General features: G+C 37.9%; 7 protein-coding genes and 2 pseudogenes across 11 annotated transcripts; 4 read left to right on the top strand and 5 right to left on the bottom strand.

The window, feature by feature from the left end:
* Nucleotides 1-5,679: 5,679 nt before the first annotated feature.
* Nucleotides 5,680-21,235, bottom strand: TRIM69 (tripartite motif containing 69). Its single transcript, XM_088797185.1, is given in 7 exon segments — nucleotides 5,680-6,276; nucleotides 15,882-16,006; nucleotides 16,089-16,111; nucleotides 16,868-17,101; nucleotides 19,717-19,812; nucleotides 20,625-21,149; nucleotides 21,152-21,235. Coding segments are annotated over 7 exon segments (1,614 nt in total). The 5' UTR covers nucleotides 21,221-21,235; the 3' UTR covers nucleotides 5,680-5,734.
* A 12,556-nt stretch (nucleotides 21,236-33,791) lies between these two features.
* LOC109444149 (E3 ubiquitin-protein ligase RNF4 pseudogene) lies at nucleotides 33,792-37,153 on the bottom strand (annotated as a pseudogene). Its single transcript, XR_016020853.1, has 2 exons — nucleotides 37,000-37,153; nucleotides 33,792-35,068 (listed from the first exon to the last, which is right to left on the bottom strand). The product of XR_016020853.1 is annotated as an E3 ubiquitin-protein ligase RNF4 pseudogene (transcript).
* Nucleotides 37,154-47,448: 10,295 nt separating this feature from the next.
* Nucleotides 47,449-52,951, bottom strand: B2M (beta-2-microglobulin). Its single transcript, XM_019725311.3, has 4 exons — nucleotides 52,797-52,951; nucleotides 49,597-49,872; nucleotides 48,965-48,994; nucleotides 47,449-47,936 (listed from the first exon to the last, which is right to left on the bottom strand). The coding sequence occupies exons 1-3, from the start codon at nucleotides 52,861-52,863 to the stop codon at nucleotides 48,981-48,983; spliced, it is 357 nt and encodes a 118-aa protein (XP_019580870.1). The 5' UTR covers nucleotides 52,864-52,951; the 3' UTR covers nucleotides 47,449-47,936; nucleotides 48,965-48,980.
* Nucleotides 52,952-63,473: 10,522 nt separating this feature from the next.
* Nucleotides 63,474-77,247, top strand: PATL2 (PAT1 homolog 2). Its single transcript, XM_074327824.2, has 17 exons — nucleotides 63,474-63,838; nucleotides 67,611-67,777; nucleotides 68,536-68,626; nucleotides 69,244-69,458; nucleotides 70,067-70,147; nucleotides 70,898-71,040; nucleotides 71,548-71,625; nucleotides 71,837-71,978; nucleotides 73,180-73,300; nucleotides 73,400-73,497; nucleotides 73,712-73,765; nucleotides 73,865-73,998; nucleotides 74,139-74,298; nucleotides 74,774-74,914; nucleotides 75,784-75,881; nucleotides 76,431-76,580; nucleotides 77,092-77,247. The coding sequence occupies exons 2-17, from the start codon at nucleotides 67,670-67,672 to the stop codon at nucleotides 77,108-77,110; spliced, it is 1,833 nt and encodes a 610-aa protein (XP_074183925.2). The 5' UTR covers nucleotides 63,474-63,838; nucleotides 67,611-67,669; the 3' UTR covers nucleotides 77,111-77,247.
* A 2,418-nt stretch (nucleotides 77,248-79,665) lies between these two features.
* On the top strand, nucleotides 79,666-156,418 carry SPG11 (SPG11 vesicle trafficking associated, spatacsin). 2 transcript variants are annotated; one of them, XM_019725312.3, is made up of 40 exons: nucleotides 79,667-79,954; nucleotides 83,106-83,290; nucleotides 84,596-84,820; nucleotides 86,225-86,426; nucleotides 90,632-90,769; nucleotides 90,958-91,406; nucleotides 92,459-92,604; nucleotides 101,418-101,550; nucleotides 104,192-104,347; nucleotides 104,739-104,914; nucleotides 106,753-106,929; nucleotides 107,725-107,796; nucleotides 108,089-108,216; nucleotides 108,538-108,713; nucleotides 109,420-109,633; nucleotides 112,761-112,964; nucleotides 114,289-114,395; nucleotides 116,160-116,305; nucleotides 117,907-118,068; nucleotides 120,303-120,369; nucleotides 123,024-123,189; nucleotides 124,200-124,405; nucleotides 124,672-124,780; nucleotides 125,937-126,096; nucleotides 127,037-127,309; nucleotides 128,158-128,358; nucleotides 129,112-129,219; nucleotides 139,120-139,282; nucleotides 141,050-141,264; nucleotides 141,707-142,457; nucleotides 147,579-147,718; nucleotides 148,603-148,801; nucleotides 149,197-149,334; nucleotides 151,113-151,246; nucleotides 151,944-152,051; nucleotides 153,492-153,660; nucleotides 154,065-154,153; nucleotides 154,356-154,511; nucleotides 155,183-155,334; nucleotides 155,797-156,418. In XM_019725312.3, exons 1-40 carry the CDS (start codon nucleotides 79,701-79,703, stop codon nucleotides 155,975-155,977), a joined length of 7,335 nt encoding a protein of 2,444 aa, XP_019580871.3. In that variant the 5' UTR covers nucleotides 79,667-79,700; the 3' UTR covers nucleotides 155,978-156,418. The 2 variants fall into 2 exon arrangements, 1 of the variants encoding a protein (XP_019580871.3); XR_012494767.2 differs by lacking the exons at nucleotides 153,492-153,660; nucleotides 154,065-154,153; nucleotides 154,356-154,511; nucleotides 155,183-155,334; nucleotides 155,797-156,418 and having other exon boundaries at nucleotides 79,666-79,954; nucleotides 149,197-149,276.
* A 592-nt stretch (nucleotides 156,419-157,010) lies between these two features.
* On the bottom strand, nucleotides 157,011-174,414 carry EIF3J (eukaryotic translation initiation factor 3 subunit J). The gene is made up of 8 exons (XM_019725318.3): nucleotides 174,249-174,414; nucleotides 174,056-174,162; nucleotides 166,004-166,058; nucleotides 165,415-165,506; nucleotides 161,761-161,875; nucleotides 159,717-159,878; nucleotides 158,434-158,507; nucleotides 157,011-158,089 (listed from the first exon to the last, which is right to left on the bottom strand). The coding sequence occupies exons 1-8, from the start codon at nucleotides 174,295-174,297 to the stop codon at nucleotides 157,958-157,960; spliced, it is 786 nt and encodes a 261-aa protein (XP_019580877.1). The 5' UTR covers nucleotides 174,298-174,414; the 3' UTR covers nucleotides 157,011-157,957.
* Nucleotides 174,415-183,284: 8,870 nt separating this feature from the next.
* CTDSPL2 (CTD small phosphatase like 2) lies at nucleotides 183,285-271,450 on the bottom strand. Of its 3 annotated transcripts, none has more exons than XM_019725319.3 (13): nucleotides 271,284-271,450; nucleotides 236,974-237,183; nucleotides 214,949-215,087; nucleotides 212,455-212,604; nucleotides 209,795-210,010; nucleotides 205,907-205,985; nucleotides 205,499-205,610; nucleotides 203,324-203,410; nucleotides 193,425-193,487; nucleotides 193,241-193,320; nucleotides 190,114-190,240; nucleotides 188,804-188,899; nucleotides 183,285-188,131 (listed from the first exon to the last, which is right to left on the bottom strand). In XM_019725319.3, the coding sequence occupies exons 2-13, from the start codon at nucleotides 237,157-237,159 to the stop codon at nucleotides 188,066-188,068; spliced, it is 1,401 nt and encodes a 466-aa protein (XP_019580878.1). In that variant the 5' UTR covers nucleotides 237,160-237,183; nucleotides 271,284-271,450; the 3' UTR covers nucleotides 183,285-188,065. The 3 variants fall into 3 exon arrangements, with proteins under 3 accessions (XP_019580878.1, XP_019580879.1, XP_074183926.1); XM_019725320.3 differs by having other exon boundaries at nucleotides 186,228-188,131; nucleotides 212,455-212,601; XM_074327825.2 differs by lacking the exon at nucleotides 271,284-271,450 and adding an exon at nucleotides 271,163-271,278 and having other exon boundaries at nucleotides 186,228-188,131.
* LOC109444259 (heterogeneous nuclear ribonucleoprotein A1 pseudogene) lies at nucleotides 221,363-224,761 on the top strand (annotated as a pseudogene).
* On the top strand, nucleotides 242,002-242,344 carry LOC148758660 (thymosin beta-4, Y-chromosomal-like). The gene has a single exon (XM_088797184.1). It carries the CDS (start codon nucleotides 242,061-242,063, stop codon nucleotides 242,247-242,249), a length of 189 nt encoding a protein of 62 aa, XP_088653310.1. The 5' UTR covers nucleotides 242,002-242,060; the 3' UTR covers nucleotides 242,250-242,344.
* Nucleotides 271,451-277,400: the final 5,950 nt, after the last annotated feature.

The following is a 277,400-nucleotide window of genomic DNA, read 5'->3' as shown; positions in this document are numbered from 1 at the left end:
CATGGGTGCAGGTTCTGTAGCGTCAAGTGTGTTTTTTTTAATTGAAGCATAATTGACTTACGATATATTAGTTTCAGGTGTACCATATAGTGATTGGACACTTATGTACATTACCGTGTTATTACCCCATAAGTTGATTTACTTTCTGTCACCATATGAAGTTATTACAGTACTATTGACTATTCTCTGTACTGTTCGTTTTATCCCTGTGACTTATTTTATAACTGGAGGTTTGTACCCCTTAATCCCCTTCACCTATTTTGCCTACCCACTCTCTCCCTCTGGCAACCACCATTTTCTTTTCTGTATCTATGTCTGTTTCTGTTTTGTTTTACTCATTTGTTTTGTTGTTTAGATTCCACATATAAGTGAAATCATACATTATTTGTTTTTCTGTTTCATTTATTTCACTTAGCATAATGTCCTCCAGGACCATGCATGTTGTTGCAAATGGCAAAATTTCATTCTTTTTTTATGGCTAAGTAGTAAAATTCCATTGTATATATACCCCACATCTTCTTTATCCATTCATGAATCAACTGGACAGACACTTAGGTTGCTTCCATATTTTGGATATTGTAAGGAATGCTGCACTGCATATAGGAATGCATATTTCTTTTTAAGCTGATTTTCATTTTCCTTGGATAAATACCCAGAGGCAGAATTGTAGCATTAAGTATTATTTTGAAGCAAAACTCATTTTATCATGTCATCTATAAATGTTTTAATTGGAATTTCTAAAAGATGAGGACTTTTTTAAAAAACATAACCACAATACAATTATCACACTTAAAAATAATAATTATTTAGTACAGTCAAATATCACCAGTGTTCAAATTTCCAGTTTTCTCAAAATTGTTTTTCTTTTACAGTATCTACTCCCCCTCCTTACATCAGTTTTGATAAACTATATTTTTCTGGTCTTGGATCCGTTTAATTTAAAATTCCAAAAATATTGGTATAAAGTTGTTCATAAAAACTTTAATTATATTTTTAAAAGTCTGAAGGCTCTTCAGCAATGCTTCCTTTTTCATTTCTATTAATTATGCCTTTTTATTTCTTAGTCTCACTAGAGGTTTGTCAATTTTATTAACCTTTTCAAAGAACAAACTTATGGCTTCATAGATACTCTCTTGTATTCTTTTCTGTTTTATTAATTTCTGCTCTCATATTATTCTTGGTTTTAAATTGCTGTTCTTTTTCTAATTTATTGAAAGAGATGACTGATTTTCATCCTTTGTTTTTCTAATATGTGCATATAAGTCTATGCATTTTCTTTAAACTGTGTGCCACGGTTTTTGATATGTCATTTTTTAATTCAATTTAAAATATTTCCAGATTTCCAATATGTTATTTGATCCATGGGTGTTTAAAATATTTTAAAATTTCCAAATACATGGGATTATTTCATTATCTTGTTGCTATTGCTTCCTGTTTTTTAAAGTGCATTAAGGTAAAAAAATGTGGCCTGTGTGATTATATCCTTTAAAATTGGCTGAAATTTTCCTTGTGACTGAAGTATATGACCAGTGTTCTGTGTTTGTTTACAAAGAATGTTCTGAAGCTGTTGGATGTTCTGAGGTGTTGGGTGCAGTGTTCTACATATGTTCATTTGGTTAAGTTTGTTAATTATATTGTCTGATTCTTCTATCAATTACTGAAAGAGGCATGCCAAAATCTACTTTGTTTGTGGATTTATTAATTTCTTCTTGTTAATTTTTGCTTTATATATATTGAAATTATGTAATTAGGTGCATGCATAAGCATACTTGTTACTTTCTAGTTGATTGAACTAATAAGCACTTATATATGAAAGGTAAAACTTTAATACATATAAATAAAACACAGGAGAGTATGTCTCTGGCCTCTGAGTAGAGAAGGATTCCTTAAACAGGACACAAGTATTAACCAGTAGGAGAAGATATTTGCAATGCAAATAACCAACAAAGGATTGTTACCCAGAACATATAAATAATCCTATGCATCAATACAAGACAAACAACCCAATAAAAAAATGGGCCAACACCCGAATAGGCATTTCATAGAGGAGGACACTTAAATGGCCAATAAACTTATGAAAAGATGCTCAACCACAGTGGTAATTAGGGAAATGCATACCAAAACTGCAATGAGTTATCATTATGTACCCACCTTACTGGTAAAAATTGAATTGGCAGAGATGTAGATTAAAAGGAACTCCCACTGCTTGTGAAAATGTAAATGGGCGCAATTGCTTTGACCAACAATTCAGCATTCCTTACCTGCAGATATGCATATCCTATGTCCCAGCATTTATTAGATATATACGTAGAGCAAGTCTTGCTCCTGTTTACTGGTACACATATACAACAATGTTTATGGCAACATTGTTGTTAAAGCAATAGCAACAACCAAAAAACAAAAACAAAAAACTAGAAACCATCACTCATGTGTTTGATAAACAATCATTTATCAACAATAGTTTGGATATTTAAATTGTTTTATTTTCATAGTCGGAACACAACATAATTTTGAATTTTGAAAAAGCGGGGAAGACATACAACATAATTCCATTCATTTAAAGTTCAAAAAGCAGGCACAGTAAAATTATACTTACATATGTGGTACAGAAAAAACAAAACAGTACACTTGTTGGAAAAACAGGCATATGAATTATTTTCAAAAAGGAAAAGGCCAGATACAAAATTTCGAATAGTGACTCCCTCAGGGCTGAGAGAGGTGAACAGCATCTTCAAAGGTTTTGATGCTGTTTCATTTCCAAAACTAGGTGGTTAATTAATGAATGCTTGTTTTTTTTGTATTATTCTCTAAATTGTACATATATATTCCATACACTCTTCTGTATATTTCTTAAATTTAATTTTTTAAAATAAGCAAGAAAGTATGTCAATTTAGGAGAGTTTTATCTAAAGTAGCTAACCAAATATTCGGCCTTGAATAAACACCATCTTTACTCATCTGAAAAATGAATTTATCCACAACATCTCTTTCCTTGGAAATACTTGGTAATCCAGTTTTATTATTTTTTCCCTCTTGTATCTCAGCTGTGTTATGCAACTGAGCAATGATATTACCACTATTATTCTAAAAGTCCAGTTAGTCAAAGAAAAGTGCAAGGCATTCTCCTTTTAGAGTCTCACCTCAGTGAATCCCAACACACTGATGGGGCCCTCTTTACCTTCTACTTCATACAAGGATATTTTTGTTACTGTCAGCCTCATCTCCTGTAGCCTGAGATAAAACAATGTATAAAATAGCCCCAGTCACGCTTCTTAGTGAATACCATTCAGGGTCTATTTCTAGCAGGGAAGCCCCATATTGGTGTTTTATAATTCATACTCATTAGAAGGATTCCTGCTTATAATTATAATCTAAGTTCTAAGTAGAGGGATTCTTCAAATTATTCAGCATGGACTAACCGGTTATCTGGGGAAAGTGTGGGGGAAAAAATTTGTGTCATCTAATGTTAAGGTAAATGCTGAAGAGCTGAGGTAGTATGTCAGAAAAGTATTAAAGTGGATCCCTTCAGATAGTGGAAAATATGTGTACATCTGTGGTCTGTCCTTGGTCTCCTGGTGATCTGAATAATTCATTTTTTCTTTTCTTTTTTTTTAAAAACAGCTTTACTAGGGTATAATTTACATCCTGAAAATCTGCCTATATAACTGTACAGTTCACTAATTTCTAGCATAATTATTCATATATAACTATGCAACCATCACCACAAAACATTGATTTTTAAGAAGTATATTAGTTCCTACTTATTTTTCATTATCCAATTTAATCACAACTTTTCCTTATAATTTTCTCTTCCTATTCTGGTGAATATTGACACCCCCCCCCCTTTCTCTGTAATACTTGTCTGTCTCCAAGGACAGACTTTAGATATCAATTATCTAGAACTATACATGTGATTTAAGAGGTAGCAGCTAAGCCCTCTTCTATCCCCCAAACACTTTGTCATACTACTTTGTCTTTACAACAGTGCCTAAACCCCCACCATTAGAAATATTTACTTATTGAATATGGAGTGTATATTAGCCAGTAAGTAGTATCGTGTCGGTGTTAAATTTTCTGAATTTGATAATTTAGACCTGTGATTATGTAAGAGAATATCTTGGTTCTTAGGAGATACTTGCTAAAGTATTTAGGGATAAGAATTATAATGCTTGTGACTTAATCTAAGGTGGTTCAGCAAAATAACATTAATAATAATTACATACACATAAAACCACATGGGGTGGATGTGGGGGAGACTAAGAAAATGTGGGAAAATGTTAATAATCGGTGAATCTAGGTGAAGAGCACATGGGAGTTTATCATACAAATGTGCAATGTTTCTGTAAATTTGAATTTTAAAAACAATTTTTGAAGAAAACATGTTCCTTTAGTTCAATGATTCTCTGCCTTAACAGCACATTAGAATCACCTGAGAATTTTTAGAAACTACAAATACTTGGTCCTATCTGCCAGAGATTTTGCTTTAATTGGTCTTGCATGAGGTCCAAGCATCGGAATTTCGTTTAAATCTTTTTAAGTGAAACTTTTTTCTTTTTATGTTTCTTTTATATCCTTCAAAACATCTAGCAAGGTTCCAGGCATAAAACAAGTCCTCATGATATTCTGATTGAAGTGAATTCATAAAAAAAAAAAAAAAAAGATAATTTCTTAAATGTAGCCATAATCATATCATGGCTGTTTACCCAAATCAGCAGCTATAAACGTATAAATATTATATGTGCCAATGATACGTGACTTTTACCTATAATACTCGTATGTGTGTATCCTTCCCGTTATGACAGAGGGGGCTTTCACCCTGCCTAAGAGCTGCACTAATTGTAGTTTAAGAGGGCCAGTGCTGCAAGTTCTAAATACCTATTCCCCTCCCCTCCAAAAAACCTGTCAGATATAGAGATTGAAGCCCATTTAGATGGGACTATTTTTAGGTATGGTTCATCAAGAATACTGTTGAAATCAATGATGCTAAGTACTTTAGACTTAGAAGGAACAAGCTGGAATATGAGTATATTGGAGAGGACAAAATGAAAAATACTGATATTTAAATTATATGCAGGAATGATGAAAAGGACATAGCAGACGGAAATACATGTATTTGAATACAGAAAAACAAGTGCCTTCATAGATCAATAAAGCAAGAAAAAGGGACTGAGAAAGAGTCAGAGATCCACTGGACTAAAAAATATCTTGAGAGAATTCAAGACAAAATTATAAACTGGCCCAGACCATTTTCTGGTTTTTTTTCTTTAAATCTCTGGAGCAGTTTTTTTTTTTTTTTAATTACAGTAACAAATTCTAGAAAAGAGATGTGTTGCAAATTTTATATTAAAAAGAAAATTAAATAGGAAGAAGAGCATACTTCTGAAAATTCATCTATTGAGTCATGCTGGAGAATAATGACAGCATAATAGAATTTCTGGGCATATTGGAAAAAAGTTCCTAAGCGTCACAAATTCAAGTTGCTCCGTTAACAGTATCACAATGATCACTCTCATGAAAGAGGCTCCCGCATCATAGAAGACCCCAGCAAATTAGAATGACATCTTGAAAGGCTCCAGTGAAATCCACTTAGGACACCGAGAATGGAGTTCAATTTGTGAATCCTCTTTTCATTATTCCAGACTTCCCGATAATTGAGAAGAGAAACGAGTGAGGCTGGTAAACTATTTCAATATCTCTTTAATAATGCTCTGAACTTACACAAGAGTATGGCTAGTTACTGTGGATGTAAGATGTGCAATGGTTCTTTATTCTCTCCACCGTCATTAAGGCAAGGGCAGAAGTAGGGATAAAGTTTCTCCATGAAAGTGCTATTGAAGGTATAAATGTGGGTCATAGCTTTAGCATTGTAGAAGGACACCTGCCCTCCTTCATAATCCAGGTATATGCCCACCTTATTGAGGTTGCTAGTCAGTTTCAGACTGCAAGAAGGCAAATCCAGAGCTTTTAGGTCATCCTTGTCCCTTAGTCTTAAAAGCCAAAACCCTTGCTCAGGAGTTAGAGGACAGCTGCCTTTCCGAATGATAGACTCTTTGACCACTCCAACTGTCCATTTCGTCTTCTTTGCTACTTCTACTTCCCAGTACCACTTTCCAGAGGTGAAGCCTTTTGAGCCCAGCACAGCCACGCTTGAGTCAAACCTCTCTGGATCATCCGGCATTACCTGCTTAATGTCACCATGCCACACACTGGTTCGGTTTTTGGAGAGCACCAAATTTGGGTGAGCTGTTTTAGGGTCCAAAGTCAATGGAGATAGGCCTAGTAAGAAAATAAGAGAAAGCAGGGCATGGGAGAAAAGGGGTGAATGCAAATTCCCATAGAAAAATGCAGTTACATAGACTTTATCTCCCCATGTGCATATACTCTTAGAACAGGCAGGTAATTACTTATATACTTTTTATTGTTTTGGTACCCATGTGGCTATATTCTAGGCATTTTTGTATTTGTGGTAAAAATCAGACTTTACTTTGAAGCCATTTATGCTCTAATGAAGAAAATAATGCAAATAATATATAAATCTGTGCTAGTAAATATAAGAAAATACAAATGCTGAAGATATAACAATTAGGTAAGTTTGTCCTAGGAAAGCTTTCTAAGGAAAGTAAGTATTTCAGTTGTGATATAACTGAGATGTATTCAGGATTCAGAGGCAAGAAAGTAGTGGGTTAAAAACAGTAGCTTATGTGGGATAGACCATAAAAATCTTGCCTGTTAGAGGCAGGTAGGATGGAGCTAACTGGTACAGTGTTTAGAGGATAATGGTGAGAAGTTTATATTTGGTTTAATAAATAATGGGACTTGTGAGATCTGGGACGTTTTATGCCACTGCTAATCAGAATGTGTTCTACAAACTGTACGGTTACCAGTCTGGGATAAGATAGTAGAGAAATTAAGAATAAACTTTAAGAAACTTTTGGAGCAATCTGACAGGTTAATTTTATGTCAGTTGAATCTAATAATTAAAAAACTGGACTTGCACTTTGTAATTTATTTTTTTAGTTCCATTTTTTCAAGTAATTAGTTTGTATTGTATTCTACAAACATATCAGTCCATGACAGGTTGAGATTTTAAAAACTGGTCCTTCATCACAGGTAATTTGGCAAGCATTGATTTAGACAAATCAAGGGGCAGCAGTATAAAAAAGAATTTCTAAGTAAAGAGAGGTTGGAAGCATAACCAGCAAAAAGATGATACAAACTCTAGGTGTGAGATAATTGAAACTTGGCACAAAATTTGATAAAGGAATCATAATAGCTATGTATGTTTACATCACAGATACAGATACACATATGCATACATTTGTTGTTAATGGATTTAAATATACTTGGAAGAGACAGCAGTTCAACCCAACTCTCTCTTTCCAGAAAAGCCTATGTTTTCTATCATCCCAAGGATTTCTCTCCAACAAGAGACTTTGAAGAATCCTGAAATTTTTCCAGACAGGCTGAATCTTCTCTCCTTCACATATCCCCCATCCATGTTGGGTTGTTACTCTTTCCAATGTGATGACTAGGATATCTTTGGAGGTATCACAAAGGCTTCTTACCAACCTTTTTAGAACCCTAGTCTGATTTCATCACCAAGCTTCTGATACCTCCAGCTGTTTTGTTCCCTCTTCAAAATTTGGAACTGTTCCTAGGTGTTCAAGTAACTATTTGTTAAATAAATAAATGAACTTCAATCAAAGTTCTGTTTGAAATCTTGACACCATCTAATTCCACCATGCCTCATATCCCCGTTATCCTTGGCCAACATTCAGAATGTAGACCCCTCCAGTGCTTTATCCTATAACATGCTCTATCCCCATTACCTGTCCTTTGCTTTCTCTATCTTCACCCGTCCTCCCACAGCTCCCACCCAACCTTTTCACTCTGCCCTTTGGAACTCCCTTTCTAATTGACTCTCCTGCATCTTTAGTTTACAGAATTCGCTCATCACTTCCTTGGTCTAACAGAAACCTGGCTGTTTCTTCCTCCAAAAACACAGCTTCCAAACGTTCACAAGACTATTTATTTTCTAAATTCAGATGCCAGAGATCCAGTAGCCACCACTGCTATGTCTAGACCCCTACTCTTCTCCTCATCCTTATGTAAAAATCACTTTTCATTTGAAGTTCTTGCCATTCCATTTCATATGACACTCTATCTCTATTTGATGCTATAATATACAAACTTCCTGTCACACTCCCTGCACTTTAGGTTGACTTTGCTTTGCTACCCCAACTCCAGCCCATCATCCCAAGTGACTTCACTATCTTTTGGATATAGCCACTCTCCCACTCTTACAGGTCCTTGACTTTACTGTTGGTGACTGTTGACTCCATTACATTTCAGCTGTCTATATCAATGATCATATTCTGGATCTCATAGTTACTGGGAAATATTCATTCTCTAAAATCTTAAACTCAGATATCCCATTCTCTTATTTTTTTGAGCTTTCTCACTCTCATCTCCCCCTACAACCATTGCTTGACTTCATTAATCTAGTCCCTGATTTATCCTTATTTTCCTAAGTTATCTGCTTCCTGGCTTAAAATCCTTCCCTAAACAACTTGTCATTAGCCGCTTTCTTTCCAGTAACCTCCACACTTTTATTCTCTTATCTGCAGCACCTGCCATGCAACTCTCCAACCCTGAATCTATCCAGCTATTCAAATTCACATCCCAATTCCTGACCCACTGAAGGAGAAAAATCATAAAATTTTACATATAGATAACACAACAGATCATTATTTCCACTTTATGCTTGACCATCAGCGCTGCTCAGAACTCCTTTATTTCCCAAATCAAATCATCTCCAGTTTCTCACAACAGTAATTTCAAACTCTCAATTCCCTTCACCCCGCCCCCAACTTCTATTCCACCACTTCCCCTCCTCAGCCCCAGGCAGAAGACTTTTCCCCCTGCTTCACAGAGAAACTACAGTACATCTTATAGGAATCCCTCAATTCTTCAACTCAACTCATACTGTAAGCTCCACCTAATAAAATTGTTTGCCTCTACTATCTTTATCTCATCTGCAGAGGAAACTGAAAAGTCAGTACCTTGCTCTCTCTTTAGATCTCATTCACTCTTCCCTACTTCCACTAATTATTCCCTTTCTGTGTGTGTGTGTGTGTGCGCGCGCGCGCGCGCACACGCGCACGTGTGGTGTGGTGTGGTGTGTGTTTTGACAATATAAATTTATTATCTTACAGTTCTGGATGTCGGAAGTCAGACATGGATCTCACTAGGGTAAAATCAAAGTGTCAGCAGGGCTTCATTCCTTTCTAGAGGCTCTAGGGTAATTATCCCCTTTCTTATACCATTGATTTTTGCCTTTCTACAGGCTGCTTCCCTTCCGTATGTTTTTAAAAGTCCTCCTTTGATGCTGTTCCCACACTCACAGCTTCCCTTTTAGTGAAACTTCTCCAGTTAGTGACCTATTCATTCCACTGCTGCCTCATTCCAAATTACTCCTGAACCTTTCACAATATAACTTCTCCCATTCCACTCTTGAAATTGCCCTTACCAAAGTCACCAATGGTTGTTAAAGAACAAAAACATCTCTTTTCCAATCGTTTTCTAAATTGACCTTCACATTTGGCATCAATGACCACTACCTTCTCCTTGACAGTCTCTTGCCTTACATTCTGTGTCAACTTCGTTTTCTGTTGTTTTTTCTTATTTCTCTTGCCAGACAGAATTCCTCAATCTCTTTGGGGGCCTTCATTGCCTTTTATTTGTTGGTATTCTCTATAAGGTGCTCCTTCTTTGACTGTATATTCTCATTTTCCTTAGGAAATCTCATTTACATCAATTCCTTCAGCTATATTCTATACTGATTATTTCAGCCCTGCCAGCTCTCTTCAGGTCCAGTTGAAATAGTACCTATTTGAATATATTCACTTAGTTGTTCTGTAGGTCCTTCAACACAACATGGTCACAATTGAACTCATCAATTCCCTCCAACATCTGCATCTCCTATATTTCCATCCTTAATGTTACCTTTCTCTGTCCCTTGCCAGCAGTTACTGTCTGGTACATTTCAGCTCCTGGAATTCTGTCTCTGGAATCTATTCTTTATTTTCCGTTCCCATTCCCATGCCTTTGGCTTAGATCTTAATAATTTTTCGCCTAGATGGTTAATACACATGCTAAGTTGGTCTTCTATAGTCTCTCCTTCTTGGGATCAGAAACTGTATCTCTTATTTCTATGTGTTTGGAGCCCAACTTAATGCTTAGCATGTAGCAGGTCCTCTATCAGAGTGTGTTGAATAAATGAGTACATTTGGTGATATTTTACTGATACACATAAAAATAAAGGAAATACGTTAAAATATTTTAAATTGGAATTGATAGAACTACAACCAGCAAGCCAAATCTGGCCTGCCAATTGTTTTATAGATAAAGTTTTATTGGAACACATCAATGACCATTCATTTACATATTGTCCATGCCTGCTTTTTCACTGTAATGGCAGAGTTAAATAGTTTTGACAAAGACCATACAGTCCACATGCCTAAAATATTTATTATCTGACCATTTATACAAAAAATACCAGCCCCTTTCCTAAAGCAACAGCCTCTAGGCAAAAAAGGACAAAATATGAACATGCAGAATCAGCAAAGAACCAGAAATAAGAAGTATGAAGTATACTTTACCAAGGTTTGACCACAGTTACATTATTAGTAAAATAGCCATATATTAAATAAATCCCATTTGTTTTTCTTAGATGTAAAAATGTACCAAAAATAAAGAAAAATCAATTTATGCTTTAAATGATTGCTAGAAATAAAGTTTGATTTTGCAGGGCAAAGAGTACAGGAAGAAAAACACACTGTTATCCCAAGACAGCTAGAATTTGCAGAGTAGAGTAACACAGAGGAGGGAGCTTTGCAGAGACTTTCGAACATCTACAAAGGGATTCCCTCAAGGATGTGGCTGAGTACTGATCTTCAGTGAAACTCATTAGGGCCAGCAAAAGAATCTCCAGAAAGTAGCAGGCTGAAAAATTTCTAGAGTTCACACAAGACTGGGAATAGTTTGCAAACCTGCCAGCCAGAATGGAAAAATGTCATAATTTGTGGAACATTAGGCAGGGTACTCAAAGGGCATCACCTTAGAAAATGGGCTAAATTAGCCCTCATTTAAAGGCTGCTGTTGAACTATTTTAACAAAGCTTAAAAGCCTCAGCAACGGTTAAAGACAGTGTCAAAAGGAACAAAGTTATTTCAAATAACTACATGGCAAAGTTAAATCCAATAGAGCTTAAAGGATTACAACAAAATCCAGCAAACAGCAATGTAAAATTAATCATGTTTGACATCCAATAAAAAATTACCAGCCAGAAGAGAAATCTGTCATGCAGAAGAATTCCAAATAACTTATATAGTCCACCTTCAAGGAGGAGGAGCATAACTCCCCGCTCCTTCACTGTGGGCTGCTTATAGTGACTTCTTTCCAAAGTACACAGATAAAAAAGGGAAGGAAAGAGTAACACTACACTGGAGAAACCTGACACATACTACTTCAGCTACTACAACATCAGTGGTCATAGACCGTATTGACAGTGTGTATGCTTGATATGATGTGATGAAAATGGCACTTTATCTGGTTTCCCTCTTACTAACTTATAACCCTGGTCTTATGAGAAAAACATTAGACAAATTGCAATAATGTGGCATTCTACAAAATACATGGCCAGTACTCCTTAAAAATGTCAAAGTCATCAAAAACAAGGAAAGTAAGTCACAACCAAGAAGAGCTTAAAGAAACATGACAACTAAATGTGATGTGGCATCTTAGATGGAATCCTGGAACAGATAAATGACATTAGGTAAAAACTAAGGAAATCTACCAAAAGTATGGACTTTAGTTAGTAATAATGTATTAATATTGGTTCATTAATTGTAAAAAACATATATCATACTAAATGTAAAATGACATATTAATAATAGGAGAAACTGGGGATGAGGTATATAAGAACTTTATGTATTGTCTTCTCATTTTTTCTATAAATCTAAAAGTGTTCTAAAATATAAAGTCTGTTAAAAAGAAAATAAATTACTAACCATGCAAAGCAGCAGGAAAATAAGACCCACAGTCAGGAAAAAAAATCAAGCAATAAAAGCATGTCCAGAAATCACAACAGTGATGGAATTAGCAAAGACACTAAAACAGCTATCATAAATATCTTACATTTGCTTTAGGATGTAAAGGAAAACATGAACATGGTGAGGAGGGAAATGGAAGATATATAAAGACTCAAATGAAATGTATCTGAAATGAAAAACATCTTGAACAAGATTAACAGAAGATTAAACACTGCAAAAGAAAAGGTGAAAGAACTTGAGTAGCAATAGGAACTATTCTAAATGAAGCACAGAGAAAAAAAGCTAAAAATACTGAGCACCAGTGATAAGTCAGCCAATATCAGGTGGTCTAATATGTAAAATCAGAGTCCCAGAAAGAAGAAAAAAGGGGGGTAGGTGAAAAATTATTGAAAAAATAATAATAGACATTGTTTCAAATGTGATGACAATGATAAACCCATAGATTCAAGAAACTCAATGAACCACAAGCAGAATGAATATGAAGAAAATGATGCCAAGACCCAGCATAATCAAACTGATGGAAACAAGTGACAAAAATTAAATATCCTAAAAGTAGCCTAAGAAAAAAGAAATAGTACACACGGAGAAATACAGATAAAAATGATAATAGACATCTCATCAGAAACTATGCAAGTCAGAAAACAATGTAGTGTGATATCTTTAAAGTACTAAAAAAGAAATCCATCAACCCAAAATTCTATATCAGAGAAAACATCTTTCAAAAAAAATGTAGTAAAATAAACACTTTTTTCAGAAAACAGTAGCTGAGATAATTCCTCACCAGCATACTTGAACCATAAAAAATGTTAAAGGAAACTCTTCAGGCAGAAGGAATAATGATATCAGATGGAAAATTGTATCTACATAAAAAAATAAAGAGTGCCAGAAATTGTAAAAATGTGAATGTAACAGATATGTCTTCATTTTAAAAATCTCTTTAAAAGGTAATTGTTTAAATAAAGAAAAATAATATATCTGGAATTTAGAGTGTAGAAATAAAATGTATGACAACAATAGCATAAAGGATGAGGAATGTAAGTTTTTTACCCTATATGTAAAGGGCTGTTATTTGAAGATCGTATGGGATAAGTTAAAGATGCATATTGTAAAATCCTAAAGCAACCAAAAAATGTAGAAAAAAATGAAATAAAATAAGTATACATAATAAAGCAATAGTGAAGATGAAAGGAAAACTAAAAGGCACTCAATCCAAAAGAAGATAGATATAGAGAAAAAAAAGAACAAAGAACAGATGGTGTGAATAAAAACAAATATCAAGATACTAGATTTAAATCCAGTCATATTGATTATTATTAATGTCACTGGTCAAAACACCTCAATTAAAAGACAGAGATTGTCAGATTGGATTTAAAAAGCAAGGTGTAACTGCATATTAGCTACATTAAACACTTAAAATATAATATAAAAACACAAATGAGTTAAAAATAAGATGATGGAAAAAGATACACATATTAGATAAAATAGAATTCAGAAAAAGGAATATTATTAGCGGGGATACAGAGGAACATTTTATAATTATAATTAGACTGATTCATCAAGAGGTCATAACAATTCTAAATGTGTATTCACCTAATAACAGAGCTTCAAAATACGTGAAGCAAAACTAATGAACTGAAGGGAGGAATCACACTACCTACTTTTGAGATTTATTATAAAGCTAAAATAATAAAAACTTGTGTTGTTGGTATAAGAATAGACACTACAGGTTGATTGACAGAACTGAGAGATGATAGTAGACTTACAGTTGATTTTTGACAAAGGTGCCAAAGTATGTCAGTAGTGAAAAAGAGTAATCTTTTAAACAAATGATGTGGGAACAATTGGACATTCGTGTGGAAAGAAATAACCTTGAATCTTACCTTACGCTATATATAAGAATTAACTGTAAATGGATAATAGACTGAAACATAAGAGCTGAAATAATAAAGCTTCTGGAAGAAAGTATAAGAAAAAATATCTGTGGCCTTGGGTTAGGGAAGGATTTCTTAGGATACACAGAATAAAAACATTTTTTAAAAATTGGTAAGTTGGATTTCATCAAAATTAAAAAACTTTTTTTCTTTCACGAACCCTGTTTAAAAAAAATGAAAAGGCAAGCCACAAACTGAGGGAAAATATTTGAAAACGTATGTCTGATAAAGAATTTGGGTCCTTTAAAACTCAACATTTGAAAAAAAATCCAATAAAAATAATGAGCAAAAGATTGAACACACTTAACCAAAAAGATGTATGGATGGCAAAAAAGCAAATAAAAAGATGCTCAGGATTAGTCATTAGGGAAATGTCGATTAAAACCACAGTGAGATACTACTATACATCTAATAAATGATTAAGATTTCAAAGATTGACACTATCAAGTTCTGGCAAGGATGTGGAGAAAGTGTGGAAATCTCATCCATTGCAGGTGGGAATGTAAAATGGTACCGCCACTTAAAAAAAAAAAAAAAATATATATATATATATATATAGTAGTTTGTCACAAAGTTCAGCATACACTTAACACAGCCCAGCAATCCCACCACCAGGTATTTGCCCCAAAGAAATTAAAACACAAAATCTGTAAATGAATGTTTAGGCAAGTTTACTCATAATAGCCTTATGAGTAACTAGAAACTACCCAAATGTCTACCAATTGGTGAATCAATAGCAGATTGTTATGTATGCATAGAACATGATTATTGATAAATACAACAAACAGGTGAATCTCAAAAAGCATTATGCTAAGTGAAAAAAAAAACAGCCAGACCAAAAGACTACATAATTTATGATTATATGACACTTTAGAAAAGACACAACTAAAGTGGAATAAAGCAGTTTAGCGAGTGTCAGGGGCTGGGGATAGAAGGAAGAGACTGACAGCAAAGTGACATGCAGGAACTTTTTGGGATGATAGAAGTTTTCTACATCTTGATTTTGGAAATATTTACATAAGTATACACATTTATCAAAACTCATCAAATTGTACACTTTAAAATGGTGAGTTTTATTCTATGATAATTGTACCTCAGTAAAGCTGATCTTTTTTCAATGTCAATTACCTGGGGAAATTGTTAACAAGGGTAGATTTGTGATGCTCATTAAGTCAGTAACTACTACTAATAATAAGTCTATATGAATTTTATTTAAAAAACTTTATTTAGAACTTTATTTCTATAAAGATTTGTATTTAGAACTTTATTTTATGTTCTTGAAATGCCATCTGTGTTCTTTTGTCCTGCTCAGTCCTTTGGTATCTGCAGGATGACAAAAACTTAGTGCTCTAGGCACACCTATGGAACTTACTGGTTTTCTTTTGAAACACTTAGGATCTCTAAACAATTTCCTAAGATATTATTCTCTATATTATGAACATCAAACACAAGAGGATTTGTAAAAACCCTATTACATTCAAAGAGTACGTACAGTAACCTCCTCCTCCAGGGCAGAGAAGCTCCAGGGATTTATATAAGTGATTTAGCAAAACAAGATAAAATATTGGTTGTCACTTATGATACAACAATCAAACAAAATCATAGGCTGAGAAGTAATTCTGACATCAGACTCAGTTTACCAGTAAAAAGCCATGAATTCTTAGGCCATGTTACCAAAAGAAATTCAGTCACACCAACTAGCCTTCTTTTGGCTAAACTCTACCCTTACCCCCATCCTAGACTCTATCTAAAGTACTAATTAGGGCCACAGAAGAGGTCCCACAGATGGAACATAGATTAGGATAGCCAAGAACCCATCGTCACTACCCACTGATACCTGGAGAGAGAGTGGACTGCATTTCCCTCCACATGATGTACTGGATGGGACCTTTGTACAGTCCCGGATTCAGCTTCCTGGAGATAAATTCTCTGGGTGTCAGCACCCTCATTCCTTGCTTCAAGCTGCAGGGAACGTAAATCATTTATTCTTGGACATCCTCCAGGGACTGAACGTAGGGTATTAATACCATATGGAAACACTTACCTGTCCAAGAGAGGTGTAATATCCTAGAAGAGGAAAGGGGAAGAAGAAAAGTTAGATTCCTGTTCATCAACTCCAGAAATGTCTTTGGTGACACTGGCCACCACCAGAATTTGATTGTCAATACTGAGAGCCAGTGCAGATGGTCCCCATTCCGTCGCCACCTCTCACCTTCCATATGCATTTTCTAATCTGCATCCTTCATCTAACCCAATATAAGGGGGCCTTGTCTTGCTCTGATATTCTAGAGCTCCATTTTACATGGAACAAGAAAGTGAAGGTTAAGCTATTTTTATGTGTACTGCCACATAGTCTCAGGAAAAACACACAGTGCGTATTCCAGCCTCAAGGCTACTTTTCCTTAATCTGGATAATTAAGCTTCTGAGGGCTGTGGTGGTAACCGATGCCACTTTAGAGGTGAAGCTTCAGGTAGCAAAGACTGGCAAACAACTTCTCAAACAGGTAAATTTATCATGGCTGAGAGCCAAAGCTACAACATAAGTTGCATTATTTTTGAGAAATAAAGCTTCAAATTTCTTTATGGAGAAATACTAAAATATTAACACACACTGTTATTAATGGCATTTTGTTCTTTTCTAGGAGGATGAAAGTAAAGGTTTCTATTGAACATAAGGCAAAAGTAGCCTCTGGCTTTTCTCCCAGAGAATCTGTGCTATCACAGTATTTTCCCCTTGTGGGGAAAAGCTGCTTCTACATCTTTTCTGCTTCCCCCCCCCCCCCCCCCAGTAGTGCACCCATTCATGTTGACAGGGAGTCTTACTTTGAGAAACTCGAAGGAGTCCTGCTGTCCCATCCGTGCCTGGATGCTCACCAACATCTCCTTGGCTAGGAGACACTGTTGCTGAAGCTGGTTCAGGCTCAGCTCCATCTCCTCATTCAAGGCTTTCCCCTCTTCCCGGAGCTCATTTAAAATGTCCTTTTCTTTGCTGTGCAGGAACTGATGCAGCTTTAGAAACTCCAAGGAGATGTGTTGCTGCAGATGTCGCTTGTTTTCCTGGAAACGTCCGTGATCATCACCTTGGTAATTACTGAGACTAGCACTTGGGGGGTGGGGGCCCACACCACCAGGACTCACACAACTTGGAAATACCGTAACAGGAAAATGCATAAACATGGCTGCTGAGTGTCAACGTTCAACCATACTAAAAGGAGCCCCCCTTTGTATTGGCGGGGGGGTACTTACTCCATCTTTCTCAGCTACTTTAATAGCAGAGGATGAAAATAATCAAAAGTGGTCTGTAGGTTCCTAATGCAGTACTGAGGTGGTAACCAATACCACAATAAATTAGACTTGGGGTTAACCAAACATTCTAGAAGGAATGACAACACCCTCCTGCCCAGGAGTGCAAACCAATATCTACTAAGTGGTGCTAGACGGGCCATAAGGAGGCTGAAAGAACTGCCCGAATCAAGAATTTGGAAATGGGGAGATGCCACTCCTGCTGCCAGGGAATGTAAACGAAGCAGGAGATGGGAAATGTTTGAAGCACTGAAATTGACAGCTGCTACACTTGCAGCTCTTTTCTTAGGTGACCTCAACATCCTCACAGGTGAGCCACCTGATATCCTGGCTTCTTGGTTCCGTATCCACCTCATTTCTAGTGATTTCCACCTTTATTACTCATCCTCTTGGTTACAATGAGGATTTTATCATACCCAGCAATTGCACCATCTCCAAAAATAACTTTTTATACTCACTCAGACACCCCTGGTGCAACAATTTTGGGGTCTCATTGAAACCTCCTGTATATTGACTCCTCCATTTCTGTTCCTTCAACTTCTTCTGTCTCCATGTCCCCTCTTACCCAGCTTGGATTCTATAGTCCATCATTATAATTGCGCTCATCAAATAGTCTTTAACTCTCTCTTTTCTCTAGCTCACACGTTTCCCGTTTTCCTTCTACCTATTTCACCACTAGTTCTCAGTCTTATTTGTTGGTTCTGACTCCCCTAACCAAGCTCTAAATATTAGAGTTAGTTGATATTCTCTGTCCTGGGCTCTCTTCCCTTCTCATTCTGCACTCTTTCAAGGTGGTATCCTTTTACCACAACTTTACGTACCATCTAGATGCTGATGTCCTCTTTCCAGCCTACATCAACTTCTAAGTTCCAGATTCCTATATCCAACTGTCTGTGTGGCATCTCCATTCGCCCCCACATCCAATGAATCACCACAGCTAGGTTATTTTTTATCTCCAAAGCATATGCTGACGCCGTTCATTTCTCTTCCCCCCCGCCCACTGCCTCTCCATCATTCTCTGGGATCACTGCCGTAGCCTTCTACCCATTATCCTTGTCCTCGTCTCGCTCAATTCATCCTCTGCAGAGCCACCAGACTGATATTTTCCAAATAAGATGAAGCCATGTCATGTTTAAACCTCTTAATGGTTTCTAATTATTTACAGGGTGAAGTTCAACATTTCTAACATTATCTACAAGAGCCTACATGTTTGGGCCCATATGTGCCTCTGCCATCTCATCTTGGCTACCTGGATCCAGTTTTATTGGCTTTCTCTCTGTTTAACATAGCAGCTAACTTCCTTTCTCAGGACTTTTCCATATGCTCTTTACTCTTCATCGAACATTCTTCTTCAGAACCCGTCCTTCATAGTCCCCTCACCCAGGTCACTTAGCTAAGTTACCTATCCTTCAATTCTCAATTATTAATAGGTGACTTCTTCAGAGAATTCCCCCAGTCTAGGTTAGGATCCCCGTTTATATGCTCTCATAGCACCTTGTATTTTCATTTATAGTAATTATCACAGTTGTTATTTTATTGTTATTGCTGGGGTTATTTATTTAATATCTGCCTCCCAACCTAGTGGAATATAGTATCTAGGGTAATGCTTGACCCACTCAGTAAATATTTTTGAATGAATGAATGTTAACTTTAATAGCTGAACTAGGAACCCTTAAAACAGGAACAAGGTTCTTTGGAGACATCATTATTTCCCTCTATCCTTCTTCTTCCTCTCACTGTATACATTTCTTCTTCCAGATGCCAAATGCCAGAGAATACTCCCCTCCATAGAATAATTAACGAAGCAATAAAACTCCCCCCACCCTAGGGACTGATTTGCCAAGTCTCTAACCATTAATGTTGTCCTAGAGTTCCTGTGAAGTTGCAAGTATAGGCAGTAGTGTTATTACATTTGGAGGAAGCTAGGAAAGATCAAATCTGATGGGAAACATCAGCAATCTGAGAGACCTTGGTTCAGAGGTAGCCTGGTTGTAAACCCAAAGAAAAGAAGGTATTTCTTTGGACAGAGCTATCTTTAGTGGATTTGCCATAGATAAATTCCTTATTTTGCCATAGATTAAAGGACAGACCAGACAGATCACAACCCCAATACAATGACCTAGTGACTGAACCATCAAAAAGATCAGCATATTAGGGGAAAGGCCAGTCTGCTCACTCTGTAGATCAACTATTGGAAACTGACTCCACTGCTACATTCCTTTCTACCCTCCTGTGCCTGTTTTTTAATTCTATCACCCAGTTATCATTTAGTGTATTGATAATATAGTATAGGTACCCTTCGACCCAAATAGCTAGTTACAAGGCAATATTCTAGTTCAATATCATAACCCCTCTGCCCTGCACCTCACCTTGTAAGCAGCAATAGCATCTTTCTGCATGTTCCTCAGGGCCTGAAGTTCCTTCAGGGTTGCCTCCAGTTGACCCTGGTAGATGGTAAGCTCCTCCTGGGAATACCACGTGGAATTAACCCACACTGACTTGGGAGAAGGGCCATAAGAGATATCTCCCCCAAAGCCCCAGTGTCAGAAAAAAAGCCAACTCTTGCTACAAAAGTCTTTCCTTTCCCCTGTATCACAGTTCCTGTCTCTTTTAAGAATTGTGAAGAAAATTACAAGCAGCAGAAACATTTAGTTTGTTTTACCTTCTTAGTTAACTACAGGGGTTTGAGAAAGGCAAGAGAACTCTATGTATTTTCTACCCTAGTTAGACTGTTCTTGCTATACCTTCACTTACATTGTTTTCACTTAGAGCACTTATTTCTTCCTTCTGCCCATCCAAATCCAAATTATTTCCCAGTTCAAACTTTTTCACCATATATCCCCTGACTATGTCAGTTTTCTCTAATCTTTTCTGAAATTCTAAACTTTTATGAATTACTAATGTGACAAAATTATGCTCTCAATCATAGACTATCTTGTATTACTTCCATTGTTTTATTCATTTTGACTAAATCTCAAGACTTTTAGAACCAGAACAATATCTTATATGTCCATATTCTACACAGTGTCTAGCAGAGTGCTGTCACGGCAAGGTTTAAGTAAATATTTGATTGCTTGAAGGAGTAGGCCACAGGTCCTCCACTGCTCCTCTCCTATAATCAGCAATTCTAGAGAAAGAACATTGCAAGATACGTTGTATTTTCTGAGCACTCTGAGCTTTCTAATAATCATCTGAATAAAGGGGTGGGATTGGAAGAAAGAATATTCCCCTCCCCCAGCTTTCCTACGGGATTGTTCAAAGCCCAGGGCTCACTCACCATGAAGAAACAAACAGCATCAGAGATCTGCAGGAACTCTTTAGACTGCCCCACAGACAACTTAACATCTTTGCATTGGAAGCAGATCAGTTTCCCGTCTGGCTTACTGAACAGTTTCAGGTTCTCTCCATGCTCTGGGCACAGTGGATGGCCCTTGAGTAGGGGTAGCTTCTTCATCTTCTCTGCCAGCTTCTCCAGTGCAAGGTTGAATGTACAGTTGCTATATTGACATATCATCTTACACTCAGGACAGAATGTTTCCTTTGCTTGCTGCTTCCAAAAGTTTTGAATGCAGGCCTGGCAGAAGTTGTGGCCACAGGTTAGCATCAGTGGATCCTGGAACCAGTCATTACACAGAGGACAGTGTAGCTCCGTAGTAATATCTTGTATCTGCACTTTAGAGGGTGTCTGGGTGATCAAATCATTCACTTCAATGTGGTTGCCTGGGTCAGTGTTTGCGGAGGGTTTGGGAGATACCTTTGGAAAACAACAGCTAAAATAAGTTCTCTTTCTAGCTGTCCATTTCAGTACTTCAGGATAGTGGGCTCCATTCCTAAAGGAGCTGAGACTTGGTGCAGCCAAAGTAAAAGCACCATAATCTCTTCTTCGAAATTGATCCAATAAATTCAGTGCTTTCTAACATCATCGTTTCTTATTACTCCCAACACTATTTAAACTTTAACAGAGTACTCAACCAAAGAAATGTATTTTATTGTACATCCATCCCTCCACCCCTTTCCCCATGTATCAGTTGAAAGTTTTGCTTTCAATTTCTGTTCTCCTAGTTACTACCTTTGTGTTTGACTTTATTTTCTGGAAGTCATGTACAAAGAATTGGAAGATCAGTCAGATTCCTCAGTCAATGGCACAATATCCCCAACTATAAAATCATCCAGGTCCTCCCCCCTCCTTTGTAAAAAACACATTACACAAATAACATATATACAGAAAAATGTAGAATCTTAATTATACAACTCAATGATTTCCAACACTATACATTAATTTTGCCTGTTTTTGAATTTTATATAAATGCAACCATGCAATATGTACTCTTTTGTTGCTGGCTTCTTTTGTCAACATAACATTTGTGAGATTTTTCCGTATTGTTCTATGTAGTTGCAGTCCATTCATCCTTATTGCTGTATAGTATAAATGTGTAAATATGCCATCATTTATTTTTCCATTCTACTGTTGATATACTTTTGGGTAGTTATTAGTTTGGGACTTACAAATAGTGTTGCTAGGAACATTCCTGTTTATATTCTTTGGTGAATACACACACACACCCACACACTTCTCTTGGGTGTATAACTAGGAGTGGGTCATAGGATTGGCATATATTCAGTTTAGTAGATATTGCCAAACTTTTTCTAAGTGGTTATATCAATTTACAATGCCATCAGTGTTGTCCCATATGTTTGTCAACACTTAGTATAAGTATATTCATTTAGCCATTCTGGTGGGTATGCAGTAGTATTGCATTGTGGCTTTAATCTGCATTTGCTGGATGACTATGGATATTGGGACCATTTTCATATATTAATTGTCCATTTGCATTTCCCCTCTTGTGAAGTGCCCATACAAGGCGTATATTTTATTGTTGAGTTGTCTTTATTCACAGGAGTTCTTCACATATTCTAGATATGAGTTCTTTATCAGGTACACATATTGCAAATATCTATTTCCACTCTGTGGATTGCCTTTTCACTTACTTAGTGATATCTTTTAGTGAACATAAGTTTTTTAAATTATTATTTGAACTTTTTTATTTTTAAGCATAATGCAAATACAGAAAGCAGCATGAAAAAAGTGTATAGACTATTGAATTATTAATGATGAACAACCATGAAAGGAGATAGAACCTTGCCAGCTACCCCGTGAGTCTTCCATGTACTCCGTACCACCTAACTGCTCCTGCCCCTACTCCTGAGACAATCACTATCCTGGATTCTGTTAATCATTTCTTTTTCCGCCTTTGTTTTGATGTTTATGTAAAGAAAAATCATATTTTATGTATTTGTGCCTTGCTTTCTTTGCTCAACATGAGTTTTAAGATTCATCTATATTGATGAACATAGCTGAAGTTCATCCATTTTCACTGCTAAATAACATTTTCCTGATGAAAATGTATTTATCCATTTTACTGTTGATAACCAATTAGATTGTTTTAGTGTTTTGCCATACAACCAATGCTACTATGAACATTCTTCCACGTGTTTCCTGGTATACGTGCAAGAGTTTTTCTAGGTTATTTAATGTTAAGCCATCCTTTCTTTCCTGGAATTATTCCATCTTGATCATGATATATTATCTTATTCATATATTGCTGGATTTGGTTTGGTAATATTTTATTTAGGATTCAACCTTTATGTTCATAAAAGATACATACAAGAATGTTTTTTATTTTATATACATGCAAGATAGCTTTTTATTTTATTTTCTTAAACTATCTTTGTGTTTTTTTAAAATCTGTTATACTAGTTATATAAAAATAATGGGAGGAAGGTGCCTTCTTTTTCTCCTCTCTAAATTTGTGTAAAAAATAGAATTATCTTTTCCTTAAGTATCACCAGCAAAACTTCTGGGATAAATGTTTTGTTTTTAAATCTTGTTTTATTTGGAAGTACTGATTTACTCCTTGAATAGTTATAAGTTTATTTAGATATTCTATATTTTCCTGAGACAGTTATGGTCATTTATGTTTTTCTAGGAATATATTTTGCCTAAGTTTGTGAATCTGTTGGTGTAAAGCTATATTCTCTTATTGACTTTTTATTATGAGATATATTATTCATACTCATGTATAATAAAAGTGTACAAAACATTTGTATACATTTTAAGTAATGATAACAAAGCAACACTTTGTAATTACCACCCAGGTTAAGAAATAAAACACTAACTACCAATACCTTAGATGACCCTTGTGTGTTCTTCCCAATTGCATGTGTCTCACTTCTCATAGAGAGCAAATGTCCTGCCTTTTGAGTTAAACATTCCTACACTTTTCTTTATTATTTAACCATCTGTGATTGTATCCCTAAACAATATAGTATTTTGGTTTTTTTTCTGTTTTGAACTGTATGTATGTGGAATCATACTGTATGTATTTTCCTGTGATTTGTTTCTTTCTCTTAACATTATGTTTGTAAAATTAATCCATGGAGAACCCATGTGGCTGTTCCTTTCCAATTATATATGGTATTTCATTGTTTGATATGCTACAATGTATATATCCAGTCTACTGTTCGTGGATATTTGTTTCAATTTTTCTGACCATTACATACAATGCTTTTCCTTTTAAATTCAAGTTTATTGGGTGACAATGGTTAGCAAAGTTACATAGATTTAAGCTGTACAATTCTGTAATACATCATCTATATGTCACACTGTGTGTTCACCACCCAGAGTCAGTTCTCTTTCCTTCACCATATATTTGATCCCCTTTACCCTCATCTGCCACCCCCCGCTCCTCTTACCCTCTGGTAACCACTAAACTATTGTTTGTGTCTATGAGTTTTGTTTCTTCATTTGTTTTTCTTGTTCTTTTGTTGTTTTCAGTTGTATATACCACATGTCAGTGAAATCTTATTGTTCTCTACTTTTTCTGTCTGATTTATTTCACTTAGCATTATAATCTCAAGATCCATCCATGTCACACAATGTTTTTAATAACATTCTTTTATGTATCTCTTTGTGAATGTGTGTAAGAGTTTCTCTAGGGTCTCTACCTAGAAGGAAGGAAGGAAGGGAGGGAGGGAGGGAGGGAGGGAGGGAGGGAGGGAGGGAGGGAGGGAGGGAAAAGAGAGAGAGAGAAGAAAGAAAAAGAAAGGAAGGAAGAAAGGAAGGAAGAAAGAAAAAGAGGAAAAGAGGAGAAGAAGACAGAAGGGTAGAAAAGATTATTTTCCAATAGGCTAATTAGGACACATCCTGAGTGATTTCCATAATCCAATCTTTTTACTATCAAGCTGATCTCTAGAGCCAGCAAATGTGCTCCCATTTCCTCTAGCTAGACTTGGGTAGGTGTCTAAGTCCAAACTCAGTGAATCAAGCAGGTGCTGTAATCACCTAGCATTTCCCACCCCTTATTTTGAGAATAGAATACAGAAGAAAAATACTTTCTTTCTCTGTAGTTCTGAACACTTTTGGGACTTCAATTTGGGGAGCCAGCAGAGGCTTCATAAGCACTTTAAGAATATCAGTCGATGAAACAGGAATGGCTTTGATAGGTCAGGCAAAGGATTAAACTGAAAGAGGAGCCAGCCCTTCCTGTTGATTGAAATGGTAACTATTGCACACTTTTCTACAGAGGAACATTGAACTGGGTTTTTAGAAGCTGCCTGATTCATTTTATTTACTCACCTGAACTAAATATGCTTAAACCTTAAATATTAATTTTAAGTACTAAATACAGTAGATTAAAATTTTGAATTCAGGACTGATATCACTAAAAATGGCAGAGTAGGGAATGCCAGGGAGAACTTCACAAAAAAAACTAAAATACTCACAAAAACTGTCAGAATCAACTTTTGCAGAACTGTGGAATCTAGTCAAAAACTTAAAATATCCAGAAGAAAACTTAAGGAAAAAGAAACTGCCGAACACTCATTTAATGACTTACTGTCAGTCTTCATCCTCTTTGACTTACTGAGTCTGTCCTTGGGCTCTTGTGATGCAATGCTGTCCTAGTTCTCCTGCCTCTGACCACTTCTCTGCCTTGGCTGGTTTCTCTTCCTAGTCTCACTTTCTTAAGTATAAACAGTCACTGTGGTCTGTCTTCAGCTCTCTTCTAGCTCTGTTCTTATTACCAAGTGAACCATTCAATCCTATTTCGTTATGTACAACCTCTGTAGAGGTGACTCCCAAATCTGTATCTCTGAGCCCACATCTCTGAGCCCACAACTGGGTCCCTGAAACTGAACAAGACTGAAATAGAACACATCTTCCTCCCTTAGTCATTTTCTTCTCGTGACTTCCCTATTTCTATTTATTACATCACCAATATCCCAGTTTTGAAATCTGAGTTATCTTTGGCTGTTTTCTTTTCTTCTTCCTTCCCCAGCATTTAATCAGTTGTAAAGTCTAGTTAATAATACAAATAATAATTGCTAACGCACGTCTGCCTCCAAAATCTGTTGCTTTCCATAGCCTACCAAAACTTTTGTGTGTGTTTTTTTAAAGTACCCCAAAATTCAGAATTCTCTACAACATGTTACAAACTCATTTCTAGTCTTATTTCCCACGGTACTATTATTGTACAGTGGAACATTTTAATTTACCATCCCATTACATATTAACAATTCATTTAAATTCCATAAATCAAAAGATAACAAAATATTTTTTAAATGATTATTCCATTTTTGTACTAGGCTGAGTGGGCAATTTTGTGGAAGCAAAGAGAGCAAAATCTGTTTATTCTCTACCCTCTCAATATGTGCTTAGAAGATCAAACTTAGAAAAATATGTCCATCCGGGAATATCCAAGCACAAAATATATTGCATTTTAAGACAATCATGCTGTCTTGAAAACTTTAAAATTAGATACATTCTGTATAAGATAAAATTTGTGGGAGAACCTAGCCAATGGAGGGTGATTTAAGAGAAGTATTGCCTAGCTGAACCGGTTTTTAATCATAGTGAATGCAGGATCTTTTGGAAATGGATGCCATTTAGAAACTTAATTCAATGTGTTTTTTAAATATATATAAAGTAGATCAGTGATTGCCAGCTCGGGCCAGGGGGAAATGAGGTGAAATAGTGATTACTAATGGGTGGTGACAAAATGCTCTAGAAGTAGATGGTGGTGATGGTGTACAACTTTGTGACTAAGCTAAAAGTCACTGAATTGTATACTTTAGAAGGATGAATTTTATGATATAAAAATATGTATTTAATGTTACTGATTATTGATATTATGTGATTATTTTTTATTTGATTGTTAATTCATCTTGCTGATTGCAGTTTTGCCAGTTCCCCTGACTTTCAAGAACATAGCCTCTGCTATAAAATAAGGGATTATTTTAATTATAATAGCTCAGATTTACTGAGCATTCACTGTACAAAATGCTTTATGTACTTGATTTTTCATTTAATCCTTATAATGATCTTATAACATTGGTATTATTGTGTCATTTTTAAGGAAATTGAAGCTTAGAGAAGTTAAATAACTTGCCAGGGCCACTCAATAATTAAGTGGAGGAGCCTGAATTTGAACAATTTATCTGACCCTAAAGCCCAATATCCTAATCATTGAGTCAGCAGAGAACCAGTCAATGTTTTGTGCAACTGAATTTATTAAACAGATCATATTTGTGAGGCAAAATAGCTGGGACAATTTCCCACTGCTCTAGAGGAAGGAATAGAATTGGAAACCAAAGGAAATTCTGAAATTACCTAGAAGTCTTAGGAAATCACACCCACTGCCAGCCCCTTAGGGAAAGTCTAACCTTAAGACACAGGGATAGAAATTCAAGTCAGGGACTGATACTCATCCTTACAAAGCCCCTGGCTGGCAGGAATCACTTTCTTCCACTAACCTCGTACATTTTCACAGAGCAAAGAAAAGGCAAGGGGTAGGGCAATGAGTCCTTGGAAACTTGCAAAAGAAATAATTTTTCCAAGAGTTTTGCGAATTTTTCTGAGAAGGTTTTGATCATGAACTTTTGAAATCATGGATACTAAAATATTTAAGGGGAATTGTTGCCTTTTAAGGGCATTTGTTGCATATTTAAGGGCATTTGTTGCTTTTCAGCTTTTATTCCTTCAAAGTAATTTTTTGAAAATGTGATGGACAGATTTTCTGAAGAATTAACCTTAAGAGCAGAGAAATACAATTCACTTATAGAAGACAAACCATAGGGCACAGCCAACTCAAATACAAGAGCAGCATATAGCCATGCTCCACACCCCTGACATTTTCACATAAGAAGGAAAGATTATGGACTTGTTGACTATGGGAGCTTCTCAGAGTTGGTTGGGTTTTCCACACTATGCCGAGAAAACCCGCTGAGTTAGAAAACAGTAACTCACCTCCATTAAGCTCTATCATCGGGCCACCAGGGGGCAGAGGCAAGCACTTGGACCAGAGCTCAACACTGCCAGGATGGCTGCAGACTAGGAGTCCAGGACCCAGCAGTTTCGCTAAGAATGGGTTCAGAACATGACTGAAGGAGGAAAAGTTCAGGAGCTGAGAAGGGGAAAGGCCAGAGTGAGGTCTGGGAGATTCCGTGACAGTTTGTCAGTTGCTTTGATCATCATTAGCTTAAGATAAAGAGAAGCCCTGATTGGAATGGCCTACCTACCCACCCTTTTTTGTGAGGGATAGGGAAAGCAACTCATCTAGAATTGAAGTGGCAGCCTAATCTTAAGGTTCACATATTCCCATATATGGACTAGGGTGCTCTACGAAAGAGGAAATAAATCTCATCATTGTCCTACAAGCCTAATGCATGAGCGATAACCACCTCATGCCTCATGATCCCACCTGAGCATTGAGACACCGGCTAAGTGCCTTTAATAGAGCTATTCCACCTCTCAGAGCTCACATTCCATTGAAACAGCCCCAACTCTTATGTCTGAGAAAGTAACAAATGCGTGGAAAACCCAGGCCCTAAGGAAGCAAGATGAGAAAGCCTCATTTTGAATAGCTTTCTTCAGCAGTTTTAGCTCACAGATACATAGCTGGACTGTGCTCCTAAGTAAAGAGCCATCATGGAACGAAACAGCTTTTCCTACAATAATTCCTCTAACTCAGTATATTTTCTTGAATGTCTAGCTCCTAACTAGATGTCCAGCCTTATGCCCACAACTCTTCCCCCAGTGTTTGGGATTACCCAAATATGCAATGCTTCTGTGGCTTTGCACATGTTGTCCCTTCTGCTAGGGAGCCTCCCTTCCCTACCCAAACCATGATCCCTTCATTAAACTCTTCTGTAACCAGCCCCCCAAGCTTTACCCACCCCTATCCCTTGTAGATATTTTGCTGACTCTATATCAGAGTTTCTCAACTTCAGACCTATTGACATTTTGGGCTGGCTAAGTGCTTGCTGTGGGGTCTGTCTTGTGATTTTTAGGATGTTTAGCAACATCTCTGACCTCTACCCACTAGGTGCCAGTAGCAACCCCCTATTTGTGACAATCAATAACGTCTCCAGACATTGCCAAATATCTGCTGAGGGTATAGGCGTGGGACCTACCCCCAGTTGAGAATCACCACTTTACACATTTCTATAGCACCCTAGGTCTTTGTACATGCCTGTACTTGATTTTTTAATTGTTTGACTGCATGTCTGCCCTTGACTAAATCATGAACTGCCGGGTAATGCTGTGTCTTGCTCATCTTCACAGTACGTGGCATTCATTGCATCAAATTCTATGAAATACTGATGATCACTTAGAAACTATGTCCCTAAGTCAAAAAATTAATTCGGTTTCACCTTGAACATTTTTGTTGTTGGCTAAAATGTTTAATAATGTCTAGTAAAGATGATTGTACTAAATCCTAGAGTCTGCACATTCTTGAGCTTTTAGCCCAAGGGCGAGAATACTGGCCTAGAAGATAGAAGCCTTGTCTCCCCCTCTTACCCTCACCCCCAGAGCACTGAGTAACCTTTGCTAAGATGTTTAACTACTCTGGGTATTATTTCCTCCATCCATAAAATATGAATTCTTAAGACTCCCCTTCCATCTCTAAAGTTAGTGATTCTAAAACCTCTATAACAAGTGATCCCAAATGTCACAAGGGAACATTTCCAATTTTTATTTCACTATTTAAAAAAAGTTGGGGAGAGGCAGTGGACAGTGATGTCTAAGAAACTACACATACCAGGTTTTACCATATAATCAGTAGGGGGAAAGAGACAAAGTCATAAATCAAAGTTGCTTTTCTTTTCCAAGTCTCTATAACAGATTACAATACCTACCTCATAGGATCATTGTAAGAATTAAATGGGATTCTATGTGTGAAGAAGTTAACAGTACCTGGCACATACTGAAAACCCAACAAATGGTAATAGCTATTATTGCACTAACATTCGTATAGCAAACTTCAACTCATTCAAATTAACTTTGTCTTTGAATATAAATTCAAAGTTCAATTTTCCATCTTCTAGATTCCAAGGAAGTTACTGGGAAGTCAGAGTTATTTTCTTTGAGGCTTCTTTTATGCAGCACCTAGCAGATATTTCCAGCATAGCTTTTATTACACTGAATTACTTTTTTTATTGTTTTAACTATTTGTTTTCACATCTCTTCCCCACTAGCTGGGAGCTTCTTAGTGGAAAAGACTGCTTTATTCATCTTTCTAACTATACAGGCCTACCACACTATCAAAATTGAACAAATACCAGGTAATTGAGTAGATGAGTAAGTGAACTAATGAATGGCCCATGCCCAGCAATGCACTGCACCTTCTTTCTTCTGGGTGGAGAATAGAGAAGCTGCCATTTCTGTGGCTTGGGCTTGTTCAGAAAAAAGGAAGAGAGAAATTGGTTCTCTAAAGGCTTCCTTCTCAGGAGAGAAGCCATGTGGTGTGGTAACTGACTGCCTCTATCCTGTCACATGACATCAGCAGCCCCTCTGCCCTCCCTTTAGAGGATCAGTAATGCTGGCAGAGCCACAACTGGGGCCACATGCCTTCTTCATGCCACTCTGCAGGAGTCGGGAATATGCCCTATGGGATCTTTCTGCCTGCTGAAAACTGAGGGGATAGAAAAGGGCCCATATCAAATGCTGCCCTGGTTAATGTCCCCCATACAGTGAGTTATCATATTAGTACTGTCTGTAAATAGTCCCCAGGACAGTGAAGCCAAAAAGATTTTCTCAAAGACAGAAACCCACCTGCATAATATCATAAAACTGAACTATGAAATTGGAGATGGAAGAAGAAAACTACATGTTTTACTTTCAAAATGCTATGTATTAATGAATGTCGAAAACTGTCATAAACAAGGCTGGCAGAATAGCCTGCCGTCCCCAACCACAAATACCTTGTTTAGAACTACCCAGTAGGACCCAACCCTGCCTACTAGCCTCAGATCCCAACCCCGCCAGAGAGTGCTGGAGGAGTCCAGGATTGTAGGGCGCTAGGATAGCAGGACTTACAAAGGCCTGTGCCTCCCTGAGACTCTGTCCTTGGTCCTAGAATCCGTGAGGCTGTCAGGAAAGCCCAAGGAAGCCAGTAGGTAAGAAACGCTGGGAGTGCGTGATTTGCGCAAGTCCTGTTGCTGCTTCTTCCTGCTCTGACTGCAAGGAAACTACTGTTTGAGAGATCAGACACTGAGCTAATGATGTCATTGAAACCTAATTTACTTTATTAACACTCCCCGGGATAGCCATCCCAGTATGCAGATTTTAATATCAAATCCGTGGAACCTCATTGATGTAGCTAAGAAAAAGACCTAAAAGTTTATCCCTCGTGATAATTTTATGTTCTTGTAGAGTAACTCATTTCTCCTGGCAGGCGTACTTAACATGTGCAGTTGGGTGACTTCAGTGTAGACAGACAATAGAAACACCAGTCCTTGCTGAAAGGGGGGTCTGACTCCTCTACTCTCTCTCTTACCTCCTTTCCTTTTCTTTTTTTATTTTTAAGGAGGGCACAGCTCACCGTGGCCCATGCGGGGATCGAATGGGCAACCTTGGTGTTATCAGCACCACGCTCTAACCAACTGAGCTAACAAGCCACCCCTCTTACCTCCTTTCTTGAACAGCTCAATTTCAATCTGTGCTTGATGAAATCCACACATATTATAGTTTAAGAAATTTGGCTTTCATTTTCTGCTGTAATCTCTCAGTGAACATCTGGAAATGACAATTGAAAATTGCCAGTTAATCTCACTGTGGGGCTATCTTGGTGTAAAGCTAGATCAGGCATCAGTGGAGAAATCTGATTGCCCACCTCTCCTAATCCCATTTCTATTCTGGCCAAGGAGTTTCCACTTTTCCAAAAAGGTACCTGCAAGCTAAATCCAAACTGCCACAACCGCCCCTCTGGACTCCAACTACTGTCACCTCAGACCAAAACCATCTCCAAAGAGCTACCACAGTTCAAAGGCTTGTATAACTCTGCTGGCTGCGCTAAAATGAAACTGTGACATCCAAGGGCAGGAAAGTGCCAGTGCAGTGCCAAATTCCTTAGACCAAGTTTACTTCATCCTTTTTCTTACACACTGCATAAAATTCACGTTTATTTTTACAGGAAAATCAAAACCAGGATCTTTTTCCCTAATTCCACCTCCATATTTTCCTGCCAACTTTCAAAGAGTCTCTTCAGCCTTCATTGAGAGCATGCGGAATGAATCCTTATGAATCTTTCTCTGGAAGTTCTCCTCCCAGGCCTTTAGTGGCTCCTTAGCACCTGTAGAATAAAATCTAAACTCCGTAACACAGCACACAATGCTCTACACGTGATGTGATCTTAATCTTCTTGTCTAGTTTTAGTTCTCGCTTCTTCCCACAGCCATGTACAGTAGTCAGCCAAATTAATCACATTAATGTGCCCTGTGGCAGCTCCCCTCGGTCTCTGCTCTTACATTTTGTTGGGTTCCTGCTCCTACCTAGGTGTATACCTTGACTGTCTGTGATGTGTGAAGTACCTAGTACTGTGCTTGGGACATAGCTATTGCTTAAAAAAATAGCAGTTGTCTTTATTAATACCTTCTTGCTTGAATTCTTAAGAGACAGAATGTAAGTCATGCTCCCACTAAAACAAACACTTGATCCTTGCCTAGATCTTATACTCCAAATCCCTATCAAATTTTCCTCCCTGATGAGCTAGGCTAAATACTAAAGTAATAAAAATCAGTGTCCCCAAACATATCTATGGTGATAGTAATCAGAACAGTGGTTATCTGTGGGCGATGGGAAGGGGGCATAAGGAAACTTCTGGAATGATGGAATTGTTCTATTTTGATTGGGGTATTGGTCATATGCATGTATATATTTGCTCAAACTCATCTAATTATACACTTAAGATTAATGCATTTTTCTGTCTATGAAATGTATCTTAGTTTTGAAAAAAAAGAGTACTCTCTATTTTTCCCCCCTAAAATGTCTATGTGAGCAAGGTAAATATGTAGTGGGCTGTGTAGAATACAATAAGAAGGGTCGAGGGCTGCTGGCAAACTGGAGAGTATGCTCTTTGTCCTGATCACATGGACAATACATATAAAAGCAGAATCTGTGTTTAGCAGGCACCTCAGGTGTTTCGATTATTAGCCACATTTATGATACACTGTGTTATGTCACAGAGCAATTAATAGTCTCCAAAGTGGGATGCACACAATAAATCTTTTGAAATGTAAGAAAATAATACTTAGAAATTCTGTTTTTTCATTTTCATATTCTCTTCCTTCTTTCATTTTAGCACATACAAAAGAACCCACAGAGAGGAGTAGGCCATATTTACCTTGCATATCCTGCCAAGTCAAGCAACTCACGTCTGTTGTCTAGGACTTCCAGAGAATGCAGTGAGTAGACAGACATGATGCAGGGATGGGCACTGCTCCACTGGCAAGACTGAGCCTCCACGAAAGAAAGCAACTGCTACAACCACTGTAAGTAAGAACAAACTTTACTGCACATTTTGTTCTGAAGGAAAAGGAGAGAGCACCTTAGAAATCATTCCTTCTCCAATTCTAAAGTACAGGCTGAATTTTGAGTACTAAGTGATTCTCTCTGAAAAAGAAGAAAGAGCTAGTGGGTGGGTGTGCTTGGGGTGAGGGAGGGGAGGAGGTCTTCCCAAGGTCTTCCCAGCCAGGCTGCTGGAGCAGCTGCGACGGTGATGCAGTGATGTGTTTGTTCAAAGAAAAGCATGCCAACTTGTTGATCAGCTGACCAGTGTGGTAGAAGGCAGGGATACCTGTAAAACTAGGATGAAGGCAGCCCTTCTCTGGCTTGGCAGATCAGAGAGCACAGAACCACAGCTCTAGCTTCCTGTGCGCCTAGGCAACTCCCCAGGCTGGCCTCGAAAGCCATGAGGAGTCCCAGTAGGACATGGTGCCTACCCATTGTAATACTCGGCTTCACGCTGCTGTTGGACAGGAGGTGAGAAAGGACTGACTTCCTACCACTCTGATGGAATCAGGAAATCCAGACAAACCCAAGGACAATACTCTGGCCCACTAATGAAAATAAAGTCTCCATTGCTATAAACAAGACCCGGTATAATAGTTGCTTAAACAAGAATGAAGTTTATTATCTCTCAAGTAAAAGTCCAAACTCATATTGTGGCTCTGGTTTGCAGAGTTGTCAATCTCCCAGCTTGCTTCTGTCTACTTGCTCCACTGTCTCTAAGATGATGCCCTTATTTACATGATCCAAAATGCCCACATGTGGCTAATTAAAAGTCGATTCCTATAAGAAAGAGAAAATTGCTTTGAGGACAACCATCAGTCTCTGACTCACTGTAACAACAAAAGTTCCGCCCTGCATCATGAAACCAAAGGAATCAAAAAGCAGTCTTATAGTTTGTGAGAAATAAAAGAGTTTTTTATATAGTCCAAAGAGCAATTTTTGAAATCTGGCTTTTTGAGTTTGGAACATTGGATGCCAACAACCCTGTGTTTTCTGCGCAAGGATATGGAAAAATCCAGCCAAGGGGTTTGTTTGTCCTGAGCAACACAGCGCACATCATATGTAAATGCGGTGGTACTTGTAGCTGCCAAGTGTTTTCAAACAAACTGGGCAACTTTTACTATATTTAAGGGAAGTGAAGAGGCACCAAGTGCAGAAGATGTGTCCACATTCTGTAGAGTAGATGTGTCGTCTACTCGATTCAATCTCCGAGTACCCATCCATACAAATTCGGCACTGGATATACCCAGGTAGGGTGCAACTTAAAGTCACTTTTTCTAGGGCATTATGGTGGGCACTGTTGGTCACATATACATCTCTGTCCCTCATCAACCTCTTCTTATCACTGCTCACCACCCAGCTACCAGTTTGGCCTTGGCGTGACCTTGCATTTCTCCTTGGCCTCCTCCTTTCTTCAGTAATCACAACAGAGTCGTGGTGAGTTAGGTCAATCACTGCGGGTTCTAGAGGTTCAGAGGTGAGGTCAACTACTTCATCACTTTCTCCAAGTTCTATAAGTTCTGATTCCAAGACCATCGCCGGAGTTGGGCTTCCTTCCCCAGCTGTACCAACTTCTTGGGTTTGTCTGGAATTCACCACGTTACCATCACAAATACTTGTGGTCATTGTGCTTTTGGGATCCAGTCTTCAGAGAAGTAAGTGATCTGTGCCAAAGTTTACAGTGAATGTTAGAGTCCTCAGTTTCTCACAGATGTTGGTCAGTCACTCTCTGACTTAAATAAGAATGTAAAGCCCAGATTTTCTGGTATGTTTGAACTCTGATTCCGGTTCTAGTCTTGTCTGTGTTCTCATGGGGGAGAGGGCTGTGAATCTTCTGTGATCCACTCATAAGGCAGCTCAATCTGAATTTTTAACTGAAAATAAAATGAGAGAAAAATTAAGCTTTAGTAATACTTAAAATTGATAGTAGTATAAAATGTATAAATATATACCAAAAAAATGCATAATTCAAAAATGTTTGAGTTATGCACGTAAACAAAGTTTAAGCTTTGTGTCCCTCCTCATTCCATGTCCTGATGGTAGGCAGGAGAAGGAGAGTCCAAGGGGCACTTACATGAAGAGAAGCACACAATCATAAACACCAAGAAAGGGTCGTAACTTCCTTCAAGATCCATTATGAGGATTTCAAGGAAACACTTATTTTTTACAAAATAAAAATGGAGAGACCAATAAGCTCTTTGCACATTTGAGTTTCTAATAGCAAATAAGAAGTGAATCATTTAGTTCATGCAGAGGTTCATGTTATCCAGGATTCCCTTTCTAACAGAGGCAGCAAGAGGGGTTTTGAAGAGTTTTATCCCAAATTCTGTTCTAGGAAAGAGGAGATGGAGTTGAGGCATTCATCACAGAGGGAGTTGGTTTGAGTCTAGGCTCTCTTACTTTTAGGTATGTGACCTACGCGGTCAAAGTTCTCAAAATCTCAGAATGTAACTCCTTTTAAAAACTTATTTTGTGATTTAAAAATCATGTTTCATTCATCATTAAGGAAATGCAAATCAAAGCCATAAGAGAACCATTTTACACCTACTAGGATGGCTATAATAAAAAAGATAGATTAACTGTTGGAGAGGAGGTAGAAAAATTGGTGCCCATACACTGCTGGTGGGAACGTAGACTGGTGTGGAAGCTTTGGGAACTAGTGTGGCAGTTCCTCAAAAGGTTGAACGTTCAGTTACCATATGACCCAGCAATTCCATCCCTAGGCTTATACCCAAGAGAATTGAAAATGTATGTCCAGACAGAAAACTTGTACATGAATGTTGATAATAGCATTATTCATAATAATGAAAAGTGGAAACAACCCACCCAAATGCCCATTAACTGATGAATGGATAAACAAAACGTGGTATATCCATACAATGGAGAATTATTTGGCAATAAAATGCAGATACTTGCTATTAATATGGATGGCCTTTGAAAACCTCATATTAAGTGACAAGCCAATCACAAAAGACCACATACTGTATGATTCCATTTATATGAAATGTCAATACTAGGCAAATCCATTGGGAGAAATGGGAGTGACTGCTAATGAGTAGAGGGTTTCTTTAGGGGGTGATGTAACTGTTCTGAAATTGAGATGACGGTTACACAACACTGAATATACGAAAACTCACTGAATTGTACCCTTTACATAGGTGTATTGTATGATTTGTAAATTATATCTCAATAAGGCTTTTGCCAAAACAAACACATAATTAGCTGCCACAGAAATGTCACACAAAACAGTGTGACACGATCTGGATTTATACACACACCCTAGAATATGGACGAGGAAGTGCGCAGCGTGAGAGGAAAACGGGGTCAGTATAGAAGAGGGCGCAGTGCTCAGCGCGCCACCAGATACGCTGACCTCACCCATCGGACTCCACAGAAACCCGCCTTTCATGGGATCACTGCCCTCAACTACTCTGTATTTGCCTTTTGTGTCCCGCCTGCCAATCCTTTGCGCTGTGCCCAGGAAAAGGGAACCCCTCAAAACGAGGTTTGGCAGCCCGCCAAGCAGTGTCCACTGCCCCCAACCCCACCAACGCACCCAGCATCCATCAACAACCTAGATATTTTGTCCTGTCCCGCCCTCCCCTGCCCGGGTAGCTATCCAGCCAGAATACAGCAGGAAGCGTGCACTCAAGCGGCAAGCCACTTTCTGGCCTCTCCGCGGCTTCCCAGTCCTGTCTGGACGGAGCCTGAGCGAACTGAACTTGGGCGGGGAAGGAGGACCGAGGGAGAGCTAGTGGACAGAGAAAGAAGCAGAGGGAGAGGCGGCGGGGAAGGAGGTACATGCCTTGAACGCGCCCAGGCTGGCCAGGGGACTCCTGCGAAGAACAGAGCGAAGGTCGCGAAGCGAAGAGATGCTTACATATTTCCCACCCACCCAGTAGCGGAAGGCACTAGGGTTTTGCCTCCTTTTAACCCGCTGTTTTAGTTTCTCAACTGCCCAATCAAACCCTGAGCCCAGAGTGGTTCGTCACCGGTCTCTGGGCAAAAAGTGCTGTTCCAGGCTAGAAAAGGGGACTTTCCCGTCCTTAGTTTGCTTTTCTCCCAAGTCTCATGCTTTCCGAGAAAGGGAAGGGCTTGGCTGTTGTGTGTGTGGTTTCTTTTTCTCTTTTCCCCTAGTCATTAGACTCTCTAGAAAAGTGGTTCTTAGTAAAGGCACTATGCCTCTGAAAGAGACTTTTTGTAAATTAATTGGGCTATTTTCTAATATGGGGTTACTACAGGTATTTAGGGGCTGAGAGCCAGGGGTTCCAGTCTACACACACACACACACACACACACACACACACACACACACAACGTATGAAAAACCTGCTCATAATCTGGGCTTTACAATCACATGAAAAAATGTGTTTTATTTTTCAATTATTTTAATTGTATTCCTTGAATATTTATTGACAATGCCAGGCCCATACACACTGAATTTTCCAGGAATTCAACTACCAGGCAATTCAAGGGAAGATGTATTTTTAATTTTTTGTTTGCTTTTGGAATTTTACCTAAAGAGTTTCACCATTTCAGATAATCACACCACAGACAGCAAATATGGTATCTGAACCTGAGTCACCAATATAGTGCAACTCTCATCAGTTCAATGTCATGGTTCTGTTAACCAAAGAAGAGGTTTAAGCTGTAATAAAGAACAAAAAAAGCATTTATTTGAACAACAAGTTTGCAGTCTGAGAGATGTACATTTGTGTAGAAACTCAAACTGCACTGTGGAGAGAACAAATAAACACAAAAACCACAAAATGTAACTCTTTCATGCATGTGAAGGATTGCTGGGTGGGTTAACAAGGATTGGTTAGTTCCAGTATGCAAACTAGAGAGGTGGAAAGTGCAAGGAAGGAAGTAAAGTGCCTATGGGGGCGGGGGTGCCAAAAAATGTATACACATGACTTGTATTCATCTTTCGTTATCGTTATATATTGAGTAGTACAATTTTAATACAGTTTTTTCCTTTCTTAAAATGTGTATACATTTTTTTGGTACCCTCTGGATGTCCATGTAGCATCTTGTTCCAAGATGCTTCTGGCTTGCAAACCTAAAAATAAAAGACCTTTCCAAGTGAGAGGCAACAAGCATTTGAGATTAAAAAAAAAAAAAGTAGCATTCTGGATGCACTGATTCAGAGAGAAGCCCAAATAGTTTTCCAATTAGTAGACAAAAGGCAATGGCTGTATGTGAGAAAGGGAAAGGGAACAATTATGTCAACAGAAGGAATGCATTTCTATTGGTGCAGATAACAGTGATGCTAATTCTAAACAATGATTCTCATTTTCAGTCTCATAGTCATCAGTCCTGTTAGTCATAATATCTACTTTTCTTCTTATCCTTGTAAAGTTCTTTGAAACACAATGTTGCTTTAGGCCCAGTCCAAAGGTTATTTTGCCCTGTTTTAACATGACAAAGGTTTGAGGCATAAAATGTGCAAGGCAGTTCCTCTGTCATAACAGCTCCCACTCCATTTTAAAGTGACTCCATTTATTATTTTTTGACAGGCTTCAGGATGTTTTGAGCTGAGTTTAGCAACTTAGTAGCAGTTCTGAGAACTGATGCATAAGATGTGCAAGGCCCCACTTCCTTAATAGCCTCCTAACTCTTATTTTAAGTGATGCTCTTAGCAATATTTATTCCATTGTATTTTCTTCACTATCAGTTTACAGAGATCCTGAGCCAGTTGCAAGCATCTGGCACTTTTTTACACCAGCCAGTGCAGCCAGGCTAAAGCATTCACATGCTAAATTGCTTGGCTTTCATAATCAAATTAGTAAAAGGAGCAGCCGTGAAATAGGAGGTGTTGGGGAAAAAAGCCGGGGGTGGGTGTTGGATCTCATTGGAGTGGAAACCTCTAATCTACACTGGAGTTCTGGGGATTTTGCACATCTCAGTCTACCAAGCCTGACCTTGAGTACTGACTCTCTATCCTAGACATCTAGCAGGCAAGGCTCTAATACAGAAGTGACTTAGTTACTGTGCCATCACAAGTTAATGGATGAGAATCCTTCATTTTATAGATAAGGAAACTGAGATCAGGAAAGGTTAAAAGATTTGATAGAAGATGAACTGTGACAGAGGTAAGACTACAAGCTCCTGAAAATGCAATTAAACTTTGTGAATTCTTTAAGCAAAACCATTCCCAGAAATGCTGAGACTACCAGAAGAGAGCTCTGCCTAAAGATTACCTTTGGAGGAACTGTCCAGAGTAGGGCTTCTGGGAGGGAATTCCTTCCCGCCCGTTCTCGGGAATTTTTTTCACTTTCCGGTTCCCGAATCCAGAGAAAAGTTGGTCAGGAAATCGGGAAAATCGGCTCCTTGAACCCAGTAATACCCACAATGGGAAATAAACGTACTACTCACAATGTATCTCTTAGACATTTACGATGTATCTCTTAGACATTTTTCCTATTTATCACTGTCTGAAGTTACATTGTGTTACAATGTTACCTGCCATCAGACGCACACAGGACAACAGAATCAGATATCACATGACCAGCTAATTTTAGCTCTTGTAAATCGAGCATATTTGATCATGAAGAACAGAAAACAGTTTGTATTTACACAGAGAAATATTTATTTTCACAACCCAAGATTTGACTACAAAGTCATCTTCAGGTGAACTAAGGAAATGTAAGGTAGTTTACCTTAATATGACATTGTAGTCAAATCCTGGGTTCTGAAAATAAAGATCTCTCTGTGTAAATACAAACTGTTTTCTATTCTTCATGATGAATCGTTTCCACAAAGTGACGGCCGATACTACCAACCACATTCGATCAGTTTGTTTGCGGCTGTAATTGTGATGTATGTGAGTGTTCTTGGCTCTCAGCTGCTATGGATAAGTCAGTCTATTTAAAAACAACTTGCACTGCTAATATTTTATTCCAATATTACAGTAATTTCCGATCTGATATCATAATGTTTTGTGACACTTTTTAGCTATAAATATTCGCTGCACAATATAGGTCTTTCTTAATTTTTTCTTAATCCTTTTAAAGGAAATAAAATTTGAATTGGTTAAACATACAAATAAGAGATCTTGTGTTTCTCACAAAGTACTTGAGCAACATTAGTTGTCTATGTGAGATGGAAGAGGATGACTTTTTTGCCTTGTCAAATAAGAATGAAATTGCATGATTGGCAAAGTCATTAATGGAAAGACTTTTTAAAGGAACATTTACAGCAGAAGAAGTTCCAAGAGAAGAAATAAAGGATGTCCTTACAGAGAGTTCTGAATCTGATCTGAAGTGTGAATTGACTAAAGTAATATCAATTTTGACCTCAAAGATCAGCCCTATGCATGCAGACAAAATATTTGCTTCGCTAAGGAAGGATGAGCTTACATGAAGCAACGCATTCTCTCACTCCCAACTTGAAGATGCTTTTAGATGCACTCATAACAATTCGACCAATGTCTACAGAAAATTAAAGAAACTTTTCCACATCAAGTATATTTCTTACAAAGCAAAGATCACGATTGTCTGGGCAATTAATGATCTATGTTTCTTAAAGTTTCATTTTAAAAATGACAAATAAAAACTATGTGATGTATTTTTTTAAATTTTCAAACAAATAATATTTGCTTTTGTTTTCTATTAATGTTTAATTTAATAAAATATTTAAATGAGATTGGGAATGTTAATACATTGTGTGATATATGTAAAAACTCACTGCACACTATTAAGATGTGGTTAAAGTTTGTATTAATTACATTGTTTATATTTTGAGAAAACTTGAAATATAACAGAAACCTAGCCAAAATGATACCGTAGTGATCCCTGTTTAGCGCTCAGGGCAAGAGATGCACTAGTCATGAAATTCTGGTCAACCTCCATTTAGGAAATTTTATTTACTCAAGTTTTGCATCGACCTTTTACACATAGGAGTGTCTCGAACCCTCTGAAAGGCTATGCCCAGGGCCACAAACCCCGGTTGCCCCACCTTCTCTACAGCTTTTCTGTTTATTAACATTTATTGTTACAGCCATTATTACAGATTATCAATGAAAATTAAACTAAAAAGATTATTTTGGAAATTCTCGGGAAATACGATTTCCCGTTCTCAATTCCCGAAGGTTCCAAAATGTCGGGAATTTGGAAACCCTGGTCCAGAGTGAGGGCCATCTTTTACTTAAAGCCCTTTAGGGAAAGGAATTCCATCACTGTCATTTTTTGTTTGTTTGTTTGTTTTCCACCAGCTTGATAGGTTGGCTGGTAAAGGAATGCACATGATCAGGCAAATTAAAGTTTTTATTGTAAGAGACAAAAGTCTCTCAGGCTGAGCAAAGATGGCTACAGCCCAAGCTGCATGTCTAAAGGATACTTGCAGCCCTGAGGCAGGGCTGAGGAGGGTTTTATAGGGGCGGAACTGACAGGATGGCTGACTGCCTGTAAGCGAGTGGCTGTTTTGTGGCATTTTCTGTTATCACAAGTTTGGCTCTGTCTGCAGGTGCAAGCCAACAGACATTTTGTTGTTTTCTTGCAGACATGGCTCGTCTGTAAGTCAAGGTCTCTGAGACCTAACATTCAAAGACCTAACATTAAGTCAAGGTCTCTAACATTCAGAGACCTAACAGCTCAGTGCCAAGAAGTTTCCCCTTGTATCTCCTTGCTGCGATATTAGATAATTTTATGTTCTAGTGAGCTGTGAAAATGAAGAACCACCAAAAGTAAAAGCAGTTACCTGGAGCTTTACATTTTACAATGCTCTTATCATCTTACCCTTGTCGGAACAACCCTGGAACAGTGCCTGGCACAGAATAGATATTCCATATGTGTTGAGTCAATAATTAAGCAAATAAACGAATAACCTTTATGATGTAGGAATAATTATCCCATTTTATGGATATGGTGATGAAGAGTCAAGTCAGAAATATGACTTTTCCAATTTCTTTTTTGTGGAGTTAGGATTCGAACTCAGGTCTGAGTTCAGTGGCATTCACACTTTAATGCTAGCCCCTTAGAATGTTTTTAATGGAAGTTTGGGATGGCATGTGTTATGGGCCCAGCAGAGGATGTTAACAGGAAACTCACAGTAAGCAGACTGATGCCCCACCCCAACTCTATGAGCCCATCCCCAGCTTTGCCATATTTTGCTGCTAACAAGTGGCACTAGCACGTTACCCCTGGAACTGCAGATTACTCTCAGGCACTGGAGCAAGCTGGAAGTACCTGCACGTTTTATGTTTCACCCCGCTTCACACTGCTGGGCAGCCTATCGCCAAAACAGGATGACGTGGAGTACTAAAACTCAGCTCCTTTGTTTCGAGGCAAGACAAACTGATGTGTATTGTTTGTTCTAGAGCTCCCTGTGAGAACAGGCTGAGTGTGGAACTTCTGAAATCTACCCTCACTGGGCTTCTTCCCATTCTCTACCTTTCATCTGCACTCCCTTTTTGGCTTCTCATGGAAGCCCTTTCTCAAGAAATCATTTGCATCCAAATCCTTGGGTCAGGGCCTGCTTCTTCAAGATCTCGATCTGTGACACTCACTGACTCTTCAGGTGATGAAAATGGCATACACACTTGCAGGCAGCTATGGATACCTAGAAAACCACTTCAAATACCACCGTGACATTGTGTGTCAACAAGAATCATTTGATCTTTGTTAAAACAAAGTGAAACCAGTAAAAAAGAGGAAGTGGCCCATGGGGGAAGGGAAGCCTTCAGTTGGGCCTGTGTGCAGCAAAGATAAATAATCTCCTCAATTTCCTAGTTATTTACATCATCGGTGTTGTGGAGGACGAAAGAAGACAAATAACTGTGCATCCAACTAATGAGAGAAGATGTACAGAATTTAGTACATAGTGCTTGATATGTGTTTAAACTGTTATTTTTAATTCTATTTACTAAATGTTTTTTTCCTATTGCTCTCCAAAGTGTCAGACCAGTTTTTAATGCATAAAGCTTCCAGTCAAGGTACTCACAGATGCTTTGTTTATTTCAAGGTATCTAGGACCCAAATGTTAGTCAATTTTTTTTCTTTCTAAAAACCTAAAGTCCAAGGAGAGATAAAGTAAATTTTTGCTCCTAAAACTTTAATGGCTACATCACAGACAAAATATTTATTTTATTAAAGGAAGACCTTGAGTTTTACCTCAAGAGTTTACAATATAAGAAAGACGAGTAAAAAACAACAAAAGATATTGGGAGAGTGGTTGTTGACAAAAACTAGAAAAGACCAAATTTGCCAGTTCTCTGTATTATTTCCATTTATGCCATGTTTTGATTAGGGATGGTGAAAAAAATGAGAAAAATTATTTAAAAGGATTTTTAAATAAACAAAATAATAACACTAACCATTTTTAAAAACAGAATAAAAAACAAAAATCTGCTGAGAAACTAAACACACGAAAATGAACACTGATAAGTGGTCATCTCTGCGTGGTGGGATTATAAATTTTCTTTTCCTTTCTGCCTGTATACACTTCCTAAAACATAGTGAACATGTATTCAAATAATGAAAGTTGTAACACTTCAAAGCATATAGAAGTATGAAGAACAATATTTTTTAAAGTCTGCTTTCATCTTTCTCCTGCTATCTCAGTCCCTGTTCCTAAGTAAACATTGTTGTGTATATTTCTGGACCCTTTCCTGTTGATTTATCTGCTAAGAGAGGGTGAGGGGAAAGAAGTAAAAATGTTAATATAGTTTGTTTAAAAATAGGTAAAAATGGGATCAGAAGTAGCACCTCAGCTGTGGAGTGCCAGAGATAGGAAAATGCTGAGACTCTGAAAGAGGGGATGAGCAGGATGAGTGCCCCAGCTGCCAAGATCCGGGATCCATTCTTGAGGAATATTACATATAAACCACTATGTTACAGTCACAGTCTCATCTCTTGACGTTTTCCTTGTAGGTCTTTGGGTCAACCGAGCAGTTCCCAGTTAAAACTACTGAGTTCTAACACACATTTCTGTATTTCTTTGGACTCTCTTCCAGATGCATTCTCTTCTCCTTTACCTTGGTGAATTGCTGTAAGCCAAGGTTCCCACCTGACAGCTTTTTCTCACTATCCCTTGCTTTGATCATTTAAGGTAGGGGTCCTTTCAGGCCATCCCCTACAGGTCTAGAACCTGCATCAAATCATACGCTGTCCTTCTCTGGTGTCTTGGACCTTTCTAAATTCTCCTAAGAGGGGAATTATAAGGAAATACAAGGAGAACTACTTTATAAAGACTAAATTTTTAAAAATAGCCATAACATAAAATGGAGAGTGATGGGTACACATTGAAAAAAATTCAGTGGGGTTCAAAATGTGGTAATCTCTGTCCTAGGAGTTTGCAGAGGTTTATATTTTTCTTTATTTTCATTATTTGATGATGAGGACAATTTAAAAACAATTCTACAATCAATTTTCTAAAAGAAGTTCTATGTATTGATTAGCCAAATAATCCTCTAAGTGATTTATTTGCCTCAAGCTGAGAAATAGCTTCCTTCAGCCTTTTCACCAATAGAGTCTGGGGGTGTGTCATGCAGGGGACCCGGCTCACTGCGCCATTTGTCGCGCAGGGCGACCTGCGGGGTCTCTGCTCCCGCTCCCTACATAAGTACACAGGACGTGGTGAGGCCAAAAAGGAACACCCATGGAGCCATAGGTAGGGGAGTCATATCACTATATTCTCACTGGCGGCTGGGTTGGAGAAACAGGAAACAGGAGCCACACAATTTTCAACCCTCACTGCACCGCTTGCAGGCTCAGCCATCATCTTCTGGCTAGCCCCCCATTTTTTCTGCTAGCGTAGCCACGGCAGTTATATTAGTGGCCAATGGCTCACTGGTTACAGCCGACGGCCAACTAGCCACGGCTGATGGCCATCCAGTCATAGTTGATGGCCATTTACTACCTGAGCCAGCACCTTTCTATGTGAGGCCGAGAGCCTGGAAACTGCTTTCTGGGGCTCCATCCCCACAGGGTGAGACTAGTCCTGTGCCTGGGACAGTGTGGGTTCTGGCCTCCTTCCATTTGGCCAGGTGAGTTGGCTCATTCCCCAGTGTTTAGAAGGGCATAACATGGTGAACAGCTTGAGGAAACACCTCTTCTTAGGGTCTGAGCCTGTCCTGTTTCACCATCTACACCTCCACTCCCATCCCACCTCCAAATCCTTCCCCGCCACACACTTACATGGAGTTTCAGGAAAACGCCAACTGATACTCAGCAAAATGGCTTTTAGCAAATTAATTTTCCAGTAGACTAGTCGGTTTCCTCTTCTTTATTTACTCTAGTTGTGAGTAACCACTAACAACAATTTAGGGCATGACTTTCCAGACCTGCTTTTGTGAGTGATACAAATATATAATGCGTGTGCTTTATTTGGTTTGGGCTTTTTAATGACTTACAATATATATTTTCTAGAAATTACTTTTTGTTTCAGCAATTTAGCATGGATATTCTTCTATGTCAGTATGTAATATCTAATTCTTTATTACTGACATGGAGAGTTTTGTTTAATTTCCATTGCACAATTACATTTAATAAGCATAATTAAGCTCCAGTGTTGCTCATCTTTGATCGATCCCTTCTTCTGAAATGGAGAACTAAGGCATGCTCTAATTGGACCATCAGCTAGCAAAACAAACTTTTCACAAAATAGTTCTGTTGAATGACATGGAACAGAAAGTTCTTTATGATTTAACTCCATGGATTTCAACTGTGGGTACACACTGGATCTAGAAATTTTTTAAAACACTGTGAAAACTTATGTCCATGCAAAAACCTGCATATGATATTTGTATCAGCTTTTTTCATAACTGCCCAAATTTGGAACTAAGCATTATGTCCTTCAGTAGGTGAATGGATAAACAGACTGTAGTACACCCAGACAATGGGATATTTACTATTCAACGCTAAAAAGAAATGTGTTATGAAATCATGAAAAGACATGGAGGAACCATAAATGCATACTAAGTGAAAAGGCCAATCTGAAAAAGCTACATACTGTATGAGTCCAATTATATAACATTCTGGAGAAGGCAAAACTATGTAGACAGTACAAAGATCAGAGGTTGTCAGGGGTTGGGGGCAGGGAGGTTTAGGGCAGTGAAATACTCTATGTGACACCGTAATAATGGATACATGTCATGATACATTTGTCCAAACCCATAGAACACGCAACACACCAAGAGTGAACCGCAGTATGAACTCTGGACTTTGGTGACGTCAATGTAGGTTCATCAGTTGTAACAACTTTACCACTCTGGTAGGGGATGTTGATAATGGGGGAGGCTATGGTTAATGGGGGTAGGGAATACATGGGAAATCTCTGTACCTTCCTCAATTTTGCTGTGAACCTAAAACTGCTCTAAAAACATAAGGTCTTAATTTTAAAAAATAATAATACTGATGCCTGGGCTCTGTATTTAGAGACCATGATTTAGTTTATCGGGATTGGAGCATTGAAAGCTGTTCTGTTTTTAATAGACTTTATTTTTCAGAGCTGGTATTTTTAAGTTCCACAGGTGATTCTAACGTGCATCCAGGGTGGATAGTCACTCATCTAAGTACCCCTTTATCTTCTCAGCTAAGTTCCTACAAATCTTCCCCCAGGTACCCTTGCTCTGCTGTTTGGAATTACCCACACCTGTTGTATCTCTATACTTCTCAAATTTTGCCCCCCTACCTGAAAACCCCAGACCCCACTTACCAGTCAGAACCACTACCCACCAAGTCTCAGCTCCAGCAAATGGCCTCCTAACACCTATCTAAATTTTTTGTTCTTGTTCCCTGAACACATTTTCCTGTCACCTAGTTCTTTGGGCAAACCTACGCTACTTTTATCAGGCTACATTTTAATTGTTCACATGCATGGCTGCCCCTCCACTAACAGCAATTTGAGAGCAGTGTTGTTTTATTCACCTTGTCAGTACCTAGCACTAGCTAACTCAAAGGTAGTCAAATAAATGCACAAAGCTAGTCATCATGTCTAAACGATGTCTTGAAATTTAAAAATCTAGCATTTTTCATTCAAAGTATATATACTGCTTGCTAAAATATGAACTCCTCTATATGATGGAAGCCTGGACTTCCAGGAGACAGCCGTGTGTCGCCCTGACTAAGTCATTTAACTTCTCTGTGATCCAGTCCCTCATCTATAAAATGCAGATCACTGAGGCCCCTTCCACCGTGAGGCAAACCCTGTATACCAGGGGTTTATACTCTTTTTCAAGTGACACTTGAAGATGGTTTCCCTGTTTGAAAACAAAGAGGTAAGAGACGGAGAGACATATAAGAAACTGAACACATTGATGTTTCCCATCATTTTAATTAGTAAAGCAAAAAATACCAAAATTCATGCAAAAGATGTAAGAGATAAGTATGAATTTATCTTTTCTTTCATCCACAACAAATTTCCAGAGTGCTGACAATATTTTTTCAAAAAATGTCCCTAAATTTCTAAGCAAAGCATGAAAACTGAAGGTTAACTCTCAACATGCATACCTATCTTATTACCCATTTTTGTGCACAAAAGATGGAAGAGTTCAGATTTGACTAAGATGTTGAATGTGAGAATTCTCTCCCCCCGCAAACTTCCAGCAACCTCCCACAGCTACCTGCCCAGATTGGGATCTACCTTGATGCAGACCCCAAAGTAGAATTATAAAGAAGATATCTGTGTTAACATCAATATAACTTATCAATTTGAATGCATAAAGCATAACAGTATGTAAGTATTAAGATGAAGGAAAACACAATTAGGAATCACTTCTCTCCTGATGAAATGTCTTCAAATCTGTAAAGAAAGATAAAAAGTCCTGTTAGCAAATATACTTATTTTATTTGAATTACAGATCACACCACCCAACTTGTATAACTTCTGCCATGTACATCACCATTTATAAAAGAAGTAGCTGCAGACAATTCCCCAGACCTGTTACCGAGAGCACATCCCATTAGTGTATCCCATTGATTCTCCCACAACCTTAGAGGAAAGAATGCTGGTATTAGAGTTTAGATCCTGGCTCTACCATTTAGTAACTGTATGACTCTGAACAGGTCACCCAACTTCTCTGATGTTCCCTCAAATTACTCTCCCTGTCCTAGAATATAACAGGAGATTTGAATAGGTTTTCAGTACAAAGGTACCTTATGGAGTACAATTTCATTGAAGAGCTAGATTTTCTACTCTGGACTCCATTCAAAGACACAGAGAAGTTCAATTCCTCCCTATTTCATGCTTCCAGAACTCCTTGTAGATATATCTATCACAGTATCTTTACATCGCTTAATAACAATCTGTTTCTATTTCTCTCCTGTATTGGACTGGGAGCCTCTAGAAGGCAAACATGGTGCCCACACATGAAGGCTCAAGAAGAGATTGAAGGAATGGGACATCTGCAGAACCCTGTCACGCCTCTCTTCTGACTGAATAATAAAGCAACTGCTAAGCAAAAGAAGAGAACGGTTCATTTTTGAAGGCCCAGAGATACCCAATGTAGAAATGGCAGAAGAAAGATCAAACCCGTGCAGGTGTTGTGGGTAACCAGCTGCCTCTATCCTGTCACACCACACTGGCAGCTCCTCTGACTTCATTTAGCGGGCCAGAGATGCTGGCAGAGCCACAACTGGCCCACACTCATTCCTCATGCCACTCCACAGGAGACGGGAGTGTGTGACCTCATAGAAGTCTTCTCTGCCTGCTGAAATGCTACCCTGATTAATGTCCTCCAGATACTGAGGGTTATCATACTATCAGAGCTGTCTGGAAATAGTCCCCTGGATAACGAAGCAAAAAGCATTTTCTTAAAGTTAGAAACTCACCTCAGTGATAACTGGTTTAGTTGTATTGATCTATGAAAAAGAATATGGGGAAAGAAAAAGAAAAACAGTAAGTTTTATTTTTTAAATACTATGTATTAACAAATGTCTAAAACTATCATAAACAAGGCTGGCAGAATAGCCTGCCGTCCCCAACCACAAATACCTTGTTTAGAACTACCCAGTAGGACCCAACCCTGCCTACTAGCCTCAGATCCCAACACCGCCAGAGAGTGCTGGAGGAGTCCAGGATTGTAGGGCGCTAGGATAGCAGGACTTACAAAGGCCAGGGAGGCACACTCCCTGAGACTCTGTCCTTGGTCCTAGAATCCGTGAGGCTGTCAGGAAAGCCCAAGGAAGCCAGTAGGTAAGAAACGCTGGGAGTGCGTGATTTGCGCTGGGAGTGCAAGGTTTGCGCAAGGCTTATTGCTTGCTCCTTGCTCTTGCCACAGGAAAATTACCATTTCCAGGACCATGCTATGTGGAAGTCTCTCACAAGGTGCCACTAATCAGAGCTTTAACAACATTCTCCGACTATGCCTATATGTGTATTTTCTTTTTAAATATCAAAGCAGTTGTATGCTGTGGTTACACTCAGATACTGTCAGCAGCTAAGGAGGAACTTGAAAACTTACCCCACTTAACTTTCTTGGGCTGAGAGAGAGTACTGTGCTTCACAAGGCAGGTGTACTCATCTTCAGCACTAGGAGTGAAATTTGCATGCACCAGAAGATAGAAAGACCAGTCCTTGCTGAAAGACAGGTCTGACTGCTCCACTTTCATCTTCTCCCCATTCTTCAGCAAATCAATTTCAATCTGGGGTGGATGGAACCCAGACACATAGCAATTCAGGTAATTTGGCTTTCCATTCTCTGCTGGATGCCGTGAGTAAACCTGAACCTTTGGAGAACCTGAGGAACATTAGGGAAAGACAAAAAAAAAAATAAAAAAAAATTAAGGAATATTTCAGTTGGGGCAACCTTGGTCTAAAGCTATCAGGCACCAAGTGTTTAAATTTGATCACCCATTTCTTCCAATTCTATTTCCACTCTGGCCAAATGAACTTACACTTTTCCAAAAGGCTACATCCATTTTGAAGGATAAACCATGACTTAGTATCTTTCCCACATTAATTCCCCTACACATGCCTTTTTGGCTTTTTCTAGCAGGTTTCTAGTAGTATCTTCTGTTATTGGAGATTGTGCCGAATGTTTAAGAATCTTTCTGTGGAGGCTCTCAGGAACCTTTGATCGCTTCTCAGCACCCATAAAATTCCTTAACATTTCACTCAAAAGTCTACATGATTTGGCCCCAACCTTTCAAACGTCATTTTTCACTTCACACCGCCTCCATAGCAGCCACATCAAAAAATGCATGTTACTGTACTCTGTTTGAACCCTGTCAATTTGTTTTTTCTTAGGACTACTCCTTTCCTTTTTGGTTCCTGCTCCTGCCTGGATCGACACCCATCTGACTTCTCTATATTTAGTATCTAGTACAGTGCCTGGCACCCAGCAATTGTTCTGTAAGTGACAGATATTATTACCGCCTTGCTCAGATTCCTAAGAGTTAAGGGTAAGGACTCTGGCAAATGGGAGAGAACATACTTGCCATTATGACTAAGTAGAGCAATGCATGAAAATGGAATTTGTATTTTTAAATGGCTACCCTCAAATGATTCCTATAACCAGGCAGGTTGGGAATACACTGCATAATGCTACAGAACAGTGGTTTCCAAAATGGGATGCATGGATAGACCATTCCTGGGGATGTAGAAAAAATATATTAACTCTGTATTTTTCATCCCAGATGAAGTGTTACTCCTACTAAATATACTAATACATGTGTATAGGTCACTTTAAAATACATACACATTCAGGGTACATGATTACTACACGGCAGCTGCTCCTCCATGTCCAGGAAGAGGTAGGAAGGAGGAGTACCAGGCCACTCTGACCAGATGTATCTGTCTAAAACATCCTATCATCAAAGGAAAAGTCATCAGGAAATATAGAAAGTCCACAAGAGCTGGACTGGGGATCCCAGTAAAGCCCTGATTTTTTTTCATCAAGTTAAAAGTGAAACTAAATGAGAAAGCTCTTTGCATTTGAGCTTCTAATTATTAGAACATAATAAATGCCACAAGAGTCAGAGCAAAGTTCATCCAACCTGTAATTCTCTCTCTGAGGGAACCAGGTAGGATTTTGCAAAAACATCATGAAAATCTCTACTCAGAAGAAGACCAGCATCAGACAGGCCTGGATTTGCATCTGGACTCAGCCACTTATTTGCTCTGTGACTTTGGGAGAGTTATTTAAGCTTCCAAACTTACCTGAAAAATCAATGTATGCCTACAGTGAAACAAACAAAACCTACATATGAGATAGAGCAGAAAATAGACCCCCAGAGGCAATCACCAGTACCCATTTCTTTTGTGTCTTCCAGAAATGGTCTGTGCAGAGCCTGTACTACTTTGGAAAATTTCAGATTCAGTTTTTTGTTTTAAAATGTTACCTTGTTATTTTTCAGAAGGCTTCTAACAGCAGCAAATATGAATAGTAATGACAGACACTATGCTTTATTTTGTAAATCAAATACCTTTTTTTCATCATTAAAAAAACACGCTTCATAGAGGCTTTTAAGAGGGGACATATGAGAGGGTCCAGTATATTGCGGGGTATTTGGAACGAGCTCAATATCCATGGTGTCCCCCAGTCTGGGTAACCACGTTGATTACCCTTATCACTGGTTTTACAACTTCTCTGACTGAGGAACCTTGGCTTTTTCAAAACTGAAAGTAGAGGCTTAGTTCATCTTGGAAAGAACCAGGCAAGGAGCCAAAGAGGCTTGAAGCCCTCTGCAAAGAAAAGCCAACCTGGGCCCACGGCTAGCCAGCTAGTTCCAATCCCACACCTGAAGGTGGCAGTTCTGCAAAACGCTCGGATTACAGCCCAACGGCGCACACCCCCGCATAACGCTTTGGTCAGGAGCTATTGTCTGCCATTTATTCCCCGTGTGATTAAGTTACTTAAACTCTTGGTGACTCAGTTTCCTCATCTGAGATGCTGATATCCATCATATTTACATCGTAGTAGCATTTAAGAATTAAATGACATAAAGCACATAAGAGTCCAAGGCACGCTGAGTATTCAAAAACAGGTAGGTCTTCCGATTATTAAAAGCGACGTGTAATGGAAACAAGTGAGTTAATGAGGTGAACGCGGTCTTTAGCGCCTCAAAACATTCCACAAACGTCGCGAGCTGATCTCGCTCAATGGTTTGATCCCACATTTATGGGGAAGTGCCGAGTGGGAAGAGAACTTGGCAGGCGCCAGGAGGAAGCCCGAAGCCCTCGGCTTCCGAGCCCAGCAGAGTTGCCGTAGACTGATTTACCACGGCGGTGCCTCCGCCAAATGCCAAACTTCTGTCTCCACCCGTTCACAACCCCCCAACTCCGCGCCTTTGGGACCCGACTCTCCGCCTTCCCCTCCAGCTGAGCGGGGGCGAGAGGTCCCGCGGAAGAGCAGAAGAGAAATCCTCCCTAGCCCGGGTCGCTCTAAAGCTTATCAACACTGGGAAACTTTGCCCCGACCCATCCGGCCCAGGCGTGCCAGAGGTCTCCCCAACCCCTCGATCCCGGAGAAGGAAGAACACAAGCTTGAGTCCTGCGCTTGTACTCACACCGCTTCACTGTCTTGAGACCGAACCCGGGGCTAGTCCCCGGCCAGGAAAGAGCACTTGGGGACCCGGAGTGTTACAGAGTTAGAGTGTCAAAGAGGGCTTGGGGCCGGGAGAAGGGCGAGCGGAAGAGAGAAGGGGAGAAAGACACACTCACGAGACACGGCGTCCAGGCCAGACAGACAGAGCAGTCCGAGAAGGACCAAGTTCACCGGGACAGACATCGCGACTACAGCCCAGCAGCGACGGAGGAAACTGCGCTCCGCGCCGGGTGCCTCGGCTTATATACCCACTCAAGCACCGCCAATCAGAGGTCTGCGTGAGGAAAGCCGTCACCCGTCTCCTAGCGGGCGATGCTGAACCAGGTTAGAAACGGGACTTTCCATTTTCAGTTTCATTTTCCTATAAAGTCTCGTGATGCTTAAGACGGCATGGATTAGACCGGGTGGGTTCACTATCTGCAATTCGGCGCCCTCCGACCTGGGGTGCGCCCCGAGTTTGAACTGCCGGCCTAGAACTTCAGTCTGGACTCACCTTGGTCCAGCAACCTGGCTGTTCGAACCAGCCCTAGAGATGCTAAGTCTCTTTCTTACCCCGCCTCAGCCAGTTAGGAGCCTGGAACGTGTGATTTTCATTTGAAAAAAACTGAGGCCCAGAATGACTAAGTTCGTGGACAGCGGATGAGCGGTGCTGGGCAGAACAAAAACTACTGTTAATAATTACAACCCGGAATACGCTGTAGGTTCTGGATTTGCGGGGCAAGAAAAATAGTCCAGGAACCTCGAGGACTTCCGCGGATTGCTCAGAGAAACGGCCGGGGTGCACGAGGACATTCTTGCTTCCTGAATTCTTTCAAGGAAAACTTTCTTTTTGTAAAGCTCTGTGCCAAGAAATTCTTCTCTGTATCATCCTGCTGTTGTTTAGGTGATTTTTCTTTGTTTTGTTGATTTGTGGGGGGAAACGACCACTGATAGTAAAAGCCAGTAACTGCTTTGAGCTTTAGAGTTTACAGACTCCGTTAGCTGCGTCATTCCCTGTGAGTTAGCACATTACAGTGGCGCTTGGTGCGTAGTAGGTATTTGGTAAACTGAATGAATGAACGAGCAAACAAACGAGGGAGCAAATACGTGAATAAAGTCTAGGAGTTAGGAATTGCCTCATTAATTTTTATGAATAGGGAAAACAGGCTGAGACTAGGATTCAAACTCGGGCCTAATTCATACTTCCCAACACTTGTAAGATAAAGGGTGTGGCAATTTTAGTGAGAATTTAAATTGCATCTGCCCTGGGCCCAGCCAAAGAAGTTAAACTTATTGATTTTAAGAGTGTGACAATATTAGATTCATTAAGAAAACGTACACTCTGGAGATACCTTAGAAAAGAAACTGCAATCACATGGCGGCTGAGTCCATCAGTCTTTTCTGAGTGCAACAGTGAGAAGAGGAAGTGAATCACAGGAGAAGAGAGGGGCAGAGATCCTGGAAATCACCGTGGGTTTTTCAGCTGAAGGGAGTTGGCTTGTGCTTCCCTCAAGGAGCACAACAGATATCTTCTGGGTTTCTTTCATCTGTTGATAATCCCTATTGTGGAGGCCATGGCTAAACTAGAAAAAGTAGAATATTCTCTACGGATCTAATGAAATGAGATAATGCACAGAGAGAGCCTCACACAGTTCCTAGCACCTAGCGAGTGTCTATAATATTTAACAAGTGTACTGTAATTACTGTTATTTACCTAGCTTTTTTTACCAGTTTTATAACTCTCCTGAAATATAGGAATAATTTTTATGCATGAAGTTATGAGTAGAGATATTCCTGCCCCTCCCATTTGTTTGTATGTTTGTTTTATAACTCATTTAAGGCTCTTAAGGGCTGAAATGTTACTGTTAACTAGGCTATCTTTCACCTCTAAACTCCTGTTTACTACATCACAGAGAAATACTATAGAATTTATTAAAGATAGAGTCTGACCTATTCACTTAGAAAACCAGTTTAAAAGCAATAAAACAACACAGTGAAGACAGAAAAGTATATTTCTCAATTTTTTGTGTTTAGGAAATTCCTGTATCTTTCTTGGATTTCTATTATAACATGTTTTGAATAGCGAGGGTGAAAATGAGATATAAAACTATTCTTTTAAATCCAAGAGCACACTGTTTGCCTAGTAGGTCAGTCGTTTGGAAACCTACAAACACAGCACTTTAATAGTGTTATCTCCCAGTAGTGGAATTAATAGACGGATATTTTTTTCCCAACTCTCCTAAAACCTTTTTACAGTGAATAGTTATTCAAAATAATAAATACTTTCAAGAATGAGGAAGAACTGGAATGGTCATATTCTCTGGGTGGGAACTGTGAACCTCAAGAAGGAATGTATCTGCCAAAAAGGACTCTTCATGGTTAACTCGGCCCAAATTCCTAACCAGAGTCTAGAAGCCCAGTTGCTGACAGAGGCCTCTCATGCACACTACATTTCAGGGAAAAGCCACAGACTGAGCTGCAAAGCTTCCTGTACTGTGTTCCTGCTGGGCTACACCTACCCTTATAAAGGAGTTCCTGGAATCATCTTTCTACCAATGGGCTACACCTGCCCCATCTAATTGGAACAGCGCAGCTATATCCTTATTTGCATATTTACTGACCAAGCAGAGCAACTCCATAACGACCAATCAGATTGTGCAGATTTTGATTCTTCATTTGCATAGAAATGGACATATCAGGGATGGGGTGGGATCTTTCTCTTTAAAAGCTAGCCTGTCTTTTGTCTCAGTGGAGAGCAGTTTTGGTTTCCTTGGGATGCTGCAAAGTTTGAAAACTTTTTACCTGAATGAAGTTTCTCCTTTTACTGTACCCCAGATTAGGGACCCCTGTTGGCATTAGATTGGTAGCAGAATGTAAGTGGTACAACTATTTTGGAAAATAGTTTGACAGTTTTTTTAAAAAGTTAAACATACACTGGCCATATGATCCAGTCACTCCACTTTAGGTACTTACCCAAGAGAAAATGAAAGCATGTGTCTATAAAAGACTTGTACACAATTGTTCATAGCAGCTTTACTTGTAATGGTTAAAATCTGGAAATAATCTAAACATCCATCAATAGGTTAGTAGATGAACAAATTGTGGTATTTATCCATATAATGGAATACTATCAGCCATTAGCAATGAATGAACTATTAATATACATAACAATATGGATGAAATAATTATGCTGAATGAAAAAGAATATATACTTTTTATATAAAATATGAACTCTTTATATAAAACTAGAAAAGGCAAACTATGTAACAGAAAGCAAATGAGTCGTTTTCAGGAGGCGTGGGGGAGCACCAGGAGCATTAAGAAACATGGAGGGTGATGAATATGTTCATTATCTTGAGTTTGAAGATGATTTCATGGGTGTATGTGTATATTAGAAGTTATTAAGTTGTACACTTTAAGTGTTATTCATTGTATGTCAATTGTACGTCAATAAAGCTGTTAAAAAAAAAACCCTATAAGCACAGATACCAGTATTGTTGTTAGGCAAAAGAAGAATGAAGTAGAGGCAACCCCCGTATAACACAGCGCTTCTATAACACGGTTTCTCTCTAACACGGTACAGGAATTGGGGAAAACCCTCGTACAACACGGCATCCTAGAACACGGTTTCACTCTAATATGGTTTGAAAATTAGAGAAATTTCTGAACAACATGGAACGTAATAAAAGCTTAGTAGTGATGACGAAGAAAACAGTTATTTAATACATATTAATATGTTATACTTTTGGTGAAAATTGCTTTAATAAAGATAGTTCTCTTAATTATAAAAATGCAATAGTATGTTTTTTTTAATTTTTGGAACCTAACCCCCTTTTTGGTACTAGTTCTTTGTTTCGTATAACATGGATTCACATAATGCGGCATTTTTTTGGAAACTAACAACCATGTTATACGGGGTTACCTGTACTTGAACAGAAAGAAAAGAAGGCTAGTGAAGTGGGGAGAAAATAGGAATAGGTTAAAGCTCACATGAGTTGGGTTGTACCTGAGTGAGTTTATGTTGAGTGGGTCTCAGCAGCTCTCTCAGGTGGACTCGTCCAAACCGCCAGAAAGGCAGGCCCACTTGAGAGGAGAACAAACATAGGTAGGACATTTGTGACAGGGCTTCTTCAAATGTTATGTCATTAATTCCTTGCAATTCAAAATGTGATCCATGCATCACTAGCGTCAGCACCACCTAGGAGCTCTTAGAAATGCAGACTCATGGGCGCACCTCAGACCTACTAAACCAGAGTCTGCATTTTAACAACATCCCCGGCGATTCATACACACATTAAATTAGTGGAGCTGCTGACCCAAGCTATACAACAGTATAGAAGATAGGTATTACTTTTATTTGCAGATAAGGAGACAGAGAAATAAGATACTTAACCATTTTTGCACTGAGCTGAGGTTCAAACACTGGTCCATCTGATTCCAAAGGCCTCATAATTTCTGTTAGAAAATCAGTTTCTGAGAAGAGGTTCATGGGAAAGGGTTCATTGGGTGGTTTGAAGATCAGGCAAGAATTAAAAACATGAGAAGATGAGGGGAAGTAGATAAGCAGGAACCAGAACCACAATGTGTAGTAGTGTTTTTAATTGAAATATATATTTTTTTGCCCACAAAAGTAATACATGCACATGATAGTAAATGATAAGAATATTAAAACCACCAGTAATCCTACAATCCAGAGATAACCATTGTTAAATGGTTTAAGGAGTTTGAAGATTGTTGCCTGCTCCAAAGTGTAGCCTGGTTTGCTCTGTTTGGGGGCTGGAAATCCTCCGTCTTTTGTGTTAAATTCCATTAAATTCAGAAAATGTCAGTTGAATGCAGGCTTTGTGCCAAATGTAAGTACTGTAAGATAAAGGGGAAGAAGACACCAGACCCTGCCCACCAGGAGATTCCAATCTGGAGTTTAAAATCAGCCCAATAATTAATATATTAGCACCCAGCTAAAGTATTTATGTTGATTGATTTCTCAGATTTGAGAGCTATACATGATGGGCAAAGGCCCAAAGGAAATACACACAGAGTGGGCATTGGGATTTTTAAATTATTATTATTGATAGTTACTAAGTCAGACACCATACATAGGAGGAGGAAAAAACTCACAAGATCCATATAAGGTAAGTACTATTATCTCTATTTGAGAGCAAGTACATGGAAAGGCTAAAGTTGAGAGACTTGAAATAATCTGGTGGGTGGGGAATCGCTGCCTCAAAGCCTTGTGGGTAACCACTGAGATCTATCAAGTGCCAATTTGCTTTTATTGCTATAAAAAAACATCCAGCAATACAGGACTATAAAATCCTAATTTCCCTCAAACCCTCTTCCCAGTAGTAACCACAGCGTTTAAAGTACTTTTTATTTTTAATTACAAGCCCAATACATGATTGTATGCCCATTGTAAAAATGCCAACAATTAGAGGTCTACCGAATGAAAGTGAAAGTTCCCCTCATGTGTCTCCTCCCCTCAGAAACCATTGTTAAGGTTTGGTGCCTAGCTCTCTATGGATATATATTGTATATAGTTTGGAAGGTGAGGAATTTTAAAATTACAACTACCAAGACTGTTATCATGATTTGTTTAGATCACAGCACCCACTAAAAAACATAAAAGGAATTCAAGGTAGCATCAGTCATCAGTTTGGATAAAGAGAGGGGTTAGGTAAATGCTAAGCCAAAACCTCCTAAAAGTGTGGGGGCGGCAACAGGACAACCCCAGAAGCCAAAGATTGGGCACTGTCCCTGGGGAATACCACAGCCAGTGACTAAGTTACTGGTACAGTCTCCTTTTATAGGTATTTTCGAGTCATAGGTCCTGGGTCTGCATCTCAGTTCCTAGTTAAACTGCAGAATTTTAACTTGGATTTTTCTATCTTGCTTTGGATTCCATGCAGTACTATAAAAAAAAAAAAATCAAGACTCTCCTTCAAATGCCCTTTTTTTCCTTTTGGAAAATTCCTCTAAGCCCCAGCTTCCCACTTTCCAGCTTGCTTAGTTGATACTTGCCTCTGGCCAGTTAGTATTTGTGGTCCTTTCTGGCTGTCCCCTGCTATGTTGGACCTGCACCAACATATGGTCTCTCTACTCTCTGGTATCTGGGAACTTTCTAAACTCTTCTCTTAAAAGAGTACTGTGAGAAAACCAAGAAGAATTCTTTAGTAAAGAGTCAGAAATGGAAAACAAAATAAACAGCATAAAAATGTGATGCATATATATGCAAGAGCTGCCATCCACACGGTAAGAGCAGTCAAGATACAAAGGAAGTAGCCAGAAAGCAAAAGGTTGGCGATTTTGTGATCATTTTTATTTATTTCATTATTTATTATCATCGTTGTTACTATTGTTGTTTTAACTGTAGATCAACTTGCCACAATGAGTTTGCTGAAGGACAATTTATCATCTGTCAAGTTAGCCAAAAGTCTACTTATCTAATGACCAACGACAGCAACACCTGAGGTGGGTCTGCCCTCTGCCTGCAGGTTGCCTGAGGGTGTGATCTATCACCAGAAGCCAGGCCATGACAGGTGGGAGGTGGCTCAGTGAGCATGCACTTAGGGTTTAGTGAGGGGGAAAGGTAGTGCCACAAAATTGGGGTCATTCTATACATATTTACTGAACTTGCTTATTTTCATTTAATAAATATAGATATTTTCCACATCAGTATGTACAGAACTGGCTTCTTATTAACCATTTTAGATTTTTCTCCATATCATACATTGTGGTAGGCAGAATAATGTCCCTCCACCCAAAGATATTTATGTCCGAATCCCTGGAACCTGTGACTATATTAATATTACCTTACATGGCATGAGAGACTTTGTTGGTTAATTAGGGATTGAGGATTATTTGGGTAGGCCCAGTGTAATCACATGGGTTGGCCCAGTGTAATCATATGGGTCCTTAAAAGCAGAGAACTTTTCCTGACTATGGCCAGAGAGATGCAACATGCTGGCTTTGAAATGGAAGAAGGGGCCAGAGTTAAGGAATGTGGGTGAATTCCAGGAGCTGGAAAATGTAAAAACACAGATTCTGTCCTAGAGTCTTCAGAGAGGAAAGTAGCCTTAATTTTAACCCCATGAGACTTGTGTTGGACTTCTGAATTACAGAACTGTGGAATGATAAATTGTGCTGCTGGTAATTTGTTACAGCAGGAAGAAAAAACAAAACAAAACAGTTCGTCCCCCTTTTCCAGAATCATGTGGACTTGGGCATGGTTGTCAGGAGCCTAGTACTGTATAAATATTTGCCTTTGCCAAGCTGAGTTTACCTATTGGTTAAGCAGACTGGCCACACTTCTCACTTCTCCAGGAAATAAAACTTCAGCATTTTGAGTACACTCACGTTTAAGGGAAGGTTAGCATCATCTGAACAGCTTGAGGAGGTAGGAGTTTCCCTAAAGCCTGGACTGGTTAGGAGCGCCTTGGTCTTCCTCCTATTACTGCCCCCACTGAGGTGGGTCAGCCCCAGATGGCACTGCCATTACTGGACAATTTCACAATAACACATACCAAATGGATCAAACCATGTATGCTCCACCAGCTGTTGTCAGTGTTTACCAGGAAATGCAAATAACAAAAGAAGCCCACTGGTCCCCAGGACAAAGGCGCTCCAAAGCTTTGGCTTTTCAGCTTGGCCCTACCCTATCCATCAGGTCTCCGTGCTCACCACAATCTTCAGTCATTTAACAAACTTTTACTGAGCACCTTGCTATGTGCTGGTGACTGAGTTGATACTGGGGGAAATTCTTTCTTCAAGGAGCTCGTAGACTCTGGTTTATAGACCCATAAATCGAGGATGATACCAGGAAAGCAACAAACTCCACCTGGAGGAGATAAGAACCTACAGAGGACTTTGGTGTCAAAGAAAAGAATGTGGACCTTAACCTTTGGACCGTGATGCAGGCGCCAGTGGAGCTGAGTATTTTTCCTTATTATTTGTCTTTTGGGTATTGTTTTGATTGATATTTTAAAAAGCTTTTCCACACAGCTTTATTTTTTTCTAATTATAAAATTCATATTAATTATGAAAAGTTCAGACAATATAGGTAAGAATAGAGACAAAAATTTAAATCACCTGTTAACCTACCACCAAAGATAACCACTTCTAATGAGTTAATGTTTGTTTCCAGACTTTGTCTATTCATATATAGATATAAATCTGGATTATGTGTTTACAAAGATGAAATCATGCTGCATAGATTTCTTCGCAAACAGTTATTTTATTCAATGATTAATCATGGGCAATATATCTATTTCTATGATAATTGAGATCTCTGTAGTTGTTCATGCCTTCATAGTATTTCTTTATATGAATATACCATACTTTTTCACCCACTCCTGTATTGGGGACATTTCCAGTTTTTCCCTATTATTACTTTTCCTACACACTGTGAAACTGCCCTCCAGAGACTTTGTACCAAGTTATATTCCATCATAGAATATCTCCCAACAGCCTTCCTCAAACTGGTTATTACCATTGAAAAATTGTATCTCCTTGTTTTACTTTGTAATTTTAAAAGGCAGTTAGGCAGTTTTTCACTGTTTACTTGTTATTTGTGTTTCTTGTTCTGTGAATTTCCTATTTATGGTTCTGTGAGCCAAAGTCCCTAGTCACTAGAATAGATACTTCCTGATACAACAGAGAAGGAGTTTATCTAAAAAATATTTGTTAGGCAAAATGTTATTGACTGCTAGGTGAAGGACACACAGTGGTTAATGTTACCATTCTCTCAACTTTCTTGTGGGAGTGAAATTTTCAAAATGAAATGTTAGGAGGAAAAAGGTCCTGAAGGAGCAGAGGCCAAGAAGGGTTCAGAAAGTGACCGTGCTGCTGCCACCTGGAGATTCTCAGCCAACGTGGATGAGTCTACCTCTTCCAGCCGACAGGATGAGTGACATGAGTCAGCTGGCTCCTGGGCCATATCCTGCTGGCCTCGCTGGAGATCAACTATCAAGTTGTAGATGAACAAGAATAGCTTATTGATTTTCATCTCACTTCTCCAGGAAATGAAACATCAGCTTTTGATCAGAGAAAATGAGGGAAATTGGTGGAAATTGTAGTTGGTGACTGTATATTCAGCACTATGTCTGAAAGGTGTCTTTCTTTGAGTTACTCACGGATAATACGGAGAAATAGGAGCAAGGATAGGAGGGAATGTATTACGTCCACAGATGTGTTGGATATGAAACCAGAGACATCCTGGAACCATCATCAGCATCCAATCAGGGTTAAGCAAATGTAGTCATGTCCAAAATGCTTAGAACATTTGAAGCCATGATTGAAATATACCAGGAAGCAACTTCAAGCAAGTTGATTTCTGGTCCACAAACAATTTAGTGGTCATACTGGTGATGTCAGCCATTCAAGTTTTATGCTAAACTATCTATCTTAACATAAGTAGAAAAGTAGGACTTAAAACTCCAAATTATTTAACATTTAAAAAAAGAGGCCGGAAAAATGCAATAAACTGTCACAGTCAAGATCATTAATAGTTTCTTCCAGTTTGTTTTCAGGCAGTCTTACATGTGAAACAAATATAATTTAAATTTGAAAAGAAAACCTTTACTTTTATTTGTTTAGGTAATCTTATTTAGTCAATGGTACTTTTAAGTGTGCAAAAAATATTTTGCCGAGTTTAGGTATAATACAATGAAGCCCTATTAATAACTGCATTTTCTTAAGGTTGAAAAAAATTTACCAAATGTTATAGGATATTTAAATAAATGAGCCTAAATGCAACCAATCTGTTTTTAAAACAATCCGTTTTTAAAGGTTTCTCTTGAGGTTGGTGCACACATTCATGCTTTGGGAGGGTGGCACACCCCAGCTCCACAGGGACAGAAGTTCCTGCACTCAGGACCCTTCTGGACCTCACCCAATGTACCTCTTCATCTGGCTGTTCATTCACATTCTTTATAATAAACCGGTGATAGTAAGAAGGAAAGAAAAAGTTTCTCTTAACCAGGAGTTTCCTTATAAATGTGGCAATTACAGATTAAAGTTGAATTACCTGGTTATGGAGTGAATACAGATTTGGAAGACAGCCTCATTTTTTTCTCTCTATCGACATACCCACTTCTTCTATACTGTAAAGAGAAGCACAGTTTTGAGAAACAATAACATTTTTGAGACTTTTATAACTAACTATTATATTTCAATGTAAAATACCAGTAAAAAAAATTAGTAGTTTTATATACTTAGCCTATATTCCCCAAAGGTCACATCTATAGATATTTGTCTCCCCCCAAAATTCACATGTTGAAATCTTATCCCCCAAGGTGATGGTGAAACAGGAGGCCAACTTCCTGCTGTTGAGTTAGTCGCAAAGGTCAGCTGCTGGAGCCTGATAAATTTCACAGGAATATTATATTATCCATCAACAGTGTTATGTTAATTTTGACGTGGTTGCTGATTGGATAATATTGACTACCAGCAGTTGTGAAAGAAATATTACTAATGGCACCTGGGCTTACCGTAAACATCTTTTCTGAGCCCTCAAAATCTTCAGAAACAAAAAGAATCTTCAACTAAAACTTCTTTTAAATAAGTTTTAAAGGTAAATGTAAGCTTACTGGATCAAAATAAAGTTCTTTTGACTTTGCTTATGGTTTTATATATTTATTTATTTTTGCAATTCAGAAGCATTACATTTTTCTGTAGTAGGTAAATTCATCAGTCACCCTTCAGGGTTTATGGATTTGGGGTCATGGTTGGCAGGGCCTTCTCTACTTACGTACTTTGTTTGAGTATTTTTGAGGCTTAATTTTTTTGTTAATATTTAAAATTTGCGCCATCTGAATTTACTTGGCATAATATATATTCAGTATAGAAGTTTTACTTTTTTAGTCAAATCTATATGTCTTTTCTCATACGATTTCTGGCTTAGGTACCATGAGGTTTGTTTTCTTAGAATGACATTTCTTGAGGGCAATGTGGACAGTGGGCTGGAATAGGACACACCCAGGTGGCAGGCAAAAAACCCCATCTGGAGAAGTCTCTGAGGGGAAAAACCATTATTTTTCATTTCAGTTCAACTCAATATTTACTGAGAACCTACTTTGTTGCAGATACTGTGTTAAGTGCTGGAGGCACAAAGATGAAGAAGACACATCTCTGTTCTCTTCATTTGGGGGTGACAAATACAGAAATAGAATTACAACTCTGTGTGGTGAGTATACATGAGAAAAATGTGGAAAGGCCAATGAGTGGATATTAGAAGCACAGCTCCTCCAACCTGGAAGGGAGGCAGGTGTCTGAGAAGGCTTCCTGGAGAAGGTGAAGGCTGAGATGAGTTTTTCCCCCGCATTTGAATATTTAGAATATTAGAGTAAGGCAATTCAATAAAGCATCTGAAATCACCTTCCAATTAAAATAAATCTTGTTTGGCAAATTCACGTTGCTTGTATGGCACAATGACTAGCCTATTACCTGCTAAGATATGCATGTGTAATGTCATTGAAAAGAAAGAAGGAACTGGGACGAGAAGCCACTTTAATGAACAATTGAATAAAACTCCCAGACCAAGGGTGAGAGGGTTCAGGGCAGGGAGAGACAACCTAGTGCAGTGATTACAGGAGAGGGCTCCATCATATTTCTACTCTCCCCACACAGCTCAAAGCAGTTCACTATTTCTGAAACCCAAACTAGAAAGCATGGAACTTTAAGACAGGAGGCTGGAGAGGCAGTCAGGGTCAGATCTTAAAGAGCCTTATACCTTATGTAAAGGATAGGAGACGAAAACCACGCAGGTGCTTTCAGTTGGGAAGTGTCAGATCTTACTAAAGGACTTGGAAATTATCAGCCTGTAGGTGGTAGGGAAGCATGAGTAGATGAGATTGCCCAGGGATACGAGGTTGCAGAGGACTTAAGCTTTTGGGGGACTCTCGATCCCTTTGAGAAGGGATGAAAGTTCTGTTTCTCCAGGGAAATGTGCATGTTAAAAATCACACAAACATACACAATTTCAGGGGCCCCTCAGATTAAGAATATTTGATGTAGAGGGGAAAGAGAAGAGGCATGAGGACTAGGATATTTGATGGATGGCAAGAGGATGAGGAGAGCAGGACAGGGGCCAAAGAAAGATGACCGAAGAGGTACAAGAAGAAGTAGGAGAATGAACTGTCATGAAGCTGTGGGAGAATAGAGATGCACAGAGGACATGATCAACAGTGTCAAATGCTGTAGAGACTTCAACTAAGATAAGGACGGAGACATTCTTTTGCACTTACAGTTATGAAATCACTGGGAATTGAGAATAGTTTCTGAGGAATGATGGGTAATGGTAGTTTCAGATTATTATTTTTTTCATCCAAGAAGTGTTCAGTGCTGGCATCAGGATAGAAGTGAGAGTAGGGGATTTATCATGATGGGGTGTTTGCAGAGTACTGACATAAGGCTGAAAAAATATCAGTTGTCCATAGAAAGAGTTGAGGGGCTTGTGGGATGATTGATGTCAATCTGTCCCCTGGTGTCCCCATGATGATGGGGTCAAAAGCCAAAGAGCAACAGCTGTCGGGATGATGTGAGTTGAAGAAATGGAGAAGCTTGTTTGTCGGGTAGGAGAGAGACAAGGAGCAGTTAAAATGAGAAACAAAAACAAGAAAGGGATTTTGTTTCTATAAATGAACACATCCTGATATTTCTATGCTATGCTATAAGAAAAAGAAAGAAGGAAAAATAGAAAGGCTGAAGACACAGAGGAGAGAAGCATGACTTAAGGCATAGGAAGGCATAGGATCTAGGAAGAAAGGCATAGGATCTAGGAAGAAAGGTTGGACTTGAAGAGGAAGAGGGACACCCCACCTGGAAGAAGGAGGTGAGAAGCCCTGTGGCTGCATATAAATTTCTTCTGAGCATAAATTTAAGTAGATCAGCCCAAATGGCCTCTATTTCCTGAATACTCTAAGATGTGAGGTCGCTGCTGAGAATAAAGTTCTGGGAGTCATGTATAGAGACTTGAGAACAATGGTTATGTTTGAGAATCACTGATAATTGAGGGATAGAAGAGGAAGCTGAACGAGGACAAAGAAAAGAAGGGCTCAGTAGGCTAGTGATGGAGATGGTGTCAGTCAAGTTCCTGCCAGGAAACCAAATAGCACGTTTGAGTAGGGTAACCGAGGAGAGTTTTGTGGAGGGCATATTTACCAAGGTGTAAGCAGGGTTAAGAGAAATTCATAAAGGATATTGAAGCACCCTGGGGTTAGCAAGTGGGGGGAGTCTTTCCCACACTTAGAACTCAAGAGGCAAGAGGAGAGCAGTTATCAGATCTTAGAAAGAATGGATATAATTTAGGAGAGGGCTGCCACACTGGAGCCAATGTGACACAGATGTTGAAATTATCTACCTGCCTGCCAGGCAGCCTTCTCTGTCTCCAGGTTCTAGTAACCACCCTATCCACTGGCCCTTCTCCTAAAGAGGTAATAACCAACTATTACCAGTGCCAAGTTACTGTAATATTCCTTACGATTGCACTATATTCTTTCTACACCTTGATAAATATCCCTTTATTAAAATTCCTGACTTACGTATGGTTTTTCTTGAAAAGACTAATAAAATAGACAAACTGGAAAGAAAAGAAAAGGCAGATGAAACATAAATGTTAGGAATAAAAAGGGGGACAAAATACAGATATAGCATGGATTTAAAATATAGTCTTACACTATGAGTAACTTTATGTCAATAAATTTTAGTATATGTGCTGCCGAAGCGAGTCAATGTCAATAAATTTGAACTTATAGAAATGGGCACATTTCTAGAAGACTGTATAATTTAACGACACAACCTCAAAAAAGAAACTGAAAACTGCAACAGATCTACAGCCATTAAAGAAACTGAAACAATGGATTAATAAATCTCCCCATACAAGTGGGAAAGTCCTAGAAGTTTTATTCAGCAAAGGTAAACATTTCTAGTGGACTTTTTATCCAATCCAACAATCCTGTTTACCTGTCTGTACTTCTTATTTTTGGGGAAGCTGTAAGAGGCCCGGGGAGGCACCTGCCTTATTATTCACTGCTGTATTTACCCCAAGCCTAGCAGAGGCTTGGCTTAAATTTAGCACAGTTAAACTACAGCAGAAAGTTATAAAACCTTAGGGACCGATATATACAGAGGGTGCCAAAAAAATGTATACACATTTTAAGAAAGGAAAAAAGTGTATTAAAATTGTAATACTCAATATACACCAATAATAAAAGATGAATACAAGTCACGTGTACACATTTTTTTTTTTTTTTTGGCACCCCGGTACATATAAGACTTCAGGCAAAGGTAGGGGACTTTCACAGAAGCCACTAGGTCCAAAGTAAAACTCCAAACAGCCAGGTTGTGATCTTGAAGACTAAGCCCTATATCACCCTCTGTGGTACTAGTCCGGTACAGGAAGTCCCTTCACAATGAAAATCTGCATGCAGCTAGTGGCTCTCCCTAAGACTTGGTCTCTATAACAACCTAATCTGTCACCTAATAAATCACCTGGAATACTGAAATTCACCATTTGGCCCTTTTGTTAGTAATACCAAAGTGAATTATTAGGAACTTCTTAAGAGAAACAGCTGAATAACATTACAAAAAAAGGCCTGAACCCAATTCAGATATTTGAAGAGTTTTTCAGTAACTTTTAAGCTACTTAGAATTTCCCCTCACCTGTATAGTTCTGACCTACAGCAAAATTTTTGAGACAAGTATTTGGAAGCACCAAGAATCATCGTTCTATAACTGGGACGATAGGGCCCTAAATTGCCTTTTTGATGTAGAGAAATTAGCTGTGTTTTTATTTTAATTCACAAGTTCTACAGTCATGTGGGGTTCAGCTGAACACAGGGTGTGGGCAGAAAACCCAGGATCACTCTGGTGTTAGACGAGGCTCAGGTGGGTCTTAGGTCTTGCCTACAGCAGTACTGATATGCTTGTTTTTGTTTTGTTTTCTTTTTACTCCTGAGCTTCTGAACCAGTTTTCCGATAGAGCAGCTGAGAGGATACAAAATTGCCTGTGTACCTCATGCAAGAGTGTTTTTACCTTGAAGATCTGGCTTCTAAATTCACAGGGGTCCGTCCCTCATCAGTTGGAGCTGGGGAGCAGACTCAGGCTCACAGGAGGCAGCGAACGGTAAGCAGGTGGCGCCACAAGTGTGCTGCCCTGAAGTGCCGAGAACTTGGTTGTTAGGGAATCTCCCCAGGATCTGCCAATTTTCCTACCCAGTTTTGATGGAGCAAAACCTAGGGAAACAACTTCACAAAGTTCCTACGAAGGGTGTAGAAAACAGGGATCTTTTTAAAAAATATCTGCCCCCAAATAGCGATCCCAATAAACTGTACTCAAACCCTTAATGGTTAAAAGTGCAGTTTATTTCTCTTGACCTTTCAAGGGTTTTCTTTATCATAAGCTTGTGTTCTTATATTTCTACCAAGACCCCTAGGTTGGGGGATGCTGGCCCTTTAACGGAAGAGCAGGGGCGGGGCTGGGACTCTTAAAGCCAGGGGCAGCAAGCCAGCACTGGCGGGCTGCCATGGCTAAACTAAGCAGCAAGGACAACAGTCAAGTGGTGGGTGTCACCAGCAAGGCAGCTGTGAGGTCCCCTTGCTGTGCACAGATGGAGGCTGGTGGCGTGTGTGTGGGAGTGCTTCTCCTCCGACTCCTAGCCTTGGGCCTCACTTCTGTCTGTTTGAAGGACAGCTCCTTAGAGCTGGGACAGTGAGGTCAAAGGGTAGAGATTTAGGGCTGTCTGAGAGCCTAGGGTCCTACTCCTCGAGACCCTGGGCCAGTACTTCTCTGACAACCTTGCTGGGGGAAGACATGGCTGTTTTAGGGTGCCATGCCATCCTTACTGAGGAGCAGCGTGGCTGTGGGTCTCTTCCCTCTCCCAGGTTTATCTTCCAAAAGCTGCCAGTGATCTCTCACCAGAGGAAGCAGCCACAGAGGAAGTCTGCCAGCCTGCAAAGATGAAATATCTTGAAGGTATCACTAAGTGGGCCATGGTGTCTGGGTAAAAAGCCCAAGGATGCCAAGACTTGCTCTTCCGGTTCAGTGGATAGACATGGGGTTGGGTATCCAGCATCTCTGGGAGTGATTCCAAACCCTCCTACCTGATAGCTACACCATGCTGGGTGACTGAGATCACTTTTTTGGGCCCCATTTTCCTCGCCTTCATAGTGACACAATAAAAAACAAACTTGTATGATTGTTAGCGTTAAATGAACGTACACATGGAATGTATCTGGTGCACAGTAGGGTTATATTGCAGTGAGTCACAGCAGCTGGAACTTGGTTAATTAAAGAGGCACAGAAAGGGCTGTTAGGTGGAGGAGAGCCAGTGGAGAAGCCTCTGTTGGTACCGAATGAGGTGATTGAAGAGGGAATATAGCAAGTAAAGGTGTCTGGCACCTGCCATGTTCCTTTCTCTCTGGGAGGACAAGTCGGGGCCCGTGGGGTCAGGAGGCTGACTGGAACGCTTAGAACAGGATGCGCTATTTGAAGGTGGTGCTGGAGACGGCTCATGAGCACAAGCGCTTCTGAGAAGCAGCCTCTCTGGATAAGACTCCTCACACCTGAGCCCCCGTCTACTTCCTCCTCAGGCCCCCACTCAAGCCAAGGCCCAGAAAAGTCCTGTAGCCCCTTGGCTCCTGAGGAGGAGCTGGTGTCTACCTCCCAATTAGAGGAGGAGGGAGAAAATGAGGACGAGGAGGAGAATCTGGATCCTGATCTAGCTCTGGACGTGGAGGAGGAGGAGGAGGAGGAAGAAAACAGTCTTGGGGATCCAGCTGTCCTCACTGCCGTCCATAACACCCAGGTACCATGGCGGGCGGTTGTCCGGAACTGCCTCAGTTCATGAACTATTACTAAACACCCCTCTCCTCTCCTCCACCCTTTTCTAAGACAGGTTCTGGGTTAACACTTTCTATGTCAGGCTTGAACCCAAGCAGGGACTCTCTTCTTCCTTCCCTCTTTCCTCCTGTCTCCCACTTAGTTTCTGATGCTGTCTTCACCTTACAAACCAGGTCTAAGCAGGGCTGTATATCACCTATAGGAGCTGGCCCTGCTCCTAGTGCTGAAGGTCACCTTTGACCCTGGGCCCCTGGGTCTCAACAGTCCATTCCTGCTATTTATTCCCTTGGATTCCCACAGCTAGTGGAGAGAGATAAGGATTTCCATGTAGAGATGAAGTGACTCAGACCCTCCTTCAAACTACTCCTGAGATACTAGTTTTGCTTTTCCTGAGATACCGGGCTTGCTTCCCCTCCGAGCAGTTGACTTTAATTAGGAGGGAGGACCAGGCTGCCACTATCCTGTGTATTGGAAATAGTTGGCCTTGCTGCCCCCAGCCTCTATAAACACAGATGAATGTAGAAGACACCACAGGGGCCCATTCGAGTTGGATTTTCTTCCCTCCCATTCCAGAAAGGTCTTCTCAGCTCCCCTGGAATCAAGGCCCCTGCCGTGTTGGGGATGTCACCTACCTCCTTGTACTTTCTGTGCCAGGTGAGTTGCTCCAGTCCGATCGTGTGAGAAAGTGACTCAGTGCTGAGAAGGAGCATACCAAGTGTCCCTAAATTCATTATGTTCCGTCTGCTCTTGACCTTGCTCTGGGTAAGGTATGGGTATGGGAGACGAGAGATGCCCATCATGTGGAGAAGCTTGGTGAAGGACAAAGGTGGTACTGGGACAACTGACCATTCATATGAAGAAGGATAAACTAGATCCCTACTTCCACTTCTCTTCATTTCAGCAGATGAGCAGTGCTGAGCTTAGGGCTAGAAAGAGCACCTGCCCTTCAATTAACTGCATAATGAGAACATGGTCTGGGGTGGAGGAATTGCAAGAAATCCTGCAGGGAGAACAAGAAGGGAATCAGCTCTGAGGAGGGCTTCAGATGACCCAGAAAATAGACAGCTAAGCATTGTCCCAGTAGCCGAAGACCCAAGAGCCTGAGAGAAGCCTCACAGAGAGGATAGGGAGAGGTGCTGACTCACCAAATAGTAGAAAAAGCATATGCCCCCTCAATGCCAGGGACTGAAGAGCTGCTTCCCCAGGAGGTGACAAACCCTGTTGGAAACAAGGGCAGGATCCACAGTCTGGTGACTTCATATCCCCCAAGATGGCCAAATGTTTGGTGAGGTTCTTGAGGGAAAGGCAGCTGAGAATGTAGAGGCAGGAAAGGCACTTGTCAGCAAGAGCAGCATTCTGTTGGTGGGTATGCCCTTCTCCCAGATGTCTTAATTTCTCTCTTAGACGCTGGACTACTTGTCGCCCAGGCCTTTCCGGCCTACCCATGCCAGCACCAGCTCTCCAGCGCGGCACTTTGGCCCTCGACTGCTCTCACCAGACCCATCTCTCTTCTGCAGCTCACCGACCTCACAGTCCCCTAGGTTCAGGTACTGGTTCAGGGTGCCAGGTACCCCGGTGTCTGTGACCATCTGAGCTCTTCTTTGGAGGTCTTAGGAGGTAGTGACTGAGGAGGGCTGGGGACCACTCTACCAGCTGCCACAGGAAAATACTTACAGAAACGTATTAAGTGGGAAGTAGAGTCCAATGCCTTCTCCCTCACAGATGAGGAAATGGAGGCCCAGGGAGACTAAAAGAACTTACTTGAGGATTAGCTGGCATGGCAGAACTGAGATTAGTCAGAACTCCTGACTATCAGGCTAAATGGCTTTCTACTGTGTCAAGATTTCCTGCAGCCACGTTGTAGAAAAGTGTATCTTGGAGGGGAATGTGAGTCCTGTTGAGCTAGGGTTGTGATGTTTCATGTGGCTGTCTTTCGGGAGGCACATAAACAATAGGGTTCCCTTAGATGTCCATCTCAGGTTAGCAGAGGCTACATGAGTGGAGGGGCTAGGGAGCCAAGAGCTTCTTTCAGCCAGCCCAAGTTTCTTTCTTAGTGTTCCCAGTCATCTGACGCAGCTCCACCCTCAGCACCAACGGATGTTGCAGCTGCAGCAGCAGAGTCGAACACCAAGGTAAAACCTTGAGAGCAGGCTTGCGGGCAGCTCATTTGCATGCTGAGTATTTCCCCAAAGTCCCTGTACAATTTGGACTCTCGTAGTGCTGCCCACTTCTGTATGCTCTCCCATCCTTCCTAGATAGCTACACACCCTGCTCACCACACCTTGGGAAGTTCACTGTGGCAGGGGTGGGTAGGTCTAAAGGGATGTTCCTCCTGGCTTGAAGTCCCCCAGCCAAGAAGCCTTGGTCTCAGCAGCCAGACCCCTATGCTAACCTCATGACCCGAAAAGAGAAGGACTGGGTGATAAAAGTGCAGATGGTTCAGCTGCAGAGTGAGAACCCCAGCCTGGATGACTGTTACTACCAGGTGAGCCCCACATGCTCTTCCCATCCTCTGACCTTGGGGTCAAATGGGCCTGGTTTCCACAGATCCTCTCCATCTCATAGGGGCCATGTCCATTCAGCTGGGAAAGATAACTACTCTAGGCTAGGGGCCATATTTCTAAGTGACATCCCAACCTCATTCACCCCTCTATTCTACACTTCAACTGAATGGGGTTATTTACAATTCTCCTTGTCTCCATCCTTTGCCAAGAATTTTCCCTATTCAGCCCAGAAATATGGACTTTTCCACCTTTATATACTTTTGTGAGTCTTTAAAAACGTCTTATTATAACCATTTATTTACTTTTCCTTTTTTATATCTAAAACACGGGGGTCTTATAAATAGTGGATTTGATATGTTGAATTGAACAAATGCAGGTAGACATTTTGACGCTTCCTCCTGCTTCCTGTCTCCCTTTTATTTATGGGGCAAATATTTGTCTATGGGTTTTGGGGTTGTCTAAGTTGTGTTTCTCTTCCATGAGTCCCCTACCTTTATCTCCCTCCTATTTAGTTTCTTCCTTTTCACCCCACTTCAAAAACTCTCCTCTTCCTGTCAGGATCACTGAAAGTGAAGTAGTTTTATACTTGTGCCCTTTTGATACTTCTCCTAATTGAAGGAACTTTATTGAAATCCTTGTTTGGCTCACAGTCAATGGCTTTATTTTAGCTTGGGATTTTACAGATTTAAGAAAATATTAGAGCCGCTGAGCAAATCTTCAGAAGAGCAAATCCTAGAAGCCAGTTGACAAATAGTGCTATCTCTGTGCTTCAAGCTGCTGATGGTCTTCATGCCATCAGATAACTCCGATTTTGGAAAGGACAGGTAGAATCACCAAATTAAAATAGGGAGGGGGAGGATATGTGGTGTGCAGTGTGTAACTTGGGAACAAGGAATGCAGCAAGGTAGCAGGTGCTGGGACAGGTTTGCTTCCTGGCTCTCCACCTTTCCATCAGATCTGATAGTGGTACCTAGCCTTCAAGTCCTTAGTATAGGGATCCCAGGACAGGTGGCATGAGGCCCAGGGTACTTAAGGTTCTTTAGAATGATTGCCATCAGGGCCTAAGTTGCCAGGCTCATTTCTGGAATCGATGCTATATGGTGTGTTAAGAGGTTGCACTTGAGAACTTTAATTCTAAGTTCAGAAGATGAGTATACATTTTTCCATTCCACGGACTCGCAGAAATATTATCAGAAACTAGAGAAGAGGCAGGCAGATGAAGAGCTACTTGGGCAAAGGAGCAAGGTTGAGTCCCTCAAGCTGGTAACGCCTTACGTTCAGAAGGCAGAGGCTTACGAATCAGGTAGGACCTGGGCTGACCTGCTGGGTTGGGCCGGCCACCTGGGTGGACAGAGGATGGAAAGGGGAGGGAAATATGCCTGTCCTAACTCCTTTCATGCAGTGGTTCGAATTGAGGGTTCCCTGGGCCAGGTAGCTGTGTCGACGTGTTTTAGCCCTCGCCGAGCTATTGATGCTGTACCCCATGGAATTCAAGAGCCGGTAGGAGCAATATCTTCCCAGAACCTTTTTTCTCTCCCCTGTTTTGGAGAAAGGTCTGGAGCATTCTTGTGCTTCTGTTCAGATTGTGACCTAAGAGTGAGGAAGATCTGTGATCAGACTTTGTGTTAGCCTTTCCAGCTCAATTTCTAGCTCGCCCAAGGCCTGGGCTGCTACTGTGGAGGTGTGGCTGATGGCTGGGGATTCTTTCTCCTAGGAGATAGGAGCTGCAAGCAGTCAGAGGCTTCGGGTGTTGTACTGGATTGAGAAGGTGAGATCAGCTCCTTAGGGATGAGTTCCTAACTTACCCTTGAAAATGGGATATTGCTCAAATTGACCTTTTCTTCTTTTCTCACCCTCAAATTCCCAGATGTTCCTTCAGTTACTAGAGATAGAGGAGGGCCAGAAGGATGGGCCTTCACAGCCCTGCTACTCTGAGCAGCAGAGAAACCAGGTTGAGAAGCTCTTCCAGGCCTTAAACACCCCGGAGCAGAATCATCTGGAGTAAGCAGGGGAGGGTCACACCTCGGCCCGATAAGGGAAGGATCAGCAACGACATTGGCTTTGTGTCAGCCCCTCCTTTCTGGCACGTAGCCCTCTCCTCTATGCAGAGCCCTGAAAATGCTCTCCTGTCTCACTTGCAGTGAGGCAGCAGATGGCTTCCTGCAGGTGCTGTCCGTGAGGAAGGGGAAAGCCCTAGTGGCCCGGCTACTCCCCTTCCTGCCCCAGGATCAGGCTGTTAGCCTTCTTTTGGCTATCACCCACCATCTCCCCCTCCTGGTCAGGAGGGATGCAGCTGATCAGGTACTGTGGCATTACGTGGAGAAGAGGATGGTCTCATGGGTGGGTTAGGCATCTTCCTCCTCTTCCAGTCCCTACCCCCAACGATGCCAGAGAAGGTGTTGGGCAGTGAAGTTTATGCTGCCATCCTCAGGTGAAGGAGTGACAGAATAAACTACTATAGGAACAGCTGATCATCTTTGGGTGCAATGATCAAAAGAAAACACACCGGCCTTGGTTGTACAGGTGTGAGTGTGCTGTGGAGGGTGAGAAAATAAGGACTCCCTGATAAGTGTTGAGCTCCATATGTACTTTTCTAAGGGAAGGCACTTTAGAACAAGTAGGTATTGAGTAACCAATGTTAGGGATGGAGAGACATGAGTGGTGGTAGGTCTGGTAAATAACCAGGGAGGTGCCAAAAGCAGCTCGGCAAGAACAGGGATTGGAGGCAAGGTGGGAGGAGATGGAGTCAGAGAAGCATTCACTGACCTTCCTGCAGGCCCTACAGATGTTATTCCAACCTCTGAGCAAATATATCAGTCACTTGACCTTCCACGAACTCCTGCAAGGACTTCAGGGACTAATGCTGCTTCCACCTGGCTCCTCAGAGCGGCCAGTCACTGCGGTGCTTCAGAATCAGGTAACATCTCCGGGAAGTGTTTCTCTTTCCAGAGAAGGCCTCCAGGGGTAGCACTGGCAAGGAATAAATGAGGGAATGTCTTGATCTCTCTGCAATCTTCTCATGTCTCCAGTTTATCCTCTGCCGTGCTTCTCAACTGCTAGTGAGCATTAGGATAACCTGGAGAGCTTATTGAATACCAATTCCTTGGGTCCATCCCCAGAATTTCATTTAGTAGACCTGGGTGGGGCCCGCACACCTGCTTTCGAACAAGCTCCCTAATGATGGTGCTGGTGTGGACCTCTAGAGTAGAGGTTGCCAAACATTTTGATTTTCTTTTTTAAATCCCTTTTGGTAAAAAAAAAAAAAAAATTCTGAACCATATCACCCATATGTGTGTTTATAAGCCATATACATGTAACACTATACTAATATTAGATACATAACAAATATAAGATATAAAGTTTTGAAAGATGAGACTCTAGATGTGGAAGTTCTGATAACTTCTAATATGCCAGTGGATTGTCTTATGAACCCCTCTCCAAAGATCTTTGCCTAAAGCAGTGCTTCTTAAAGGGGGTGGAGGGTCCACAGACTACTTGTGTCAGATTCCTGGGTCCATTCCTGATCTACAGACTGACTCCTGGGGGCAGAACTCATGAGTTTGCATTTAATCATCTTCCCAGAAGAATCTTTTGGAAATTCAGAGCAGTGATTCCCTTGGAAAGGTCTGAAAGTTCTTTGGCCAGCCAATGTAAAACCTGACAATTTTATGGGTGTTGGACTCCATTTGCACATGTGAACTTGCCCTTTGAGTTGGGAAGACAGAGGCAGGGAAGTACTGAATGCCTAGGGTGAACTCATTTTACTGGACACTTGATTACTTGCAGTTTGGAATATCTTTGCTCTATGCCCTGCTGAGTCATGGGGAGAAGTTGGTATGCCTGGATTCTTCCCTAGAGGAATCCAACAGTGACCATACAGTTTGGTAAGATCGTAAAGACCTGTAAATATTATTTCAGTATCCCTGGGATGTGTAGGCTGAGCCAGATATTTCCTGAGTGGTGTATTCAAGCATTGGAGAGGAGTTGGGTCAAAGGGAAAACTAGCCGAGTTGTAGTTTTTCTGTTCTGCCTTTTTTTTCCTATAGTCCCCTAGAGAGTTCCTTTTCCATGGGACACAGTATAATATAGTAATTAAGGGGACAAGTTTTAGAGTCAGACAGATCTAGGTCTGAATTCTGCCTCTGTCACTTACTAGCACTGTAACTTTCAGGCATGTTACTTCTGTCAACTTGTTTCCTCATTTATAAATTAGGGACCTAGGGATGATGGTACTGACCACTTATAGAATTATTAAGATTAAATAAGAAATAAGATGTGTAAAGCACGAAGCATTGCCCTGGCATATGTCAAATGTACAAATGTTCTCTCTCAATTGCTACATGCAGAGGGTGATAGTGGTGGTAGAGGATAATAAGGATCTTGGCCTTAAATCTAAACACAAATACTCTGACTATTTCCTCTCTGCCCTCCAGGACAGACATAGTGATTCTAATTGCCTGGGAAATAGCTCAGATGCCTACAGCCTCTCTGGCAGAACCCCTTGCCTTCCCCAACAACCTTCTTCCCCTGTTCTGTCGCCATGTGGACAAACAGTTGGTACAGCAGCTGGAGGCTACAATGCAGTAAGTGATGGCAGAAATAAGGTCATGGCGCCTCCACTTGTTCAAGCCCAGTCTAGGTTCTGTCACTTCTCTACTTCTTTAAACCAAGAGAATGGAGGATAACTTGCTTTTAGAAGTAGCTCTAGACTTTTTGGCATTTACTGAGTAACCAGTCTGCTCCAACTTAGGGCCCTGTGCCTGTTTCTACAGCCAAACGTTTTAATCCCAGGTGCTTTGGTCCTTTATCATGCTAAGCTATTTGAGGGCAAATAATTAACACATTGCATGGATCACGAGAATCTTCATGAGGGATTTAAACCCCGCCGTAAGCAATGTGTTAATTTGAGAGACTGAAGTGTTCAATCATGAAATATTTGAGGGACAACTGTTCCAAAATATAAGCATGAAAAATATGCAGGTCACCTCTGTCCTCAGAATTTACCATCTGCTGGAAAGAGTCAGATATTAATCAAATCACACCAATACTTTAGAAAATGAGATTGTTTGTAGTTAACATCTGTTCTCTTTGTAGGCTTGCCTGGATCTACTGATCCTGTTGTTCTGGAATATATACATGTCGGAAAAGTTTAATCATCAGACACTAGCTGTGTGGGCAATGTCTATATGGATCCAAGAGTCTGAAGACATTTCTTATGCCTTGATATATTGGAGGACACTTCCCCAAACATTTTCTTGTGCTTCTTGAAGAACCTGAATAATATGCCTAAAAAAACATGGCATAGTAAAATATGATTAAAGAGATAAGACAATGATTGTTGAAACTTGTTTGTAAGTTAGGAGGTATAATGAAATCTATTTTCTTATGTGTGAATGCTCTAAGAATGTTCTTAAAATAAGGGACAGGACCTTGTTATGTCTAACAAAAATATGTTGGAAATTGGTTCAATGTTGCCATTTTAAAAAGTTTTTCTGACTATAAGAAGAATCAACTTGGAATTTTCTAAAAGGGAAGCAAAAACTTGACAGTAGGTAGTTGTTGACGTAGGTTAAGGGAAGTTACTTTTCTTAAGAATAACATGTTATAGCTTGTCTGCATGATAATGAAATGAGCTAAGAGGGTTGGCTATAAATATCTCTCATGGGATATGAAATGTTTGATTTAAATTGACAAGGTTATGCATTCATCAGCAAACACTGGAGTGCCTTTTACCAATTAGGCACCATTTTAGGTGGTATGGTAACAGTGGTGAGCAAGGAAAAGTCCCCCCTCTTCTGAAGCTTACATTCTGTTTTGACAGGGACTGACACAAAACACCAGGTAGTGAAAAAAACATGGTGAAAACAAAACTGGGTGATGCGTGACTGGAATGGAATGGTCCAGGAAGGCCTGTCAAGAGAGGTTACATTTAAGCTGAAATGAAAAGTATTTCATTTAGAGGCACTAGTGAGCACAAAGCCCCCAAAAGTGAGAATGAACTTTGTGTGTTTCAAGAAAAGAAAATGTGGCTGAAGTACACAAAGACAAGTGGGGAGGGTGATGAGGTTGGAGAGAGGTAGGAAAGGTATAGCTTTGTAAGCCATTATTTTTAAAAATCTGATGTGAGAATTTTAAACAGGAAAGTAATATGACATTTCATTTTTAGAAGATCACTCTGACTGCTGAATTGTTAGGGAAACGAGACGGCAGAGAAAAATGTTCAGAGATTTTTTTCTAACAGCTCAGGCAAGAATTGAAGAGTGGTGACAGAAAGTAGAGAAGAGATTTGGAATAAGTCTTGGAAATAAGAGTTGACAGACACTGTTGATGGGCTGGATAAGGGTGGTGGTTAAGAATCAAGGCTGACTCCCAGGTAGAGTTGAATGGTGGGCGTCCCAAACTGAAGCGGGAAGAATGAGAAAAATGGGTTTGTTGGGGGTTAAAAATCAAATTTAGACACTTTAAATTTGAGTCCTATTAGAAATCCAAGTAGACATATCAAGTAGGTAATTAAACAACAGTCTGGAGTTGAAGGAAATGGTCAGCGATAAAGACACAAAAGTGGAAGTTATAAGCATATATATAGATGATACTTAAAGGTAGGAGAGAGGGAGAGATTATGTAGGAAGAAAAGCAGACTGAGGAGTTATCAGTGAAATAGGTAGAAAACTAGGAAGTGGTGTTACCAAAATAGAAAGTTTGTTAAGAAAGGAGTGAGGAATGATAGAGGTGATGGCCGGTTGTGATAATATGGAGATCATCGACCATGAACAATTTTGGTGGAGAGGTCAGCCTGATTAGAGGGGTTGAGGTGAGGAAGGAGAGAGTTTGTCTGACAAGAAGAATCAACTTGGAATTTTCTAAAAGGGAAGCAGAAATTTGACAGTAGGTAGTTGTTGGCATAGGTTAAGGGAAGTTACTTTTCTTAAGAATGACATGTTATATATAGCTTGTCTGCCTGGTAACGAAAGTACCTCCAATAAAGGGGGAGAAAACAATGCAGGAGAAAAATAATTTTACAGACACAAAGCTCTAGAAGGAGAGGATGGGAGTCAAAGCACAAACAGAGGAGCTGACCTTTGGTAGCCTTGTGACCCTATCGGATTGCGGAAAATGTGTTAAGAAAGTTACTGACGCCTATTAGGGTTCTTTCCAAAATGCCTACTCCACACCTCTTCCTCTCTCTCCTAACGATCTCTGATCATACTTCCTGGAGAAAATAGTAATGAAAAGGAAATGCATCACTTTCACTCCTTATCCTGTTTCCTTGCCCATTACAATGGGTATTGTTTAACTTCAGCACTCAGGGCAACTCCCTCATGATGGATCGGCCCACACTACAGAGAATATTGCACCACCCCAGGGCCTGAAAACAAAAATAATAGCACACTAAGAGACAGGAACCGGGTTCCAATAGCTGGGTGGCAGCCACATTAAGGCGGCAAAGGGTAATGCCACAGAGTGAGCACACCTGCTACAGCCTGCGTTAGGCTGCTAAATTAGGCCCTCAACTATTTCAGAGTCAACAGTGGTCTTGAGGCAAAGACAGATGTGGCTTTGCTGTATTGGTTAGTTCCTACCGGCCTCTACAGGCAGGGGATGTACTCGCTGCGGGATCACGAGGCAGCGAGCGGGTTAGCTACACTGCGCATGCCCGGGACGCCGTTGGGCGCAGGTGACCGGAAGAAGGGTCCGGACCAAAGATGGCTGCGGTGAAGTCGTCCGGAAGTTCCACCGCGGGTGGTACCTGCATCCCTAAAGCCATGGAGCGGGTTCTACCTATGTTGTTGGTGCCGGTCCCCGCGGAGGCGACGGGGCGGATGGGATCCCGGGCGCAGATGCACAGAGAGCAAGAGGTTCTGGGGAGCCTGACAGCTGCAGGCAGCCTTCAAGTGCTTTCCTTGGCTCCCGGCGGCCGGGGCGGGGGTGGCTGCTGCCTCGATGGCCCCTTTCGGCAGTAAGTGCTGCAGGAGGGCTGGGCAGAGCTCTAGCTCGGCTGGCCCGGATGCCGCACTCCTGGCATGGAGGTGGCGGGAGAGGAATGACAGCCGCGGGAAACGCCCCAGAGGCGAGCCCGGTTCCCTCTCGGAACTTTTTCCTCCCTCTGGCGCATCCCTGTGCCCTCGCTTCCCGGTTTCGGGTGGGCGGAGACGATACCCCGCTTCTCTTCTAGCGCCAGCGAGCCTGGAATGGGCCCAGCTTAGGCGCTGATTGCTTTTATTCATTCAACACAGGTTGATTAACTGTCACTGTGCCGTGCACCTTGCCCAGCTGGTATCCACTAGATACCAGCTGGGGAATCATCTCTAATTGGAGTCATCCTGATAACCTTTTTCTTGCCCCCGAAACAAAGAAGGATTTCCTTCACGTATGGGCTTTCCCCCCTTCCTTCAAGGACAGAGCCTGAGTTAGTACACTCATTCTCTCAAATATTTATTATGCACTTACTGTTACCAAGGAGCAGTGCCTAAAAAGTTGAATAAGACAATTCTTATATGTGAGGCTTGCACGATTTGGGAATTAAGAAAAAAACATAATTACAATCATGTATTACTTTCCACTTCTGTAACTCTCGGTCCAGGACTTAAGTTAGATAGTGCCCTCTGAGTCTTTGGGCTCTTTTTATAACAAAATATTTTGGAAACGATCTCCTCTTAAAGACTTTGAGTAGCCAAGAGATGTCTTATCTTTGGAATCTTCAGGTCCTATAACTGCCTGACAGTAGAGATTCTGTTTGTTACATCAGTGAGTGCTTTAACCTGTTCTGTGTCTTCTTTATTCCCGATCTCTAGTTGCTAGGAAGGGGAATCTCTTCCTGAGGGGAAGAAAATTTATTCAACAGTGTTAAGTACCGTTGAACACAGCCTCATAAAGACAGGCATGAGGCAGAGAGAAAAGAAGAACTCTTGAGGTGTTTGAGAACTTAACAGAAAAGACATTCACGTGTGAATTAATGGGGGCATGCATAAGTTACTGCGTGAAATTCGAGGGGGGGCGTGGATCAAGAAGAGCTTTTTTATTTGAATTGCATTGAATTTTAATTCAATTAAAATAATTCAAGGGTAAAAATCAGGATGTTTATACTATTCAGGATTTACTTCCTACTTTTCTCAAAGTGTTCATAGTCCTTTTTATATTGTTGAAATCACTGTACGTCCTTTATTTTCATTGAAAATCTCCTGTCTTTCCACATGGAAATAATAGTCCATGTGCTAATGATGTTAATGGTGTCACAGTATTCTGCCTTTTAAATGTAGCTCAATTTGTTGAACATTTTCCATGTTCAACTCTTAGATTGTTTTCCAGATTTCAGTGTAAACAGTCAGGAATTGGGCGTTAATTAAAACTCAATCTAGATATAAGGATAGTGTGGGGACAGAGTCCCAGAGAGCAGTTTCCAGGCTCTCGGCCTCACGTGGAAAGGTGCTGGCTCGGGTAGTAGATGGCCATCATCTGTGACTAGTTAGCCATCAGCTGTTACCGGTTAGCCATTAGCCACTGATATAACTGCCTTGGCTAAGCTAGCAAGTGTGAATTGTGGGTTGCAGAGAGGCGGATTGCAGTTAGCAAGTGAGGTTGGTTGGCAGAGAGGCGGCGGGTGGGTTGCGGATCATGTGGCTCCTGCTTCCTGTGTCTCCAACCCAGCCACCAGCGAGACTATAGCGGTATGACTCCCCTCCCTATGGCTCCGTGGTTGTTCCTTTTTGGCCTCACCATGTCCTGCGGTCTTATGTGGGGAGTGGGACCAGGGACCCCGCATGACAGATAGAAATATAAAATGTGTTAATCTTTTTCTCTAATAAGGACATACAGCACCAATTCCAGTTATTGCTACTTCTGTAGAAAAAAGCTTTTTTAAAAAGATGAAACTTTATCAGCTTGGTAGCCTCATCTCATTCCATTGCATTGTTTTAAAAATTGGAGACCTTTTATTTTTAAAATGTAACAATATTATTATTTAAATGGAAGCTGTAGCGTCATTAGTATCTTTCCATCCTTGTTAGCCAGTGTTGCTATGACATTACACTGCTTTAAATAATCTGTAACTGTGCTGTCCAGCATAGTAACCATTTAGCCACATGTGACTTAAAATTCATTTCCTCAGTTGTGTTACTCATATTTCATGTGCTCAGTAGCCACATGTAGCAATTGGCTATTGTATTGGACAGTGCAGATATACAGAACACTTCCATCATCACAGAAAGCTTTCTTGGACAGCTATTCTATAATATACCATTCTGGAGTCTTCACTCTGTTAATGCACATAATCACTTTCTTTTTAAAAGTCATTGTGGGGACAGAGCCAGGAGTGCAGTTTCCAGGCTCTCTGCCTCATGTGGAAAGGTGCTGGCTTGGGTAGTAAATGGCCATCAGCTGTGATCAGATGGCCATCAGCTGTGGCTAGTTGGCCGTCAGCTGTAATCAGTGAGCTATTGACCACTAATATAACTGCCGTGACTGCGTTGGTTGGTTGGTTGGTTGGTTGGTTGACCGACCGGCAGAGAGAAGCGGATGGGAGATTACGGATCGTGTGGATCCTACTTCATGTGTCTTGCCCGGCTGACAGCGAGAATATAGTGGTATGAACCCCCTATCTATGGCTCCGTGGGTGTTGCTTTTTGGCCTCACCATGTCCTGCGTTCTTATGTGGGGAGCGGGACCAGAGATCCTGCATGACACCCTGCATGACAGTCATTGAAAGCATTTAAGTTAGCAAAACCTATTTTGGTAATTGTGAGCCCCACCTCATATAAATAATGTGCATATTTGTTTGTTGAAACTTATCCTTGATCATAACAGTTCCTTTAAACATACTGTCAGTCAGGATTTAGGATAAAGGAGTAAAAGCAGCCGTCATTTCTTGCTCCATGTCCCCTTTTCACCATCCACTTCTATATTCTTGTTTGGTCTGAAGGGGAAGAAGTAGGAAGTGAGAGAGGGCAGAAGTGGGAAGTCCTAGAGTAGTTTACACTCAAGTTGGATTTAAAATTAATGCTACCAGGTAAACTAAAGAACTGTTCTCTACTTATTCTGTCTTTCTACCCTCACCATTGTGGATAAGTATTGTGGATATAGAATATAATAAACAATCTAAACTTTTTCCTTAGCTTTGTGTGGGAGGATTCTCATAACAGAGGCACACCAACAGACAAGCCCAGACTGCTCACTCTTAGTGAAAATTATGAACTGCTCATCTATGAATTTGATTTGAAAGATGGAAGATGTGATGGAACCATTTTGTATAGCTATAGTGAGGAGACATTGCAAAAGCTCATTGAAGATCAGAATATCAGTAAGTATTTACAGGTGGTCTTTCAGCATGTTTAAATCTGTGACATTACTATGTAATTTTATATATTTTAGGAAAAATTCTTGTAGAGGTGAGCTCAGGTTGGGAGATCTGCCTTGTCCAATACTAGTGTGGGGACAGAGTCCCAGAGAGCAGTTTCCAGGCTCTCGGCCTCATGTGGAAAGGTGCTGGCTCGGGTAGTAGATGGCCCTCAGCTGTGACTAGTTAGCCATCAGCTGTAACCAGTTACCCATTAACCACTGATATAACTGCCGTGGCTGAGTTAGCAAGCGGATTGCAGTTAACAAGGGGTTGTTGGTTGGCAGAGAAGCGCGGATTGCGGCTAGCAAGTGGGGTTGGTTGTTTGGCAGAGAAGCGGATGGCAGGTTGCAGATCGTGTGGCACCTGCTTCCTGTGTCTCCAACCCAGCTGCCATTGAGACTGGAGTGGTATGACTCCCCTCTCTGTGGCTCCGTGGTTGTTCCTTTTTGGCCTCACCATGTCCTGCGGTCTTATGTGGGGAGTGGGACCAGAGACCCTGCATGACACTAGCCAGCAGCCACATGGGATTATTGAGCACTTGAAATGTGGTTAATATGAATTAAGATGTCCTGTAAGTGTTCAATACATACCCGATTTTGAAGACTTAGTATGACAAAAGTAAAACAGCTCATTAATAGGTTTTTGTATTAATTAAATGTTGAAATGATGTTTTGGATGTAAGGTAAATAATATGTATTAAAATTAGTTTCACCCATTTCTTTTTTTTAATGCAGCTACTACTCAAAAATTTAAAATTATATGTGTGGCTTGCATTTGTGGCTTACATTATGTTTCTATTGGATAGTGCTGCTCTAGACTGGTTACAGAGCTACGTATTTACTATGTCCCATCTTGAGGGCTGCAGGGAGCAGAAATCAAAGCACTCCAGCTTCTATTTCTAAGGCAGTAGCATACTTGCTGCCCTTGATTTTAAGGTTCCTTCTTTTTCAGGTTTTGAAATAGTCTGTGATTGTTCTTATGGGGTACCATGTGTAAGTAGGCTTTTTAAAATCATCTTCTGGTGTGCTATCACGTGGTCCATAAACAGAAGAAACAGAGACATTGTAGATTACCTTTTTTATCCCTTTAACCACCTTCCAATGACTATTTGCTTAGGTGGGTATGAATAATAACTACCTATAGTTGGACTGAACTAAGTGCTATTTCCTTTTTGTTTTACCTGTTTGTGTTATGTTTACAAAATCAAATTTACCCATTGTAAAATCTTGACCAATGAGTTGGAAATAATGTTCTTTTGTTTCATAGGTATTTCCTTATTATCTTTGCGAATCCTGTCATTTCATGATAACACATCATTATTGTTCATCAACAAATGTATCGTCCTACGCATTATATTTCCTGAAAGAGATGCTGAGATTAGAGTACTCAACTGTTTCACGTTACCCTTGCCTGCACAGGCAGTGGACAGGATTATTGACACGCAGCTCTGCAGAGGAATTCTTTTTGTTTTGAGCAGTTTAGGCTGGATCTGTATCCTTGCTGGTAAAGATGTTGATATACAGGGGAGGGGACTACCTAGAAAGATGAACGCTTTTAGGCTTTTAGTTTTATGGAACTGGGGTGTAGGAAAATGGTTAGTTTTTCAGTAAAACTTTTCAGGGAAAAAGATCTTCATGAACTTAAAATACTTAACTATATTACTTTATATTCCATTCAATTATTTTCCAGTGTATACATATGTTTTTTACTGGTCATAATTATCCAACTTAGTTGTGTTCTTTTTAAATTGTATATGCTTTGCATTACCCATTTATTCAGATATGCTTACTAAATATCTACTATGTGCTTATTCCAGGAAGGATTTAGATGACCGCTTATGATATGATACTTATATTTTCATGTATGAATATAATCCACCTCTTACTGCTAATGATTCAATCAAATTAGTGAATCATATGGTTTGCTTAACCACTTTTAATTTATTTTTGGAAAATATTCTGGGTTTTTCTGTCTGTAGCAGATCCATAGGTCACCAGCAAAATTATTTCAAAGGCTTGAAAAATGACCTGTTATGTTATTTTGCAGCTTTCATTTCTAAATTAAGGAACACTTTTCTATTTTAGATATATCAGCCTATGTTAAAACTTCTTTCGTAAAATGTTATAAATTATTGGATTAACTTCATTTTTGTTGCTGGGTTGTAGAACTGTGTTGTCCAACATAGCAGTAGGCATATGTAGCTTATGAACATTTGAAATTGGCTAGCATGACTGGGGAACTAAATTCTTAATTTTATTTAATTACTTCAGACTTAAAAGGTGATGCTTGATTCAGCTATTGGAGAACTTTTAAGTCTGTTTGGAACAACTTTGGTTGTTCCAAGTTCTCAATGTAAATTTTATGAAATCTAAATACAGATAATTTATTTTCAGTGAAAATTTAGTGTCCAAATTAAGGTGTGCTATAGGTGTAAAATACCAGATTTTGCACACTTTATGAAAAAAGATGGAAATTATCTCAATTTTTTTTATATTGATTACATATTGAGATGATATTTTGAATATATTAAGTAAAATATATTAAGATTAGGTTTACTGGTTTCTTTTTACTTTTTAAATAAGGCTACTAGAAAATTTATAATGACAAATGTGGCTCATGTTATATTTCTCTTAGACAGCACTGTTGTAGAACAGTAGTGGAGAATGTTACCAGTGTCTCAGGGACTAGCACAGAGCAGTATTCAGCAAGTTGAATGGACTCTATCAGATTGTTTATTGGGCCACCCCCTTCATAGTCATCTGGTTACTGTGATGAGGCAACCGCAGTGTCCTGTTACTATACCTACAAGGTAGAGCAATGAAGTCCCTAGCTATCCTGTGGTTTAAATGGTTAGGCATACTTAAAATTGGCATTTTCTTTAACTCTAACTCAAAGACATTTTTGACATTGTGGAGGGTACACAGGTAGCTCATGTGGATTTAGCACTTCACCAAGAAGATATGTGTAATGAGCAGCAACAAGAGCCAGCCAAGATGTCTTCCTTTACTTCACTGAAAGTGTCTCAAGACCTAGATGTTGTAGTGATTGTCAGCTCCTCCAACTCTGCAATTGCTCTTAACTTAAATCTCTATTTCAGGTATGTAGATTACTGCAGTCTCTACTTTGAGGTAAATAATTGGAGCCATAAGAGCATAAAAATGTACTTGTTAGGTTTCTTTTTACCCCCTTCTTCCGTCTCTCCTCCCACACTCCGGTTCAAGCCGTTGTTTCTCAGTCTTGTGTAGGACACAGCTCCCTGGCCCTGCTGGTATTATGAGCCTTGTGCTCCCCGCCACCCTGGCTGAGGCAGTCGGTCGCTAGAAGCAGGGTGCTCCAACCACCTGAGCCACCAGGCGGGCCCTAGATTTTCGTGTTTTTTAATACTAGTTTTCTTCCCCTATGCAGCTAGATCATGTTCTAGTTACTACATAGTGAGGTTGTTAATGTATAATGTATGCAAATGACCACCAGCTGCCTTTTTATTTCTGGATGTATATCAAAATTTTGATTTTGATATGTTATATATGGCTCATGTCATCATATAAGGAAAAATGTAATCAATCACAATTTTAAAAGCCCTTGGCTAGTATGCATTATCTATTCGCCTCTTGCCCCACATTAGAATAGAAGAGAATGGTGAACACACAATGGGATTTATAGATGATGTAATACAGAATTGTACACCTGAAATCTATGTAATTTTACTAACAATTGTCACCCCAATAAATTAAAAAAAAAAAAAAAGAGAGAATAGAAGAGAAATGGCATTTACCCTGTGTTAGAATTCTTATGTGGCTCAGGGTCCTGGCTTCCTTGGAGATTACTTATCTCTTAAAGGAGTTTGACAAGATATGCTAACTTTCTCCAGCTCAGGATTTCCCCAGGTGTTTCCCTTGGAGAGCCCACACTTTTGGCTATCTAAATATGTTAGTAAAAATTGAGTGCTTATTTGTGTTGCTTTTTGATTTAGATAGTATTCTAGTTGCTTCTGATTTTATAATGTTTGAGGAGTGTGTATGTGTTTATATGTGCCGCGCGCGCGCGCACACACACACACACATACACACACACACACACACACACACACACACACACACACTAGCCTATACATTGGAAGTTGCTTATTTAAAAGTAGGAAGTTGCTTATTTAAATGTGGACCAGCCTACTTTTCACTATGTAGGGACATTCAAAACCATTAGGATTTTTGGTCCTAACTTAATATGAATGAGATAAACAAATCTTTGTATTTGGAACGCGCTTTGGGTAATTGGAATGCACTTTGATGGGTTTTATTGCTTATTGTTTGGATCACAACAAAAGGATAAATTCATCTTCATGTACCTACCAGAACTTCTCACTACTATCATATTTTTTCATTTTTTCTTTTTTAAATGTTTGAGCAGGGATGATTAGCACATTCTCAGATTGTATGCTTATTTATCAGTAGGCCATTTTTACTGACTAAAACATAATGTTGTGTGTCTAATTACCTCCTAATCTTCAGTAAAAACAATTGGAAAACAATTTGCCAGGTCAGGAGGGAGGAAAGCCTACTCAGCCTCTCTGAGCCTTGAATGTAGGTTTTTAGTCCTTTGAATGTTTTGGCAACACTCCAAGAGAGCTCTGAAGAGGGCACCAGGCACATTCCTTTGAAAAATTTCATTGAACTCAGCTGCTATAACATCAGCCGAAGAAGAGCTACTGTTCTGTTCCCTGCAATAAATTTAGGGATCTGTCCTGTCCAGCTAAATGAGTGAGCTCTGTTTATTAATTATTTACATAAATGCTCTTTAATTAGTATAGTTTCTCTGGAGTTGACTGCATGTTTTATTTGATAAATGTGCTCTGCAATCTAAAAGTGTTTCTGTCTTTCCTGCCTTCTGGCTCTAGCGCTTCTTTCCCCTGATACAGAATGCCAGTGCTTTTCATTTTATCAAGTCCTGTTCATCCTTTGAGATCCACCTCTGTCATGAAGCCTTTCCTTACTAGAACCCCTTCTCTTGTAATTTTATATTCATTGTATAATTTTTCTCCTCTTTCAACTTCTGTAGCACTTCTGCTTTGAACTACCATTTAGCACTTACTTGTATAGTCTTGTATTATTTCCCTATTTTTTTTCATGTTTCACATAGAGCTTGTAAGCTCCTTGAAAACCCAAACCCGTGATTTATTCTCTCAGTTCACTGTCAGTGACTTTTTCTTCCAATTTACCTTAGCTGTCCATTCTCATAGTCATGCCTCGGGCTTTGTCATTATTTGAAACTGCTCCTCCCCCCAAATCACTATTCTACACATCTCACTCTCTGACTACAACTTCCCAAACTTTCCAGCTCACTTACTCAAGTACCCCCACTTCACCAGTCATTTGACCACATTGGAATTCCCAATCTTTTGACCTTTCACTCTTCAGGCCCTTCCTTTCTTTTACTTCCCTCCCTTTCCAGCATGGGTTCTGTGACGCATAATTTCAGTCACTTTCTTGTATGCTCCCTAAACTCTTGTTCCTGGTAACACTTGATCTGACAAAAATCTTTTTTTATTCTGCATTTTTACTGTCACTGCACCCAAGCAACTAAGCGCTTATGAGGAAACCACAAAGAAAAATTGATACCACTGTAAGTTCACATTCATGACGTTCAACTGGTCTCTCAATATTACTTGGAAATTTTACAATGATTTTTTTTTTCATGAGCCCATTCTTTAGAACACTGTTTTTAAGTGTCCATTTTCCTTAAACATCTATTCATCTCTTTACCCCCAACTTCTTGGATAACTTTCCTTCCTGCTTTATAAAGGAAGTAAAACCAATCTAATGGGAGCTCCTCTGGTTTCTCACATTAAATTACAAACCCACTTTCTTGTACCCATATTCTGCGTCTTCCCTCCTATTACATCAGCGGGATTCCCCTCCTCTGATGAAAGCCCCATCCGTCTGTATGCTCTGGATCCCATTTCTTCCCTCCTCAGGGACTGTTTTCCATTTCCTCTTTTTTTGATATTTCCAACCTCTAAAGTATTAGATCCGCATCCAGTTAATCACCACGTCCTAGCCGTTTTACCTTCTAAATGTTTCTTGAACCTGTTTGATGTTCTTAACTCCCGTCATCTTCTGATCCATGCCACTCTCACCACTTACCTGAACAAAAGTAACGTCTGTTCTTACCCCTTCACATTCGTCCTCTGTAGAGTAACCAGAGTGATGTTGTTAAAATCCATCTTATCAGACGTATAGCCAGGTATATCTGGGGACAGGGTATATACCTTCTCCATGTATCATCCTTTCTCATTGTCACAGGGCCTTCTTTAACTTCATCTCGACAAATCTGTTGAATCTACCTTCAAATTGTTGAAAAGGTTAATAGTTAATAATTTAACTAAGTGCTCCTAGGATTTAAATGCCTCCTTTTCTCCCCAGCTACTCTTCTGCATCTGATCATATTACTTTTCTGCTTAAACCCCTGTTTAGCTTCCTTCTCCCCCCAAGATAAAAACTAAAAATCTTTCAGAACAACCCATAAAGCCCTTCACCATCTGTCTCCTGCCAACCCCTCCAGCTTCATCTCATACCACCTTGCTTCTCATTCACTATGATTTAGCCACCCGAGCTTTCTTTGTGTTTCTGAAGTGTGACAGCCCTCTTTCTGCATATACTCCCCACCTCCACCCATGCTCATTTTGCCTTCCTAGTTTTTATGTATTTCCCTGTCTCAGCCTAAATCATCTTTGTGGTGGAGGTATAGTGAGTGCTTAAAAACCTTTATAGTCACATTGACCTGGTTCAAATCCAGCTCTGCTATTTCTCTGAGCTTTAGTTTCCATATCTATAAAATGGGGATATATTTACTTCATAGGGTTGTTGAAAGGCTTAAATAACATAATTTATATAAAGTTTTATCACAGCATCTGTAATATAGTAGACAAATGCTCATATTTTTATAAATCTCACTCTGCCCTTAAGGGTCAAATTCTTTTTTGTAATTGAGGTATAATTGACATGACATATTAGTTTCAGGTGTACAACATAATAATTCAATATATGTACATATTGTAAAATGATGACATAACTCTAACATCATCACTATACATAGTTACAAATGGGTTAAATCCTTAAGGTTGACTTTGTCATTCTGCTATAAGTAATGGAGACAAGAAGGAGTCCTATTCAGGATAACTTTTTGTCTATACTGTTCCTTCTCTGTGACACACCCCCTAACACGCTCTCAGTTTTTAACAGGAGCAGTAGTAACACAGATTTGGGTTTGATCATCATTTTTGACCATGGCTATTATTTTGAAATGTAGGCAACACCCAGGACACCTACTGTGTGAACGAAGTCGAGCAGACATTCCTGTTGAAGGCCCTGCGGGCATAGATGAAGACGATCCTGTTAATTCTGACTACAGCATGAAACTGACCAAGTTTTCCTTCCAAGTGGATAGGTACAGAAACCGTCTTTCTGCGTTTATTTTATCATTTCCCTTTTTGTCTTGCTTACTCCATACCTTTTCACTAAAAATCTTCACAGAGGTGGACACTTTTTTTTTTTTAAGTACAGCTTGTTCCTGGTTTAGTATTTTACTTAGTTCCTTTCACTTGTAACAGGTGTGAGCTCTACCCTGTCTTCCAGGTCTTGGAAAGCCCAGCTATCATCACTGAATAAAGCAATAAAGAGCTCCAAATGGGAGGTTTCCCGTTGTGCTCCATGGTTCCAGGATATTTTGCACTTGGAGTCCCTTGAATCCAATAACCACAGTACAAGTGTGCCAACCTGGGCCTTCACTCCACAGGACATAATGTGCAGTCAGTATAATTTGTCACAGAAGGATCATGCCAAGACCAGTGATCCAGGAAGAGCATGGAAAATAATGCACATCAGTGAACAGGAAGAACCCATTGAGCTTAGATGTGTGTCTGTGACAGGATTCACTGCACTGTTTACTGGGACAGTGGAAAGTATGGGCTGCACCATTGTCCTCTGGGATTTGGAAACCCAGGGCATACAGTGCTTTTCCCTTGGCCAAAAGTGTATTCCTGTAGACAATAGTGGAGACCAGCAACTGTGCCTTACTTTGACAGGTGAGAATATCTTGTATTGGGTTGAAGTCCATTGCTGGGAAGTGTGTATTTTACTTCTGCTGCCCTGGTTGTATTAGTGCCTATTCTGTCCTCTAAGTGATAATATTTCATAGATGACCTTTGGTGTTATTAGTGGTAATGTTTTCTCATATGATTTCTGCTCAGCTAAATGCTAAGATACTAAGTCAGAGAAAGTTTAGGAGTAATAAAGGTTGGTTTTAACCCAGGACATCTTTACTTTGGTCTGTACAAGCAAAGGTAGCAAGCTGGTTGCTTGTGGGCCACGTATGAACTGCACATTTATTTTGTTTGACTTGTACTATTTATGCTTTTAAATAAGATTTTATTTATTATAAACATAAAATTAGAGGATTTCACACAAAATCTGGATTTCCAGCTATTACTGAGAAATTATAAGATCTGGCAATACTGGACCTGCATTCCTGCAGAGTAATTTATGAGTTGGAGCTGAATTTCAGTTCTCTTAGGTGAGCCATTTTCTTTCTGGTTAGGTTTCTCTTGCACGTCTGTCACCACCTGCTTGGTCCCTGTAGGCATTTGGGTTTGACATTTTTAGATACACATTCATTCAGCATTTATGCCATAACCTCCTACAAAACTACTGAATGTTACAGAACCATGTGTATCTTCAGTACCCTAGTTTTGGTAATCATGTATTTCTGTGTGTCAGGAGCGTGCTGTTAATTGTTTTATTTTAATAAATCAGAAATGTGACATCTCTGTAAATAGTTAAAGTTTCCAGGTATTGATTGTGCAAGATAATACAAAGTAGAAAAGTGAAATTTAGTGCTACTTCATAGATCGCATTCTTAGGAGAATTTGCCTTAATGATCAATGTTTAAAATATAGAACTCTTCTTTAAAGACATTGAAAAATCATGATGAATTAAGGTCATAATAGTACCTGGTGTCCAATAAATATGTTTGTAATTATAGTGCTGAGGTATTGGGTAATTAGAAATTAATTCCTGCCATAATCCTGAAACCTTAGTCCTACTAATTTATTAAAGCTAACTTTTATTTTTCCTGTAGAAAATGGACTCTCTCTGATTTTGTTTGGTTTGACTCAAGAGGAGTTTTTAAATAGACTAATGATCCATGGAAGTGCCAGCACTGTGGACTTGCTTTGCCATCTCAATGGTTGGGGACGGTGCTCAATCCCCATACATGCACTAGAGGTAACAGAATTAAATGTCTGTAGAACGTTGCTTATTTTCTGTCATATACTCTTATTTGAAGTTTTGAGAGAAGTCATTTAAGCTAGCAGCAAAAAGAACCTTTACCCTTCCATTTGCTTAGTTCTGGGTATTTTATTACCTGAACTCTGCTTAGCAGTTTACCCTTTTTGGCTTTAAAAAAGATTGTGATATATACTATTTAAGGAAGAAAAAGTTATAAGAAATGAAGGCAACAATAAGCGGAAATAAAATAGGAGCGAGTTATGGAAAGCTTGAACAGGAGTGATGTTTTATTCCTACCTTATAGTCCCTACTCTTCTATAGAACAATCCAGCTGTAGCAGCATCAGCACCTGAATTTATATAGGATTTTCTAGTTCACAAACACTCCTTTATATGTATTACCTAATTTTGTCCTAAAATATGAGATGGTGTTGGGTGGTTTTCATTCATTTCATTTTACAGATGAGAAAACTTAGGCTCATTATGGTTGAGTGAGTGGCCCACAGCCATACTAAGAAGACTGGAGCTAAAATCAAAGTTAGGCATTTTCTGCTATATACACAGCCCCTGGAAGGTCAAGAACTGGAAGTTAATAATGTTATGTGCCAGTTTTTTTAATGACCGCTTTATTGAGATAAAATTCACCCATCTAGAGTGTACATTTCAGTAATTTTTAGTATATTCAGAGTTACACAACAATCACCACTGTCTAATTCCCGAACATTTTCATCACCCCGAGAAGAAACTGTGCCTATTAGCAGTCACTTCCTATTCCTTGCGGCCCCTAAGTGCCAAACACTAATCTACTTTCTGTGTCTGGATTTGCCTATTTGGGACATTACATATAAACGGAATTTTTAAATATGTGGTTTTTGTGACTGGATTCTTTCACTTAGCATGTTTTCAAGGTTCATGTTGTAGCACGTGTCAGTACTTCATTCCTTTTTTGTGGCTGAATAGTATTCTACTATATGAATATACCACATTTTGTTTTCCCATTTATCAGTTGATGGATATTTGGGTTATTTCCACTTTTTGCTGTTGTGAATAATCCTGCTGTGAACACTGTTGTACATGTTTTTGTGTCACCATACGTTTTCATTTCTCTTGGGTATCCAGCTAGCTGTAGGATTACTGAGTCATTTAACTTTTTGAAGAACCACCAGACTGTATTCCATGGTGGCTGTGCTATTTTCCATTCCCACCAGCAGTATATGAGGGTTCCAGCAGCTCCACATCCTCAACTCTTGCTTTTGTCCACCATTTTTGTTATAGCCGTTGTAGTGCTTGTGAAGTCAGAGTGAAGCAGTATCTTATTTCCTGATGGCTAATGATGTTGAACATGTTTTCATGTGCTTATTGGCCATTTGTATATTCTTCGAAATATGTCTGTTTAGATCATGTGTCCATTTTATTTATTTTTTTTTTATGTGTCCATTTTTTAATTGCTATTTGTCTTTATTGTTGAGTTCTAAGAGTTTTTTATATGTTCCAGATACTAGATCTTTATGAGCTATATGATTTGCAGATATTTTCTCCCGTTCTGTGGATTGTCTTTTCATCTTCTCAGTGGTGTTTGAAACAAAAAAGTTTTTAATTTTGATGAAGTCAATTCACTTTTTTTTTTTTTTTTTAAGTCATTTGTGCTTTTGGTGTCACGTCTAAGAAATCATGGCCTATTCTGAGGTCATGAAGTTTTACTCATAATAAGAGTTTTATAGTTTTAGCTCTTACATTTAGGTCTCTGATGCATTTCGATTAATTTTTGTATATGGAATGTAGAAGGGATCAAACTTCATTCTTTTGCATGTGGATATTCAGTTGTTCCAGCACCAAATGTTGAAAAACTTACTTTTATATACTACAACGTATCATTGTTGAAAATTTGAGTAATAGGGAAAAAAAGTAAACTTGTCACCTATAAATCTGTTATCCAGAAGTAATCATATTTACCATAGCAGGGTTATTTTCTTCTACTTGGTTTTTCCTAAATATTGATGTTAATAATCAGGTTTTATCTCATTAATCTTATGACCCTATAGGTAAATACAGTTATTATCCCCTTTTTATAGATGAGGGAACATAGAGGTTAGGAAATCTAATTCAGATATACATGGACAGTAAGGATAGCACCAGGCAGTGTGATTGCAGAGCCTCTGCCCTTACACAATGTGTGTGCATATGTGTGAGTTTAATTAGAATTGCCTGGTACGTACAGCATTGTTTCTGCCTTAGTCTCCCCCGCCCATACAAATGAGTGAATATGTATGATTTAAGTGATTAACAACAACCATAATAAAACAAATACTCCTTTTTTGTGTCTTATTCTTTTTTAATTTATATTTAATATTTTATATTAGTTTCAGGTGTACAGCATAGTGGTTAGACATTTATATAATTTATGAAGTCATCCCCCCAATTAATACCCACCTGGCACTATACATAGTTATAATATTATTGACTATATTCCCTATGCTGTACTTTACATCCCTGTGACTACTTTGTAACTACCAATCTGTACTACTTAATCCCTTCACTTCACCTTTTCCACGCAGCCGCCTAACCCCCCTCCCATCTGGTAAACATCAGTTCTCTGTATCTATGTCTGTTTCTATAAAACAAATATTCTTGTACCTACCATCCAGGCAAGAACAGATTATCAGCAATGTTTTTGAATGTGCACCCCTCACCATCCTATTCTCTTACCTTGCCCAGCCTCAGAGTTAACTGCCATTCTGAAAATTTTAATCATTCCCTTGCGTTTCTTTATCTTACTCCATGTAAATGGTTCCCCAAATAATGCTATTTAGTTTTAGCTATTGTTGACTTTTGTGTAAAATAGAATCACTGTATTGTTTTGGGACTTGCTTTTTTTTTCACTCAACATGATTTTTTTGGGATTCATCTACGTTCATTCAGTTTCACCCTTGTGTAGCATCTTATTATATGAATATGTCTTTATTTATCCAACATAAGCTTATTTCCAGTTGTTTGCTGTTATAAACAATGCTTCTATGAACAGTTTCTTACATATCTACTGTAGCACCTGTGCCAGAGTTTCTCTGTGGTAGTAGTGGTACTGGTGCAGGGGTCCTTGCCCCTCTCAGAAGAGAAATCAAGAGAGTGGGTGAAACAGTTTCGCATAGAGAAGGTTTATTAAAATGAAAGCTTGATGCACCAAGGGAACACACTGCGAAAGAGAATTGATGTGGCTCGCCAAGGCTTACAGGCACAGCGGTTTTATGGGCTCTTGGAGTTAGGGACCACCCCTTCCCCTTTCCCTCTGCAAAGTATGTTGAGGCAGCTGTACCTATATGCTCTTTCGTACATTGTGTGTCTCACTAGCATTTTAAATCTTCACCTAGGTGAGTGTTTTTTACAATGAGGAAAAGTTAACTCTAGGACAGCTTTTTTTTTTTTTTTAATTTATTGGGGTGACAATTGTTAGTAAATTTACATAGATTTCAGGTGTGCAATTCTGTATTACATCATCTATAAATCCCCTTGTGTGTTCACCACCCAGAGTCAGTTCTCCTTCCATCACCATATATTTGATCCCCCTTACCCTCATCTCCCACCCCCCACCCCTCACCCCCCTTACCCTCTGGTAACCACTAAACTATTATCTGTGTCTATGAGTTTCTGTTTCTCATTTGTTTGTCTTGTTCTTTTGTTGTTTTTGGTTTATATACCACATATCAGTGAAATCACATGGTTCTCTGCTTTTTCTGTCTGACTTATTTTGCTGAGCACTACACTCTCAAGATCCATCCATGTTGTCACAAATGTTCCTATATCATCTTTTCTTACTGCCGAATAGTATTCCATTGTGCAGCCGTTATGGAAGGCAGTGTGGAGGTTCCTCAAAAAATTACGAATAGAATTACCATATAACGCAGCAATCCCTCTCCTGGGTATCTACCCAAAAAAATCTGAGAACATTTATACATAAAGACACGTGTGCTCCAGTGTTCACTGCAGCTTTGTTTACGGTGGCCAAGACATGGAAACAACCAAAATGTCCTTCGATAGATGAATGGATAAAGAAGTTGTGGTATATATACACAATGGAATACTATTCGGCGGTAAGAGAAGATGATATAGGACAGCTCTTTTAACTAATGTGCATGCACAACTTTAGAAACTTTCCTTGGGCCCACTTGTCTCTTTTGTAATTATGGTTCTGTCTGCTCATTGTTTGTTGGCCCAGGGATGTGGCTCAAGATTGTTCTTCCCAGCTGCGGGTTCTAGTGACTACATGACCACCCTTTGTGACCACCAACTACAATAGTACAATTGCTGGGTCATAGGCCATGTGCATTTTTAACTTTACTAGATAATACTGTAGCTTTCCAAAGTTGTTTTGTCAGTATATGCTCTCACCAGCAGTGTATGTGAGTTCTCATTGTTGTATGTCTTTGCCAATGCTTGGCATATCCAGAATTTAAAAATTTTTGCCAATCTGATGGTATGATGGGCTTTAATTTGCGTTTCCCTGATTAAGGTTGAATATATATATATATATATATATATATATATATATATATATATTGTCCATATATATGATATTTAGATTTCTGTGGTAAAGTGATTGCTTAAGACTTTTGCCTGTTTTTCTCTTGGTGTGTTTGTCTTTTTCTTAGTGTTTTATAGGGTTTGATATATTCTAGATACTAATCCTTATAACAAAAGATTTTCTCACCTATAAATCTGTTTGTGGTGAATATATTCCAACCTGTGGCTTTTTATTTTCTTCATGGGACCTCTAATTTTAATATAGTTCTAAATTGTAATGTAGTTTCGTCTTTTCCTTTGTAGCTTGTGACTTCTATCCTGAAGTCATAAAGGTATTTTTATATTTTTTCCTAACTTTTAAAATTGACTTTCATGTTTAAATCCTTTCCCTTTGGAACTTATATTTATGCATAGTGTGAGGTAGGGACCTATACTCCCACCCCCATATTGATTACCATTTGTCTCAGCACCATTTCTTTTCAAAAGTCCTTTTACTACCGATCTGAAATGTCAAGTTTCCATATATGCATGAGTTTGTTTCTGGGCTCTGTTCTGTTCCATTGGTCTTTGTCTATCCCTGGGGCAATTCCATCCTGTCTTAATTATAAATCCTTCATTTTATTATTCTTCAGGATGTGTTTGTTATTCTCTCTCTCTCAACCCTCTTCCCTATTTTAGGATCAGCTTATCAAGTTACACGAAAAGTTGTTAGGATTTTTATTAGAATTTCATTAAATCTATATATAAAGTTGGAAAGAATTGACATCTTTAGGATATTTAATCATTCTATCCACAAATATAATTTTTCTCCCCATTTTTTTAGGTCTTTATTAATGTTGTTCAGTAACACATTACAATTTTTACATTAAGAGCTTGATACCTGTTAGCTTTATTTTTGGTGTGTGTATATTTATATTGAAATACTATGTATATTTAAATATATGCATATATATTTATATTTAAGTATTATATGTTAAAATAGCATATTTTATATGTTTAAATACTGTACATAGCTATTATAAATGGTATATTTTTAATTTACATTTTGTTAATATACAAAAATACAGTTAACTTTTATATATTGATTTTTGTATTTAGCAAATTTGTTAAATTCTCTTAATTATTCTAAAAACTTACCTGTTAGATTTAATTGAAGTTTTCTATATAGTTAACTACATTTAACATCAAAATAATATAATTTGCTTTCATCTCTTCAAATCCTTTTTACTTTTTTTCCTTGCCTCATTTTGCTGCTGGAATCCTTAGTATAATAGACCAAGAAGTTATAGTGGGTATCCTTATCTTACTCCTGATTTTAAAAAAGAGTACTTGTGATATCTCATTATTCAGTTGTGTGTGTGTATTAAGAAAATGTTTATAAGATTAAACTCCCTTTTTTCCCAGCTATGAGTTTTTATCCTGAATGGGTATTGAATTTTATTGACTGCTTGTTCAGACTCTATTGAGATAATTATATGAATCATCTCCTTTTGTCTATTACTGTAATAAACCACATTAATCAATTTTATTTTATGATGAAATATAACATTAAAAAGTATATTCAGAATATATGTACAATTTAACAAATAATTACAAAGTAAAAATTCTTGTAACCATCACCTAGGTCAAGAAATAAAACATTACTAGCACTCCAGAAGCTCCTAACCCTTTATTAGCTTGGATATTAAATACTCAGTTTATGTTCTTTTAGAGGATATCCTAGGACATATAATGTGCTTATTTAAATTATTAATTCCAAAGTTAACAACTTTACCCTTCTGGATACTAGAAAGCCATTAAATGCTTTAACTTTATGTACTCTTTCCCTATTTGTGTTATTGTGTCTTTTAAACCACGTTAAACATCATTATTATGTATTTAGGTTTCTTTCTTTTTACATAGACATTATATATTGTCTTTTCTCTTCATTTCTCCTCACATTTAGGCCTTCCCTCTGCCCGAAGTGTATCCTTTAAAATCTTCTTAGTGAGGAACTGAGTGCTGGTGAACATTCAGTCTTTACTTAATGATGTCTATTTTGCTGTCATTTTTGAAACATTTTTTATGAGTATGGAATTCTAGGTAGGCAGTTGTTTTCTTTCAGCACAGTCATGATCACTTTCTACTACCGTGTTTCCCTGAAAATGAGACCTAGCCAGACCATCAGCCCTAATGCGTCTTTCAGAGCAAAAATTAATATAAGACCTGGTCTTATAAAATTATATTAATTTTTGCTCCGAAAGACACATTAGGGCTGATGGTCTGGCTAGGTCTTGTTTGGGATAACACAGTCTTCTGGATTCCATTGTCATTGGGAAGTCAGCTGTTGTTCTTTTGAGGGTAGTCTTTTTTTTTTTTTTCCTCCCTTCAGGCTGCTTTTGTGAACTTTTTGTTCTTAGTGTTCCACAGTTTCACTGTGATTTTATGTCTCACTAATGAGTCATGGTCCTCAGTTGGGAATATATTGGTCTATATGATACTCTTTAAAATTTGTTGAGACTCAGTGTCTAGCCTAGTAAGTACTCAGTTTTCGTAAATATTCCATGTACTTGAAAATTAAATGTCTGCTTTCCAGTTGGTACTTCAATCAGAAGTAGACTTTCCATACTCTCCTTTATTTCTCTTAACCTCTATGAGTCTGTTACTTTGTGGATAATTTTTTCATTTCTTCCAGCTCACTAATTCTGTTTTCAGATGTGTCTAATCTATTAAATGCATCCATTGAGTGTATAATTTCAATTTTTATAATTTTTATTTTTAGAATTACTATTTGGTCATTGTTTTTAAATGTGGTATTTTGAAATTTTTCAAATTTACAGAAAAATTGCCAAAAAATAGTAAAGTGAACATCCATTTATCCTTCACGTACATTCACCAACTGTTAACGTTTTTGCTATTAGGTTGGTGCAAAAGTAATTGCGGCTTTTGCAATTATTTTTAATCATTGAAACCGCAATTACTTTTGCACCAACCTAATATATTTGTTTTAATTGTGTGTTTACTTAATTTTTGCCAAACCATTTGAAAGTTGCAAACTTTATAATTCTTCACTCCAAGTACTTTAGCATACTTGTGTATCTCCTAAGAACAAGAATAGTCTTTTGTTTAATCATATGTAATTCAGTTGTTCCTTCTACCACTCAGAGCAAAGACATAGTTTGTTGATGTTCTTCCTCTAGGGGCAGTGATTTTTCTACTTCAGCCTTTTTCAGAGAGTGTCACTTTTCATGGACCCTAGGTTTGTTCTCTCTCCTTCCTCCATACATAACTTCCCCCAGTACCTCTCACCTCAACCTACCTAGTCTGTTAACACCCAGAACTTTGGCCCATTGGTTCTCACAGTGTTGTCCCCAGAGCAGCAGCATCACCATCACCTGGGAATTTATTAGAAATGCAGATTATCAAGCCCCATGCCAGACCAACAGAATCAGAAACTCTGGGGCAGGGCTCAGTAATCCACATTTTAACAAACTCTTTAGGTGATTTTTACTCACAGTGCTTTAGACCAGTAGTAGCATACTTTTTCTATAAAGGCCAGATAATAAATATTTTAGGCTTTGCAGGCCATGTGGTTTCTGTTACAAATAATCAGTTGTGCTTTTGTAGCCACTGACAGTAATGAAGTGTATGGCTGTAGCTGTATTCCCTTAAAACTTCATTTACCAAAACAGGCAATGGCTGGATTTTATTGGTGGACTTTAGTTTTCCAACCCCTGCTTTAGTCGGTCAGAGATCTGCAGATGCCTTCAGGCAGCAGTTGGCTTTAGAGCTCACTTTTCTGGATTTGTCTCCTTGTTTTTAGTCCCCTGAGAATTTTTCTCTTTCCAGTTCAGCTGAGCATGCGCGCACACACAAACACACACTCACATACTCACATATTTTTTAAAATCGAGATCCCTGGTCAGAAATGGGAGTCTGTTTTTAGCCTGCTCTTGTTAATGCTATATCATACTGCTTTAACATTTTAATTCAAATAGGCTATAACTTACTTGTAAGGGTGATCCACAAGTACCTAGCTTTGAATGGTTTTGGAATTAACAGTAGAGCTGGAAGGGTTTTCTACTCTAAGTTCTTGGTTCTACTGAAGCAGAAACTGATGTTCGGAAAGGTTACAGAGACTTGCCCCAGATTACATAATTAGTCATTTTCAGAATCCTCACAAGAACCCAGGTTCTCCTGCAAGATAAACATAGCTTGTGTCTCCTCCAGTCTCAGGACATTAAGTTCTGAAGTTTTTAAAAACTGTATCCTGATTTTTTTCTATTGTAATTTTTTTCGGATTTTCTCTGATTTCAGGCCGGGATAGAAAATCGTCAGCTGGACACAGTAGATTTCTTTTTGAAGAGCAAGGAAAATCTTTTAAATCCATCCTCAAAATCTTGTGTACCTGATCAGTTTGATCACTTTCCATCCCATTTATATTTAAGATGTAAGTAGAATAAATATGTCTACATTTGTACTTATCATTTTATCTTGTTAATCATTCCAATTATTGTTGTGTTTTCCTATGACTTATTTACTTGCTAAAAACTCAGTCATGAGATTTTATATGCTTTGTGGAAACTTGAGAGAGTTGTGAGAATCTGTAAATGTTCTTATTCTAAGTGGGGTGTTTATTGTTCATATACTGCCTGTAATGTGCTTCACATTTTTAGTAAGGAAGAGATGATCTTTCAAATTCAAGAAATTTTTATTCAAAAGAGAATAAAATTCATTTGCAAAGTTGCCTACCCTTGCAACTGTCTGAGATATATAGTGACAGTGCAGCTGACTGAGTTATGGATTGGAATGTACAAGAATTTTCAGCCTGACTCTTCTGCTACACTGCCAACGCTTTTCAAGATTTTGGCTTTTTTTTTTTTTAACTTTTATCTATTTAAGTGTGTTTTTCCAGGACCCATCAGCTCCAAGTCAAGTAGTTGTTTCGATCTAGTTGTGGAAGGCGCAGCTCACAGTGACACATGTGGGGATCGAACCGGCAACCTTGTTGTTAAGAGCATTGTGCTCTAACCAACTGAGGTAACCAGCCGCCACCCCCAAGATTTTGGCTTTTTTAATAAACAGGAAAGCTAGCTTTTATTCTTGGGCCAGGTAGTCATACAGATCCTCTCCTCAGAAGCATAAGGTAATAAAATATATTTTTCCCTGTATATACAGGTTTATAATCTTACATATTTTTTATTTGATAATATAGATATACTAATAGTTAATAATAGATATACTTATTATTTATGGAATTACTAGACATTTGGTCCTGTCCAAAATGTTCACAGAGACATTTGGTCAATGCTAGACACTCCTCGAAATTTAGTCATGTCCAAAACATCCACTGAGACATTTGGTCCATGCCGAAAGGTCCTTGAAATTTGGTCCTGTCAGAAACCTCCGTGAGCGTATTTGGTCTATGCCAAATGGTGACACTTAGGAAACATCCCTGGGTTCAAACAGCCCATCACATTTATTTATACTTTTGGTTTACAGGATTAATACATAAAAAATCCTGTCATGTTCTGTTGGTCCAATAATTGTGTTGGGGCTGTATTGCTGATAATAACCTTTCTTGCCTTGGAAGCCTAGCTGGTCCTGGTCCATGAGGTAGATGAGTTGCCATGGACCAAATGTCTCCGTGGACATTTTGAACAGGACCAAATGTCCTACAAGGATTTATGGTGGCACAGAATTTCATTCTGTGGGCTGTACCATAATTTACCCAACTAAACTTCTTTTAGCCATTTAGATGGATTCCAATTTTCACTATTATTTGCAGTGTGCTATAAAGGCTGTATATGTATAATTTCACATACCATGTTTCCCCGAAAATAAGACCTAGCTGGACAATCAGCTCTAACACGTCTTTTGGAGCAAAAATTACTGTAAGACCCGGTCTTATTTTACTGTAATATAAGACTGGGTCTTATATAATATAATACCGGGTCTTGTATTATTTTTGCTCCAAAAGATGTGTTAGAGCTGATTGTCCAACTAGGTCTTATTTTCGGGGAAACACGGTATGTACAGTTACTTACTTGGGATAAATTTCTAGATGTGGAATTTCCAAGTCAAAGAGATACACAGTTTAAATTCTCAACACTTTGATAAATTGTCCTTCAGAACAGTTTTACCAATTTGTACTCTAGTTACATGAAGAAAATGACAACCTACCTTTTCCATTGATGTAGTAGTCTCACTGAGAATGTAGAGGAAACATTTTCTTTTTTAAAAACATTCTCTTTTGAGTGCAGAGTTTGGTTTCCTCCCTCTTGAATTGCTAATCCTTTTTATGCTCCAATTTTCTTTTTTAATCTGCTCAGATTTATAAAAAAAAAGGCCTAGTTTGTGGTGCTGAGTGGGGCTCCATCAGTGATTATATGGTCATTACTCCTCCTGTGGTCTGTGATTTCTAGTCACTTCATTCTCACCTGAAGGGCAGGGGGATGAGTCTGGAAATCAGAAATGTGGGAATAGCTTTACCTGCTCTCCCAGGGTAAAACCCACATTTCCCATCATCCTCACTCACATAGATACAGTTCTACAGCTTATGCTGAGATAAACAGGAATCACTTAATTAGGGCCTGCAGCTGGCAAGTAGAGGATTCAAGGGCCCACACCCCTTGCCTTCACCTGCACGTTTGCGAGAATGGTGTTGGAATCAGGCAGCCGTTTAAGTTCAAATTTTGACTCTGTCACTTACTTTCCAAATTAGGTTGGGCAAGTTATTTATCCTCTCTGAACCTGTTTCCTCATCTGTAGAAAGGGGGCTATATCACCTACCTTTCAGGTTGTTGAATAAATGAGATAGCATTTATAAAACACCAAATACAATACTTAAGATACAGTAGGTGGTCAGCAAAATGATAGTTAACTAGTAATACCAGTAAATAATGACTGGTGGTAAGTAGAATCACTAAAGTTTGTGGATAATAAGACTTCATAAAAATTGTGAGTTTTTTGAGAATAAGACATTGGTCCTTGTTTTATGTTTTAAAATATTGCAGCATGGTGTTTTTAGATATGTTCATTTTATTGGGAGTATCCTAGTGTTCATATTAATTTCCTTGGTTCTTTCTCAGATGTGGAAGAACTGACACCAGCATTGGATTTACTTTGCTCAGCAATTAGAGAAAGTGATTCTGAAACCCAAAGCAAAAACTTCTCAGAACAATTGCTTAGTCTTACACTGTCCTTCCTTAACAAACAAATAAAGGAGCTTTTTGTTCACAATGAAGGTAAGAAGAGCAGCAAAGAAGGGTGCAGTTGTCCTATTCATGTATCAGGTCAGAGATATTAGTGGTCCTATTTCATGACAGAGCATAAGCTGGTTGAAGTGCCATTTGCTAACGTTGGGTAAAATCAGTGTGTAATTATGTGAGTGAAATGGGTTCTAATTCTGGGAAAGTTGGCAAATAGGATGAATCATTATGAAAAAGGGGTGTATTAAATCCTAGAGCTACCTGTAAATAGGAAAAAGCTCAGATTTTTTTTGTCTGAAATTTTGAAAACACTGAGTTTGAATTTTGACATTTTTTTAGAATTCTTTATAACAGCTCATGGTGTATTCTCTTTCTACACACACATATTTATACATATATGAAATTGGTACATTGGTATTTTTCATAGAGCTAGATGGACATCTACAGAAAGGAGTGAGCATTTTGACCAGCTACATTAATGAACTTCGAACCTTCATGATAAAGTTTCCTTGGAAGCTAACAGATGCTGTAGATACATATGATGTAAATGAAAATGTCCCAAAGGTAAAGGACAGCACTATATGGGAGAAACTCAGCGTTGAGGTAAATATGAGTAATTATCCATTCTTTTATTTACCAGATTCAGAGAATCTGAGAAAACAATACAAGAAAAAGAATTTAGTCTCTGTATACCTGTGATTCAGAACCTTTGGCAAGGATTTTAGGTTTTATCGATTTGGGGATCTCTGGACATGACTTCAAATTTATGTCTACAAGCTTGTTTATTTAATTCAGAACACAGACAGGTTCATTTTAATGCCACATCTGCCCACTTGGATCTAGTGACAAACACTATCCCCAAACCTATGTGAAGTGTCATTCCCGTAGCAATCCTCCCTCAGTGGCGAGGGCCGGGCACTTAGGGCTTAGGCATTCTGTGTCATCTTTGAATAAATCAATTTGCTGCTGGTGATTTGATCTTAGGAAACTTTTATTGTATGACATTACTGCTTGGAAGAATACTCGATTTGAGTCCTATCTCAGGTTCTGGTTAAGACTTTGCCAGTTAATTTTTCTGTACTCATCTGCTTGCCTTTCTTTTTATAGCAGAAGTTAATTCAACCAAACTGTGCTAGATTAGGGATTGGAAGAATCTCTCCACACACATGGAGAGTTTTGGCATTGGAAAGACAAAGGCCAAAATAGCTTAGCCCAGGTGATCACAATCAATAGAGAGGGAAAGTGATACGGTTGAGAGGTTACCAGGTCCACAAGACTGCTGTTCTGGGGGTGGAGACACGGGGGGAAGTACCTGGTATGACTACATTTTCTGTATCTCTTATTCATTCTCTGGCCAAAAATTACTTGATTTTCCTTCTACCTTTTTTTGGTTTCTCTTTACAGTTTTCTTTGCAGGTTTCATCTCCTACTTTTCGCCTTTTAATGTCCTCCAAGGCTCCATCCATGGTCTTCTGCTCCTTTTACTCAAAATCACTGATTTTTAGTTTTGGGGGAGGTTACAGTCCACTTCGATGAAAGCTGTGGACTCTGTCTCCAAAAACTTGCATGTTAATGTGTGTGTATGTGTACACATTCGCACAATTTTGCCGTGGCTTAATGGGGTTTACAGACCTCTCTAAAGCCCCAGGTTAAGAATGCCTCCTTTCTGTTCTCTCTTGGGTTTAGGTCTTCAGTTTGTGCTTGATTTCTTCTTACTTGGATGATTGCAGTAACCTAATGCCTCACTATCTTGAGCTAGAATCCCTTTCAATCCATTCTCCACAATGCTGCCTGAATATTCTTCCTAAAATAGTTATGTCTGATTATATCACTTGCTTGCTTTTGAGATCCTTCAGTGGCTCCACGTAAGTTTCAGGATAAAATCTATCACACACAATGCCCTTCATGATGGAACCTCTGCTTTTCTTTCAAGTCTCATATGATACTCTGCCCAGCTTTTCCTTCAGTTATATTGACTAATTTGGAGTTCCCTGAAGACTTGATGCTGTTTCTTGCCTTTATGCCTCTGCAAATAATATTCCCTCTTTTTAGAACGCTTGTCCTCTTTTCTTAATATATGTATGTAACACTTCAAAACTTACCTCATTAGTCATCTCGACTAGAAAGCCTTTTCTTTTTTTGTCAGCCCTCTTATTTAGGTGCTCTTCTTCTCCACCCTCCTCTCTAGCACCCGGGGTACCTGTATCTTCTCCCTTATACAGGTCTATAATCGGCACTTTATTCGTGGGTCTTCCACTGGTCTAAAAGCTCCTGGAGAGCAGGGTCTGTGTTTCAGTCCACTTCATATCCCCTGTGCAAAGCCCCAAATCTAGTAGTAGATTTCCAGTAAAGGTCCTGTAGTAGGTGCTCAATAAATGTGTAAGTCACATATTGACAATCATAATAAGGAAATAAAAAGGAACTTTTTCCCCTTTTCCCAGGAAGTTATTGCCGATGCCATATTAAACAACAAAATACCAGAGGCGCAGACTTTCTTTAGGATTAATAGTCATTCTGCTCAAAGACTTGAGGAGTTGATTAGAATAGGCCTAGATTTGGTCTTTGACAATTTGAAAAAGAACAATGTAAAGGAAGCCTCTGAACTTTTAAAGAATATGGTGAGTAACATAATCTGTTTGTCTGATCTTAAAGTCCCCAAAGTAAGAGAAGATCTCTAGGTACTTAATACAATTTCTGATCGATATAAGAATTGATTTGTATTCATAGTTGTATCACAAACTAAGAAACCTGTGTAGCTTTTACTACGAAATAATGACAATAACACTAAGAAATGTTTTTTGGTGCTGAGAAAGTTCTTGAAGAGATTTTTGATTGGAGTTTCCATCAGGAGACAGTGTTTCTCATAGAAAGCTTCCCACATGAGCCAGCGTGCACAGGACCTTATTTTGTTGGAGGACATTCTGTATTGTTCACGTGACCCCTGATACCTCCATTTACCTTTGCTTCGTGCTCCATGGAGAAGGGGAAGTCCTAGAGGTAGGGCCCCTGCACTAAGTTAATCTCTGGCTCTAATCTTCATGGCTGAGGTCTTGCCCTTGATAACTTTCTGAAAGTGCAGAGTGAAACTATTTAAGTGTTGTTATTTGCATTGACTTTTGTTTTCAAATGAATCATCATAGCTGATACCTGTAGTATTGGTCAAATAGTAGCCTATGTTAAATTGTTCTATCTGCTGCCTTTGTTCTGGCAAAAAGCTTGAAGACTTTAGGGACAGGCAATAAATATGTATGATAAATGTAGAAAATTGAATATTCACAAGAGCAGGAAAGCTGTGGAAATCTATGCAAATCTATGCATGTCTGTAAAGAATACTTTAGTTTTTAGCATATATTTATATTCAAAATAGCTCCATTACAAAATGTAAGCTGTTTTCTTTTCTGTGTTTATTATAGGGCTTTAATGTAAAAGACCAGTTGCTCAAGATATGCTTTTATACAACTGATAAAAATATACGAGACTTTTTGGTAAGTAAAGGTGAAACTATGTGGTTTACATTTTCTAGTAAACCTTGGTGTGAATCTTCAAAATAAATTATTTTAACATTTTACTAATATCTAGTAAGTCAAATATGACAACTCCATTGTCTCTTTAAAGGATCATTTTGCTTTTGTGGTAAAGGAAAATTTGTGTGAATATATACATTACCTCAAAAATTCAAAATATTCTTAAATGGCATTTATTTTCATGACATTTGTTTTGCAAATGTGCTTGATTTTTGTGAGGTCACTGCTTTCATTTAATTACTTTTTATCCAAGGTTGAAATTTTAAAAGAAAAAAATTACTTTTCTGAAAAAGAGAAAAGAACTATAGACTTCGTGCATCAAGTTGAGAAGTTTTATTCAGAACAGTTGCAAGAAAATATGCAGATCCAGTCCTTTCCCAGGTAGTCTCATTAGCCCCCTTTTGATAATTTGGGAAGAATATTGTAGACAGTGTTTAGTTTATAATTTAATGAGCATGGATTTCTTCTGTGGAACTAAGCTTACATTCCCTATGAAGATAAAACTTGTGACATCCATAAGGGACTCAGGAATTTCCTGTTATTTCAATACGTGCATAATCAGATGTATATTTTTAAGACAATAAATGCAAAATAAGAGTATTGAAGTATGCGCTCCCCAAAAGGGTAGAAGTTTTTGGGCAGATAAAAAGGAATAATGCTTTCTCCTCCACAATTTAAAAAAATTTTATATCATTGTTTTAGGTATTGGATAAAGGAACACGATTATTTCAAGCATAAATCTGTTTTGGACTCATTCCTGAAATATGATCAAAAAGAAACATTTAACAAGCAGAACCATAGAATTGTGTTAAATTGGGCTCAGTGGTGGAAGCAACTAACCCAAGATTCCATCCTTCTCCCCAGGATAAATCCAGAAGGCAAGTGTGAGACAGCCTGAAATCTGAACATATTGAATGAGTATTAAATTAGGCATCGGTATGTTTTGGTGTCTCCATTTTAGAGTTCCTTTAGGGGGAAAAATAGTCAGTTGCTTTAAAATGCAAGTCATTAAGATCTCTTTCGTATCTCAAAGTTTACATGAGAGATTTATAAAGTGATAGTGAAAGAGAAAAGTCATATGATTCAGTGAATTGAGATGTCAGGGCTGAGTTCTCTTCCCTGCCTCAGAATGACATTCTTTATTTTTCCAAATAGTCTTTGAGCTTCTTCTTGTGTAAACTGAGGATCTGTATTATATTGGGGTACTGGGTAATAACTAACAGTGGTAAACATAAGTAATACATAGGATGTCAAATTCATGTTTAATATTATAGCCAAAATTTTTATGTATACTTAGAAAAAAAGGAAAAAGAGGGCTGAAAAGAAATGAAACATACAGCTAATTTCCAAGTTTCCTTTAACCACTGTAGTAAGAACAAGCAACATTTAGCTCTTCCTCCAGCTGAAGTATTATAAAATGAACAGCAACATAAAAGCGGGAGATTGTAAAAGAAGCAGAGGGCTGAATAATTCATGTTATATAAACATTTGTTTAGATCATCATATTTGCTCAGTTAGTGTTGAGTTTTGTGTCAATAATCATAATTCATTCCTATTCTAAAGTGTATTTTGTTCTTAATGTAGAATACAAATCGTGTTCTCCCAAAGCCCTCTGGAGATACCTCACAGCTCGCCATGATTGGTTAAACATTATCTCATGGATTGGAGAATTTCAGGCCCAGAATAGTTATGCTTCACTTCAGCAGAACAAATGGCCCCCTCTGACTGTTGATGTGATTGATCAGAATACTTGCTGCAATGACGACATGAGGAATAAAATTTTAGATGAGCTGGCCAGGTACTGTAACTGTGGGGAGGAACAATAAAAAATAATTTTGTAATGTTTCCTTTGAAATGTCATGAATCCAGTTGAATGTTGTTTCGTAGTATTTTAAAATTGAAAGGGCATTCTTGTATATTGAGATTTTAAAATTGCGTTCATTTAGCATCATGGGGTAGTGAATACCAGTAGGCTCTCAAATTCTAGATGAAGATTCTTCCCAAAACATTGTATGTGCTTTGGTGTGGAAATGGTAAGCTGTCAGTGGGGGTGACAAAGACCAAGTGGTGAGAACTTAGATGAGAATAGGTTAGTATCCTATAATGTTTCCCACTCTTCTTACTACACCTGTATGCTTGTATGGCCTTGAACTAAAGAGGACTGCTCACATAAGAAATTAGTAAAATAAGTAAAATAAGACCGGGTCTTATATTAATTTTTGCTCTAAAAGACGCGTTAGAATTGATGGTCCTGCTAGGTCTTGTTTTGGGGGAAATACGGTATGTGGGAGAAAAGTTAAATTGGACCCTCTGCCTTATATCATGCATAAAATCAATTCCAGGTAGATTTTAAAACCTAAATGTCAAATGTAAAACTATAAAGCTCTTAGAAAATATAGAAGATTATCTTCATGACCTCTCTAAAAGGCCTAAAGAGGCAAAGGAAGAAAACAGTGAGACCCAGAGAGCTGCCTGGCAGGAGCTGTGTCCCTTAGAGGAGAGTGTCAGCCAGCCTGCAGTCACTCAGCACAGACAGAGCCAAGCTATCCCCATCCTACCTTTTTTCTGACTCTTATCTCCTGGTAGGGGTCTCCCATAGGGCAAACCAAAACACTGGAGTCTTTTGGAGCAACTAATACAGGTGAGCTTCCAGGGACACAGAGCAGGAGATTCAAGCTTGGAGCTTGGATCTGAAAGGGAAGATACCATTGCAAGTAGGCATTTCACAAAGAGGAAACGCAAATGGCCAATAAGCATGAAAAGATGCTCTTCCTCACTTGTAGTCATGGAAATGTAAGTTTATTTTACCAAAAAATCTAGGAACAACTGCAATGACCATCAAAGGTAGAGTAAGTAAATAAAATGTATAATCATATAATGGAATGCTATATAACAACAACAACTAACAAGCTGTAGCCACAGATATCAAGATGGATAAATTGCACAGTGTTCTCAGCCCTAAAAAAGAATGAAATCTTACCGTTTGTGACAACATGGATGGACCCAGAGGGTATTATGCTAAATGAAATAAGTCACACTGAGAAAGACAAATACTATATGATCTCACTTATATGTGGAATCTAAAGAACAAAATAAACAAACAGAAACAGACTCATAGATACAAAGAGCAAACTGATGGTTGCCAGAGGGGAGGAACGTTGGGGAGCTGGGTGAAAAAGGTGAAGGGATTAAGAAATACAAATTGGAGTTACAAAATAGTTACAGGGATGTAAAGTACAGCGTAGAGAATATAGGCAATAATGTTGCAACAATTATGTATAGTGCCAGGTGGGTACTAGACTAATTGGGGGAATCACTGCATACATTATGTAAATATCTAAGCTCTACACTGTACACCTGAAACTAATATACAATACACATAATATTGAATGTCAACTGTTACTGAAAAAAATCTCACAATGTTTAGTAGAAGAATGTTTCAATTTATATATAAAGTTTAAAATAGGCAAAACCAAACCATATGTTATTTGGGGTTACATATAAGGGTGGTAAAACTATGAATAAAACTAAGGGAATGGTTATCACAAAAGTCAGGTTAGTGGTCACCTCTGGGGGCAACAAGAACATGCACTGGGGGAGCAATGCACCATGGGCTTCCAGGTATGATGTGCTGTAGGTTGAATGGTGGTTATGTGGTGTGTCTTTAAACTCTACATAATGTATCTCCTATACTCCTTTGTGTGGTATAGATGATGTAGTAAACAGTAAATTTATAAAAACGATATTTAAATGTAAATTTCTATTCATGTTTAGTAGTTGGTCTATTTAAATTATTCTGCTTTAGTTTAATGATTTTGTTTCAATATTTTGGTGAATTTCTCATTGCTTAAAGCATCTAGCTTCAAGAGCTAACCGCTGTTGCCGCACTGAATTGTACAGTTGCAGTCAAAAACAAAAAAATGGAGATAGCTTAGTTTAGATTTTTGAAATATTTTAGATAACTTGAGATTTTCATTACTACCTTTAAATACTATAGTGGTTCAGAAATTTTTATTTGGAAAGCATCAAAATATATGTCTCAGAATGTATTTATAGAGTAAGAATTGGTAGTCTTAATTTGTAAACACTTTTTTTTAAGTGCAGTAAGTCCTCACTTAATGTTGTTAGTGGGTTCTGGGACTTCAAGCAAAACGACATATAATTGATGCCGGCAGAGCGAATCCCCTAGAGTGAGGACTCAAGCTCTGTTGGCCTCACATAAGAAAGAATTCAAACATGAGCCAATACAGAGTTCAAAGTGAAAATAAGTTTATTTAGCAGAGAGTAAGTAGGAAAAGGCCACCCCACAGACAGAGTGGCGGTCGCTTATCACTAGTGGAAGAGAGACTCCCCCCCCCCATATCCGTTGGGCTAGGGTTTTTATGTGTTTTCTTCTATGGAAAATTTCTTGATGTGGAGAAAGGAGGAAAGAAGAACATGGTAAGTTTATGTTTAACTTCTGTAAAGTGCAAGAAGAATAGGGGCAGGCCTATCTTTTAACTTTTATAAGGTACAGCCTGTGGATTGTTTGTGGTTTAACTATGGGAATGGCCATAATGGAACCTCTTCAGTCAATAGGTTAGGATGGTTTGTTCTGTGTGATTAACGTTTGCCTGAGTTCTGTGTCTTGGACCAGGTAGGTAGCAGGCTTGGAACCCAATCTCCAAGTTTCTTCTTTTGTAAAAATAGTCCTCATGCCCTTCCCTATATTATAATGAAAACAATTTTACCATAGGCTAATAGATATAAACAAGAATTAATTTCCTATGGTATCTCATCAACGTTATAACAAAATGACATTGAACGAAAGGAAATGTCGTTTCTCAAGGACCTGCTGTAGTTGAGACTTAAACTCATGGAAGTTGTTTGGTGTGCTCTGAATCTAACACCTTTTTAACTTGCCATCTCTTAAAACTGCCTGATAGGAATGGGATTTTTCTTACATCCGAACTAGAAGACTTTGAACTCTTCCTCCTACGGCTGAACCGTATTGGCGGTGTGATGCAAGATACCCTCCCTGTTCAAAACTACAGGTCCAAAGAAGGTTGGGATTTCCATTCTCACTTCATTCTCTATTGTTTGGAACACAATCTGCAGTATCCTCTTTTTGTCTATCTCGACTGTTACAAGTGAGTACGGAGAATTGATTTGTCCTTGAGCAGATCTTCATGTTTCCTCTTTCAATACTACTTGAATATGACTTTTAGGAAAATATTAAGCATTCACATGAGGAATACTGATCTTTTTAAAGTAGTTCCTCTCACTGCAACCCTTGGTACATACAGCTTTTAGTTCAATGCTGCATTCAGCTGTGTGCTTATCATGTGCTTTTTGGTAATGTTAATTCTGTAACATCTCTGTTAACCTTTTAAATGACTAGAGATTAGACTAAAGTAAAAGTCTAAAAGAGGAAGATGCTAAAAGTTAACTTGGGGTTCTTTGATACTTTCATTACCCGGCAAATGCTAAATGTCTTTGAATTCATAGCCACTGCAGGTTATATAGGCTCTAAAACTTATATTTAGATAGATAGATAGATAGATAGATAGATAGATAGATAGATAGGCAGACAAGTAGACAGACATCAACATATACCTACCTAAGATCAACCTGCAGAATCATATCTGTGGCCAGTGTTAATTGCTATTGGGCCAGTAATAACAATAACAGTAGTAGTCTCTAATATATGTGTGCTTACCATATTCTTGACACTAGGCTAAGTGCCTTACATGCATTATCTCATTTAATCCTCACAAAAACCCTGTGAGGTGATTACTCCTATCTCCATTTCACAGATGAGGAAACTGAAGCTTCCAGAGAGACTACGTGCCTTACCTAGGGCACACAGCTAGTAAATGGCAGAGCCAGATTTAATTTTACTTATGTTTGATTGCAGAGCCCACTTTCAGTGTGCTAACGAGAATATTTTATTTTGTGTAGTAAAAATTCTGGTTCATATCATTGAGGCTCACTTAGACGCAGAAATGTTTTCCCCAGAGCTACTGGCAAGAGAAGATTTAAAAGCTGTATTTTCAAAGAACCTGTTCTGAGCCTTAACTCCTGGGTCCTAGCTTCTCTGTAGTTGTGTAAAGGTTTTTAAAAACTTCTTAAGTTTGAAAATGCTAAAGAGTTTTTGTTGTAAAAAACAATAAAATACAAAGTATCTTAAAGTAAAGGTATCTGTTAATCTTATACAGAGCTGGTAAAATTTCATCATGGTAGTAAACACATTTTAAATAGTATTATCTCTGTTTCTAAAATGTTCTCTATTTACAGATCATAATGAATACGTAAAACACAACTCCCACGAGAGTGGGAGATACTATGTTATAGTTACCTTTTAATTCCAATGATTTTTTTTTTTAATGCTAGTTATTACCTGAGCAAATATGGTTACAATTATTTGTCTTATCCTGTATGTTAATCAGAGTTTATTTTTTGTTTTACATACAGACTTAGTCCTACAAATTGTCCCTTTTTGGAAAAAAAAGAATTACATGAAGCTTACCCTTGGTTTGAATTTTTAGTTCAGTGTCGACAAGTTTCCAGTAATTTAACAGGTATGGATGCACTGTATTAAATACAAAAATTTCCCTGGATAAATAACTGGTTTGTCAGATGGCATTTAACTTGTGACCTCTTTTAAGTAAATCATTTGGCTCTGCACAAATATCTGACCATAATCTAGGCTCAAGCTTTGTTTAAGAAGCAGAGACCAAAAATGTTAGCCAAGAAAAGCCAGACAGAGCAGACAGTAAGGGTGTTATGTTCTCTTTCTCTGTCAGCCTCATGCTCTATTCTCTTTGTATATCTCTTATCTTACCAGTTTATCACAGACTGAATTCCTAATCTCTTGCAGATTAACACCCTTTCTCCATGAAGAAGTGGTCTGTCTTCTAGGTCTGTCTGCCCTGAAATCTTTTAGTGAGGAACTCCAAGTGGAGTGAAAAGAAATTCACATGTGTGGGATTGTTGTGTCTTCTGTACTAGAGCTGCTGACGGAGAGCCTTGCCCCAGTTATACTCAGATAGAAAAGCCCTGTGACCCCTGAGGGTTTAGCTGGTGGTATTTTGGAGATTCTGGAAAGGGACGGCCAAAAAATGTCACCAATGTTTCACTTTTATGTAGTGTCCAGTTTCTTTCCAAATGAAGAATTTTTTCATAATGTGTTTTTTTGCTTTGTTTTATTTGTTCTTTTGATGCTGATTCTAAAATATGTTCATTGTGGGAAAAAAAACACAAAAAACTTGGAAGCCATAGACAACTATCAAGAAGATAATATGTCTATGGTAGATAGCCTAGGAGAATCCATTGATAATTCTTGACATATTTTAATGTATTTTGTTCCAGTTATTTTCTCTGTACTTTTCTAAACCTAGTTTATATTGTATTTCATTCATCTAACAAATATTTATTGAGCTCCTACCTTGTGACAGTCTGTAGGTGCTAGGGATACAACTAGAAACATCTATTATTTGAATACTGCTTTTTTCATGTATAATAGTAATTATGATATAAGAATTTTCCTGTGTCCCTAGAGACAATGACCATTTTATGTCTACATAATATTTCGTTGTATGGATATACTTTTATTTACTATTCTCTCATTTTTTAAACATTGAGGCTGTTTTCAGGGTTTTTTCTCTTATAAAGAATACTCTTGAACATAAAATTTTTGTCCTTGTTTCAGATTATTTCTTTAGTACACAAATAGGATCCTGGATATAAAATTACTGGGTCAAAGGTTATACACATTTTGAAGGTTGTTGCGCTAAGGCAAGATTGCTTTCCAAGGGGTTTGTACCATTTTATCTGTAAGTCCCAGCTTCTACACACCCTGACCAGCTCTATGATTGAGGATGATTGTTTTTCAAAATCATTGCTGTTTTAATAGGTGATATATTATAGGCATATGATTATTTTAATCATATGTACTTCTTTATTGCTAGTGAATTATACACTTTTATGTGTCAGACATTTATATTTCTTCATTTATGAAATGGTTGTTTCTTTTATCCATTTATCTGTTCAAGTCAGTATTTTGGGCATTGATTTGTGTGAGCTCTTTATTGAAGACATTAATCCTTAGGTCGTCATTTGTTGTTCATTTCCCCCCCTAGTTTATTAGTAACTTTCAATTTTCTTAGAGTAGAAGTTTTTATTTTTATGTAGACAAATCTTTCATTTTTTATCTTTGTGATGTTTTCCTATTGCTTTTAAATTTATAAAGTTCTTACCATGGATAGAGTTAAAAATCAATTTTCTCAGAATTGTGTAATTCTTAATTTATATTAAAGAGAAAAACATACTCTTCTATTTTCCAGATCCTAAACTGATTTTCCAGGCTAGCCTTGCAAACGCTCAGATACTGATTCCCAGCAACCAGGCCAGTGTAAGCAGTATGCTGTTAGAGGGACATACCCTCCTGGCCCTTGCTACCACAATGTATGCTCCTGGGGGTGTCAGCCAGGTATGGATAGCACCTTTACCTGTTATGGCAAATAGCACTGATTTTTTTTTATTATTATTGGGGAAGGGGAACAGGACTTTACTGGGGAACAGTGTGTACTTCCAGGCCTTTTTTCCACGTCAAGTTGTTGTCCTTTCAATCTTAGTTGTGGAGGGCGCAGCTCAGCTCCAGGTCCAGTTGCCATTGCTAGTTGCAGGGGGTGCAGCCCACCATCCCTTGCGGGAGTCGAACCAGCAGCCTTGTGGTTGAGAGCCCGTGCTCCAACCAGCTGAGCCATCCAGGAGCTCAGTGGCAGCTCAGCTCAAGGTGCCATGTTCAATCTTTAGTTGCAGGGGGTGCAGCCCACCATCCCTTGTGGGACTCGAGGAATCGAACTGGCAACTTTGTGGTTGAGAGCCCGCACGCCAACCAACTGAGCCATCCAGGAGGTAGCTTAGCTAAAGGTGCCGTGTTCAATCTTAGTTGCAGGGGGCACTTCCCACCATCCCTTGTGGGACTTGAGGAGTTGAACTGGCAGCCTTGTGGTTGAGAGCCGACTGGCCCATGTGGGAATCATACCAGCAGCCTTCGGAGTTAGGAGCATGGAGCTCTAACCGCCTGAGTGACCGGGCCGGCCCAAATAGGACTGAATTTAAAGTTAGCAGAACTATCTATGGATTTTCTAGAAATCAGTTGATATTAAAATGTAAACACAAGCATTTCATTAGATTAAAGAGCATAAAAAATGGGTGAACTTTAAAATTTTATATCATCTTAAGTTGAAAAGGAATTAATATGTTGTATAGAGATTATTTTTTTCCTTTATTTGTTTTCTTATGCTCCAGGTTTATTTTTAGGATAGAATCCGGATCTGATTGTTCCTGGGACTAAGTATACTTTAGATCTATGGCTTGGGAATTACTCTACTTTTTGTCCTCTTAGCGAGGTAAAAAGGAAATTGTAACTATTATCTACCCATATGAACTCTTTTGAGGGACCCAGTGGAAATTTGCCCTTTTCTCCTTTTTGTGCCTGATTAGAAGAAATTAAGAATGCTTTTAAATATCTAATCTTCAAAAGTTTCTTATTGATGCTAGATTAATTTAATACTACCTCTTTTTAGATTATTGCAATATACCTTAATATGGTTATTTATTCTTCTGCTTTTGATCACCTGTCAGACATCAGTTATAGAATAACTTGAGAGCTGAAGGAGAGGGACTTAGGAGTCATCTAGCCTAGTAGTTATTTTTCTTTTAAAGTATTTACTAAATATTTAATTAAACATTTAATATTTAAATATTTTAAACATTGTAGTAGCAGCACCTTTTTCGAACAACTTTTCCACATACAGTTTGAAAACCACTGGTCCAGCTGAACTTCCTAATTTTGTAGATGAAACTGAGGCCTGATATTAAATATCTAGCCTGGGGTCACACAGGTAATTTATCCTAGAACCAGAACTAGAATTATTGCCTCCTGCCTCCATGTCCCATGCTGTTTTCATTACCATGTATTCTCTCAAGCTCATCTTGTTTCAAAAGTTTCTTGTGGAAAAATGACTTAAGTTTGGAGAAGAGGAAAACATTAGTCTGTACCATGTTATCTGTCTTTTTATTTAGGTTGTTCAGAATGAAGAAAATGAGAACTGTTTGAAGAAAGTAGATCCCCAGCTGCTGAAGATGGCATTAACTCCTTATCCCAAGCTTAAAACTGCTCTCTTTCCGCAGTACACTGCCCCTAGTGTCCTGCCTCCCGATATTACACTCTACCACCTTATTCAGGTACAGTATTTAGGTGGCTGGTATTTAGGGAAGTCAGTCAGTGTTCAGCCACAGAAGCAGAAACCACTCTGGGTTTTTCAAATGGAGAACATTTAACATAGGGAATTACTTGCGCAGAGTAATAGCAGAATGGAGAAACCAAATGTGTGATGGTGAACAACCCCAAAATTGACAAAGAACAAAACCATCAACACCTCTAAGGCTACACAAATAGTGCAAGAAAGTGGTGTTATTAGAACCCAGAAGTTGGAGCCATCTGTGGGAGCTAAACTCCCAACCAGGCTGCCTAACAGGAGCTAGGAACGTAGAGGGTGTGGCTGGAACCTTGGAGGTAATGCCCCAGAAAACACAGAAGGGGAAAAATATCTTGGTTTCTCTCCTTTTCCCACCTTTAATCTCCCATGTTGTCTCTCATAGTTAAACTAATATGCTAGCCAAAGGGCAAATGGGCTCGGGAAATGCAGTTCTCTGCAGGTACAGGGAGAGCAGGGAAATGGTGGAAATGGATCTGAGAGCAAATAGATAGTTGACCTTCACATTTGTCTGCTGCGTTCATCAAAAGTCACTCCATTCTTCCACTGATAACTCTGTCTCTTCTCAGTGAACAGGGCTGTTTGTTTACTTAAATCAGTGCTTCTTAACCTTTTTCAGGACGAAGACCTGAATGTGAAAGAGCTATGAGTCCTCTACACAGAAAAATTGCACAGATGCATATAATTTTGCTTATATTTCAAAGGAATTCACAGATTCCTTGAAACCTATTCAGTGTTCCTCAGTTAAAAACACCTTCTTTGGTTCATTTCTCATTTCTAAGGGGTTTTGCTTTTTTTTCTGGGTCTACATATTCCCATAGTGTCTTCAATTCAAAATAAGCTCTATAATTCTATAAAAGTTCAAAATCTCTTACTCTCATGTGAGGAATTCTTAGGGTATAGACTATTGCTGCTCAAAAATGTGGTCCCCAGGTGGGTACCAGTCCTTGAATTGCTTGTTGCTGAGATGAGATTAGATTCTTGCACCAGAATATAAATCTGTGTCACTACCGTGTTTCCCTGAAAATAAAAGCTAGCTGGGCAATCAGCTTTAATGCATTTTTTTGGAGCAAAAATTAATATAAGACCCAATATTATGTTTATTATATTATATTATATTATATTATATTATATTATATTATATTATATTATTACTCGGTTTTATATTATAGTAAAATAAGGATGGGTTTTATATTAATTTTTGCTCCAAAAAAATGCATTAGAACTGATTGTCCAGGTAGGTCTTGTTTTTGGAGAAACACGGTAAGTACACTGTTTAGTTTAGCAAGCTCTTTTTTTTTTTTTTAACCATAGCAGGAATTTCTTAAAGGAAGCAGGAAACTGGATTTATATTTATCACAAACATCTCATTGCAGACTAGCACTGTTATAAATTATATATAAGTGGATTATATAAAAACATAGTTTCACTACCTAAAGTGGATTTAATCAGCCTAAAACATAAGTGGTTCAGGTCCTTCTTTGTTCTGTTTTTCAGCTTGACTCATGCAGCTTTTTAGTCCTGTTATCTTAGGAAAAGTATTGCTTCCTTAATAGACCACAGATTCTCCCTTGATTTAAAATCAAAGCTGCTCCCTCCTTAGCCGTCCAAATCTTGACTTAATAGTTTTGTTTTCTTTCTCCTGTATTCCTCCCATTATCTGCTTATAGTCATTGCTAAACTTTTGGCCTAGAAAAATTTCAGTCACTGCTCCCTGCTCTCAAAACTTTTCTGATTGACTTAACCTTGAGACTGCTTTTTTCTTCGTTGTCAATAATATGCTCATCACATTTCTTTAACCTTTGATCTGATTGTCTTTCTCTTCCTTTCCTGACCTGCTTTAGCTCACCTCGTCAGGTTTACATGGTAACATTTTCTAGCCTCATAGTCTTCTTGTCTTTTGTTTCCAATAGCATTTCTGCTTCTACCAAAAGAGTGCACTTTGCAGACATAATTTGAAGTGAAAAGGCAGTCTTTAAAAGGAGCATAGCCAGTTCTATTTTTATTAAAATAGAAAAGTGTCTCATACATTCTTTTTTGTTTTTATAGCCTTGTTCAAAGAATTTATATCCAGAAAGATAAGGTTTTTAATTGCTTTGGAAAAAGGAAGCGGACCACCTGTTAATTCCTTTCATATAATTTTGTTTACTTATGTTAGAATCAATTAACTTTAATACTTATTTGACTTTTCCTCTTTTTCAGTCATTATTACCCTTTGATGCTAGCAGGTTGTTTGGCTGGCAGTCTGCCAACACACTAGCTATAGGAGGTAAGTCATTATCCGTATTTCTTGCCTTAAAAGCATTTCAGCAGTGTTGACCACAGGAGTTAATTTATGTAAAATCAATGCAGTTTTTTTTCCACTGCTTTCTATTTTAAAAATGAAGGCACATTCCAGTGGAAAACATTTTCTAGGAAACTGAATTGAAAACATATTGTGAGTTAAAAGTATTAGGTCACTAGTGTATACTTGCTGAGAAATGTAATGTGCTTAAATGTCTCCCTTTCCAAAAATCCTTTTGTTAGCAGTATCGTATTATAAAGGTTAAAAGCATAGATGTGGGCCTTAGACAAATGCTGGCTCTACCATGTATTAACTGTATGACCTTGGTTAAGTGATTTAACCGCTCTTCAATTGCCTATAAAATAAGTTTAATAACAGTGCTCACCTCTTATGTTATATTGAGAATGAAAGGAGACAAGACATTTAAAAAGCTCTCAGTTCCTGGCACATGGTCAGCACCAGATGCACAAACACTGCAGTCCTCTCTAGACCATAAGCATTTCTCTGATTTATATACCATTCTCTCTCTCTCTCTCTCTCTCTCTCTCTCTCTCTCTCTCTCTCTCTCTCTCTGTCTCTCTCTCTCTCTCTTTCTCCCCCCCCCTTTTTTTTAAAATTAGGTTGGTGCAAAAGTAATTACGGTTTAACAGGTTAAAAATAATTGCAAAAACCACAGTTACTTTTGCACCAACCTAATAGTATAGTTCACATACATATGTCATTCTTAAACTCTGCTTTTTCTTTTTTTTCTTTTGCATTTAGAATTAGCCTTTAATATCATGTTACCTGGGTGCCTCCACCTATGTATTACTCTAAAGTAGGCTTCAAATTAGTACTTTGCACATAATACACAACCTGTAAATATTTACTGATATAAATAAAAATGAATTTTCTAATGTGCTAGTTCTATAAGTTCAAATTTCAATATATTGAATTTACCTAGTGTCTGGAGCCCATGGCAGTGCCAAGCATATAATAGATGTTCAGTAAATATTTGTTGAGTGCTTAAAAAGTAGTGCTTATTGCATTTTCAAATGAAAATACATGTTCTAATCTCAGTTACTAGAGAGGAGACAGAATCCCTTTCCTGTTCTAGCACCTCCAACGTGAGGGTCTTGACCTCCCTCTTGGAGAGTGAGTACTCTGCTAGGTACACTAGGGAAACACAGGAAATTGAAGATATGTTCCCTGCCTGGTTTTTAGAAGTTTAAAACATATTTGAGCAAATAAAGCACAAAGTAAATGAAACAATTATGGAAACATACTACAGATGTATAAAATTGGAGAATTGTATTTAGTTAGAATGTTTACTAATTTTTTCATATGGTTTTACCACTGAAAGGGGATGTAAAGCAACTGCAAGGTGAATTTGTTTCTGCAGCAGGCCAGAGAAAATTTTCCCTTTGGGTAGAATTTTCTTTTACACACAATCTCCACACTAGCCCCCAACCACTAAAAAAATCAGGGTCTTATCTGAATAAAAAATTCAGGTTAAGTCACTTAGCACCTGGAAGTACCATATACTTTTCATGTACGCAGCAAATATTTAATGAATGAATGAATGGTTTTATATGGAATTATAAGTTACCAAAGTTACTCTGATCTCAAAGAACACAGATGAGGCATGTGACAATTTTTTAATCTCAAAGGGGGTGTGCTTTTAAGTAACAGCTTTGTAAGATGACAGACAACATTAAGGTCTTTGTCTTTTATTGTAGGGGCCAAGTCACAATATAAAGTCTTTGGAATTCCGTGGAAGGATAAAACTTTATTTCAGAAATAAGCTTTGAACTCTGAGAATAAGAACACATGCATTGTTTTCTAGAATTGGTTCCTTACCAGTTCAGAATGTTATTTTATCTCTTTTTTTAAAAATCAGTAGTAAGTGGTTAAGAGGCAATTAAATAGTAGGGCTTGACAGGAGTGGTTGTTTCATACTAACTTCTCACATCCAAATATCTTATGACTTTGAATTTCTCTAAGAAGAGAAAAAAAATTTTTTTTCTGCTGTTTTCATGGACACAGAGGAACTTGAAACTGAGCGACTCTGCTGGTCTTGGAAAGGTGATACCAACAAGGTGTTCTATGAATGCAGCATCAGAAAATACAGTTAGTAGTGATAACAAAAGGAGGGTATTAATATGGAGGAAAGGATGTTCTCAAAGTATATATTGGAGAAAGGCATATAGTGAGTTGGCGTTGGTGAATACAGGACTCATAAATATGTTAAGTAGGGATTTCATTGCATAATGGACTGGGTGAATGAATTAAAAAGCTCCTTTTGCTGATCATTGGCAGAGATTTGGTCGCTAAAGGGTTATTGTCATTGTGAAATTAAAGGATCATCAAATATAGAATTAAAGCATCTAAAATTACAAGTAAGTTCAATGAGGGAAAAGCATAACTTATAAGTTTTTATGCAGTTTCTCAGGTACACATTTTTGCATAAAATGAGGGCTACCTTTCCACATCAAAATAAAATTATTACATTTTGGTGCTTCAAAGTGATACACAGTGGTACAAAATGATTATAGCAACCAATTTTCTTTTACCATTACAGACTTAAGTTTTCCATGTACAAATTTGCAGTTAATCGTGGTGAGGTACAGAGGGTTAATATCGTTTCACTTCCCCTGCAGATGCATCGAGTCATCTCCCACATTTCTCTAGCCCTGACCTGGTTAATAAATATGCAATAGTAGAACGTCTGAATTTTGCTTATTATCTATATCATGGACGGCCATCGTTTGCATTTGGTACTTTTCTAGTCCAGGAATTAACCAAGAGCAAGACACCCAAGCAGCTGTGAGTATTTAAAACGTAATTTTTACTCTTAGTGAAAGGCATATCTGTATTTTACACATGCATTAAAAAAAAAGCCATACTGGAAACATGTATACAGAAATCACACTAATTATATTTGAATGGCGATTTTTTTCATTTGTGCTTTTCTGTGTATCCCAAGTTTTTGGCATTTAGCATGTGTTACTTTTGTTAATAGGAAAAAAGATTAAAATATATTTTAAAAGATAAACATATTTTAAAATCGTATTTTAATAAAATGATCCAGGAGCTTGCCAAATGTTAGCAGGTGCTCTAAAGGGAGAAGTCTATAATGAGATGTGAATTCTGTATTTAAAGTCTTTGTCTTTTATGATTCATTTTTATAAAAAAAGCACAGAATTGGGAGGAGTATTAGGTATAATCAGCAGTTAAACAGAGATTTACTTTACTGGTTTGTTTTATAAAATTAACAAAGTAATGTATTTTTATGGTAAAATATTCAGGTAGCTCAGAAGGATGAAAAATTAAAGATAAGAGTCCTTCAGTCTCTTATCCTCCTTCTGCATAATAAAAAAATGTGGTTAATATTTTGTGTGTCTTCCCTTGAAAAATTTCTGTGCATATAAAAGTACATATGAGTCCTTTATAAGGTATGTGCTTTATGATGTCAGACTTTAAGTGGCATTAATTTTTTTTGGTAGTTTGTGTACATACTCGTAATTGATAAGATCACAAGCTGGCAATCTTTTGGAAATTCTACTCCATGTTCCTGGATGAAGTTAGAAGCAAGAATAATTTGGACTATGAGTAGGTATTTTAGAAGAAGGTAAAATTTAAGGAAATGGGAGGGCTATGGAGCCAGAAGACAGCAAAAAAAGCTATGAAGAACCTAAACGGATGTGTGCAAGGGGCTCAAAAAGGGAAGGAAGAAGAAGCTATATACACCATGTATCACTGATGCAATTCCATCTGCTTTTCCTGGTGAGAAAGTTTTCATGTGCTGATGTGATTTTGATTCTTTCCTTTTTCAGGGTCCAGCAAGCAGGCAATGAAGCTTATGTCTTGGGCCTCTCCTCCTTCTACATACCTTCAATAGGAGCTGCCTGTGTTTGTTTCTTAGAATTGCTTGGCCTCGACAGCCTCAAACTCAGAGTTGATATGAAAGTGGCCAATATAATTCTGAGCTACAAGTGTAGAAATGAAGATGCTCAGTACAGCTTTATCAGAGAGTCTATAGGTACAGCACCTTTTCTTTCTGTGGCTTGGTTTATTTAGAGGACAAGGGATGAATAGGATTATGGCATTGAATTATGAGTGGTTGGGGGGGAAATAGTTATATTCCATTTTCATCCTTTTCCTGTAGTGTTTTGTTTTTTTTTTTAACTCACTTTATTGGGTCCTTTAGTTGTGTACTGAAATGATCCTGGGCCATACTCTTCAAACAGAAGTGCCCAGTTCCTGACTTCTTCTCTTGACCAAATTTGTTGCTTATATTTCTTATAGTTGAAAAACTGTCTAAACTGGCTGCAGGTGAAAAGGCAACCAAAGAAGAATTGCTTGTTCTTTTAGAAGAAGGTATATGGAACAGCATTCAGCAACAGGAAATACAGAGGTTTGTGAGTTGTAATCCTAATCTCTTTTCCAGCAAGCTTTTATTCCATGTGTGTTTGCCTAGTCTTTTCTTTTCTTTTTTTTTTTTTTTAATTTTATTAAATTTATTGGGGTGACAATTGTTAGTAAAATTATATAGATTTCAGGTGTACAATTCTGTATTACATCATCTATAAATCCCATTGTGTGTTCACCACCCAGAGTCAGTTCTCCTTCCATCACCATATATTCGATCCCCCTTACCCTCATCTCCCACCCTGCCTAGTCTTTTCTTCCAACACCTTAGATGTTTTCACCGGTCTCCGTAAACCTTATCTTTTTACTCATGCAACATATAGCAGAAACTCAGTAAATGGATAATGGGTTTTAATTGCATCTTACTATCAGTAAAAGGAGGGTAAAAATAATGATTTCCTCTTTAGAGATGGAGTTTCCAAGAGCTGGAGAGGAGCTTTGTGTCCTCCACTGCCCTACTGGTCTGGGAAATCTTTTAAGTGTTACATGTTGAAATCGTTTCAGAAGATGTGGGATGGATCTCAGAAAATTTGATTCTGATGTCCTTAATTTTTTCTTACTAATATGTCAGTTGATAATGGAAGTTGAGGTGACCATCTGTCCACAAGATCCCTCTCCTTATAAATTCATGCCATCTTTCCTCTGTGCTATCCCCCTGGGGCTAACCCAGCTACCTTAGACCTTGGGAACACACCATTCTTCTGTAACTCCTGTCACTGAGGCTGTTTTTAATAACTTCTCCTTTCCGCAGGAACAGGTACCCTCCCCTTACTGAGGAAACCCAGGCACCTGTCAGGACTCTGATTCTTTAAAGTGAATCATGAGAGATAATTAAGCACATAGGACATAGTCTTGAGTGACTGTTTTCTCAATTCTCCCAAAGATTGTACATAGCTAATTTAATAGATATGTGGTTGATAAAGGAATGAATTGTGCCAGCACGCTAATAAGACAGCTATTGTGCGTTATGGGTAAGAGTCCTTTTTTGTTTTTTTCAAAGCAGTTTAATAAATATTTGGTATTTGAAAGGGTTTTTAGAGACTATCCTGTAGTTTATTTAATTTTTACTAATTATTCAGTTTAAAACTAAAGCAATATTTTAACAAATTATTTTCCTCTGCCACTCACATCCCCGATCATAGGTTATCCACCGAATCTAGCAGCCAGTGGGCATTAGTGGTACAGTTCTGCGGGCTCCACAATATGAAACTGAGCACATCTTACCTTAAAGAATGTGCCAAAGCAAATGATTGGCTACAATTCATTATTCACAGCCAGCTCCATAATTACCACCCAGAGGAGGTAAGCCACTGATTGTTGCCAGTTATTCAAGAAGAGGGTATTGGAACACTTCTTAGAAGAAAAAGTATTCTTTCTGTTGTGACCACATAGACTTTTGTTTGATATGATACTATTATTTTCACTAAAATTTCAGTGGGTTGACTTCAGACAAAGGACGACTAGTCATTAGTACTAAAGAGATGAAGGAAGAGTTTTGTAACTCCAGATTGCATATGGAAATTCACTGAAAAGCAACAAACAATTTTGTAAAATTATACACGGTCAGACAATTAAGTTTGTGAACTCATCCTAGAAAAAGTGCTACATACCTCATTGCTGAATATCACGATAGTCACCTCTGAAGTACTCCCCTTGGGAAGCTATGCACTAATGCCAGCACTTAGTCCACCCTTCAAAGCAATTTTGGAATTATTTTTCTGGAATAGCCATCAGAGCTATCATCATATTACCCTTGATGTTCTGAATGTCATCAAAATGTCTTCCTTTCAATATTTCCTTTATCTTCAGGTAAAGAAAGAAGTCATTAGAGGCCAGATCAGCTGAGTAGGGAGGGTGTTCCAATACAGTTACTTGTTTACTGGCTAAAAACTCCCTCACAGACAGTGCCTTGTGAGCTGGTGCACTGTTGTGATGCAAGAGCCATGAATTGTTGGCAAAAAGTTCAGGTTGTCTAACTTTTTCACGCAGCCTTTTCAGCACTTCCAAATAGTAAACTTGGTTAAGTGTTTGTCCAGTTGGTACAAATTCATAATGAATAATCCTTTTGATATCAAAGAAAGGTTAGCAACATTGCTGCAACAGGTTCGTGTACTTAATTGTCGTGTGGTCACTTCTGACACAATTCAGGTTGAGAGAAAACAATTTTGCCTATTCCTTTCTCTATCATTTTCAGCTCCAGCTGAAATGGTTGTCTGTTTTAATCACCTAATTTGTTTTCTAGGTAAAATCTCTTCTCCAATATTTCAGCCCTGTCCTTCAAGACCACTTAAGTCTGGCTTTTGAGAACTTGCCCTCAGTGTCCAATTCCAGAATGGACAGTGATCAATTCTGCAACAGGTCCCTGCAGGAACTCCAGAGAAGCAAAGAAGAGATGACTGATTTGTTTGAAATTCTGCTCCAGTCCTCAGAGGAGCCAAACTCCTGGTGCTGGCTCCTGGCTGAAGCACTGAAACAACAGGCTCCTATTCTTAGTGTCCTGGCCTCATGTCTCCAGGTGAGGATCATGAGAAGCCTAAATTAAGGACCCTGAGACCAATAGAAAAAGTGGGAAGGGATGGGGAAGGCTGATAATCAGAGAGGACATGGGGGATGATGACAGTGAGGCTCTAGCATGTGTTTCCAAGGTCACTGAAACTTTTTATGCTTCTCCAGCTTAGGATTCAGGCCATCTAGTGCACTTCCTTTTACCATGACATTTAGTAACTTAATAGGTCAGAGCCTTGGTTGTTGGTTTCCAGTCATATAGAAGGATGCTTAGGTAAACTGCCCACCACTTCCTCTTGAGCAGGAAGAGGGATGCTCTAGACCAGGGCTGTCTAAACTGCGGTCCACGGGCCAACTGCGGCCCGCAATCCATTTTTTATTGGCCCGCAGCAAATTCCAAAAATATATTTAGTTTACTTAAATAAACCAGGTGAGGCAATACGTACGTCACCTCGAGTGAGGTGCCCGGCTGTTTCTGTATTTTACCACATATGGCCCTTGGTGAAAAACGTTGAAAAAAGTTTGGACATCCCTGCTGTAGACAGTACCTTGGCCAACAGTTCTGTGGAGGGCAGTCATGTTTTCGTATACTTACTGTTTCCCTGACTTCCACGTATATCCTCTTAGTCTCTTGGCCTTTTGACCTGCCACACTCTACAGGATGGTTTATAAATGCCCCTTGGTTCATTAGAGTTTGTTTCATGCTTGAAGGCTTTTCAAGCCATTTTAACCAATTTATTGAGGTGACTTGTTCCAAACAGGAACCATCCCTAGCTGTAGCACTACTGGAAGTTTTCTCTGTCAGGTAATGTAGGCCCGGTTGTTATGGCATTTTGAAAAGTTCTTATCCAATGGCAGGATGCCAGTGCTATTCCTTGTCTCTGTGTTTGGATCATCACTTCTGTGGAGGACAGTGTTGCAGCTGAAGCAATGGGACACATTCAGGGCTCAATGGAGAGCCACACCTGGGACCTTGAGGACCTCTCAGTCATTTGGAGAACATTATTAACACGGCAGAAGAGCAAAACTCTCATCAGAGGTTTCCAGCTTTTCTTTAAGGTAGCAATAATCACTTCATTTCTTTCCTGAGTTTAAAAGTGTTACTTCAGAATATCCCACAGTGACTTTTTCAATTATTCCTATTCCTGGATTTTTTATTTTTTTATTTTTTTAGCCAACAGCAAATAATGATAAGGAACTATCATTTATTTATTAGAGTACTTTCTATACATTATTTTAGTCAAGTCTCATAGTAATCCTATACTAAGCTAATGCAATATGAGGATAGTATGAAGTGGTCTTGTCCTCATTTTACAGAGGAATAAACCAAGGCTTACAAAACCTAAGTAACATGCCCACGGGCTCAAAGTACTTTAGTAAGTGGTGTGCTACAGTTCAGATCCATACTTCCTAATTCCCAAACTCCTGTCCTCTGACTGAAAAGCTCCCACTGAAGTGATGGAACTGTGTGGATTGAGGCCACAGACAGCAGTAAATGGGCAGGTCAGTGGAGTCCATTATCCAGGAGAGTGTGTAGCACCATCTTGTAGAACATCCCCTGTTCATGTGTAGTGGACCGAGTATAGAATAGACAGAAAATGACTGTTGAGTAGGTGTAACTTCCTTTCTTTTTTCTTTTTTTTAATTTTATTTTATTAATTCCTTTCTTTTTAACATACACAATTTAATTCTATGGAGCTGTCATTAATAGTATTTATTTTTTACTTTAACCTTCTCTTATATCAGCATTATTTATGAGAAAATAGTATTAAGTTCAGGATTTTGTAATTTCATTCAAATTCTTCTTCAAAGGATTCCCCATTACTATTGATGATGGAGATGTATGAACTGTGTATGTTCTTCAAGAATTATAAGGAAGCTGAAGGTAAACTACTGGAGTTCCAGAAGAGCCTCGAAACTGTAAGTTGGAATTATCATGCTTTCTCGCTGATCTGAAATTTGTTATAGTGGCCTGTTGTCTGCTAGTAGTCAGGATGTGGCAGCAGGTGAATAGCTGTTATGTGGCATAATTCAAACGAAATCATTAGTGGTGTCCCAGAGGCACGGCAGGAGTTGCAGTAGCCTTGCCTACAGCACCTTAGTTGCTAGGGATGACAGAGCGGTTTCATCTAAGGTGCTAACTCTGATCAGTATTTTGATGCTGCAGCCAAGCTCAGTGGGAAAGGGATGAATGCTATCTGCTCTGGATGCTAGAGCGGAGTGTGGTGGTACATCGGCCACATTCTGCCAATCCAAGATAGCTCCATCAGTGTTGAGTGTGAAGGGTGTCTAATACTACTTTATTCACGGTGACAGAAAATAATGGCTTTTTTCATCAACACTCCTCGTGGTCCCGTCCAAATGATGCTGAGCCTTGTGGTCAATTTCAGGCTGTACCTATCTATGCTTGGCTTGCTTTAGGCCTATTTATCATGTAAAACTAATTGATCCTATGGAAAAATAAGTTATGAGACAGGAAAAGAATTAGCCTTAGTCCTGCTTGGGGTTTTGGCACTAATGCCTTCTCTACCCCAAAAGAGCTCTATGATAAATGAGACAAAACTATACACTGATTCGTCTGACCACTACACTGTACACCTGAAACTCATGTAAAATAATATTGAATGTCAACTGTAACTGAAAAAAGAAACTAAAAAAAACAACTATATACTACCCAACAAGTATATCACAGTGGAACCTCAGTATAGGCTTTTGTTCTCAATCACATTGGTCTTAACTGTAGTGAAGATTTCAAAGCTGTGGTATTATTTGAAAATGCAGAATCAGATATTCCCAATGTTCCTACATAACAGAAGATAGGGACATTAATTTTCTTGGTCTATCACTGTCTATTACTGGGACCCTCATACCTAGCAGGTGTCTTCTTCTTCCTTTTTTTCCTTTTTGTGGTCAAATACACATAACATTTACCATCTTAGCCATTTTTAAGTGTATAGTTCAGTGGTATTAAAATACATTCACATTGTTGTACAGTCATCACCACCATCCATCTCCATAACTCTTTTCATCTTGTAAAACTGAAACTCTATAGCCACTAAACAATACTCCCTATTCTCCCCTACCCTTAGGCACCAGCCACCGGCAATTACCATTCTGCTTTCGGTGTTTGTGATTTTGACTACTCGAAGTACTCATATAAGTGGAATCATACAGGATTTGTCTTTATTTAGTATAATATCCTCAAAATTCATCCATGTTGTAGCAATATGCCAGGATTTTCTTCCTTTTTAATGCTAAATAATATTCCAGTGTGTGTGTGTACATATACACACACATACCACATTTTGTTAATCTATTCATTCATAGGTGGACATTTGGGTTGCTTCCACATTTTAGCTATTGTGAATAATGCTGCTATGAACATGGTATACAGATATCTTTCCAATGCTGCTATGAACATGGTATACAATTTTTTTGGGTATCTACTCAGGAGTGGAATTGCTGGATGATATGGTAATTATATTTTTAATATTTTGAGGTACTACCATACTGTTTTCCACAGTGACTGTACCATTTTACATTCCCGTCAGTAGTGCACAAGAGTTCTAATTTCTCCACATCCTCGCCAATACTTGTTTTCTGTGTGTGTTTTTTCACAGTAATCATACTAATGGGTATGAGGCGGTGTCTCATTGTAGTTTTGATATGCACGTCCCTAATGATTAATGATATTGAGCATATCTTCATGTGCTTATTGGCCACTTATAAATCTGCTTTGGAGAAATGTCTGTTCAAGTCCTTTGCCCATTTTTGAATCAAGTTATTTGGTTTTTAGTTTTTGAGTTTTAGAAATTCTCTATATATTCTGGATATTAATCCCGATTTGCAGTTATTTTCTCCCATTCTGTGAGTTGCCTTTTTAACCTGTTGATAATGTCTTTTTATGCACAAAATTTTAAAATTTTCATGAAGTCCAATTTGTATATTTTTTCATTATCTGTGCCTTTGGTGTCATATCCAAGAAATCGTTGCCAAATCCAGTGTTGTGAAGCTTTTGTCCTGTTTTTTCCTAGGAGTTTTATATATTATATTTAGGTCATTGGCCCTAAATTTGGCCCTATTTGGAGTTAATTTTTGTATATCTTGTTAGGTAAGGGTCCAACTTTATTCTTTTGCATGTACTTATCCAGTTTTGCCAGCGCCTTTTTTTTTTTTCTTTTTTTAAGGAAGGCACAGTTCACAGTGGCCCATGCGGGGATCAAACCGGCAAAGTTTGTGTTACCAACACCCGCCGCTTTAACCAGCTGAGCTAACCGGCCAACCCCGTGCCAGCACCTTTTGTTAATAAAACTTTCCTCATTGGACTTGGCACCCTTGTCAAAAAGTATTTAGCCACATACACAACGATTTATTTCTGGGCTTTCTGTTCTATCCATTGGTCTATATGTCTGTCTTTATCCTAATACCACATTATTTTGATTACTGTACCTTTGTGTAAGTTATAAAATGAGGAAAGAGTCCTCTAGTTTTGTTCTTTCTCAAGGTTGTTTGACTATTCAAGATACCTTGAGATTCCATATGATTTTAGGATGGGTTTTTCTATTTCTGTAAAAAAAAAAAAAAATCATTGGGATTTTAATAGGGATTTCATTGAATCTGTAGATCGCTTTGGATAATATTGACATGTAGACATTAAGATTTCCAGTCTATGAACATGGGTTGTGTTTCCGTTTATATCTTTTAATTTCTTTCAGCAGCACTTTTAGTTTTCATTGTATAAGTCTTTTACCTCCTTTGTTAATTCCTAAATACTTTTTTCTTTTTGATGTTGTTGGAAATGCAATTGTTTTTGTAATTTACTTTTTAGATTTTCATTGTTTTTATATAGAAATGAAACTGATTTTTGTGTGTTGACTTTGTGTCCTGCTACTTTGCTGAATTCATTAATTCTAAATGCTTTTGTGGAATCTTTAGGGTTTTCTACATATAAAATCGTATCTTCTGCAAACAGAGATAATTTTACTTTTTTCTTTCCAATTTGGATGCCTTTTATTTCTTTTTCTTGCCTAAAAGCTCTGGCTAGAACTTCCAGCACTAATAGAAGTGGTGAAAGTGGGCATCCTTGCCTTGTTCCTGATCTTAGAGAACTGCTTTCAGTCTTTCACCATTGAGTCGGCTGTTTACTGTGGATTTTTTTTTTTTTTTTTAATTTATTGGGGTGACAATTGTTAGTAAAATTACATAGATTTCAGGTGTACAATTCTGTATTACATCATCTATAAATGCCATTGTATGTTCACCACCCAGAGTCAGTTCTCCTTCCATCACCATATATTTGATATGGATTTTTCATATATAGATTTTATTTTATGGAGGTAGTTTCCTTCCATTCCTCATATATTGACTGTTTTTATCATGAAATGGTGTTGAATTTTGTCAGATACTTTTCTGCATTAATTGAGATGATCGTGTGGTTTTTTTTCTTTCATTCTGTTGATGTGATATATATTGATTTTTGTATGTTGAACTATCCTTGCATTCCAGGAATAAATCCCATTTGGTAAGAGTGTATAATCTTTTTAACATTCTTGAATTCAGTTTGCTAGTATTTTATTGAGGATTTTTGCGTCAATATTTATAAAGGACATTAGTATGTAGTTTTCTGGTAGAGTCTTTGTCTTTAGTGTCAACATTATGTTGGTTTCACAGAATGAGTTAGGCAGTGTTCTGTCCTCCATTTTTTGTTGAGGTTTGAGAAGGGTTGGTATTAATATTTTAAATGTTTGGTATAGAATTCTCCAGTGAAGCCATAAGGGCCAAGCTTTTCTTTGCTGGGAGATTTTTCACTGCTGATTCACTTTCCTTACTAGTTATAGGTCTCTTCAGATTGTCTGTTTCTTTGTAATTTAGTCTTGGTAGGTTTTGTGTTTCTAGGAATTTGTCGATTTCATCTAGGTTATCCAGTTTTTCAGCATACAGTTTTTCATAGTACTCTCTTATCCTTTTTATTTCTGTAGAATAGGTAGTAATGTCCCTACTTTTATTTATGATTTAAGTAATTTGAGTCTTCTCTCTTTTTAAAAATGTGTTGTTTAATTTTCACAGTTTTATGAGTTTTCTAGTTTCCTTTTGTTATTGACTTCTAACTTAATCCTGTTGTGGTCAGAGAAGATACTTTGTATGGTATCTTATCTTTTAAAATCTATTTAGACTTAATTTGTAGCCTAATATATAGTCTATTGTGGAAAATACTCCATGTGCACTTGAGAAGAATGTGTTTTTTATTGGTTCCTTCTGTCTGGTTATTCTGTCAATTATTGTGAGTGTGGTATAATAATAGTTGGAGACTATTATTATAAAACTGTCCATTTCTCCCTTCAGTTTCATCAGTTTTTGCTTCATATATTTTGATGGTGTGTCATTAGGTGTGTAAATGTTTATAATTGTTATATTTTCTTGTTGTATTGAATCTTCTATTACTATATAATGACTTTCTTTGCCTCTTGTAACTTATTTTGATTTAAAGTCTATTTTGTCTAATATTAGTATAACCACCTCTATTCTCTTTTGGTTACTATTTTCATGGAACACCTTTTCCCATCTTTTCACTTTGACCCTATGTCTTTGAATCTCAGTGAGTCTCTTGTAGATAGCATATAGTTGGATCATTTTATTCATGCTGCCAATCCTTGTCTTTTAATTGGAGCATTTAATTTATATTTAAAGTAATTACTGACAGGAGGGACTTTTTTCATTGTGCTATTTTCTATATGCCTTATAGCTTTTATGTCCTTAATTTCTTGCATTACTGTCTTCTTTTATGTTTAGTTGATTTTTTTGTAGTGAAATGTTTAAATTCCTTTCTCATTTCATTTTGTGTCTATTCTATAGCTATTTTCTTTGTGATTACCATGGCGAATTACACTTAACATCCAGAAGTTACACTGTAATTTTCATTTATACCAGCTTAACTTCAATAACATATAAAACTCCTTTGCAGCTCTATCCCCACCCCTTTTTGTTTTTGTCACAAAATTACGTATTTATACATTGTGTACCCCCAAACTTAAACTAACTCTTTTCAGTGCATTAGTCTCTTAAATTATGAAGAAAACAAAATTTGGTGTTATAAACCAAGTTGCAGTAATATTAGCTTTTATACTACTATTAGTTCTTTTTTCTTTAAATGTATTAGTCTCTTAAATCATATAAAAAACAAAACAAAAAACCATTGCTATAATAATACTAGCTTTAATAATTGCCCGTGTATTTACCTTCAAAGTACTATCTTGTGTCCTTACATTTTACTGTGCAGGACTCCATTGAGTATTTCTTAGGGTAGGTCTAGTGGTCAAGAACTCACTCAGCTTTTGTCTACATGGAAATGTCTTTTCTCCCTGAGTTTTCAAGGGTAATTTTGCCAGATATAGGGTTCTTGGTTGACAGTTTTTGTTTGTTTGTTTTGTTTTGTTAATTTGGCACTTTAAATATATTGTTGACCCATTGTCTCCAAAGTTCCTGGTGAGAAATCTGCCAATAATCTTATTGTGGATAACTTGTACGTGATTAGCCACTTCTCTCTCAATGCCTTTAAGATCCTCTCTTTGTATTTGAAAGTTTGATTATAATGTCTTAGCTTAGGTCTTTTTGAGTTCATCCTTAAAAAAAAAAAAGAACCCAAAACGTTAATAGCAGTTTTATTTGTAGTAGCCAGGGACTGGAACCACCCAGGTGTCCTTCAGCAGGTGAATGGTTAAGCAAACTGTGGTGCATACATACTATGCGACCCTGTTCAGCAATACAAGGGAATGAACTAGATATTTACAACATCCTGGATGAATCTCCAGGTAATCGTAGTAAGTGAAAAAAAAAGGATTCCATTTAAATAACATTCTTGAAATGACAGAATTTTAAAAATGGTGGTAAAAGTTGTGGTTGCCTTGGATTAGACTGAGGATGTGTGGTAGATAAGGTTATAAAAAGGCAACAGGAGGGATCCTTGTGGTGATGGAAAGTTCTGTATCTTGACTGTGGTGGTGGATACAGGAGCCTACACAGTGCTGACATTGAATACAACACACACACACACACACACACACACACACACACACACGCCAGGAGGACAAGTAAAACTGGGAAAATCTAAATAAGTTTGGTGAGTGTTATCAATGTAAATATCTTGGTTGTGAGGTTATACCATAGTGTTTGACAAAATGTTGTTATTGGGGGAAACTGGGTAAAATATACAGAGAATCTCTTTTGTGTAATTCTTGGAACTGCATGTAAAGACAAAGTGATCTTAATAAAATTTTCAGTTAAAAAAAGTTAATTTTCTTTTCATCACCTGACCATATAGAGCCGTTTTCTTGTTTGTTTTCCATCAAAACCTAAGCCTGTGGTACACAATATTAGCACTCACCATGGCAGTTGCTTGCCTTTGCTCCTTCTGAGTTCAGTGGGGCCTTGTCACTTCTTTGAGTTCATCTTAATTGGAGTTGAGCTTCTTGGATGTTTATATTCATATCTTTCATCAAATTCAGGTAGTTTTCAGCCATTGTTTCTTCAAATGTTTTCTCCATTCTCTCTTCTTCCAGGACTCCCATGATATGTAGTTGGTCCTCTTGCTGGTAACCCTCACATCCCTTAGGTTCAGTTTGCTTTTCCCCAATCTTTTTCTTCCTCAGACTTGATAATTTCCATTGTCCTATCTTCAAGTTTGCAGATTCTTTTTTTCTACCTGCTATAAGCTGCCTTTGAGTCCCTCTGGTGAATTTTTCATTTCAGTTATTGTACTTTTTCAGCTCCAGAATTTCTTTTTTGTTTCTTTTTAGGTTTTCTCTTTATAGTTTACATTTTGTTTACACATTGTTTTTCTGACATTCTTCACATCTTTTTTAGTTCTTTGAGCATCTTTAAAGTCTTTGTTTAGTGTATCTGTCATGAGGTCCTTTTCAGGGACAGTTTGTTGATTTTTTTTTTTTTTTCTTTGAAGGCGTCATACCTTCCTGTTTCTTTGCATGCCTTGAGATTTTCTGTTGAATGCTGGATATATGAATCTAATAATGTGCTTATTCTGGAAATCAGATTCTCCCCCTCTCCCAGGGTTTGCTATTTTTTTGTTACTATTTTTGTTTATTATTTTTTTAATGTCATAAGTTGTCTCTGTGCCGAGGATCAGCCTGAGTCTTTTCAGGCCTTTCCCTGGATATGTACAATCACTTTCTAATTTTCCTCGTATATGCAGCTGTTTTATGATGTCTTAATTTTTCATGTCTGACTCCTGAAAGAGGAAAAAGCAAAAAGTGAAGGGGGAAGAAAAAGGGTGCTGGTCCTTTAAGTCACCTGGAAGTCACTTAAACTGGAGGGATGGTGCTTGCAACAATGGGGGAGGTGGAACAACAGTGGCTGCACCTGTTTGGTTAAAAGCAGCAGTCAGATTAGAGCACAAATCTCTGAGATTTGGAAGACAGAGTCTTCTCCACCTCCTCTAATTCCTGTAAGCTGCGTGCAAGCTGCTTTAGGAACACCTGCATAGCTGCAGACAACATGGCTAGGGTTGAGGGATGGGTAGCTGCTACTGTGCACAGGACTGAAATTGACCAAAATTATAATAATTTACCTTCAAGTCTTACTCTGGAAATTGCAAACCTTCAATAGACTCCAGAGTTCCAAAATAGTTGCATTAGACAGTCTGCCAATGCAATAGTTATCTAGATGGGGAAACAGATTACTAATGCTTTCTACTCTGCCGTCTAACAGCCCCCATCCCCATTTTTAAGAAATTTTCTTTTTTAGAGCAGTTTTAGTTCACAACAAAACTGAGAAGCAAGTACATGGATTTCCCATCTACCCCCTACCCACACACATGCACATCCTTCCTCATTATCAGTATCACTCACCAGAATGGTGCATTTGTTACCAAATTAACTTACATCGACACATCATAGTCACCCAAAGTCCATAGTTTACTTTTGGACAAATGTATAATGATATATAGCCATCATTATAATATCATACAGAGAATTTTCACTGCCCTAAAAATTTTCAGTTCTGCCTACTCATTCCTCCCAACCCCAAACCTCTGGCAACCACTGATGTTTTTACTGTCTCCATAGTTTTGCCTTTTCCAGAATGTGGTATAATTGGAATCATATAGAATTTACTTTTCAGATTGGCTTCTTTCACTTAGTAATATGCATCTAAGTTTTCTTAACTGTCTTTCATGGGTTGATAGCTCATTTCTTTTTAATGCTGAATAATAATTACACTTTCTGCAGTCTATTTATCCATTCTCCTACTGAAGGACATCTTGGTTGCTTCCAGGTTTGGGCAATTATGAATAAAGCTGCTCTGAGCATCCCTGTGCAGGTTTTTGTGTGGACATGTTTTCAACTCCTGTAGGTAAATACCAAGGAGCATGGTTTCTGGATCACGTGGTTTAAGAGTAAGCTTTGTAAGAAACCACCAGCCTATCTTCCAAAGAGCCTGTACCATTTTGCATTCCCACCAGCAATGACTAAGAGTTCCTGTGGCTCCATATCCTTTCCAGACTTTGGTGTTGTCAGTATTCTAGAGTTTGGCGATTCTGATAGGTATGTTGTGATATGTCATTGTTGTCTTAACTTGCATTTCCCTGAGGAGTTATGATATTGAGCCCTTTTTCATATGCTCATTTGCCATCTGTATATCTTCTTTGGTGAGGAGTCTGTTATTGGCCTATTTTTTTTTTTAATACAGTTGTTTGTTTTCCTATTGTTTAAAGAGTTCTTTGTACATTTGGATAACAGTCCTTTATCAGATGTGTCTTTTTCAAATATTTTCTCCCAGTCTGTGGCTTGTCTTCTGATACACTTGACATTGTCTTTTGTAGAACAGAAGTTTTTAATTTTAATGAAGTCCTGCTTATCAATTATTTATTTCATGGATTGTGTCTTTGGTGTTGTATCTAAAAAGTCCAGACCATATCCAAGGTCATCTTAAGTTTTCTCCTATGTTATCTCCTAGGAGTTTTATAGTTTTGCGTTTTACACTTAGGTCCTGCCAGGTATCTTCTTATCCTTGCCCGACTGCCCCTGCTGCAGCCTGCTGCGGAGGGGCAGTGCAGCTGCTCTATCCCTGCCTCAGCCCTTTACTTCCATATATTTTTTCCTTTAATCAGTTCCATCATCTGCCTGCTGTAATCACTCTTCTTAGAGCAGCAGAGGTATGTAAACAGTAAAGACTAAGAAGTCATGTCTAATTCAAACTAATGAGGCCTGCTACTTGGGGTCATTTTCCTATCCATATTTTTAGCATTTGATTGAAATGACATAAATCCAGGCCTCTTTGACATCCTTCTCAAGTAATAGTCAAAACTACAAGCAAACTTGCAGAACCAGTTCAGCAATGTTAAGCAAGTCTTTCTAAGAAGTCTTTATATGGGAATTTCGAATCTTCTGGACTCAAGGGCAGGCTTAGAGCCTTTTTTGAGAAGTTCTTAAATGAAACCTGTCTGGTTAATTTCACAGCAACTGAGCAGGGCTATTAGTTTGGCTGTCAGTAACTGGGGGTATTTGCATCAGTTCACTCCGTAGTCTTTAGGTCTCTTTCCTATCTCTGACTTTCACACACAGTTCTCTACACCAGTACACCCCACAAAGAGATAAACTACACAGCTGCTGAGGAGGGCTGATTTTTGCCACTCTTCTAAGCCACACTACTGATTCCTGCCTTTTAGAAAGGACCTGCAGAAGCATCTCCCTTTGTGATAGGAGATAACTTTTGATGGTACCTTGGTTTTCTTAGATATTCCCACATTTGGAAGTTTTGATTTGCTGTTCCTGTGAAACCACTTTCCCTGACCCTCTGTTTTTTTCATAGCTTGAAACAGCAACCACAGGGGTCCACACTATCATCCCTGTCCCATGGCTGAAGGAGCAGGTGTGTTTTCTTTTGAGGCTTATGCTGCAGCAGTGTAGGACCCAGTATGAGCTGGGGAAGCTTTTACAGCTGTTTGTTGGAATAGAGCATCTCTTCTGTGATGGTAAGACAATCCTTACAATTAAGTTGCAGTTAAGAAGTTAGCTTTCTTAATCTTGAAAAATATTTAGAAGGACATTCAGGAAATTAAAATGCATATGATATATAACATTACATTTACAGTCTGTAATGGGGTTTGAAGAACTTACAAAACTTCAGTCATGCTTAAAGCGATCAAAACCTAGGACAACGGGATGTAACATAAATAATAGAACTATCTATTCATGCTAAGCAATTGTCAAATAGCCATATGTCCCCCCTGGCTAGCCTCTCCATTACCCTGTCACTGTCATTCTTTTCTCTGACAAGTAACCTTAACGTGTCTTCACTGCTCAGGGTCACAGACTTGTTTCAGAAATACCTAATTCATTTTGAAGTTTTCAGAGATAAACTGCACTTAATTTTTACAGGTGTCTCCAGACATCGGCAGTTTCTAAGCTTGTTGCTTATTGCAATCAATGTTGCCTTACCCTCTTTTCTACTTGTTTGATAACTTCAAGTTTTTAGTGAATGATGTTATTCTTTTACACTAGATTCAGACATTTTCACTCCTACAATTATTTTATCACATTTAAACTCCCAGATGTTCAACTGGAGAACGCAGATTTGCACAGAACACTGACAGAATGCTGCCTCAGTGCCAGTGCTGTAGGCTATGGAGCTGATGACTGGAAAAAGGGGGTATTTCCTAAATGTAGTGTATAGAAGTTCCTTTTAACATATACGCAGGTGTCTTCATTGATCTTTAGTAATCTTAATTTTTTTCAGAAATTAATTTCCTATTTTCCTTCCAGAGTTATTCTATCCTTAAAAAATTGCAAGGATTGTCTACATTGTTAACATTACTATAATGCTTTTATTCATATAACTAAGTTATTTCTATTTTTATAGAATATTTGTGTGTGTATATACCATGTATGTGCTTAGGGAAAAGAAATAGGTTTTTTTAAAAACCTGTGTTTTATCTGATGCCAGCAAAGAAACCCAGCATGCTTACACTGGTGCTTATTGGGCAGGATGTCTCACTGTCCCTGGAACTACCTAAATCAGATGACAGCTGCAGGTGACATCGGTAATAGGCTCCTACAGAATGTTTCCCCCCCTTTTATGGTAGGGTACATGTAGGCTCTGCACAGACTATTTGGGAGTGGCAGCAATCTCAGCCACATAAGTTGCTGGCAGAGAATTCCTAATGTTACTGATGATAAGAACTTCCCAGGGACGTCAGGAAGAGCTCAGCTGGGTCTCACTGGGCTAGTAGCTCGGTTTCTGGAGGAGCCAGTGATACGCCATTCTGAACACGATGGGCTGCATTACAGTTCTGGCTATTGGGCAGCTGCAGCGTCAACTGCCCTGCAAGTTCTGTGTCTTAATTCACATGGCGGCTGCATTGAATGAATGAGTGAACAATTATAACAACAGATTTGTTCAAGGTAGGATAGAAAATCCAGAAAGAGATGGGACTAACCTGAATGGCCAACTCTTCCCCAGGTTGACTGAGTTGCTACTACATAGTAGGCACCCAACCTCTGCTCTGTGTTTAAAGCCAGATGTCTAGATTGATCCATGGGCTAAGCTCTTACAGTTCTTACTACATAGGAGCTGCCTATGGCTTCCTCTGCTAGTCAACCAGAGTAGAAAAATAGATTTTTTTCCCCTTTAAACATAGTATTATGTTAAACATATTTCTCTGCTGATATTTCGTTACTCTTGAAATGCCATCGTGGCATTTTATTGATTAAATGTTTATATCCTCTTCTCTTTGGCACAGGTCCAGATGTAAAGAAGCTATGTGTCCTTAGCCAAATTTTGAAGGATACATCCATAGCCATTAATCATGTAATTATTACCAGCTATAGCCTTGAGAATTTTCAGCATGAATGTAGATCTATTTTGGAAAAACTGGAGACAAATGGACAGTTTGCTTTGGCCAGGAGGGTAGCAGAATTAGCTGAGTTACCTGTGGACAACTTGGTTATTGAAGAGGTAACATAAGTCTTTTAAGTTATTTTAAAAATCTTTGCTTTTTGAACCAGCATTAAACAAAGAATCAAATGAGATATGTAATTTATAGGAGATAAGGCTTTTATACTTTTGATACAATTAGTTTCATCCTGTTTCTACAGGATGAGCCCAGGAGGCCCATTATTGAAGAACATATGCTTTAAATGTAATGTTAGCTTACAGGATATACTGCAACTATTTTCCTTTGAATAGAATTAAATATAAGGTGGCTTCTCCTTGAACTCTATTCAATTGATAAATTTAGAATTGTTTTTCATACCTTAACTTTTCAGATAAACTACACAGGATCATCTGTAGCCAAGTCCCATGTTCTCTGACTTGATTTGGTGTTTTAAAGTATGGCAGCATTTATGATACTTCTTTATCTAGGAAAGACTAAGATTCACTTTGTTAAATTTCACAGATAACACAGGAAATGCAGACTTTAAAACACATTGACCAGTGGTCCCTGAAACAAGCAAGAATTGACTTCTGGAAAAAATGCCATGAGAATTTTAAGAAAAATTCCATTTCAAGCAAAGCAGCTACTTCCTTTTTCTCAGCCCAGGCCCTCGTGGCATGTGAGTACCCAACTGAGGCAGGACAGAGCAGCATTGAGGAGCGCCGTCTGCTGCTCACCCTGGCAGGGCACTGGCTTGCTCAGGAGGACCCGGTGCCTGTAGAGAAGCTGGAGGAGCTGGAGAAGCAGATCTGGCTCTGCCGTATCGTCCAGCACAGCCTCAGAGGAAACCAGGAGGAAACAGTGCCCAGGTTTTCTCAGCAGATCTCAACTAGTGGTGAACTTTCCTTTGATAGCTTAGCCAGTGAGTTTTCATTTTCCAAGTTGGCTGCTCTGAACACATCAAAATACTTAGAACTTAATGGCCTTCCATCCAAAGAGACTTGTAAGAACAGACTGGATTGGAAGGAGCAGGAGTCACTAAACTTTTTGATTGGGCGCCTATTGGATGATGGCTGTGTGCACGAAGCGAGTAGAGTATGCCGATATTTTCATTTCTACAACCAAGATGTTGCCTTGGTGTTGCACTGCAGAGCACTGGCTTCAGGGGAAGCTAGTGTGAATGACCTGCATCCAGAGATCCACGCTCTCCTACAAAGTGCTGAGCTGCTGGAGGAAGAAGAACCTCGCCTTCCTCTAAGGAAAGTCCCAAGCAGTAAGTAAAGGAGATCAAACTCCCTGAGTTTTGGCACTGTCTCCAGGAAGAAAAAGGTCCCTTTTGATATATTTATAGTTACACTAAGTTAAGAGGAACTCTTTTCCAGGCAATCCATAAACTAGGTAATTAACTAGTCAGTGAAGGAGAAACACCTATGTCTTTTAACTAGCAGTGTATCAAAATTAGAGGGAATCCTATCTGACTTATAATGAGTTCATTGAAATTTATTCTATACAAATAATCATGTTTCCAATTGTACATTAGTATATAGAAATATGGTTGATTTTTATGTTAACCTTGTATCCTGTGACCTTGCTAAACTCGATTATCTTAGGAGTTTACTTGTAGATTCCTTGGGATTTTCCACAGAGACAATCATGTATATAAGTAGAGAGTGCTATTTCCACCTTTCCAGTCTTTTGTTTGCCTTTTGTATGCCTTCTGTTCTTTTTCTTGCTTTATTGCACTGGCTAGGACTTCCAGTATGATGTTGGATATAAATGGTCAGAGTGGACATCCATACCTTGTTACTTATCTTAGGGAAAAAGCATTCAATCTTTTACCGTTAGGTATGATATTCATGTTTTGAAGATATGCTTTGTTATTTTGAGGGTATTTCCTTCTATTCATAGTTTGCTGAGAGTTTTTGTCATAAGTTATTGTTGAATTTTGTCATGTTTTTTCTGTATCCATTGATATGATCATGTGTTTTTTTTTCTTCTTTACACTGTTAATATGTTGGATTACACTAATTGCTTTTTTAATATTGATCCAGCTTTGTAGTCCCAGGATAAAGCCCACTTGGTCATGGTGTGTTATTCTGTATTGATATATTAACTGGAATCAATGAGAATTTTTTGCATTTATGTTCATGAGGAATATTAATCTGTATTGTTTTGTATTGTCTTTGTCTCATTTTTGTATCAGGATAATGCTGGTTTCATGAGTTGGAAAGTACTCCCTCCACTTCTGTTTTTCTGGAAAACATTATGTGGAATTGGTATTATTTCTTTAAATGTTTAGTAGAACTTACCAGCAAAACTATTTGAACCTGAAGATTTCTTTTTGGAATATTTTTAAATATGAATTTAATGTCCTTCATACTTGTATAACTCTTCAGGTTATCTTTTTCATCTTGCGTGAATTTTGGTAGTTTGTGGGTTTTGAGGAAACTTTTTTTCCTGCCTGTTAGGTTATTTGAACATTTTTTACTCTTCCATTTTAGTTTATTGTGACTTTGACAACATATCTTTGTATAGTTCTTTTCAGTTGTTTGCTTTAGGAATTATATTATACCTTATTAACTTTTCAGTCTAATCAAAGTCAATATTTTACCACCTCAACTGGAATGCAGAACCCTTACCATATAGAGATCACTTTACTTCTCTCCCTTTATATCCAAGTTGTTTTATTGCATTGTATCTACATACATTGGAAACCCCATCAAACAATGCTAATCTTTGCTTTCAACCAAAAAAAGAAATGTATTTTTTTCTTTTTCTTTATTAGTTTCAGGTGTATGTAAAACAATGTAATAGACATTTCACCTGTCACAAAGTGATAACCCCTTTCCCCCAATCTGCTGCCCCTCTGACATTGTATATATTACAATTCCATTGTCTCAATTCCCTATGTTGTACTCCATATCCTGTGACTATATATATATTAAATTATAGTTCACATACAATATTATTCAGCTTCAGTTTCAGGTGTACAGTGCAGTGGTCAAGCATCTACTCCATCATGAAGTGGTCTTTCTAATAAGATATGTGCCCGTCTGACACCCTATAAAATCTTTACAGCATTATTGATTAATTCCCCAAACTGTCTTTCATATCCCCGTGGCAATATTGTAGTTACCAATTTATGCTGTCTAATCCCTTCCCCTTCTCCCTCATCCCCTTTTAGCAACCATCAGTTTTTCCTTTATATCTCTGAGACTATTTCTATTTACTTTGCTCATTTATTCAGTTCTTTAGATTCCACAGATAAGTGAGATCATATGGTATTTGTCTTTCTCCAACTGACTTATTTCACTTAGCATAAGGTTCTCTAGGTCCATCCATATCGTTGCACAAAAAATATATTTTTAAAACTCAAGAGGAAAATAATTTATTATATTTACTCAGATAGTTACAACTTTTACTGCCCTTCCCTCATTCCTGACATTTCGAGTTTCCTTCTGGTTTCTTTTTCCTTCTGTCTGAAGGACTTTCCTTAGTAATTATTTTAGAGTTTTCTGCTACCAACAGATTCTCTTAGTTTTTCTTCATTAGTTTTTCTTCATCTAAGAATGTCTCTATTTCACTTTCATTTCTGAAGGATGATTTTTGGATATAGAAAATTCACTATTTTCTTTCAGCAGTTAAAAATATTGTTCCACTTCCTTTTGACCTCCATGGTAGCTGATGAATAATCTGCAGTAATTTGAATCATTTTACCCCCAGTAGATAATGCATTTTTCTCTGGTTGCTTCCAAGTATTTTTTCTGTCTTTAGTCTTCAGCAGTTAGCTTCCAATGTGATGAGGCATGTGTTTCCTGGGTTTATCCTATTTGGGGTTCAGTGAACTTCTTGAACAAGTAGGTTTGTGTGTTCCACCAAATTTAAGTTGTTTTCAGACATTATTTTTTTCAAATATTTTTTCAGCACCACTCTTACTCCTCTCCTTCTGGGACTCCAATAGCATGAATCGTAGAACTTTTGTTAGTGTCTCACAAGTCCCTGAGGCTTTGTTCAACTTTTTTTCCAATCTTTTTTTCTCTCTGTTGTTCATATTGGATAATTTCTGTTTGTTTATCTTCAGTTTCACTGATTCTTTTCTCTGGCATTTCCATTCTGTTGAGATTTTTCATTTCTGTGATTTTTAAATTTCAGTTATTTTTTAGTTCTAAAATTTCCATTTTATTCTTTATACCTTCCATTTCTTTGCTGAGACTTTTTTTGTTTCAAGAGCATTCATAATTGCTTATTGCTGTAAAGCGTTATCAGATAATTTCAACATTTGTGTCACTTTAGTGCTGAGTGTCATCTGTTGTCTTTTCTCATATGAGTTGAGATTTTCCTGTATTTTTGTATGCTGAGTAATTTTGCGTTGCGTCCTGGACAGTTTGAATAGTATGTTATGAAACTCTGGGTCTTATTTAAATCCTATGGAGAATGTTGATGCTTTTTTAGCAGGCAATTGACCTGGTAGGTTCCGGCTACAAGTTCTAACCTACTTTCTGTAGGCTGTGGGTCAGTTCAATTTTCAGATCCTTCCTGGTACTATTCAGATCCATCCCATGTATGTGCCATCCTGTGGTCAGTCTGTGACATGGATGGTGGTTTATTTGTTAATTTAGTTCTCAGAATCTTTGATATGCTGATGAGGAGCAGAGCTATACATGCAAAGCCCAGGAGCCCTAGCGTTTATAAACACCTTTGTATTGCTTTCCTGAATCTCTCTCCCAAGTACTTTTGGGTTCCCTGAAGCTTCCCTTTTCATTCCTCTGGCCCAAAGCTGGAGGTTTAGTTACCCCATGCTGTCATGCCCTTCCCTGCCTGCATCCAGGGCCAACTGACAGGAGGATAATGCAAAAAGGAAAGGGTTCACTCCACCCTCTTGGGACCAGAGCCCCTCTAATCTAAGAAAAACGTTCCTCTCTGAGTTTTGGCTCTTGCCAGCTGCTGCTGCGGCCTCTACCACCACAGCCAAGGGGTTGCTTAGGAGTTGACATGAGAGAGAATGAGCATTAGGCATTCCCTTTTCCACTCCTTGAGCCCACAGTAGAGGGCTTCTCATGGGGTGCGTGCTCTCTGCGAGCCTAAGTGCTCAGTTCTGGGTTTCAGGTGGTACTGCATTCAGGCTAAAGGTTACTAGAGGGGGAAAATGGTGGTTCTGGTCATCTTCCATCCACCTGCCACTGATTCCTTTTCAGAGTCCTCATACAGTGCTGCATGTACTGTGTCTGAGTTTTCTGTTGATTTCAGTGGGAGAGGCAGGTGGGGTGAGCTTACCCCACCTTATCTAGAGCTAGAATCCCCAGTGCAGGATTTTAAGCAGGAGAAGAACATGGGTTGAGTTGCTTTTTACTTTTGTTTTCTTTAAAGTGTATTTTTAATGCATAATATCTTAAATGCAAAAGTATTGCATGTTTAGTGTAACAAATAACACAATACAGAAGTGCATAAAGTAAAAAGTGAAGTCATTTACCCATTCAGCACCACCCCCACCAAATTCCCCAGAATACCATCTTTTACTCACTTGATATTTTCTACATGTGGGCTCCTGCATGTGTACACACACATTTATTTTTTACAAAAATGAAATCGTATTGTTCTACAACACTTTTTTTCTGTCTGTACACATAGAGACTGCATTATTTTTAATGGCCACACAATATTCTATATGTAGTATGATTTATTTACTAATGCGTTATTGATACACATTTAAATGTTTCAATTTTGTTTTTGCTATTAGAAAGTGTTGTGTAAATATTCTACTTTTTTTTTCCCTGATAGAAACCCTTTATCAATTAAAGTTTTCTTCTATTTCAGGTTAAGAGCTTTATATATACATACATATATATATATGTATATAGTCAGGAGTGGATTTTAATTTTATTATGCCTTTGAGGCATCTATCCAGATGACCCTTGGTTTTTGTGATTTGCATTTTAGAAAGATCCTGATGAGTATGGGGCGAGGGGCGGCTGGCAGCAGGAGACAGTAACAGCTTGTTAGATGCAGGCCGATGAAGGCTGGTACTGAGGCAGTGATTGGAGAGGTGTTTGGAGATACAGTCAGCCAGACCTGGCGACTTCTTTAATACCAGGGCGGGGTGTGTGGAGTAGAGTGTAGCGGTCAATTTTGGTGATGACCCCTAGTGTTCATTCAGTGGCTTTGAGTTTTTGTTGCCTTAAGAGGCCTTTGAAGTATTTCCACCTGTGATTTCCTGGAAGAAGGTGATGAGAGAAGTTTACGTGGGGTGTGGGCCATGTCAGAAGTGGTCCCAGACCCAGGGGGAGCCATGGGGGTGCAGTGCAGGAAGCTGTGGGCAGAGGTCGGGTCATAGCGGGTTGGGGAGAGGCCTTAACGTGCCAGTTTAAAGCCCCCTCAGACCTGTGTTTGCTTCTAGCTTCAAGTTTGGACAGTCAGTCATTTGTGATGCTGCCCCCTATTGATGAAGTGGTGAGCAATCTGGGAACTCTGACAAGCAGATGCCTCCATGGGAAGAACTACTGCCGGCAGGTCCTCTGTCTGTATGAACTTTCCAAGGTAGGTGCCAAAGGGTGGGGCTCCACGGGGAGCTTCCTCTGAGGAGGAGGAAAGTGGGGAGCTGGAGGTAAATTTTGGACCTTGCCAGGTCAGCCCGTTAGATGGTAACTATGGCCTGGGAGTGCAGCTCTTATCAGGATGTGGCCCGTCAGTCCGTCCCTGGGGAATAGTGGCGAGGACGCCAGGCCAGGTGCCAGGGTGCTTTGAGTCCTGGTAGCAGCTCAGCCAGACATTTCACTTCTCTGGGCTCTTGGTTCTTGATCTATAAATGATTTGACCACCAGGGTCCATTCTAGTTGTAATATCTTAGGTTTTGTTTCAGGTTTGTTTGGCGCTTTCCATATGGGAAAGAGCCCAAAATAAGTTTTAAAATAAAATAAAATGGAAAATGACCCTAAAGACAGGAGCCAGAGCAGCCAGGAATTGCTTGTGGCTTTGTGCTGATTGAAGGAGAACAGTAAACTCTAGGTGAAGTGCAAGAGCACAAGAGAATAAAGCCAATCACTAAAGCTCTTTGCCCTGGATAAGGCTCAGAGACTTCTTTGGAAATTGAGGGTTTTGCTGCTGCCATGGGAACAACAGGAAGGGGCTCTTCACTTCTACTCAACTTTCTCACGTTTCATAACATTTGCAAAGCTCAGGGTTCAACACGAGCTAAGTCTCCAGATGCTGTCTGTAGACAGCCTTCCTCTTGCTGGGATTTGGCTCACTGGCGAAGCAATAGGAAGGGCTAGAATACAGTGCTTGCTTCCTCGAAGGTTCCTGCCCGGGTGAGGGACCCTCAAGCTCAGAAACGGATGGAGTGTGTCCACGTCAGAATTCAGAAAGGCTGGCTTTTTCCTGGCTCCCAGCAATAGCTCTGACTGCCTTTGACTTCCTCTCAGGAGCTGGGCTGTTCCTACACACACGTCGCTGCCCAGGATGGTGAGGCTGTGCTCCGAGCAATCTTGACCTCTCAGCAGCCCGACAGATGTAAGCGAGCCCAAGCCTTCATCAGCACCCAGGGCCTTGACCCAGATACGGTGGCTGAGCTTGTGGCTGAAGAGGTGACCCGGGAGCTGCTGTCCCCATCAGAGGGAGCAGGTACCCTGCCCGCCAGGCTCCCCCAGCCTTTCAAACCACGGTCATAATTCCCACTGTTATGGCTTTGGATGATGTGCTCCTATGCATCCTGCATGCTGCCCTCAGGCTGCCAGGTTGCCCTTGTAAAAGGAGAACACATTGCATTTATTGTTTTTTGTTTTATGATTATGCTTAGAGTGGCTGTGCCTTTCTCTGAGCTCATGAACTCCTGTCCTGTATGAGGACCAGTAGGCCAAGGTATTTGGGCTCAACAGAGGCGAGCTGCATCGGGAACCCCTGCAGCACCATCTGGTGCCCAGGCCGAGGCAGACGGCGGCTCCTGGCACGGGGCTCTTCTCTTTCTCTTAGCTCGCTCAAGGTGAAATCAGTGCCTTTCTCCAAATCTTTCTCTACAGGACATAAGCAGATGTTCACCCCAGCAGAGGAAAGCCAGACATTTCTTCAGCTGACCACTTTGTGTCAAGACCGCACATTGGTAGGCATGAAGTTGTTGGATAAGATTTCCTCCGTTCCCCACGGGGAATTGTCTTGCAGTAAGTTCTTGGCCATTTTCTTACGTTTTGGGCCCAAGCTGGTTTTCCAGAAGTCTTCCAGACTTAGTCTTTCCAAAACTCAGCTCTGGTCCATGTTCCTGCTCTGGCTCCGTACCGCTCCAGCAGTTAGTAAATTCTTGGTACAAAGCCTTAAGTTCATTGATGAAAATTTAGAAAATGTATACGGAAAAGTAGCCCAAAATTTAAAATCACACGAAAAGGTAAACCTTTAACATTTGGCATATTTTTCTTATTTTACTCTTACATTACCCTGCAAAGTGGAATGTTATTTCCCCCATTTTAGAAGGAAACTGAAGCTTAGAGCAGTTAATTTATAGCTGTTATATAGCAAAGTTGGTATTTGAACCCACTCTGTGTGATTTAAAAGCCCGCTCGCTCCCTTTCCACAATGTCTAGTTCCCAGTGGGCCTTCAGTAGTATGTCCCGCTGATCCTTTTCTACGCAAATCTGTAGGTTTTCATTTTTCAAAAATGGCATTGTACTGTGCATATTGTTTATAATTACTTTATGAATATGCTGTCTTTAACATTTTTCCATGACATTGAATATTCTATGTCATTTTTAATGGTAACACATTATTTCTCTTATACATATTATAATTAAAAATTGTTCACCCTACTGTGAACAATTTTTAGATTGCTTTCAATTTTCTGCTGTTTTAAAACACTGTAACAAACATCCTTATAGGCAAATCTATGTGCACATCCATGATTATTTTCCTAAGATAAATTCCTGACTCAAAAGAGTATGCCCATTTTTAAAGCCAGAGAGAGAGAGAGGCATTTTACTCCAGAAAAAAAAAAATGCTCTTCTCATTTCCACGTAAGCAGTGTGAGTAATGTTTCCTGGAACCAATTTCACTTTGCAAATTTGATAGATCCAAGGAAGGCATTTTACTGATGTTTAGTGAACAAATAAAATAATAAAAGGATAAACAGTATTTTTAAAATAGCCTTCTGTATCTCTTCTCAGTCCAGTTCAACAATATAACATTTACTGAGTACCACCTGTATCCCAGGTACCCTAGTAAAAACCAGGGATATGGTGACCAAGTTAAGCAGTTCCTGGAACCCACAGACTAGGGTGTGATACACAGGAAGAGCCAGACTGACGGGGTCAGGAAGGTTCTTGGAGGAAGTGTCCAAACCAACGCCTGAAGGATTAGTTGAGGCTGCTCAGTAGTCGGTAGGTTTAAGGAGGGCTCTGCAGGCGCCAAGGCCCAGAGCACACAGCGTGTAGTAAGGCTGGGAATCCTTTTTCTGTCTTCAACATTGCAGATATTTTCCCCAGTTTGCCTTTTAATTGTGCTTACAGTGATTGTGTGTAATAGTTTTAAATTTGTATGTAGTCAAATCTTTATTAATCTAGAAAGCCATCAGAAAAGTAAAGGACACATGGCACTTGATTAGGCTCTTTGGAGTTGTGTTGGCAGGTGCTCCATCCGTTTGTCTGCAGTTTCTCCAGCTTTAGAAAGCAGGGGTTCCTTGTTTTCATTTGTAGGGTCTCAAAAGGTCACTCTCTGGTCACTCACTACAGGACTGTCTTTGAAAAGAGATTATGCTGTCACTGAGAGAAGAATTTAGGCAGTTAGGGAGCTGTCCCAGAGCTGGAGCTGGTGAGGTCAGGGGTCAGAGGACCGCTAAGAGGGCCTCTCCAGACAGGCCCATGTGTCCCAGGCCCCTTCACCCTCCTGCCAGGCTCAGACAGTGGGTGGTCAGGGGTCACAGTCCTGTCTCACCAGTGCCCCGCTTAACCAGCCACAGAGCTGCTGATCCTGGCCCATCACTGCTTCACTCTGACGTGCCACATGGAGGGCATCATACGAGTCCTGCAGGCCGCCCGGCTGCTCACAGACAACCACCTGGCCCCCAGTGAGGAATATGGGCTGGTGGTAAGTAACCCCCTCACCCCCACTTTCCATCCTGAGGAAACCTTTGAGAGCAGATAGGCGGGGGAGCAGTTCAGGGCTGATGTTGTTGTAGGCAGTTTGCCCATCTGGACACCACCACCTGCATGGTAGCTGGCTGGACAGCTCAACGCCGCCCAGGTTATGATTTCTGTCAGAATCAGGTTGCTCCAGAGAAGCCCAGAGGATCTCTGCCACGCTCAGGGCTGTCATACCCTATTGCCAGAACAGTTAGCTTTTCTAGAGGGCTAAGACAGCTGTATATCCCCCAACATAGGTTCAGACCTACCTCTTATCTCTGAATTGAGATGAGCTGACAAGTCAAGCCTTCTGTGCCTCCCCCAAATGCTCTGGGCTTGAGACTGAACTGACCGAAGTGGCTGAGCAAGCCCCTGGGCACTGCAGTAAGGAGTGGTGAGACGGCAAGCGTGCCTGCCCAGGAGGGTGGCACTTCAGCACTCAATAGTCAAGCTTGGAGACAAGAGGAGGGAGCAGCCCAAGGACTAGAATTTCTGAATCCCCAAGGTGTCCCCTTGTTGGGTACATGGGAGGGGGGGCTGAGCGTGGAAGCCCGGCCATCAGCCCTTCTCCCCGGAGCTTGGTATCTGAGAGCAGCCTTCAGGGGAGTGGTCTGGCTCACAGGATTCCAGGTGCTGACGCAGGCTGCACTCTGCCGTTCCAGGTGCGTCTCCTCACTGGCATTGGAAGGTATAATGAGATGACATACATATTTGATTTGCTGCATAAAAAGCACTACTTCGAAGTGCTGATGAGGAAGAAGTTGGACCCGGTAGGTGTACAGTATTTTGAGCTCTAAGATGACATGTATTGTTGATATTCAGGAGTCTCAGACTTTCTCAGGAATACTCCCAGTCAGGGGGGGCCTGGGATATGAGGGAGGGAATTAAGGACCTTTAACCAATAGCTGAAGGATCCAGTTCAGACCAAGTAGCGATTATGCTGACATATGCTAAATAGGGAAGAAAGTAAGTTCCTGTACCTCCACCCTCAACTGTTAGCCGCCTCCAGGCCTAATGCCTGCCCTGCCGGGTGCAAGGTCCTTTCCTTCCAGCCACGCGGACATGGGTTGGCCAGCTCAGAAGGCCGTGACTGAGAGCTATTAGAATGGACAATTTTCAGAGGACCATGAAAAAGTGTGTTGCTGAGAGCTATTAGGAAGTGAAAGCCAAGGCCTGGGCCTGGAAAGCTGTGGAGCTATTTATGACGACGAGCAGAAGGGAGACTTGGAAGCAAAAGCCTCATCTGCCAGATCACTGGGCTCTGAGCGCTTGTCTGTCAACATGTGGCACCAACACATCACTCACAAAGCCTGTTTCCAAGTCATTCATTTGGCTGATTCATTGCTTCAGCCCATTCACCTCTCAAGATTTAAAAACCATGGTACACTTTTGGCTTCTGGGAACTTGGGCCCAGCCAAGCAGGATTAAAAAAAAAGACAAAGCAGAAAAAACCCTTACTGCTGGGGCTCATTTCAGGCCTGGCCAGTGCAGTCGTCAGGAGAGGAGCAAGTCCTGGCCGCCTGCAGGTCCTCCAGAGGGTATTTAAATTGTTTCTGAGGCATTGTTTCTGTATTTAAATATTATTTTAATAACTTTTTTCCTGATTACAAAAGTAATGCATATTCAATGTTAAGACACTTGGGAAACAGAACAACACAGAAAGAGAAAACCCTCTGTGTGTATCTACCATCAGGAAACAGCCACTGCTAACAATTCGGTATATGCCTTTTCTTTGCACACATATCCACAAACGTTGTATGTGTGTGTGTGTATATACAGTTAATATTTTTAACCAAACTTATGCTGTCCAAATATAAACTTTTCTCACTTAATAAGCATGCCATGAATATTTCCCAAATCAACATCAGTTTTAATGGCTACACGGCATTTTCTTAGCCCTTAATCTTAGCACATTTCTTTGCTTATTTCTTTAGGGACAGATTTCTATTTCTTTAGGGATAGATTTCCTAGAAAGGGAATTGTTAGAATAACGCATGTGTGCATTTTTAAGGCAGGTTTTACCGTTCACACCAGCAGAGTATGTGCCTGTTCCCTTATACTCAGGATAGCAGAAACTTTTATATTCCTTTTTGCTTGTCTTTTCCTTTTTCTTAGGAGGTTTTAAGGAGCTTTCAGAACCAGGGACTCAGCCAGTCCTGCCTGCCTCGTAGTCCCTGGTTGAGACCTTGGTGTCCCTTTTTTCTGCGCAGAGTGGCACCTTGAAGACGGCCCTGCTTGACTACATCAAACGCTGCCGTCCCGGGGACAGTGAGAAGCACAACATGATCGCGCTGTGCTTCAGCATGTGCCGAGAGATTGGGGAGAACCATGAGGCCGCTGCCCGCATCCAGCTGAAGCTGATTGAGTCTCAGCCCTGGGGTGAGCAGGGCCCTGCTGCTGGCCAGGGAAGGGGTCTCCAGAGCCCATGCATGAGACTGACCCACCTCAGCTTCTAAGAGCCACTCAGTGGGGCCCTGGCTGGGCGGACAGAAGGAAGAGGACGTGGAAGACATTTCCCTCTTGTAGCCTGTGCACCTTCAGGAACCAATGAGTATATTGATACTAAGCCTGCCTTGTTTGAGAGAGAAATGAACTAGATGGAGCACTGAATACTATCCCAGTGTGTGCATTTCTGGCTTACTGCCCTTTACCTGAGTGGGACATATCTGCCTCCCTGTAAACAACAGCTGGGCTATCTAGTCCAGCCCAGGATCACACCGATTGGGGTGGAGAGGGACCAGCCTTGGGAGTCAGATCCCCCCGTTTCCTTTACTCCCCTGCAGAGGACAGCCTCAAGGACGGGCACCAACTGAAGCAGCTGCTGCTCAAGGCCCTGACTCTGATGCTGGACGCAGCAGAGAGCTATGCCAAGGTGACCACGGGGTCTTATTCCAGACTGGCTTTGGGGCTTAGTGTCTGCAGTAGGAATTATTTTGCCCCTGGGCTTTCCCAAGTGAATGGGGAGGAAGTAATGGACCAACTGGGGGCAGAAGGGGTGAAGTTCAATTGCTGGAGGGTTCACAGGGGAGATGATAGCAAGTCTACCTGTGCCTACCTCCATATCTGTCCCTCAGGACTCCTGCGTGCGACAGGCCCTGCACTGTCACCAGCTCACCAAGTTGCTAACACTGCAGATTCACTTTCTGAACACTGGCCAAAACACAATGCTCATCAACCTGAGCCGGCCCAGGCTGATGGACTGCATCACGGCCCTACCCCGCTTCTACCAGGTGAGCAGGGAAGAACAATCTAGCCCACATCGCCAGCATCCTCTCCTGCTCTTCCTCTCATGGGACCCTGAGCTTGAGAGGCTTGCCTGAGGTCTCAGGGCTAGTGACAGACCCAGGACAGTTCAGTTCTCCTTAGCTGTCTGACACACCCAATTACCTTTCTATGGTAGTATTTCTTACTAGTATGTTGTTTGGACAAAGGTTGGAGAATGGTGAGAGATACCGTTCAGCCAGCAGATACCTTTGCTCCTTCGACAGTTCAAGGTTCAGAGGAACATCTCTGCTATTGGTCCTGGGAGCATGTCAGCCCCAGCGCTTTACAGAATGGTGCACCTGGTTAGCATAGGGAAGCAGCGCTTCTGGGAGCCTGGTTCTGGCTCTTTAATGAGGGATGGTTATCAGGGAATCAGCCCTTTCACAGTTCCTTACACAGTTGAGTTAGTGGGAAAAATATTCTTTCTCAGTTTTATTAATCCATTGTGAGGACGATTAAAAACACTTAAAAGTGTTTAAGGGAAGGGAGGGTAATGTTCAACTAACATCAGTTCTGATACATGGAGCCTTTTAACATGAGTGGTAACGATCACATTCACTGAGTACACAGCACTGTCTTCTAGAACAACTTTACATCAGATAGGCTCTAATGGTGTCCTTCCCTCCATCCTTTTAAGGCTTCTATTGTGGCTGAGGCCTATGACTTTGTTCCTGATTGGGCCGAAGTTCTATACCAACAAGTGATTCTTAAAGGAGACTTCAATTACTTGGAAGAATTTAAGCAGCAAAGGTTATTAAGATCCAGTATATTTGAAGAGATTTCAAAAAAGTAAGTATTCAAATGCCTCTGCTTTAGATAAGGCATGATTAAAAATTTTATGGCTAAGTACAACATGCCTATAGCTACCCCTCTGCGTAAGATGCCAAGAATCCCCCCAGAAGGAAGAGGTCTTTGAACAAATTTATGCAAACAGATGACTGAGAAGAACAGTTTGCTTATGGTGCTCTGTACTTAAAATGGGAGGATAGCTACTCAGCTTGCCCGAGATGCCAAAAACTATAAACATCAGAGGTCCCCCTCTGGAGTACTGAACTTACTCTAATTAAGGTGAGCATTACGATCCTCATTTTTAATGATTAATTTCAGTGTTCATCAGGCACCCCCCTAGTGCTAGTCTTATAAGTCCCAGACTCTCTTCTATCTAGCACCTTCCTTGTAGGTAAGTCGTGTCAGAGCTGACAGCCCTCACTCAAGATAAGTTTCTTAACCTGTACGTTCTGGTTTGTCTAGATACAAACAACATCAGCCTACTGACACGGTTGTGAAAAACTTGAAGAAGTTACTCACGTATTGTGAAGATGTCTACTTGTATTACAAGCTGGCATACGAACACAAATTTTATGATGTTGTAAATGTGCTCCTGAAGGACCCTCAGACAGGCTGCTGTCTAAAGGACATGCTAGCAGGTTAGATGGGTACAGGTGACATGAGCATGGTTACTACCAAGATCTCCAAGTTGCCTGTTTTCTTGGACTGAAATGAGGTACTGACAGATGTTTGTGATCAGAGTAGAATAACGCACTGGCGATCTTTGTTGTCCAAGTTATAAAACCCCAGAACTGATCATACCAGCCCTTTGTGAACTATGGGTAAAGAATGAGTTTTCACAAGGAAATTCCTATTATGAAAGTGACTGTTCCTCTGTACCATTTTGTATAGACACTGGTATTAAGATCAAAAGTTCCATCTTCCTCAGCATGGCTTCTACTTTAGATGATACAATATTGATTAAAGAATATCTGTGCCTGCAGATTCCAGTTTCAAAGGAATTTAATATTTACAGTTAAGGAACAGATGATACATTTCCATTAGTTAGAAACTGATCTCTGTAATAAAATAGATTTTAAATTCAGTGCATGTCATTATTAACTGCTAAGGAAATCTTAGCCCTTGTCTGCCTTAAAACAATCTTTATTTGCTGTAATTATTGCTGTGTAATCACTGCTTTCTGTTAATTCCTCAAATGATTTGGATGGTCCTGTCTTCCCCTTAGTGGTCTACAGAGCTTTGATTGAGGCGCCTACTTCATTTTTGTTCTGTCCCTACTTTTAAGTCAGTGACAGTTTAAAAAAAAACACACAAATGATTCCAACCACAAATTTGGTTAAATTGCTTAAAATATATAATAAAAGATCACTTAATCTATGCTTACAGCCATAACCTGAGTTATAAGATCAATGACTCCCAATAAATAGTTTTTCTAGGTACTTAATTAGGCCTTAGTATCTAACACCAAATAATTTTCCCAAATAAATAAGAGGAAGGCAGCCCTATACCTTTGTTGCTTTAGAGTGACACCATTAACGGCCCAGCAAATCATTTTTGTTTTAAAGCTGTAACTATTTGTTAAGCATTTATTAAGCTCTGTAAATATATAGGGAACTCTAGTCCCAAGAGCTGTGTTCTGTACTCTCCAAAAATATCTCTTGGGAGGTAACACAAAATTTAAGTCCTCACAATAGTGATTTTATTAAATTAGTTGCTTTATAAAACATTGCAGATGTCATAATTGTTAACATAACAATTTACCAAACTGTAGTTAACTGGTGCAGCTTGCTGAGCATGTTTTATAAAGGAAAGGAAATGCCAAAACCCTGTTTAAAAGTTGTTCCATTGCAGCCTAGGAGAACAAAGGAGATTTGTTTCTCAGACACTTAAATCAGGCAAATAAAACAGGTAGAATTTCCCTCCCCCATTTGAAGCACTTCATCAGTAGAATAGTCTGATAAACTAGACAGTCTATGCATTTAAGAGATTCCACAGCTTGTAATGCAATAATGGAGAGTTTACCTTCTTCAGCTTCAAAGATGGAGGGTTTTGGTCATTTAATTTTTAAGTATCAAACTAGTGCTTTTCAGCCGCTGTATCTTCACTCTGAGATAAGCAGTCTTCTTCACAATGTATTTTTAATATCCTCACGCTCAATTTTAAGACAAAGCAATTTTAATACTAGGTGCACACCACTGCCCTCGTTGCAAACTGCTTTTCTTGACAAGTTATGAAGTAGTTCAAGGAGGTATGGTTAAGGCTGTATTACTCAATGGTGCTGGTAAATACTACACAATTTTTTGTCATGTTGCAACCTTTGTTTCCAATTTAGTGACTGCTGCTATAGAATCAGATAGCAACAATGACAACATTATTAGGTTTGTTTTTTTTAAAACTATGATTTAGTAGCAACTGAGTTTCCCAATTTTAACCCCTTGGCAGCAAGTTCCAAGTTCCCTCATTTGCACATTAGCACCTAAGTGTCAAGGGGTTATTTAAATAACCAGCACAAAAGATACTGCACTTCTGATTGTAGCATTTGGCAGAACTGAAAGGAAAGGAAGTTGTGCTACATGTTGAAGGGATTGTGGGCAACAGAAAGACACCAGGAGAAGATAAAATGTCACATGAAGTCTTCGAAGTCTTGTACATATCCTCCATCATAACCTCCATAATCTGCCAGATCGTCTTTCATCGTGGCTTTTAATCCCCCTCCAGGAACCACACCTTTCTTCTTCTTTTTGGCTTTGCTTTGCTAAAGATAAAGGAGAGTTAATTTATGACATTTATCTACCATGGGCATCTTACCTGGCATAGCAACCCTCACAGACACCTAAGCCTCTGGTCCCAGGAAAACTGTAGTTCTCTGAGGGAGACCCCAGACCTAACCCAGGGCAGCTTCTATTAATTCAGAAAAGACTGAACATGTCTGTAAACAAAAGGACAGCGATGGCATTCACACTCCGGTTCTATTCCAGTTTAAACAGTATTGGTGAACTGCTTGACTTTTAAGTTTCTTAGATTGGGCTCCTACTACACTTGAGATTATGTCTACAATGCCATCCAAATGTAACATTTCCCCACATAGCTTGTTCTTACCTTTTCTTGCTTCTGTTTTTCACTACAAAGCACAGTCAATGAATTGGTAATCTTTTTCAAGTCATCAATTTCCACTAAAAGAAAAAAGTATACCACTAATTTTTAAGCAAAATCTAATTAGTCCATCATTAACTTCAGTAATTTTGAAAAGGCCATGAATTTCTCCTGTTTGACATAATAATCATTCAGTCTATAGCCAAGCTGACAAATCAGAACTATTTAAAGTAAAATGGCAAACTCAGCAAGACACCATTGCTCAACCAAAGAGAAACTGCACGTGTCTTTATAGCTCAGTGTTCCCTACCATTCTTCCTTAACCACTCTAAACACACCGACGATAACCATGCCTTTCCATAACACATCCATTCTTAAACCTCCAGCTGACCACTCCCACCCCTTGGGGTCTCTATTTTCTAGCACAGGAACTAGAATGAAAATAGTAGGTATCTCAGAAATCTCAGTGTCCTACTAGAAGACAAGCCTGTATAGTGGGCAACATATCCTTTCATCTTTATAAAACCATAAAGCTGAAAACAGACACCAACCAGTTTTTAACTATTAAAAAAGTTTTCAATTTTGATTAGAGAGCACCTTCAAAAATAGGAAAAATAGTATATACAAAAAATATCAACTATGGGTATATTCCTGATCAAATTCAGAACCCCCAACTTAGTAATAATTTCTCAAAGAAAACTCAATTTAAAATCCATTATATAGAATTCCTTTTTCTCAGTCTTAAAAACAGTAAATACTAACAAAACGAATCTTTCCACATTGGTGCTGCATCACCCAGGTTGTCACTCCCACACACCCTGCCCCTGAAATGTGACTCCTCGCAGGCCATGGCACCACACCCATGGACCAGAGGACAGGTGCCAGCTCTGCTGAGCAACTTGCACCTGATCGGTCACAGGTTTCCTCATTTGTAAAATGAACAGACACTTGCTATGGTTTCAGCAATAAAATCTTGTATGCCCAGAGAACATTTCCCCAAAGACACTTCCTAGCCCCTTTGAAGATCTAATTAGATAAAATAAGCTAGTTTTTTATTAACTCCTGTGCCAAAAACCTCAGATGTCTCTTTGGAAAGCCACTGTAAAAACATTACGGAAAACCACTCAAACTCATTGTATATTTGCAGAACGTTTCCTCAGTAACTGCTAAAAAGCAAATCCTAAGTCTATTATAGCATCCGTCTCCCAAAAAGTTAACCTCCATCTTTCTGAGTATGATGTGCCCTTACTAAAATCCACCCACAGGGGACAGAGATTAGAATTACTTACATGAAATACACACGTCTCGAACTAAGGCTTCCAAAAAACTGGCATAATATAGTGACTTTTCATATTGTGTAATTTTATCTTTTAGTAACTTTCCAAACTCTGTGAAGTCATCTCTTGAAGATGGGTTCATAGCATCTATGCCATAAACTGTATTAGTAACACCTGTAAGAGAAAGGGAACACTGGAAATATCAGATTTTTAAAAGTTTATAAACCAATTAGCTATCTGAATAACCGTTATTTCATTCTAAAGCAGAGCTTCTTAACCTGGGCCCACTGGAGTCCTTAATAGAATTCAGGGGGGGGGTCTGTGAGTCTGGATGAGAAGATTACAGCTTTATTTTTACTAACCTCTAATTTAGTATTTCCTTCCATTTTGATAATAGGCAACAAATCACAATGGTACTAGCAAAACTGGACTGCTCCCAATAGCGATCCAATACTTTTGTATCACGTTACAGTTGTTTCAGATATCTTGAAACGTTTTTCAGTCATCATTACTTAGATCTTATTTAATGCATTAATAAAGAAGCACATTAATTACTATAGAACAAGTTATTTTAATATTTTGATACCTATTTCAATATAACAGGTTTCCTTTGTAAATAAAATCCAGTCTATTTTATTTTATGCATTTAAAAACATATTAAGAAGGACCCATAGGCTTCACGAGACTACCAAAGGAGTCCCTGGCACAAAATGATGCTCTTAACCGTTTGTCTGAAACAGCCCACAGTAAAATGGGGAGAGAAGGAAAACAGCAAAGAAAAGATGGTTCCTGTCAAAGTATCCAGCTAACTCCAGAAGCTAAGCAGGAGCATACCATGTATTAAATCCCAATAGAAAAATTAATCTGTCCTAAAAGGATTCTAGACTAAGAAACAGTATACTTCTGTATCCTCCTCAGTAGTCAAGTAAATTAGTTAACAATATCACTGATTCAGTATTTTAGTATGAAATACATATTGAAATTCTATTATCCAAATGATGACTGTATATTTTTGCCTTTTCATCTGTAATTGGTGTCCCATATTAGGATTTGTGGGTACCGCAATAACCCTTCTCTCAGTAAACACATGGGTGGCTTTTACCATCCTATGACGACACAAGCTGAGTGCCTTCCGTAATGAAACAAGTGCAGTTAAGACACTCCGAGCACACACCAGTGCTGAGGAGCACCCACAGCCACTCCTGACATTGCTAGTGACCCACTGAAAGATAAGGTCACACTTCCCGTGGAAAGGAGAGTGATCACTCCAGTCAGCCTGCTTGATCTGTTTTAGAGGAGGGTGTGTGTGTGTGTGGGGGGGACTAGATCTACTCTGCAAAGTACTCAATAGGGGATAGCAACAACGAATTTGGTTAAAATGAGAGGTTTTAATTTTCTCTGGCTCTGTTTCCTATTTTTATCTTCTGTGCCATGTAACTCGTCCCCTGGTACACTCTGAACTTACCCATTTACAGGATCCCGAACATGTCTTTATCTCATGCACTAACCACAGCTGCAGGTATGACACAGAGAAACGAAAGCCCCCTAAAGACAGGGCATGGTGAGGGCCAAGAAGGGCTGCAGAAAGACACTACCCTTAGCACAAGAAGGCACCGCCAAAGCTGAAAGCCGGCACGGGACTAACACGCTATTGCCTGAGTCTCATCCAGACCGAACACAACAGGACAGCCCTACAGGCAGTTCAGTATTGAAATTTCAAAGCCACAGGCCTCACATTTCAATGAAATTTCATCCAGCTGATGAATACATTTAAAGTAGCAGCATACTTTATTTGGGTCCAATGACTTTTTATCTTAATAATCTTTTATTTGATACTTGAAACATAATTATAAAAAAATCTGAACATGTATCTCACTCTACCTTAAGTAATGAAATCTCAAATATAGAGACTAAAAACTGCTTTCTGGTATCTAAATCAGCCAGTATCATGTTTCTTAAAAAAAGGGGTATTTCCTGAACTTTCCTAACTTGTAGTAAGACTTCACAGTATTCACCTGGAATCTCGATACTGCACTGCACACACGCCCCCACTTACCAAAAGTTTCTTTTGCTAATTCAAGGTCTGCTTCTTCCTGTAATTTCTTTAGCCGTAGTTTATCTGCTAATTGTTCTTCTGGTGTTAGCACTTTAGATTCTTCAGGTTCTTCTAACTAAAATGAGACAGAAATGAAGTTTTAAAAGGCCTGGGATTATGATGGGTAGGCTTAATATATCTGTATTGTATGAATTTTTTTTAAGCACATATAAATAGCAAACATTTAATATAAAAGTGTTTACATACTGTATTTCAGCTTTCTTCCAAACACTTTAGATAGTCTTATCCTAATACTACAGGTAAAAAACCTGAGGCACAGAGAGGTTAAGCAACCTGCCCGTGGTAACAGAAGGTTAACACAACTGGTTTGGGGACAGCTGAGATTCGAATCCAGGAAGACTGGGTTTATTTCTATAGCCTTTATTTAAAAAAAAAAAATAATAAGAAATTGAGATTGTAGACAAGGTGAAAATGACACTCTCACACTCACTGCTGCTAACACTATATATTGAAACAGTCTTAGGGAAACTTGGTAACATGTATTAAGTCTTAGAATATTTTCATATGCTTTAATCAAATAATTCCACTTCTCGGTATTTATCTTAAGAAACCAAAGATGCACACAAATTTTAACCACAAGGATGTCCAATAAAGGATTACTTATAATTTCAAATAAATTTAGAAAAAACCTAAATGTTCAACAGAACGATTACATAAAGTATGGCATGACAATGCTATGCAGACATAAAAACATATTTTTTTCCAAACAATCAGAAAAACATTTCCCCTTATTTATCTTTTTATATTACTTTGTACTATTTTTAAAAAGTAGTACATTATCATTCTAAAATTTAAAAACACACAATAGAAGTCACTTATATTCCAATCACACTCCTCTGAGAAGACAGTTAATAATTTACTATATATCATTTCTGTGTACTGTGACAGAATTTTCCACAACAAATATGTATTACTCTATGAGGAGAAATTGTCAATAATGTTTATCAGTGTGGAAAAAAGTGACGGGAATTAGTGCCATTCATGGTTATCCATACCTGTGCAGTTTAAAGATTTTGACACAGAAGTCAACTTCTGAAATAGGTCATTTTATTTGTAATGGAGAAGATGACGTGAGAAAGTTACTATGCCTAGTTAGGAAACCTCACAGTACTTTCTAGAAAGAAAAAGGGAAATATTTTGACTTAACTGTAATAGTAGACCTGGATGTCATTTCCTGCATTCAAAACGAAATATACGTGTATCTTAACTCAGTACTTGGCCTAAGATAAACTGAGTACACTCAAACTAAGGTTTATGTTAGGGACTAATATCAAGATACAAATAAATATAATTCTAACTTCAATGACCAAGAAATATCCAATCAACACAACTTTTGATTTCTGAACATATTTCATGTTTAAAAAATAAATTAAATGAAAACCTTAAAATTGCAAACTGAAACAAAAATGTACATCATCAACCTAGACATGACACACAGGAAAGATAATTCAAATGACTTTAGAATCCAGGATATAATTATACATCCTTAGTAGGATATATTCCAAGCCCAGTAAGAATTGCAAGGAAATCCTAAACTTCATTCAGTAGCTTACATTGTTAGCAATATTGGTATTGCAGAAAAACAATTATGTTAACATTAGAAACCAAGATTGTTAGAATAAAATATCAATATAAACCAACGATTACACACACACACACACACACACACACACACAATTTCCTAGCTTCATCTATGAAAAGGGGTCTAGATGGCAAGGCCACCCAAATAATACTGAGTACTACAAGTACCTAGAGTTGGCCTCTAAATATCATTTCCCACTAAAAGAAACCTCACAGAAGTTGATTCCAGGCTTAAGGAAGAGAGTTTACTAGGTGAGCCTGGCACTTCTTATTGTGCCAAGTAATAAGGAAGCTTTCAAAGACTATTAGAGTTCTGTCAGAAGGATAAAGATAGCAACTACTTAAAGGGACTTCCCTGGCCAAAGTTGGGGCAATCTGAGCATCAAAAAGAATAATCACCGTACCTTAGTAGAACACAATGAATTTATAAAAACCTGTAAGTCCATAAATTTACTCAAAACTTTTTAAAAACCCACAAAATCCCTCATTTTCCACCACTTGAAGTTACTACTCCCCCCTCCTTACTCTGAAAATTTATAATTAAAAAGAAGGAATTAAGCTTTTACTCTTCCTTTCTAGTACAAACCATATCCAAAGTAACCAAATAGTGAAAGAAGCCAGCCAATAAAAAAATGGAAGAAAAGTCACAGAATGAGAAAAATCACCATTCTGCAATACCTTGTGAAGTAAGTAGGGAATGATTATCAACGATACAAAACTACTGGGTGAGAAGTTAAGATGAAACTGGATTACCTCCAAGAAGAACTATGTAATTTTAGAAGGATCAGGCTGTCACCACCTTAACCCAGTGATCAATTTTAGCATCACTAAGAATAGGACAGACATTACATGGCTCTGATGTGATATGATGCAATATGAAGCACACAGCATTACCTCTAAAGTACTCCAACTTAAAGTGTTTAATCTGAATCCAATCAAACTTTCAGACTTAACTCCCAAGGTACAGGAACTTGTAACTACGAGGAAGCAATCAGACAAATCTAGAAGGTGGGATGTTCTACCTGAACTGGCCTGCTCTCTTCAGTAAGTCAATGTCATTTTAAAGAGAAAGACAGAGAAACGCTCAAGGAGATTTAGGATACATTAACAACCAAATGCAATGCAAGGTCCTTGTCTGAGCAAACCATATGTAAAACACATTTTGGGACAATTGTAAAATGCATAAAGTTTGTTATTTGATCATATTTTAGTGAAAAAGAATAGAAGCAAAAGTGGCAAAACATTAACTGTTAAATTTAGGTGATGTATATGATTATTCATTTTGAGACTTTTGCTCTTTTGTTTGAAATTTTTATTAATGAAAAGTATTAATAAAAAAGGAGGGGAAGTTCTCTATAACCTGATATGGAAAGATCGCCACAATATATTAAGTAAACTAAAGCAAGGTGAAAAACTATTTAAAAAGGGAAGGAATAAGAATATATAATTGTAGCCAAACACATAAAGACACCTTGTAGACATAAACCAACATTTACTTATGGGATAGAGGGAAACAGGATAAATGAGTGATAGAAGTGCTTTTTAATATTTTATTTTTGAATTACGTAAATGTGTTTTTTATCAGAAAACAAATTAATACAGTACTCTTGATCTTGCTCCAAATAATCAAGAACAAAAACACTTACACAGCACATGGCAGAGAAACAGATATTTTTTGTATTTCACTAAAGTACAATGCAAATAAAGACTAATCACAACTAGAAAGAACTGCAGGCACTGGCAAAAAAAAAAAAAATCACTGACGGTGGTCACTACATCATCATGACTGTTCGCGAATGTTTGTGAAAACTTAAAAGGCATTCTAATACATAAAGCTTCTGGGCTTGGTTTTTGCAAAAACCACAAATTCAGTTTGAGGATTCACTTATCTGGTGGTGTCCATTTAAAGTCTTTACAAACCCCTTCCAATTGCTAGGTAATATTTGCTACCGGTTAAGACACTACCACTACTGATGTGAAAGTTCTGTATTTTGGAAAATGAGTAGTACCTACCCTCTTTTTAATTTCTTCTTGCCTTTTCTTCTGTTGCCGTTCTTTCTCTTTTATCTTCTCTGTTATTTTTTTCTTTTCTGAAATTTTGACTTCTGAAAGTAAAGAAATGTTTTAATTAGTTATCTTGAGTATTTTCCAGTTTGTGGATGAGATGGACATACTTGGGTACTTCAAGACACCAAACCTCCCCAGCTCCAATTTCATATGGTGATTTCCGACAAATAAGAATGGGAAAGTTCTGGGGCTCTTCCTTTCAATTCTCTAACCTGACCCCTAAGATCCAATTGTCTCCCTTCATATTTCCCCAGTCCTTGAGGCAGGACTTAGATCATTTAACTATGATGCCATACCCTTTACTCTTTCCTCCTTACAATAGCACTCAAACAAAGAAACAGCAAGCATCTAATTTGATTATGTTTTGAGAGGAGAAAAAGAGACGCAGGAAAAGAATAAGGTGGGAATGGAAGGATGTTTGGTTTCTCAATACCAAAATTTTCAATTTTGTGAGCATTCTGTCAATTGTCTTAAAATAAGCACCAGATGCTCAACAAGATAGAAAACCAAACATAGAGGAACCCCAGTGGCTTACCTGGTTTTATTTCTGTTTCCTCTTTTTTTTCATCTTCTTCATCATCCCAGTTATCCTAAAGAAAGGACCTCCATTAATAATTCTTGCATGTTTACTTTTCCATGTGAACTTTATTATCAACTTGTCTAACTCCACAGAAACAAACTTGTTGTATTTCATTTATTTATTTTTGGTACTGCATTAAATTTATAAATTAATGCTGGAGAACTGACATCTTTATAATGTAGAGCTGCACGAGCCAAGAAAAAGGGCTGTCTTTCCATTTGTTCAAGGCGACGTCTGTTATTTTTCAAGGAGTGTTTATTTTAAAGTTTTTCTCCTAGAGGTTTTGCACATTTCTCTTTAGGTTTATTCCCAAGTATTTCATCTTCTGTTACTACTATAAATAGGGTTTTTTTCCTTTTATGTATTCTTAACTGGTTATTATTTGTACATAGAAAAGCTATTAGTTTTTATATGTTAATTTTACATCCTGCTCCCTTACTACTTTAGTTTTATCATTGATTCTCTAGGGTGTTCCAGGTATACTACCATATCATCTGCAAACAAGAGAAAGCTTTACTTCTTATCAATTCTTATGCCTTCACAGTTGATTGCTTTTATCTAACTGCACTAGCTAAACCTGTCGATAGCAGCAGATATAATGTCTGTTCTTCTCTTAATGGAAATGCCTGTAGTGTTTCCCCAATGAAGTGCTATGCACCCCACTACATTTATGCAGTAAAATTTATCAATCTTTTATTGCCTCTTGATTTTCTTACAGCAAGGAATTTTCTTCTAGAACATGTATATGACTTCATTGTTTTTTCATTTAGATACCTGATCCATGTGGAGTTTCTTTTGTATAGTGTGAAGTATGGATCTAATTTTATCTTTTTCCAAATGGGTACCTAGTCATCACAGCATCGTTTATTAAAAAATCCACCTTTAACCCGTCATTTACCACATACTCTATTTTCATAGGTACTTGGTCTATTTCTGCTTTCTATCCTTTCCCTCTGGTCTATTGTCTCTTCATACACCAGTATCATACTGCTTTAATTACAGAGGCTTTATAGTATGTTTTTATGTAGGCTAGGGCTAGCCGCCTCCTGAAAGTTTTCAGGTTTTTTAATGTTTTCCTGGTCTTTCTTGCACGTTAGTTTTTCCATATGAACTTTTATATCAAACTAGTCTAATTCCATAAAAAAGGCTCTCCATTAACGATTAAAACACAACTAAACCAAACCAATAGTCTCTCTTAAAGTAATTCATTTGTTTCCAAATAAAAAATTGAGGACTTTATACTTACTTTCCCAAATGTAGAAATATCCAACATTCTAGCCAATGGCTCAGTTATTTCAAACAATATTCCATATAACACAACCCTGGTTAATGAATTAAATCTACATAATACTGAAGCACAGTATTTAAGAGGAGTCAGGAACTAACCCAGAGCTTCATGGAACACACTCCCTAAATTGGGTGGGGCACGTTAAGGTGGATCTATGCTCTAGTCTTTTCTGTGCCTAACACAGTCATTGAACTAAAAATAAACCAATTATCAACCAATTTTCTAAAGGCTCCAGAATTAAGAAGGCTTGAGGTTAATAAGGACAGACACAGCCCTGTATTTAAACAGGGCTTTAATCTATAGGTAGACTGGTCATTGTCTCGGCAACCACCAGGCACACCATGACACGCCATTTGACGCTGAGCCACAGGAGGCCCTGACGCTACTGGAAGATGCGGAGGCTGACTAATGTGCCATAACTATGACGCCAAGTTTCTGGTTTTCTAACAAGACAGATCATAAACCTGAATCAGTCTAGGTATATAAACTAACCAAACCTTGATTCTTAAAAATCTGTTAAGTCCACCAAAGAAACAAAAAATTCCTAGCTAAGGCTACCATAGGGTCTGCAAGCAGAGTAGGAAGAACTTGTATAAAAGCAAAGCAAAAATTTTTTTTTAATCACCTTATCTTGGCAATTTAACCCCCAGTTTCAGAGTTAACAAACTGAAAGCAAAACAGCTAGTCATTGTTTAGACATCTGAGACTAGAGTTAGAAAATAGAAAGCAAATGTTTGCATTACCTTGCTGGGTTACTTACCTTCTTATATCAATACACCATAGTACAAAAAGAACCAGAGAGCTAAAAATAAAACTTAACTACCAGGCATTCTTTGTTGTTTTAATCTTCACAGAACATAGAACAGGTGGGTCTGTGAGTGACATGCTGCTTAGGCCGTGCTTCAGATAGGAGCATTTGCTTCCTGCCAGGGTTGCGTATTTATAACTCTTAACAATAGTGATGATAATAGTAATAGGTAGCATTTAGTGAGTGCTCTGCACCAGGTGCTGTGCAAAGAGCTTTACATGTAACACACTTAACCAAAGTCCTGTAAGTAAGGTGGTATTATCCCCATTTTACATACAAGGACACTAAGACCCAGGGACAGCTATCCCACAACCTCAGTGAAGAATAGTGAGGGAAACTGTCCTGAATGGGCCAAAGTTCCTTTAAAGTGTCACAGTAAACATGACTTCTTACCTGAGTCCTGAAGTATAAAATAACTATCTGGAAACTAGGTTCCTCCCCACCAAAATGTGTTCTTTCAATTAGTTTTGAATGAGCTCCCTTGGAATCGCAGGGAATCCCATCAAAGAGAAGGGTGATGGCACATACTAAGGAGATAATACCCAGCTATAAATGTTATCAGTTACCGTATCAAATTGCCTGTGACAGTTTTCTACTAATTTTCAGAAACTAGTCTAGCAGCCCCAGGTACTGGGAGGCTAAGTGGGGAGAGGTAAGGCTGAAAATGAGCAGCTCAATCCCAATAACTCCAACACAGAGAAACAGGTACAGCAGAGGAGCATTTCTGTTCAATGCTGATGTTCCTCAATTCCCTGTCCCAGTAAAACACCACCCCCACCACCCCCATCTCATTAACAATAACTCTATGTCCCACCTAAGTCCCTGTCCCTGGTTTCCCCATCAAAGCATAAACTTTACCCCAGACAGTCAAGTTAAACTGTCCCATGAGCCAGACCTAAGAAGGCTTCCTAGAATTCCATAACAGAGTGGATTTTAGTAGCATAAGCGGTGGTTCCTAACAGGTCCTGGGAACCACCATACCTGCTCCTCGGTTCATAAAAGCACCACGGAAAGGCATGTCTTTCTTGTCTGTTGCCCTCACCCCAGAGAGCTTGAGACTAGTCTTGCCCTGAAGTCACTACCATACTGGGGACAAGTCCCTAAAGAACGGAGCAGAGTGAGGTCAGCAAAAAAGAGACTGGTCACATTTCCAAATAAATATAATCCCAAAAGCAAAAGGCCAGGTAGCTTTGCCCAGGAACTTAAAAGAGTTTTTGTTTCCTTAGTTATAAAATTTGCAGGTGCCCTAAAAGTAAATGTAAAGTAGAATGTCTAAATCTGCCAAATTTTCTGTAAACATCAGGACTTTGTAAATGCTGACAATAAATTCAGATAAAATGCAAAAAGGATTCCTAGAGAAACACATAAAATTAACATTTAAAATGGAGTGAGTCTATAATTTAGTAAGCCCTAAATGGTTATTTGCTTCAAGAAACTACCTATCAATATCCAGTTAAATTCCTTATCCAGTTATTTTTGGTAGCCAATAAATCTTCTGTTATATCCAATTTATCTCCAAAAGAATCACTCAGGCTGCCCTCCTAAAATGGCTAGCTTAGAACAGATGCTTTTTATAAATATTTACTTATCTATCTATACTCCTGTCCTACAGATACACACCCTACATCATTTGAACCATTTCTCTGAAAGAGATGGCTGCTTTTCAAGTTTAAAACCTGCTTCCCAATTGAACTAAGAATTGAAAATACAGAAAAATTTTAAACCCTGCTTTCCTTTTATTTCTAACAATGTGGCCAGTAGTTGGCTGGTCTGTCATTTTTATCATATACAACTACAGAATGTCACATGCTATGAGGGAACACATTTAGGGCTGAAAATGCTTTCCAACTTAAGCAAGATATATTTATAGATCGCCAAATAGAAGTAGCTTCAAAAGAGCAGTAAAATTCTTCTGCCCCATAGCAACAGCCCACTAACTAACATACAATCCTTCCCCCCTTTTTTTCGTTAGTTAGTTTAGATAAAGCACAACCTCTGGCAGGAAAAAAGCCTTTTACTGGTGTTCCGTAAGTTATACTGACCTGCTCTGCGAGGCCTCAGAACTCTGTAATGAGTTCCTGGCAAGGCTGGACTTCCCAGCAAAGTTCAGTTTTCAAAAGTTCAAATGTTCTTCCATCAGCTCAGAACTATGCTGATCTCTAGAAGCCAAGTCATTCATTTAACTCAATTCATTAAGTTTTTAACATCCTACTATGTATGATGGCTCAGTACTCAGTTGCATCCCATCGCAATGCCTACCTGTCTCATATTCAAAATCGTTATGAATCAATTTCACTTTAAATTCCTGGCTAAGCAAGATCACAATCAAGACACAGACCTCTAAACAAGTGGCTTATTTATTTTCAGTGGTCCAGCATGACAAATACATTAGGTAAACATTTTTCAATAACAAACATGCTTCCTAACTAAAAACTTACATTTATAAAAATTGTCAAGATATGGAAATGATATAATTGAGATTTTCTTCAAAATAATCTGGTTGGGGGAGGAGAGCAGTAAGTGGGGCTATATAAGAATTAAGACTGACCATGGGTTTATTAAACTTTTCTTTCTACTTCTGTAATGTTTGGAATTTTTTGTAAGTTACACATACTCCCATTTGCTCGCAAAATGCCCACCTTCTGAGTAGTTCCCAACAATCTCCCATTTCTCTGAAATACAGATCTTCAGATATGCTGTTTCCAATGCTTGAAAAATGTCTTTACTGTGGTAGATTTAAGCTATCATCCCACATAGGGTCCTAACAGATGGTTCAATGGGTAGGATGAGGCAAGCAGCTTTCAACTAAGTCAGTTCTCTAGGATCTTTTTAAGAAATTTTATAATAACATTATAGAAGCAAATGCCTGAAATACTTGAACACAGCCAGGAGAAGTTTTCACAAAACAAATTCTACACCCTTTGAATACATCTAGCTTCTAATCTGTTCTATCGAAATGCTCGGAGACTAGTAAAATGTAGTAAAACTTGTATTGTCCCTGCTTGAAGTGGGTTGCCTTCTTGTCAACACAGCCTACACATCATTCCAGCAACGGGAAAGGAGTCCAGTGATATGTAACAAGTGAACAATTCCTCCCACTGCCTCTGCATAACATCAGTATAGTAAGAAAAGTATAATAAAGCCAAAGTGGCAGGAAAGTACACTCCCTAGTTCTCACCTTTTATAACTGGGAAGAAGCATAGGCTTTACCCCCACCCCATGAATATTAGCAATTCTACATTTTCACCTAAATCCACTTCTGCCACTGCCAGCTTTTTGAATAGTCAAGGAGGCAGCAAAATGCTATAATGTCTATGGAAAGACAGTAAACTACTGGAGCAAATTACTGTAACAAAGATCTTAATTTTCATTTCTCAGGACATTACAAATGACATTAAATCTATATTCTTTAAAGTTAAACACTTGATACTGACATAAACTGAAGAACTTACTGTTTCTACATACCTTTTGAAGACTTAAAAATTCACATATTGTATTAAGGACTATGATTATTGGACCTCATGGAAACTAAGCATTGTGTGCATCTCTTTACAAAAGGATTAGGTACTAAAACATTAGAAATAAGAAATTCAGTATTACTATTGTCCAAGGTGACAAAAATTTAACTCTAGATTGGTAACCTCTGAACAATCAAAAACTTGCTTGATAAACATGGCCATTCTATTCAGAACACAAACTTCACAGTAAACAGCTACTGTGGAGCGAACTTACTCCTTCTGAGCTTAGGAAATCACAAAATATGGCACAAAATAAACCCCAGATACTAAATCTAAACACCTAAGCATACTTCCATTAGCCAGAAAAATTAAGACATCTTGAAGTAAAAGAGAATTAACATTTGAGTGGCTACCAAGTCCCAGGCAACTCTGCTTAATGCTCCACATACTAAAATGTAAATTATCCCTGAGACAGCTCCTATAATGATGGCATTTACAGACTGGGGAACTAGAACAGAAAGATTAGAAAACTTGTTTATGACCACAAATACAGAAAATATCGAGCCAACAATAACAATATAAAGCCAAGTCTGTCTGATTGCAGAGCCCAAGAATCAAACTACTACATGGATACCGTATCTTGGGAATTTTGGAGAGACTCAACAGAAATAAACCAAAATTTCAACTCAGAAATAAAACGAACAAGTTTAGCTTTCTTCTCCAAGGTCAACTTCAAAGTTTATGTAAAAGAAGCTATTTGTATAAAAGAAATTGTGCCTGAAAGAGTGACTGGACAAGAAGACCTTCATGGTCCCTTACAACTTGTAAATCACCAAAATTAGTTCCAAGTGGTCAGAATTATATCTATCAGGATTGACACAATTTAGGTTCAATAATCTCAGACAGTCTACTTTATAATATCAGTGCAGACTACTCCATTCAAACTTCATTTTCTGGTATTTCCGCCTCCATCCACCCATTTCTCTAATCTTTTCTTTTCATTTGATAACTTATTCCCCGTTTTCATAATGGATGTCTTAACTGCCGCATCCAGTATGCATAGAAAAAGTGAAAGGACAACTCTGAACTAAAGACTCAACACAAAATCCCCTACAATGTAGAGGTAACTAGTATCTTGCAATGAAGCTGTTAACACAATCCATTCCCAAGTCTATACTACATCTAACTAGAAAGAGCTTCACAATAGTACTCATTTATTAACCCAGTGTGTGCAAAGCTCCCATCATTCCTGAACCTCAGGCTGTTCGATAAATTGGACATTCACCTCAGCAGACTCAGGAGAAAAGGGTAAAATCCAAACAAAAGCAGTATTAATATTAAGTGAACACTGATTATCTAGCTTAAACTTTTTCAAACCAAGCAGAAGGACTTGTAGGGCTCTGAGTATATGCTGAAAGGTAGAATAAAGTAAAATATTCACTAAATGAATCTAAACCACAAAATACCATTTTCTAATTCATATAAAACTATCTGTACAAAATGAACGATTTTGAGAATTCTGTTAATAAGAGTCTTAACATTCTGGGCTTGAGACTTTTGAAACTATTAAAAAATACAGTAGTCATAATCTCATCTGAAGCCAGATGAGCCCCGCAGGAATTTTCAAGAACAATCTACAAGACACAGAAAAACAAAAAAAAACAAAAAACTGGTCCTCTCTCTACTCTAACCACCTTGCTATCTCCTTAGGCGACGTTCGTGTGTAAATTAATAAGTCACTCTGTCAACTCTACATTTTTCAGGGTTGCTGTGTGGACTACCCAGGTTTCTGACCAATAACTTCTGGCTACCTCAGTACTCAGTTCATCCTTTTACCAGTGTACAGGGAGGGAGGCTAAAAGTTATTTCACTTTACTGCTTCTATTTCTCGTGCGGAAAAAGGTTATAATTAAGCCATAATATTTCACTCATCTACTTGTTCAAACTGTACAAACGGGCCTTCGGAGACATAAATGAATTTTTAGCCCTGGGGAGACCTCAGCTCAAAAAGGCCGGTGGGTTGTAAGATTTTTCCATATGGTAGCCATGGAGGCGCAATACCCAACTTCCCAGTCTCACCTCGGCGAGCAGCCCCAGACTGCGAAGTTTGCACGTGGGCTGGCCCGGCCGCTGCTGTCACCTTCCCGTCGCCAGTTGGCGGGTGGGATCCAGGCCGGGGCGCCGACCTTTTTAAAAGAAACGCCGGGGCCACCGCTGCCGCCCTCGCCAAGGAAATCCGAAAGGCCACACTGCCCGTCTCTGGCCCATGTGGCCCGCGTGCGGAGGGGAAGGAGGACACCGCTGGGCTCGATGCTCGTGCCTGGACTCACGGCCCGCAGGCCCGGGCGGCGCCCCTGGGCCCAGAGTCCACCCGCCCGCCTCTCGGCGAGCAACCCCGCCCCAGACCGCGTCAGCCCGCTCCGGCGCTGCCCGGAACCCCAGCCTGCACCCACCTTGACGTCCTCGTCCTCGTCCTCGCCTTCCCAGCGGTCTCCGCCGGGGGTGCCCCCGCCGGCCCCCACCTTTCGCACCGGGTCTTCCACGGCGAACGTGTCCGCGTCTACGGAAGAGAGTGAACCACGTTAGTGCCTGCCTCGGCGTGCGGCCAGCGCCGGCCCGGGCCCTTCCCCCGGAACTTCTCCTCACCCCAGGAGTCGGAGTCCCCCGCCGCTGCCGCTGCCGCTGCCGCCGCCATCTCGAGCCGGGTGTGAGCGTGTGTGAGCGGAGAGCCAGCGAGGACTTGGCGCGGCGGCGGTGAGTCACTGGATTTGCTCTCGTTGGCCCGCGCGGGGCAGGCTGGGACCGTGGCTGACTCTACGCCGGAGCCCAGGCCCCGCCCCTCTGCCGGCGGCGCCGGCGGCGGTGGTGACGCGCGCGCGCGCGGGAATGGGGCGTGGGACGTGGCTTTCGGAGCCGGGGTCGCGTGGGAGGGCGTGTCCCAGTGTCCAGTGCCCGCGACGCCGGACAGTCCTGGAGACTGTTGGGGCTGAGAGAGACGAAGCGGCCAGGAGATGGCCACGCCAGGCTGAGACCCGGTAAGGAAACGTAAGTGTGGGGAAGTTACGACGGTCCCTTGCCTAGGTGCTTGGCCCTAGCCTGTCCTCGCCACACCTCTCCTGCCTACCACTGCCACGCCCCAACCGATCCGTCACTTTGATCGCAGCCGGTGGCTGCTGGCGGATGCCAAAGAGACTTCCAGCCTCTCCACGCCACGCTCGGAATCGGGCTCCGAAATCCATGCGCGCCTGTAGGGGAGGTGGACGCGCCTCGCCGACACCCGGAGGGTGCAGTCGTGCTCAGGGGGAGGGGACATCCCTCTGGAAGCTGGCGTTCGTGGTGCTCCCGGGACGGGCGAGTGGAGAGGGCGGCGTTCCTGGCAACCTTCCCAGACTGGGTGCTCGGATTCAGCTCTCCGCACGTTTGCCTCGAGGTAGTCACGAAGGAACCGAAGAGAGCCCCAGTGCTCGAGGATTTTCCCTGTGAGCCTCTTCAGGCCAGTACATACATGATTCATTCTTTCGCAGAACAACTTCGGAACTCGGTTTGCGCTGGGCATAAACTCTAGTCTTGTCCCCATGGAATGCACCATCAAGCAGCCAAGATAGACGTGTAAATAAACTTCGACATAGTGTGATGACTGCAACAGAAGGAAGCATTGTGAGGTTAAATGTAAAAATGTAACTTTAACGGCGGGGCGGGGGGAGGGGAGCGGGAGGATGCGTGAAAGGCTTCCCGAGGTAAACGCTGCGAAAACGAGTTTGAAAGACCAAGTGAAATTTGCTCCAGAGCATTTCCCGCAAAGAACGCAAGTGGTCCCTGACCTAAGTGGCGAAATTGAAGATAAACTAAACAGGTAAACTGATTATAATAAAAGGCTTCAGATAGGCTAAATTGCATTCTGCCATGTGGGTCAGTGGGCTACACTGCAAGGTTTTTGAGATGAATAGTTTGATATTTTGTTTTAGTTGCTTTCTTAATTTGTTTTCCAATATGTAATACACTTAACTTGGTACGAAATTCAGTTTATAAAAGGCTTTATGCAATGATCAGCCCTTCTGTTCTTTCTACTGGTAACCATTTTCCCCATTTCTTGTTCTTCATCTCTTTCAGAGAGTCTACAAATACACATTTTGTAAAGATGGTCTTTTAAGAGGTATTCTACAGCTCAGTTACTCAGTTTGTTCCCAATCCAGCAGCAACACCTGGGGAGCTTGTTAGAAATGCAGACTCTCAGGCCCCATCCCAGACCTAATGAATCAGAATCTGCCTTCTAACAAGATCCTCAGGTGATTCTGCATATTAAAGTGTGAGAGGCAGTGATACACAGACATCCATTCATAAAGATGAATTGGAAGGAGGCAAGACAGAAAGCAGGGAAACCCTAAAACGTAAGAAATGTAAGGTCCCTAGAGCAATCTTTTATTCAGTCGTATCTCCAGCACTTGGCACAGTGTCTAATATATAAATTAATATTTTTTAATTAATTAAATGAGAACACAAGCCTCAAATCAGGCAATGGTAACAGAGAGGAAGGAACCAATTGAGAAATATTTAAGGGTAAAAATCAACAGAATTTAGTGACTGATGGTTAATTTTGTATCAACTTATGACTTAAGTAGGCCATGGTACCCAGTTTGTGGTCACATATTATATGTATTTGTCGTATGTTATTTTTTAAAGATTTTATTGGGGGAAGGGAAACAGGACTTTATTAGGGAACAGTGTGTACTTCCAGGCCATTTTTCCAAGTCAAGTTGTTGTCCTTTCAATCTTAGTTGTGGAGGGCGCAGCTCAGCTCCAGGTCCAGTTGCCGTTGCTAGTTGCAGGGGGCGCAGCCCACCATCCCTTGCGGGAGTCGAACCGGCAAACTTGTGGTTGAGAGGACACGCTCCAACCAACTGAGCCATCCGGGAGCTCAGTGGCAGCTCAGCTCAAGGTGTCATATTCAATCTTAGTTGCAGGGGGTGGAGTCCACCATCCCTTGCTGGACTCGAGGAATCAAACTGGCAACCTTGTGGTTGAGAGCCCACTGGCCCATGTGGGAATCGAACTGGCAGCCTTCGGAATTAGGAGCACAGAGCTCCAACCGCCTGAGCCACCTGGCCAGCCCCTGTCGTATGTTATTAATATTTAAATCAGTAGATTTTGAAAGCAAAGCAGATTACCCTCCATTATGTGGATGGGTCTCATCCCATCAACCTTAGGAACATTGAGGAAAAAGGAATTCTGGCTGTAGACTGCCCTTGGACTCTGCAACATCAACTTTTCCCTGGGTCCCCAGCATGCTGGCCTGCCCTGCAGATTTTGGACTAGCCAGCTCCCACCATCTGGTGAGCCATTCCTTAAAATAAATCTCTAAATATACACACATCCCATTGGTCCTGTTTCTCTGGATAACCCTGACTAAACAGTGACTGACTGGATATGGAGTGGGTGGGGAAAAGAGCTTGGGTGGTAGTGACACCTACCTATAGGTGCTTCCATCAGAAACCTGGGAGTTATCCTTGCTTTCTTCCTCTCTCACCTCCTAAGTTCAATCTATCACCAAACCCTGTGATTTACTTTCAATATTAATCTTGAATCCTTTTAATTACCTCCATATTGCTACCACCTTAATCCAAGCTTTTTCTAGACTCTCCCACTATAATAACCTCCCAATTGGTTTTCTTCCACTCTTCCCTCTCTGCAGTCCATTCACTACATACCAGGCAATTTGCTTATTTAAAAATGTAAACCAGATTGTAACACCCCTTCCTTCCAGTTGAAATCCCTTTAGTGGCTTATCATTTTTACAGTAAAATTCAGCTCCTTACTGTGGCCTGTAAAGCCCTGCATAGTCTAACTCCTACTTCCATCCAGCCCCCTTATGCCATTCTCTCTCATTAACTTCATTGCTGCTGTCTCTCTAAGGCTACTAAGCCTTTTCCTATTTGTGGACTTTCTGCCTACAGTGCTCTTTCCACACCTCTTTGCACGATTGGCTTTTCTTCCTCCTTCAAATCAAAGTTCAAATGTGATCTTTGCAGGAAGGTCTTCCCTGATCTCCCTCTTGCAAGGGACCTTTCCCAGTTACTCTATCTCATCACTGTTTTGTCATAGCATTTATCACAGTCTCTAATGACTTTGTTGACTTAAGTCTGTTTGGAGAGCAGGCACCTACCTTGTCTGTGTTACTTAATACTGTAGTTCCAGTGCCTGGCATGTGGCAAATGCTCAATAAATGTTTTTGAAAATGGCTGTATAGTGCCTGTCATCACAATCAGGAATAAAGTTTTGGCTCATAGATCTTGATGTTCCTGGGGGTCATCCAGATAGAATGCCTACTACACGTTTGGAACTGGACAAGCCGAGGCTACAGATAGAGAATTAGGAGGACCTGATTATGGCAGTGGATGGAATCATGTGAAAGAGGCCATCTGCAGATAGGATAGAATGAGAAGACACCTTGAAGGACATCAATATTTAAGGAGCAGCCAGAGGAGAAAGGTATAGAAAGAATAGTAAGATTTAAAAAAAGAAATTTGTACCACATGTTTTTGGTAAAAAATACAAATAAATTTTAAAATACTGTGGAACATGGTGTATTTGAAAATTCCCTGTTGGAAGTCAGGAGACCTGGGTTCTAGACATAAAAATGATCTAATTATATTGAACTGAACACTGGACACTTCTGGTGAGGGGTGGGGAAAGCTCACAATTCCTCCTTGTCTGGAAATTGTCCTAGAACACAGATGTAGGTGGGCCCCCAAAGCCACATTTGCTCCTTTACCACAGCTGATTTGGGAAAGGCGGTCAGAGGAAGATTAACTGAAGTTAATGAAGCTCTAACTTCAGGGCCTCTCATTGCATGGGCTCCTCCATTTTTAAAGAAAGCCCTCCAAATTGTATAATTTACGCATCAAACAATATGAAATCTGGATCTGCCCTTAGATGGGGTATAAGGAACCCAGTGGAATCCTCAAATTCTCTGGTAGCTAGTCTCTAACGATGGTCCTTCAATGAAGAGTTATTCAGGCCCTTATGTGGTCTCCTTCCCTTGAGTCCTGGACTAGCCCTATGACTCATTTTTGACCAGTAGAATAGGGCAGAAGTGACACCCAGTGTTAGCTGTCACAAGCCTTGCAGCTTCCACCTATGCTTTTTGGAATGCTCACTCTGGTGGAAGTCAGCTGCCATTTAAGAAGTCTTTACTAGCCTATGACCACCATGTGCTATTTCACGCTAACCACATGGAGAGGCTGTTTAAGAAAAGAAATACTCAGCCACCTCTGGCTGTTTCAGCTATTCCTGCAGAGAGAGACTCCAGATATGGGAGTAAAGAAGCCATCTTGGACATCCAGCCTAGTTGAGCCTTCAGATGATTCATCCCCAACTACCATTTCAACATCACCACGGAAGACCCCAAGCAAGAGCTGACCAGTCAAACCACAGATCTGTGAGAGGTATCTTAAGCCTCTTAAGTTTTGAGGCAAGTTGTTAATGCAATGATAATAGAAAGACTCTTTCCCAGGGCTTTAGAAGTTGGAACAAGACTCTCAGGGACTGGGAGTTGGTGGCTGATGACAGCACTCTGGAGGGAAGACCACAAATCTTGAGATCTTAAGCTCTGCTATATTTAAGTCTGCATTTGACAATAGTAGGCACTTACCGTGTTTCCCCGAAAATAAGACCTAGCTGAACAAACAGCTCTAATGTGTCTTTTGGAGCAAAAATTAACATAAGACCCAGTATTATATTATGCCCGGTCTTCCGGTAAAGTAAGACCAGCTCTTATATTAATTTTTGCTCCAAAATACACATTAGAGCTGATTGTTCAGCTAGGTCTTATTTTGGGGGAAACAGTAACTGTTGAATGATTGCATGAATAAATTTCTACGCAGAACTGGATATTTTTCCCCAGGAAAAACCTGCCCATCAGGCCATTGTTTCTCTTCATGACAGGTAGTCCCAAAAGGAAAATACATCTGGGTCCCAAAGAAAGACACTTTAAAAAATTATATTACTTGTAAAAGCATTGTCGCAGTAACCTGAAGTAGGAAATAGTAAATAAGTAGCTAAGAGGATGCCAGGTACAACCAGCCACCACAAGGTGAAGTCTCAGGAAAGCAAGACTGTATTTCCCAAGTGGTAATGTAGTCATCTGTATTACCTTGTATCTTCAAACAAACAAACAAATGTTAACAAAAAGGTGAAATATAGGAATAGGAAAGAACAAGATTTTGACAGTCTCCAGAGGAAAGGGCAAACTAACCTACAGGCTTTCAGCAGATACCTAGTAGAGATGCAAGTATCCCATTGACTTCATGTTTGTCATTATGATTCTTTCAATAGACATTCTCTTTTTCTACCCTTACCAAGCAGGAAGATCGTGATTTAGCTTTATAAGGGGGAAACCTGCTGACGGTAAATGAAATTGAAATATGGCTTAAAAATTAGTGTCTTGTGAGTTTAATGTGAACCACTTCCACTGAGTCTCAATTCTGGGCTGCAGTGAATGAATCAATTTTCTGGACTTACAGTTCAGACTTTGAAATGTGAGCATATTCACTTATTTATTCAACAAATAACTACTGAGTGTCTACTCTGTACCAAGTTCTATCCTAGTTTCTCAGGATGTTAATTTGAAGGTATTAAACCACATGCAATTGAAAATGGGGTGTAGGGGTTGGAGGTGCTATGGAAAAATGCATATGCTATGTGTATGCAGCACTGATACATTTTTTAAACAGAAATTGAGAATTCATTCACAGTAGTGTGCATGCTGCTTTTTGAAATGAGGAAGCAGGGAAACAATTGTCTAGAACTATGTGGTGGGGACTTCTTTTAGTCCTTAAAACCTGTGATTCACATGTTAATTTCTAGGGGAGCTCTATAATCGCACGTTAACAGTATTCCCATTTTACAGATGAGCAGAGTAATTGATCAGTGTTGACAAATTAACATTAAAACCTCTGCCTTCAAGAACTTAATCATTAAAGCCACAGGATAGTAAATGACAGTAAAAATGAAGCAGAGCTGCTCATGGCTCCTTTTTAAATGTAAGTGCCTTAAGCACCAGATTCAAAATTTCATAAAGATGAAACAAGGCTGAAGAGGTTTTAATTCCAAATAGAACCAGGTTAAAACTCGTAAAATACCAAAATCAGTCATTACACATGTAAAAAGATTTGGTTTATGACTTGATATAAACAACTATATAATTGAATGACTTTTCCATTTTAAACCACCCCATCCCCCCAAAAACCTACCCAAGAATCTTAAATGAAATGATACCATGTCACCATTCACCTCCTATTCTTCCATACTTACTTTTATACAGCATCATAAAATCCTAACGTACCTTCCTATTCCTATCAGTAAACCAGACAAGCCATGCTCTCTTTAGGACTTGACCAATCTCCTGACATCAGATTGTCCATTTTGATTCTAGCAACCAGTTCATTAACCATTTATTGTCTTGGAGAAAGGAAATACATTGCTTGGCGAATTAGGTCAACTTCTATAGAACTCAGAATTCTAACTGGTCTCCCGCACACCAACTCTATTACGGTATTGCCTATGCAGCAGCCAAAGGGGGGTCTAAGACAAATCTGATGATTTACTCGCTTGATTTTACCTCTCGCCCCCCAAACAAACCTGGCTTTACATTCTTTCAATATTCTACAGATCTCATATTAAACAGTCTTCAGGCAACCCAAGCCTCACTTCTAGATTGTATTAGCGCCCTCAAAGCCATTTTTCTCCATGATCCCTTTCCCAATAATACTGTCTCCACTGCTAGACTAAGCTTGAGGGTAGTGCCAGGTTTGCTTTCTTCTATGTGCAGTGTCAAACACATAGTAAGACAGTGTTATAAAATGACTGTCATTAGGAAGGCTACTTTATAGCTACCTTCAACAAATATTGTCACGCATCAAATATATTAAAGCTCATGTGGTAGCCACTAAAGCTCTAGATCATTTGGTTGATCCATTACTAAGAGACTTTTAACTTGGTAAATCATGAGCTTGCTACTACTTACTGGACTTCTCAAGCCATTCAATACTCGTCAATTTATTCACCCATTTCTTCCTTAATCCTCAGCATATTTTCGTCAAAACATGGTAGCAGTCATAGGGGACATCTCCATTATCCCTTGTCTTCATTTGAATACACCCTACTGCTCATGTCTTTCCTGAACTCTCCCTAACATCTGTGGTCATACTGATTCTACTGCCCATTCCTGCCCCCCTCTAGCTTTAAACATCTCCCAAAACCCTGTGTCTTTCACATGCACTCACGAGAACTAGTTGCTTTAACATTTCCATTCTGGTAGTCATTTGTATATTGCTTTACACTTTTTTCATCTTTGTAATTCTGAAAGGTAGGTCTTGCTTCAACATTTTACAGATGAACAGGCTCAACTGCTTTGTGCAGTAAGTGGATGAGTTACGGCCTTGAATGCAGGTCTGCAGGCTCTCAACTTTATGCTTTTAACCGTACTCCCCAGTCAACTATTTGTCTGAAATCCAGTCATTTCTAAAGGCCTGCTGCAGTGACTCTCAAACCTGCCTGCATTAAAACTCCTTTGGAGCTTAGGGAAAATAGTTTTATAGTCTCATCACAGCCAGGGGCTGAGGGGTGGGGGGAATGATGAGATGGTCAAATGTTCAAGTCTTTCAGTTGTATGAGGATCTAATGTCCTGGGGTCTTAATGTGTAGCATAGTTAACAATACTGTACTGTATACTTGAAAGTTGCTACTAGAGATATAAAATGTTCTCACCATAACAAAAAATGGTAATTACATGAGGCCAAGGATGTGTTAAGCTTATTGTGATAAACATTTCACAATATATCCGTACATCAAATCATCACATTGTATACCTTAAACTTACACAATGTTATGTCAATTTTACTCAATAAAGCTGGAGAAAAAGTCATCACAGACTGGAGGTGAGACCAGTGTTATTTTGTATTTAATTGTTTCATTACATCAAGTATTAATTTCTCAATTTAGCTCACCATAATCTAGTTTTGTTGCCATCTTATCTCTACTTTTTAAAACTAACCCCTCTATATCCAGAGGTTTTAGTCAAATGTTTTATTTCACTTCTACACACACTAGTTCCAGAAATCAAGAATGTTATTCCCCCTAAAATCATTCATTCCACTTAATTAAGAGACCTAGATTCTAATTCCACCTGTGATTTTGGGAAGACACTTTTCTAGAACATTTCCTTATCTGTAACATACAGAGGCATGCTTAGAAGTTGGGATTTCTTTCTAGTTTAAAGAAGTTAGATGGTTAAACCCTAGGGCCTAGTTTGTACCACAGGCTTATAACCTGAGTTGTTATATTCCTTTATAAGAACACTTTGTTGGCTAAATTGATTTATGAACTTTAGAAAGCTTTGTATTTATATACAAACATGCTTCTACAAGAATGCCAAGGCCTTGGGAAGTAGCATGTTGTAGTGATACCTGAATTTAAGTTTCCCGGAATAGCTGTGAGGTCTTGGGTCACAGCCCTCTCTGAGCCTGTTTCTTTCTCTGTAACTTGCTCTATGTTCCTTACAGGTCTGTTCTGAAGATTATCTAAAGAGAAAGTAATGTGAAAAAATTTGTGTACTTGTAAACAGAGTACTTATTTGTTAGACATTACATTGTTTCTAATGGCTGATAAAATATCATCAAAGAAAAGTGCTTCCATAAAAATTTTATTTATCCTCACAACAACCCTGTGAGGTAGGGTGATCAGGGCATTTGAAGATGAGAAAACTAAATCTACATTACTTGTTCATGGCTATACTGCATAGTAAATATGTAGAAATTAAATTGAGATTTTTAAATGTCCATGACTTCATATTGATTCATATGGAAAAAGGCAGAGAGAATATTAACTCCCCCCTACCTTAACGCCAAAAGGACACTGCCTTGAAAAATCCCATTTCAAAAGATGAAAGTAGTATTTCATTGCTTATTTCTACAAAGATTTATAAAATAAAAAAATAGTGAAATATTTTACAGTTAATATATATAATGGTCTCATTCAGGGATATGTCCTTCAGCTGTGAATATAATCAACTATTCCAAGTGCTAGAAATGCAAACTCTTAAAAGTATGAAAGAAATAATGAGCAGTAGCCTCAATCTTCTTTATTATTCCTCCATGTATCTTGAATAAGTTCTGTAAAATCTGGTCCCAGTTTAAAAAAAGAAAACTCTACCACAAAGAGATGTCTAGTAAACTTATTTTGTTGCCTACTCTCAAACCACTGTCACATTTAAAACAGTGATTTCCTGAACTTGGCTATTAGAATCAGTTGGAGAGAGCTTTTAAAAAACAAACTCTTAGGTCTCACTCTAGACCCAATGAGAGAATTTTGCAGGGGCTAGGCCTCAGAAATCTGTATTTGAAAAGCTCAGAGTAATTCTAATGAACAGCCAGGTTTGGGAAGCACTATTTTAAAATACTAATATCAAAACCATAAAGTAAATAAGTATAAACTTGTTGCTCTCTTATCCCCCTTTTAAAAATTTCTCAAAACACATATCCCCTAGAATTCTTGCCTTTGGGCAAGTAATTTCAATTCAAGATACAGAGAAACATTTTATAAAAATGTATCCTAGAGAGTGAGACTTGGATTCCAATAATTTAAGTAGCATTTAAATATAAGATACTGAATTTTGTGGTTCTTATTCTGAACATTTAAAATGTATTTTATACAGGTTCCTAGCAGGCTTTCAACTCGGGAAGACATGAAAAGTAAAAGCACATCAGCACTGAAAAAATTCTATACTCAAATATAGGTCATGAGAGGAATAAGAAAGTGAATGAATGACAACCTAAGGCCTTTTGGCCCATACATTTTTGTTCCCAGTCCACTCTTCCCCTATAAGGGGAAATAAAATAAACATTCTTTCCTAGTTGCTTGGCATAGTTATTCGGTGGGTAACTATTAACTAAGTTAATTTTAGATACACAAGATTAAAAGATATAACAAATAAATACCTAGGAAGACAAAGAAATCAGGTAAGAAAACCTTAACTAGCTAATGATGTGTTATATAACACCATCTTGTTAGTACAATTAAATGAAGGCTTCAGTGTCCTTTACGTTACAGCTTTATGTGATTGACACAAGACGCGGAAGAGATCTGGTCCTTATGAAGAATTCTGTGCTCGCTGTAAAGATTTGTAGGAATAATGAAATGCTTTCTTCATTGATGAGATGAAGTCTCTTGTTTTACAGGTAAGTTGACTGAACAAAACAATGAAAAACGAACTTCTTTAGAAGGCTGAATGAAAGTAATATCTAGCTGAAAAAGTCATTGGCCAAAGAGAACTTTTAAAAAAACCATTCTATGTTTAACCCTAAAAAACAAAAAACAAACAAACCAGAAAAATATTTTTTAAAAAATGTACATACATTTTCACTGACAGTTATAAGAAAATAGCCATTTATAGAAGTTAAAATGCTTTCAACAAATTACCCCAAAATTTTGGGAAACAAGATAAAGCCATCGGGTAAATAAATATACATACTAGCCAATATAAAACAATTTCTAGTTTCAAATTGTTATCAATTCTTTTAAGACCCAAGGAGAAATTTGGTGATATAAATCTGATTAGGGCTACATATATTACATGTAATTAAAAAACACAACTGATTAAAACATCCTAACAATAATACAAATATTTAAAAGAATGTCTTAAAAGTCAGACACTTATCACTGGAAATACCACAATTATGTACTTCAGAGTTGTAATGTGTATATAGGTCACTTTTGCTGTGTCTTATCGGGTATCCAGCTCTCCTGCATTTACTACAGTCAGTTTTTAAGAGTTCATGTTTCCTGCGTGATCTGAAGGGGCTGGGCACATCTCAGTTCATAAAATATACACCTCCGCTTAACTAAATGGAAGTGTCTAAGACAACATCTACAGAGAAAGAAAGGGTAATGAGAAGATAAATATTACATTAAAGTGGAAGAAAATTGGATAGCTGTCTCTTTATAAATTTTAAATTTTGCATTAAATTTAAAATGACAAGTCAATTAATGAAGAAAAATAAATTGGTCTCAAGAAATTTTCTCAGGCCATACAAAATTTCCCTTAGTTTACTTCTTTACAGAATTTTGTTATGCTTGATTCATTTGTCAGTTGACTTTAGGGAAGTCTCCCTAGCATAGGACTGAAAATGGCTTTACAACTAAATGAAAGATGATTAAAAGTTGGTGTTTATTTAAAGTGCCCACAGGCACAATGGTAAGGTGTTTACATTTCCCTTTAAGTTATGGGAAAGCCCTTTGAGACTGTATTTACTTAATCAGAAAAGCTTTCAGCAATTCCAATGCATACTGAAAGTTTAGATCTTGTATAGGTTTTGGGTTTTGCTGTTTGAGCATAAAAAGGGAGCAAGGAGAAGTGTAACTAGGTTCACAATTTTGAGCAAGAGCATATGTAAAGGTAACGTATGTACATTTTATTTCAAGAAAGACAGAAGACAAACAGCATAAAGATGCCCAGATGCCCTAAAGATAAATACATTTCGAAGATTCTCATTAAAATGAGTCTGTAGTATTTTTTCCTGCAAGCAAAATACCTTTCTTTAAATTAAAACAAAAACAAAAAAACCAGTATTCTGAATTGCAAATGCTTCTGCTTTTTTTTTTTTTTTTTTGCAGAAAACCTGCCATGATTATTTTTTTAATGAATAAGGATTTTCCACAAAACAGGCTTGCTCTACATGCTAGATTTTTAAACAGTTCAGTGACACAATATGCTAACTACATACACAACAGATAATATAGTAAGAAAACACTCAACCTGATGAAAAGTTAAAATCTTCATTAATACACTGAAAATTGACATAACTCATGCCTTTAAAATCAAAAATACAAAAATTAAATGTTTTCCTAAAAAGATTTCCTTATTTTAAGGATTCATTTGAAAATGAAGCTGCATGTAATTTGTACAATAAGTTGTACAAGTAAACAGGTAATATACATAAAAAATTAAGTGACATACTCCTCAATTATCAGTTGTCCACCTTTAATTTCCAATACTGTACTTTCTTAACAAGCATACAAAATATCAAACTTCTCTTTAGAAAAAGTGCCGTTCTTTGACATCCTTTACACAAAAACAGTCTGAGCCTGTGGCATGTTAATGCAGTCGAGAGGCAAAGCATACTAACTTTTACAAATTCTACCTTCCATAAAAAGCCTCCCGAAAAGGAGATTACACACCACTATAAAAATATCAACCTCTTGTGGTAGCTGCATTAGAGAACCAAGGCTTGAAGACTATTTTCATATAGCATAGAAAACCACTATGAGAGCATATTAACTGCATTGGTGGCTTGGGAGTTTACTGTGCCACAGGATTATGCATAGCTACTGTAAGGTACCAAGACTGTTACACAGAGCTTTAAGTTGATTGTAACTGAGAGCATAACAGAGGTACTACCAGCCCATGCAAAATAACTAAAAATACTGAGTCACTGTGCTGAATACTTCATTCCTGGAGGAAACCAAAGGCAGCAGTAACCAGATCAAGCCCAACAGGTGACTAAACTCATTCTCCTCAAAGATTGGTAAGCACAGTGAAGTCTGAGGTATACCTTTATCCATTAAATCTGTGTGCCATTGCAAGATATTACCATTTGGGAACACATGCCATCACAATGGTTTAAATCTTTTGAATATTAGTCATTCATATATTCTTATCTACCCAGTCTCTTGATTTTTGAAAAGATTTCACCTACAGTAGAATATTACAGAAACAAAATATAAATGCATGGCTTTCTAAATGCAACTTACATGGACTAAAAGTAGAGAATATTTTTAAACAAATATACAATATGCAGGCAGACAAAGCAGGAAAACGGCCATTCAAATGTATAATAAAAAACTAAAAATTGACTATTTCCAGAAAACTATGAAGCGCCTCAACTAAAAGGAATGCATAATGAAATTCTAATCTAATACAGGTCAAAAATGTAAAAAGGTTATAAACCTTAACAGGAAAAATAAAACAACTTTTACTGGCCATTCCTGTTGAAATGAGAATCTTAAAGTAACAGAAAAGTGGCTACAAACCCACTTAGAGCACCAAACAGAGAGAAAATAAAAGTCCATTTTCATCTCTGTTATTATCATAAAATCCTGTGTGACTACAGGTCAAACTGCTGGTGGCAGAAACAGAATTCTTTATAAACTGCAGATGTCCTGTACATAAAAAAATTTCACTGGAGTTGCACTAGTTCTAAAGACTCTTCTGTTTTAGCCTACCTACTGTATGTATTCAATCTGAGATAAAGTCTCTTTCTGTAACCCTTGATTATTATTGGGCACCAAAGATAAGAAAAGCAAGACGGGGTACAAAAATGCAAAATTTCAACAGTAATGGCAATGTTTTGTCTTAGTCCAAAAGGGTCCTGCATTCTCTCCCCCTTCAGTGATTTGACAAGTCTTTGTACTTAATCTGGGGGCAGCAAATCATGCAAGCGAAATCTGTCTCTGATGTGAGGTCGAACATCTTCATTCTGTGTGGAGAAAAAGACATTGTAAAGGCCACGTGATTTCAAAGATATGATCCTCAGACCATTATGAACATTGCAGAAAAATGCATCACTTTTTATTTTACAACTTGTATTAGTTTGTTTGCCAAACATAAATGTGCTACACAGAAGCCGTTAACTTAAATTTAGATTAAAAAAAAAAATTGTCATTAAAGTTTTAATTTTGTAAGAATAATTACCCAGTAAGAGGTCAAACCAAAAGTTAGGTAAAAGCGTTAAGCCACTGAATTCTACTTTATACATTAGTTTTAAAATTAATCCACTGATATAGGAAACAGTTACCAGAATAAAGTTTCAGTAGCATAAGCAATAATTTTAGACCTGAACTATAAAAGTAAAATGAAATCAATTTAACACAACTAGTTAGTGACTTGCAAGAGGAAGGCCAGTGAAATAAAAAATTCAGTCTATAAATTTTTAAATTCTGTTAAGTATTTTAATATAATCTGTAAGGTTTGGAAATGCTTATAATCCTTTTCAATCTTTGCCCTAATCTCCCACCACGTTGACTTTAAAAAGTCAGTATACATAAAGTAAAGCATAAAAAGTCAGTATACATAAAGTAAAGCAATTTAAAAGATTTATTTCAATAAAGTTGAGGCAATAAAAACAAAAAGATAAATAAGATATACTTACCAGTTCTACAAGCTTCTCCAGAAATGGAATCAATTTTAGGAGTTCATTGTCATTTTTATCCATAAACCAGCTTTCTATAGGGATTCCATTAGACAGCTAAAATGATAAATAAGTCATTAAATCTTTTTTTTTTGGCCTACAGTTTGCCTACTTTGGAAAACCTTAATAAAGAAATCGAAGCCTAACTGGGGTTTCAAACGTAATTTCTTCTTAGTGTATATAAAACTAAACAAGAAAGATCGATTAAAACAAGTTTTGCATTAACATAACTAAAAAAATTATTCATTCAAAAAATAGTGACTATTAGTCAGTGCTAGGCATTGTGAATGAAGGGGTATTGTCAACAGATTGGCAACACAGAGACCAGTATCAGAAAGCATATACTTTTACACAAGGGACTGTCCCATTCATTCTTGTATTCTCAACAAATAGCAAGACAATCTGAAACAGTAGGAACATAACAAATTGACTCAATGCTATTTCACTGAAGAGTCTAAAAACAAGAATGCAAATTGTATTTTTTATAGTAAATAATCTCTAGTATAAAATATCTTTAAACATTTACATAGAACATAGTGTTTGAAATGGAGGGCACTGAAATGATTTGATCTAGGAACTAAGAAGAAATACTTAACATAATTAAAAATGCAAGCAAGTAAAAGTAGTGACCTAAGTTGAACATATTTCAATACTATATGCAGTCCCCCCCCCTTTTTATTATGGACATTTTGAAATACAGAAGGGCAAACCTAATTTCATCTACACCCAACCCAATTTCCACTATCCCCATTCTGCACCAATTTATTGTGAAGGAAATCCCAGACATATCGCATGAACATGTTCATAATGTAAAATGTATCTTGCAAGGATGGCTCATCTCTAGTCAAAGTTCTATTTCAAAGAATCATTGACAAAGGGTACAAATATATTCACAAAACAGTCTAATATTGAAGAATGTGAAATCAAACAGACAAGAACATGGGTAAGTTATTTGTAATTCTTACATATGTTTACAATTAAATTACTGATTTAACAGTAAGTACTGATAAGAATGCTATTAAATGATGTATGTCTATCTTATAGTCCCTTCTTATTCTGATTTACTACTCAGATTTTCCTTTATTTATGTTGTAGTTCATTTAAAAGAAACTTTTCCACAAGGAATATACAAATTTGGCATTTCTAATTTTAAAGATGACACTAAATGGAAATTACACCAGTAAAAATTCTGTTCTCCCATCATATTGTGTTTGGCAGCATTTGTCCTTATTGTGTTTTTCTTCCACTCTGTTTAGCCACCCTCTTCCTACCTGATATGCAAAGGCTTGTGGTGAGTTGTCAATTATTATAGTTTTTGAAAGATCTCTTCCAAGGATATTTAAGTCCTTTATATAGTTTCCTTGTACACAAACACAATGTTCACGAAAAAGTCGGTGCCTAAACATAAAAATAAAAACAAATTAAAAAAAAAAGAGCTCTAAAAAGTACAACATATACTAAAACATATGTACATACACATACCACAGGCTTTAGAGGTTAACCCTTATTAGTCTTGTCTCACAAAAGAAATTAAAATACAAACATGGGCCTAAGCTTTGGGCTAAAGTTTTACTATTAAAATTCTTAGCAATTATTGAAACCTTACAACCAAATATTACCATGCCTTAAAGAACTCTGGTTTATCCCAAAATATTATATCAAATTATAAAGAGGGATTAAAAACTCTGTAAATTGTTTTTGTAATTTATTTACCCAGGAAAGCTCAGTTCAGATGCAGCATCTGGTTGTCAGCGAGGTCCTGCTTTTTAACCAATTTTCCAGATGGTTGACTGAGGCACAAGGAGGTCAAGTGACTTGCCCAAGGTCACACAGTAAGTCAGTGGTTAGCCCCGCATTGGAACCCAGGATCGTCCTGGCTCCCAGTCCTTTGCTCTAACCAGAAGACCACACAGCCTCCCTATCCCTGTACATGCCAGAATAGAAAATATAAGAAGGAATGTTTCTGTGTCGGCATTTAAAAAATGTTTTTAGTTTCCCTTACAGTTTCTGAGAAAAGGGGTGGAGGCCAAAACATTCCATCATTTCAACTTTTCCCAAACGCCCATCTTTCTTTTAATATAGTGTCTCTCTCTCTGTGTGTGTGTGTGTGTGTGTGTGTGTGTGCGCGCACTTGAAAAAACAAGGACTGAAATGATGAATTCAGATTTAAGTATAACCAGTGTAAACTGATATTTCGCCATTGATAAGATAGTAAAGTGAAAAAGTCTGTATCATTTAAAAAAGCTATTAAAGGTTTTATAATACATACTGTAATAATTATATAATCTTCATTTAGCACTCAAAAATATTAGTCTCTGAATATTACTAGTAATTGATACAGATCACCTCGAAATACTCCATTTGTATACATTAATAATTTGGTAGTTTGGCTTCCTTGTGTCTTAATCCCACTAAATTTTCAGGAGCTAGGGCCTACTCATACCTGTATTTTTAATCATGCAATTTCAAGAAAGGGACATTTTCTACCAACAAAATCTGTCATAGTTCTATCAACAATAACAAAACCCCAATAAAACTCAACCTTAAAAATATCAGTGCCAGTAGTGATGGCAAAGAGTGAGAATTTCACAAGCAGACAAAATGTAGTTTAAACAGTTCTTTCCTCCTTATTATAATGGATACTTTTAATTAGTTAAATGATTATCTACCTCTGAAAAGTTTAAAGACAGTCCTACTTTGAAATAAGGTCCTGGTTGGGCCTAAACAAGATTCTCTACTTTATGGCTTAAACATTTAAATATGAGGAAATTGGATGTACATGCAAGGCACTATTGATGCTTCTTCCCCAATAGCAAAATCACCCGTGACCAGAGACAACTAAATATATATGGGGGCACCAACAGTTACTTTCATTAGATTATACTAAAACCTCTCCAGTTATTCAGAAATCTGAGGGTCAGTAGCATGTATTTGCAGTTTTAGAAAGAGACTACTTTTACTAGTCATCAAATTTGCATTTGGACTCATGGGATTCCGAGATCATAGTAATTTCTGAGTCTACCTTGTCACCACCACAGAAGAATTCCCTACAACACTAATAAATTCAATATATTGTTCAAGAAGTTTTTCCTGTTTTTTTTCCAAAAAGTAATAAAACAAATTTAAACTCCCAAATATGTAGATTTTAGAAAACTAGTTTAAAAGAGGGATATTAATTTGTAGTAATATAATTGTGTGACTACAATTTGTCCTCCAGTAAAATGAAAGCTCCAAGGGAAGGGCTTGTGTTGCTCACCACTGTTCCCTGGAATATTGGAAGTACTGAATAAAAATCCTCAGAATGAATGAAGTGATCAAAGCAAAAATCACGTGTATACTTCTGTTCAAGTTAGGCAAAATGGTAATAAGTTATACTTTTATGAATAGAAAATACATTTTCTATTTTGCATGTGTGAAATTTGCTTATATGAAAGATAAAATGGAAACTAATGACAAAGTCAAATTTTAATCCTTTAGATTTAAAAAAAAATCATAGTTCTATTTATAAGAAAGAAAACCTCCTAAACATGGACATTAGGAAAAGCCTTTCAGCATAGTTGCAATGACTCAATAATAAAGGTACTATCAACAGTAGCAATTGAGCTTATGATTTTTCACTAGGATAATATGGGAGAAAGTATTCAAGAAAATGAATACTCAGCTATGACAGCTGTAATAAGCCTCTTGTGGCATCTCTCTCAGCTCTTGGTCAAAAACTCAAAGATTAACTCCTACATCTTACAGAACGCAGCAAGATTGCTGCAGTGTTACTACCTCAGTTGGACTAATTTTCAAACTGTTTTAAAATTACCCAAGGCACTCCCCACTTAACCAGGAACACACCCCATCTGCTGGCTCAGGACACACACAAGAACTGAGACCAGATCAGGATAACCTGAGTGACTAAGCCAATTGCAATTTCCAGTTAGATTCATGTAATATTTTCTTTCAATGGAAGATAAATTTGCTCTTGAAAAAAGCAAGTTTTATTTGATCCTTTCTGTTAAAAATTAACTTTATTTCTCTATGCCATTAAAAAGGTGACATAACATGCATTATCTCAGATACATAAAGGAAGTGAGAACATCATGCACACAGTGAAAAATTCCACATACCCCACTCTCCCCCCAATCCCAAAAAAGGTGAGGATACAGCTGTTAACAATAAATAAATACGTTTGATCTTTGTATCCATTTAAGAACGTCTGTCTGGAGTTATATCCTTAAGAACTCTTTTTAAAGAGTTTTGGGGCTTAAAAAGTTCATTTATTTTCACCATTCAACCCAAGAAATCTCTATATATGCCGCCCACTGAAAAAGGACATGAAAATTACTATAATCATCGTAATTTCACAGATCAGTGTGACAGACATTTCCACTATTTCTTAATTGAATTTACCTGACCAGTTGCTTTTTAGGGTCTAGTATGTTCAGTAACTTGTCTGCATACACCTTCTTAGAAGCAGTAAAAAGAATGATCTACAAATTCAGGGGAAAAGAAGTAATCATTATAAATTATCTAAATATGGGTACTACGTTGAATAAAATAAAAATACTTATGTAATTAGCTTATGCATGTTTACCTCGTACATCTGAGACATTCGTTCCAGGAATTCCCTGAAGAATGGCCTTAATCTCACATAAACCTGAAGAAATACAAAGATAGGCTTCAGCAAATAAACATATAAAATAGAAACTATTTATAAGGTATGTTGTGTCCTAACTCTGGATATGTTAGCAAGTTCATATTTTAAAAAAATAAAAAAGTTTCCTAAGTACCACTCAACCAGATATATTTCACATACCAAAAATCACCTAAAACAACCTTTTGGTAGGCTAATAATAATCATTGGTGATAATTTCACTTTTTAATAGTTAAATAGCAGCGTACAATAGTATTTCATGGAATATAATTTTAATAAACATTTAAACTAAAAATATGAGGTTTCCCTCTGAGAGTTTGATCCACCAATCAGCTCCATCTTCCAGCCAGGTAGCATCCATCCAATTATTAGGCAAGCTGTGTGTCCATCTCTAGCTGACCTGTCTCAATGACCTTCCTCAATAATTACTCAGAATTTCTTCTCAACAATCACCTGCTAAGAATATCTTTATTTTAAATTTCTATTAAGGTAAGCAATGTTCAAGAAAGAGATGTTGGGATTGGTGGGTTTAAACACCTGAAATTTTTCAGAAATCAATCTTCTTGTTCTACATTTATTGATTCAGATGTAGCACTAAATTAGCACTACTGGGCTACTTGAGATAGAAAATACAATAGTGAAACACCAGTTACCCAAAGAACTGCCTTATATACATTATTTTCTTATTTCTGTGTGCCTTCTTGCCTACATTTAATGTAACTCTTATAATATACCTCAATATTCAAAAAGCACAAATATAAGCCATGAGCAACCACTAAAATTGATTTACAAGATTTTGACTCCTTTAAATTATATTCATTTTGTGATAAAATTTTATAAAATTTTGTACTCCACTTAAAGGTGATTATCAACCTCAATTACCATGAACAACAAGTATCTACAGAACACCTATGTATCAGATTCACTGGATCCAGATTAAAAAAATCTGTGATGGCAAGAAATTCAAAATCTAGGCCTCATGGAGTTTAACTGTCATCAGTGCACATCCACATAAAAATGCCCTCATGATAAAAATCTAGTTCTAGGAATGTTTTAGGGCAGAACAGAGGAATCATGCAAAGGATTCTTGGAGGTAGGGACTATGTACTATCAATCTTTGTTATTTCCAAAGCCCAAAGGGCATAAGACGATGCCAAATATATAGTAAGTACTTGATAAAAATCTGTTGTGAAATAGAACTGCCTGAAGTTAAGCAATATAGACAAAATAGAGAGGCAACCCTATATGACTACACAAGGACAACTATTGAATTTCCTTAAGTACTGATTACTTATGGAAGACAAATTTCAAACAATTATTAATATGCTAATAATATCACTCTAACCCCACCTACAGGCTAGAATGATAAAAGTATATTTGTTTTTAGTTCTATTAGACATTTTATCTCAATTTCTTGACTAGTCAAAAACAAAGTAAGATACCTATCCCTACCCCTAGCAAATAAAAACAACAAAATCCTCAGTATTCAATCACTATCTTTAAGGATGAGGTACAAAAAAATTTAACGAGTTGCTAATTAATTTTAATATTTTCATCCTAAAACATTTGGTATAGTTTGTGGCCTGGGTTGAAAACCACACCTTATTTGTTTGGCAATCCATGTAACTAACAGATTTTAGATATATTACTACCTTTGCTGGCAAAATCATTTTCTATTAACTATGGGTCTTGTCAAAATAGGTTTGTTATGGTTAAGAAAAAAGAAAACAAACCATCAATTCTGCCAATAGTTTTTTCAATTACCTGATCTTGAGGAGGATGATAAACCATGAACTATCAGAGCCTTTTGTTTGTGGCTAAGGTTTATCACTTACGTGCCTTTAATAATAAAAAAATTTCACTTCTGCATATGTATAAACGTTTTCAATATCCCTGTTATCACTTGCTCCATACTGTAAAAGAAGAGAAGCAGGGCCTCAGTAATTTGGGATGTTTCCTCTGAACACTCACACACTTCCATTGTAAAGGAATACTTCTATTTAAACAATATTATCCAAGTATAAAAGTGGAATGCTGTACAAAGGTGTCATTTTCCAACTTCTTATACAGTGAATTTCAGAATAGGTCGACTTCATTATGCATTTGACTATATTTAAATATAAAATACATCTTAAATTTGACATTACTTTAAAAATGTGCTTGTGTACTGGGGATGAAAGGTGGCACTGAAAATGGGAGAATATGTTGCTAGAGTGTTTCCTTACCATGAGAATAGAGTTAATTGTTGATTATAAAAGTTCCTACCCTCAGAACAGTCACCTTTTGAAAAGGAAGGTGTTTCAGGATTAAAAAACTTAAGCAGAAACGGAGGTGGTTAGTGACAAAGGTACAAAGTATCAGTGAAGTGGGGTTGGGTTGGGACCACATGGGGTTCTGCCATGTGCTGCAAAGGCAAAATCTCAAAGAAAAACAGAAAGAGAGACATAGGGCGGGCAGGGTCTAAGTCATTTGGGTGATATATTAAAGCAGAGATATCTAGAAATCAAGAAGCACTAAGTATTGTCCAGTAGGAAACAAAGAACACTTGCAAGGTATGTATAATACAGTGAGATTACAATCACTTATTGTGTTAGGTCACACAGATATATTAATATACAGATGCACACCTAGGCATGCCTCCAAATGCTTCAAAAACTATTCCACAGATGTTTTTAACTTCATTTTCTTCTCCTAAACAACAAAGATTCCTGTTCTGAGCTGCCAATTCCCTATTTTTTACATTCTTTCTCTACTTAATATTTCACCAACCATCCTTCCTCAAACATACAACTCTTCAAAACTATGGAGTCTCTCAAATGTAAGATTAGGCCAAAAGTTTCATTTTAGTATTGTATACATATGTTCCTTCACATATACAGCAATTGTTCTGTCTTCACTACAAATAGTTTTAATCTATCACTAAACCAAATGTATTCTGAAAAGTCAAGTTTTAAAAATAACGCATAATGCTATGAGAATTATCATATAAAAATACAATACACAAAGAAATGTCTTAAATAAGGTTGACTAATACCCAAAGATAGGGATTTATGAACATATGTTCATTATGCAAAACTTTTAAATAAAATCTATTAGAATAATATCTGCTAAATAGTGATAATGGGACTAATCTTGTATCATCTATTATGGACTGATTTTACCAAAATTTAAATTTCATATAGAAGAGTGATAAATATATAACAGAAAATATTACATTAACAGTACATTAACACTACTTGATATGAACAATACCTGACAGCCCATACTTTGGTATTGAGACAATGAGAATGTTTGACAATTGTGTATATAGATAGTCCTAATAGGCCATAAATGGTTAATAGGACTAGATTTAATAATAGTAATTAAAATAGCAATCCAGTTATAAATTCATTATATTTTGTGATAGTCTTATTTAAATTCAGATTCATGCCTAAGCATGTAATGTCAAATTATATACACTGAGTATTCTGACTGCTAGTTTACCAAACCTTTATCCATTATCAGATTAACAGCATGATGATAGAAAAGAGAGAGAGGGCGAGACAGAAAGAGAGAAAGAGAGAGAGAGAGAGAGAGAGAGGAAGGGAGGGAGAGGAAGGGAGGGAGAGGGAGGGAGGGAAGAAGGGAGAGAGAGGGAGGGGGAGGGGGAGAGACAGAGAGAGAGAGAAAGAGAGAGAAAGACACCCAAAGATAGCCGTTTCAATTTGTGGGCAAATGATTAAGGAAAAAAATTTCTTACATGTAAAATCTTTTTTGGAAAAATATTTCTAAATGGTTTTAAGCAGATAATATGACCATAATACATTCAAAAATAAACATCTTTAATCGTTTTCCCATGATATCCTTTGAACTTATTTGCTACACTCTTGTAGGAAAGAAAAATGGTAAATTCAGTGGGACTCACCCACTTAAGAGAAGGGCATCTTTAAATTAAAAAAAAAAAATGATTGGTGAATGTGATCTACTTTATCAGCAGTAAGAATTTAAAGCAGTAGAAAACTAACAACACCGGGGAATGTGAAGAATGAGATGCTACAAATAACTGAAAAATCTTACCATTAGTAGATACCATAAGTGTACAGGCGGCTCTGCCAATTTTTTAACCCTTCTGTACACCTGTTTAAAATGGGTACAACAGCACCTACCTCATAGGTTGTGAGGTTTAAATAAGTTAATGCATTTAAGTACCTAGAACAGTGCCTGGCACATTGAGCCTACAAATAGCTATTACTACTATCCAGTGTATTATTTAAAACTAATCAGTTATAAGGGAAATATGACAGTTATAAGGGGAACATGAGTATGGAACGAGTATGATTCTATGGGGCAGAACTGGGCAACCTTTATTTAACTCAAAGAGCAAGTCCCATGGCCTCAAACTATGGGACAGTAGGAAAGGGACAGTAATAATGAATTGCATTAGTTGATAGGTCAACAATTGTACATAACATTTTCTTAACACCAATATCAGAGCATATAGACAAAACCCCCAACCTTCTCCATAGAAGGAGGGTTGCTCAGGTAGGCCCTCGGAGGCCTCAACTTCATAGCCTATTGGGTGATTTTACAGTCATCTCTTTGTAGGTGGATCAATCTGGGAATGAATAGGTAAATACTAAAGCATCAGAACCAATAAAAAACAAAAATCTCCAAACTAAAGGCTTCTGCAAAACTTTACACTGTATTAAGTAGAAATAAATTTAAAAAATAATTGTCTTACACAGTCCAAGTGGGATAAAGTGAAGCTTAATGTATTCATATAAATGGTATATTAAGAGTAGCTATGAAGAATAATTTTCAAGTAAAAATTAGCCACTTATGTATTATTTTAAATTGAAATGTATACATATACTTGTGTATATAAACAAACTATTGATGTGTTTATATTCAATTTTAGTCATTTTAAAAGCAATAAAAGGCCATTTTAGTGAATTACAAATATTGCCTATAAAAACTCTGAAGTCTCCAATTTAACACGCTTAGTAACCAAGTGTCACCTTTCCTAAATTTGCAGAACATTGTCAGGTGTTGAACAAGAACTTTCCATGTACTTTCAATAAACTGCTTCTAATTTTAAGATACATTTACAAAGAATGCAAAGAATTCCCCATGAAATACATTTTCTTGTCTTTGAGAAGTAGACAATTATAGGTTTCAGCTATATCGTTCCTTTTGTAACCTAAAAATAATAATGATGAAAAATGAATGCCAATGACTGACTATACTTATTAATAAGGATAGAAAAAGTTACTTTAAAATTATTTTTAATATTAACCCACAATTGTCAAAATATTGTTCCCTGACCACCTGAAATAGCACTCCTCAATACTAAGTGTCCACAACCTCAAATGTTTTATTTACGACACAAATATACATACTACTTTTGTACAAAATTATGCTTTATGAAGGTAAAAACAAAATGCCTCTTGGTTAATTATCAATTTAAGTCAGAGCCTGAGAGAAAGAAAAGCTTGATTAGGAATTTAATATAAAACTCTCCATTTAAACGACAGCTTTTTTCTTCATGAAGCAAAAACGCTGCCTTTTCTAGGAAAGACTATAGAGGAGATAAGAAGCCACTGACCCTCTACTTCTCTTGTTCTGTTGTATAAAATATTTGAGATCCTTAAGAAAATTACCCTAGGATGTAGGTTTCCAAGAAAATAAACTATAATAACTGGGAAGAGAGGCTGAGCTTTGCTAAACATGGGTTTCCCACCCAGTTTTCCCCCCAACTTTTCCCATAAAAGCAACCTCTACTAGTAAAGCAAAGCATCCTTTAGCAAGTCGCTCCCTACAGGCTCCTATCTCTCCTTGAGTGCTTACCACAATCTGATTTCTGGACAGCTGACCCAAAGCTTGTTGATTTTACTGATCTTCAGAAAGCCACTGACTGGCTAAAGTCTTAAAGGTGAACAGAGTCAAAAATCAGATGCCCCTGCCATACTTTACAGAATGAGGAGTTGGACAACACAGTTACGTTTGGCTGCACTGTGGTGAAACATATGAGGCATCTTCTTTTTGTCTTCAATTAGCCACGTTTGGGCTGAGTAGCTCTATTACATCTTCAAAAAACTGAGCTCCAGTTCTTGATGGAGACAGAGGAAGGTCATTGAGGAGGTTGTTCAGCTCAAGAGCTAAGTGAAAAATCTGTCTTTTGATTCAGTCCTGCTTGTGGATAGAAGTCATCTTCTGGATGGAAGAGGGAGTGAGATGACCTAGAGTCTTGAATTGGTGGATCTGCAGGAACAGAAACTAAATACAGTGGAGACCTCTTAACCGAGTAACACCACGAGATGGATTTCCTGATAATGCGTCAATATACGCTAAATACAAAGATTAAACACGTGCATGACAACTGATTATGCACTTGTTTTTCCAGATGTCAAATGCATTTATAACATTCTACGAATAACGACATTTTCCCAGTAACTAACTATAAATCAATTTATGGGAAAAAATACCAATTTAAGGGGGAGGGAAGACCTATTCAAACAAAAATCAAAACACTTTACCTTTGTGAGTGCCATACCCTCACTTTAAAAACTCGGTTCTTCTTTCCAATTACTTTTTCCTCCATATACACAAACTACAATCTGTCTATTCATATAGTGTCAGTAGTAACATACATCAAATTTTGAGTTGGATTTTTCAGGTATTTTTTTAATCCCCTAGAAATGGAATTCAAATACACTCAAGGTACTAAATTGAGGCTTGAATAATCTACCTGCTCGTAAATTCTAAGACTCGCATTAACTACGCTGAGTCCTACTTATTAATCAAGAGTATAAATCATGAAGTCAGGCAATCTTTAAATATGAGTAATGGCCACCTTAAATTTCCCTCAAACTCTCATCTAAGAAAACTAAGAGAGCCCACAATCAAATTAGAGTGGATCTAATTTTAAATTTCTCTGTATATTAACAAGAATTTTGACGAACATTTGATTACTTATTTCCTCTTAGAATTTGAATATGTAAATTTACTGTATATACTCTCATAATTATTAGACCAAGGGCCAGAGAACTACAGCCTGTGGACCACATGCAAATTGTCACTTAATTTTGTAAATAAAGTTTTATTGGTACACAGCAATGCTTATTCAATCATGTACTGTCTATGACTACTTTCATGCTACAATGGCAGAAAAAGCAGTTGTAACAGAGACTGCAAAACCTAAAATATTAACAGATGGCCTTTTATAGGAAAAAGTTTGCCAACCTGATGTAGACGATTATTAAAACATATGTAAGACAATTTACGCTTTACATTGTTTTGAAAGAAAGAGAAATAACAAGCAGAATTAAAACTAGATATAGGTCAACCACAATGAACTTACCAAAAAAGAAAGCAAAAGTAAAGTAAGTCCCAAGAGGACACTATCTGGCTTTGATTCAGATGAAAAATTTTGATCCTATCTTAAAAATATCCTTTTTATTTTTAAGAGTATATACATAAATGCTATGGAACTGATATTCAAGAGTAAATAAATACCATGAACTGTTCATTTAAATATAGTTAATTTTATGTTGTGAATTTCACACCAACAAATTATTTTTAAGAAGAGTATATACAGTATTTTACAGGTTTCTACCTTTAAGTGGGCCACATTACGTCGTAGTGGTTAAATATGTAAGTTACATCTTACCTAATAATGTGGTTTCTCCAAAATCTCTTAGATCATCTCAGACCCTTGTGTATATTTCTTCTTTGCCAGTAGATGGAGACAACACCACTGAAAGTTTAAAAGACATCATTCCCTGTTTAAAGGGAGCTTGCTGGTCTGAAAACTGGAGGAACCCTAACCCAAGATTTCTTCAGTTATTTCAAAAAAGCAAGACAGAATAGCCATGCCAAAACCAGAAATCCAAGGGAATGTACCCAATATTAACTATGGACAGCCTCAAAAATTTACTGAAGAGGAACTAAACTCTGTACATGATATAGTATTAACTAAATCATAATATTAAAATGCAATCATCTCTATAACTTGTAAGTCAAACTTCCTTTTCATTGCTCCTAATTTAGGCTAGATCATTTATTTTTCAGTTTCAGAACGTATACCTCAGAATATGTAAGAAAAAAGAGTTCTTTGAATTCCAAAGAGGTAGATGTAGTACATAAATGATTTTTATAAGTATTTAGTGACATGCACTGCTAGAAGCCTTTTATTCAAAATAAGACAACTATTCAAATGCACATGAAAATAATAAGAACTTGATACAGAAGAGAACTGAAGCAGAAATGGTAGAAGCAGTATGAAAAAATTCAATTTTATGGTCATACTGAAAAAAAATGCTCATGAAGGTGAAGAATGAAACTCTTCTACTTTCTAAGTTTCTTATTTCACTATTAAAAACTACATAAACAGACCAAAACCATCTGCAAGAAATAAATCTGAAAGCGTAAGAAGTCATCTCAAAATAATTATTTTTCAAATAACAGCTTTCCTTTCCAAATTCAAAGCCTGAAAGCCATTGTTTTTAACTGCAATTTTGAAAAAAACAAGGTTATCAAGCTAAAAAGACAGAACTAAAATACTGCTTGCTATTCTACATTTGCCACAGGACTCCTGTCTTTGAAGTGCACTAAACAAGAACAACCTATTTGGCAGAAAATATCTTATTAAGGAGAAGATTTACCTTAAACCGAATAATACTGTTGAAAAAGAATACAAAAACCTTTAAATCCCTTATTTTATGTATATTTTGCTCATCCTCTGATCATACATCAGAATTAAAACCAGTTTACATAAAAGGGAAATGAATATAGTATTCATATATCAACACACCTACAACACCTATCTAGAGTAAACTAGAACTAACAATAATTGCTAAAATAAATCCTTTTGTAACTCATTGCAAGTAGGTAAAGTAGACTCTGAACAACAAACTTCCTAATTTTGAGATTTTTTTGATTCCTAAGAAATAATAACTATCATGTGCCAAGAAAACAATACCCAAATTCTAACTGCCTACTAAGAGCATGTAAACAACCATCAACACCTTTTCATCACCCTCATGGTAGATATTCTGTGGCTTTATTTAGTTAATCCTTGGGTTGGCTTCCTCTTGACAAACTTTTGACCCTTTCCCAATTCTTCAACAACTGGTATATATGAAGGTAATACTAATAAAACAACTGCCACCACAGAAAGCCACTTTCCTTCCAACTTTCAAAGTGTATTCACATATACTAATTCAAATTTTATGATAAGAAAATCTTACACATAAAGTAAAAACTATGGCCAACACACATAAACTGTAATTCACAGTGAAATGTAAATATTTGTATTTTGCACTGTTACCTGTCTATCAACACAGATGAGGGGGAAATGTTTATATCCAAATTTTTTAAGCAAAGCAGTAACTAGAAGAGTATCCTGGAATTCTGTGATTAATATAAAGTAGATCAACCAAACTGGAATCTACAGACCATATTACTACAAAAGGAAATAAAAATGACCAACAAGGAATGAGTTTTCTTTGTATTGATTGGATTTCAGAGGGAAAAAAACACACCAGGTATTAACCTGGCCAAGTTTTTCTCAGGGATCTATGATGTCAGTGCTCCTGCCTCCACCTGCTGGCAAACAGATTATAAAACTAGCAGAGATCACTGGATAAAAAAAGTTCACATCTTTTTGTAACAACTTAATGTTGTTTTATGTAATTATTTAGCATGATGCTACTTGGTGTTAATAGGTCATTAAAACATTCATGAAATCCATTTAAAAAACACATTAAACTTCACACACACAAAAAATTATAAAAGATTTCTTAGTTCGGAATGTTAACTAAAAGGCCAAAAATGAAGTTAAAATTTTTTTTTTTAATTACCTGATAAATGACATCTTGGAAAAGGACTGGAAAAGTAAGTGCTGCATCTTCCAGCTCATTTAGACTACAGTGTACTAGTGTTTCATCCTTAAAATAAAAAACACATATTGAATGAACCAAGATAGAATAAATTTCAAATGATAATTTTATGTATTCAAGACCACCAAAAACATTTATTCAAGCATCCATTCATATATAGACTTTTACATTTATCATATATTACTGAGTGTGGTAATTTGGACAGAATTTTCTAAGTCACTGGTTCTCTGGTGTGGTCCCTGGACCAGCAAGCAGCAGCATCACCTGGGAACTAGTTAGAAATGCAAACTTTCCAGCTCCACTTCCAATAATTCAGAAACTCAGTGGAGGATGAAGAGAGGAGCCAGCACTGTGTTTTAACAAGCCCTTGAGGTGATTCTGATGCATGCTCAACTTTGAGAATCACTGCTGAGTTCTGTAGTTGCTAACTTTCTGTTAAGTAAACCACATATCCAGTGCTTTTTTTTACAATTAGCAAATGGAAGTTCAAACTCTAATTATTTTAAAAATACATATATTCTATTTATATAGCTCCTTATCCTTAAAGCTTTTTATGAAGAATTTCATTTTAAAAACTGGATGTTTTAGTATCTGTTGAGTATTTCACAGATACAAACATTTAACTAAATTAGCAGTCAGTGAAGACTTGTTATGTTTGATTACCAAATCCTGATTTCTCATTAAAAGATTAAGGTGAAGATGATTCAAAGATAGGTGCAAGCATTTATATTTCTCAAATCCTGAATGATTTAAAAAACAGGGCTTCCATTTATAGTGACAATGCTTAAAAAAAAAAAATAAAGCTGCTAATAACAATCCCTCAACTTTTTCTGTGTTTAAGATGAATTAAAATGAAACACAAATGATCATACCTTGTGATTCCACATCTTATTAGCTGGAGTGTTTCTTTTAACCTAAAGTTAAACTCTGGGAAGGCAAAGAGCAAAAAATACTCTAGATATGCCCCATTTTCTTTTAATAATAGCATATCAGACTACACATTTCAAGGAATTCTCTTAGAATCTTGAAAAATATATATTCTTTCCTACATCTGAATAGCTAATTCTACTACTTCTTCATATATAACCTATCTAAATTTTGATCATTCTGCTTTATCCACTTCTATAAAATAACAGCCAATTCTTATCTTCCCTTCTCTACTTGTCTTCACAATGTATTAAGAATTATATAGCCAAACCTCCCAAATCAACTCCTAACATAAAAATCTAGCCAAATCTTTTTCAGTTTCTCCACTAACACATACATCAAATTTAAACTACTCATAATTAATTTCAAAATTATTTTCTTTCTACTTATCTTCTAATAAATACCTTAAATATCTACCACACCTGGATACTTCTCTGATATCTCTGCTTAGGCCAAGGCTATAAGGTATTGAACTCAAAACAGAAGAATGCATGCTAATGCACGCTAAGATTTAAAATAATATGCTTTTCCTGAAGAAAAATTCTTTATGAGAATTAAACCACATCTCCAGTTATAGGGTACCAGCAACAAGGGCTAAATAATAAAATGTTTTCCAAGATTATGTAAAAGATATTTAGTTTTCAAAGCTCTTTTGGTACCCTAAAATATAAATTTTTAAATCATACCAAGAGAGCATATTAAAGGTTTTATTAGCCAGCATTAAGAGATCATGCTTTTGAGAGTCTATTAATAGTCATTAGATAATACACAAAAATAAGAATAGGAAAAGGATTATGGTCTTGCATAAAGTTAATACACTGAGGCCCAGATTATATTTGGTCCTTCAGGGAAACATAATCGTGACCCCCAAAAAGGTGAAATCTAGGCACGAAATGAAATGAGAACTTACTGGGAGGTTTAAAAAAAAAAAATCACAACGGTTTCAGGAATATGGGGGAAAGAATTAATTTCAGTACAAAAATAAAAAGCCTAGTTTATTTTCAAAGGGTACCTATAACTAACCAAGTTGGGGACCCTAGCATTAGGGCTATGCTTAATATAAAAACATTTCAGAACACCTAAGACATGTTTATAGTAAATGTGCAAGACTATTCATGTACTTGTATTCTTTCAGGTATTTGGGGCTAGTATTTTAAAAAAGGAATTTAACTCCTTTATTTTTCCTATGTCTACAAATAATATACTTACCAGGTCTAAAACTAGTGAGAATTCCGGTGTGCTTCTAGTTTTCAATGGAAGAGCAGGTTTCCTATTTAGCTGTTCTTCTGTCAGTGGTGGAACATGTTTGATGAAATAATAGCTATAAATCAAATTTTAAGAAAATTTGAACATTTTTACTTTTTGTAAATATGAGACATATTACTAAATTCAGCCCATCTTTAAATCTTTAATTAAATAATGCACACTTATTCTAGTAAACCAAGCATGTGAAACATGTAAATAAAACTGAAAATATACAAATTAGTATTTTAGTAACTCAGTAAAAGTATTAATACCTACAGGTCACATGCTCTTTGCAATATATTTAGCTATCCCTCCACACATGTACTTTCATTCTGCTCCAAAAGCGACAGAAAACAAAAATAAAAAACTCACGGGTCAAATACTTCCCAGTCTTCTTCATAGGTGGCCTCTGCATGGGCTGATGAATAACCACTATCTGGAGTTACTGGTGCTATTTATAAAGTGAAAAACAAAACATTACTTTGTCACTTAATGCTTCCATGAAGTATGCATTTTACTGCTTTTATATAAGCTCTTCCTGAAGCCCTGTGTTTTAGGTTAAAGATAAGACAGAAATAACTTCTAAACAGTATTTAAAAGCAAATTTATTAACACATAACTCTAACTCCAGATCCAAAGGAAAAAATTACCATTACAGACGAAATGGCAAGCTATATATATCATGGCTAGCAGAACTAAAAGTCCTAACAGCTAAGAGAAAATTTACTACTTATTACTACAAAGAATTCAATTTCTAACTGGATGGTGCTTATATATATAACTGTAAAACTTTCATGGTGCTCTTATAGCAGTAATACTTCACAAAACGCCTTGTACTTACAGGCAGTTAATACATGTGTGCTGACAATAGACCCAAAGCTATTTTTTTTAACCTGAGATCCATGAATAGTCTTTAAGAGGTCCATGAATCCCTTGAAGACTTACAAAAAAAAAAAAATGCTGTAGGTACATGTTTCTAGGAATCACAAGGCTACCCATGATCTTAAATAGTTAAGAAATGATGCTCTGCATAGAAATCATTGCTTTAGAAGACCCAATTATTTTAGTTCTAACGTATAACGTATAACTTAAAATAATCAAGAAGCAATTCTATGTTCCATCACATATATATATATATATATATATATATATATATATATATATATAATCTGTTCTGTTTGAAATAAAATGTATCAATTGATAGAGCTTTAGAAATTATGCTGGGAATTTTCTAAGACAATAATTACAATTTAAACTCAAGGAGAGGACAAAGATAACTTACAAGCTAAACAGGTAATGTCTCAGAGAAAATAATTTAAGGCGGATGCTAGAGACTGAGTCTTTATGTCCCCCAGATCTCACACATTGAAACCTAATCCTCAATATGATGGTATTTGAAGGTGGAGCCTTTGGTGGTCATGAGGTCATTAGGGCATGCGGATGGAGCCCTCATGAAGGGGATTAATGCCCATCAGAGAGCTCATAGCTTCTGCCATGTGAGGACACAGCGAGAAGATAGCTAGCTGTCTGTGACCCAGGAAGCGGGCCGTCACCAGACACTGACACCAGTGACACTTTGACTTAGGTTTCCCAGACTCCTGAACTGTGAGAAATAAATTTTGTTACATGATAGCAGCCCGGAAGGACTAAGACAGTAGAACTCAATAAAAATTGCTGTAATTTTTGTAATAACTGTATGCCAACTAAACAGTTCATTAGCACAAGAAGATAATGAAAAAATATTATCTTCCAACCACTTCTGTTTCAAATTCCTATTAACCTCAGAGAAAGGGAGAAAGGAAGTAATATTTGAGTGCCTTCATGCTAAGCCTTTTCATATTTCATCTCTCTAACCTTCAAAACCCTGAATTATTATTACCATTTAAAAGGTAAGAAAACTGTTTCAGAGAACTTAAACTGTCCAAAGTCACATAGCTAAGTAAATGGTAGAGCCAGTCTCCTTTCTTCTTTTTCTCTTTTGCTACGTTCTTGAAGTTAGGGAAAAGTAATAATTTTGTCGCTCATATTCATCTTTTAAGATCAGCAAAAATTTACTTCTATCCTCTCAAGATCCTCCCAGAGTAACTGCAATGTGCCACTTCGTCATATTCCTCATCTATTATTTTTTAAATTTATTTTTCAATTACAATTGACATACAATATTACATTAGTTTCAGGTGTACAACGCAGTGATTAGACATTTATATACCTTACAAAGTGGTCACCACCAATAAGTCTAAACCCCATCTGACACCACACAGTTATTACAATGTTTTTGACTATATTCCTTATGCTACACTTCACATCCTCCTATTTTAATAACCTGCAATTTGTATTTCTTAATCCCTTTCACCGTTTCCCCGATTCCCCAAGCCCCCTACTTCCTGCTTCTGACGACCACCAATTTGTTCTCTGTATATGAGTTTTTTATTTTGTTTGTTCGTTTACTTTGTTTATCAGATTCCACATATAAGTGAAATGATATGGTATTTGTCCTCCTGACTTATTTCACTTAGCATAATATCCTCTAGGTTCATCCATGTTCTCACAAATGGCAAATTTTAATTCTTTTTTTAAGGCTGAATAATAGTCCATTGCTCATTTATTTTTAATAGTGTGCAACACACTATACAGTAATTTTTGTGTCTACTTTGCTCATCAGTAAGATTGTGTACTCTTCAGGGTCAAGGAGCATATCTTACTCATCTTTTATAAACAGTGCCCATCACAAAAAATAGGTGTTCAACAAATGTTATAGGATTAAATAAGTGAATGAGACAACTGGAGTAAATCTTACTTTCCCCTCTAGAAACAACTAAGGTTATAGAAGTTCTCCATCTTCACGGCCTGTTTCCCCAAAAATAAGACCTAGCCGGATAATCAGCTCTAATGCATCTTTTGGAGCAAAACTTAATATAAAACAATATAATATAACATAACATAACACCCAGTCTTATTTTACTTTAAGACCTGGTATAAGACTGGGTCTTACATTAATTTTTGCTCCAAAAGACACATTAGAGCTGATTGTCTGGCTAGGTCTTATTTTCAGGGAAACACGGTAGTTGTCAGAAAAAATAAATACAAAGATTTATATGCAGCACAAAAATATAGAATAAACATCAAACAGGAAGCCAAAAGCCTTGGACTTTACCGTAATTCAATAGCCTGTAACACTGGGTATAGAAATTAACATAAAATAAGTCAACAGTAGGTTCATTTGAAGTCTTATCCACCCAAGAATGAACTATGTGTATAATCTATTCTGATTAGCTTGTTAGATTCAGTATTATTCTTAAATTATATCATTATAATTGAACATTATAGGCATTAATATTTTGACAAATTTGAATCTTCTATTATCCTGCTTTTCTCTTTATGTTGGTATTACTGGGTTGCAGTTTATAGAAATTTCATAATTGTATAATTTTTCTTTAATTGTTTTCTGCTATTTCAATGATTTTCTTTCTTAATTTGCCCATTATATTCAAGAGAAGAACATCATTCTACTTCTGTATACCAAACTATCAAACTATACTTCTTAACTAGTCTTTCTCAAATACCTGGCACACAAGGAATTAAAAAAAAAAAAAAAAAAAAAAGTCTAAGATCTTCTCCCTCTGGGAACAGATGGCCATCCTCAATTTGTTTCTGCTTTTAAGTATGATGGAACACAATTTCATCGTTTAGCCTTGGATGTCTATCTACCATAACCTCTCAGACGTAATAAATTATGATCTCATGAGGTTCTACATTTCTGTAACAAATGGCTCAGGAATCCAAGAATTATATTAGGCCTATATAAGGATCCAGAATTAGGCTGCAAAGTCTGAGTATAGGGAGAGATCCAGGAACAGAAGCTTCTTTTGGGGGGATGTCATCTATGTATGAAACAAAGATGAAGATATGAGACTACCTCTACGTAGAAGCTTCAGAACTAAGGGTCTAAGACTGGTGTAATTATAAGTATGTTCATAACCATGAGCACATATTTTGCAGTTGTGTTAAATATCTCAAGTAGTATGATTGGTACAAATAATTAAACTGTAAAGTGATTAATAGAACAATCTTTTTTAAAAACTTCAATTTCAAAATGACTAGATTTTGGGGAGAAAGTTTTATTTTCAATTTTAATTTTCTTAACTTTAAGGAAGAAAAACGTATGCATTTAATCTGCCTATTTAAGAAAAAATATGAAATACTGTATTTTTATTGTTAAAAATTATTCGTGAAGAGCATAAGAAAAGGAATTTTCTTTACCTGTAAGGGGTGGGATATCACGGTTCACTGTTTCTTCTGCTTCTTCTAAACCATTATTTATTGATGGCCTCACTTGAACTGCTTGATTTGTGTAAGCTGCTCCATTAGTTGACGTAGTAGTACTGGTAGTGATCTCATCCACCTGTTCCATATCAAGTTGTTTTACTATCTCTTCAGCTTCCACAGCCTGTCCTGGGGAATCGGATCCTGATGTTCCTGAAATCATGATTTGGTGTACTCACAATCATCATTTAAAAACTCACAGGGGTGGGAGGATAAAACAGATGTTGTTTAAGGATACAAATTTACAACGATTAGTAAATAAGCTTTAAAGATCTATTGAACAGTTTAGTGAATACAGACAAGATTTATTATAATCATCAAACTTGCTAAGAGACTAGAACTTAATTATTCCAACCAAAGACAGAATAATCATGCAACATGACAGCAATGCTAACTACAGCTATAATGGATATCATATTGTAACATATAAATGCATCAAATACATGTATACCTTAAATTTACACAATGCTATGTCAAATATATTTTAATAAAAATAAAAACTCAAATATTTCAAAAAACTAAATACAACAGAAACAAACCTGTGGAAAGACACCATTGTTTAGTGAGTCTCTTCTAGACATTTCAAACAATGAGGAATAAAGACTAGAGGAATAAGCTAGAGTAATATTTGTGAACAAAGCTTTAAAAGTGTTCAAATAGTTTAAAAACACCCATTTATAGTCAAACAAGTAATAATTTAGAACTTTTTAATTTTTTTATTGAGATATAACTGACATTTAACATTGGTAAGTTTCAGCTGTACCTGTTGATTTAATACATTTATATAGTGCAATATGATTACCAACCTAGCATTAGCTAACATCTCTATCCCACAACATAAATATCATTTCTTTTGTGGTTAGAACATTTAAGATTTATTCTCTTAGCAACTTTGAAGCATGTAATACAGTATTGTTGACTATAGAACCTCTTTACGGCAAGTATCATTTATTAAATGCCTACTGTGTCTAGTCATTATTTATATATATTATTCTCTCTCTTTTTATTCAGAGAAACAAGGACAATATCTCAACAAGATTCCATCTTAATAAAGATTGATTTGAAGTTAGTTTCCTCATTATACTCAGCTATCACCTAGATGACACTGCTGCCCAATTCTTCTTCCACTATGGAATGACCCCATCTTTTTCCATTTCTTTACGGAACCCTCCAAAAGTCATTTTCAACAGCAAAACCAACCTCTAATACTTGCAACTTTCTCGCAGAATATTTCTTCTCCCTCAGTGCTTTAAATTTAACCTCTTCCCCCCAAAAATCTCTTTTCCTGATAAAAATTTATTATACTTATTTACATATACCTCCCCCTCCTGTAAAAAGGAGACTTCTTGAGGGCAGGGACCATGTGTTAACCATCTGTGAATCTCCAATGGCTGGAATACAGTAGATGCTCAATATTCGTTGAATGAGCTGAAATCTTCAAATCACCCCTCACATTTAAGTATATCCTGTCTCACAGATTGAGACTCAAGAACTTAGAACTGGTCCAACGTAACATGGCAGGGCTTAACATGGCAGGGATTTTAAAGCAAGTTTAACTCCAAAGCCCATTCTTTTTCCATTACACTAGCATTTATTTCCAAAGATGTTCTCTGAAGCACTAGTTCTGTAAGATATCCCACAGAATAGGGTTCTCGGTCAAATATGTCTAGGAAATACTGGGTTAACCAAAGTTAGAAGTAGTTTTATTTTTTTGTTTTGTTTCCATTACAAATTAATGTGCTAATATGCACTATTTTTGCCTTGGAACATCTTGATTTTACAGTGCACCGTTCTGCCTCTTAAAAATTACATCGTTATCCAGAAACATAATTCCAATTAGAATTTAAATAACTAGGCAACAAGTATTTAATGGCTATTTTCCATGTGCCCAACACTGTATCAAACAACATGGTAGATGCAAAAATAAAGACATGATCTCTTGCCCTCGAATAGTCTACAGACTAAATTATCATGTATGAAATTATGTATTAATCATCAGAAAAGATAACAGCTAAATCTTTTTAAAAAAATACGTTGGTAAATAAGCCTATTTTGATTCTTTTGCCAAGGCTAAATTAGACAATAAAAACCTTCAATTCATTTGAATTAGTGTAGTTTTACTATTTGTCTAAACTGAAGATACATGGCGGGTGAGGGGAAAAATCAAGCAATGATAATAAAAATCAACTGTGTTACAAAAAAATGACCTAGTTTCAGCTCACTTAAAATGTTCAACATATTCACTTTATTGATCTAGAATACTGAAAATGCTTCTGGAGTCTCTCCTGTACACATTCTTAAGGATTACAAAGTCATCCCAACACAGAAAAAATAACTTCCCTCCATCCGCAAGTTTATCATCAAGCTTTTCAGAGTGTGAAAGCAGAGGTCATTCACTTCAACAAAATCAAACATGTCCTATATTTATTTCATCACTAAAAAAAAAAAAGGCTTTCAGAAGCCATGTGTTTTAATGAGGCTAAAAACAAAGATAAGATGCTGACAAACTATGCCACTAAAATCAAACAGATTTTTACAAATCCTAGGAAAACCATTAATTTTTTAAACCCAAATCATGTTTAATGGTTTACACTCACCATTTTTATTTGCTGGTGAAAAAAAGTTGAAGACAGGAGAAAATATGGTCCCCAACAATGTAGTCCTTGGAGGACTGCCAGAGGAAGGATTATCTTCTAATTTTCCATTTTGTTTTACATGTTGATTTGTCATTTCATAACTACCAGCTTCTAAGAAAGAAATAGAAGAACAAAGCTGTAATCTAAAAAACATGACTTTCAGAAATGTGTTCTAAATCATTCATTGTAAAAATAACTTTTTCCCACAAAATACTTCATGAAAACTAACATTAATATTAAGAAAGTTTATTATTTAATAAAATCTTGAGGTAAATCACTGGTAAATTAAATGATCTTTATAACAAACTTACTTAACGCTTTATAAATACTAAAAATTCACTGAGTTTTTCAAAGTACAGTTGACCCTTGAACAACACGAGTTTGAACTGCATGGATTAAACATGGATTTTTTTTTTTTTTTCCAATAAATACAGTCAGCCCTCTGTATCCCCAGGTTTCTCATCCACGGAGTCATCAGTATGTTATATTGAAACAGAATTTTCGGGCTGGCCCGGTGGCTCAGGTAGTTGGAGCACCCTACTCCTAATGCCAAGGTCGTCGGTTGGAATCCCACATGGGCCAGTGAGCTGCGCCCTCTACAGGTAAGACTGTGAACAATGGCTCTCCCTGGAGCTGGGCTGCCGTGAACCAGAGGAACAACCAGAGGTCAGTGTGGGCTGCCACGAGCTGCTGTGTGCTACCGTGAGCAGCTGGTGGCCAGCGTGAGCCGCCAGCAGCCGGCGAGAGCTGCCATGAGCTGCTGTGAGTGGCCAAGTGATGACTGGTGGCTGAGGGAGCGCAAGGCTCATACTACCAGCATGGGCCAGGGAGCTGTGTCCTACACAACTAGACTGAGAAACAACGCTTAAACCAGAGTATGGGGGGGAGGATGGAAGAAGGGGAAAAAAAAATAGTACTTTCGATCCGTGGCTGGGATGCACAGAAGCAGAGGGCATTGTTCTATGTAAGCCATTTTGTATAAGGGACCTGAGCATCTGTGGATTTTGGTATATCCACATGGGTCCGAAACCAATCCCTGCAGATACCAAAGGACAACGGAAGTTTTGGGGGAGTCAAAGTTATGTGTGGATTTTTGGACTGTGCAAGGGGTCTGGGCCCCACGTTGTTAAAGGGTCAACTATAGATTTACATCTAGAATTACAGACTGAAAGGTTTCTAATCAACACAGGGTAACAGAATGAAATAAATTCTTTGTAACTAAAGCAAGCAAGTGACAATATTAAAAACACAAATGCAAAATTTTGTCTTTATTTACATTTTGGGATGCTGCCTACTTCATAAAACCTAACCTCCAATCTATTTCTAATGAAATAAATAGAGGGAACATAGCTTTATTGAAGCAGAAGACTATGGATAGCAGTATCAAAAATTACTTATGGATATTGAGGTACCATGTCAAAGTGGTTAGGAAGAATAACCAGTTGTTTAATTTCTAGTGAATAAAAATTTTTCATGGGTTTTTGGAAAATATAAAATAAAAATAAATTCAAACAAATGTTTTGATTAATCATCCTTAACCATTTACAACGTTACTTGGTATCTACCTCATTTCTTTCCTTCTTTGCTATAAGTCTTTTAATAACTTGTTCCTTTATCCCTTTTCTCCCTAACGTGAATTCTAACGATAAGAGATACAACACTGCATTGAGGAGAAAGATGTAAGAAATTTTTATTGCTGTCGTGTTTATAATAACATTGCTTAAAAGGCAGTATGCCATGTTCTTAAGTGTTGTTCTTTATAGCTTTCTCTGCATGTTCTTGTTTTCTCCTTCTTTTTAACTTTGAGGAGCTTCACAGCCATATCAGATATTGACCTGAACAGGGTTTATCAATAGCAACACTATTGACTTCTGGGCTGGATAATTCTTTGTTGTGGGAAGATGGCCTGTGCATTGTAGGATGTTTAGCAGCATCCCTGACCTCCACTGCGAGATATGAGTAGCAACCCCAACAGATTGTGACAACCAAAAAGGTCTCCAGGCATTGACAAATCTCCCCTGGGGACAAAACCACTCCTAGTTGAGAATAACTGGCCTGAATGATCTAAGCCCTCTCTGAGCTCTGAAATTCTATGATAGAGAAACAAATTCTTTGTACATATTAAGTACATACTTCAAATCTGTACATGTACAAATTAAGTCACAACTATTATTATTTTAAGAAATGAGTTCATCAGAAGCCAAAAATGTTGCTCCATTTACACGTTCATGGTAAATAGTATAAAGCTAGTTGCTCTGCCTTTGTCATTTTAATTCAAAAAGGTAGATTTATATTAGGTAAATTTTTATTTCACTTCTTGCTATTAATATTTACTATAAAGATTACAAAAACAAGGCAGAAATTGCTCAAAGTAGATTTTTAAAAACAGAAAAGAAACACATCAGGTGAGATCTCTGCTTATACCTAATAAAACAGTATCTAAATATTAACAAACCTCCATTTACTTGACTTTTCCGCCTTACTCGAGATATCTGTTTGTTAGGTTTTTCTCCTGCTCTTGGTGTTGATGTGATCAGATTATTATCTATATCGCGTTCAATTCTACTCCGTTTCGAAGGATTTTCTCTCTCTTCCTTAAGATATAAAAGGAAAAACATGCATTGAGCAGTCTTTCTGCCTTACAGGTTACACTTTTAAAATAATAAAATTTGATATGCATCCCATTGCAGCATCATTTACAACAGCTAACATATGGAAACAACCTAAGGGTCCAATGATTGATGAATGAATAAAGAAAATATGGTATATATATATATATGCAGTCATAAGAAAAGAATGAAATCTTGCCATTTGTGACAACATGGATGGACTTTGAGGGCATTATACTACATTATACTAAGTGAAATAAGTCAGACAGAGAAAGACAAATACTGTATGATCTCACTTGTATATGAAATCTAAAATTAAACAAACAAAACAGAGAACAGATTGGTGGTGGTTGCCAGAGGTGGGAGAAATGGGTGAAGGTACAAAACTCAAGTAATAAAATAATAAGTCATGAAGATGTAATGTACAGCATGGTGAGTATAGTTAATAATACTGTATCACATATTTGAAAGTTGCGAAGAGAGTAAATCTTTAACATTCTCAACACAAGGGAAAAAAACTCTGGAACTATGTATGTTGATTAATGTTAACTAGACATTGTGATCACTTTGCAATACATACAAATATCAAATCGTTACATTATATACTTAATATACATCAATTATATCTCAAAAGAAAAAAGAATTGATGCGGTATGATATATCTCCCCTTTTTCAAATCCAGGAGAAACAAACTGAATTAATATCTAACATTGGTAGAAAATACAGGAAAAATGTGAGTGTCATTAAAGAGTAGTTATTAATGCAATTCAGATCCTTTCCCCAAGATCCATTCAATTTCCATGCCATTGAAATAACTGATTATACAATGTGCTCTGAATTTTCAGCAATTTCCCCTTATTCCTAGAATTGCCTGAAAGAACAGAGGTCGCTTCATGAGCACTGAGGGGAAGAGAGAGAACCTTACTGGAATTTGCTGGCATATCACTTATTACCAAAAATGACAAAAAATTATAGGGCCTGCCAGTGCCACACCCCCCAATGTCAACCTCAATTCTTTAAAGGCCTAAATTAGTACTAAGGAGGATACTCTTAACAAAGCTCTCTATTCATTTCCTTATATGGGGTAAACCCACATATGACCAGTTTATACTATTTTTATAGTATTATTGACTAAGAGAGTATATACTCCAAGCAATTAGCTGATTTTTCTCCATCTATTTTTCTCATTGTAAAACTTCTAGAGTCATCTACCACACGAACAATTTTCTTATATTTACTGTAATACTGGCCTATACCGTGTTTCCCCGAAAATAACACCTAGCTGAATCAATGCGTCTTTTGGAGCAAAAATTAATATAAGACCCAGTCTTACAGTAAAATCTAAGACCGGGTCTTATATATGACCGAATTTTACATTAATTTTTGCTCCAAAAGATGCATTAGAGCTGCTTGTCCAGCTAGGTCTTATTTTTGGGGAAACACGGTAATTCCTTGTTTTAATGAGACTACTTGAAATCTTTGGATAAGGACTAGATTTTAAAATCTTTATGTATAATTTACACATATAATCAACATCCTTATTCAACAGGAATAACTTGTCTACTATTTTATATTTGGTGCTTTTACACCACAGCAAATAATATACGAGGTGTGACCAAACGATACGGTGAATGTTTAAATAAAAAACGTTTATTATATAGTAAGACACATAACCGTTAATCCCCTTCAAAATACTCCCCCTTGCTTCAAACCTATTTATCCCATTGTTCTTGCCACTTTCTGAAGCAGTTCTGGAAGTCCTCTTTCTTAAGTGTCTTTAGTTGCGCTGTTGTGGCTGCCTCGATGTCCTGAATCATTTTGACTTTGGGGAAGAGCCAGAAGTCACACAGTGCCAGATCCCATGAATAAAGTAGATGAAGACACACTGTAATGTTTTTATTTGACAGAAATTGCTGTATACCAGAAGTGATGTGTGACAAGGAGAGTTGTCATGATGGAGGATGATTTATGGCACACTTTAAAACACATTCTCTCAACCGTAGCTCACACTGACTGACTGCACCCGAACAAGTTGAAACTTTTCACACACTGTCACTAAGTTTCGACATGTCGCTTCCCTTATTGAAGATCCCTGCCTTTCCATTGGATGGCACTTGGCAGCAGCATTCACCATATTTTATGATTACAACTGAAAGACTATCACACATCGCTTCTGGTACGTCAATTTCTGTCAAATAAAAACATTATGGTGTATCCTCATCCACCTTATTCATCGGATCTGGCACCATGCAACTTCTGGCTCTTTCTCAAAGTCAAAATGACCATGAAAGGTAAAAGTTTAGAATCGATTCAGGACACCGAGGCAGCCACAACAGTGCAACTAAAGACACTCCTGAAAGAGGACTTCCAGAACTATTTCAGAAAGTGGCAAGAATGATGGGATAAGTGTGTTCAAAGCGAGGGGAGGTATTTTGAGGGAGATTAATGGCAATGTGTCTTTTACTGTAATAAATTAATTTAAACATTCACCACATTTTTTGATCATACCTCATACTATTATGCATTTTCTAAAGATTGAATATGCTTTTAAAAACAGAAAATAAACATGTCAAGTTAGATCTATGCTGTATACTGGCCCATCTGTTAGTCACTCAGTAGCTGTCTCAGTTACTGGATCACTGTCCTGGTATTGCAGTGCTTGTGTTCAAGAAACCCTTATAAAACCCAATGCTATGTCAATGCCAGTGTCATTCACCTCACTTCACCTTATCACACAGGCACTTATTATCTATCTCACATCATCACATGAAGGGTGAGTACAGTACAATATTTTGAGAGGCCACATGCATATAACTTATTACAGTATATTGTTATAACTGTTCTATTTTATTGCTAGCTATTGTTGTTAATCTCTTACTGTGCCTAATTTATAAATTAAACTTTATCATAGGTTATCAAAGCTATCTATTCATTTCCTTATATGGGGCAAACCCACATATGACCAGTTTATACTATTTTTATAGTATTATTGACTAAGAGAGTATATACTCCAATTAGCTGATTTTTCTCCATCTATTTTTCTCATTGTAAACCTTCTAGAGTCATCTACCACACGAGCAATTTTCTTATATTTACTGTAATACTGGCCTATACCGTGTTTCCCAGAAAATAAGACCTAGCTGGAAAATCATAGTATATATACGGTATATATAGGGAAAATCATAGTATATATACGGTTCAGCACTACCCACAGTTTCAGGCATCCACCGGGGGTCTTGGAACGTATCCCCTGTGGCTAAGGGTGGACTACTATATAGCACAAAATGCCTCAGTGATTCAAAACAAAATTCCTCTAATTTTTACTGCTTAGCATTCCCCTGTATTTTAAAATGAACTGGAAGCCTCATATCTCAAATATGGGATCTCCATTACTGCAAAATATAGGGGGTCTCTTTATAAAGTCCTTCAAAAATAGAAATAGTGCCACAAAACCTTAACTACACTAAGTTCCAGCATCCTCTTAAGGAAGTTTACCTGGTATAATATAAATACATACATTTCTGAAACCTTACATTCTGCAATACTAAAAATATCAAGATTTATGGTAGGGAAAAAAAATGGGACCAGGAGAGTAGAGAGGGGAACATTGGGGCAGATCAGTCAATACCCCTATAACTCTATAACCACAGCACTAACAAAAATAATGACTGGGACCTCCGGAGATAATTTGGACACCCCAGTCAGGCAGCGAGGAGCAGCTGAAATGCTACTTCAAAGCTTAATAAAAGGTATTTTAAAAAAAAGTAGAAACAAAGGCTTATGGGAGCTGATAAATAAAGCTTTAATAGGGCTGCTATGACAATGCAGCTGCCACCTGAGAAGAGTTCCTGCTAGGCCAGGCTGTACATCTCAGGGAGGACACCCCCACTGCAGGTTATCATTTTTAATTTAAAAGTCTATGTGTGGGGTTTGGGGGTGCCTTAGGCTCTGTAGGAGCTGAACTTCCCTTATGAAGTATAAAATTCAATTCCCATTATTTAGGATCCCCCTATCCAATTTAGGAAAAATCACGTATAAACCAACATACAACCCATATTACACTGACACTATTCCCCTGATTACCAAGTGTATAAGCTAACTGATATTGTGGAGGCACCACATATTGTACCAGAACACACTGTATTATGGTCAATTGAGAATACATTCAAATACCTTAGCTTACATCTCTAAAGAGAAGGAAGCAGAAGCTATTAAGATCAAGGTTACGTAAGGTTCCGCACTGATAAAAATCCTAGTTTTTAGAATAATGTATTCAAATGTCTGATGATGATCCAATTCTGAAAGAGAATTCGTCACCCAATCCTAGTCTTTCTTAAATATTCAACTATACACACTTCAGGGACATTTTTGGACATGATATGATTTTTAGAAGAAGAATTAGGAAAAACAGGATTTCTACATTACTACACATGCTGTTTTAGTAACTTTAATAACCCTACAATGTCTTCTCTGGAATCTGTATTTTTCAAAATTGTCTCTTTTAAGTGGAAAATCTTGGGAAGGTGGTTTTCTTAAATCTCTGAATCCCAAAGGAAATACAGAGAACTAGAGAGGCAACAAAAACCCAAGGACAAATTTAGAACAAAATCAGCAAATAAGGTGTCTGCCCCAAACTCCACATGGAGGACAAACCAACAACCACAACACCTGAAGGCCCACATGCACCACTGCAGAAGAAATCAAAAGGATGCAACAAGATGTACAGCAACACGTCTGAGAACAGGAGTAGCCCAAAATAGCTAACAGGCAGGTATTGAATTGAAAGTATAGCAGGCCAACTTGATGACAGCAGATGAGAAGAGAGGAAGTTGCTCTCCAATCCAATAGCAAAGGGGTCAATGGTGAGAGTGAAACAGGAGCAAGTTTAGCTTTTATGAACTCTTGAAATTGACTGACTATGGCTCCCTTCTACAGTAGGGCTCCACACGGGGGAAAATTGCTGGGAATGGAATCAAAATTGAATTAAGAAAATCACAGGAAAGGAGAAAAAGAAGTTCCAGATAAACATGGGGTAAGGGTAAAGTGACAGGAAAACTGAAAAAGCAATCATTAAATTTTTTAACACCACATAAAAACAACAAACCTAATTGAAAAGATACTTTGAACCACAAAACTCTCTAAAAATTCAGAAAAACCAATCTCACATAAAAATGAGCAACAAGAAAGTACATGTCAAATCCCAAATAAAAATTACAATAAAACACACAAGAAGTCAAATGACCTCTATAGATTAAAAAAAGTCAGAAAAACATGCATGGAGAATAGATCAAAACGAGAACCTTCTATTTCAAAGCAAAACAAGAAATTAAGAAAATGATGAGACATACATCAGAGTTAAGAAAACTCAGAAATGAAGAGACAGAAGAAAATAATTAGAAATAAAAGAAAAAAATCATTTCAGAAATAAAGACTGAAATAGAATGGACATAAAAGTGAGTAAACAATAGATTATGCCTTTAAGAGAAATACAAGGTAAAACGGGGAAAAAAATTTAAGACATCAAAATGTTGACAAATACTGCAAGATAGACAAAGAAGATCCAACAGACAGAAAACAGTAGTCCTTGAAGGAAACCAAAGCAAAAACATGGCAACAGAACAAATATTAGAAAAATTTCCTCAAATAAAAGATTTGAAATTACATGAAAAAGTACTAAAACTTTTTCTGGGTTGATTTTTTGTTGTTTTTATTTATTTATTTTTTATAAGGAGGGCACAGCTCACAGTGGCCCATGTGGGGATTGAACCAGCAACCTTGGCGTTCTTAGCACCATGCTCTAAACAACTGAGCTAACTGTTTTTTTAACTAAAACCATCAACGCAGAAAAACAGATACATCCTAAATTTAACAGAATTTAAAGAAAAAAATCCTTAGGAGAACAAGGCAAAGTCACTTTATTTATAAAGGGAAAAATTAAGATGATCAAACTTTGACAGCAATACTTTTTATGTCAGAATAAAATGAAATAACATTTAAAATAATCAAGAGAAAATGTGAGCCAAAAATTTTACATGCAGCAAAACTGATTTTCAAGCATAAAGGGCACTTTAGCAACAAGCAAGAACTCAGAATATTTTCCCCAAGAATGCTTTCTGTGGCATCTACTAGAAAATGAGCTTTAGACATAAAAATGACTACAATCACATGAGGACTGAGGATAACCATTAAACATATGGAACATATGTAGAACCTATATAACTAAAACAAATGAACAAATGAGGACTAAAAGATAGTATGGGATGACTACAGGCTCAGAATGTATCAACATAAACTATAAAAAACTGGTAAGAGATATGTACAAAGTTTTTTTAATAGTTCACTTTAAAGACATTCTAAGACAGAAAAGTTGACAGAATTCATTTTCAGCTGATCTACACAAGAAATACTAAGTGAAGTTCTTCAGGCATAAAATAAATAATACCAGATGGGACCCTAAATTTGCAGTAAGGAATGAACACCACTAAGGCAAATATATGAGTAAATATAGAAGATCTTTATGTTCAGTACTTCTACTGTGCTCTTACTAGCTATGTTCAATAGTTATACTTGCTATAATCTCTTTAGCCTCATTATGATCCAGTAAATTATTATCTTGAAATCTCCAAGTTTTTCTATATATGTAGAAACACAGTAAGAGTACTCTTGTTGTTTTGCAATATTAAATTTGGTTTTTAAAATTTTATCTAAAAGCTATTTTAGAATTTAATATTTTAAAAGAAAATTTGTAACTTTCTAGTAAATAGGCCATTAAATTTAAAAAGGGAGATTAGATGATTTGTGATTTAAATCCACTGATGTACTGATGAAAGGATTAAACTGATATATTAGAATTCTCTTATCACAAAAAGGGCAAATGTATTCCAAAGAAACTGGATGGAATTGTATATTACGAATTACAAATGAAAATATGATAAACCTATTTTCCCTTTGGCTGCCTAAGTAGTCCTATTGTGTCTTATGCAACAGAACATACTGAAATTGAATTATGGTGACAATTCAGTTGTACTGTCATTTGAGATCATTCAGCATTTTTTTAAAAAGGATATTTTTAAATATACACATGATGAGTTCTTTAAAAGGCAAAATTGTTACAGCTTTTCAAACTAAAAATAAAAAAGCCAATGAAGTATCTTAAAGAGAAAGTTATATTGTATCAGTTGAAAAAGTGCACATAATATCTGAGAGACTTATAAAATAAACTCTTTTACAGCAGGTAGTGCTGAAAGCCTGCTGGGTAAAAAGTCAGTAAAAGAAACAGGCACTTCCAGTTTCTAATGATAAAATAAATTACTGAATTAAAGACTTATCTGCAGCCTTTCTGTCCGTGGACACTGCCAAGTTAAGCATGGTTCAAATCTCCCCTCCTGCAGTCATCATGTCTAACTCAAGAGTCTCACAAAGAGCCCGAACAGCTGCAGAAGCTCTTCATGGGAGGTTTGAGCTTTGAAACAACCGATGAGAGTTGGAGGAGCCATTCTGAACAATGGGGAACACTCACAGACTGTGTGGTGATGAAGTATCCAAACACCAAGCGCTCCAGAGGCTTTGGGTTTGTCATCTATGCCGCCATGGAAGAGGTGAGTGCAACCATGAAGGCAAGGCCACACAAGGAGGAGGGAAGAGTTGTGGGGCCAAAGAGGGCTGATCAAGAGAAGATTCTCAAACACCTGGTGTCCACTGCACTGTGGAAAAGATTTTTGCTGATGGTATTAAAGAAGACACTGAAGAATATCACCAAAGAGATGATTTTGAATAGTGTGGGAAAATTGAAGTGATTGAAATCATGACTGACTGAAGCAGTGGCAAGAAGAGAGGCTTGGCTTTTGTAACCTTTGATGACCGTGACTCTGTAGACAAGCCTGTCATTCAGAAATACCACACTGTGAATGGCCACAACGGGGAAGTAAGGAAAGCCCTATCTAAGCAAGAAATGGCTAGTGCTTCATCCAGTCAGAGGTCAAAGTGGTTCTGGAAACTTCGGTGGTGGTTGTGGAGGTGGTTTTGGTGGGAGTGACAACTTTGGTCACGGAGGAAACATCAGTGGTTGAGGTGACTTTGGTGGCAGTCGTGGTGGTGGAAAATATGGTGGCAGTGGGAATGGTTATAATGGATTTCGTAATGATGAAAGCAATTTTGGAGGAGGTGGAGCTACAATGATTTTGACAATTATAACAATTTATCTTCAAATTTTGGACCCATGGAAGGAGGAAATTTTAGCGGCAGAAGCTCTGGCCCCTATGGTGGTGGAGGCCAATACTTTGCCAAACCACGAAACCAAGCCGCTCTGGTGGTTCCAGCAGCAGCAGAAGCTATGGCAGTGGCAGAAGGTTTTAATTACTGCCAGGAAACAAAGCTTAGCAGGAGAGGAGAGCCAGAGAAATGACAGAGAAACTACAGGTAGCAAGAGATTTGTGAACTCAGCCAAGCACAGTGGTGGCAAGGCCTAGCTGCTACAAAGAAGACATGTTTTAGACAACAATCCTGTGTATGGACAAAAACCTGGAGAACTGCATTTGTTACTAATTATGTAACAGGTTATTTCAGTTTCTGTTATGTGGAAAGTGTAAAAAGCATTCCAACAAAGGGTTTTAACTAGAATTTTTTTGCACCCATGCTCTTGATTGCTAAATGTAATAGTCTTATCATGACGCTGAATAAATATGTCTTTTAAAAAAAAAGTATCTGCAAATACAAAAAATGATTTAAAATCTGGTTTGCAGAACTACTTCTGCCTTACAGATGTGGCTGAACTTTCTGTTTTGACTGTTTTTATCTGGTTCTAGCATCAACTAATCACCAAAGATCTTTTAATCATCAAAGATCTTCTTCACTGTGAATGCATGGTAACAAACACAAATGGTACATATTTTTTTTGCATCTCATTTTATCCTGGAATAACTTGTGCTGACATTTGCGCTAATTGTGCAAAAGCACAATTGTGATGGATATAACTACTACCACCTTAGCAAATCAAGGCACTGACACGCAATAGTTATTGTGCTTTTCACTGCCATGCACTTGCAGAGGAGGGAAAAAAGCTGATTCTACTTAAGAATGTCCTTGATGAAGCTGTAAAATTAATTAAATCTCAACCCTTAAATATGTGTTATCATTCTGTATGATGAGATGGGAAGTATATACAAAGTACTTCTACTGTAAATTTGTGCTTCCACAATTGTGTTGGGGAAAAGTGAGTGACTGAGCTGTAACCTGAATTAGATTACTTTTTCTGATGGAAAATTATTTTTACTGGAAGTAGGTATTTTCTGAAAATTGAACAAAGCAAGCCTGTCACTTTAAGAAAACTGACGGTTTTTATTGCCAACAATAAAATTTGAGTTTTCAAGCAAAAATTGGAATTTTAGAAAAGTTGAACCCAGAATCATGAGCTTGACAGCTTCCCAATACTTAAAAGACTGTTCTGTTGAGATCAGTGGGGATGCTCACAAATGTGATGTTTAAATATTGAATAAAATTTGTCAGTATGTAAACACATGGAAGATCTGCACAATTCAGTGAACCAGTTCTTTCCAAATAACCAGTGCATGATGTTACAAAACCATACATCGGAAAAAGATCCACTCCAAGTGCAAGATAGACCAACAAAAAGATCAGAAAGCAGAGCTTTCAAATTCAATCTTGGAACAGGAACCTAAAAAACTACATTGTTGTCAAGTTTTGGAGTAATATCAACACAGTATTTGCAATTATTTAAAAAGGACATTAAAATACTTTTCCATTTTCAAAATACATGTTGTTGTTTTCATGCTTCAACAATAACAACAAACTACCTTCTATGAAGCCACCATTAAGGAGATTTGCAAAACTGTAAATGTCATGCTTCCCACTAATTTCCTTTTTGTTTTTAGAAAACAGTTATGTTTGTATTAATGTGTAGTGGATTTATAATTACGAATGAATATTTTCAAATTCCTCAGTTTTAATGTCCAATGAGATATATTGATATATGCAACTCACATAAATGTTCTTTAGGGTTTCCAATATTTCTAAGAAAGTAAAGGATCCTAAGAGCAAAAACTTTAAGAACCACTTGCTTAAGAGGGACTACTAACGAAACTGTAAGAGAAAAGTTAAAAAGCCATTCCCTCAAATGGAGAAAAATTTTAATTTGACAGTTCACAAAAGAAGATCCACACATGGCCAACAAACACGAAAAAATACTCAACCTAATTAATCATCAGGGAAATGCAAAATAGAAATACAAGGAGATACCACTTACCCCTGTAGAGAGGTTGAAGTTAAAGTTAAAAAGACTTGGTAAGGATGTGGGTAACTGAAACTATCAGACATTGCTAGATAGAATGTAAAATGGTATGAATATTTTGGAAAACAGCTGGGCAGTTTCTTAAAAGTTAAAGAGTCAACAAATAGTGCTGGGACCAATAAAGTTGGACCCTTACCTCACACCATCTACAAAAATTAATTCAGATAGACAGAAAAACTAAATATAATAACTAAAACTATAAAATGCTTATAAAAAAACCTAGGGCTAAATCTTCATCACCTTGAATTTGGCAATGGTTACTTGGATATGACATCAAAAACACAAGCAACAAAATTAAACAATTGGACTTCATCAGAATTAAAAACTTTTGTGCTTCAAAGGGGTACACAGAATGGGAGAAAATATTTGCAAATCTAGTAAGAGATTTGTATCTAAAATGTATAAAGGACTCTTACAACCCAATTTAAAAATGGGTAAAGGACTTAAATAGACATTTCTCCAAAGAAGATAAACACCTGGCTAAGAAGCTCATGAAAAGATGTTCAGTGTCATCAATCATTAGGGAAATGTTATCAAAATCACAGTGAGTTGCCATTTCACAAACACCAGGATGGTTAAAATTAAAAAAGACAGATAATAACAAGTATTGATGAGGATGTAGAGAAATTAGAACGCCCATATTTTCTGGTGGGACTCTAAAATGCAGTTCCCTAAAAAGCTAAACAAAGAGTTATCATATGACCCAGCAATTCGACTTCTAGGTATACACTCAAGAGAAATGAAAATAGATGTCCACATAAAAACGTATATATCGTGTTTCCCCGAAAACAAGACCTAGCCGGACAATCAGCTCCAATGCGTCTTTTGGAGCAAAAATGAATATAAGACCCGGTTATATATTATATTATATTATATTATATTATATTATATTATATTATATTATATTATATTATATTATATTATTATTATTATACCCAGTCTTATGTTATATTACATTATATAAGACCAGGTCTTATATTACTATATAGAACACCCTGTCTTATAGTAATATAAGTAAAATGAGACCAGGTCTTATAGTAAAATAGAACCGGGTCTTATATTAATTTTTGCTCCAAAAGATGCGTTAGAGCTGATTATCTGGGTAGGTCTTATATTTGGGGAAACATGGTATGTGAACATTCACAGCAGTCATTTTTCATAATAGCCAAAATGTAGAAACTCAAATGTCCACTAACTGATGAACTGATAATCAAAATGTGGTATATTGATACAATGGAATATTACTTGGCAATAAAAAGGAACGATGTAATGATACATGCCGCAACATGGATGCACTTTGAAAATATTACGCTAAGTGAAAGAAGCCAAAACATAAAGGCTACATACTGTATGATTCCATTTATATGAAATGTCCAGGATAGGCAAATCTATAGAGATAGAAAGCAGATTAGTGATTGCTCAGGGCTAGGGAAGAAGGAGCTGACAGGTGATAGTGAAAGGGTATGGAGTTTCTTAGGGGAATGATGTAAATGGTCTAAATTTGATTGTGGTAATGGTTACACAACTAACTAAACTAAAAGCTACTGAATTTATACCTTAAATCAGTGAGTTTTATGGTATGTGAATTATAGCTCAATAAAGCTACCACATACACAAAAAACCACATGTATCTTCTATATCTGATCTAGCAATACCAATCTTAAATATATGCCCATACATGTACTCAAACAGAAATATTCATAACTTTATTCATGACGGCCAAAAAGCAAACAATCCAAATGGATAAAGAAATTATGCTATGTGGTACAGTGGTACCTCGGTTTTCTAACATAATCCGTTCCGGAAGACCGTTCAAGTTCTGAAATGTTCGAAAACAGCCGACAGCTAGGTCTCAGGATCTTGCACTCAGTGGAAGCCGCGTGACATGTTTGACTTCCAAGGCATGTTCGAAAACCGAAGCATTTACTTCCAGGTTTATGGCGTTCGTGGACCAAAATGTTCGCCAACGGAGACGTTTGAAAACCGAGGTACTCATATAACACAATACTACTGGGGAAGAGGAGGTAAATTACAGATAGACATGCAGAAAAAAATGAATTAAAAAATTATGCTAAGTGAAAGAAGCAGGACACACACTGTATGATTATAATCATATGAAACTCTAGAAAAGATTAATATAATCTATAACGATAGGAAGCAGATCAGTGGTTGTCTAGGGTGATGTTATGAGAATGTCGGTAAAGGTATTTTTTGGTCATGGGTGTTTAAATCTGTTAAAAGTCATGAAAACATACATTAGATGAGTGTGTTTTATTGTGTTTAATTACAATTACATAATTAAAGTTAATTTTTAAAAAGTCAATACAGGAGATAAAATGGAATTCTAAAAGATAACTAGTTCACCAAAAAGGCAGGATAAGAACAGAGAAACAAATGACAAATGGGATAAATACAGAATAAGTAACAAGATGGGAGACTTTAAACTCAACCATATTAACAATTAAATTAAATTAAATAGATGAAACATGAAAATTTAAATATAAAGTGTTAAAAGTGAACTGGTATCTTAAGATGCTTAACCATAGAGCTGGGAGGACTATGGGTGGAGCTGGGCCCCTTGTTAACTCTATAGTCTTGACTTCCTGTTGAACTCTATGGTAACCTCCGGGGCAGGGACACAAACAAAAAGGGAAGCTATGTTGGGCTCATTTTCTGCCCATGTGGGCAGCTGGTGGGCAAGACCAGCCAATGAGTGTGCATGCATTCCTTGTTTCTGTTTCTTTTACTTGTCCCGAATAAATCATTTTCTTTTGGTGGATTACCTGGAGAATTATTTGGCCAGTCGACATTATTGGCATCCAACATGAGGCTGGAACCCAAGACCCTGAGATTAAGAGTCTCATGCTCTACCGATTGAGCTAGCCGAGCTATAGCAACATTGATCAGTAACAGGGTATGTATATAGACAGGGTGGAAAAAAGTATATCACACAAATGCTAAGCAAAAATGCTGTGTGGATGTATCAATACTAGGCAAAGTAAACCTCAAGGCAAATAACATTACTACAGAGGAGAGACTTCACTGTGATAACAAGAACAATTTACACCCAACAATCATTAACTGTGTATGCTACCTAATAAAAGAGCATCAAAATAAATGAAGTGAAAACTGACAGAACCGAAAGGCGAAGTAGAAAAATTCAGAATAGCTGGATTTTAATACCCTTGTCTTAGAAATTGATAAAACGAGTTTAAAAATAGGACATAGGAGATTGGACTATTATTAACCAACCTGATCTAATTAATACTTACAGAATACCACACTCAACAATTCCAAAATACACGTATTTTCAAATACACATGGGACATTCACCAAGACAGACTATATTCTAGAAAGTATCAAAAAACACCAAAGCAATGAAATCATACAGAGTATATTCCTGGACCACAATGATGTTAAATTGGAAATTAACAATTAGAAAATATTTGGAATGCCCAAATACCTGGAAATTAAACAACACATTTCTAAATAACCATGGGCCAAAGAATAAAGCATAAAGAAAATATGGTAATAAAAATATAATCAGAATATGTGGGAAAGCAGTACTTTGAAATTCACAGCTTTAAATACTTAACATTAGAAAAAAATTAAAGTGTACTATTAATGATCTAAGCAAAGGGCTGGCAAACTACAGTCCAAAAGCCAAGTCCAGCACACTGACTGATTTTATATGGCTAGAAAGCTAAAAATGTTTTTTATATTTTTAAATGGTTGGTGAGGGGCGGGGGGATCAGAAGAACAGTATTTCATGACACATGAAAATTATATGAAATTCAAACATCACTGGCCAAAGTCATACTCATTCATGTATCGTCTACAATGGAAAAGTTGAGTAGTAGCTGCAACAGAGATAATATGAATGCCTCAATATTTCTTACTTAAAATATTTACAGAAAAAGTTTACTGATCCCTGATCTAAGCTCCCACGTTTAGAAGCTAGAAAAGTAAATCAGAGAGTACAAGAAAATATTAAAAATAACAAGTAAAATTGAACAGCAAACAAAAAAGAGAAAATGAGCAAAGACCATGTTGGTTCTTTGAAAGAATGAAATTGATAAAACTCTAGAAAGACAGATCAAAACAAAGATAAATCATAAATTATCCACATCAGGAATGAAAAGAGGAGATCCTACAGACATTATTAGGTTAATTCAGGAATACTGCAAATCTTTTACACTAAATAATTCAACAACTTAGATGAATGGCCAAATTCCTTGAAAACCATGTAATATAACCAAAGCTGAAATAAGAAATGAAAAAAGAAACAACCCTATATATATTAAAGAAATCAAATTTATAATAAAAGCTATCTCACAAAGAAAATTCCAGTCACATTCCAGAAATCCCACTCCAGAATTCACCAGTGAATTCTACTAATTATTTACGGATGAAATAATACTAAGCCAACACAAGCTCTTTCAGAAAAAGCAGAGGGAACAATTCTTGACTTGTTTTTACACCAGCATAATCCTGATCCCCAAATCTAAAAGTATTACAAACCCAAACAACTACAGAACAAAGCCTTCATGAACACAGAAATAAAAATGTTTAAAAAAACAAACAAGAAAAGCAATCAAATCCAGCAATACTTGCAAGTTTGGTTTTCCATTCAAAAAAATTTATATACTACTCCACATTTAAAGAATAAAAAAGTAAAATCTGAAGATCTCAACAGATGTACAAAAGTCTTTGACAAAGCTCAACATGATAAAAACTTTGAGCAAACTAGGAATAGAAGGGAACTTCCTCAAACTAATAAAAGATAACTATGAAAACCATTTAGCTAACATCATACCTAATGGTAAACAAACTCTTTTTCCCTAAAATCAGCAACAAGAAAGGTGTTTGCTTTCACCACCTCCACTGAACATTGTACTAGAGGTCATAACCAATACAAGAAGTAAAAGGCTTAGAGAGCAGAAAAGAATAAAACTGTCATTATCTGATAAATGATATAATTATGTATAAAAACCTCTGAAATCTTTTTTAAAAAATAGTGCTACTGGTATTAAGTGAATTTACCAATTTCACATGGTACCAGGTCAGCATAGAAAAGTTATATTTATGTATATTAACGACTACAAAGCAAAAAATTTCAATGTATACCATTTAAAACAGCATCATAAAACATTAAATATCTACAATAAAACGAATGAAAGTTGTGTAAGACCTTTATATTACCGGGAGAAATTAAGAACACCTATATTAATGAAGAGATATACCATTAATTGGCAGATTCAATATTGTTACGATGCCCATTCTCACTAAATGATCTACATATTCAATACAATTTCTATCATAATTCCAGTAGGCTTATTTGAGAAATAGACAAGGTAATTCTAAAATTTATATGTAAGTGTAAAGGATATAAAATAATAAACTTGAAAAAGAACAAAGTTGGAGGACTTTATCTCATTTCAAGACTCACTATAAAAGCTAAACTAATAAACACAGTGTAGTATGGGTATAATGATAGACAGATATATAGAGAGAGATCAATGGAACAGAATACGTTTCAGAAATAGATCCACACATATATATAGCCTTTAATTTTCAAGCAAGATACTAATTAATCTCATGTGGAAAGGAAAGTCTCTTTAACAAATGTTGACTAACTGGATAGCTATGGGGGGCGTGGGACGGTGGAAGAGGGAGAAGAACTTTTCCTTCTCTTATTCATCCATCCATCCATCCACTTATTTATTTATGTATCATTATGGTCTCACGGGCTATTTTATTCTAGAGGTTATAATCTGTTACTACCCAAGCCCTAGCATGAGATATCTCTTCAAGGAGCCCTGTTCCTTTTAGTGAAAGATAGTATTTAGAAACTAAGATCTGGGTGCTAGGTATACATAGTTCAACAAAGAGCAAGGAAATATACGAATAAATGAATGCATGTATGTCAGGTTGTATGTGTGTACATAAAGGGAAGGAGGAAAGGAGAGAGAATATGAATATAAATTAAAACAAATTATCTTCTCCATCATTAAATTTAACCAGCCAGTCTGAGCTAATTTTTTTCATTCCATAATAAATGGTAAATTACTTCATTAATCTAGCTGTTAAAGAATACAACTAGAGGGACTTGCTTACATGAACAAGTGAGGTTTAACTTTGGTAGGAAGGAGGAAAACAACCAAATAAAACTATGAAGCTTGTTAATATAAAGGTTAAAGAGAACAGTTTTCATTTAATAACATTTTATCAAACTAGGGGGTATAAACCATCAGTGGATTATAAAATCAATTTAAAGTATTAGAGTCACCTTTAAAAGGAAAATAAGAAACAAGACTAGAAAAGACAAATCAGAGCATATAAAAGATATTAAGGATGAGTTTTGTTTCATATGTATAGATGTATTATAAAGATGTATTTCTTTCTGTAGGTCATACTTAAAAAATCAAAAAAACACTGATTTAACCTATCAAGTAAGGATTTCACTACTTCATTAGATTTATAACCATATGGAAATTGGTGACCCTTAACTATGACAGCATAACAGTATTTAGGTATCATTCTGTTATGGGAAAACTCTAGAAACTACCTATTTAGGTGTGAAGAGATTTCTGATATAAAACAAATATATTTTGGTTGTGAAGCCTTCACTTCAGATATGTATCAGAAATCTTATGCTAAAAGCAGAAAGGCTGCATGTCAACAATTGCTGAGTACTCTTGCTGACATGTTCCTAATTCCAAAATCTGAGAAGTGGTTAAGTCTTTGAATCATAAAATCTGGATGTGAAAGAGACCTGAGATTTCATTCACCCTGTTACAGGCTGAATTGTGTCTCCAAAAACTCACCGATTGCAGCCCTAACCCCTAGGACCTCAAAACGTAACCAAGGAGACGGACTTCAGAGAGGTAATTAAGTTAAAATGGGATCATTAGGGTGGGCCCTAATCCAAATATGACTGGTGTCTTTGCAAGAAGAGGAGATTAAGACACAGACAACACAATGAGCCAAGAGTGGCCATCTGCAAATCAAGGAGAGGCCTCAGAAGAAACCAACCTTCTGACATCTTGATCTTGGGAATTCCAGCTTCCAGAACTGTGAGAAAATAAATTTCTATTATTTAAGCCAACCAGTTTGTGGTATTTTGTTATGGCAGGCCTAGTAAACTAAAACACACCCCTTACATATGCATAAATGAACAACCTATGCTTAGATTACCTAAATAGTCTCACGGCTAATTTATGCACAGTTAGGACTAGAACACAGATTAAAACTTGTTAGATATATAAAAATGGCTCAGTTATAGGCAAATGGCAAGAATACCAGTAGCCATTGGTCCTAGAAATCATAAAAGTAAAAAAACAAAAAAGAAGGCTGATATAAGGAGAGCAAGTTTCAAAAAACCGGACTCATGAGCTGGGCATGAAAGCAATGTCAGATATTTTAGAAGGGGCACAACTCAAAAGAGAAAGCTTACCTTATCTAAAAGTTCAATTCCAGCCACATAACTTCAAAAGTCCAAAAGAAGAGAAAAAGGAAAGGTACCAAAGAAACCAAAGTGGCAACACAGGGAGCTGTCTAACTAACTTGGTTTTGAAAAGGACATTTGTGGAAATAAGTAGTCTATGATCCAATCAGAAAGACTAAAGATAGAAGATAATGACATATGCAAAAAAAATACTAGGGGGAAAAAACTTCCTGTAAAAACATAAGCTTCAAGCTTTGAGCTGATGACTGATTATAAACAAATGACAAAGCGGGCAGCACTGGAAGACTCAACTCCTGTTTACTTTCATCAAGAATAATTCTCAGTCCCGACAGAAGACAGGTAATGCTATAAAGACGATCTCGAGCTACTTTGGGACAGAATGGTATAGGAGAAAGAGCACAGGTATCACAGTCAGATGTACATGGATTTAAATCCCAGTACTGCGGCTTACTGGAGGAGCAGATGGAAGGCAAAGTGGTTAAGAGTGTATGCTCTGGGGGCAGCCGGATGGCTCAGTTGGTTAGAGCGCGAGCTCTGAATAACAGGGTTGCCGGTTCGATTCCCACACGGGCCAGTGAGCTGCACCCTCCACAACTAGACTGAAGACAAAGAACTGCCGCTGAGCTTCCGGAGGGGCGGCCAGATGGCTCAGCTGGTTAGAGCGTGAGCTCTCAACAACAAGGTTGCCTGTTCAATTCTTGCATGGGATGGTGGGCTGTACCCCCTGCAACTAAAGACTGAAAATGGCAACTGGACTCGGAGCGGAGCTGCGCCCTCCACAACTAGATTGAAGGACAACGACTTGGAGCTCATGGGCCCTGGAGAAACACACTGTTCCCCAATATTCCCCAATTAAAAAAAATAAATTAATTAAGAGTGTAAGCTCTGAATCCAGTACCTGGATTTCAATTAGTGTTGCCACTTAAAGCTAAGTAACCCTGCACAAGTTATTTAACCTCCCTGTGTCTCAATTTCCTCATTTGTAATATAGAGATGATGGCACCCACTTCATATGGTTTATAAGGCTTAAAGAAGTTACTGCACTTAACGCACTGAGAACAGTGCACAGCACATAGTAATTGATCAATAACTGTTAGTGATTGTTTATTTGTTCTGTTTTGTTCTTTTTTATCCTGGGCAAGCTATCTATTGTAATTGCTGTTGTTATTGCTGACACTGTACAGGTTACCTAAATTTACTAAGCCAGTTTTTCTCTTCTAAAAAAAAGTATCAAAAGATGGTTTAAGGATTAAGGACATACTGGGTATAAAGCACCTAAGAGATACTCAATGAACAGTAGATGCTAACTTCTACCCAAATTTTGAAAAGGACAACAATGCTTTATTTAAGATACTGAACGTAAGCAAGTGTTATATAGATATTCAAGTAAGATTTTAGATTATCAAGAAGATGGTGTAATAACAATGTAGATAAGAAAGAAATAACAATTAGAAGCCAGTATAAACTCATTGGCAATAATACACGAAAAGCTAACCTTTTCATTTACTTCTAACATGGGGTTAGTAGACTGGGAACAAAACAGTGTACCTTGATTTCAGTAAAGCATTCAAGTATTAATTTTCATAATAAATTTATAGAATATAATAAAGAAATCTGGAATGAATGATAGTACAATTAAATGAATTTGTAGGAAAAACTTTGCCCCAAAATAACATTCATGAATAAGACACTAGTTTGCAAACCAGTTTTTTATGGCCCTATACTATTTAACATCTTTGAGTAAGCAGGCATTAATGAAAAATCCTAGATGTTGGTTTAAAAAAACAAAAGAAAAAGAAACTCAACAACAATTCTACAGAAAAACCCTGAGTGTTTTAATTGACATGAGCAAAAATCTGCTGACCAACAAAGAGATCTAACTACTAAAAGAGAGGAAAAAAACATGATATGATACAATATGATGTAATATAATGCTACATTAATAGAAGAATGCCCAGATCAAAGGAAGTAAATATGAAGAGAAGTCAGAAGACATAGGAAAAACCTATCTTTACCTCTGGTTGTTACTTTTCATGAACAGAAAAGGCTGATCGAGATGGTGACTTATATCATATACTGTCATATAATGAAAACTACAAATTTTTAGACTAGTAATTAAGGTTTTGCATTTGCACATGCAGAAAAAGAACATGTAAGAAAATAAAGGGTAGATTCATCTTCCTCAAGATGAAAAATTTTACATTTAGAGTTGTTCAGAGAATGGCATTCCCATCAACAGAGGCTGATGACAACCAATTAGGAATTTACAGATTAGGAATCAATGTTTCTGGAAGAAATCTGATCTTTGTTACATGATAATACTAAAATACTTCTAGTTTTTTTTCCACTATGTGTGTGTGTGTGTGTGTATGTGTATACATATATATACACACATAGTATATATATACACACACACACAAATACATATATACGCCGTGTGTGTGTATAAGTTAACTCAAAGAAACTTTTTAAAAATTGTATTTAAAATTCAACAAAAGAAATTTTGCTTATATTGTTAGATAAACAAAAATAAAACAATCAAAACAAAAAGACAAACTCTAGAAACACAGAATACTTCTAAATCTTGGGCAATGATTCACAATAAGTAAGTTTTGTTAGTTATATGTGAGAGCAAAATCTATCACTATGAATAAGTCACCACAGTGATTTACTTGTCCAAGTGATAAACTTACATTATAATGAAAATTTTATCATATATAATCCCAAGAAAAAACACAAGAGTAGTAAACAGTGGTTTAAAAATCTACATAAAATGAATGTTAATAACATTATCCATTTATAGAGTGCATTAAAATTTCTCAAACTGCTTTTCCACCTGTTTGCCACCTAATCTGAAAACAACTCTGAGGTAGACAAATGGTATTAATCCTATTTTACTGTCTTCCTGAGGCTCAGAGGGGTAAACGACTTTCTTCAGATCACTCAAATTGGTCCAGAATATGAATCTGGAGCATGTGACTTGTGGTCAGCATCCATTCTTTACTTTAACAACTTTGTTTTCTCTTTAATGAAATAATGCATTTTCATTGTACAAATGTTAGAATTCAGAATGGTAAGAGAAATCATCTCCCCAATTAAACAATGTATTAATAACGTTAAGGAGAAACTATCTTTCATTTGAGTTGGAAAAAAAAATGTAAGTAAAAGAAAAAAGTCAAGTAAAACAACTCAAATAAAAGAAATTTTTCTTTTACTTCCCATAAAACTGTACTGAAAAAAACAGAAGGCAAAGAGGATCAGTTAAGCACACTAAATAACGTTTTCTTAAACAGCCATTAAATACCAAGGGTGCTGAAAAAAATGCATACAAATTTTAAGAGATGTTATCTACGCTCAAGGCAGTAGTTCGCCGTAATCAGAAGTGTCTGGACAGGGGCGGACGGGTAGCTCAGTTGGTTAGAGCGTGGGCTCTGGGCAACGGGGCTGCCGGTTCGATTCCCACATGGGCCAGCGAGCTGCACCCTCCGCAATTAGAATGAAGTCAATGAGCTGCCGCTCAGCTCCCGGGTGGCCAAATGACTCAGTTGGTTGGAGCGCGTCCTCTCAACCACAAGGTTGCCGGTTCGACTCCCGCAAGGGATGGTGGGCTGTGCCCCCTGCAACTAGAAAACGGCAACTGGACCTGGAGCTGAGCTGCGCCCTCCACAACTAAGACTGAAAGGACAACAACTTGGCTGGAAAAGTCCCAGAAGTACACACTCTTCCCCAATAAAGTCCTGTTCCCCTTCCCCAATAAAATCTTTAAAAAAAAAAAAAAAAAAGGGACGTGTCTGGACATTGATAGCAACCACTTTGAGCACCTCTTGTAATTGTAGAAGTCAAACATGACTTACATTCATCTTTTGTTATCGGTATATATTGAGTATTACAATTAATACAGTTTCTTCGTTTCTTAAAACGCATATACATTTTTTTGGCACCCTCTGTAGTTTGCATGTTAATACACTTAAATAACACCAAATGGAGACACATGCCTTTAAAGTGGGTTCTAGCAATATCAGAATTCTTGTCTTTACAAGCTTATAAAAACCCTAAACTTCAATTTTAATTATATAAGTAAAAGGTAAAACCATTACCTTGGGTGTGCTTCCTTTAATGAACTTTTTAATTGAGGACAACAAGCCGGTTTCATTCTTCGGTGGTTTTTCTCCTCCTGAAGGCAGGCTATCATCAACCTCTGAATATTTCCTCTTTGCTCTGGCAGTGCGTTGTGTTTGGATTTGATTTGATTGCTGAGAAGCTTTCCGTGTTCTCAGCCTCATCTTTTATGGGTGCCACATGTAAAACTATACAGGAAAAATAAAAAGGGTTATTTATTAAAATTAAACCTAGCATACCCATATTTCCCCAGCTTATATAATAAAAATATCTTCATTAAAAAGAAGTCCAGGGCCGTCCTGGTAGCTCAGGCAGTTGGAGCTCCATGCTCCTAACTCCGAAGGCTGCCAGTTCGATTCCCACATGGGCCAGTGGGCTCTCAACCACAACGTTGCCAGTTCGATTCCTTGACTCCCACAAGGAATGGTGGGCTACACCCGCTGCAACTAAGATTGAACACGGCACCTTGAGCTGAGCTGCCGCTGAGCTCCCGGATGGCTCAGTTGGTTGGAGTGCGTCCTCTCTACCACAAGGTTGCCAGTTCGACTCCCACAAGGGATGGAGAGCTGAGCCTCCTGCAACTAGCAACGGCAACTGGACCTGGAGCTGAGCTGCGCCCTCCACAACTAAGACTGAAAGGACAACTTGAAGCTGAACGGCACCCTCCACAACTAAGATTGAAAGGACAACAACTTGACTTGGTAAAACCCCTGGAAGTATACACTGTTCCCCAATAAAGTCCGGTTCCCCTTCCCCAATAAAATCTTTAAAAAACAAAAAACAAAAAGAAGTCGTGATCTCTAAGAGATTGAAATGAGAAACTAACATTTTAAGTGAAAGGCACTGTGCTTCGAAACTCGTAGTATATACATCATCCCAAATAACCTTCCCAACAACTTCTGAAATACATATTCTATGATCAGACACTAAAGAGTGTGCATGTTCTTTCCACAACACTATGCTGCCTCTATCTATGCCGACATTATCATTCATTTAATCATTCATTCAACAAGTATTTATTGAGCAGTGACCACATTCAAGGCACTGGGCAGCTAGTAAATAGTAAACAAAACAGGGCAAGTTTTCTGCCCTCTGAAGCACAATCACAATGTAGTAGAAAAAACCCTCAGTCAATAAATGAATTAATTCTATGAGCACAATTCCTGTAACTAATAATCATATAAGTGTAACAAGAGAAGTTGGATCATTTTGTGGGATTCGATCTTACCACACATAATGATACTTTAAAAAATGAATTCATAGCAGAAAGGAAACATAAGGCAATCTCCTTGAATGCTCTCATTTTACAGATGAGAAAAACAGTGGCTGGTAAAACTGTCCCAAGACTTAAAGGTAGTTAAGAACACACCCTGAATTAGAATCTGTGAAACAGAACACAAAACTACTAAACTAAGAATTAAGAGATGTGAATTCTAATCCTACCTCAATCATAGTTAAGCTGTAGTCACAACAGTGTTTTTTCACCTGCATAAAGAATATATTCATCTTACCATCTTGAGGCTCAAAATGAAAAGGAATTACAATAAAGCTCACAACAGTAATGTATTCACAGAAAGTCTAACTCCACTTAAGCACTCTAAACTCCTCAAGGTGTAGCAAAGTCCTGACAAAGGTTAGGGTCTTCCCCAACCAATGAGGAAGCTTAAGAAGTTATGTCTTTACTAATTCAACATAACTGAACTCACAGAAAGACAGTTAGAAACCTTTAAAAAACTATACAGAAACTTTATACTATTCTACTACACAGTAACTGCTTTTACAACAAAAAACCAAAAACCCCAAAATCAAGGGATTCACTAGGAGTTCCAAATATCTTTCCAAGTAATTACTTTTTCCCTATCACCAAATGGTGGTGTTTTAAGTTGCTATCCCCAAATAATATAAATATTGCCTTTTCTCCTGAAGAGTCACTGTTAACTTCTAAAGAAAGTTATTTTTAATCAATTTCTGTGAGGTGTTTTTTGTTCCAGTTTTTTCAAAAATACCTAAGGGTGAACCTACCTTAAACTCAGAATCATTAAATTTTTATACAAATTAGAAAATGTTATAAAACAATATATTGATGTAAAGTAGGTCTTAAAAGACTAAAGGTGTATAGGTAGCCCAGTCTTATGAGGTTCAGCTCATGAAAATTTAAACACTTATTTACCAGAATGGTAATAAAAGGATGAAAATTATAATCTCTACCCACGAGAATCAAAAAGTCTAGGAGGTAAATATATATACACGGTCTGACAATAAAGTTCGCGAACTTGTTTTAATGCTGTTGCTAACCTTTTTTGATATCAGAGGGATTAGTCATTATGAATTTGTACCAACTGGACAAACACTTAACCTAGTTTACTATTCAGAAGTGCTGAAAAGGCTGCGTGAAAAAGTTGGATGACCTGAACTTTTCGCCAACAACTCATGGCTCTTGCATCACAACCATGCACCAGCTCACACGGCATTGTCTGTGAGGGAGTTTTTAGCCAGTAAACAAATAGCTGTATTGGAACACCCTCCCCAGTCACCTGATGTGGCCCCCAATGACTTCTTTCTTTACCCGAAGATGAAAGAAATACTGAAAGGAAGACATTTTGATGACATTCAGGACATCACGAGTAATACAATGACAGCTCTTATAGTCATTCCAGAAAAGAGTTCCAAAATTGCTTTCAAGGGTGGACTAGATGCTGGCGTCGGTGCATAGCTTCCCAAGGGGTGTACTTCAAAGGTGACCATAGTGATATTCAGCAATGAGGTGTGTAGCATTTTTTCTAGGATGAGCTCGTACATATCACAGTTTATACATAAAATGTACATATCCTTTCAGACCTTGTACATATCACAGTTTATACATAAAATGCTAGAGCACTGCATGTTGAGAGTAAAGAAGGTTCTGGTAAAGCTTAGAAGAAAAGTCCTCTGAACTAAAAAATAACCAATGGATTTTCACTGGAAAGCAAGAGAAGAACATTTATAAAAGGAAGCTGAAATGTAGAGGGCGTTTGTCTGAACATTTCAATAGTGAGTTATAGAAAGGTGTTATGTAATAGGTCTGAAAGGGCTAAAGCAGTCAAGCCCTCATGAACTTTCAAAACTGACCATTCATGCGACAGATGAAGAAACCACATACTTTTCAATCTCACATGGAATGTTCACCACGACAGACTACGTGGTGAGCAGTAAAACAAGTCTCGGTAAGTTTCAAGATTAAAATCTTACCAAGTAATAAAAACAAAACAAAAACAACTCTTTAAGAGCACCAAATGCTTCGAAATTTAAAAATATAAATAAATGTTGAGTCAAAAAAGAAATCACAAGATGAACACAAAATATTTTTAATTGAAAAATAACAAAAACAGAGCATATAAAAATTTCTAGGATGAATAAGCAGCACTTAGAGGGAAATTATAAACATATATGCACTCAACAACAGAGTCCCAAAATATGTGAAGTAAAAACTGTCAAACTAAAGAAAAAAATCGGCAATTCAACAATAGTTGGAAACTTCACTGCCTTACTTTCAATAACAGATAGAACAACTACACAAAAGATGAACATAGAAATAGAAGATTTGAACAATTCTTGAGACCTACGAAACATATGTAGGGCGCTCCATCCAACAACAACTGAATACATATTCTTAGTTTACACATGGAACATTCTCCAGGAGAGACTACATGTTAGGACACAAAGCAAGTCTCAATAAATTTTAAAGGATTGAAATCATACAAGTATAAGGTCTCCAAACATATTGGAACAAAATTAGAAGTCACAAGGAAGAAAAATGTGAGAAATTAACAAATATGCAGAAATTAAACAAACTCCTAAATAACTACTGTGTCAACGAAGAAATCACAATGGGAATCAGAAAACACTTCAAGATGAACGAAAAAACACAACATACCAAAACTTATGGGATGCCCCAAAAGCAAGTTGCTCAGTTGCTCAGAGGGCAACTGAATGGCTGTAGATGCTTATATTAAAAAAAGAAGACCTGAAATTGATAACAAAACCTTCCACTTTAAGAAATTAGAAAGAGAAAAGCAAACTACATCTAAAGAAAGCAGAAGGAAGGAAATAGTAAGAGCAGAAATAAGTCAAATAGATAATTTAAAAAAAAGAAAAATCAATGAAACCAAAAAAGCTGGTTCTTTGAAAAGATCAATAAAATTGACAAAGCTTTAGTTACACTAGCCAAAAAAAAAGAAGAGTCAGCCTACTAAAATCAGGAATGAAAGGGACACTAATACCAACCTTAAAGAAAGAAAAAAGATTATGAGGGAATACTATGAACATCTATATATACACCAACATATTAGATAACCTAGATAAAATGGACAAATTTCTAGAAAGATACAACTAAAATGGACTCAAGAAAAAAACAGAAAATCTGAAAGGTTCATAACAACTAAAGATTGAATTAGCAATTAAAAAAAAAAAACTTTCTACAATGAAAACCAAGGACCAGGTGACTTCACTGAAGAATTTTACCAAATGTTTAAAGAAAAATTAACACCAATCCTTCTCAAACTCTTCCAAAACACCGAGGAACACCTCCCAACTCAATTCATGAGGCCAGCATTACCCTAACACTGGCAGAAAAGAAAACTACAGGATAATATTTTTTAAGAACATAGATGTACATAAACAGCCTCAACAAAATACTAGCAAACTAAATCCAGCAGCTTAATGAAAGGATTATATACTAGGACCCAGTGGGATTTACCCCAGGAATGCAAGGGTGCTTTTATTTATTTATTTTTTTACATCTACAGAATACTTTATTCAGCAACAGCAGCCTACACATTCTTCTCAAGATCACGTGGAACATTCACCAAGGTAGATCACATTCTGGGCCACAAAACCAAACTTAACAAATTTAAAAGAACAGAAATCACACAGTGTCTCTTCTCAGACCACAGTGGAATCAAGCCAGAAATCAATTACAAGCAAGGGTGGTTTAACATATGAAAATCAATCAATATAGACTCCACGACCACCACTAAGCTGATCGAACACACTTGTTCACACGCCTCACCCTGCTTCCTCTGCAACCATGTCTGACAAACCCAATGTGGCCGAGATGGAGAAATTCGGTAAGTCAAAATTGAAAATGACAGAAACACGAGAGAAAAATCCACTGTCTTCAAGAACAATTGAACAGAAGTTGGCGAATCATAATGAGGCACGCACTGCCAATATGCACTGTACATTCTACAAGCATTGCCTTCTTTACTTCTTTTAGCTATTTAACTTTGTAAGATGCAAAGAGGTTGGATCAAGTTTAAATGACTGTGCTGCCCTTTTTCACATCAAAGAACTAAGGACAATGAAGGCCACACCCGCCTCTCACATCTGCCTGTCTGGGAAGGAAAAGAACTTACATGTTGGTGAAGATAGACGCTGGGCGAAATCTAGAGTAAAAACCAAGCTGGTCCAAGGGGTCCTGCTGGTTGTAAGATGAAGTTTAATCAGTGTCATTTTTTGTTGTTGTTGTTCAAATGATTTTAATTATTGGAATGTGCAATTTTTTAAATATGCAAATAAAGTTTTAAAACCTGGGGGGGAAAAAAATCAACCTAATACACCATATTAGAAAAAGAGAAAAAAAATCTACATAATCATTTCAATTGATGCATAAAAAGCATTTGACCCAAACCCAAGACACCCTTTCATAATAAAAACACTCAACAAACCAGGAAAAGAAGGGACCTTCTTCAACCTGAAAAAAGCTATCTATGAAAAAGCCACAACTAAAATCATATTTCACAGTGAAAAACTAAATGCTTTTCTCCTAAGATCAAAAATTAGACAAGAGGGCAGCCAGTTGGCTCAGTCAGTTACAGCACAGTGTACATAACACCAAGGTCGCTGGTTCGACTCCCACATGGTCCAGGGAGCTGCACCCTCCATGACTAGATTGAAAACAACGACTTGATTTGGAGCTGATGGGTCCTGGAAAAACACACTGTTCCTCAATATCCCCCCCGCCCCAGTTCTGTTCACATTTTACTGGAGGTTCTAGCCAGGCAATTAGTCATGAAAAAGCAATCCATGTTAGAAAGGAAAAAGTAAAAACTCTCTTTGAAGATAAAAGCGAAAACTGGATAAACTAGGCTTCATAAAAATAAAAATTTTCTGTTCACCAAGACACCAGTAAGAACATTAAACGGCAGGCAACAAACTGAGAATATTCACAAAACATATCTTGCAAAGTATATATATGCAAAGACTATATAAAGAAATCCTAAAACACAAAGAAGACAAACCAGCCATTAGAAAAAAATGGGCAAAAGATTTGAGAGGCCACTTCATAAAAGCTAGATGATTAGCCACAGGCATATGAAATGACACTCAACATTATGCACCACCAGATGTACAAGTTCTGCTGGTGGGAATGTAAGGTTTTTGGTAAAAGTTTACCAATTTCTAATAAACAACACCTATCCCTTTGATCCAGTAAGTTCACTTCTAAGTTTTTATCCAAGAGAAATGCAAACATTTCTACAACATACTTTTACAAAAATGTTCCAGACAACTTTATTTACAGTAGCCGCAAACTGGAAACAATGGAAGTGCACAGTGATAGACGAATATTGTGGTGTTTTCACACAGTGGAATAATCATCAGACACAAAACAACAATTACTAATATCATCAACATCATCAACAACATGACAGAATCTCACAGACATTATGCTGAGCAATGGCAGACACAAGAGTATATATTTGATGATACCATTAAAAAGAAATTCTATCAGAGACAAAAATAATCTACAGAGAAAAATATCAGAAGTTGCCTTGGGGAAAGGAAATGTCCTATACTGTGATAGGGGTGTGGATCTATTTGTCCGAATTTACAGCTAAGATCTATGTGTTTCAAAGTATGTACATTTTGCCTAAATAAACACCTGTAAAAAGTTCTTATGAACAATAACGACCAACAAGGTAGGAGGAAGTTGGGAGTGGGTGGGAGTATAGATCCCACAAGAAAGAAATGTTAGTAACTATTGAAACTGAGTGATGGTTATATGGGGCTTAATACCATTGTTTACTTTGTGGGTATATTTGATATTTTCCATTAAAAAAATAACAACAGCAACAACAAAAAACCCTGACTACCAGAGATACTGACAGGGTTTCAACACTGAAAAGAAAATGCCAAATAAAGTCAAAATAGAGTAGGACAGGATCAAATGAGAAAAGCAAAGAGAAATGTTTACAAAAAGATGAGAAGAGGAACATAAACTAAGCAATCTGAGAGAGCAATTCTCCATATTTTTGAACACTTTAAAAAAACCACAAAAAGCTCCATTTAAGTAAAAAACTATCTTGAATCAAACCTCCTAAAGTTCAGGAAAACAAACTTCATATTAAGAAGTAACAAAAATTAGATCAGAGCCCATATAGTTACAAGAAAGAAAAAGAGTAGACTAAAACCCCTAACTTCCTACACACAATAAAATTACAAAAGACAGGTCCACAAAAACAGATCACAACTATAAACTACATTTCCAAGCAAGCTTAAAGACACTAATACAACAATAAATTTAACCAAGGTTTGGGGCATAAAGGGTGAATAAAGTGGTAGGTAGAACTCAGAAAAAAAATTTTAAAGCAAAGAAAAAAATCATTTCAGAAATGAAGACTAAAAGAGAGAACAAAGAAGTAAATGAACACAACAGGTAGAGAAAGAAGGAATATCTCTCAACATTACAAAAAAGGATGAAAGAGAAACTGATAAATATTAGAGATAAAGATCATACTCAGGCCAGCCCAGTGGCTCAGGTGGTTGGAGCACCATGCTCCTCATGGCAAGGTCGCCAGTTCGATTACCACATGGGCCAGTGAGCTGCGCCCTCTACAGCTACGATTGTGAACAATGGCTCTCCCTGGAGCTGGGCTGCAGTGAGCAGCCATGGGCTACTTTCACGTGTGCTTCCAGGAACGCCGGCAAGAGCACAACCGGTGACTGACTGCCTCAGCCGGGGTGGGGGGAAGCGCAAGGCTCATAACACCAGCATGGACCAGGGAGCTGTGTCCTACATAACTAGACTGAGAAACAACAGCTTGAACCAGAGTGGGGGGCGGGGAGCAGAAAAATGGGACACACACAAAAAAAGATCAGATTCAAAAGTAAACATGAAAACCTTCCAGAAATAGAAAATGTTTAAAATCATATATTGAAAGACAGACCTGAGAATAGCAACCCAGAATGACCAATTCCAAGACATAGTCTAGTATGAATTACTAGAATTTTAATTATTGAACTTTAAGGAGGGAAAAATCATTTTGCCAGATGTAAGCAAACTTTTTCTTACAGAACCAGACAGCAAATATTTTAGTCTTGCAGACCGTAAGGTGAAAGTTATATGAAATTCAAATATCAGTGTTCAGAGCTATGTTCCTTGGTTTCCATATTGTCTATTGCACTGTATAGCAAAAGCTACCAAAGAGAATATGTAAATGAATGGGCATGTCTATGTACAATAAAATTGTGTTTACAAACAGAGGCAATCAACCCATGGACAGTAATTTGCAGACCCCTTATCTAGGTAGGCACTAAATAACTTTAAAATGGAGAGAAAAAAATACACTACTCTAAATTTTTCAATAGCAACACTTTGTGCCAGAAGAAAAATGGAGTAACCTATTTAAAATAAAATAATCAAGGAAATAACATATAAACCAAGAATTTTATATCCAAAAAAATAACTTAGAAGAATACCGACCACAAACTGTTATCAGTATGCAAGAACTCAGGGAATATTGTGCTTATGGAGCCCTTTCAAAAAAATCTGATAGAGCACTTCATAAAACCAAACTGACTACAGATACTGCACAAGAACTGATGGTAAGCACGAAGCATAGAACATGTAGTTATTCGTACAACTAGGATAAAATAAAGGCTAAAAGAGACAGAGCATTGTATGAAAGGGCTACATTCTCTGACAATGTATAGACTCAACTATTTAAAAGTGAGGGAAGAATGGGGAGAGCACAGCAAAAGAAGTGTTTATAAGGCTTCAGTAATCATACAAATATGAAGTTGCTGGAATTGCCATTGAGACTTGTGAGGTAAATGTTACTTAGATTTCTAATTTAAGCTGTCATCCACTAGGGCCTTGGGAACCAAGACACAGTATGGAACACAAGACAGATATAAAATGGAGGAAGAGATAAAAACCCTGGAATTCTGACTATGGCCAAGTTAAGAGGGCAACAAATCCTATCCACAAAAAGCCACCACACAGTTGGACAAAATGACAAAAAACATTTCAGCACTCTGGAAATCAACCAAAAGCGTACAACAATCTGAGAATGCTTACAAAACTGCTCAACTCAGGGTAAGAACATTGGAGTCTGTGCCATTGTCTGGAGCTGCTCCACTCCCCCATCTTCCTCCCTGCAAGCTCAGATGATTTGGCAAGCTGAGAGGACTGGCAGATTTGAGGTCACCATAAAAAGAGACTCACATGATTCAGAGCAGTTGGGTAATGACCACATTCAGTGCTGTCATCAGTATAAGTGACAATTCTGGTGTGTAGGATAATTTCTGTGGCAAGTGAAGTTAGGAGGGCCAACAGCTCTACTAGCTTGACATTGCAGGGGTTGCTGGGACAACCATATTGCTGGCTGAGGCAGTACACATGCACAGAAGAGACTAAAGAGGGTCCAAGCTATGTACATACTCTTGACCAATCATGCAGCTACACATATGAACACAGGAGATATGAAATGGATCAGTAGAAAATAAGACCTGGGACAAACTTGGAAAAGGCCTGAACTTGGAATGTGCACTCCACACAGAACCACAGGCAGAGGGAGAAGAAGCCTTACTGTGCAAGATGTTTGGGCACAATATGTGTCCAATCATTAGGTGAACCACAGAACTATGCAGACACAGCGGTGTGCCCTAGTAGCCAAGCTTAAAAATTAAAACAAGAATTTAAAAAAAAAAAGTGGCTGCACACTGCAGGGAGACAAAATTCATAGATTTTGCCTGTGGAAGTTAACTAAACAAATAACAACTTCCAGAGGGAAAAATTCTGAATCCAGAGTGGCTACAATATCTTATCTAAAATGGCCAGTTTTCAACAAAAAATTAGGAGACACACAAAGAAACAGAAAAATATGCAATGAATATGTATTAGATGCCAGGCTTACAACAACTCAAGAAGAAACATAGGTAAGTATTCCGCCTACATAAGACAAAATTCACTCTTGCCCTTACAAGTTTGAGAAATTCTCTATTTCAGGTGGACATATTGAGCCTTTTCTCTGATGATAAAATATACATTGTCAGAAAACTTTAAAAGCACAGAAATATATGAAAAAACTCACATAATTCCTAAACCTAGAAATAACTGAAATGTGGGTATATGTTATACTATTTGTTTAAATATGTATAAATACCGGGGGTGCCAAAAAAAAGGTACACAAGTGGATACTTTGGTCAACATTGCTCAAGCCATAGTTCACCATAATCAGAATGCAGAAGTCAAACATGACTTCTATTCAACTTTCGTTGTCAGTATATATTATTACAATTTTAATAGTTTTTTTCTTTCTTAAAATGTGTATACATTTTTTTGGCACCCTCTGTGTTTTAATCAATATTCAGAATTATACTCCATGCAGAATGGTATGACCTGTTTTTTCCCATCTTATACTATAAACTCCATAACCAATGTTGTTTATCTGAAAACATAATTTTTTAATTAGTTTCAGATAATACAAAAACATAATGACTAGACATTTACACCCCTCACAAAGTGATAACCCCAACAAGTCTAATACCCATCTGACAAGTGCATAGCTATCATACCATTGACTATATTCCCTATGCCATATTTTACATCCCATGATTTTATATATATCTTCACCTATAAGTACAGATATAGATATAAATATAAAATGAGGTATGACAGTTAAGTTTGTAAACTAGTTGCAACAATGTTGCTAACCTTTTTTGATATGAGGGGTTATAAATTTGTGCCAACTGGACAAACAGTTAATCAAGTAAACTATCTGGAAGTACTGAAAAGGCTGTGTGAAAAAGTTAAACGACCTAAACTTTTCTCCAATTCATGGCTCTTGCATCACGACAATGCACCAGCTCACAAGGCACTATCTGTGAGGGAGTTTTTAGCCAGTAAACAAATAACTGTACTGGAACACCCTCCCCACTCACCTGATCTGACCCCCAATGACTCCTTTCTTTACCTGAAGATAAAGAAAATATCGAAAGGAAGACATTTTGATGACATTCAGGACATCAAGGGTAATACGATGACAGCTCTGATGGCCATTCCAGAAAGAGTTCCAAAAGTGCTTTCAAGGGTGGACTAGGTGCTGGCGTTGGTGCATAGGCTTCCCAAGGGCAGTATTTCAAAGGTGTACTCCAATGAGGTATGCAGCACTTTTTCTAGGATGAGTTCATGAACTTAATTGTCTGACCACATACATATACATATACATGCACACATACATATATTAAAAACACATATTTCAAAGTTATAGTTGACATTCAATATTATTTTATATTAGTTTCAGGTATACAGTGCAGTGGTTAGGCATTTACATAATCTATAAAGTAAGTGATTCCCCCCGATAAATCCAATACCCATCTTATACCCTACATAGTCTTTACATTATTGACTATATTCCCCATACTGTATTTCACATCCCTACGGCTATTTAATAACTACCAACTTGTACTTTCTGATCCCTTCACCTTTCTCACCCATCCTCCAGTCCCCCTCCCATGTAGCAACCATCAGTTTGTTCTCTGTATCTATGAGTCTAGTTGTTGTTTGTTCGCTTATTTTGTTCTTTAGATTCCACATATAAATGAAATCATATGGTATTTATCTTTCTCAGTTTGACGTATTTCACTAAACACAACATCCTCTATGTCCTTCCATGTTGTTGCAAATGATAAGATTTCATCCTTTCTTATGGCAGAGTGATACTCCATTGTATAAATGTATCACAATTTCTTTACCCAATGAGCCACTGATGGGCATTGGGATTGTTTCCATATCCTGGCTACTGTGAATAGTGTTGCCTTACAGCTGCCAAACCGTCTGGTCCCCACACCTTCCCCATGACATCACAAGGAAGTGTCTCAGAAAGCTGAGACCCGATGGAATAATATCGGTAAAGCTTCCTTGCGGGAGTGTCCCGGAAAGCTGGGAACTGATAGAATAATATCAGTTAGCCTCTCTTATCTGATGGCTTCAGTACAGTGATTCTGTCCCCTGGGGTTATAGTGTGTGTGAAGGCACAGTATGTGTTGGAGCACAATGGGAGCTTTCGGGAAGAACAGCCAGTCAGCCACGTGACTCGTAGACCATGGAAAAATCAAATTTTATTTCCTTGTATGTTTACTAATAAAAGCCATGAGTTGGCCCGATTCGGGGCTCAGTCCTTGAGACTTGAGTCCCTCGGCCCCGCTTGCACTCTATTCTTGTCTATTGTCTTTCTTAACCTTGTGCCGCCCTTCTCGCTTCCCACTGCTTTTGTTGTGCTGGACGCGACAGAATAGCACTGCAGTAAACACACGGGTGTACATTTTTTTGAATTAGCATTTTGGATTTCTTTGGATAAACACCCAGGAGTGCAAATGCTGGGTTATAAGGTAGTTCTATTTTTAATTTTTTGAGGAACCTCCATACTGTTTTCCATAGTGGCTGCACCAGTTTGCAATCCCCCTAACAGTGCATAAGGGTTCCCTTTTCTCCACATTCTCGTCAACACTTGTTTATGACAGGCTTTCTAACTAGAGTGAGGTGGTATCTCATTATGATTTTTATTTGCATTTCTGATTAGTGACATTGAGCACCTTTTCATATGTATATTAACCATCTGCATGTCCTCTTTGGAGACATATCTATTCAGGTCTTCTGCCCATTTTTTGATTTTTTTTTTTGGTGTTGAGATGTATGAGTTTGTTATAAATTTTGGATATTAACTCCTTATCAGATGTACCATTGGTAAATATCTTCTCCCATTCAGTAGGATGTCTGTTTTGTTGATGGTTTCATTTGCTGAGAAAAAACTTTTTAGTTTGATATAGTCCAGTATGTTTATTTTTTCTTTTTGTTTCCCTTGCCTGAGAAGATACACCAGTAAAAATATTACTAAAGGCAATGTCTGAGAGTACTTCCTATATTTTCTTCTAGGAGTTTTATGGTTTCGGGTCTTACATTTAAGTCTTTAATCTACTTTGAGTTTATCGTATATGGCAAAAGAAGGTAGTCCAGTTTCATTTTTTTGGCATGTATCTGTCTAGTTTTCCCAGCACCATTTATTAAATAGACTGTCTTTACCTCCTTATAAATTCTTCCTTCCTTTGTCATAGATTAAATGACCATATAGGCATGTATTTATTTCTGAGCTCTCTATTCTGTTCCATTGATAGATGTGTCTGTTTTTATGCCAATACCATGCTGTTTTGATTACTATAGCCTTGTAGTACAATTTGATAGCAGGTAGCATGGTACTTCCAGTTTTGTTCTTTCACAGGATTGCCGTGGCTATTTAGGGTCTTTCATAGTTCGATATAAATTTTAGGATTATTTGTCCTAGTTCTCTGAAAAATGCCATTTGTATTTTGATAGGGATTGCACTGAACCTATAGACTGCTTTGGGTAGGACAGACATTTTAACTATAGTATTCTTCCTATCCATATACCTGAGTATGGTATATGCTTCCATTTATTTGTATCTTCTTCTTCTTTTTTTACGGTTTTATTGGGGAAGAGGAACAGGACTTTATTGGGGAACAGTGTGTACTTCCAGGCCTTTTTTTTCCCCCCAAGTCAAGTTGTTGTCCTTTCAATCTTAGTTGTGGAGGGTGCCGTTCAGCTTCAAGTTGTTGTCCTTTCAGTCTTAGTTGTGGAGGGCGCAGCTCAGCTCCAGGTCCAGCTGCCGTTTTCCAGTTGCAGGGGGCACAGCCCACCATCCCTTGAGGGACTCAAGTGATTGAACTGGCAACCTTGTGGTTGAGAGCCCACTGGCCCATGTGTAAATCGAACCAGCAGCCTTCAGAGTCAGGAGCATGGAGCTCTAACCGCCTGAGCCACCAGGCTGGCCCCCTATTTGTATTTTCTTTAACTTCTCTTTTCAGTGTTGTGTAATTAGCCTTTTACTTCCTTGGCTAAATTTATTCCTAAGTATTTTTATTTTCAATGCAATTGTAAATGGGATTGTTTTCTTAATTTCTCTTTCTGATAGTTCATTATCGGTGTATAAAAATGCAACTGATTTCTGAATATTAATTTTGTATCCTGCTACTTTATATAGTATCATGCCATCTACAAATCATGACAATTTTACTTCTTCCTTTCCCATTTGAATGCCTTTTCCTTTTCTTGTCTGATTGCTGTGGCTGGAACTTCCAGTACTATGATGAATAAAAGTGGTGAAAGTGGGCATCCTTTTCTTGTTCCTGATCTTAAGTAGAATGTTTTTAGCTTTTCCCCACTGAGTATATTAGGTGTGGCTTTGTCATATATGACCTTTATTATGTTGTATATGTTGCCTCTATTCCCACTTTTTGAGTCATCATAAATGGATGCTAGATTTTGTCAAATGCATTTTCTGCATCTATTGATATCACCATATGACTTTTCATTTTGTTTATGTGGTGTATCACATTAGTTGACTTGTGGATATTGAACCAACCTTGCATACCAGGAATGAATCCCACTTGATAGTGGTGTATGATCTTTTAAATGTATTGCTGAATTCATTTTGCTAATATTTTGTTGAGGATTTTTACATCAGTGTTCATTAGGGATATCGGCCTACATACATATGTATTTTTGGTAATGTCTTCGTCTAAGTTTTGGAATCAGAGTAATGGTGACCTCATAAAATAAGCTTGGCAGCCTTGCTCTTCTTGGATTGCTTTGGAATAATTTGAGAATAGGTATAAGTTCTTTTTTGAATGTTTGGTGGTAAAATTCAGCTGTGAAGCCATTTGGTCCAGGACTTTGTTTGGAGCTTGCAGATTACTGATTCAATTTCATTGGTAATAATCAGTCTGTTAAGATTTTCTCTTTCTTCTTCATTCAGCCGTGAAAGATTATATGCTTCTAGGAATTTATCAATTTCTTCCAGATTGTCCAATATGTTGGTGTATAGTTACTTGTAGTATTTTCTTAAAATTTTTTGTATTTCTGTGGTGCCAGTAGTCACTTCTCCTCTTTCACTTATGATTTTGAGTCTTGTCTCTTTTTTTTTTCTTGAGGAGTCTGGTTAAAGGTTTGTCAATTTTTACTTTCAAAAAAAAAATAAAAACAGCTCTTGGTTTCATCGATCTTTTATATTGTTGTTTTTTCAGTTTTTAGTTCATTTATTTTTACTCTGATCTTTATTACTTACTTCCCTATACTCACTTTCGGCTTTGTTTGCTGTTCATTTCCAGTTCCCTAAGGTGTGAAGTTAAGCTGTTTGAGTTTTTTTTTTTTCTGTTTCTCTAGGTGGGCCTGCATTACTATAAATTTCCCTCTTAGGATTGCTTTTGCTGTGTCCCATAGATTAGGGTTGTCATGTTTTCATTTTCGTTTATCTCAAGGTATCTTTTGATTTCTTCGTTGATCATATTGTTGACCCACTCATTATTTAGTAGTACGTTTAGTCTCCATGTATTTTTCAGTTTTTTTCTTGTAATTAATTTCTAGTTTCATACCACTCTGTTCAGAAAAGTTGCCTAATGTGATTTCAATCTTCTTCAATTTATTGAGACTTGTTTTGTGGCCTGACATGTGGTCTATGTTTGAAAACGTTTGAAGTGCACTTGAAAAGAATGTACCATATTTTGCCATTTATAATGTGCACTTTTTTGCCCAAATTTGTGAGGGAAAAATAAGGATGCACATTATACATGGGTAGTACTAGTTCTCTATCTAATTGTTTTTAATTCTTTTATTTATGCTTGAGTCAAAAGTGTAACTCTAGAAATCAATAAGGATATCTGTATGCAAAATAATACCCTGGAATACAGTATCAGTTTTGTTGAACTTATGACAAATTTGCAACGATGAAGAGTTCTTGGCCTTCTATGACACAGAAATATTGTAAATATGTTACCAGTACATAAAATTTCTTGTGCCTTGTATCTGTTCTTGTGTTTTATAATTAATTAATTTTTACATAAAATTGTTGTACCATGTTAAAAAAATAAATGCTAAAATTCCTTCATAATACAAAAAAGTACCTAACTGTAAACAAATAAAAATTTGACTTAAAAAGTTAAAATTAAAGTTTTCCCCTGAAACTTTGGGCCAAAATGTGGGTGTGCGTTATATACGAAGCACATTATATATGGCAAAATATAGTAAATCCTCCTCCTTCCTATCTTAGTCCATGTAATAAAAGGTTTTTATTTTTGTATTCTGTAAAAAAAAAATAAAAAATAAAAATCAGCTGATAGTCTTATGGAAGCTCCCTTGTAAGTAACCAGTTGTCTTTCTCTTGATGCTTTTAGTATTCTCTGTCTTTAATCTTTGCCATTTTAATTAGGATGTGTCGTGGTGTGGGCCTGTTTGGGTTCATCTTGTTTGAGACTCTTTGTGCTTCCTGGGCTTGTATGTCTATTTCCTTCACCAGGTTAGGGAAGTTTTCAGTCATTATTTCTTCAAATAGGTTTTTTTTTTTTTTTTTTAAAGATTTTATTGGGGAAGGGGAACAGGATTTTATTGGGGAACACTGTGTATTTTTCCAGGATTTTTTCCAAGTTGTTGTCCTTTCAGTCTTAGTTGTGGAGGGCGCAGCTCAGCTCCAGGTCCAGTTGCCGTTGCTAGTTGCAGGGGGAGCAGTCCACCATCCCTTGCGGGAGTCGAACCAGCAACCTTGTGGTTGAGAGGATAAGCTCCAACCAAATGAGCCATGCAGCTCAGCTCAAGGTGCCGTGCTCAATCATTAGTTGCACGGGGCGCAGCCCACCATCCCTTGCGGGAAATCGAACCTGGCAACCTTGTGGTTGAGAGCCCACTGGCCCATGTGGAAATCGAACCGGCAGCCTTTGGAGTTAGGAGCATGGAGCTCCAACCACCTGAGCCACCGGGCCGGCCCCACAAACAGGTTCTTGATCCCTTGCTTCTATTCTTCTCCTGGCACTCCTATGATGAGTATGTTGTTAGGCTTGATGTTGTCCCTCAGGTCCCTTACACTATCTTTGGTTTTTAAAATTCTTTTTTATTGTTGTTCTGATTGCATGTTTTCAGTTACCTTGTCTTCTAAATCGCTGATTTATCTTTTAAATCGCTGATTTGATCCTGTTTCATCTAATCTGCTGTTCATTCCTTCTAGTATATTCTTCATTTCAGTTATCGTATTTTTTATTTCTGACTGGTTCTTTTTTATGGTTTCTATGTTCTTCTTTATGCTTGCTATCTCTTCGTTGAAATTCTCACTAAGTTCCTTAAGCATTCTTATAACCAGTGTTTTAAACTCTGTCTCTGGTAGGTTGGTTGCCTGCATTTCATTTATTTTTATTTCTGGAGGTTTCTCTTGTTCTTTTATTTGGGACATGTTTCTTTGTTTCCCCATTCTGGCTCCCTCTCTGTTTGCTTCTATGTATTGTATTAGGTAGATCTCCTATGTCTCTCACTCTTTCCTGGAGTGGTCTTAGGTAGTGTGTCCTGTGTAGTCCAATGGTCCTCCCTGATCTCCTGTGCGTGTGTTCCAGGAGTGCCCCTGGGGTGTGTTCTGTGTGTTCTCCTGCAATAATCGAGCCTTGATTGCTTTTGGCATGTCAGTGGGTGGGACTGACTCCCAGGCTGACTGTGAGGACTGGCTATGCCCACAGTATATGAGCTGCTGTGTGGGGGCTGACCCCTTAGAGGAGGATTTGCCCCCACGGGCTCCTGTGTCTGTTGAGACCTCCTTTTGAGTATGTTGCTTGTGGGGCTAACCAGGTACTGCTCTGGTATGGTCTGAAGCTGGCCTGTGGGTGTGTTGTTTCTGGTGTCTCTTGGGAGGGGCTCTCATGCAGGCCAATTTCAGCCTTAGCTGTTACTGGGCTTCAGCTACCTGACAGGAACCACAAAGCGATACGTGGTTGGCTACTGCCTGTGATGAACCTGGAGGCATATGGGGGTGGCCTCACCGAGAACCGAGGCTGGCTGCCACCAGTGTTGGGACTGAGATAACTTAGCAAAAGGCCCAAGGCCCCCTCAGCCTATTGCCACCCACCAGCTGCCAGTAAGACTCAGCTGTTGAACGAGCCTCCTTAGGTACGTGGGCTGGGCAGGTTGGCAGTGTTGAGAGTTCCCTCGGTGACGGAGCACTAGCTGGACGGGGCAGAGTCCCACGGAGTCACGAGATGTGGCCAGTGGTTTTTACAAAGTTAATGCACATTCAGTTCTTGCACCAGTACCTGGCCTGTGATTTCACACAGTGCCCTGCGAGCACCACTGCCAGCCACCGCTCACCTCGTGGCAGTGCCTGGCCTGTGATCACTTCACGAAACACCCTTAGAACACCGGAGCCAGTCACCACTTGCCTCGAACTTGCAGATCCACTAGAGCTGCCCAAGAGTGGCTGCAGCGCAGGTTTTGGGTCACTGTCCACCACCAAAAGCTCCACGGGCTGTCGCTGGCCTTCCGCTGCTATAAAAGGCTTCTGTGGCTTGTGGGGCAAGGCTGGCCACCCAGACACAAAGAGTGCTCCTCTAGGTGGGCAAGGTGGGGTGGGTTCCAGGGAGCTAAGGGGTGTGGTCAGTGGTTTCTACAAAGTCAGTGCAATCCTGTACCAATGCCAGGCCCGCGACCACCCCACAAAAATGCCGCAAGAACACTGTGGCCAGCCACTGTCACCCTTAGGCCCTCAAGTCCCCGAGAGCTGCCCAAGAGAAGCTGCAGTGCAGTTCTTGGGTCACCACCTCCCAACAGACATTTCCTAGGCTGACGCAGGCCATCTGTCACTGCAAAAAAGGCTTCCACACACAGCCTCTGGGGGAGGGACCAGCCGCCCAGTGTCAAGAGTGTCCCGAGCAATGCAGTACCACCTGTGCAAGGGGCAGGGACCCAGAGCGTCACCAAGGCTGTGCCCATACGCAGATTCCATCAGACCAATGCAGTCCCAGACTTGGTTCTTTGGGGGAGGGCTCAACACAGAAATGACGGAGCCCTCCTTCAGGCTACACGTGTCAGGCTCTACACAGACAATAATGGCTAGTGTCCCTCCAGCCCTCACTTCGAAGCCATAAAACTGAGTCTTTCCCCACATGTCTCTGGGCCTCTTGAGTTGCTGCCCCTCAACCAGAGACCAGGTGAGTGCTTGCAAGCAAGTCTGTGTGCAGGCTCTAAGAGGGTATCTGGGTTTCCAAGTGCCTTCCATGTCACTGGGACAGACAGACAGAGTCCTCACTGATTCTCACAGCCAGAGGGTATGGGAATTCCTCTTCCCGGCATATGACCCCTGGGCTGTGGAGCCCAGTGTGGGGCCAGGACCCCTCCCTCTTCAGGGGGGACTTCCGCCACCAAAGTCTCCCTCCCAGTGTCCAATCACTTTCTTTGGGTTTGGGGTCAGCCAGTTTTGCATCTGCACCCCTCCTACCAGTCTCGATGTGGCCCCTTCTTTATATCATTAGTGATAGGAGTTCTGTTCAGCTAGTCTTCAGATAATTCTTGAGGTTGATTGTTCTATAATTTCTTTGTGACTTTAGTGTGATCCTGGGATGCAGTAGGCATAGTGTTTACCTAATCCGCCATCTTGGACCATTTCTAGGTTTCCTGAGTCTCCCTGAATCCTGCCTACCTTCACATAGTGGCCTGTGACCACCTCGCACAGCACCCTGAGAATACCACTGCCAGCCACTGCTTGACTTGTGGCAGTGCCTGGCCTGTGACAGAGACTGTGTCAGAGCCACAAAGGACTGTTAACAGCTACTGAGAACTTAATTTTTAAAGGCCACATAATATTCCAATATATAGATAAATGTTCTGTAATTTATGCAATAACTGACCTATTGAAAATTAAATTGCTCATAATTACTAACATCACAGCAAATGTAATAACTTTCTACATAAATTTCAGTCTACGTTTCTGATTCTTTCCTTAAGATAGTTTCTTACAAGTGAATTAATTAGGTCAAAGGTTATTAACATTTTGCAGTACCTCTAGAAATACTAAAAAACTGCTTTTTGGAAAGATGGTTTCAACCAGCAGGATACAAAGAGTGCTTGCTTATGTAGCTGAATCTTGCACATCAGAATTTATTTTTAATTTTTAAATTGTTTGCTAATTGAATGTAAGAATTATTTTAAATTGTAATAACTAGTAGAACTAAATATGTTAATTATATTTATAGGCTAGCCCTAGTTCCCATTTTGTTAAGTGCCTGTGCATGCCCTTTTCTCAATCTTTTCTAAAAATATAAAATCCTAAAGTTGAAAAAGACTAGTTCAGCCTTCCCAACCAAAGCAGAAATCTCTCAGGTAGTAGTCCTATCTAAAGGTAACCTAGAATCTGCTTGAATGCTTAAGGAGATATGAAGTTCATTACTTCAAAATGCAAATATTTTAAAATGTTGAAAGAGCTCTAACCAAAAAAACCTTTTAAACAGAACTGAATAAAACCTGCAAATACGTACTGACAATTTTCTTAAGAAAAAAAGAATTTTGAAGAAGAATTTAACTCTAGCAAACTGGTTAAGCATAATTTTCCTTGTTTTAAACCCAAAATTAAAAAAATTTTCATTTTAATAGAGACAGATTTTATATAACTTTTTTAGTTTACCAATTATGGCTTAATTTAGAAGAGTTTAGATATTTGCATATTTCTGCCCAACTCCCCAAAATAATGGGATTATATTTAATGCCTTAATAATCTGCATTTCCAAGGATCTCAAAAAAATATTTGCTAAATTTAATCTCTTGGCATTTCCTGTAAATTGCTAAAATCCTAAAATAAAGGTTTAATTTAAATGTCTATGCTTACCTGAACACTGAAACATAAACCAAGTACACTATTAAATCACTGTATAAAATGTATTGTGTCAACTTCAGAAAACCAACTCTCAACCTATTCTTTTAAAAAACAAAGTACCTATTTTAACTGCATTCATCTGAACACAGAAAAGGTTAGTGATATATAACCAACAGCTGTTCTTTATTAACTGCTACGTGCAAGGCACTATCCTAAGAGCTTTTACAGATGGTACCTAACTTACGATGGTGTGAAAGTGATAAGCATTCAGTAGAAACCGTACTTCAAATTTTGAATTTTCAGTTTCCTGGGCTAGCAATATGCAGCAATAGCAGCCAGCCACAGCTCCCAGTCAGCTATGCAATCACAAGGGTAAACAACCAATATATTTATAACCATCCTGTACCCATACAACCACTGGTTTCACTCTCAGTACAGTATTCAATAAATCACATGAGATATTCGACACTTTATTATAAAATAGGCTTTGTGTAAGATGATTTTTCCCAACTGTAGGCTAATGTTCTGAGCACGTTTAAGGTAGGTAAGCTATGATGTTCAGTAGATTAGTTGTATTAAATGAATTTTCGCTTACGATATTTTCAACTTATGATGGGTTTGTTGGAACCCAACCCCACTGTAAATCAAGGAAAATCTGAAATATATTATTTCACTCAGTCAGTATTTTCAACATAAAACAGTGTCCATTATTTCCATTTTATGACTGAGAAAAATGAGGTGGAGAAAATGGCAGTATTTTAAGTAACAATTTGCAGACATCATCAATAAAAAAACCAGAAACGTAAAAAAATATTTATCACCAAAAAAAAATCTTACTAATTAAAAGTTGCCAAAAATTCTAATTTCTCAGTTCCCTCTAAAGTTTATTTTTCACTTCTGCTCTTTTTCTAAATAGTCATTCACAATTGATTTTCCTGAAGACTTCTGACTATGCAATGCCTTAAAACAGGGTCAATCTGCAAACAGACGTGTTTATTAATTGGCAGTTGGGAGCTCAAAACCAAACTTCTCACAGAAAAAAATGTTATAAACGGGGTGGGGGTAGAGTTCTAAGTCAGCTCCTATAGCATATTTTTACCTATTATATAACTGAAAACCTTAGAATCTAAACTTTACACAATGTAAAACACTATATATTCTGTACCTCAACACCAGGCCTTTTAAAACTATAGATCTCTAGTGCTGGGAAAACTGGGATATCCAAAAGTCAAAAAAAAAAAAAGTCGGACCCTTACCTTACACCGTAGGCAAAAATGAACTCAAAACGGATGAAAGACCTTAAGAGCTAAAACTATAAAACTCAGAAGAAAACGGGGAAATCTCTTGACATTGGATTTGGCAATGATTCTTGGATATGACGCCAAAAGCACAGGCAACAAAAGAAAATAAAAAGATATACTGGACTATAGCAAAATTAAAAACTTTTGTACACCAAGACACTATCAACAGAGTGAAAAGGCAACCTATGACATGAGAAAAAATATGTATAAATAATATAGCTCATAAGAGGTTAATATCCTGAATGTATTTTTTAAAATTCCTACAACTCAACAACAAAAACAACATGTCAAAAAATGGGCAAAAGTCTTGAACAGACATTTCTTTAAAGAAAATATACAAATGGTAAATGAGCACATGAAAAAATGCTAAACATCACTAATCATTAAGGAAATGTAAATCAAAATCACGAGATTCCTCTTCACACCCACTTGGAGGTCTATTATTTAAAAAAAACAAAAAAACAGAAGCATGTCAGGGAGGATGTGTAGAAATTGGAACCCTTGTGCATAGCTGATGGGAATGCAAAATGGTGCAGCCACTGTGGAAAATATTATGGCAGTTTCTCACAAAATTAAACATAGAACTATCACATGATCTATCAATTCTAGTTCTACGTATATATTCCAAAGAACTGAAAGAGGGACTCGAACAGATATTTGTATAACCATATTCACAGCAGCATTATTCACAGCTGCCAAAAGGTAGAATCAGAAGTGTCTATCGACAGATGAATGGATAAACAAAATGTGGTATATACATAAGATGGCATATTATTCAGCCGGGTGGCTCAGGTGGTTGGAGCGCCGTGCTCCTAACGCCCAAAGTCGCCAGTTAAGAGTCCCACATGGGCCAATGAGCTGCGCCCTCTACAGCTAAGACTGTGAACAACAGCTCTCCCTGGAGCTGGGCTGCTGTGAGCTGGCGGAAGTTGGCATGGGCTGCTGTGTGCTGCCATGAGCAGCCGTCAGCTGCTATGAGCTGCCGTGTGAGGCCTACCGATGGGGGGGGTGAGGGGGAGCACCAGGCTCATAATACCAGCAGGGCCAGGGAGCTGCATCCTACACAACTAGACTGAGAAACAACAGCTTGAACTGGAGTGGGCGTGGGGAGGGGGCGAGGCGGAAGAAGGTGGGGGAAGAAAGGAAATTCTGCAAAATGCTACAATGTTAATGAACCTTGAGGACATTATGCTGGCTAAGTAAAATAAGTCAGTCATGAAAGGACAACTATTGTATGATTTCCCTTATATAAGGTAACTAGAGTAGTCCAATTCAGAGACAAAGTAGAATAGTGGTTGTCAGAGCCTAGGAGAAGGAGGCAAAAAAGCAGGTTATTGTTTAATAGATACGGAGTTTCAGTTTGGGAAGATGAAAAAGTTCTGGCAGTGTAGAGAGTGGTAATGGCTGCACAAGATGAATATACTTAACACCACTGAACCAAACATTTAAAAATGACTGAAATTAATTTCACTATCTGTATTTGACCACAACAACAAAAAATGTAGATCTCCATCCTTTTTTCCAAGCTACTAAAGAGAGTGCAAGATAAAGTTTTCTAATAGGGTGAGTAACAGGGTCTCTGGAATGAGAAAACAAAATCCCTTATTCCCCAACCCTTTTAAAATAAACCACAATGAAAAGGGAAAGGATAGAATGGGGAATGAAGTATATGAAAGGGGACCAAGTAAAAATTGCCCTCCTATTCTGCCTTTTAAATATTTAGTTCTTATAAGAAATGACAAAATAAACTGCAAAAAAAAAAGGATTATAAAGTAATAAAAGTCAGTTATATAAAGTACAGAAATATTTCATATAAATGCTGGATTAAAAAGCTCCGTATATACCTGGCTTTTCTGGGCCATTTCATAACAGGAAATGGACTGGAAGGATAAGCAGGGTTGGGAGAAAGAGACGTTCTAGGAAAAGACAACAAAAACTGTAGGAGACACTGAACACAACATAGTTAGAGGAAAACCAGTGTTTAGGGAAGAGAAAAAAAGCAAACTAGGACCAGTTGGGGAATTATTCTTTTTTTCTTTTTTTACTATCAATTTAGCCATTGTGAATGCTTTCCTTTAGTCTAAATCAAAGAAAGCAAGGGAATTTATCCCAAGGAACCTGAGGTCAAAGAAGTCACGGAATTACAAACTATGGCTCCAGAAAAGAGAGCTTCTCTGACTAACTGGAGTTTTGCCTAAAGATCACTTTATTGAATTCTGCCCACACAACAGAAAGCTAGAAAAAAATGCCTAACAACAACTTGGATAAACTACAAAACTAAACTTCTCTTCAATCCATCAGACAGCTGAGAACTTAAGGCAACCAAATAAAGATCCAAGACAAGCCCTTCCTATGGGAGAAAGGATATAAGCACTGGCTCACCTGTGGCAGAGCAAGTGAAGAGACAGTGGTGCCATAAAAGCAGATAAAAGAATTCATTTAAAATTGTTAATAAACACCTAAAGGTAAAGTGGGCTAGCAGAAGCATGTGGTTCCGGGAACTACAGACACGACAGGACTCCAAATCTATTTGTAGGACCTTCACCCCAGACCTCCCCCAGCACTCACAATATGGGAACATGAGACTGGAGAGTCCTCCTCTATGGTGCTAGGCTGCAAGGGGGAGCAGGCTCTATTATGGGGAGGGGGGGATTCAAAGCCCCAATCAGATCATTCTCCCCTTAAGGAACAAAAACTTTAAGGCTGGGGGAGGGGCAGCAAGTACAGACACCCCCAGGGCACAAGTGAAGACATCATTAAGAATGGGGGTACAGCAGAAGGCCCTTACCACTAGGGAAAGGGCAGGAAATAATCTTGGGCCCAGGATCTTATACCAATGCCCTTAGAGATCTCCTACCACTGAGGCAGGCTCAGGAAACTCTTCCAAACGAAACCAGAAAAAGACACAAGGCCTGCTTTGGCACAGAGGGCCAAGATCACCGCGATGCCTCACTCCCGATGCCCACACACAGGGCCACCCCAAGACTGGGGCTGGACAGGACAACAGAGACGCTGCTGACTCTACCACCAGCTGTCAAGCTCTGATGACACAACCACCATCTACCACTGGGAGAGGGTCAGGAGCATCTAGATTCCACAGAGGCACAGGCACACAGAGAAAGACAAAAACTGAGTCAACAGGAAAACCAAGGAATACTTCCCCATACTTCAAACTTTTAGCCTAAGCACAAAGTCACACTAGAGAAATCTGAAGCCACTTAAGGTATTCTTTGCAACAACAAAATCTTTACTCCAAAAAAGCTTTACTCCAGCCCCTACACTAAAAGTCCAAATATACAATTTTCCAGGTATAAATACTATGTACTCAGTCTTTACTGCCCTATTCATGACATCCAAGATTCAATAAAACACGGCAAGATTCACAAAAAAAGAAAATACAACCCCTGTTAAGAGACAAATCATTCAACAGAACCAAAAATCAATGAGATTTAAAAACAAAAAATGAAACCAAAAGGTGACTTTTTTAAAAAGCTCCGTAAATTGAAAAACCTCTATCTAGCAAAATAGATTTACAAAAAGGAACAAGACACAAATTACCATGTCAGGAATGGAAACATGAACATCACTACACCTCCTACAAACATTAAAAGAAAAATAATGGAACAAACAACTTGACACCCATATATTCGATACTTTAGATAAAATGATCAAATTCCTCAAAAAATATAAAACACCAAAGCTCAAGAATAGATAACCTGATCATCACTATATCATTTTTCAAAATGAAACTATAGAAGAAGCCTCCAACATAGTAAACACCAGGCCCAAATGGCTTCACTGGAGAATCCTACCAAACATCTTTAAAAATAACAAAACACAAATCGACAAACTCTTCTAGAAAACAGAAACGAAGGGAGCACTTCCCAACTCATTTTATAAGGTCAGCAGTATCCTGATACCAAAACCAAAGACAATAAATATTAATTGGCCCAAGGAGAGATCAGAAATTGCCTACAGAACATCTGCAAAAACCTAATTCTATCACCCAAACTTAATATATAAAGGGAAGCGTTTTAAACATGTATATACAGCCTCATCTTGGTAATCCTACTATTTATGTTAGAATTTCACACATCCTCTAGGTTCTTAAGAGCTCCATTACTAGTTAAGTTCTTTTCTCAGTAATAATAGACCAAAACAAGTAAAGAATAAGATATTAGTACACTAGGGAAATAAACCTACTAATGAATGAAAATGATACAATTTAAGTAGATTACATCACAAAACAAACATAGCATTTTAAAGCCTAAGAACTTATAACAATGGGGAGAAAGAGTATATAACGAAAAACATTTCCACTTTTTCAACATTTGAACCAGATCTCATTTCAGGAATAGAAAAAGCTGATTGCTCAGCAATTTAAAACTAGGCAATGAAGTTTGCTTTCTATTTACGTGCAGCCCAGTTAAAAGGATTGGTAGAAGGGGGGAATAAGAGCCTCTTCCAAATGTTCATTTCAAATTACAACAAATCTGCTAGCTCCTCTCCCACCTCTACATTTCAGACTCACATCCAACAGCCTTTGCAACATTTTCACCTGGCACCTCAAATTCAACTTACCCAAACTGAATTTCACTTTTCCCATCCTACTATCCCCAAACCTGCTTTTCTTACTGTATTTTTCCCACTACTATGTTCTTGATTTCAAATACCATCATCTACCTAATCAATCAAGCCAGCAACCATCCCAAACATCCTAGTCATTCTTCCTCTCCCTTCCGCCCTACAGTCAATCACCAAATCCTGATAATTTTACCTGTGAAATATTTCTGTCTTGTCCCCTTTAAATCTCATCCTCTGTACTCCACAAATCTGCCTGTGCCTTCCTATCAACTCCCTTCAAAATAAAGACTGAACTATGGCATTATACATAAAATCCCACAAGAGCTACCTCTCAGTCTTTTTTCACTGCTATTTGCTGTCTCGTTCTTTGCACTCCAGTAAAAAGTTTCCTGCCCAAACTGTGCAGTATCATGCTTCTGCTTTTCTCTTTACCTCAAACATTCTTTCAACTAATTCTTATCCTCATCATTTAAAGCTCAGCCCAGGTATCACGCTCCCCAATAGTTAAGTAACCACTTCCATTTCCACATCCTCAAGCCTGTGTAGACCTGTGATTATCTCTATCTTAGCTCTTAACAAGTCACACTGAAATAATCTGTCTTTAATGGCACTCGACTGTAAGAGTCTTGAAGGCAAAGATGGTATCTGTAATTCCAGTGACCTGGCACACAAGATAATTCAATCTTTGTTGAACTGAACATCCTTTTTCTCATTTCCCTCAGAGACCAGAGGATGAGAGAGAGAGAGAGAGAGAGAGAGAGAGAGAGAGAGAGAGAGAGAGAGAGAAAGGAAGGCTCACTGAAACATAAAACAATCCTCACAGTAGTAATCAATTCTTGCTCACAAAAAAGAGCCTATAAATAAAACCAAGAATGTTCCTTCCTCATAAGATTTCCTGATCCCAAACAATATTTGAAGCAAACAATTAGGGTTGCAAATTGTCTTGTGTTAACAAGATTATAATAATGATACAAGGAAAACTCAGTTGATAATTTGCTACTGTGGTGTTGAGTGTATAAATTCCTATTAAAACAAAAGAGCACATTGTATATGAAGGATTCTTAAAATTACCTAGGACTAACCGAATATACATTTTCACAAAATGTTTGCTGAATGAAGGGAATAAGAGGGAAACAAAAAAGTGGGTAATAAATATAAAAAAAATTGTAAGATCAGAAACTTTAAAGGCAACAGTCTGGGTTTTGCCATAAAATTTAGGCATATGTAAATTATAACTTGTCTATATAAAGAATATATGCATGTAAGCTTCTGGAGTAGGCTCCTGAGGGAGTTACTAGAGGAATAACCTCTGACTAGGAGGCACCAGTTGTAAACCTATCATTAGTTAGCTGTGACATTGATTAAGTCATGCAATCATTCTAGCACTTCATTTCCTCAACAGCAAAAGAAATTATTGGACAACAGACCTGTGCATTTCACTACATGTAAATTTTATATTAAAAAAAGTTGTCAAAGTGGGAGATGAGTCATTAATTAATCTGAGCTGTTTGCATCCTTTTATCATATATAACTCATCCCAAAGCACCCTAATTAAGACAAACATTTACTATATGTAGTTAAAAAAGTCTTCAGAATGGTTCATCATTAATAAAATAAAGATATTATTGGAATAGGTGACCCCTTTGGTTTCTTCTAGCTAAATTTCTATGGGTTTGTTCATTTAGACTATATTACAAATGGTATCACTACTGAATTTATATTAAAAAGTTATATTTGTGAAAGAAAAGGCTGAAAATCATTGCCTTCATTGACACCAAGTGACATTTTCAAAAGTGTCAGCATCCGTTTCACTACCTATATTTCTAGCCTGACTAATCTGAAATCAACAGCTTCAGGTATGGCAACTGTCCACTTTTACTCTCCACTATTCTCTTAAGCCTTCATTAAACGACTTCAGAGAAAGAAGAGATTTTTCTATCCCTCCTACTTATCAGCTAATAAAATTCAAAAGTCAACTAGGGCAGGAGTAAGTAGAGGAGTATTACATAAAGCATCAACTTCAAGACAGGAAGATGCTTTTCATCGAATCCTTTCCAACAAAGTGTGTGGTCAAGATAAGTGGTCCTTTTGCATCATTATTACTTTTGATGTATGATTCTCTTTTTATTAGTTAATATTATAGGATTCTTCAGGAACTACTAAATAAACTTATGAACAAAAAAATTTGCCAAAATATAGGGTACATACAAAAAATGAGAGAGAAGCTGAGTCAGGTTGATAAAATCATAGGTTATTTTTTCCTCTTAAAGTTTTCTTCAATGAACAACACCCCCCCCCCAAATATTTTTTCTATAACCATGATCAATTAATTTTCACTAGAGAAAAATATGTGGGCTGTTAGGTTAGTAATGCCTAAAACACTCATGAAAATATGAATTGATATTTTAAAGATGGCATTACTCAGTCTGCTGATCACTGAGAACATTTAAGGCACAATCATTCAGATATACGTGCTAAAATAGGATTAGTACACCAACTTAAGATCTTGTATGTCCTTAATAGAAACTCCATTAGGGCAGAGCCGGTATCTGTTATGGACAGAATGAGACAGTATGTCCTGCTGAAAACATACCTGTATTTCTTTAACCTAAGCTTTAAAAGAACAGTAATTTGGAGATGTATTAACAACCTCCAGTAAATATAATTTAAACATCTTGCAAAAAAGAGCATTCTATTACATGGTATGAAAGAAATTCATACCAATAAAACTTTATAACAATGTGTTATTTTAGCAAAAATACAGGTTATGAATTTATAAGAACTGAGTACCATAATATTCATGAGAAACATTTTTTTCCCTTCAAAAAGCACATAGAAAACTCGTCACTCCAGTCTACCATTTTTTTCTTATTACTAACCTTTCTATAATATATATATTCCAACATACACACTTTTTAAATTTACTGGGATCACCTGTATACATACAGGTCACAATGTACTTATTGGATAGACTAAAGAAGAAAAATTAAAGACTGAAACAAATATAATTTCAGCATAATTTTCCTAAAAGTTCTTTTTATTTAGTAATTCTCACCAAAACTGGACATGGGAGAGATATACCTACTTATTTATACTTTTTTTTTGACAAAAACTTCTATTTAAAGAAAATTAATTTTATATGAAACTTACTCTCAGCCCAGCAGAAATCTGAAATCCTCAGAACACATTAATTTGATAAGAATCATGAAATACTGACAAAGAAAAATAGATATTAACGAAAAATTATAGAATTATGAAGCAAAACATCAAGGCCATTACCCCAAATAAATTTGCACTGAATATATGCAATAATTCCCCACTACTCTTATCACTAACTACCAAGGAAAAACTAATCATCATGACAGATTAAACTGAAGATAAGGTTTATGGAGAGTGAGTTTTTAAGCTACTAGTCAAAGATGAGGTATAATCATAATTCTCTAACAAAAGTGCCATTGTGTTTGCTACTACTGAAAAAAAATAAAATAAAAGGGTATATTCCCAATGAAGGAAAAAAATGCATGATTGAAATATGACTGTATTTTTCAAATAATTATTATCAGTACACCAAAATTACAGGATTGTATAATTATCTTATGGAACAAAATACATTAAAGCAGGTACTTGTAAGGTCAATGAGAGATTAATAATTTTCAATTCAATAGGATAATCATACATATTTGGGAAATACCAGGAAGAAAGCAAATATTACTAAAATAAAGAATCATAGTTTTTTCTCAACTAAAAAGATACTTGTGTAATCTGGTATTTTTATTTAACAAAGAATATACTTTTAATAAAATGTGCTTTTAAATTCCTAAAGATTACTTTCACTGGTCAACATGAGAAACTGAAAATATCAGGTTATGCTGCTAACAAGGTCTCAATCTTCCCCCTTTTTTTTAGCAATGTCTCTGCTGTTTTAGTTCCCAATTTCTCAATATAAAAGTATTTAGTCCAAAGAAAGAAAACATTCTCCCTAACTGTATAAACTACTATTATTAAATATTAATCCCAATTATTTATAAAGTATTCAAATGCCTTTCAATGGAACAGTTTTGTTTTTCTTTAATCAAAGTAATAAACACATTTCCTGTCCTAAAAGTATTATAGATATTATGAAAACCTGATTGCTAGAACCTCAAATCAAAGCACTGATGATTCATGTTTAATCTAGACATACTTCCTTTTCTACAATCTCCTTAAATTAATATAGGAGAGCCTATGAATACCATAAAACATGGGGTCAGTAATACAGTCAACCGGCCTACTGTGACCTTATATTAAAGTTAAAAGACTTTTTATGTAAATATTTTACAACACTGTTTTTTCAATGGCATTTCAGTATTTCTCTTCACTCTTCTAAAAATACCAAACTAACTGGGGGACCTACAGATGAAGGATAGAAAAGGGCTGGCTAAATCTATAAATCTACTTGTCCGTAAGGTCCTACGATTATTCCTGGGACCACACTTAGTCTCACCCATCATTACTGTCAGTTTCGCAAGATTCCCAAAGGACCCCAAGAGGGCCGAGCTTCAAACTATGACTCTACCCCCACTGTATCTTTCTCCCCTAGGCAATGTTCCTACATGCCACACACCTATTATAAAAGCTTACTTCTGTATGCCACTGCCTCTGAACCCTCGCCTGGTTTGTACAGGCATAGCAAATTTATTTGATAAATTAATCTGCGCCAATACTGTCAATAAAACACAGTATTTTAAAGTTTCTCTTTCAGAGAATTTGTGATTTTAAACAGAATATTTTAGAAAGAATTCCATAACACACAGGAGAGACACAAATAAAGTTTGACACTGGCAATTCTCAAATTATACCTCACAGTCAACCACCTAGTTTAACTATTTGTAATGTAGATCCAATTACAATTTAATACAGTTTAAATTAAAAATTAATGTAGTCATACAACCAGTTGTGAATATATGTCTGGCTTAGATATATATCTCATGGCAAATATCAATTAAGTGGAAACTAAAACTGCAGTTGTATAGTTTCATTATAAATCCTGCATCTGTTAAATCTTCTCATCTTCGAAGTAGAGCAAATGACTGCCTATAGCTAATCCAGTTAAATGGTAAGTTTTTAATCTACCCAGAAGAATTACTTAGAGCACACCATATATGAGGTCTTCTCAGCATATTTGATATTTATCACTTAAAGTGTCTTTTCTACCTTACACTTTCACAACTTGGTAAATTACAAATATAATTAGATAGTGTTTATTTTGAATTCTGATATACACTTTATTCTATATCACATTAGTCCAAAGCACAGTCTCCTATGACTGAGATAAGTTAATACCATTTTATTCAATCTGCAATTAATTCCACAGTTACGAGTCTGGAGTCCTGTACTCTTCTGAATAACAGGTCCAAGTTTTTTTAAACCAGAACTGAATAGATTCTGCTATATAATAATCTTGTGAAGCAACCTCTTGACCAGAAATTTCAAATGTGAGAATAGTTAGATAAATTTGGGAAAGGTAGAACTTTCCTAATTCTTAATTTCTTAACAGTGGAAAAAATAACATTACTAGCTCTACGTAGATTGGAGTATTATAAAATATACCAATCCTATTTGGTTTTCTAATCGTATTAGGAATTTCTATATAGCTACAAATTCACAAAGGTTAAGATCTATACCACTTAGAGCATAAGAAGAGCGCAGGTACTACATGAATGTAGAATTAAAACAATTTGGGTAAATTCTTGAAGACAAAGTCCACACACAATGTTCACTCAGCTACCTGTAAACCAAATTGTATTAAAAATATTAACGCTTATGAACTACCCAAAAAGGTTACTGAAGTACAGACAAAGCCTATACTAGACCAATAATTTATTTTACAACCTTTTAAAGTCACATATTTGGCCCTACTTTTTAAGCAAATTGGCTCAGCCAGTATTCAACATGCCCTCACCTCCACTTCCCATTCCCGATTTTTTGGTCCTAGAAAATAAGTATGAAGTGCAACTCAATCCTAAATGACTGCTTCACATAAGAGCTACATTTTGCCTTGACTTTCTTTATGACCTTGGAGGGAAATACATCAAATGATGACTATAATGATGTTTGTATGTTCCTGTTTATTAATGAAATTTAATCCTAAGGTGCTAACAACAGCAAAGTCTTTTAAACTGGACCTAGAGATCTAGAAGCCTTTGAGTTATAAAGATCAAATGATATGAAATATGAACATTTTAAAAACTTAATTTGACTAGCTAAAAAAAACTAACTACAAAGGCCCCAAAATTCAACAAGATCAGAAAACAAATTCTGAAAAACACCAACAGCCTCTTTATTACTTCTCTATATTCATAGACAATTGATCTGTAATGTAAAAAAAAAGGAATAAAACTAGCTTTAACTAGCTATTTCCTTGCTTTAACAGATGGACAACAAACAAAAATTTAAACCTGTCAAAGAATGGAAAGACAACATATTTAAAAACCTACAATCTGAAAATAATGAAGATAAATCAATCATTTAAGTCCCTAATTTGTACACTTATATGTTGGGCAGTAATCTTGGTATTGCTTTATTAGCATTAGAAAGCTAGATCCCTGCCTTGGAGGAACATCTAACTGTAAGTACATCTCATTTTAGGACCTTAGGGCAGTTTACGAGCAGCATCTCTTTAGGCTTCCCTAAGGTACGCTAAAGTGCTTAACATCATCACACATCCAGCCACCACTAGGCTGAGAAGTAAATAAACACAATTTACTTACACAATTATTTACCACGGAATTCGAGTCAAGAATGCAAAAGTAAACATCCATACTGGCAACGTAATACTCAAAGAAAGCGCAGAACACTACAGACGGTAAGATTCATCCTTAATTGACCACTACGGAAACCAGAGGCCTTCCACATGGGTTGTTCATTACTATCACTATTGCTTTGAAAAACAATGTCAACTCAACATCTTAACAGTACAGAAAATAAACAGAACTTAGTGAACTCTCTTCTTCCAGATCCCCAAAAGGTGTTTATAAAAACTGAGAGCAACGCCCCCCTAAAAGCACCTTACTAGAAAGAATGAAATATTGAAAACATCAGGTGGGCCAAGGTTAGAAAAGCTGATCTAACCCAATTACCCAGACAGACCACAGGGTTTGGGACTAGGAACGTGAGATTGGGGTGGGGGTGGGTAGCGAAGTGAAATCTAACCCCAGAAATCACAACACAGGCCGCGCAGCCTGAGAGCTGAAGCTGGCGGGAAGTGAGCTGCCTTTCTGTTCCCAGAGGAAAGTCCAGAGAAGAGCGTCTCCACACCGCGGACGTACGAGGCGCCAAGAGTGCATGCCTACCAAGGCGCGGGAGCCGCTGGAGTACCCGGTTGAGAAGGGGAGGAGATCCCGGCACACGGCCCTGGAAGAGGAGGAAGACTAGGGTTGGGAGCAGCGGCAGTGTCTGGACGAGGGGGATTACCTAACTATGACGACAGAGAAGTGTCTTCAGGCTCCGGCGATGGTCCCGACTGCGCAATGTGTGGTGTCTTTCCCGCTTAGCCCGCAGCAGCAACAGAACCAGCTCCTTCAGCCAGTCGCCATTTCCCGCCTACCGACCTGCTGCACCGCACGGACAGGGACCCGGATGGAAAGCGGCCTCTGCGCGCAGGCGCTTTAACTTCCTCCTCCCCCTCCCGCCACAATTCCGCGAGGTGGGAGGGAAGGAATGCGGGGCGGCCACAGCGGCAAAAAAAAAAAAAAGAAAAGAAAAAAAAGAAAGAAAGAAAAAACAAGTTTTACTTCCGTGAAGAGCGTTGGAGTTCCTGCCGCCGGAAGAAACTCGCGAGCCCGATATTCCTGACAAAAATTCAATGCAGGGCCTTAGGACCAGATGGAATAACAATAACAAAACCTATCTGGATACGCCAAGGGCCTGGGGGATATTTGTACTTTAGGGGCCTCCGTAGCTGGCTGTGTAGTGGTCGCAGGGGGAGTAGGGAGTAAAGCGTTAAGAGTGGAGAGGCGGGGACCCGAAGGACGGTTTTTCCTCCTGCTACTAACGGAATTGCTTAGGCAGAGCTGGGAGGGGGAGCGCGCCCTCGCCCCGGAGGCGGGGCTTAGGAATGCGTCGCGCACTCCGGCGGCTAGGGTTTTAGTAACGCGGGCGCGCCAGGTGGGTGGAGCCGAGTAGGAGGGGGTGGGACTAACGGCTTGGCGCGCTGGCAGAGGTGGTGTGTGGAGAGCGCAGCCGGAGGTGAGGGTAAGACGAATCCTTCTTCTTCGTCTTTCCTGGGATCCCGGTGGCCCATAAGACCTTCTTTCCAACTCACTGCCTAGAAGACATAGCAATTGCTCCTAGATCTGTCTTACAAGCCCACGCCCTTCATCTCCACGCCATGTCAGCGGTGGTTCTGCTGAGAAATCAGATACAGACAGATGGGTTTCCACCTGCAGGCCTGGATCAAAGGATGATCAACCTCCCTGGGTGAAAATGTATCAATCCGGAGCGTCCAGTCTTAGTGAAATATCAGTAAACCAAGCCTAGTGGTTGGAAGAGCATTATGTTTACTAAAACTCCGTTCACTCATAATTCAATCAAGAAATGTTTATTGAAAAACCACAATGTGTTAGGCCCATACTAGTATATGCGAGAGACACAACACTGAGCAACAGTGACTGGACCCTGCCTTCCCAGAGTTCACAGTCTATTGAAGGTGACAAGTAAACAATTTAAATACAGTGATAGACTACAAGAAAGTTATTGACATATCAGGAGTGTCTGTAAGGGAGTCTGGAAGGCTCTCATGAGATGACGTCTAAATGAGACAGAAAGGAAGAGCGGATGCTACAGAGGAAGTGTGTGTAAACAATAAAGCAAACAACAAATGGGAAGGTCCAAACACAAGATTGTGTTGAGCAGTTGAGCAAATAGTTCTGTGCGCTACTAGGGAATAGAGATGAGGGGAGGATAGTGGAGAGAGATGAGGTTGAGAGGTACGCTGAGAACGCTTGTGTATCTGTTTGTTTCTTTTTCAAAGTGTGAAGCAGGTAGGTTGTCTTCTGAAAGGCATATACTAGAGATCCTGTCAGAGCTCTGAGTTATTTGCATCCTAAATCTTCCTAGTACAAGAATGTTCTGCGACGTTTATTGAGAGTCCATCGAATGCAGCATGCAGAACTGGTAATAGTCCACAAAATAATAGATTCCTGAAAAACCAACTGGAAATCAACAAATGGTTATTGATTATCTAGTGTGTATCATGGAAAACAATAGAATATAAACTAAACAATTACCCCAATTGATGACTACAATAATTCTTAAATCAAATAAAAAAAATTCCTAAAAAAAAGTTCCAAGTAGTAATTTAATACCTTCAACTCTTCTAAAACTTAAGTAAAATATGCCATTGACAAAGCACTTTTGTATGCATTTACATGCATTTTGATTCTCTCAACAACCCTGTGAGAAAGGTAGAATAGGTGGTAATAGTCTCCTCACTCTTCAGTTGAAGACACTTAAGTTTTTTTTTTAAAAGGAGAGGGGAGAAGATACTTATATAAAGACAGTCACAATCAGCTAGTAAGAAATACAATCAAGTCTTCCTGCTCATTAGACCACATCCCACTGTTCTATGGCTAGAAGATACTAAGCTGAGAAAAGTAGATACTAACTTGAGAAATGTTGCTGGTAGTAAGCCTAAATGCTTTTGCAATTTAACATTTTAACACCATTTTTTCACAGAGGATAACTGTGTTTTGTTCTCTTTTTCACCTCAGTCATTTACATCCAATGGTCTCTTTCTCCTAGTCTCTTCTGCAACATCTAAGTGGATTGTTGTGAAGATCAAATGAGATTATTTATGGAAAACATTTAGCAGTGTTTTTCTTGATCCTTAAGTGGTAGTTAATGCCATTAAGCTTCAGTAACAACCCTGTCCAAGATTTTAGAATAAGATAAAGGTTTAAAAATACAAACTTAAAAAAAGTCTTAAGTATATTTAGATGTAAAGCAGTAGCCACTGGGGGAAAAATGTAATGCAAAAAACTAGTGACATGCATGGCTTATAAATTATTCAAAACTATTGCTATGTGAAAACATTAATGAAATAGGATGTTCACTAAGTAATGCCATAGAAGTAACTTGGATCTTCAATAGTTTTTCAGTAGGTCTCTATTCCAGAGTATATGGAGCATATGCACCTCACAATCCATTCTTACATTAATTCTATCTCTATGAGTTACATTTTTGTTACTGTTATTACAACTAGGAAGTAATAGTCATAATATTGAAATACCAAAAGCTGTCATTTTGCTCCAGTATTGCAATAACTTGATGGCAATGACCATCTCAAACTTAATACAGTCAAAATTAAATTCAAACCTGCTACTCTCTGTGTTCTCCACTTCACAGAATACGGTTTTTATTTCTCATATCTAACGTCAAATTCATTGTAAGTTCAATAAACTAAACCTTCAAAATATATCCTGAATCCAAACACTTCTCATCACCTCAGCTACCTTTGTAGTTCAAGAAAGATCATCTCTCACCTGGAATACCGTCACAGCCTTTAGAGTCTTACTTCTTCATTCTTGGACCTCCTTTAATCTTTCCAACACAGTAGCCAGAGTGATCATTTTAAACTTCTTTGTTAATTTTCCACCACCGTTAAAATCTAGTCTTGACTATGATAGGCAAGGACCCTCATCCGCTGACTCTTGGCTACTTCACTAACTGCATTCCCTACCACTTGCTCTTTGTACTCCAGTCATACTGGCTAACTAACTGTTCTTTGAAAAAGTTTATCAAGGGCTTTGTATTTATTGTTTCCTCTGCCTCCAATTTTCTTCCACTAGACCTGTGCTATTCAGTAGCCACTAGCCGTGTACAGCTACTGAGCACTTGAAATGTGGCTAGTGTGACTGAGGAACTTAATTTTGTTTGATTTTAATTTAAAATTTAAAATTGATACTTGAGTGACTGTTTAACATGGATTCCATTTGGAGTGATGAAAAAGTTCTGGAACTAGACACTGGTGATGGCTGCACAACATTGTGGATGTATTTAATGACACTGAATTGTACACTTTAAATGTAAATGTATAATGGTAAATTTTGTGTGTATTTTACTACAGTAAAAAGCTTGGTATTTTTAACTCAAAGGAGTTGAAAACTTATGTCCAGACAAAAACCTGCACACAAATGTTTATAGCAGCTTTATTCATAATTGCCAAAACTTGGAGCAACCAAGATGTCCTTCAGTAGGTAAATGGATAAACAAACTGGTACAGCCACACAATGGAATATAATTCAATTAAAAAGAAATGAGTTTATCAAGCCATGAAAAGACATGGGGGAATCTTAAATGCATATTACTAAATGAATGAAGCCACTCCAAAAAGGCTATATACTGTATGATTCCAAGTATATGACATTCTGGCAACAGCAAAACTATGAAAATATCAGTGGTTGCCAGGGGTTTAGGGCTAGGAAGGAGGAATAAGTGAAACACAAGTGACTTTTAGGGAAGTGAAACTATTCTGCATGACACTATAATAGTGAATATATGTCATTATACATTTGTCCAAACCCATAGAATGTACAATACAAAGTGTGAATACTAATGGGAACAAAAACTTTGGTTGATAATGTGTCAATGTTGGTTTATCAATTGTTACAATTCTATACTGGTGCAGGATGTTGATGGTGGGGAAAGCTGGGGGAGGGGAGGACTCTGTACTTTCTATTCAATTTTGCTGTGAACCTAAAACTGCCATAAAAAGTAAAGTCTATTGAAAGAACTTAATACTTGATTCAGTTATTGGAAAACTTTTTAAGCGTGCTTGGAACATGACTATGTGAATATACTTAACTATAAATTAATTGAATTCTAAATACCAATCATATTTCCAATGACAATTTAGTGTCCAAATTGAGATGTGCTGTAAATGTAAATATATACACTAGATTTCAGATTTAGTACAAAAGAAAATATCTCATTAATAGTATCCTATATTGTTTACATGTTAAAATGGTAATATTTCTAATATATCGGTCAAATAGGAAAATTTCATCGGTTTTCTAAATGTGGATACTAGAAAATTTTAAATTGGTTTGCATTATATTTCCATTGGATAGTGTTGCACAGGATATTCACATGGCTTGTACTCACACCACCTGTCAGAATGGTCCTCCCTGATCAAGCTATCTAAAATAGAATACTTCCATCACTATTCCTTTATTCTGATTTATTTTTCTCATAGCATGTATCACTATAATTATAGAAAATAGTTGTCTATCTCTTCCTCTGACATATAAGTTCCATAAAGGCAGGGACTTTGTCACTGTTGTATCCACAGTATTCAGAACAGTTCTCTACACATATTAGGTACTCAATAAGTAAATGAAACAATGATCATTGTTCTTTCATGATGGAATCTTTAGGCTTATGTTTTAGGGGTGAGTGGAGAGCATCTTGAGGACTCAATATTTGATGAATCCCAAATCCATATTTCTGGGTCTCAACATTTCAATCTTCTATTTCCAAATACTTAAAGAACAACTATATTTGTGTCTTCAAGTTCATTCTAGTGCCATCTCTAATCTGCTATTAAACACATCCAACGAATTTTTCATTTCAGTTATTGTACTTTGCAGTTCTAGAATTCCCATTATATAATTTTCATGTCTGTGCTGAGATTCTCTGTTCACTCACGTAAGACATTTTCGTTTAATCTTTGAACATATTTTAATACATGCATCAACAAGTAACAATATAAAAAATAACAAAGGCCATGTTAAATTTTTAAAACGATGGATCACATTCTTTTTGTCTTCATGTCTAGTAAATTTTTATTGAATACTGGACATTGTGCATATGTTGTAGAGATTCTGGATTCTGTTATCTTCTGAAAAGTGATGATTCTTGTTTTAGCAGGTACTTCAGTTACTGAGTGGTCAACTTTAAGGGGTATATAGGCTTAGTTTGGTTTTGTTAGTTCATGTCTATGGAAAGCCTAAAGAGTTTTATAAGTTCCAACTTAGCAGGAGTCAAGCTCCATATTGTGTCTCCTGACAATCTTGTCAGAGCATGTTAGAGCAGGTCTAGAGTAGGTCTTACTTTAGGGCATGTTCTACTCCGAAGGTATGGTCTTTCTAGTATTTCAGCTGGATGCCTCAGTTGTTAAGATCTCCATCTTGGCAGGCCCAGAAACCCAATGTCTCTTAGCACTGCTTTTATGCCAACACTTGTTGACCTTTGGCATGTATTTTCCATTCTCAATTGTGTAGCTACTGCTATCTGGTAAGTATCAAGTGGTCTTGCTCTGATTATATACTGCCCTGGACTTGTGGTGACCCCACATAGATTTCTGGAATAGCTCTTTGAATAGCTCTCTTCTCTGATACCCAACCTCATAGATTCCTGCTTCAGCTGCTCCCCACTATGATCTGTCTTCTCAGCTCAGCACTCCAGCCTCTTTACACCACAGAAAACTGGCTGATTGTGGGGCTCAGCTGCTTAAGTTTCCCTTCTCTGCTTGAATACAGTTGCTTAATATATCTTGTCCAGTTTTATAGCTGCTACTAATCCAGAAGGGAT

Source organism: Rhinolophus sinicus, chromosome 3 (assembly GCF_057876585.1).
Source record: "Rhinolophus sinicus isolate RSI-liver-muscle chromosome 3, RSI-T2T, whole genome shotgun sequence".
Lineage (NCBI taxonomy): Eukaryota > Metazoa > Chordata > Mammalia > Chiroptera > Rhinolophidae > Rhinolophus > Rhinolophus sinicus.
The sequence above is the reverse complement of the archived record's forward strand: the minus strand, read 5'-3'. Positions and strand labels throughout refer to the sequence as shown.

Excerpts from the sequence above, each read along its gene's own strand:
- B2M (XM_019725311.3), bottom strand. The coding sequence starts at position 52,863 with ATGTCTGTCCCGGTGAACTTGGTCCTTCTCGGACTGCTCTGTCTGTCT. Across the intron at positions 49,873-52,796 it reads TGGCCTGGACGCCGTGTCTC|GTTCTCCAAAGGTTCAGGTT; the intron begins GTGAGTGTGTCT and ends AATGTTCCTCAG.
- PATL2 (XM_074327824.2), top strand. The coding sequence starts at position 67,670 with ATGCAAGAGTGTTTTTACCTTGAAGATCTGGCTTCTAAATTCACAGGG. Across the intron at positions 67,778-68,535 it reads CTCACAGGAGGCAGCGAACG|GTTTATCTTCCAAAAGCTGC; the intron begins GTAAGCAGGTGG and ends TCCCTCTCCCAG. Across the intron at positions 69,459-70,066 it reads CTGCCGTCCATAACACCCAG|AAAGGTCTTCTCAGCTCCCC; the intron begins GTACCATGGCGG and ends CTCCCATTCCAG.
- SPG11 (XM_019725312.3), top strand. The coding sequence starts at position 79,701 with ATGGCTGCGGTGAAGTCGTCCGGAAGTTCCACCGCGGGTGGTACCTGC. Across the intron at positions 124,406-124,671 it reads CTTTATCAGAGAGTCTATAG|TTGAAAAACTGTCTAAACTG; the intron begins GTACAGCACCTT and ends TATTTCTTATAG. Across the intron at positions 127,310-128,157 it reads TCCTGGCCTCATGTCTCCAG|GATGCCAGTGCTATTCCTTG; the intron begins GTGAGGATCATG and ends ATCCAATGGCAG.
- EIF3J (XM_019725318.3), bottom strand. The coding sequence starts at position 174,297 with ATGGCGGCGGCAGCGGCAGCGGCAGCGGCGGGGGACTCCGACTCCTGG. Across the intron at positions 174,163-174,248 it reads GGGGGACTCCGACTCCTGGG|ACGCGGACACGTTCGCCGTG; the intron begins GTGAGGAGAAGT and ends TCTCTTCCGTAG. Across the intron at positions 158,090-158,433 it reads AAAAACAGAAGCAAGAAAAG|CAAAGCAAAGCCAAAAAGAA; the intron begins GTAAGAACAAGC and ends CTTTATCTTTAG.
- CTDSPL2 (XM_019725319.3), bottom strand. The coding sequence starts at position 237,159 with ATGAGGCTGAGAACACGGAAAGCTTCTCAGCAATCAAATCAAATCCAA. Across the intron at positions 205,611-205,906 it reads GACTGGGAAGTATTTGACCC|CTATTATTTCATCAAACATG; the intron begins GTGAGTTTTTTA and ends TTTGATTTATAG. Across the intron at positions 188,132-188,803 it reads TGGAGAAGCTTGTAGAACTG|AATGAAGATGTTCGACCTCA; the intron begins GTAAGTATATCT and ends TTCTCCACACAG.
- LOC148758660 (XM_088797184.1), top strand. The coding sequence starts at position 242,061 with ATGTCTGACAAACCCAATGTGGCCGAGATGGAGAAATTCGGTAAGTCA.